The sequence below is a fragment of the Chrysemys picta genome, chromosome 6 (genome assembly GCF_011386835.1).
Source record: "Chrysemys picta bellii isolate R12L10 chromosome 6, ASM1138683v2, whole genome shotgun sequence".
NCBI classification, from domain to species: Eukaryota; Metazoa; Chordata; order Testudines; family Emydidae; genus Chrysemys; species Chrysemys picta.
This window is the reverse complement of record NC_088796.1, coordinates 29,659,337-29,901,311: the sequence shown is the minus strand read 5'-3', so window position 1 is coordinate 29,901,311 and position 241,975 is coordinate 29,659,337. Positions and strand designations below refer to the sequence as shown.

General features: G+C 43.7%; 6 protein-coding genes and 4 long non-coding RNA genes across 22 annotated transcripts; 7 read left to right on the top strand and 3 right to left on the bottom strand.

The window, feature by feature from the left end:
• Positions 1-647: 647 nt before the first annotated feature.
• Positions 648-15,198, top strand: TMEM267 (transmembrane protein 267). 3 transcript variants are annotated; one of them, XM_005282196.4, is made up of 3 exons: positions 648-783; positions 10,413-10,800; positions 14,715-15,198. In XM_005282196.4, exons 2-3 carry the CDS (start codon positions 10,489-10,491, stop codon positions 15,048-15,050), a joined length of 648 nt encoding a protein of 215 aa, XP_005282253.1. In that variant the 5' UTR covers positions 648-783; positions 10,413-10,488; the 3' UTR covers positions 15,051-15,198. The 3 variants fall into 3 exon arrangements, with proteins under 3 accessions (XP_005282253.1, XP_023961404.1, XP_005282254.1); XM_024105636.3 differs by having other exon boundaries at positions 697-817; XM_005282197.5 differs by lacking the exon at positions 648-783 and adding an exon at positions 8,406-8,526.
• A 10,589-nt stretch (positions 15,199-25,787) lies between these two features.
• On the top strand, positions 25,788-52,263 carry LOC112059572 (uncharacterized). 3 transcript variants are annotated; one of them, XM_065598898.1, is made up of 3 exons: positions 25,788-26,270; positions 38,054-38,114; positions 38,504-40,463. In XM_065598898.1, the coding sequence occupies exons 1-3, from the start codon at positions 26,239-26,241 to the stop codon at positions 39,020-39,022; spliced, it is 612 nt and encodes a 203-aa protein (XP_065454970.1). In that variant the 5' UTR covers positions 25,788-26,238; the 3' UTR covers positions 39,023-40,463. The 3 variants fall into 3 exon arrangements, 1 of the variants encoding a protein (XP_065454970.1); XR_002888876.3 differs by lacking the exon at positions 38,504-40,463 and adding an exon at positions 52,127-52,263 and having other exon boundaries at positions 26,133-26,270; XR_010602155.1 differs by lacking the exons at positions 25,788-26,270; positions 38,054-38,114; positions 38,504-40,463 and adding exons at positions 51,290-51,419; positions 52,127-52,250.
• On the bottom strand, positions 49,735-61,732 carry LOC135984230 (uncharacterized). Its single transcript, XR_010602156.1, has 3 exons — positions 61,603-61,732; positions 53,808-53,999; positions 49,735-51,635 (listed from the first exon to the last, which is right to left on the bottom strand). It is a non-coding gene; the product is annotated as an uncharacterized LOC135984230 (long non-coding RNA).
• Positions 55,204-74,185, top strand: CCL28 (C-C motif chemokine ligand 28). The gene is made up of 3 exons (XM_042857511.2): positions 55,204-55,393; positions 69,542-69,671; positions 71,486-74,185. Exons 1-3 carry the CDS (start codon positions 55,330-55,332, stop codon positions 71,646-71,648), a joined length of 357 nt encoding a protein of 118 aa, XP_042713445.2. The 5' UTR covers positions 55,204-55,329; the 3' UTR covers positions 71,649-74,185.
• A 4,055-nt stretch (positions 74,186-78,240) lies between these two features.
• Positions 78,241-88,997, top strand: LOC135984231 (uncharacterized). Its single transcript, XR_010602157.1, has 3 exons — positions 78,241-78,338; positions 78,457-78,571; positions 88,654-88,997. It is a non-coding gene; the product is annotated as an uncharacterized LOC135984231 (long non-coding RNA).
• Positions 88,998-94,021: 5,024 nt separating this feature from the next.
• Positions 94,022-116,139, top strand: HMGCS1 (3-hydroxy-3-methylglutaryl-CoA synthase 1). 3 transcript variants are annotated; one of them, XM_065598890.1, is made up of 11 exons: positions 101,401-101,497; positions 102,488-102,648; positions 104,213-104,670; positions 105,198-105,323; positions 107,618-107,782; positions 108,195-108,363; positions 108,500-108,670; positions 110,057-110,163; positions 110,708-110,833; positions 111,358-111,521; positions 111,931-116,139. In XM_065598890.1, the coding sequence occupies exons 3-11, from the start codon at positions 104,223-104,225 to the stop codon at positions 112,021-112,023; spliced, it is 1,569 nt and encodes a 522-aa protein (XP_065454962.1). In that variant the 5' UTR covers positions 101,401-101,497; positions 102,488-102,648; positions 104,213-104,222; the 3' UTR covers positions 112,024-116,139. The 3 variants fall into 3 exon arrangements, with proteins under 3 accessions (XP_005282257.2, XP_005282256.2, XP_065454962.1); XM_005282200.4 differs by lacking the exons at positions 101,401-101,497; positions 102,488-102,648 and adding an exon at positions 94,022-94,220; XM_005282199.4 differs by lacking the exon at positions 102,488-102,648 and having other exon boundaries at positions 101,349-101,497.
• Positions 112,864-191,975, bottom strand: NIM1K (NIM1 serine/threonine protein kinase). Its single transcript, XM_005282202.3, has 5 exons — positions 191,843-191,975; positions 157,138-157,237; positions 131,378-132,540; positions 118,287-118,555; positions 112,864-116,916 (listed from the first exon to the last, which is right to left on the bottom strand). The coding sequence occupies exons 3-5, from the start codon at positions 131,667-131,669 to the stop codon at positions 116,167-116,169; spliced, it is 1,311 nt and encodes a 436-aa protein (XP_005282259.2). The 5' UTR covers positions 131,670-132,540; positions 157,138-157,237; positions 191,843-191,975; the 3' UTR covers positions 112,864-116,166.
• A 55-nt stretch (positions 191,976-192,030) lies between these two features.
• LOC112059573 (uncharacterized) lies at positions 192,031-198,453 on the top strand. The gene is made up of 3 exons (XR_002888877.3): positions 192,031-192,163; positions 194,761-194,862; positions 198,317-198,453. It is a non-coding gene; the product is annotated as an uncharacterized LOC112059573 (long non-coding RNA).
• Positions 196,877-228,258, bottom strand: ZNF131 (zinc finger protein 131). Of its 6 annotated transcripts, XM_005282206.5 has the most exons (10): positions 228,120-228,238; positions 223,853-224,016; positions 221,489-221,657; positions 220,962-221,100; positions 219,343-219,444; positions 218,616-218,760; positions 214,914-215,277; positions 214,589-214,811; positions 205,567-205,697; positions 196,877-198,673 (listed from the first exon to the last, which is right to left on the bottom strand). In XM_005282206.5, the coding sequence occupies exons 3-10, from the start codon at positions 221,492-221,494 to the stop codon at positions 198,005-198,007; spliced, it is 1,779 nt and encodes a 592-aa protein (XP_005282263.1). In that variant the 5' UTR covers positions 221,495-221,657; positions 223,853-224,016; positions 228,120-228,238; the 3' UTR covers positions 196,877-198,004. The 6 variants fall into 6 exon arrangements, with proteins under 6 accessions (XP_005282263.1, XP_065454960.1, XP_005282260.1 ...); XM_065598888.1 differs by lacking the exon at positions 221,489-221,657 and having other exon boundaries at positions 228,120-228,235; XM_005282203.4 differs by having other exon boundaries at positions 214,589-215,277; positions 228,120-228,234.
• A 77-nt stretch (positions 228,259-228,335) lies between these two features.
• On the top strand, positions 228,336-239,692 carry LOC122174407 (uncharacterized). Of its 2 annotated transcripts, none has more exons than XR_010602153.1 (3): positions 228,336-228,637; positions 232,841-233,468; positions 238,151-239,692. It is a non-coding gene; the product is annotated as an uncharacterized LOC122174407 (long non-coding RNA). The 2 variants fall into 2 exon arrangements; XR_010602154.1 differs by lacking the exon at positions 228,336-228,637 and adding an exon at positions 228,711-228,863.
• The last annotated feature ends 2,283 nt before the right edge of the window (positions 239,693-241,975 follow it).

The following is a 241,975-nucleotide window of genomic DNA, read 5'->3' as shown; positions in this document are numbered from 1 at the left end:
ATGGAACAAACTACCCCGGGAAGTTGGGGAATCTCCTTCCTTGGAGGTTTTCCGGAGACTGGGATCTGCCATCTGTCTTGGATGGTTTAGACATGACAAATCCTACAGCTTGGCACTGGCTGGGATTAGACCATGTGACCCTTACAGTCCTGTCTAACCCTATTCTACGATGCTGATTTTCACAAGCTGCTGTTGCTTACCAGCCAGGTGGCTGCCTCCAGAGCACAGTGTAGCATTATGTGGCTTTTAACTGCTGGCTGTACTGCAGGCGGGGCGGGCTGGCGCTGGGATTACATTCCCTGACCTAGCCAGGCCGGCAGCGCTTATTTTCTGGGAAACGTTTTACAAGGGAACGCTGCATAATCAAATGACCATTTGCCCAAAGCTAACGGGGCTGGTCGGGCGGGGCCTGGGGGATCCGACGCTGCCATCAGCGGGACGGAGGCACCGTCTGCCTTGGCAGCTCCTCGCAGCTTTCCCCGGGCCGCGGCAACAGTCACCGCCCCTCCCCCGCTGCGGTGAGAGCAGCCACAGCGCGGGCAGGGCCCCCGCGAGGGGAGGCTCCTGGAGGTCTGTCCGCCAGCCGCTATCCCAGAGTGCTTTGTGCCTTTTAGCGGCGGGCCGCCCGCTGCGTCGCTAGAGTGATCTGCGGGCCCTGCCTGTGGCCGCCGGCGACAGCGCCTCCCCGTGGGCAGAGCCGGGCTCCGCAGGGAGCAGGAGCGTGCGCGCTGGAGCCGCCGGCTTGGGAAAGAGGCGGCAGCAGGAGCGGCTGGGACGAGAAAGGTCTGCGCGGGGCCCCGGCGTGAGCCGGGCTGGGGTCAGTTCGGGCGGGGCCCTGCCCCACCCCACCTCAGCCGGGTGTTAGGATGGGGGATAGAGGGGGGCGGGGCTGGGGCCCTGGTGTCAGTCCAGGCTAGGCTGGGCCGAGGCTCCGGTGTCAGTCCGGGCTGGGGCACCGGAGGGAGCTGGCGCTTCTCCTCCCAGACGCTCTTGGCTGCGTGTCCTGAGGGACTCAGCACTGCTGCAGAGTCCTGTGCTGCCTTAGGCTCCAGTGTCACCCGCCCTCGCTGGGATTAGGGCGGGTTCACACACGCCCCTTCCCTTGGCACCAGAAGCTGGGCTCCCTTCACTGCGTGCTCAGGCTTTGCTCGGAGCAGCCGAGAACCGAGACCGCCTAGTTAGGGATTTGGGGCAGAACAAGTGCCGAGCTGCTGCTTTGTCATCACTAGAGACTAGCGGCCCCCGGGACAACTGGGCTTTAGCTCTGCTCTGTGGAGCCAGGTAGTAGTAGGTTTACTGACCGCTCTTCAGAACTGCCTCTGTCAGTAATAGGCACCTATATAAGAAAAAGCCCCAAATATCGGGACTGTCCCTATAAAATCGGGACATCAGGTCACCCTATCTGTCAGGCTGATAAATTCTTCCCCGTATGCCCAGCCCGGTCATCCCCTGTTTGCAGTGGCTCTGCTACCTGACTTTAGGTGCCTAGAAAATCATAGGTTTCAGAGTAGCAGCCGTGTTAGTCTGTATCCGCAAAAAGAACAGGAGTACTTGTTTCAGAGTAGCAGCCGTGTTAGTCTGTATCCGCAAAAAGAACAGGAGTACTTGTGGCACCTTAGAGACTAACAAATTTATTAGAGCATAAGCTTTCGTGGACTACAGCCCACTTCTTCGGATGCATACGAAAGCTTATGCTCTAATAAATTTGTTAGTCTCTAAGGTGCCACAAGTACTCCTGCTCTTTTTTTAGAAAATCATAGGAACAGCACTGTGATCCATAAAGCTGAGTTAGGCACTTAGGCTCCCCATACAGTGGGGGGAGAGAGGCATCTAACAATTTGATCCACAAAAGACTGAACTTTTGTTGGAGTTGAGGCGATCTCTGGTAATGTTATTAGCATGCATCACATGTAGGATCTTCTGTCGTCTTTAATATTTTTTTCTGTAGTGCTTTTACTTTAGGAATAAATGTACTTGGTTAGAGAGGGCTGTGTGGTAACTTACAACTGTGGCAATTATGCTATTTGTAGCCTCTGAGGAGAAAATCAGAGCAGGCCTACTTCGTCAGTCTGACTTTGCTGGGAAATTCACAGTATAGGCAGTAAATTGTGAAGCCTGGGAATAACCTGGTTAGGAGGCAAAGAGATGTGTGTGTCTCTGCCCAAGAGAAGTGACTACTGGGGAGCAAGAAGCCCAAGAGCAGACACTCTTGCTGGACCATGGAGGGAGAATACAGTTGCCCAACAAATTGTGTTCATCTATATGTCTGACAATTTTATTCTTTACTATAGTTTCAACCACTTTGCCCAGTACTGAAGTCAGGGTTACTAGCCTGTAATTGGAGTCATATTAGTAATCCTCCAGTCATTTGGTACAGAAGCTGATTTAAATGATAGGTTACAGACTACAGTTAGTAGTTCTGCAATTTCACATTTGAGTTCCTTCAGAACTCTAGGGTGAATACCATCTAGTCCTGGTGACTTATTACTATTTAGTTTATCAATTTGTTCCAAAACCACCTCTGATGACACCTCAATCTGGGACAGTTCCTCAGATTTGTCACCTAAAAAGAATGGCTCAAGTTTGGGAATTTCTCTCACATTCTCAGCCATGAAGACCGATGCAAAGAATTCATTTAGTTTCTCCTCATTGGCCTTATCGTCCTTGAGTGCTCCTTTAGCACCTCTATCGTCCAGTGGCCTGATTGTTTAGCAGGCTTCCTGCTTCTGATGTACTTAAAATACTTTTTTTTTTTGCTATTACTTTTGTTGAGTTTTTGGTTAGCTGTTTTTCAAATTCTTTTTTGGCCTTCCTAATTATATTTTTACACTTCATTTGTCAGAGTTTATGCTCCTTTCTATTTTCCTCACTAGGATGCCTTTTTGCCTCTCACTGCTTCTTTAACTTTGTTGTTCAGCCACCATGGCACTTTTTTGGTTCTCTTATTATGTTTTTTAATTTGGGGTATACATTTAAGTTGAGCTTCTATTATGGTGTCTTTAAAAAGTTTCCATGCAGCTTGTAGAGATTTCACTTTTTGCGCTGTACCTTTTAGTTTCTGTTTAACTAACTTCCTCATTTTTGTGTAGTCCCCCTTTTTGAAATTAAATGCTACAGTGTTGGGCTTAATTACTACACTATTACCAAGCGGTCCAGCTATATTCACCGCACCATAGTAACTCTAACTCAGGAACCAATCCATGTAACAAACCTCGATGCCAACTCTGCCCACATATCTACACCAGCGACACCATCACAGGACCTAATCAGATCAGCCACACCATCACCGGTTCATTCACCTGCACGTCCACCTATGTAATATACGCCATCATATGCCAACAATGCCTATGGCTAGCCAACTACAAAAGCAGTTTCTCCTCCCTTGGTGTTCACACCTCAACTGTTAGAAGAGGGCCTCATCCCTCCTGATTGAACTAACCTCGTTATCTCTAGCCTGACTCACTCTTGCTTGCATATTTATACTTGCCTCTGGAAAGTTCCACTACATGCATCCGACGAAGTGGATGCTCCAATACATCTGTTAGTCTATAAGGTGCCACAGGACTCTTTGCTGCTTTTACAGATCCAGACTAAGATAGCTACCCCTCTGATACTTGACATTATTATAGAGTTTTTTATTTTAATAGCCTCTCTAATCTCCCTGTGCATTTCACAGTCACTATCACCATCCTGGTTGGGTGGTTGGTAATATATCCCTACTGCTATATTCTTATTATTAAAGCCTGGAATTACTATCCATAGAGATTCTATGGTACAGTTTGGTTCATTTAAGATTTGTACTTCATTTGATTGTATGCTTTCTTTCATATATATAGTGCAACTCCCCCACCAGCATGACCTGGTCCGTCCTTCTGATATATTTTGTACCCTGGTATTACTGGGTCCCATTGATTATCCTCATTCCACCAAGTTTCTGTGATGCCTATTATATCAATATCCTCATTTAATATGAGGCACTCTAGTTCACCCATCTTATTATTTAGATTTCTAGCATTGGTATATAAGCACTTTAAGAACTTGTCACCTTTCAGCTGTCTGCCATTACATGACTTACTTATAGACTGGGATCGAGGCAGCTCTGCTACACTGGCAGAGTTTTGCCACTATAGCTCGCAAACCCTGCTAGTGCAGAAACAGTTAATACCAGCAGAAGAGTGCGGGTATATCTTATACCAGTTTCCTGAATGAAATAAGCTAAACTGGCAAAAACACTTCTTTGTTGGTATAACTGCATCTATACCAAATTTTTAATTGTAGATCTGGTTTAAATCTTCTTTTCACACAATAACTAGATTGAGCTAATTAAGTAATGTATTTTGCAAGCCCTCTAATAGTTATTGTAGCTCTTCTCTGAAACCTCTCCAGTTTTTCAATATCCTTTTTTAAAGTGTGGACACCAGAACTGGAGGCAGTATTCCAGTAGTGATCTCTTCAGTACCATATTCAGAGGTAATATCACCTCCCTACCCCAACTTGATATTCCCACTATGTGAAATGGAGTTTTCTGGTACTCTAATGCTGTGATGGATAGAGTGTATGTTGCTTTCATTGACATGTTATCAGAAGTGTCCTTTTTGGTACATTAGCATAATCTTAATTCTGATCTATATTTTGGGAGGCTATAGCTGCATGTTCTCAACCACTTTTGGGATAATACCTTTGTACACATAATACTTGTTTGTATATCTTCAGTAATAGGATTTCGACTAGGTTTTTATTCCCTTTGCTGTGTTTGCAATAACCGCTTGGAAGGGAGGCCCAGATTTCATTTGATATTTGTTATCTAATAATTAGAGCAGTGATATGTCCTGTGGGGGTTCTGTAGCAAAGAGAGTCTACAACGTCATCTGGAGACAGCAGTCATTTTTGTCTTGTTCGGTGGTGGTCCTGCAAGAGCAGGCAGTTTTAATAGAGCAGCTAGGTCACTCATGTTGAATAGGGTAAGTCCAAGGCTGCATCCCTGCCTTACTCATCATTCATGCGTGAAGACTTCTTTTTGCATGTTTTTTTATCTCTCAGTTGGATTGTTAGGTTTATTTTAATTATATCAAATGCTTTCACACTAATTCCATTTTGTAGTAGTTAAAATCCAGTAGTAGTTTAAATCTGAGGTTCTGTATTGACTCAATACTTTTTAAAAAAAGTTTAGTTTCTTTCCTTGTCTTATGTTTTTATATATGTTAAGTATGCGTAGTGTAAAGATGTGAGGCTTCTACAGAATTGTTTACTAATATTGATGCTGCCAATACAGCTGCCTCTGTTGTTGCTTGGATGAGAGCATCTTTAGTTCTTTGTATTAGGATAATTAGTTTGTGACTACATCTCTGTTGATTGTCAGTGGAGGGTTAGGTTAAGCTGCATTTGCATAGTGGTATGGTTCAGAATATCAGTTAATATGTTATGGACAGCAAGGTTTCAGTTTCTGGAGGTTTTCTTTGCTTTTTTTGCTATGGGGGTGGAGTGGGTAGTCTTTAATGGAATTTCCTAGTAGATGTGAAATTTAAGGTGGTGTTTTTCCCTGGTCTATGATTTTGGCATTTAGTTCCTTAAAAGTAAAGGGTTAGATGTGTTCTTTCAGACTTTACCATTCTGAATTGCTAGGTGTTTTTGTGGTTAGGTTTGATTCTTATGTATCAGAATTAGTGTCTTTTGCAGGAAAAAAATAAAATTAAGTCTCTTTTTTTTTTTTTTTTTTTTTTTGGAGCCTTGATTTATAGTTCCTTAGTATGATGGTGAAGGTGTGTAACCTGAAGAGCCCCTAAATGCCCACAGGCAGGTGGCCCACTATATTGTAATGCATATCAGACTTGACACACTCACTACACCCAACACATGTATCGTACTATGTACTTAAAAGGTATCATGTGAGGTATCCTATGTAAACAGGTAACATGCTGGTTCCAAAAATGATTGTGTGATGTATGTACATGTTGAGTACAAAGAGTTATGCATGTGGAAGGCAGTGCATAAACCCATCCTGCCCTAGACAAAGGAATATGGATTCTGTCTGGCTTGATTACAGGCAGAGGACAATGAAAGTACATTTACATATGTAAGTAGGGTCTGAATGAACTCTCCCCTGACAGCTACTTCGGGAGGGGGAGAGACTTCAGGAGCAAACTGTATTTACATGAACACACCTACTCTGCATAGGTATCTAGCAGACAGGAGTTGTGTAGCTCCAAGTGATCAGCTTTGGCTGGTATTGGGTTACAAATCACTTTAGTATGGCATGCAGGGGTAGTGAAATGTTATTAATGTTATCTTCATTGTATGACTAAAAGGGAGCAGAACTGTGCTGAGCTTGTCCCGATTGAGGGGTCACCCTCAGCTGAAAGGAATGTGTAAGCCAGGGGCTTGAATGCCAGACCCCTGTGAAAGTAAGAGGGATGGGGATAGGTGTCCCAGCTAGGAGGTGTGAATTCTTCCTAAGGGTCCCCGGTCTGTTCCTCCCCACTGTTCAAAGATAGAGCTAAGTAGGCTTCATTAGAAGCCTTTATTATGTCAAAGTGCTTAAATCACCTCTGGTGGGGCAGTGTTTCTGCCCAGCCTGCAAAGAGCTGAAAATCACTAAGAGACTGATGAGCAGAGGTCACAGCAGAGAATCAGGAGTCAGAAGAAGGTGACTGACAGTTGGCCGGTGAACAAACTGCTGATGAGGCAGTGAGCTGAATGAGCCGCTGGCGAGGCGGCCAGTGGAGAGGAACCACGGCTGGTGGGACAGCCGGTGGAGAGGAAGTGTGGCTGCAAGGCGGCCAGCCAGAGCAAGTGTTCAGATGGTGGAGCAAGCAAGGTGCCTTCTTCCCCGGGTGGGAGGTGAATTCACACAGATGCACCTCTGAGCCCAGGATCTTTACTGATCAAGGACAACCACTGTGAGTGGGGTACGGTGAAGGAGCAGAGAAGGGCACAGAAAAGGAACTTTTGGTTGTAGAACTCAAGAACATGAGACGGAAGGCACTGCCCCACTTACTCTGGGGTGGGTGTCCTGCTCACAGTTTTATGATTATGAATCCTGCTTGTGGCATTTTCTCTAATTAATGTCAGATAACTTCCTTCCTTTCATTAAAAGTTTCTTTTCTACACTCAGACTCTGTGCTTGTGAGTGGGGAAGTATTGTCTCTCAGAGGCGCCATGGGGTGGTGTGTAATTTTCCCAGGTAACTGGGTGGGGGCTTGAGCCACTTCTGTGTTGTATTGTTGAAGAGGAACCCCTGGATATTGAACCCGGCCCTGGTTGCTTCTGGCTCCACCTGTCAGAAGGGTTACACATATAAGGTAAACAAAGCAATCAAGTTAACAAGAAATGGAGGAAGGAGCTTACTGAGATCACTGGGGGCCAAGTCTGCACCCCTAGGAAGTCTTCCTGGCTCTTGAGACAGAGATAATGAACTCTAGAAAATATAAGAAGAAGCAAAAAGAGGTTCTAGTTGTTTGTAACCAGACCTGTCTCTTGGTTAGTATCACTGAAATTCTGTTCTTCATTAATAAATTTATTCTACTTTTATTACAAAACGGTCTCATTGCTGTGTATTAAAGTGAAGTGTGAGTCTTCAGCTAACTAACAGACTAGTGTGTACACTGTCTCTTTGGAGTGAGTGAATTTAATAATTTCTTTGTGTGTCACAGTGAGAGGGACTGGACACTGCAGAGAGATGTCTCTCAGGAACTGGTGTTCACTGATTATCACCTATCAGAGGGGTAGCCATGTTAGTCTGGATCTGTAAAAAGCAACAGAGAGTCCTGTGGCACCTTTAAGACTAACAGAAGTATTGGAGCATAAGCTTTAGTGGGTGAATGCCCACTTCGTCGGATGCCACAGGACTCTCTGTTGATTATCACCTATAAGGCAAGGTTTCAACTGGCAGAGTCTTGGAGTTTGCTCATGAGGTAGACAGTCAGCTACCCCACGGTCTAATCTCCAGCAAAACTCTCACCTGCTGAGGTGGAGGGGTGACACACTGGCTTACAGTTCTGGATGTTATGAATAGAATATAATAAGGTGTCAAATGGGCACCTGTGTTTTAAATGGGAGGGTTTCCTCTGTAGCAAGTTATCTGTTTTCCTGAGTGCTGTTTTAACATTTTTTGTAGCTGATTGTTAAAGATAATTTTGTTGATCTCCAGAGTCTCTTTCATAGGTCATCTGTGGTCTAGTTGATGTCATTTCTCATTTGGTCATAAGTTCCTAAACAAATATTATCAGGTAAAGATTTGGTGAATGAGGATGTTGGGTTTCTTCCATATTTTGATTTTCTGTCCTGTGCTCATATATATTTTGTAAGACATTTGTAAAGCTTCTGTGCTATGTGGGTGCTTACTATTACTTAGTTTGATTTGTGCAAAGACAGGACGAACAGTCGTTGCTGACTGGGGTTGGACTGTTTATGTATTTCCTTACCTCTGTAGACAAAAGTAGGAAGTGTGAATATCCCAAAATGATTAGAGTTCAGCAAGAAGGTGCAGATGCTATAATCTGTGGACTGTACGCCAAATTTGCTATTGAAGTAAGCTGATACAACTGCAATGAAGTAAATAGAGATATGTCAACTTACTCCAACTGTGCATGCATTCATATGTATGTATGTACAAAGAACTCTTAATGTCTCTTAATGAACTTTTCCCAAGCAGAAATCCTGTGCAGGGTATATTGTGAGCTGAGACAACATCCAATCTGACATGGAAATCAAGTAGAAGTGATCTTCTTTTTAACTATATTTCTCCAGTTTTCCAGCTCTCCTTCTCGCCCCCTCCCCCGCCCCCCCGCGCGCGCACTGCACCAACCACTTCTTTAATAAGTGCTGCTACTTGGTTGGCTAGGAAAAGGTTTGTGAGATGCTGGGGTCACTTGTTTCCTAAACTGGAAAAAAAACCTGGAATTTAATTCTTCAGAATGTGATATTTTAAATTATGAATAATCTTAAGAAAAGTACAAAGACTAATGCTGCAAAAAATGGTTCATGTTATATGATTACTCTGAAGGGGTACAGTCGGTTAACAGGCTCTAAATTTGACCTACTTTTTGTCATCTCTATACAAAGTTCATGTATTCATTCTTTTTTCTTTTTCAAATGAATGCTTCAATGGACAGCTGACATTCATTATAAAAGAAAAAAGTTCAACATATGAAGCACTTTTGTACAACCCTTCAATACACCTGCATGTGCTTAGGATGGAAGAAATATTTAAGAAAATTTATTTCAGTTTAAAATTTTGTACGGTTTATAATAAAGAACTTTTTTACAATCATGAAAAATTTCATAAGTGTCTTTCAAAAAATCATTTTTAAGGGCACCACTTAACATGAGTGTGAAAATAAATTCTTATTCAATTTAAAAAATTATTTACCAAAAAGTAATGTAAAAGAAAGGACTTTGTGCTTATCAAAGCTTTACTGCATTATAAGGAGATAGCAACCATCATGTAAAGAGAGCATATTTTCTATTTAAAATGCATTGAAACTAATCTGTTCCCACAGATTTTTGAAATAACGCAGGAGCATAACTATCAGATGTTTAGAACAGAGATTGTGTTCTGAGAGGCAGTTTTGCATATAACACTTACAGAGCTAGGGAATAGAACAAATTTCACCAGCTACACAATGTAAGGGGCGTTCTTCATATTAGTATTTGTTTAATGTTATATTCCATCCTTGTGATAACAGGATCTAATTATTGTATGTGGTTTTGAGATGTTGTTTTAATGAGTCATTAAGGAGATTTAGTTGTTCCCAAGGTGCAGTACCCTTGCAGCAAAAAGCTTTGCAACAACTTCAAAGTGTAAATGATTTGATAAAGATTTTTTCTAAATGATAGAAAGCAATTGTCACTAATAATATGATTTCCCTTTTACGAATTTTTGATCCCATAGTTCAACGTGAAAAGTAGAATTACTTGGGTTAGCCCAGCATTCTCAAGAACTGCAAAGGTGACTTGATAGATTGAGGGAATGTGCTGGAAACAGCAGTAGAGGTTGCTGCTGAGTGCTAATTAGAGCAGCATATTTAGATTTCCTCTGAAAGGAGTAAAGTTCTCCTCAGTTCTCTTTGACTGAACTATATTGGCTTCATGATGCTATCTATCCTGAATATTGCAGGAAAATCCTCTCAGATTTTGTTTTATGAAATTGGAAATGTCAAAAGATAAGAATCAAAGCATGATTAAGTGTTTATTCTCATTAAAACAGCACAAAAATTTTGATTCAGAGCCATACTGTTTGGGTCAATGAATTAAGTTAATTATATTTAATATTTCTGGAGAATCTTAGATTTTGTGCAATGAATTTTCTATTAGGATATGTTTTATTACAGCTGCAGATATAGTTGGGTTTGACAAGTATTTAGTGCTAGCTGACACACTTCTTCATTAAGACTTTTCTCTTTGATAATTTACAGAATGACTGAAGATTAAAAGGACAATGGGCTGCGTGTATCCTGATGGCATCTTGTGTACAGTGACAAGTTACTTGCTATGGCATCTGAGACTGAAAAGGCTCATGCTCTTCTCCAAACTTTCAGCACAGCTTCAGTTATTTCCAGTTTAGGATTGGGAATATTCTGCTTCATAGCAGACCGACTGCTGCAGTTCTCTTTCATTCAGCAACACGACTGGGTCCGAGCTCTCTCTGATAATGCAGTGCATGGTGTGGTGGGAATATGGTCCTGGGTGATAGTGATTGGGCTCAGGAAGAAGAGTGACTTTAGTGAAGTCATTTTAGCTGGTTTCCTCTCTTCTGTCATTGATGTGGACCATTTTTTTCTAGCTCGCTCCCTTTCACTACAGGTAAGCAAAGTAGATCAAAGTTCACTTTATTTTCTTAACTATTTTTGCATTTCCACCTACTTCTAAACTCTATATCAGCTCTTGGAGCCTAAACTTTGCAGTCCGATGTCTCAGTGCCTTGATGTATTTAATTGGTTACAAAATGTTTTTAAAACATATATAAAAAGCTATAGTTTGTGTAAAAATTCATTTACATCTCACTGCAATTTTAAGTATAAAAGCCCTATGTGGCATTTTCTTCTGTCTTTTAAAAAATGTGTAGTATTAGATGTAGATATTTAAGTTCTAGAGACTCTAGGCATATAGCTCCTAACATTTGTATATCACTTGCTTTGTTAGCCAAATTACACTTCTGTGTGTAGATTCATATACTTTGTTCCTTTTTTTTCTTTTAGAATAAGTGGTAAAAGCAGCCAGATGATAGAATGTCCAACTGTTATTTAGTTTAAATAAGATTAGGCATTGACAGATTGAAAATTAAGCTTAGCGAGGGCTCTGTTTTGCACCCACAGAAGGAGGAGGTGGTGGTGGTAAATAATTACAGGCGTAATTTTAGGACCACAGCTATTTGTCGGCAACATTTAAAGTCACTTGTATGTTGCAATTATTTGTGCTTGCAAATATGGCGGAAAAATGGAGACCAGCCTTTGAAAAATCTCACTTCTAATCAACAATTTGATGTTCGTAGCCAACTACCATTAGGAGGTACTCAAGAAGGTTTTGACACTAGGTTGATTTTCTTTGGATTAATAAGGAGGAAATATGACACCAATATTAAGGAATGTGTATGTATAATAGATAGTGATCTTTTTGCAGGGCTGTTTCTGTCAGAACAAAGTTTTTGTGCCAGCCTTGTTGGAGAGAACCAAATTTGAGTGTTCTATGTAACACATTAGTTAAATCTAATAGAAAGTAAAGAACAATATAAAAATGTTTCAACTTGGGAAAATGGAATTTTCTAAATTAAATTTGTAAGGAACTTTTTGTGTAAAAGGTACTATTATTTGTAACAGATTTTAAAATCACACTTGTGCTTGAAAATGTTGTACCTCCTATTGTTGCAAGATACACCTACAATTGCTATAAATCAGGCCTGCACAACATGCGGTCCGCGGGGGTTGAGTAGATAGGCTCACTGTGCAGCCCGCGGGCGGGGGGGGGGGTGAGTAGACAAGCGGCGGGTGAGGGAGGGGGGCTGAGTAGGTGAGCGGGCAGTGGCAGGAAATGAGTAGGCGATCCGGGAAGGTGGAGGGCTGAGGAGGCGAGTGGGCGGGCAGTGGCGGGGGGTGAGCAGGCGAGCCGGGGCAAGGGAGCTGAGGAGGCGAGTGGTGAGTCGGTTGCTGACCTGTTCTACTGATCTGGTCTTGCTTCTATCCCCTCTCCCAGGGCCGGCTCCAGGTACCAGCAAAACAAGCAGGTGCTTGGGGCGGCACGTTTCTAGGGGTGGCATTCTGGCGCCGGCCATCATAGATGCCGACTCCGGGGCATGGGAAAAAAGTGCCCTCGCTGCCCCAGCTCGCCTCCGCTCCGCCTCCACCTGCTCCCCTGAGCACGCAGCCACCTCTCCGCTTCTCCCCCCTCCCTCCCAGGCTTGCCACGTGCGAAACCGCTATTTTGCGCAGCAAGGCTGGGAGGGAGGAGAAGCCGAGCGGCGGGCGCTCGGGGGAGGCGGTGGTGGTGGAGTGGAGGTGAGCTGGAGTGGGGAGCGGTTCCTCTAACCCCCCCATTACTTCCTGCGCCCCCCCACCCTAGCTCACCTCTGCTCCGCTTCCTCCCCTGAACGCGCTGCTGCTCCGCTTCTCCGCTCTCCCTCGCCTGAGAGGGACGGGGGAGAAGCAGAGCGGCGGCATACCCTGGGGAGCAGGCGGAGTGGAGGTGAGATAGGGCGGGACGTCACGGGGGGCCCGTAGGAAGCAATGGGGGTGAGAAATGTGGCACGCCAGGGGAGGAGACGGTGCTGGGGATTTGGGGAAGGGGTGGAGTTGGGGTGGGGCCAGGAGCACGAAAAAGAAAGGGGAGGCGGCCAAAAATTTTTTTGCTTGGGGCGGCAAGCTGTCCTCTTTTGCTGGCCCTGTCCTCTCCAAGCGTTGCAGCTGTCCAGAGGTGCCTGCCTTCCACGCCTTCCTCATTCACACCTCATTCATTCAACAGGGCAATCGATTACAAAGTGGGGGGGGGGGGGGGAGATCTTATTCTACTTCTAGCAAAAAGACATTTTTCTTTTACCTTAATTATACTACCTTAGGGGCCGCTATAACATATTACCGAGGTTCAATACTGCTGTTTCGGTGGGGCGGCGCTGGGGAAGAGGGTTTAATTCCATGGAGCAGATGGCGCACGGGGAGAGGGGGGTTCGGCGGCGCTGGGGAGGTTGTTTCCATGGGGTGGGCGGTGCTGGGGTGTGTGTGTTGTGTTTCGGGGGGGTTGGGTGGCGCTTGGGGGGGGTTGGCGGCGCTTGGGGGGTTTCGGCCCTCAGTTGTTTTCTTTGGAGTAATATGGCCCTCACCGCTTTACGAGTTGTGCAGGCCTGCTATAAATGAAAGATTAGAGAGGGAAATTCTCAATTCTTTCAGTTTGTGTACTTTGTGCATTTGACTGTACTCTTTGGATGTCAGTTTCCCCGTTTGTTTGTGTGGGACTTTCATATCACAGAAAAGACAGAACACTTTTGATTTTTAAATAGAAAAATATTGTAAAACCACAAAATTGTCAGAGGACACTTAACTCATTATTTGAAACTGGGACGTGGACAACCTGAAATCTAGTCAGACGGTTTAAATAGAATTTATTTTAGATCTTACTTTAATGAACACTTGTCATCTGTACATCCACTTACTTTTTAAAATCTGCTTTGTATATGTGAATCACTAAATACTAATTGTTTTAAAAACCTAGTTTTTTTTTTTTTAAAGAATCTATTTGCTATCCTGAGCTTTTTTTTTCCTCAAACAGGAATATTCTGAAAATAAGTCTTTTCTTAACTATTTCCAGTAAATGGCAAACTTCACTAATAGTGACAGGTTTCAGAGTAGCAGCCGTGTTAGTCTGTATCTGCAAAAAGAACAGGAGTACTTGTGGCACCTTAGAGACTAACAGATTTATTTGAGCATATGTTAGTCTCTAAAGTGCCACAAGTACTCCTGTTCTTTTCACCAATATTATATGTCAGTGCAGAAAGGATAATATTTGCATGTACAATACTCTAGCTTGTACTATCATTCCTGTTTACAACTACAGTACTCTGCTTGAACCTACTTTTGGAATGATTATACTTTATTTATTTTTAAATTTCCTTGCTGTTAGTTTGTAGTCTAGTAAAAGAGTATTTGTTTTTTTTTCAAATTCCAACTCTGACAGTCATTATATATTATGAAAATTCAACACCCAGTATTACAATAGTTAATGAAAAACAGTATGCTTATGAAAGGATTGTGACAAGAACAATTCTTTCATTAGCTGAAGTATAGAGGAACTATATTGAGACTTTTCACCTGAAGGTTTGAGTAATGAAAAGTACCTCCACTAATGAAGAAAGGAATAAAGAATAACATCCTCTGACACCGGTCAGATGTCATATTGTTAATTTCTTTCTTCAACATAAATCTGTAGGATCTAATAGTACACTTGAAGTCAGTGGTCACTTTACCATTAACTTCAGCAGTAGCATGATAATGTATTTTCTTCTCTATTAGAAGTGGGCACTCCTGAAGTACCTAAAAGTATCTAAGAAAACCTTTTACTCATTCTTGAGAGGGAGAAATGAATAAAGATAATAGGAAAAACAGTTTTTATTTGCACTTCTATGGGAAACAAATGGTTTCTGTTCACTTTATATTTCATCTGTAAACATCTGAGAAGCATTTTTACCTTGTCATGATGGTGTTGGTCGCCAACTGTATTTTTCCTTTCCACAGGCTGCTCTGACTCTTCCGCAAAGACCACTTCTTCATTGTTCTACTGTGATTCCTGTTGTGGCTGTGACATTAAAGTTTATTATGCACCTTTTCAGGCTTAAGGACTCATGGTGCTTTCTTCCCTGGATGTTGTGTATATCCTGGACTTCTCACCATGTCCGTGATGGAATTCGTCATGGCCTCTGGATCTGTCCATTTGGAAAAACTGCTCCCTTGCCATACTGGTTTTATGTGGCAGTCACAGCATCTTTACCTCATCTGTGTTCATTTGTTATGTATTTAACAGGTACTGGAGAACTAATGTCTATAAAACATGGAATTCACATTGATGTCTAAGGATGATAGTCCTTGGAAGTCACTTGTTTTGAAGATTACAGTGAAGTTGATCCCTGTGCATTCCTCATGATTTCTAATTTAGGCAATTTGAAGCCATGGAGCCATTTATAATTCCAGAATTGATTATTTGTGGCTACAGAAATCTGTTGTCTGAATGATGTTGATGTAATTTCCAGGCATCCTCTTCATGACATCTGTAGCCTTCAATGTCAGTTCTGTAATAGCTAATTAATATATAAAATTCAGTCATTCCTAAATATTTAAATTTCCTCCTCCTCCTATTATCTCTGCTATAATAGTGCCATTCCTCTTGTCACCCTCCACTTTGGGAAATGTATTCTCCCTTTGAGCACCCATTTTTTTTTCCTATAATTAACATTTGCACAGTACTTTGAAGATGCAAAGCACTACAAAAGTGCTAAGTATTAGAATTCAGTGCTGTATATCCCTTCTGAGAAATATCTAACAGCTGTTTTTGTAACTTGTTAGTTTACCCCATTTGAGTCTAACTTCTTGTACTCAAATGGCTGGAAAAATAATGCTGTTTGTTTTTTCAGGATGTGCTACTGATTGTCTTGGGAACACTTAACAGTGACTGCTATTTAGTAAAATGTATTCCAAGCACTGCTCTTGCATAGTTGCCTGATACTCAATTTCCAAAAACCTCTTATCTGGGATTTTTGTTTAGAAAAGAGAAAACAATTAGTTTAGGAGGATTGTGTCTGTGAAATTACAGAAGGTTTGCATTATTTAATACTAATAAATATTTATTTTATCTAATATTTAAACAATTGTGTTAAAGGCTTATTTGCTGCAGGAAAGTATAAGCTTTAAAGAATTTTCAGTTAAATCCTAAGAAAATTGAAATGACTCCAGAAATATAGCTATTGTATTAAGAGTTTACTACTGTATCTATTACCTGTTACTGTGAAGCTTTTTTTAGCTGCAGCAGCTTCTACTAAATATAATATTGTTCCTCTACTTAAAAACAAAAGCACCTCATTATACTGAAATGTTATTTTATGCTGGTAAAATGCAACTTTGTGCGTGTGGCAAATTCATGAAAATGGCAGGAATGTGCACCATGAGCTTATTCAAAGTAACCTTTTTCATTCTGTAGAAATCTCTCAGAAAATCCCCAAAATAGAACTCTGTGTATTAGGTTTTAGTGGGTAGCATTATAAGATGTGAAATATTTTGCTTCAACCTCTTCCTTAAAAACTCTTAAAACAACAAATTCCAATTTATTTATAGGTGTAAAGAGCGAGATTCTTGGCTGGTGTAAGCTAGTGACTTCAGTGGAGCTATGCCAATTTACACCACCTGAAGATCTAGCCTGAGATGTTGTTTTTATGGAAGAGAAACTGCAGAGTTGGATTTGTTTAAAATAATCGGAACGATCAGTAAAGAACAACTTCTGTATATTCTGCATTTTAGAGCTCCCTAAATTTACCTCTGCTATTGCTGATTCATGGGGGCTGCATAGACCTTCTGTGCTATGCAGCTGTGCATACTGCACCCTATTCTGAAAAGTTACTTCCCGCCAATCTTCTCTCAGAAGCAGAAGACTCAGCACCACTTGAGTATAATATGGTAATTAGGCTTGTGAGAAGAATGTTGAGGCAGTTAGTCTGCTTAGCATGAAACCTAAAAGTCTTAAAGTTCCCTCCTTGGAAAGAAAATTTGAGGGAGCAGTATGGCATGAAAAGAGGAAGCTTCTTTAGGAGTGCTTTGCACAGCATGTGAATCTTTCCCTTTTATGTGCAACAAACGCTGCAATGGACAGTGGGTATCAAAGTCGGGGAGGCTGAGCTTCCGCAAACAGCCTTGCGTGGCCCTGCCCAGGCTCCACCTCCAGGTCCCCTCCTGCTTCCTGGCGCTGTGCTGCGGTGGGCTCTTCCCCTGTGGCCGGGGCCCCAGGCTGGGACTAATGGGGGCTGGCCTGCAGCCAGGGACTCCACCTGGCGCTCCGGGCCTGGGGAGTGGGGCTGGGAGCTGGTGGGCAGGGCCTCAGGCAGAAGGGGTGGGCGGGGCTGGGGGCTAGCCTCCCTAAGCCCGGGGTTCACCCACCGCCCAGGAATGCAGCCCAGAATGCAACACCACACGCATTTCAAATTGTATAGTGCCTTTTTTTTATTTATCCTTTTTTTTTTCTTATTAAAACAATAAATAAAATCCCTACCCTATTCGGAGAATAAAAGTCTGTTTTCTCCTCTTAACGTTTATTTAAAAATATAGGCTACCAAATGTTTAGTTATTAAAACCCGTGCATGAAGAAAATCCATATAGGAAAGTTTGTTCTGTTCTTGTTTCATAGTACAGTATTATCTGTAATTTATTTTTATTCAAAGACTATTATGATAAAACTGAAATGAAACTCTCACAAATGGGGGAAAGGGGACTAAAGATTCTTAAAGATAATTAAATTTTCAGGTTGTAATCACAGCATTTTTGTACCAGATACATTTCTGCCAATTTTCCTTAAGACTAGTACTATAAAAAAAGTTTGGTTCTTCCTTGAGAAATGTTCCTATGAGTGCTCCACTCCTGGTGCACATGTGCCCAACACATCCTTGATTGGAGATTTTCATTAGCAGTGTCCACTTGGCCTGCACATGTGCTGTTGGTATCCTTTGCCTTGCACTGAGGCTATATCAGGCTGTGTGGGTGAACCTCCCCCTCGGTTCCTTCTCAACCACCTCAGCTCGAGACGGAGCTAGCATGTTTATTTCTCGCCTACTTTGGCATTTATGGAGCTTCTCTTTAGCTTAGTTAACTGGTTTGTTAGTTGTAGTTAGCTTAGTGTTTAAAACAAAACAACTCTCTCCTTTTGGTTAGGAATACTTGTTCTGTTCCCGTCAGGGAAATTCTCCCTGTGAGGCGCGTGCCTGGTTCACTGGAGTTTAAATGCTGCCTCTTGTGTAAAGAGGCCATCCCAGCTGGTGACAGGCTTTCACTGCCTGGGCAAGTCCTACATGCCGCAGAAGTGCAACTTCCATCTAGCCCTGAAATCTAGGGTTTGGAATAACTAAGAAATCAAACTTCAACTCCTCATGATTAAATGTTCCCTCTGCCCTCCTTTGGAACCAGGTCAGGACCCCTCTGAATATCAGTCTCCAGGAGTTTCTAGTGTCCCATCCACCTTGGTGCAATATTTTCCTAGCAAGAAGAAATGCTCAGAGCCCTCCTCCCAAATCCTCTCAGAAGAGGCGATCTAGTTCCTCTCCCAGGGATTCTCCTTCAAAAAGACCTCTGTCTCCAGCCAGATCTACAGCCTCGAAAAGGTCTTCCTTGAGGCTCAATACTGTAGAGAGGAAAGGCCCCTCTCGGGGGGATGTTGGAAAACACAGCTCTAAGGCTAAACAGGGCTCTAGGAAGATCCTGGCACCCTTGGCTGGGGACAGCACCGAACATAGAAGATCTATACTGTCAACTCTGACTCGTCTCTCAATGCCCTTACCAAGTGTTTCAATATCATGTAAGCCTCCAACCTCTTCGAAGCCAGCTTCAAAGCACCTTATGCTTCTGGTACCATTGGACAAAGACAAACAGCACCACTGAGTACCACAGGACTTCAGATATTAGAGAGACTTGGCAGTGACTGTTCAACCAGAGTCTCCATTGCTGGTAGGTAGTGAACATCTTTTGCTACCAAGAACCTCTTGGTCTCTGGATCTTTTTGCATCCCCGGTTCCATTGCCACCCTTTTCTGTAGGAATTCCCCCATTAGAAAAAGAGGATGTTGATGATGACCTACCCACTGCTGCTTCCATTTCAGTGCAGGGTTCTCCAGTACACCCTTACACTAACCCCTTCTCCTGAAGGGGCAGGGAAGATGCTCTGGGATCTCATCATTCCTGGTGAGAGCAACCCTGGATGCCAAACCCTCCCCTGTATGGCCATGCTGGGACCCCTATTATCACCTGTTTTCTAGGGCCTGATCTTATCCCGTTGGGATGATAGGGAGAACTAAGCTTCCCCCCAGCAACAGAGGAAACATTTGAGGAGGAGGAGGCCAGAGTGGACAAAGAAGCCATGTCTCAAACCAACATCTCATCCTCTTTGCCAAATGAGGCCCTGATGCTTCCTCTTCCTTCAATAGCCAATCCAGAACCTTGTTAAGTGGGTGGCAGACTCTCTGCAGATACCCCTTGAGGAGGTTGGAGAACCCCCACAAGCTGTTGGACATTCTACATTCCAACACCGTCTAGAGTTAACCTCTCTATTAATGAGACTCTACTGGAACATGCTATCTGGCAAACCCTGGGTACATTACACCCACTTGTAAGAGGTCCCACAAAAAATAGTCTATCCCCACCAAGAACTCTGAATTCCTCTTCTCCCACTCACCTCCCAATTCTCCGGTTGTCGATGCGGTTACCGAGTGGGGCAAACAACGCCATTATAAAGTCATTCTATATGACAGAGACCAAAACCACCTGGACCTCCTGGGAAGGAAGGCTTACTCATTGGCTATGCTGCAATTACTAATTACAAATTACTAAGCATTGATGGCCAAGTACAACTTCACCAGCTACATGAAATATGGGTCATTTATTGAACATCTTCCTCTAGATCAAAGGGAACAATTTGAGGCCAGTATTGCTGAGGGACAGTTATTGGGAAGAACACTGCTGCAGGCAGCACTCAATACTGCAGACACCAAAGCTTATTCTATTTCTCAGCGGTGGTGAGTTGGGCTTCCTGGCTACAGTCGTCTGGCTTCCCAGTCAAGGATCTCCCATTTGATGGATGGAAGTTGTTTTCAGAGAACACAGATGAATAGTTACATATTTTCCAGGGTCACATTACACTTGTTAGGCATCTGTACTCCTGCAAACCAATTTAAGTTCAGCAGATCACAAATGATACTAAGATCCCACCCTGTACAACTCTCCAGATTCCAGAGACCCGCAGAACCTTAGGAAGAAAGGCAGGTTCCAGAGGAAGAGACAGTATAATCCATCTGACATGGCTTCGTAACAAGTGTCATCATTAAAGCATTAGTTTTGATGGGACAGTTGAAGGTTTGAATTCCCTCCCTCATTAGCCTGCCAGTTTCATTGTTTTGCTCATCTTCCCCCATTTGGAAATACACTCCCGTTTCCAGCCTGCCTGGGACTGTATCACCTCAGACAAATGGGTGCTGGAAGTAATATCATCGGGCTACACCATCCACATTACCTTCCTTCCTTCCTCCCTCCTCATTCCCCTTCCCCGTCCCTTTTCAGGGACCCCTCTCACAAGCCCCTGCTAAGGCAGAAAATAAACTCTTCTGTAAGGTGCAATAGAACTGGTACCTGCTCAGTACAGGGGAAAGGTTTTCTATTCAGACTATTTCCTTATATCAAAGAAGAATGGAGGGTGGCAACCAATTCTAGATGTCTAAACAAATTTATGAAATCCCAGAGGTTCAGGCAGGTGATCCTGGTGGCTAAAATTCCATCTCTAGATTCAGGGGATTGTTATTTGGCTCTCAACCTCCAGGGCGTACTTCCATATAGCAATGCACCCATCTCACAAGAGATTCCTCCAATTAGAGTAGACCAGGATCATTTTCAGTATTGTGTGCTCCTTGTTCTCCGCTCCGAGAATGTTTTTGAAGGTTTTATCGGTAGTGGCTGCGTATCTATGTCGTCAGGCTATTGTGATATTCCCTTAACTCGAGGATAGGCTACTCAAGTCTCAATCTTACCAACAGGTGTCCATATTCCACAAAGATAGGGTGTCCTTATGGCGACATCCCAGATTTCTCCCTAAAGTAACTTCCAAATTTCACCTGAATCAGACCATATACCTGCCAGTTTTCTTTCCAAAACTGCATACTTCTAACCAGGAGACTGTTCTCCCCACTCTAGATGTGAGGAGGACATTATCCCTCTATCTGGAGAGAACTAAGCTATTTTGTAAATCCAATAGACAGTTTGTTTTGATTGCAGGCAGGTCAAAGGGCTCTGCCATTTCTACCCAGGGGCTCTCTAAATGGATTTCTGAGTGTATTATAGTTTCCTACCAGGTTGTCGATGTTTCATCAGCTTTTTGGTGCACTCGACTAGAGCGTGATCTACATCTATGGCTTTCCTTAGAAATGTTCCATTTCAGAAATCTGCAGAGTTACTACATGGTCTTTACTACATACCTTCTCTAGACACTGCCCTGGTCAATGTCTCCAGATATGATGCTGCAGTTGGCAATGCAGTTCTCTCTTCTGTGATGGACTCCATTCCAAAGTCCCCCTCCTACTGGGGACACTACTCAGGAGTCACCAAGAATGGAGCACTCATAGGGACACTACTCGAAGGTTACTCACCTGTGCAGTAACTGTGGTTCTTCTAGATGTGTGTTCCTGCAAGTGCTTCAGTACCTACCCTCTTTCCCCTCTTCTTTGGAATTTCCTCCGAGATTCAATAGTGCAGAAGGAACTAAGAGAGTGGTTTCCCATACGGCCTTGGTGCAAGGCAAAAGGATACCACTGGTGCATGCGTGGGCTGAATGGACACTGCTAATGAAAATCTCCAATCAAGGCACATGCACCAAGAGTGGAACACCCATAGGGTGAGTAACCTCTTCTCACCTCTTGGAAATTGGCCATCCTGATTATCACTACAAAAGGTTTTTTTCTCCTGCTGATAATAGCCCACCTTAACTGATTACTCTCGTTATAGTTAGTATGACAACACCCATTTTTTTCATGTCCCGTGTGTGTGTGTGTGTATATATATAAATATCTTCCTACTGTATTTTCCACTGCATGCATCCGATGAAGTGGGTTTTAGCCCACGAAAGCTTATGCTCAAATAAATTTGTTAGTCTCTAAGGTGCCACAAGTACTCCTCGTTCTCTTCTTCTGTGTTAAACTGCTAGAGAGAGAAATCACTTAACAATAAAAAGAAGAACAGAAGTACTTGTGGCTCAGCCATTCCCAGTCCTTATTCAAACCGGAGTTGATTGTGTCTAGTTTGCATATCAATTCTACAAACATTGAATCTATCTCCCCTTGTAAGTATTCTCACACTTCTTATCAAACTGTCTGTACTGGGCTAGCTTGATTATCACTTCAAAAGTTTTTTTTCTCTTAATTAATTGGCCTCTCAGAGTTGGTAAGACAACTCCCACCTGTTTATGCTCTCTGTATGTGTGTATATATATCTCCTCAATATATGTTCCATTCTATATGCATCCGAAGAAGTGGGCTGTAGTCCCCGAAAGCTTATGCTCTAATAAATTTGTTAGTCTCTAAGGTGCCGCAAGTACTCCTGTTCTTTTTGCGGATACAGACTAACACGGCTGCTACTCTGAAACCTATCACTTAACAATGTCATTTTAGTTTTAACCATGGACATCTTAAATGTTTAAAAAATGGTGAACTTGTTTTCACAGCTGCAAAAGTGCATTAAGCGACATAAATATCTGTCACATTGGCTCTTTCTAGTCTCCCTGTCCCCAGGAATTTTAAAAAATTTAAATATGTTATATGTACATATCACTATCTCTTTGTATTAGCAAAGGTAAAGTCAGAAAAGCTCTCCTTTCACTTGGACATGGAAAGTGATGGGGATTGTGGTTGTTTTTAGACCCAGCAAGAGTTTGTTTCACAGTTCCTAAGAAAGATCTATCTCCTGCACAAACAGGCTTTTCCTTTGTGGTAGATAAATCCGTTTTGCTGAGGAAAAGAGTTGTCAATCATGCTTCTTATTTGGAGCTATAGGCAACAATTTAGGTAACTTGGACTCAGGCCATTGCAAGCTTTGAAGATAAGAATCAATCCCTTGAATTTGACATTGTATTCTATGGGTAGACAATGTAGAGAGAAGAGGACAGGTTTGTGCTTGTGGTATGCCAGGCTGCTAAGAAGATAGGATGTCACCTTCAATTCTGTACTAGTTGTCATTTCTTGAGGGCTGACTGCTTTATGTGCAGGTAGATTGCAGTGATGTAGTCCAGCCAGATGGTGACAAAGGCCTTTCTGACTGCCTTAACTATTTGAAAGTGTTTCACTCTATAAGTAACTTAATGTATTTGAATGCAGTGTTGTTGTAGCCTTGTCAGTCCCAGAATATTAGAGAGACAAGGTGGGTGACGTAATTAATGTATTTGAAATTTACTGCACTCTTTACAGTAAAAGTAAGTATAAATGTGTAGAGTGCACCAGTCTTAAACTCACTGAAAATAGTATAGCAAATGCAGAATAATAGCTTAATTTAAAATGGGGGATACTTACCACTAAGGTTTTCCCAGGTGTTAGTCTAACAGTTACTTTAGTGTACAAAGAATCATCATAGGTTATCATAAATGCTAAAATTCCTGGTTGTATTTTTCAAGTGCAGAAATATTTATTTCCCCCCAGATAAACTGTTTTGGGGGGTATATGCTGTTTCTCTATTTTTGGTAACTTGCTCTTTTGTTTAAATATATATTCAGTTTTACAACTATTTAAAAAAAATGCAACAAAACTTTGTAAATAGGACATAACAATTGTTTTACTTATCCAATGGCCTTATTAGAAAATAAGACAGATATCCCCACAAAAATCACATGGCTACTCTATTTTAAAATGCAATTGATTATTTTTTTATGGGTTCTGGTACAATTTTTGCTTTAAAGAACTTTAATACTGATTGTGCCTTAAATTAATCTGTGATAAATTATGACAGTTCACTGATCATTGCCTTTCCCAAAGCTGTGTCTTCATGTACTGAGTTAAATTGAATTAAGTATATTGTTAACTATCCAGGCTCAGGCATTCATCAGTTATTGAAATAACATTCCCTTTGACGATAAAAAAGCTACTTCATGTTCTTACCTGGAAACAAAAAAGCAGTTGAGAGGGGAACCATGTGTTAAAATACTTTTAAAGAGAATTTAATTGTGTTGAAATTGTCAAGGTTGGAGCCAAGGCCGTCGTTAGGCGTATGCGGCTGCATAGGGCACCTGAAAATTTGGGGCACCCCTCGGTCTTAGTGTCCACCCTTCCACCTCTTCCTATCCCTGTTCTGACCCTTCCTGCAGGCTCCCACCACAGCTGGCTGCTGCAGCCTGGTGAGTCTTCCTCTGGAGGGGACCTAGTACTTAGGTCTGGCAGGCTGGAGGCTTTTTCACTCTTATTAGCACATCATTGAAACTGTTAAAGAGCCATTCAAGTGGTAATGAAGCCATTTAACAGGCATTTGTCAACCCCCAGCTATATCCTATCAGTTTCTGAATTTACTGACAAAAGCAGTTGTGCATTATTATAATATTGACTCAGAACATGTTAGTCTAGAGGACCTTAGTTTAAAATTTGCTTTAAAAATATTTCATTAGTGTGTTGCTGAAGATTATAAAATCACATTTCTAAAAAAAACCTTGCATAGATCTTTAGATGCACAATCTGAGTATTCATCTTTAGCATTAAATGCTTGGATCTTCAGACATACCGTTTTTAAAATAAATCCTTAAAAAGTCCACCCTTATCTAAAATACACATGCGAGCCTGGGCTGCCATCAGGCATAGGGGCACCAGTTTAATAATAGTGCATAGGGCCCCATAAATCCTAAGGACGGCCCTGGTTGGAGCTTGTAAATGTGCATTTGCATTGTAATCATTCCCTGAAATAAAAATGAAATTAGGAGCAACATAAATACATCAAAGAGAGCCTTCAGTTAACAGCAGCTAATAGAATCAGCCTAAAATTCTCCTTTTTATGTAAATTATACTCACCATATGCCAAATTCTATTGTTAGTATTACCTTACTTGGAATTTACACCTGTGCAGCAGAGAATAGAATTTGGTTTTAAGGGCACCATCTTGCTCCCTTTTTTCAGGCAAAACTTGAATTGAAAACAGTCAGTATGAGTTTTAGAGAGACAGAATAGATGAGGTAATATCTTTTATTGGACCAGCTTCTGCTGGTGAGAAAGAGAAGCTTTTGAGCTACACATAGCTCTTCTTAAGATCTGGGTAAAATATTCCCAGCATCTCAGCAAAATGCAAGGTGGAACAGATTGTTTAGCATAAGTAGTTAGCGTATATTATAAGGGACCATTGAAGGTAGAGTTTTGTCAGGTTAAAATGTGCTGAATCAATCTCTTAAATGTGTTGCATCTTTTCCCATTCACTTTATCACCATCCTAATGGCATTTACAGAATCCTGTGGTTTGCATTCTTTAAGTGGAGGAAATCTGTAATTATAGGATTTTCTTTAAGTATTACACTGGTATCTGTTAACTGTTGTCAACTTTGGTTTTAAGTCCTCTAAATTGTCCAAAAGAGTGAATACTGTACTGCAAGTCAGTTTTATTTTACTTGTAACACTATTGAAACATTAAAGATGTTTGACAAAAGTAATGATGATTGTGCTTGCTTATTACACTCAGCCCTCTTGTATTTCTTGGAGGCTTGATACTCAAGTTATCACTTTCCATCTGTTTTCTTTATGCATACATACATTATATTTTTAATTGACTATGTACACATCAACTACACTACATGTACTTTCGGGGTGTGGATTAACTTGTCAGACCTGGGCTCATCTGATGTCACGGTTTCTCCTCAAAGGACCAGGACACCTTGTGACACTCCTCTGCAAACTATTAGTTTTCTTTTTACAATGCTTACAAGAAATTATCAATGAGTCTTAAGGAGATTTTTGAGGCCCTCATACAAATTGTGGTGGAGGCATTTCAAGCATAAGGGGTAATTAAAAAGTCCAAAGTTGTTTGTATGAGGTGTGGCTAAGTGGCAGTTGAAACTGGCATTGGTGGTGGAGCAGAGAAGCAATGCAAGAAGAGACAAGTATGGAAATTCAGGGAAGGGCAAAGCTACAAAGGGCCTTGGAAGTCGGGACAAAAAGCTTTAGGGGTAGGTTGGGTAGAAAGTGGAGGGATTCAGAAGAGGGTAGACATGGTCAGAACAAGCAAGAAATATTAATTTGGTAGCTACATCTTATATAGCCTGGGAAGAGTGGGTGCAATGTGAGAGATAGGGAAGCTGTAGATATAGAGGAGACAATCACACTAGTCAAGACAGCAGATAATGAGTAAGCAGTCTGGTTGTGTGAATAGAGAATGTTGTTTGTTACAAATTTTATGCAGGAAGGAACATCAAAATTTGAACACAGCTTGTCTGTGTCAAGGGAGAGGAAAGATTGAAAGATGGATTTTATGTTTTGACTTGAGTGATTGAGATGATGGTAACAGTGACAAAGAATGGGAAGAGTGGACATGGCTTCGAAAGAAAGGTAAGAGTTTCAGTTTTGGCCTTGTTAAACTTCTATTTTAACAGCAAAAATATCCAGATGAAGATATTGGAGAGACAAGTTGAAATGTGGGATTAGATGAAAGGAAACACGTGTATGTAGCACAAGGTAGATCTGTAAAGTATTCATGTAAAGATGTTAGATTACTATTTGATATAATGAATGAATAATACTAAGGTAAGACCTGCTATAGGCTGGGATTTAAAAAAAAAAAAAAAAAAGTCTTGTGCATTACGATTGGTAATGTGAAACTGTCTATTGACCTCTGTGACACTGGCATACCAAGTACCAGCTCATACCAAGGCCACTGGGCCTCACTGAACATTGACAAATGCATAGCTGGAAAACAGTTTGGCTCACGTGTTAGCATTGTTAAAATAGATATTGTGTTTATAAGAATGTGGTTAGTGTTTATGAAATGATTGCAGGACACTGCATGTAGTAATCTCACTTATATTATTTGTATCCCATGGTATAAAGTTATATTGAGTGTTTGCAGTTTAAACCATTGTAATTGTGTAACTCACCAAACAAGAAAGAAGTATTGGTCTTGCACATGAGAAGGCCCCATTGAAAGCTAATGAGCTATTGTGAAACATGAAAGTACAGACTTTTGATTGCTCCCCTCCCACACAGCTATGAAGAGACCTCCAAGTGAACACTCCCATCAGTTTGAACTCTGGGGGAAGGAAATAAAAATTAGTGCTTGAGATGTTCATATTTGCTACTTGGTTGGTGAAATCTAAGTATAGGACTCACAACCAACTTGGGGTTTGTGCCCTACTTCCAGGGGCATGCACAGGAATAAAAACTTGGCTGCTTTTGGAGGGGCACTTTCTGTGCCCCCCGCAGCCAGAGGAACTGCCTTTTTCCTCCCACCCATGCCAGAGGAGCTGCCTCTCTTTCCCCCCCCCCCCCCCCCAATCCTCCACCTTGGCTGGAGAAGCTGGCTCCTCTCCCCTCCCCTTCCACCCCCGCACGGCCAGAGTAGCTGATTTAGTCCAGGGCTGGTGGAGCTGTCATCCCCCCACCCCAGCCCGGGGCCTGACGAGCTCACTTTCCCCACCCCTGCCCAGAGGAGTTCTGTACCACCACTGATTGGGGGGCTTCTTTGTGCATGCCCCTGCCTATTTCTCAACAGTCTGCCCCAAGGTTGGCACTCATGCTTGTGAGCCAGTCCAGACAATGTGACAATCTCATTACTCCAAAGAATTAGATATAGCTTTTTTGTATTTTAAGTTGTATCAATATGGGGCCAACAGTGTGTGTGTGTGGTACTGATACTTAATGTTTTCTCTGCAAAAAGGTGTGGTTGTACTTTGTTGGTAGTAGGTACTGGTGCTCCCTCAGGGGCAAGTGGAATATATTTCTTGAAAATGGTGATTACCTGTGCTAATTTGCAGTTAGAATGCAACACTTTTTAAAAGGCTATTTTATTGATGTAGATTAACTTGCATAACCTTGTACCTATAATTATAGTTTGCATCATAAGTCTGAACACTAAATTCAAATATAAGAAATAAGGATTATGTACTCTGTGGTGCTTTAAAGTGACTGCAAATTCAGCAAGAGTCAGTTTGCCTGCATGAGTGGTTTTTTTTTACCTGTAAAGACGTGCGAGTAGCACTCGTCAAAATGACAACACTGGCTAAAGCTAGATTGTAGGGTATGATCCAAAGCTCACTGAAGTCAATGGAAAAACTCCCACAGACTTCTCTGGTCTTTGGATTAGGCCCGCAGTGCAAGTACAGTCAGGGCCAGCTCTACCGTTTTTGCCGGCCCTGAGGACAGTAGATCTGCAAATTCTCCCAGTCAAGGGAGACTGCTCTTTGTCTTAATCTCCAGCAGCTCTGCTTTTTCTGCTCTTAGCAGGGCAAAACTGAGCAGTAACTGCCAAATAACTATAGATTGTCAGTTGCTTGTATGAGGTGGACATTATCCAGCAGGAGTTAGGTTGAGACCAGTAGTTCATTTGTGACATGCAAAACTGAGAGGAGACTTAATCTGTTTCATTACACAGCACTCTACAAAAATGGTTAACGGTCAAGAATAAACATACAGACTCCCTACGCAGATCCCAAAAATGCCAAGGCTCAGTCAATAAATATTTTTCTTCTCATTTAATATTTCAGCTGTTCCATTAGCAGCAGTGGAGAATCAAATTATTGAATTCTCTTTTCAGTCAGCGTATTGTTTAATAAACCTTCATTGGTGTTTTTGTAGTGCGCCTAGAAAATTCTGGTAGTCTTCTTTTACACGGCTAAATTGCACAGATTATTTTCTGGGAGTACTTATTAGACACTTTGATTTTGTTCGGAGGTGAATACATAGTGATTAGAGTGGTTGAAAAGTTAGAGGGTTTTTTCCACAAAAAGTTTTAACTTTTTGAGCAGAAATTCAAATACTGAAATATTTCAATTTGAAAATGGTATCTCATGGGAGCTGTAGTTTGCATGCCTCAAGCTGCTATTCTCCTCTACAGGCCAGTCTCCCAGAACAGACTACATCTCCCATTTTGGAAAAGGAAAGTGGTAGATGTAGTTCAGCCAGGTAGCGTGGCCCATAGAGAATCGAGATGTAACATCACTGAACTACAACTCTCATTAAGCACCATGGTAGCATTTCTAAAGCAAAATATTTCAGCTTTTGGCCAAAATATTTTACTTTTTGAGTTATCTTTTTATTTAAAATAAATAATAAATGAAAGTTTTCATGAGGAGTGTCTGCTTTTCATGGAAAATTTTTGCTTTTCCGAAAATTAATTTTTCTGTCTAAAAATAGTTGTTCTTAGAGTGCTTGCTCATGTCAATTCCATGTTAGGTGTGTGTGCCCATGAACATGGCTGCCGGAGATTTTTCTCTTAGTGGTATCCGTAGGTCCGGCTCTGGCACCCCCTAGAACCACACACTCATGCGCAGGTATATGGGATGCCGCCAGGCCCACACCCTCTCAGTTCCTTCTTGCCACCCATGATGGTTGCTGGAACGCCTCTCTCTCTTGCCGCTTGCAAGAGCTCCTAGTGTTTTTTCATTATATAATTAATGTATATAGTTATATTTTAGTGTTAGTAGTTAGATAAGTTAGGATAGTGGTTCCATCAGGAACGTTGTTTCAGGAACAGGGCGTGACACAGTCCCTGGGTTTCAAATTGTGTGCTTCCTGTCAAAAGCCCATGTCAGTGAGCAACCTCCCCCCCCCCCCCCCAAGTTACTTAAAGTGCCGGGGGGGAAACGCATGTCAACAAGTGCAAGATCTATAGGCACTTCAGGCAACGCATACAGAAGACGTGGTATTTGCCTAAAAGCCCTGTTAATAGAGGTGGTCCTTAGACTGGCCTTGGAGCCATCCCACTCTAATTCAGTGCCGAGCACTTCAACCCTGGTACAGAGTGCTCCACGAGAACTGGGCTCACCACGACACCATTCACCATCGCTGATGCTGAGAAAGCGACACAGAAGGCAGCGTGCTGAACGAGAGCGCTCCCCCGCGCCTAAGAAAGGGGTGGCAGGTGAAGTACCCTCGCCGGGCCCCTTGCCATCTGCAGAGTATCTCCACTTAAGGCTCCAAGCCCAAAAAGAGAACCACCACCAACTCCTGTTAGCTCCTTCGATGCCGGAGGCATTTTAGGTGGCCAGGGACCTGATAACCCTACTGGTGCCACCCACATCGCAAGACTTCCCTTCGACTTTGGAGTCAGTGAAGGCAGGCCCCTCCAAGGGGAAAACCCCCCATGGCACTGTCGCAATGGTCACTCACCTGCCAGTGGTCCCCATCATTCTGGCACTGGTCTCCTACACCATGACCTCGGTCTCCGACTCTGTGACCTCCCATCCCCAGCTCCTCGTTCCCAGTCACTGGCTCCATGACACGTATTGCTGGCCTCACAATGTTGATTTCTGTCATCGGCACTGGTTGCCAACCTCTCAGCATGGGTCACCGACTCCGGCACTGGTCCCGACTCCTCAATCCCCGACTCCTCAGCACTCTCCACCATCTCAGCACTGATCCCGGCCTCCATTGTATTGATCCACAAAGCCACATCACAGGACCCCCTTCCTTCCGGCACCACTCCCCAGCTCCCCATCATAGCCGGCAGAGGGAGGCACCAACAGCCCTGCCGCAGTCTCCAAGGGAGGAGTCCTCCCGACCATAGAAGCATTGGTCGCTGTATGCACCGGACTTCGGTGCTGGCCCTGCGGTGGGAGTCTGGCCACCAGGGCAATGACCAGCACATTTGGCAATATTGGAACCTGTGGGGGGTTCCTCTGATGCCACGGCCTTACTCCCATAGGTCATCAGTAGCCACATCTGAGAAGCAGATCACAGCACCGCCCGCCTGCCCAGATGCAGGAGCCTGACTCCAATGCTGGTACCAAGCTGCAGACCTCGGCTCTGGGGGAAATTACCCTGATTGAAGAGGGAGTTCCAGTCACTCCCCCGGCGTTACCATTGTCCTCATCATCCCCAGACAAGGCGGTCGCTGGTCCTGCCCACCGGCTCCCACCAGATGACTTTTGGGCTCACCAGGAGTTCCTTAAAAGAGTTGCCTCAAAGTTAGGATTAGAGGCAAAGGAGCTGAAGGAGTCTACAGATAGTCTCTTAGACATGCTGGCAGCTGTGACCACTTCTAAGATTGTGCTGCCAGTTCACAAAGCAGTGCTGAAATTGGTCAAGGCCCTCTGGCAGACCCTATCTTCTCTGTCTCCAAATCGAAAAGGGCAGGAAAAGAAGTATTAAGTCCCAGCCAAAGGTTTTGAGTACTTGTACTCTCACCCACCCCTGGATCTCTGGTGGTGTCTGCTGAGAATGAGCAGGACAGGCAGAGCGCCATACACAAAAATAAGGATGCAAAGAAGCTTCACTTGTTTGGGAGAAAAATTTATTCAACAGCCAGCCTCCAACTCAGGATCTCCAACCAGCAGGCATTGCTGGGGAGATATAATTATAATATCTGGGACTATGTTGCCAAATTTAAGGATTCCTTGCCTCAGGATTCAAAGCAAGAATTTCTGATCATTATGGAGGAGTTCTAGACAGTAGCCAGAGCCTTTTTCCTGGCCTCACAACGTTGGTCTCCATCTCCTCGGCACCAGTCATCATATCGGCACCAGTCAACAGTGGATGCAGTTGATTTGGGGGCCAAGTCAATGGCCTCAGCTGTGTCCATGTGGCACAGTTTGTGGCCGCAGCAATCTATTCAGGACCTACCCTTTTGAGGGCAGTGTTCTGTTTTCAGAGTAGATAGATACCAAGCTGCACGTCCTGAAGGACACCAGGGCTGCCCTGCGGTCCTTAGGCCTGGATACTAGGAGACATTTCCATCCACCACCACTACCTAGATTCTCGGGTCCACCACGGCAAGGACCGTATAAGAAAAGAGACAGAGGCTTTCAATTCTGCTGACCTGCTCCATCCTCCTCGAACTCTCAGTTGGGCTCCGCACGACAGCCAGGTGGCCCATGGCAGGCATTTGAAGGGTGCGCCCAAGGACGGTGTACTGGACTTGCCTCAGGATCCCTCCCCCCATTTATTTCTGAACTATTTATCTTCTTCTCTCACTGCATGGCCCAGGTTACCTCAACTCATTGGATGGTCAACAGCATAACAGCTGGTTACACCCTGCAGTTTTCCTCCATCCCTTCCTCCCACCCCCTTTCCCTGTCCCTCTTCAGGGACCTCTCTCATGAACAACTCCTCATCCAGGAGGTGGAAACCCTCCTACAGGTAGGAGTTGTAGAGGAAGTTCCTCAAGAACTAAGGGGGAAGGGGTTTTACTCCTGATATTTCCTAATCCCGAAGGTCAAAGGGGGCCTCAGGCCCATTCTAGATCTGCGTCGCCTCAACTAATATCTCAAGAAGTTGAAGTTCCGCATGGTCTCCCTGGCCTCAGTCATTCCCTCCCTGGATCCAGGAGACTGGTATGCCTCCTTCGACTTAAAGGATGCCTATTTCCATGTTTCTATTTTCCGTGGACACAGAAGATTCCTCCAATTCATGATAGGTCAGCACTATTACCAATTCACGACACTGCCCTTCGGCCTATCGTCTGCTGGGAGGGTCTTCACAAAGTGCATGGTGGTGGTGGCCGCTTACCTGAGATGTCAAAGCATGCAGATCTTTCCATACTTTGATGACTGGCTTGTCAGAGACAGATCACGAGCCCAGGTCCAGCACAGCCTCTCTTTAGTATGAGGCACCTGTTAAGAGCTGGGCCTGCTTATAAACGAACAGAAATCAACTCTGACCCCAGTTCAGAGAATAGAATTTATAGGACCTGTCATCCCTGACTTGGTGGGCAGACTCACAATCGGTTTTGGAAGGGGTTCCCTTCGTAGCCCCATCCCCATCAGTGACGTTGGTCTCAGACACTTTGGATCTGGGGTGGGGAGCCCATCTTGGCAACCTCAGTATGCAGGGTCTCCGGTCCAAGGAGGATCTCACCCTCTATATAAATGTCAGGGTACTCGGAGCTATACTCTTGGCCTGCCAGGTGTTTCTTCCCTAACTGACAGGCAGAGTGGTGCAGATCTTAATGGACAATACTGCTGCATGTTCTACACCAACAAGCAAGGTGAAGCTTGCTTGTCGGTCCTGTGTCAAGAGACTCTCCAGTTATAGGACTTCTGTGTGCAGCATGCCATTCATCTTGTGCCGTTGCACCTCCCGGGTGCCCAGAATGTGCTAGCAGATCCTTCTCTTCTTGCCACGATTGGTCACTCCACCCAGAGGTTGTAGAGGTGGGGGACTCCCCAGGAGAACCTATTTGCATCCAGACAGACCAGAAAATGTAAGTAATTTTGCTCGATCTGTGGGCTTGCCAGATGTTCCCTGTCCGACTACTATACACCTTCCCGCCAATACCCCTGGTTTGCAAGGTCCTCCTGAAGGTCAAGCAGAACAAGGCAAAGATAATCCTGACAGCTGTGGCATGGCTGCACCAACTCTGGTTCCAAATGCTGCTGGAACTTTCAATAACGAGCCTGTTAGTGCTCCCGCTCCGACCAGACTTGCTCTCACGGCACCAAGGCTGTCTGCTTCACTCAAACCTACTGTCTCTGCACCTGACTCTGTGGCTTCTGTGTGGCTGAACGCAGAGGAATGGGAGGAAGATCTGCTCGGTGTAAGTCCAGCACATCCAGTTGGGTAGCAGGAAGCCCTCCATCAGGGCGACCTACCTATCTAAATGAAAATGCTTCACCTATTGGGCTTCGGGCCACAGTCTTTCTCCCTCCTGGTTCTCGCTATAATCCATCATAGACTACCTGCTTCATCTCAAGCACCAAGGCCTGGCCCTTTTGTCAATCAAGTTCACTTGGCAGCCATCTCGGTCTTCCACCCTCCGGTCCAAGGTAGATCAGTCTTCTCTCATGACATGACGATCAGGCTCCTGAAAGGTCTGGAAAGGCTATACTTGCAAATTCATGACCCTCTCCCTCCTTGGGACCTAAACCTGGTGCTGTCAAGGCTCGTGGGTCCCCCCCTTTGAGCTGCTGTTGTCTTGTTCTCTGCTGCTCCTCTCATGGAAGGGCTCCTTCCTGGAGGCAATCACTTCAGCCCGACGGGTCTCCGAGATCAGAGTTTTGATGTCTAAACCCCGTTATAGTGTTTTACAAGGACCAGGTTCAGCTTTCTTACCTAAGATGGTGTCAGTTTCACAATAATCAGGACATCTTCCTACCGGTCTTTTTTTCCAACGCCTCACAAGACTAATGAGGAGTGTCAGTTACATTCTCTGGATGTTATGCGGGCCTTGTCCTTCTACATCGAGAGGGCCAAATCCTTCTGTAGGTCAACGTAGCTCTTCATCATAGTGGCAGATAAGATGAAAAGTCTGCTGGTGTCTTCTCAGAGAATCTCCTCGTGGATAACTGCCTGCATCAAGTTCTGCTATGAACAAGCAGGGGTGTCACCACCATGACTGCCCATTCCACTAGAGCACAAGCTTCGTCAGTGGCCTTCCTTGCGCAGGTACCGATCCAGGACATCTGCAGAGCTGCCATTTGGTCTTCGGTCTATACCTTTGTACCCCATTACACCATCATTCAGCAGGCGCAGGATGACACCAGCTTCGGTAGAGCAGTATTGCAAATAGTATGTCCTTGAGCTCCAAGCCCACCTCCAGGGATACTGCTTGTGAGTCACCTAACATGGAATTGACATGAACACGCAGTCGAAGAAGAAAAATTGGTTACCTACCTTTCATAGCTGCTGTTCTTTGAGATGTGTTGATCATGTCCATTCCATTACCCACCCTTCTATCCCTCTGTCGGAGTTGACGGCAAGAAGAAACTGAGATGGCATGGGACCAACGGTGCCCCATATATCGATGCATGAGCACAGAGCTCCAGGGGGCACTGGAGACGGCCCTTTGGATACTACTAAGGGAAAAATCTCCGGCAGCTCTGCACGTGGGCATGCACACACCTAACATAGAATGGACATGAGCAACACATCTCAAAGAACAGCCATTTTTTCCTAATTGTCACCAGGTGATTGACCCTTTAAGGGGAGATGGGTCCAACCCTACCTGTGACACAGTTAGCTGGCCTCCCAAGCTCTGGACTTTTTCCAATTCTAATATATCTTTTTTGAGATGGAGTGACCAGAACTGCACACGATATTCAAGATGTGGGCATACCATGGATTTATACTGTGGTATTATGATTCTTACTGTCTTATTATATATCCCTTTCCTAATGATTCCTAACATTGTTAGCTTTTTTGACTGCCACTGCATACTGAGCAGATGTTTTGAGAAAACTAGCCACAATGACTCCAAGGTCTCTTTCTTGAGGTCTAACAGCTAATTTAGACCCCATCATTCTGTATATATAGTTGGGATTATGTTTTCCAGTATGCATTACTTTGCACTTACCTGATTTTTATCAACCATTTTGCCACCCAGTCACCCAGTTTTGTGATCAGAATGGAACCTTCTGGCCTTTGAGTCTATGAACCTAAGAAAGATCTTCGGACTATTAAAAGACACTGTATTGACAATAAATCCTGTGAAAAGGATTTTAACCCAAAGGTCAGTGGTTTTTTTTCCATGTGACTTTTCTGCAGCTGAAGCAATGCCTGAATGGAGTAAGATGAGTGGTCAATTACTATGAAAAACTGATTCTAATATGTATAGATCAATCCTGCTGTGGCTGGATTAAGAGGAAGCAGGTTCTACCTGTTTGTCTCAAACATATTCTGATAAATGCCGCAGGATTTTTTTTCTTTTAATCAGTTCTTGGTTTGGTTTCATATCCATCTAATAAACTGGGACTCCTTAGTCACCAAGACTGTCTCCTGTGAGTGCATTTTCCCCAGAATTCTTGTACAGTCAGCAGTTAGAGTGTATCTCACTCTGTGCTTTGCTGGATGATTTAGGGATACTCTTTTGCAAAGAAGAAAAATTTCTGACACATTCTTGAAACCATTCTCACAATAGGGTGTCACAGTTATTTAAATATCACACTAAGCAGATACTGGGCAGCACATCCGTATCTGTTTAAAAAGCATATGCAGTAGGCTATAGGTATACCTTTTCTAGGAAAAGATAAATGATACTAAAAAAGAGGGGTTTCATCCAATCGGGTATTAAGGACAGAGATTCATCTCTTTTTTTTTTTTTTTTTTTTCTTTGTCCATTTGTTCTACATTCCCAATTTGCTGAAGGGCTTCTTAGATTGCTTTACCACATAGTGTAAATTGCTTACACTAAAGATTAAAGGTTTCAGATGATCAAGTGCAAAAGCACAGAACAGTTACAGAATCCTTATATGCAAGCTCTGTTAATGAGCTGCTGGCTGGCACTTGATACCCACCACTGCAAGGTAAACAAGGAAGTATCTCGAAAGGGGGAGTGTTTTTGTACTGAAGGGAGAGAGTAGGTTATTTCCCTGGTGACATTTCCTCATTCTGGACAGTCTGAAGTTTCCCTGCCAAGAATTACTTTATTGATGTCATTGAAGATACCAGTTTAGACAAGAAATCAAAGACTCCCTATTGCTCAGTGACCTGCCTACATGAGAGACCACCTCTCTCCCTGGGTCTGATCTAAAGCCCAGATAAATTAATGGGACTCGTTCCATTCATTTTTAATGGGCTTCAGATCAGACTCCACCCCCTTTGACAAGCTGCCATAGTTGTGGTCTGCAGACTGTTTCTAGTGCTTAGGTGGAGCAAGTTTAGTGCTCAGGTGGTTCTGGTCCCTTTCCAGTCAATGATGCACAGAATATCTGAGTAATTCCTGATATAAACCAGAGTGGACTGTAATTTATGTTAATATTTTACCAAAATGTGACCTCTAGAGCTATTGAGGCATTATTAGCACTTCTAATGGTCTATTTTGCAGCCTCCCTCACCCCATGACCATCAGAGGATATATTCTTTCATGGCTGTATAGATCTGAGGTGTTTAGTGTTTAATATGTTGTTTTACTTTTGTTTCCCTGGAAGTACCAATAAAAACCAACTTGCATAAAGCTTATCTACTTTCCTACACATTAATATCAAACCAATTTTGCATTTCACCTTTGTCTGACATTTTTTGCTTAAGGTTGTAAAACATGTAAACTGGTAGTTGTGTAAACTTTACAGCTGGGAAGATACCTTATCATACTGAAGATAAATAATGTGCAATTAATTATCAATACATTTATGTTTAAAGAGATGATAAAATTAATCCCAGTGCCAAGTCCATCACAAAGCCCACTTAAGTTTTGAACAGAAAAAAATTGATATTTACATGTTATAAGTAACATTTTAAAGTGGATAACTGTATTTAGGTACATGTAATTCTCTGGAAGAGAATGGTAATATATTTGGTTGGCCTCGGGCTATGTACCTGTTTAAAAAGAAAATGTGTTGTATATGTATCTGAAAACAAAGGAAGCCATGCTGGTTTTTGTTTAGCTTCAGGTAAATTGCTAGCAAATGTTAGGCCTTTTGCATCCCTTCAGTCTCCCACTGTATCCTGAACAGAAGTTCCCATCTTCTCGCCAGCTGATATGATAGATTTGGATGAAATTATGGAGTAAAGAGTTATTGAGACAGTAGTAAATTCATATTCCAATTTGTATGATATGGATTTGCAACGCTTCAGAGAGAGCCTGGAAAGAAAATAATACAAAGAGGTATGCATCTATTCCAAAACTCTGAGAAGTAGAAGAAATTATTGTGAAAAAGCCAGTCCTTTGTACCACATAGAGCCGTATAACCTGGTAAGGTGTGTGGCAAAATGAATGAATGAAAATCAGCTCGATGTTCATAAATCAGTTGTTTGGTAAGGGCTATGTGAGAAGCATCACATTCCAATGAAGCAGCAATAGCAATCCTACCGCATGATTCTATTCCTATTGAAGTCTATTACGTTGGCTACAAATTAATAGGAAAGCATGGTCCAGTGCTCTGAGGTATGGCACTGGGAGCCAGGAACTGCTGAGTTCTAATCCCTGCTCTTATACCAACTCCCTATGTAGTTGTAGCCAAGTCTCTTGATCTTTCTGCTTCAGCTTCTCACTGTAAAATGTGGGTAATAATACTTACCTAGCTCTCAGTAGACCTCTGAGAAATAATCGATTAATGCTTGTAAAATGCTATATACACACACACCAAAAAACTACGTTAAAAGAGCATTATTAAGATTTGAACATCAAGCACTCAAATGTTAGAAAGTGCCAGAATTAAAATTGCTGTACAACTTTAATTTAGCCTCTTGTGCATATGCTTTATGATAGTTTTTAATTGCATGATCACATACTATTTTTTCCACAGGTCCATTGCTTCATTCAGTGCACAGGATGGACTTACACTGGGGATGAATCAAGGTTGTGAGGTAAAGTTGTCTGTTGAACCCCTCTTCATTTGTTGCAAAAGTTGGAAGGTGTGTCATGAAAGAGGCAGGGGATGGCAAAAAGAGATAGGATGGTTTCAAGATTAAGGCTGTTAGCATATAAGCCTGTTTGTTAGCCTGAGATAGTATTTTGGGTTTGACTTTTAATACTCTTACATCCTTACTAATATGTATGAAGGACAAAGATGCTGTGTGTTGCATTTCCCACAACCAGATGGGGCTTTTAGTACAATGGGACAGATAAGGGATGGAGCTAAAAGTGTTACAGGGTACGGTGGGAGTGTAACAGAGTGAGTATCCTGGCCTATGCAGACAATCTGGTCCTGATCGCTTACAAGAGTCTCCAACTAATGTTTGACATCACCAGCCAGGCTGCCAACTGGATGGGACTCCGCTTCAATGCCAGGAAGTGTGCATCCCTGCGTATCAATGGCAGTGGAAGGGATTCGGTCCTGGCAACACCATTTCAGATCCAGGGTGAAGCCATGATCTTTCTTGAGGACAGGCAAGCATACCAACATCTCAGCACGCCGACAGGTTTCCATGTCCAGCAGTCACCTGAGGATACCATCGCGGAGATACGAGATGTGGCCAGGATCTACTCCTCCCTACTGACACCCTGGCAGAAGATCAATGCCTTGAACACCTTCCTGGTCCTCCGTATCTCATTTGTTCTGAGGGGATGTGCCGTGACGAAGGTACCTCTGAACAAGGCAGACTACACCATTGGGCAGCTGGTGAAGAAGTGGATGTTTCTTCCCCAGAGGGCCAGCAATGAATTGGTATACATCTCCCACAGGCAGGGCAGTGCCAACATCCCTCGTATGGGTGATCTCTGTGACATTGCAGTGATCACTCACGCCTTCGGACGTGCCTGGACGCCATGGTGAGGAACATCGTAGAAAGTGCTCTGCAGAATGCCATGAAGAAGCGAATCGCCAGGACCCCCTCCAACCAAGATGTCGCCACCTACCTTAGCGGCTCGCTGGAAGGGGAATTTGGAAGAGAGCGGGGAGACTTTGCTTCACTCTGAACTCAAGCCCGCAACACTACGCGATGACTGGAGAAGTGTATCGGCTGCCACTGGATGTGGTGCGAGGAACGCCAGGAGCTGGGAGTCCTGGTGCCACAGGTGAAGAACACGGAGCGCACCATCATCACTCCAAGAGCTAGAACCATGCTGGAGAGGACCCTGAAGAATGCCATCCGCTGCCAATCCGTGGAAAACCTGAAATGGAAGCTGGGCAAGGCCTTTGAGGTGACGTTCAAGTGGGACGCCAGCAACCACTTCCTCCCCGGGGGCAGCTTCACCTGATTTGCCGACTGGAGGTTCATCCACTGGGCCCAGCTCAACTGCGTCCTGCTGAACGGAGCTGTCCGCCATGGGAATCGGGACAAGCGATGCAGGAAGTGCGGCTACACCAACAAGACGCTACCCCACGTCCTGTGTAGCTGCAAACCCCATTCAAGAGCTTGACACGACACCATCCAGAATCACCTGGCCAGAGCCATCCCACCACCTGTGGGGAAGGTTGCCGTAAACTCCGCCATCCCTGGAACCGACAGTCAACTGCGACCAGACATCGTCATCACTAGCAAGGACCGGAAGAAGATCATCATGGTGGACATCACAGTGCCTTTCAAAACAGGACGCCAGCCTTCCATGACGCCTGAGCTCAAAAGCAGGAGAAATACACCCCTCTGGCCAACACCCTGAGAGCTAGGGACTACGAGGTCCAAACTCATGCGCTGATCGTCGGAGCCCTGGGCACATGGGACCCCTGTAATGAGCGAGTGCTGAGACAATGTGGAGTTGGTCAACGCTACATTCGGCTGATGCGGCAGCTCATGGTGTTGGACACCATCAGGTGGTCAAGGGACATCTACATAAAACACATCACTGGACATCAGCAATACCAGGAGGAATGAGCTGGAGTGCCGATGAGAAGCGCAGTCTGGAAAGTAACTCAAATACTTTCCTGATGGACTGGTTTTTTTCCTCTAAATGGGCAACCTACCTAATTCTCAATTACTGAGGGACAATCTCCACTCATTGATATATTTTGCTTTCCACAACCAAATCTCTGTACAACTTTGCATGAGTGATGTACCCGAGTATTCAGATTCTAATATCTAAACTGTATTGTTAAATCTATTCACCTAAATGTGGATTATTGCTGATTATGTGCTCTATGTATCATATGACTTTTAAAAACGAACTTTGTATTTGTGGATAATCTAAGCACTATGCCCAGATGTACAGACACTCTTTTCTCAACCTATCAAATAATTTTTTTAACATTAGTTGTAATAATTTTAAATATGTGCACACACTTGACTACCTCAACTCCTTATCTCAAAGCAAGGTAAGGCAGCCAGTTGGGAGGGGCCAGGAGAGTTTGGATGGGGAGGAGAGGTAAAACACTAAGACCAGAGAAATACCTACCCCTGACTGGAGCACAGCCTCACTCCTTACCCCTCCCATGGGGTACAAAAGGAGTGGGATGAAGACCCCAACTCCTGACCCTCCAGAACGGAACATGACCATAAGTTATAACAGGTGTGACTAGGGGCGTGCATTGCAGGTATGTTTGGGCCTGCTAAGAAGGGGGGGGGGGATGGGAGTGGGAAGGAGAATGGTAATGGGAGAATGGGGGACTGAGAATAGGGGAATAAGGAACAGGGACACAGGCAAGGCTCTGCAGTGTCAGAGCTGGGAAAGGGGGACACAGGGTAAATGCTCTGTGGCATCAGAGCTGGAAACAGAACACTGGGAAGAGGGAGCTCCATCGGTGTGCAGGTCCGAAGGTAGTGGGTTATCTCAATTGATTGTTCACAGTCCATCGGTGTGCAGAGCTAGGGGTTAGAAGAAGGGGTTCTATTAGTGTATAGAACTGTAGTTGGCGGAGGGGGAGGGGAAGGGGAAAACTCTATCGGCGTATAAAGATAAGCCCAACTAGTGTGAAGGACTTCGGAATATGTTTATTGGGGTTTTTAGTTCAAGGCAAACATGGCATTGCCTGCGCTTAGGATTTCTGGTCTTCTGCTTTCCATCTGTGTGACAAGAACCAGGGAAGGGGTGAACGGAAAACCCTCTAACAAAGGCAGTTGAATGCTGCCCAGGAGAACTAGATGCTATCCCTGCTTCTACCACAGACTTCCTGTGTGATGATAGGCAAGTCACTTAAACCAAGTTTTTCACAGAAGATCTACTGGTTATGTGTTTCTCATTTTCTGGGTGCCCAACTTCATACACTGGAGTCTGATTTGCAGAAGGGCTGAACACACTCCATGTCTAATGAAGTCAATGAGAGCTTTGAACATATGTAGTGCTATATAATGCCAAGTACTCTGAAAAATCAGGTCCTTGTCATCTCAAATGGGGGACCCAACATTAGTGGATACTTTTTTACAGTAATCTTCTTGTGCCTCAGCTCCCATCATCCTCACTTCACAAAGGTGTTGTGAAGATAATTATTTGTGAAGCACTCAGATATTATAGTGTTGAAGACCCTAGAAAAGCCCATAAAGAAATGAATGATTCTTAGAGCAGAATCTGAATCATGTGCTCTAAATAAGGCATGGAGGCCACACGTTGAACAATGAGGAGAAAACAAAATATCGAACAGCTGATTGTTAAATGAGCACCATCCATTCCGTGCCCTTTTGAGTGCTTGATGTTGCAACTTAGTAATGTTCTTTCAACATAGGTTTGTTTATGGTTAATTTCCTATCTTTTCATCCAGTTCTTTCTTTCTGTCTTTCTAGTTCAGAGAAGTAGTCCAGATTACTGAAACAAAACCCTCACGCAGGCAGGCAGGGCTTTTTACATTCTTTGTTTAAAAGAATGTGTCAGGTACAGTAGCAAGAAGAATTTGCCTTCAATAGCTACAAACTTTCCTATGATTTAATTTTATTTTATTTTCATAGTCCATTTTTGTGACTATGAAATATAAGCTACAGTGTTCTTGGTTCTGCCTGTGAATAGTGAGGACCTGTATCCAGGCACTGGGTTCTTTCCATGGCCAGATGTATGGCTCTGGAGTCTATTGACAAGGTTACTCTTAGAGGATATCACCAAGGTCTCCTGCTGCTGCCCCACAAATCCTTTGTCTTTCAGGTAACAGCACACTCCACCATCTCATTTTTAATTTGTGATTGTACTTCAAATAGTCGGAGCTGGGAAACAATATTACTGGGATCCAATCTCCACTGTAGATTTTCCAGATTCTAGAACCATAGACACACAGCATTTTTTTTCTCATCTAGTTTCCGTCAGCCATTTTGTGTAACCCTGGAGAGTTTTCTTTGCTTGGACTGAGAAGCTATTTTAATCTCCAGTTTTCGTCTTGCTTCACTTTTTTATGCAGTGAGTGAAGCGGCTGTTCCAAATCTGCTTGGTAGTAGCTCAGCCTGAGTTGCTTTTAAATGTCAGATTGGAGATGTGCCCATTTTTAGCTAACACCAGTATTACTTTTTTTGCTTCACATGAATAGCCACAGGTCCCAGTTCGCAGGTGCTTATATATTCCTTATAAACATTGAGAAAATCCTTGAAATGAAACATGGCTGGAGTTCTGGGAGCTGGTGAGGCTGCCAGCATGTCTGAGGAACTGAAATGTAATCAAAGTCCAGATATCAACTCCTTACGGACTTTGAATTGAATAGATACCAGAGAGGCAGGTTGTATCATTTTGTGCTTGTGTTTGAGTAGATATGCAATGAAAGTCTTCTATGAACAGGATATTTCTTTATCCTCCATTCTTGAGTCTCTGCTCTCCTATCCCACAGGCTCTTAGCCCCCTCCAATCCTTCCTTCCCCCACCATTGTTCTCTGTACTCTTTACACATCCCTTTTTTCCTGTCCCTTGGCTTTCCAGCATTCTGCAGCCTGACCTGTTTTTCCCTCTCTACCTTCCTTCTGGCTCAATCGCCAATTGCTTTTACCTTGATCACTTCCAAACCCTCTCTTGGCCTCTGTCCAGTGCTCCTGACACCCCAGTTCTGGTCTCTGTCAGTGTCCAAACAGTATGCTTTGCCCATTAGGATCCTGCTCCTGCAGGGCATCTACCCAGAACTACACTCCTGAAACATCTGAGCAGAGTGGAGTGCTGAGCAGGGGAACTCTCCCTGTTGTCATGCATTGCTGGTGATGCTCCTCCAGTCAGCTCTCTACTTCCCCAGGTGCTGTAGGCATTGGTGGTGAGGCAGCACTGCTCAAAGGTCTTGCAGGAGGTGTCTTGCTGCATGGGAACACAATAAGCAGCCCTCCCATGTTGAGGGATAACTGTAGGACTGTCTGGAAAATGCAGGACACAGCTGTAAGCTATACACCTGTCTGCTCATTGCTTTTAAGGAACATAAATGAAAAGAGCAATCAGCTGATTAACATTAGCTCTAATGGGACAGTAAAGTTGTCAAATAATAGTGACTGGCAATGGGATCTGGGACCTTTCTTCTCCTAGTCAGTGTTTCAAATCCTACCTGATTTAGCAGTGACCAAAAACTGTCATTTGACAGCTGCTCATGGCCTCATTAAAATGAGCTGGTAGTTTCAGTTCTGTACCTAGTACACAAGAGTCCACATCCTGTTTGGCACTAATTAGCATCCTTGTTGGAAGCCTGAGACCTCAGGTAGTTCAGCTCCACAGCTAATAATTCTATCTCACTCTCGCAGTTCCAAGTTGAGGCTCATTGCCCATGGCAGTGTGGGGAAGTCTGTGCTGCTTTTCCCTGTGCTAAACCTTTTGCTCAAAAAATTAAAGGCTTCAGACCCAAAGAGCTGTGAATCTGGCCCCTCTCACCAGCACTACATTTACACACACACACAATATTAAAAGTTTCAAAAAGGACTGATGTTGAGTTTAAAGATTTGCTTTTCATTCCCCCTCCCACCTCCATGGCAATTGTTATGAATACCAGGTTAGAATCCAATTGCTGGATTTTTTTTGTCTTCTATTCAGTGATTTCTTTTTAGCCTCGTATGGAGCACAAGCCAACATTCTAACAGATTATTTACATCCCCTTAGTCAAAATTGTAACTAAACACTCAAATAAATAATGTCAACTAACCACCTAGTATTTGAGCAGTCAATTATTGTTAAATATTCCAGCAAGAATGCCCTGATGTAGGCAGTGGCCTACCTTTTTGATTGCCTTATGGTACTGTCTGTTTAGCAAGCCTACTAAAATGTCTTGATCACTCACTTTGCTATAAGCTAATGCCACCTGTTGGGAAAAAGGTGAATACATTGAAAACTGATCATCTTGACTGGTGGGATCTTGCAGAACAAACTGTATGTATGTAGGCAGGCCATCAATGTACATAGCAGTTTACAAAGCACATTAAACAAGCTAAAATACTTGAAGAGCTTACACTCTAAATTAACTGGACAAACATACAGAACTTAACTCAGAAGGGAGTGGTGGAAGGAGAGAAGGGTTCTGTGACAGTATATCCCTGTATTCATACCCTACACTCTATTGTAATAATCTTTGTACATAGTATGCCTTATAAGGTATCATCTGAAAACTCATAATTTGCTAGTCTGTATTGTCCCAGTAAAATATGTGTGGCAGCATTGTGAAAGTATAAGATTCCCCTATGGTGTTATTAACACATGTTCCAAACCCCACAGCTTTGCCCAAACAGAAGTTGGCAGACAGGTCTGTCCTAAACAAAGGAATGTGTGCTTGCCTTAATTTGCATTTAAGCAGGAAACAGTCATCAAGCAGGAAGGGACAAGAAAGGAGTTCAAACAGGTGAGAAAAACAGCAGTGGAACATCCTTCCACATATACCCAGTCTCCTGGGTCTCAGCTGGAAATGTTTTTCAAGAGGGAGACTGAATCTATAGAAAAGGAGGGACAGACACCCCAAGGAACCCCTCTTTCTTTTCCTGACCCACTGCATTCACTCCATCTGAAGAGACAAAGGAAGCATCCATTGGACTCTGGGGGAAGGGTCCTGACCTAAAGAGTTTGTTCAGTAAGACTTCTGAAAGCATGTGGTGAGAAAACTTAGCTTTGAATCTACTAGAGTTAAATTAGGCACCAGTAAGCATTTTATCTTTTTTTTTGTAACCATTTCTGACTTTTGTGCCTTATTACTTGTATTCACTTAAAATCTCTCTTTGTAATTAATAAACTTGTTTTATCTAATGCAGTGTGTTCAAGTTGAAGTGTCTGGGTAACTCTGTTTGGGGTAACAAGTTGTGTGCATATTATTCCTTTAAAGGGATAACATACTCAGTATATTTGTACTGGCCAGGAGAGGGTTGGGCAGTACAGGACTTACATTTCCGAAGGAAAATCCCTGACAGGGTGTTTGTTGGGGTCACCCTGCAGCATAACCAAGGCTGGTAAGAGCCAAGGTGTGGCTGGCTGGCTGTAGCGCACACACAGACATAGCTGGGAGTGACTTACATGCTGTAGGCTACAGCAGCAAGGCATTGTAAAGGGCACCTGAGGTTACAGTCCAAGGGTGACACAGCTACTCATTAACCTGGATTATACCCTGGTATGTTACAGGGTCACAGTCATTTAACCTCCTCACCCAACACAAAACCAAATATGCATGGCCAAGAAGCTGCTTGAAGAGTTCACCTGCTGCCTAACAAGCATAAATGCATTTTAATTGTGTTTTTCTTTTATAGTTACTAAGTGCTTGTTTTAGTTCAGTGTAATTTAATTTCTTTTCATTTGCAACTGTTCAGTCTTGAATAATGTTCACATTTAAAAACTAATGTAACTTCTCAAAAGGTAATAATTAAAAAAAAAGAATAGAGCTTCATTTCATTGTTTCACATTTTTCTGAGTTATAAGAGCTCAGTTAAGTAACTTGGTTTTTTTGAAATTAGGCATCCGTATCTATCTAAAGGCTATGCCTATTGGAGACCATAACTCTTACTCTTTTTGTTGTTGTTGTTTTTACAGTGGTTACTATTCTAATAAACTAGTGCTTTAAAATATTTGACCAGTCAGTTGACCAGTTATTTTTGAATCAATCAAATGTCCAACACTATGCCCGATTAGCACACTTCTGGGAAAAGGTGGTTTTGGTTCACATGTTCTCCTGTGATGGTTGTTAGACTGCGATAGTTAGTTAGAATGTGTTATTGCACATTCATGATATTGTTTCTTGGTTCTGGTTTTGTTTTTAAATTTCTCAGTGACATAAGAATGGGTTGTGTTGGCTTTAAATCTACTATTTAGTATCCACCTATAAATAGTTTTACGCTACTTAAAATTGCTAGCATAAGCTCATATAGTATCTATAAAGAGGATAAAAACCAACCTTGAACCAACCTTGTCTCCCTTCCTGTATGTTGCTGTTGAAGCAAGTAAACATTTTGTTTGCTTTGGCTCCCAGAAATATAGAAAAATGGCTTTGTAAACTCTGCAAGAACATGAATACTGTGAAACTTGAGCAAAATCATAGTAACACTTTTGAAGCAGTTGGTTTTATTCTGCATGCAGTAGTTTTGTCTGTTAGCAGGAATAAAATGTATCCCTGCAGAAAAGTAAAACCAGTTAATTGTATTCTTGAAATCACCGTGGAGATGTGCATATATCTGAGTAATGAGCAGAAAACACTGTTGATCTCATGCTATGTGGAACTGTGTGGTTCAGAACATGGTCCTCCATTGTCTTTCTTCCATTGCAATCCCCTGTGCAGGGATCTGTTTCCACTCCCACTGATCTCAGACTTTTGCTATTGATTTCAACAGGAACTGGGGCAGATCGTTAGCGTTAAGGTTAAAGATGGGCCTGAACCACAATATTCAGATCCTGATCCAAGATGGGCGACCCTGTGTAAGGACATGGCTGTTTAGTTATTCTGTGAGCTAGAGAGCACCCCAGGGTCCTGTCTATGTCCAGCAGCTGGCATACAGACCCTCCTTTAAATCTATTACAACCAAGTTCCTAACCTGGGGAATACAGCTGTAACATTTACTTTATCAGGTTTCTTTTTCTTCAGTCATTTGTTTCTCTGTGTGTTATGGTGAAGAACAGCTAACTTGTATACAAGTCCTTATCTTGGTACAGATGCAGATTGGAAAAGGTTTCTAGATGTTGTAAGTCCCTTTCTGGCTTTACTATTGCACAAACAGTATTACAGAGCAGGTGCTCGCTGCGTGACTTGTGCATATCCACTTGCTGAGTTACATGTAAGTAACTTTCTTCATGCCAAAAGTAAATGAACATACTCTATTGTATCTCTCTTCTTAAGAAACACGCACACACATTTCCACATAGGTTTTGTGTGCTTCTGGTGAATAACATGTTCTGGAAGATTAATGACCCAAGAGTGATGATAAGCAGGGTTAGGGGATTATGATGAACAAATCCATAGCACCAGACCTACTTGATTACATTTTTATTAGTACTGAATTGCAAAATTAGTGTTGGAAAGGAACGTAGTAGATATACTACAAAGTCTCTACACTGTAGGAAAGCATGATTCCGTGCTTCTGGAAATGTAATGGCTGTGTCCATAACTCACAGTAACAGGCTGGCAGGACTCAGATTTTAAGGGACCATTATGATCATCTAGTCCAGTGGTTCTCAACAAGGGGTATATGTACCCCTGGGGATACACAGAAGTCTTCCAGGGGGTACATCAACTCATCTACATATTTGTCTAGTTTTACAACAGGTTTCATAGAAAGCACTAGTGAAGTCAGTACAAACTAAAATTTCATACAATGTGCTGTGACACTTGTATTTTTATGTCTGATTTTGTAAGCCAGTAGTCTTTAAGTGACGTGAAACTTTGGGGGTACACAAGACAAATCAGACTCCTGGAAGGGGTACAGTGGTCTGGAAAGATTGAGAGCCACTGCTTGACCTCCTGCATAACACAGGCCATAGAAATGCACCAAGTGATTCCTGCATCAAATTTAAAATTTCTGGTTGAGCTAGAGTACAACTTTTAGTACTTATAGACATAAAATACGGTGAAGGTCCCACTAGATCAGTGGGACTTCAGCATGTGCTTAAGTGCTTTGCTCAATAGGGATTGCCTACTCAATCAGCACCTGGAACTGGGCAAGAAGTGGATTTTCCGTTTTATAAGAAATTCTCTGAATTTGGCTGTTTTGTTCTGAAACAGAACAATAACAATTTTTTTAATGTCCTGAAAAATGAAATTCTAAAGGGGAAAAAAAATCAGATCAAATTGTTTTGATAAAAAATCAAAATATTTTTCCAATTTTGACATTTTACATTTTGTTCATAATATAAAATGTCATTTCAAAATGAAAAATCAAATGTGTTCTCTTTTCAAAATGAAATGTCATAAAAATTGATCTGTTTCCATGAAACTTTTTGCTTTCAATGAATTGGCAGATTCTGACAAGAGTAACGTTCTTTTGGGAAACTTCCAACCAGCTCTTGTGACCTCAAATTAAAAGACTGAAGGAAGAAGTAAACCTGGAGCCACTGCAGTGCAAGGGGTAGGGGAGTGTAGGAGGGAGAAAGAAGTCTGTGGGGGAACAGAGGGGAGAAGAGATGCTGGGAAGCAGATGGCAGCACTGTGATGAGAGGGAGAGCCTGAGAAGCTGGAAGTGTTTATTCTAACAAGGGTGTAGAGGCACAGGGAGGTGAGAAGGCTGGTATTACAAGACCAGAGAGAGACTGGCAAGTGGGTACATTTTAGCAGAGGAGAGGCACTAACAGGTAGGTGGGAAAGACTTCCTCTTCCGTTTTTTCACAATTACCTGTTTTTGTTGACCATTGATGGGCACCGTATAAGAATCTTATTAAATTTAGTTGTTCTTGTTCAATTTAAGTTTCAAGAAAGACCTGAGAGGGAGGGGTAAGTAGGCAACTTCTAATTGCAAGGGGGAAAGGAAGCATTTTTCTTGAGCAGGTGAACCACTGCTCTCCTTCTTGTGCAGTAATATCATTTTGCACAAGTGGTGATTAAGCATGAACTGTTTCAAATTATTTGTCCCAACATTTTGTGCACCAGAAATGGTAGAAAGTTAGATCAGGAGACGTTTCCTGTAGACAAATACTTCCTCTATGTGCAAGCATCAGGAAAGGGCCTTCTCTCATGCAACCCACAGAAATATGGAAAGCAACTAGTCTCCCAATTTAGCTTGAAGTGATTGACCAAAAAACAAACAAACCCCCCCCCACTTTTTGTTCAGATTGAATGTTCTAGTGCTACCGCAAAATATTCTCCTCCCCCACCCCTAGGTCCCCCACCAAATGGAAATGTTATATTTGGTTCAGAAATAAGAGTGCAGGGAATGTGAACAGAGTGATGTCAGAGGTATAACTTCACCCAGGATGCTCTGGTTCTATGGTGGCAGAGAAGACATGCTCCTACAGTGTAACTTTGGTCTTCAGTTTAGTTACTGCTGTTATTAACAGTTCAGAAAGGCAGTAAGAGGTAGGGTGAAATGGGGCAGTCCAATTCTGCCCTCACTTATGGCCATGCAACCTCTTGGAAGTCCATGTGTTACCCGGGGTTCTTTCAACCCAAAACTCTTGGTAACTCTTACTCTGTGAGAGATGGTGTCAAGAAATAAATCAGGGGAGACACGTCCATCCGACCGATAGATGGCTGGCACAAACAGGACAACACAAGAGTGCTTTCACTTAAAGCTAAACTTTACTTAGTCTCAAGCACTTACAGATGTCCATAATAGGTTAGTAAAACACCCCCAATCCTCGATAATTACTGAAGCTGAATGTGGCTGTCGAGTCACAGCCCGTCTGCCGGTGGGGAGCACAAAATGCATCCAGAGGGAGAGACCCATTCAACTACCTCAAACTTTCCCCCTTATTTATAAATTAAGTAATACAATGACATGTCACTTAAAGAAACCTTGTTAAGCAAGCAGTTTCCTTCTGATTATTGATTAACCAGGTGTGGTGTTTTTTTTCCAGAGTTTGCAGCCTTGAGGCCCCTAAAATGCATGTATCAACAACGTCAACACAATTCTTATCAGGAAGGATGGGGTGGGGTCAAGCTGCCCTTTCAGTGGCACCCAAAACCCCCTCACCTCCTGCCTTGGTTAAACTAAGCCTGCTGCTTGGCCACTCTACGGCCTGCTGACTTGGCTGCTTTTAGCAATAAGTGATAGTGGTTTCAGGCACTTTACTGGTTTGCCAAAATTTCCCTGTACAGATCCTCTCCTTAAAGGTCACTTTTCATACAAGGAGGCCTTTACATGGTCACTGCCACACCTTTTCTGGATGCACCTGAGTTGAGATCCAACAAAAGCTCAAGGCTCTCAGCCGAGACCGAGCAAAGGATCTTCTTGTTGGCATCCCATACTCAGCACACCAGCATAGTAATTGACAAGCGATTGTTTTAGCCTCTTTTCCCATTTTAGGGAGAGGCGACAAGTTCAATATGTTCCTTTCCCAGGGGTACGAGTGTCGGTGGCAGTAACCACTGATTTATCTGTCGGGGGACTTGCAATTGCCAGATTTTATGCCAGGTCCAGCATGTCATTAGGCTGGTAACAAAAACCACTACTATTTGGCGCCCCAAGATTACCATGATGGGGGTATAGGGCCAAATTCAGGATGCCTGTGCCAGTGGGGGACCATCCCAATAACACTTCCCACCAGTGGTATGACAGGTCTTGGCCAATTCTTGCAAATACCCATTTAATTTCATTGGCATTATGATGCATGGTAACCATGACTCTGAGCCCTTCCTGTTTTGCAGTATATAGCTGGTTCTGTAAATCAGGGTGTACAAACAATGTTTGTAAAGCAGTTAAATCCATTCCAAGGGTCACAGGTGTTACAATAGAATACAAAGTATAAGACACTTTTAACTGACTATTTAAATTTGGGTACATGAAATTCAAAATCACATCCCCTAATTGCTACAATCTGACAAACTTTTATTCTCATAAGGATTATGATTTACTTTATGAACATAACTTCGTTTGTTTGCCAATACCTGCCAAGGGGGAGTCTCATGCAACATGGAGGAGGATTTTGTGGATGAGGAAGAGGAGGAGAATGCGCAACAGGCAAGCAGAGAATCTGTTCTCCCTGGCAGCCAGGACCTTTTCATCACCCTGGAGCCAATACCCTCCCAAGGCGGGTTCCCAGACCCTAAAGGCAGAGAAGGCACCTCTGTTGAGTGCACATTTGTAACTTTACTACAGGGGTTAAAAGCAATTGTGTTTAATGTTTGATTTGCCCTGAAGAATTGGATGCATTCGCGGCCAGTACAGATACTGGAAAAGTCTGTTAACGTGTCTGGGGATGGAGCAGGAATCCTCCAGGGACATCTCCATGAAGTTCTTCTGAAGGTACTCTGAAAGCCTTTGCAGAAGGTTTCTGGGGAGGGCTGCCTTATTTCATCCTCCACAGTAGGACACTTTACCACGCCAAGCCAGTAGCAAGTAGTCTGGAATCATTGCAGCACAAATGGCAGTGAATGGTCCTGGGTTATGGTCACATTCATGCAACATTTGGTCTTTATCTTTCTGTCTCAGCCTCAGGAGAGTGATATCATTCATGGTCACCTGGTTGAAATAGGGGAATTTTTGTAAGGGAACAGTAAAAGGACCCCGTTCATGCTGGGCTGTTTGCGCTTGGCTAAAAGGGATCATCCCAGAGAATAGCCACACAGTGGGGGGAAGGGGTGTGCTGCACATCCAACCCAAAACCACAGCCCCCTCCTTTTAAACAGCAAACCCAACCGGTATTGCTTGCTATGGGAAAGGAGGGCACTGCAGTTTGAAACTATTCCCAGATGTTATGAAGGTGGAAGAAGCCAACCCCGCATACCCTTTGGCTTACCATGGCTGCCTGTAAACCCAATTCTGTTGCCCAGCCTTGTGTGATGTGTCACCATACCGGCAGGCGCTCAATATAAAAGGCAAAATGCGACTTTGTACCTAAAGCACATGTGCTGTCTGGTGTGAATTTCTTGATTCACTGTGAAAGAGTCTCCCTTTTGTTCTCAAAAATGTATCTTCTTAAATTTTACTCTCCCTTTTTATCCCCCCTGCAGGTGCAAACGTTTCTATGCTCCCAGTATCATCTTCATCCCTGAGGTTATTGCAGATTAGAAGGTAGAAAAAAATGCACTCGCGATAACATGTTTTCAGAGCTCATGCAGTCCTCCCACACTGATAGGCACAGCTGAACGCATGGAGGCATTCAGTGGCAGAGGCCAGGAAAGCGTTCAGTGAGCGTAATCAGAACACACAGGAGGAGATGCTGAGGCTAATGGGGGAGCTAACGGACATGCTCAGGCATCTGTTGGAGCTGCAGGAAAGGCAACAAGAGCACAGACCGCCGCTGCATCCATTGTATAACTGCCTGTCTTCCTCGCCAAGTTCCATATCCTGCTCACCCAGACGTTCAAGAACCTGGGAGGGGGAGGCTCTGGGCATCCAGCCACTCCACTCCAGAGGATGGCCCAAGCAACAGAAGGCTGTCATTCAAACAGCTTTAATTTGTAGTGTGGCTACAATAAGCAATGTGGCCTTGTCCTTCCCTCCTCCCCTACCCCACCCGGGCTACCTTGTCGGTGATCTCACTTTTTAAAAAAATAAATAAAGAATGCATGGATTCAAAACAACAGGGACTTTATTTCCTTTGCCAGCTCTGGTTGAAGGGGGGAGGGGGATTGGCTTATAGGGAAGTAAATTCAACAAAGGGCGTGGTTTTGCATCAAGGAGAAACACACACCATGGCCTGGCCAGTCATGAAACTGGTTTTCAAAGCCTCTCTGATGTGCAACACGCCTAGCTGTGCTCTTCTAATCACCCTGGTGTCTGGCTGTTCAAAATTGGCCACCAGGTGATTTGCCTCAACCTCCCACCCTGCCATAAATGTCTCTCCCTTACTCTCATAGATATTATGGAGCACACAGCAAGCAGCAATAACAATGGGAATATTGGTTGCGCTGAGGTCTAACCCCGTCAGCAAACAGCACCAGTGAGCTTTTATACGTCCAAAAGCACATTCTACCACCATTCTGCACTTGCTCAGCCTATAGTTGAACTGCTCCTTACTACTGTCCAGGCTGCCTGTGTATGGCTTCATGAGCCATGGGAGCAAGGGGTAGGCTGGGTCCCCAAGGATAACTATTGGCATTTCAACATCCCCAATGGTTATTTTCTGGTCTGGGAAGTAAATCCCTTCTTGCAGCTGTTCGAACAGCCTGGAGTTCCTAAAGATGTGAGTGCCATGCTCCTTTTCCGGCCATCCCACGTTGAGGTCGGTGAAACGTCCCTTGTGATCCACCAGTGCTTTCAGCACCATTGAGAAGTACCCCTTGCGGTTTATGTACTGGTTGGCAAGGTGGTCTGGTGCCAAGATAGGGATATGCATTCCGCCTATCGCCCCACCACAGTTAGGAAACCCCATTGCAGCAAAGCCATCCACTATGACCTGCACATTTCCCAGAGTCACTACCCTTGCTAGCAGAAGGTTACTGATTGCCTTGGCTACTTGGATCACAGCTGCCCCACAGTAGATTTGCCCACTCTGAATTGATTCCCAACTGACCAGTAGCAGTCAGGCATTGCAAGCTTCCACAGGGCTATCACCATTCGCTTCTCAACTGTCAGGGCAGGTCTCATCTTGGTCCTGCACTTCAAGGTGGGGAAAAGCAACTTACACAGTTCCATGAAAGTGGCCTTACGCATGTGAAAGTTTTGCAGCCACTGGGAATCATCCCATACCTGCAACGCTATGTGGTCCCACCAGTCTGTGCTTGTTTGCCGGGCCCAGAATCTGCACTCCACTGTATCAGCCTGCCCCACTGCCGCCATGATGTCCCAATTGCCCCATCACGTCCTTTCAGGAACGTCTGTGTCCATGTCCTCCTCACAGTCGTCCTTGTGCTGGCGTCTCCTAGCCAGGTTCCGCACATACTGCAGGATAATGCGCAAGGTGTTTACAATGCTCACAACAGCAGTGGTGAGCTGAGCAGGCTCCAGGCTTGCTGTGCTATGGTGTCTGCATGGGTAACCCAGGGAAAAAAGGCGCGAAACGATTGTTTGCCGTTGCTTTCACGGAGGGAGGGAGGGAGGGAGGGGAGACTGATGACATATTCCCAAAACCACCCGTGACAATGTTTTTGCCCCATCAGGCATTGGGAGCTTAACCCAGAATTCCAATGGGCAGCGGGGACTGAGGGATAGCTACCTACAGTGCACCACTACATGAGTCGATGCTAGCCACAGTATTGAGCATGCACTTCGCCAACCTACTGCTCTTAGTGGGGACATACGTGATCGACTGTATAAAATCGCTTTCTAAAGATCGACTTCTATAAAATCGACCTAATTTAGTAGTGTAGACATACCCTTAAAGAAACCTTGTTAAGCAAGCAGTTTCAGTGGTCAAGCAGGAGGTTTCCTTCTGAATATTGATTAATCAGGTGTGTTGTTTTTTTCCCCAGAGTTTGCAGCCTAGAGGCCCCTAAAATGCATGTATCAGCAACTTCAACACAATTCTTATCAGGAAGGATGCGGGGTCAAGCTGTCCTTTTTGTGGCACCCAAAACCCCCTCCCCTCCTGCCTTGGTTAAGCTAAGCCTGCTGCATGGCCACTTTACGGCCTGCTGACTTGGCTGCTTTTAGCAATAAGTGATGGTGGTTTCAGGCACTTCACTGGTTTGCCAAAATTTCCCCGTACAAATGGGGCAAATTCAGCAGTGGTGCAACTCCAATGACTTCTTTGGAGTTGTGCTTGTTTGTGTCACAGCTGAATTTGGCACATTTACTTTAATGGAGTTGCATGTTTGTTACTGACAACAGAATTTGGCCCTCATGTGAATGGTATAAAGAAATGATAAACTTTGATTCTTTGGTTCTTCTTAACCCACAGTTATTTAGCACCTTTAATGCCAAAGCATTGGCAGGTGCCAGGTCCATAACAGAGATAGAGAAGTAAGAACACAGAAGTGGGTTTGATCCTGCAAGATTCTGAATACTCTGGCCTGATCCAGTAAAGTATTTAAGCCTATGCTTAAATTTAAGCCTGTTAAAGTCAATAAAACTTTGAGTGTGTGTTGAAGTGTTTTGCTAGATTGGACCAGAGTGCTTAGTAACTTGCAGGCTCAAGCCCACTTGCAGCATCTGTGAAGGGTGGGGCTTTAAAGTTAGTTTCTTTTACTGCAGTCCAGGAGATAGGATCACCTTTGTTTCCTGTAAGTTATAACCTGGTCTGTTACAGTAAGTGCTGCAGCAGTCAGAAGGAATGGATTTGAAGCTAGTCACTCTCTTTGCTGCTCTTGCATTTGTGATTGTCCAAACATCTGAGGGTAAGTCGTCCTGTACATTATATATTTGCTACATTTATAATAGGTTTATCTTTAAAAAAAAAAAAAAGGTGAAGTGTCTCTGTGTGGAATTGGAGCTGTTTTATATCCAGAGCACTGTGAGTAATTGGAGATTATTGCTTTTGGTTTTAATTTCTATACAGAAAACTGGGAGAACTTTAAGCATGACACCCTGACTCCACTGACATCAGTGGCAAAACTCCCCTTGACTTCACTGGGGGTAGGATTCACTCTGTTTTAGCTAATTACCATTTGTAAAATTAAGGGCAGTTGGATATTTAGACTGGGAAACTTTTTGTAAATGGTTTAAACAAGGGAACGCCAGGTCTTTAGAAAGGATCAGTACAACAAGGTATTTGCCACAATAAATGTTATCATTTTAACTGCACTTCAGAACAACTGGGACAATTCATCTGATTGAAGTTACTCACATGCAGGAGGGTCTCTAGGACATTTTACTTGCAGACTTAACCAGCACTTTCTAAAATCATGTATACTGTGTGTGACAGATGCCATGTTTAAGTAGGATTTTATAGCTAACAGGTAGAAAAACTGATTTTCATCTTCTCACATTTTAACTGTAGCAAATTGCACAATAGATTAAATCTCCCATTTTTGCATCATGCTTACTGACAGCTATGCTAGGTGCATACATGAGTTGGGTCCACATACTTTGTTTGAATTTTCTAGCCCTTATAGTCAATATTTTATTGTTTTCCTTGTAATTTTATATTACAAAATAATCTTGTTAAACTCTGTGATGTTAAAATCTTTACCAAATTCAGGAGGAAATCCAAGAGTCTGATCCTGTGAAATACGGAATGTTTTCAACTCCCATTGACTTCAGCGAGAGTAGAGTTTCAAACAGTAGTACATCAAACCACACTACAGAACTTTTAGTGCCTGGTAGCAGGCTCAGACAGCCAATTAGTGCCCAGCAAGCTAGGGCATTGCAGATTTATACCCTGGCTTGCTGTGCATTAACTGTGTATAGAGACGCCCTCAGCACCTTGCAGGATCATGCCACAAGTGAGTAAAATGTGCCTTAAAATTCTACCCTGCCAAAATGGCCTCTGCACCTGTTGGACGGCACAGGCTTGTGTGAGCTGTAATCTGGGTGTACTTGCTGGGCATGCATGTGCTTCCATGCTAGGGGGTAGTGTGTTCAAATAAGGGCATAGAGGGAGTTTTCTTAAACTTGTTCTTTTATTCTGTATATCAGATGGATATTGTTGAGACAAATAATTAGGTGACTAAGACAAACACACTCTGCATTTAACAACAAAACAATAATTAAAGGCAAATTTCCTTAAAGTCTAGCAAACATACTAGCCCATTTTGGAACTAGAGAATACAAAAGGAGTTTTATAGGCTTTGAGCCAAATTCTGCCTCCGCTACACCCCATTTACTCCAGTGGTGTGGCACAGATGTAAGAATAAGACCTGGCTCTTAATATTCAATTTTATGTGGGTTTCTTTTCTTTGTGGTTTTCCTTATATTTGACCTCTGTTCAGTGGAATACACGAGAGCCCTCTGGTGGCCAAAATAATACCTGTGCGTTCTCATGAATCAAGGCAGCCTCATGGATAAGGAGTCTCCAAAGTATTTCAAAGGTAGTGGATTCAGATTTGGTTTATTGCATTTCAGGTTGAAGAAGTGCTGGTTGTGTCTTTTGGGTATTCTGGGGTGCGACTTAGGACACTGGTTGTACTGCCCCAGCCAAAGGAAGAGAAGTTTGGGGGACTATTACTTGCTAAGGATTAGCAAATGCATGATAAATGGTAAAGGGTTGGAACAATAATTTAATTTTTAATTAAGATACAAAAAAGAAAAAAGTTTAAAAAAACTTGTAGAAAATAAGAACAACCTCAAATATATTGAAAATAAGGAAGGGTTAAAAATAAGTGGTAAGGGCTTACCACCAAACTGCCAGTTGTAAAGCAATGTGAGTGAGTTAAGCAACTAAAGTTAACCAAATGATAATAAACATGACTGGGCAATAAAAGAAAGGGCAAGGGAGGAGAATTATATTTCAAAGTAGAAATTACTTACGTGATCCTGTATGTTTTTAAATTAGGACCAGATCCTGCAAACACTTAATCAACTGAAACAACAAGGAGTCTGGTGGCACCTTAAAGACTAACAGATTTATTTGGGCATAAGCTTTCGTGGGTAAAAACCTCACTTCTTCAGATGCATAGAGTGAAAGTTACAGATGCAGGATTATATACTGACACATGGAGAGCAGGGAGTTACTTCGCAAGTGGAGAACCAGTGTTGACCGGGCCAATTCAATCAGGGTGGATGTAGTCCACTCTCAATAATAGATGAGGAGGTGTCAATTCCAGGAGAGGAAAAGCTGCTTCTGTAATGAGCCAGCCACTGTAACTTTCACTCTATGCATCTGAAGAAGTGAGGTTTTTACCCACGAAAGCTTATGCACAAATAAATCTGTTAATCTTTAAGATGCCACCAGACTCCTTGTTGTTTTTGTAGATACAGACTAACACTGCTACCCCCTGATACTTAATCAACTGAGTTAATTGTAATGATGCAAGTAGATCATGCAAACACCTACTTGTACCAAATGGAGTGCTTACTGATGTTTATAGTCTCATTGTCCCATAGTAAGTCATACTCAGTAGTGTTTGCAGGATCAGATTGTAACCTCCGCAGGGCAGGGATGAGTCTCATATGTGTTTGCAAGAACTTTAGCACATTTGGGGCACTGCAAAAATTAAATCACTTTTCTAAAGGAAACATTTTAAAGTGACCTTTGAACTCAAACTTCTCACATGTGGAAATGCTTGCCTGGGAAAAGAGTAGCTCAATCACATAAAGAAGTGAGATCTGCAAAAAGAGGTAGATTAGAGGTTACGTGTTTAAAGTAAATGGGGGGTTGGGTTCCCACTCCTGTGGCTTTACTGGGGTCATGCAGGGAGATCTGCCAGGGTCCAACCAGAGGGTAGAGGGAGATGTGGGTTTTTTCCTCTTCCTTTGCTTTCATATTTTGACCTCCTGCTTAGTTTCCTCCTTCCTGTCCCTTACCCTCACCCCTTCATTTGTACTTATCTTCCTCCTCCTTCATCACATGGCCCACCCAGAAATGTGGCTTCTTGACAGCAGTTGGAGGGTAGCCAGAGCTGGGAAGCTATTGCTTCTTCCTTTCGTCTTATCCCCCGGAAAATGTGCAGAATTCCAGTTGGAAATTCCAGCACGACTTCAGAACAAGAAATCCTCCCTAAGTGGCTTTCAGCTCCCGTCAAAGATGGGTGAAAACTGACCACAGGTATTGACTAGCTTGAAGCCAATGGCACAGCATCTCAGTGGGTTTTGCTGCCATGGGAAAGGCCAGGAAATATTCAGGGGTGAAAGTAACTTACAGGACTTACCGGTACTGCCGGAGTCCTATGGGGGCATGGCCTCACCCGGAAGAGGCGTGGCCTCAACCAGAAGAGGCGGGGCTTCTCAAAATTTAAAGGCCCTGGGGCACTGGCTGTGGCTGGGAGCCCCAGGGCCTTTAAATCAACCCGGGGCTCCCAGCTGCAGAGGTGGCTGGAGCCCCCGGGGCTCAGGGGCAAATTAAAGGGCCCGGGGCTCTGGCCACCGTGGAGCTCCGAGCCCTTTAAAACCCCCCCCACAGCTCCGGCTGCCGAGCTGCGGGCGGGATTTAAAGGGCCATGGAAGCCGGTGCGGTCCGGCCTGGCGTATTGGCTCTTTCCCCTCTGGAAATATTGCTTTGTAACTAGATGATTCAAAATCCCTGGGATTTCCCAGCAAATTTGGGGATGTAGATGTGGTTGAAGGGCTCCTTGCTCCTCCCTGGGTCTGTCATCGTAAGTTAGGAGCTCTGTATGGTGGGGAATTGCATGAAATTTCTTGGATAGCCCTCTGGGGATTCTTCTGCATGATTGGATGATTCAGCTCTTTATAAATAAAGGGAACAAAGCCTCTAACAAACAGGTGATGTCTCCTTGGTGAAAGTCCCCAAGCAAGAGGAAGGATCAACATGGATAATATAATCTGTAGAAATAATGACACCAACAGGGCAATGTCCCTCATGACAGAGAGGAGGCAAGAAGCTGGGGATTTGCCACTGCAGCTGCTAGTCCCACACAGCCACTAGCTCTAGCTTGCTGGTTGAGGAATACAGCTTGTGGCAGTGTTACCATACTGAGTCTAAATCCTGGCCTGCATGAAGCAGTAATGGAATGGATTGCTGTCTGTGCTGCTGACAGCGACAGAGGCAGGCAAAACATGGTAGGGGGAGAAGGGAGAGCAGGGCCGCCCTGGGGGGGGCAAGTGGGGCAATTTGCCCCGGGCCCCGCAGGGGCCCCCATGAGAATATAGTATTCTATAGTATTGCAACTTTTTTTTATGGAAGGGGCCCCCAAAATTGCTTTGCCCCAGGCCCCCTGAATCCTCTGGGCGGCCCTGGGGAGGAATGCCTGTAGGAATGAAAAAGGCCAGGCCAAACTTCAGTTTTCTTTTCTTTTAGCAACTGTTGGACTAGGCTGAACCAAAAATCACGCTTAAGGGCAAGTCTGTGGCAGGTCCTGCCTGGGTTCACAAAGAAGAGGGCACAAGTCTCTCTGCTAGTGCAGCCACTGCACTATATTGCCTTTTCCCCTGAAAAAGAGCCCGTGTGCTTCTTTAAGCATAACATTTTTGGTGGAGAATTGCAAAAAGGGGAAGACGTGCACTGTGATTGTTGAAAATACTGCTAAATACTACTAAAAGGTATCCCATCCGTATCAAGTGATTGATCATTCAGGTGTGCACACTCCTGGTCGTAGAGGTGCCGGGCAATAAGGGGAGAATTAGAGTCCTTGCTCCGAACCATCTGTCAGGGAAAACTATACAGATATAAACTGTTTGTACAAACTGTCTAAGTATATATACCCCTGGTTGTAGAGGTGCTGGGCCATAAGGGGGAGGATTAGAGTCCTTGCTCCTACCCGTCTGTCAGGGGAAAATTGCATAGGTGAATATATCCTCGGTCATATCAGGATAGAGCCCAAAAGGTAGGGGGCTTAGCGTTCCCCACCTCCTGCACTGTCAGCCAGAGTTTTTAATGGGTGTAGACTTTTTCTGTTTTGTAAGACCCAGCACAAGCGTGGGCAAATAAGGAGTAGATTTCTGTAGGACCTCACTCTGAAGGATATAGGAGTGTGGGATATTGTTGTGATTTCACAATTTAAAGAAAAAGGTTTAGGAAAAGGGACCGGGAAGTGTGGGGGCTAGTTAAGGAGGCCACCCTCCTTGCTAAATTGGTAGTGGAACAAAACCTGTGTCCATGAAAAGGGACGGTTCAACGAAGAAAGCAGGATCAAGCCCAGACAAGCAGTGCAGGCAACAAATAAAGTTATTTAAGTTGGAAAACATGCTGGGAGCCCTGAGGGGTATAGTGGCAGGAGTAAGGGAAGCAGTAAGTACAGGCATGGGGATTTCAGATCCCTGGGACAATACTTGGAATGGTGATATCAAGGCTGATGGAGGTGTCTTTGTGAAAAATAAGCAAGTGATTTAAGGAAAAAAAGTTAACCCTGCAGAGGCTGGAAGGAATTAAGCAGTTAAACTTTGTAAAAATGTTAAAAAGGAGAAGTATTATAGGAAAAGAATTCTTGGTTTCTTTGCAGTCATTCTGAAGGGAATGGGCCTGTGACGGGTTGGATTACAGAAACCCCCTTGGGAACTGCCAACTGATGTTCCAAGACTACTTCTGCCCCTGCTTTCCCTGCCAGCCTGGGACTCCAGCACCCTGCCTTGTTGAGCCAGACACACCAGTCTGCTCCAGCACAGACCCAGGGTCTGAACCACGTGCCCCAAAGCTGCAGACTTAACTGAAAGCAGCTTACACAAGTGTTCCTGTCTTTAACACTCAGGTGCCCGACTCCCAATGGGGTCTAAACCCCAAATAAATCTGTTTTACCCTGTATAAACTCATAAATTGTTTGCCGTCTGTAACACTGATAGAGAGGTATGCACAGCTGTTTGCCCCTCCCAGGTATTAATACATACTCTGGGTTAATTAATAAGTAAAACGTGATTTTATTAAATACCGAAAGTAGGATTTAAGTGGCTCCAAGTAATAGCAGACAGAACAAAGTGAATTACTAAGTAAAATAAAATAAAACACGCAAATCTAAGCCTAATACAGTAATAAAACTGAATACAGATAAAATCTTACCCTCAGAGATGTTTTGATAAGTTTCTTTCACAGACTGGACGTCTTCCTAGTCTGGGCACAATCCTTTCCCCTGGTACAGCCCTTGTTCCAGCTCAAGTGGTAGCTAGGGGATTTCTCATGATGGCTGCCTGCTTTGTTCTGTTCCACCCACTTATATATCTTTTGCATAAGGCGGGAACCCTTTGTCCCTCTCTGGTCCTACCCCCTCCTTCTCAATGGAAAAGCACCAGGTTAAAGATGGATTCCAGTTCAGGTGACATGATCACATATCACTGTAAGACTTCATTACCCACTTGCCAGCACAGGAAGACTTGCAAGTAAAACAGAGCCATTACAGACAATTGTCCTGGTTAATGGGAGCCATCAAGATTCCAACCCACCAATAATGGCCCACACTTTGCATAATTACAATAGGCCCTCAGAGTTATTTCATATTTCTAGTTTCAGATACAAGGGTGATACATTTATACAAATAGGATGACCACACTCAGTAGATTATAAGCTTTGTAATGATACCTTTCAAGAGATCTTTTGCATGAAGCATATTCCAGTTACATTATATTCATACTCATTAGCATATTTTCATAAAATAATATAGAGTGCAACGTCACAGGGCCTTTTCCAAAGGAATGCCTGTACATAAGCCAGGCAAAAAAACAATCTGATTTAAATCATTTGACTATGAACCGTTTAGTCAAATTTTGCTAAAAGAACATAAGGGGTTTCTATTGGAACTTAACTGTCCCCAAATGTATACAAATGTAATCTATGTACAGCTGTGTATAAATAGATTGTGTAAATATGTGGAGTGTTTAGAACCTAAACCAACACTCCTGGCTTGTAAAACTCTTTTGTAGGTTTAAGATAAATTGGTTTTTGTTTTGTTTTGTTTTTAAATAATACCACTAACAAATTCACCCTTTAACTCCCCTGCATGGCCAGTGCTAAAGGCAGACGGTCAGTCCTGGCATTTAACAATTGATTATAGAAGAATCAATAAGGGCACCTTTCCTATGGGCCCTATTGTGGCTGATATGACACAGGTCATACAAAAAGTACAAGCCACATCTAAATATTTCTCAGTTATTGATGTGGCCAACTGTTTCTTTGCCATACCTCCTGCATGCGGACTCACAAGATCGGTTTGCCTTTACAATAACGGAGCAACAATGAACCTTTTGTCAGTTGCCCCAGGGATATCACAACAGCCCAGCTACTGCCCATCAGCATGTTATGGGATATGCTAGACCAGTTGAGTCCACAAGAAAGGCCTTTTGTGTTTTCATATGTAGATGACATTTTGATATTTGGGGGAACTGAGGCACAAACTCAACACTAATGGAAAAAGTTTTGGCACGAATTCAGAAAACGGGGTTCAAAGTAGCCTTAGACAAGGCTCAGTTCGTGCTACTTCAGGTTACATACCTTGGCATAGTCGCTGGACAAGAAGGGAGACAGGTAAATCAGATGAAAGTAAGGACACTAGTAGAAATGCTGGCCCCTACCGACGCCCACTCTTTAAAAGTACTGCTAGGAGAATTCAGTTTTCTTAGACCACACATTTATAAATACGCTGAAATAACTCACCCACTGTGGAAACTGCTTAAAAAAAAAAAAAAAAGACAAAATGGGAATGGGGAAAAGAGCAGTACTCTGCTTTAACCCTGCTAAAACAGAAGACTCTCACAGCCCCAGCTCTGTGTTTCCCTGATGAATCACAGCCCTTTTGTTATTCGTTTGGCAGCTAATAACATGGCCTTGGCTGCCACACTATTACAAAATAATGAAAATAGTGCCAGTAGCATATGAATCTGGGAAGTTACAATGAGCAGAAATAAATTTCGATCCCTGTAAATGTGAGTGTCTAGCAGCCAACTGGGCAGTACAATCTTTTGAGCCACTCACAAGAATGGGCCCTATTTCTATCCAAAGCACCCACACTCCTCTCCAGTACATTTTGTCAGGGAGATTAATGGGAGGTAAAGTCTCAAACACCCGAATGGCTCAATGGATGCTTATTTTAGTTAACAGAGGGGTGACCACAGAAACGGTGTCCAAGCCGGACATGCTAACACATGCCCTAATTAAAAATGAGAACCGACATGAATGTCCAGAGATGACTCTGGAGCAAAGAATTGCCTTGGTAGAGGCACCCTCACTGGAAGAATTAGGTACCATGGTTCAAGAAAAGCACATCTGGTTTACTGACGGGTGTGCAATGTTAGTAAAAGGGAAAAGATAGCTAGTTGTTATGTTTATAAGAAATACGTGGGATCTTTTTCAGGGGAAAAGCCAATGTGCCACATTTATTGGAAATACAACAATTAGCATATGTATTCAATCACACACACACACACACACACACAGTCCCGCCAGTAGGATTTTATGTTTGTATTTTGTATAATTTAGAATGAAGGATAAAGAATAATAATGTAACATGTATTGGTGTACAATTTAACCATATCCTGCCAGTCACCCTTTCTGAAAGCAGAAAGGAATGGCCTAATGGGCCATTGGTAGAGATGCATCAGCCAGAATCTGTGTCTGTGCTGATTTCAAGGCAGTGACAGACCTTTTAGTTGTAGGTTTAGCATTTTTAAATAAATAAAAGAAGGCAATGGTGGTTGTTCTCTTGCATTGCAATTTGATGTTCCTGTTCAAATGGTCCGTGTAAAACCATTCTGTTTTGTGTGTGAATGAGGAATGTGTGTGTTTAAAAAATAAGTGTGAAGGCCATCGCCGACCAGATGTTGTAGGGAGGAACCGAAGACAGACGCAAGGGCACCAGGAGGTTGCAACATGCCCCTATTGAAATGTTAGAGGAGGGCAGATTGACAACCCTAAAGATGAGACAGGCACCTATCAATGGGGACAAAATAGCTGTGATCAGAACCAGCGTGGGGAAACGCCCTAAGAGACTTAAAAGAACAAAATAAAGAATAAGAAGGACAATTTAAGAAAACAAGCACTTGTCAAACAACAGTTGATGACAGCATGATGGTGCAAAACTCATTGGTCCCAATAAAATCAAATCACTATTTCACTATATAAACAGGGTGCCTTACCATGAAACTTTGGATTCATCCTGCTAGGATTCCCTGGACCAGCGTGTCGCAACCAACAGAACCCAGCTCCTACCTACCCATGATCAACCTAGCTGGCCACTAGATTGATCCGGACTCTAGACTGGTAACTATAACATCGACTGGCGGGAGTGTGTGTGTGTGTGTGTGTGATTGAATGCATATGCTAATTGTATTTCCAATAAATACGGCGTATTGCCTTTTCCCCTGAAAAAGATCCCATGTGCTTCTTATAAGGATAACAACTAGCCATCTGATAGGGGTGGAATGAGGACAACGTCTTGGCCTTACTCTCGCGGTCCAACAAACCTTGGAAGGGAAGGAGTGTGCATTGCATCCTTTCAAGGGAGTGTTGCTACTGCACCACTATGCTCCTCCCCACCACATCAGGAGGAATCCATCAGAATTCCTCCTAGGGCTTCTTCTGAACCAGTGTAGACCATGGGATGCAGAAGCCACAGTGTGACCCCAATAGTTCAAGGGCTAGATCCTTAGCTGGTGTAAGTCAGTGTAGCTCCACTGATGGAGCAGAGGAATCACCCAGGGATCGGCAACCTTTGGCACACAGCCCGCCAGGGTAAGCACCCTGGTGGGCTGGGCCGGTTTGTTTACCTGCCGTGTCCTCAGGTTCGGCCAATCGTGGCTCCCACTGGCTGCGGTTCACCGTCCCAGGCCAATGGGGGCTGAAGGAAGCTGCGGCCAGCACATCCCTCGACCCGCGCCACTTCCTGACGCCCCCATTGGCCTGGAGTGGCGAACCACGGCCAGTGGGAGCAGCGATCAGCCAAACCTGCGGACACGGCAGGTAAACAAACCGGCCCGGCCCGCCAGCGTGCTTACCCTGGCGGGCCACGTGCCAAAGGTTGCCGATCCCTGATCTAACCCTAAATCTTCAATTCAGCATTCCCACTCAGATTAACCCAATGGTGCTGGGAGGAGCATAGGGTACCCCGTGGTGGGAGTGGATGGGGGAGAGCACCGGGTCCCCAGTGGTGATAGTTGGGGGAAGAAGCAGAGGGTTCCCCATGGGTGGTAGGAGAAGCAGAAGGAGCACAGGGTTCTCCGTGGTGACGGTGGGAAGGAGAGGGGGAGCATTGTGGGAGGTGTGTGTTGGAGCCTGGGGGAGGGGCAGTGGGGTGGGAAAGGGGAATCAATCTCCAGGAGAAGGGAGAGGTGAGGGCATAGGGTTGTCCCCTGAGGGAAGGGGTAGTGAGTGTGAGAGAAGCAGCTGAGGGGGAACAGTCCCTGGGGCAAGGATCCTGAGGGAGTGGGTGCTGAAGAAGAGTAGGGGGCCAGGTGCAGCTAAGTGGGTCTTAGACAAACCCTTCTGGTCCAGAGCCGTCATGTCCACTAGTGGTTGGAGCTTCAAGCTGTCTCATTCTCCTCTTCACAATTTGGAACATAAGACATTTAATAAACAATAATAATTGACAGGGGAAGCAGATTTTGTTTATTTTATTTATCTCTACTAAAGATAGTATACAAAGTACCAAACTTGTGTTTCTGATTCTGTGTTAAGGCTCCAAAGCGGATACCTCAAGGCTTGGGATTGGGAATATCTTGCTGTATTATCTCCTGATTGTTCCAGATTTACATATAAACTTAAAATGTGGCTTTATTTGGTGTTTGTATATATAGTTTTCTTTCTTACTAGAGGAATTAGATACAGTGCTCCTGTCAACTAACTTCTAAGTTGTTATCCTAAAAAAAAAAAAGAAGAAACCCTAGAGTTTTCAGGTTCCTAAGTAGGCCCTGGAATAATGGTTAAAGTTGACCCCCACCACCACCGAAAACACCTGAAATGGCGTCCCTGCTGTCAGCTCCCTTATTCTTGAATTTGTTGTTTTGTCTTTTCATGAACTGTGTAGTATCTTCCTCAGCCATCTGTGATGGGCAGCCTCCATTGTCTTTTTATTAGCCACTGTCATTGGCCAAGTCTCTGCTCCGTGTAGTAGCATATTCAGTATAAGTGTATGGTATAATCTGTTATCATTATCCTTCCTTGAGGGTAAAATACACTCACACATCCAAAGAGCAAGAAAATGATTGAGGACATTTTTTATTGTATTTTAACAAACACTCAGTGAGCACTTTCATTGACAGATTCTACATGTCCATAAGAAATTCCTGTTATATCCCCAACAGATAAATACACAACACTTTCAACTAAATCACATTCTAATGCGAAACCTTAACACTGACCTCAGCAACATTAACATACATTTACATACTGTACTAGTTCATGTATGATCTGTTGTGTGCACAGGGGCAGAGTTAAGGTTTGGCACTGTAACGTAAATTAGACGTGTTGTTTTTAACATGTGTTTACCTATTGGAGGTGGAAGTTCCTTCCAAAAGTGAAGATGAAGTTTCCCTCAGCTTGTTATCGCCTTATTTTTATGTGGGTGTTTTGCCCTCAACAACTGTAACTGGTGCATAATAAAGTTCTTTTCACAGAAGAATTTATTGGATTTTAAATAGGGGCTGCATAGTATTGGGAAGTGCAATACAGGGGTGGGTGTTATGACAGAGCAGATAAGTGGTGATGTTGTGGGGTGGTAGACAGGTAGAGGAATGGAGATATGTGATCATCTAGTGGAGAGAATGGAGTGAAGGAGGCTAGAAGGCCATGCATGCCGCCTTGTAATGGGTACTGTCCCTTTAAGGCAGGGATGGGCAAACTTTTTGGCCCGAGGGCCACATCTGGGTATGGAAATTGTTCCCCCTGCCCTCCCCAGTTCCTACACGGAGGTGTGGCCAGGCGGCTCTGTGCACTGCCCCGTCCACAGGCGCCGCCCCTGCAGCTCACATTGGCCACAGTTCCCTGCTGCGGAGGCGGCGTGCGGAAGCGGGACATGCAACTGCTTCTGGGAGCTGTGCGGAGCAGGACAAGCCCAGGACCCCGCTCCCTGGCGGGAGCTCGAGAGCTGAAATAAAACATCTGAAGGGCCAGATGTGGCCCCCGGGCAGTAGTTTGCCCACCCCTGCTTTAAGGCCAGAGGCAGTCATGTGAGAAGCCAGGTATCCCATTCCATGTGTCCAGGGAGGTAGATGCAGGCCAGAAAATAACAAGCAGTAATTGAGAGAGAAGAAGATGGCCCTGGGGAACAGTCAGTGTGTGGGAGATGGAAGGTATAAAACCATCCCTGATCAGTGTTCCTTAAAGGCCTGGTAGGGCAAGACTCCACTCCGCCAGCCAGCACAGACCACTGTTTGGAGATATTAGACCCTCCTGGGAAGAATTAAGAGACTGACTAGACTGTGCAGGGGAATCAAAAGGAAGCTTCAAGCCCAATCAGAGACGGTGGCTAGAGGAAAGAAGTCAACCAACACAGCCCAGGAAGGAGGGCTGTGCAACCTCTAAACTGGAAGGGTGAATTATGAGCCAGGGCGGCCAGAATTTAAAGCCACTGTTCCAAGGAGGACTGTGGGACCCTAAACCTTGTGGGTGAGCAGAAAGAGACTTTGGCAGGAGCTGAATGATATTGAATAAATGGGACCCCAGGAGAGGGGAAGGGAAGTACATTTCCCAAGTCCAAGCAGGCCATAATGGGGGCATTTTACATGTCCTCTCTGGGTTCCCTGATCTCCACTTACTCCCCTGAACACTTTGCAGTGCCCCTTCTCCCTTCAATCTCCCCATTAGAGGGAAATACTGGGGAGGGTGTGGGGGGGTGGGGGGCGGCATACAGGCTCACCCCAGTACTGTACTCCCTGAGTCATAATTCGAGGATATATCTTCTTGGGGGGAAAATACATGCTTCCCCTTCCCATCAACAAGCCTCTTCTGGCTCTTTAGGTGGTTTGTCAGCCAGGGAAGCTGGCTGCAGAGAGATAAGGAGAGTAGCTGCAGAAGTTGGCTCCAGAGCTGAGAGACAAGCTTCATTCCTGGGGCTTCAAGCCCTCGAAACAGTTGTATGAGCAGTGGCAGCTTCAAAGACTGAAAGTATTGATCCTGATTTGCCTCTGCAAGATCAGTTTTAAAATCAGACCAAACACACAGCCATTAGTGATTGCTGTCACACTGTGGTCACAACAGTCAGTGCCTACCTCAGGGCAGACTGTCTAGAGCAGGATGGACATCCAAACTGGTAGTATGGTCTATAATTAGATTTCACCCTACCCCCTAAAAAAAGTGAACTCCTGGACAGCTATATCAGTCTTACTATGGAGTCACAGACAGTCCTCAGGCTCTTGCCACCTTGGCACATAGCATTTCCAAAGTGGGACAGGGCCATTAACCAATCCTTTATATTGTGATGTTCCTTGATGGCCCATCTGATTTTGATATTCCTTTTCTATGGGCAGGGGGATGATTCCTGTGCCTGGGTTCACAAGGTCAGAGCAAATTTTTTCAAAGTTATAAAGCAAAACATACATATTTCCTTGTAGCATTGAATATAGACATAACAAGTGAGATTAGCGCATGCAGCAATTTACAAGCATTTCATAGAATCTAAACACTAAATACATTCTTATAAGACTAATACCTATTTTGAACAAAACTAACAAATAGCTGAGCTGGTTTGGTTTCCAGCTATGAATTTGTCAGTTCTTAGCTAACACCTATAGCCTTGGTTTACCAGCATCACAATTGCTTTCAGAGTTCTCCCTCCAGAAGTGTAAGCTATTTATTAAATCTCCTGGTGACGGTATTTAAAATACAAATCCACAGGGATAGTGGAAGAAACACTATACCTGAAGGAGTGGTGGTGGAGGTGGTGATAAGACCGAGGAGGAAGAAATACTGACTGATCTCAAAGACTGCAATCTTTCACTAAACTTTGACAAGATGGGCAACACAATGTCCCATTCATTTCAACGTTGAAGACTTTTTTTCCCTTTGATTCTTTCAGCTACTCTACTTCCAATATCCTTTAACTGTTGCACAGAAGTATCGCACCATGTGCCCAGAAGACTTCTAAGAAAAGTTCTAAAATTTGAAATCCAGAAAGATGATGGAGTGTGCAACATACCAGCTGTGATGTAAGTGGTATTCTGTGTGATAATATATTGAAGAGACATTGTCAAAAGTTAAAAATTATTGGGCTTGGTTTTCTAGTGAGTTATTCCAATTTTATACCAGTATCACTCCATTGATTACTTTGGCATAAAACTGATGTAACAGTGGAGAAACAGACCCTGTATATTTTTCAAACTTTCCTTCCCTGTATTACACCTTTGATTGTTAAAACTGAATTAATTTTTTTAAATCTAATTTATATTTCACCATTAATGTTTTGTTGCTTTTGCACTTCACTCAGCATGGAAAATGAGCATAAACTTAGCAAATCAGATTTTCTTATTTTTTATAGTCTTTCCTACTCAGTTTCACTTTTTGCTGTCATGTACTAGCAAAATAACACAATGTTTGATCAGTAATATCTCAAGGGAGTGCTTAAAATCCAAATAAATTAAGTTAAAAATCGTGGAAACATTTCTGTTCATCTCAGGCTTTGTAAGTCTTTTGTTTTTATAACACATGAACAGACCTGACTGTGTCACTTCATTCCCAATGCACTAATTTGCACTGTGTTTATCTTCAGCCCCAGCAAAGACGCTTCCCTCCTGCTCTGTACTTTTTCAGGTCAGGAGTTACTGAGTAATTATGCACTAAAGTTACTTTTGCTTTGGAAGGTAAAGCTGGGAGAAACGTTTTGGATGAATAGTTTGTTTACTGAAAAACGCAGTTTTGGTTGACGCAAAACTATTTGTTAATTTGATTTAAATTCATTGAATAGTTTTGGCCCCAAAAGGGGGGAGGGGCTAGATTCACAAGGGGACTTAGGCACAGTTCACAAAATGGGGTGTGTGCGCCCCTCTCATTCCTTTAGTCCACTCACCTGGGATGTGGGAGACCCAGCTTTGAATCTGTGCTCTGGAAAAGGGATTTGAACCCAGGACTCCCCTCCCCCAGGTGACTGCCCTAACCACCAGGTTATTCTGGGGTAGAGCTCAATGTGTGCTGTTGAAACTGTTCTACCTCTTATAAAGAATTTACTAGTCATTGGAGCAAGGACTTGAATTTGGGTCTCCCGCTCCCAGCTGAGTGCCCTACCCATCGGATACAGGGTATTTCAGCATGGATGTCTTTCAATTTCTCTGTGAAAGATGTCCTACTTGTGATAAAATACTTGAATAAATATTGGACCAGAGAGAGTGAGAATGGCTCTGTAGGCTGGTAGTTAGGTCAATCACCTGGGATGGGGGATACCTGGTTCAAATAGCTGTTTTAGAGCAGAGATTTGAACCTCAGCCTCTCACATCCCAGATGAGGACCCTAACTACTGGGCTAGAATGGGAGGGTGGCATCCAGGGCTTTGGAGCGGAGTCTGGAGCTGGAGCGGAGCCGGAGCACAGCTCTGGAGCAGTGGAGCTGCAGGTTTTTGCCCGGAGCTGGAGCGGACCCGGAGCACAGCTCCAAAGCCCTGGTGGCATCACCGCCACTTCATTCTCCTAAAATATAGTCCTTTACAAATGCCCAGAAAGAAAATATTTCGGCTCTAATGGAATGTTGCATTTGACCCAAAATGGACTTCCTCTATTAGCCAAAAATGTCTGAGTATGGTTCAAACCAAACTGATTTTTTTTTATTTTTGCAGTATTGACAGCAAACAAACCAACAGAAAAAAAATCAGATATGTGCCTAGCTCTGTTTGGAAGATAACATGGTGATCAAAAGTTGGTCTCCCAAAACCTGAGATGAGAGTAGTTTTGTTGCTTTCAAATATAGCTAGTTACTTCTTTTTTTAAAAAATGAGTTTTGCAATAGACAACGTAATTTCTTTTTCTTCTGGCAGCCTTCATGTAAAGCACAAGAAGTTATGTGTAAGCTCACATAATAAAACCATTAAGCAATGGATGAAAAAAAACACAATCAAAAATCATGGAAGAAATGGAAATCTTCATTCTGGGAAGAAAAGGAACACCAAAAGGAAAAATCAAATTGTGGTGAAGCAGTAGTGTGCTGAAACAACACCCAGGATGGAGTTACCTGTGAATGCTGCATTGTGTTCTCTGCAATAGACAAATGTTTGGTTAGGAATTCACATACAATGACTGCTCAACATTTTGCAATTACAGCTTTAAATATATTTTTCAAATGTCTAAATTCCCAGAGCAAGCAGTGACAGATGTCAGCTGTACACATCCTTTACCACCTTTAATATGCATCTTGAAAGGATCTTGTTCTTTGGGAATCACCCAGATAAAGGCAAAAGTTGATGCATAAGGAATGGCAATATCTTCCTGGCCACATCTTGTGCTTTTTACTCCACTTCATCCTCTATCTCTGTATTCTTCAATACTTCTAATTTCTGACACCCTCTCCTGACTTGGCTTTCACAGTTATCCTTCTCACTCTCTGACTGCTGCTTTAACATTCCTTAGGTAGTTTCTCCCCCTCCTCTGCTTATCTCAGGGTCCTGCTTTTCGTACCCTCCTCTTCCTTATACCTTATCCTCCTCTGCTTGCACAGATTCAGCTACGATCTTTTTGCTGCTAGCTCACAAATTGCCTTCTTCTCATGTGACCTGCCTTCTCCTTCCCAGTTGTGTATCTGACTGTTTTCCTGACATAACATTCTGGATGGCCTGCCACCAATTCAAGCTCAGGATGACCAAAAATGACTTCTCTCCCCCCATTTCAAGCTCCCTTTGGTTCTAAACTTTCTTCATTATTGCTGGCAATACCACTGTCCTCCCTGCTCCTCAGGCTCAAAATTATGGGGTCCAAGATTCTGCTGCAACGATCACCTCCAGTCTCATTACTCTTTTTTCTGATCATGTTACTCCCCTCTTCAAGTGCTTCCCTCAGCCCCTTCCTACCTACTGTACCAAACTTCTCATCCTGGCCATCACAGGCCTGCACCTCTTTGCCCCAGCCTACACCTTTGATCTTGTTCCTTTTGTCCCACCTCATCATCTTAGTATTGACAATGATACCAGCCTTCCTACACACTACATGTCCCTCCTCCCACTGCCATCTTCATGGTGCCTCCTAATGCGTGGAGCATCCTTCCAGATCAAATCACCAGGTCCTCTCCCTCCTCATTCAAAACCCTCATGAAGACTTACTACTTCCACACAGCCCACAAATACTAAGCCATGTCAGTCACACACACTCTTTCTGCCCCAACATAACGTGAGAGAAGTAGTAATGAGTGAAGGAAGGTAGAGATTTAAAATTAAATAAGAGCACTATGCTCATCAAGTTATACCTATAATAAGCCTAAATTACCATAATGTGGTGTTATAACTCTCTCTCTTCTCCAGTTGTTTTTGTTCTCACTGCAGGACATCTAAAATTAGACTGTTAGTTCCTTGAGGGTAGGAACTGTGTAAAGTACATAGTAGTTTTAGTTTTTTGTATTAATAATAACTGCAAACACATAAAGCATGTAGGATGGTAGATACAAGAAGCAAGCAAGTCTCCCCAAAACAAAATAAAAACTGCTAAATAACAACCCAGCTCCTTCAGCTGCTGATGTGGACGATGGAAGAAACTGGATCACACCTGAAATAGCAATAGGTAAGAAAAAAAACTAAGGACTGGATCCTCAATTCAGTGCAGAGGGGGCAGCGTGGATGGTAGCTCTAGGCCACCTTTACTCTTCCTCCAATCCTCTAGGAAGATGAGGGCTGAATCCACCTCTGGCACAATTTAGAGCAGCCATAGCTCTAACCTACGCCTGTTCTACTGGCCCAGGATTGTTCCCCAACCCTTGATGCACCTGGAAATGCTTCCCATTGGATACCTTCTACACCAAGGTGGGGGGGGGGCAGGTGGAGTGAAGTTGGCATTGTCAACTTTACACCAGCTGGGGAAATCCTCAGCTGTCCGATTAAAGCCTTTGTACAGCTGGAGAGGTGCCTCCGGAGGATCTTTATCAGAGGTGAGGATCTGGCACTTACAAACTTTGAGCTTTGTTTATTGAGACAGAAGGAACAAAAAGTTCTGGCTCAGTGAACCTTTAGCCAGGGTACAAATAGTCACTGTGGGGCAGGTTTTGAAAGGTATTTAGGTGCTTAAAAGATGTAAATAGGAGCCTAATGGTCTTTTTAAAAAGTACATAGATGCCAAATTCCCAGTGATTTTGATGGGAGTTAGGCAATTCTGAAAAGCCAACTAGGTGCCTATCTGCATCTTTAGGCACTTAAATACCTTTAGAAATCTGACCATTTTAAATGGAGCCCACAACAGAGACCTAGGCCAGGGAAAATGCCTCAGCCATAGTATGTACATGATTTGAAAAGCTATCTTTGCAATATGTTTCCAGCATGTACAGTATATGCTAAATATAATTAAAATGCCATTTTGAGACTACCGCATATGGGATATGTTGTAAACATGAATGACATAGCCATATATGTAAATTATATTGTGTTATACAGATGTGAGTCTTATGTGATCTAGAGCAGATTTGTTGCATACATTTTCCATTAGTTGACTTGAATAAATAACTACAGGGCTGGCCTGAGGGAAGATGGCAACTGGGCAAAGTTGTACTGTTGTGCCCTTTCTTTGAGTTTAAGTACAGATACACAGTGTGGTCATATACCTTGAGTTCACTGCAGAAGCTTTTAAGTTATAGTAGGGACTGAGTTCACCTATAGCTGAGACCACTGCAAATGGCCCGGGCACCCCATATGCTCAGCACTGACTGAAGCACCCAAGCCTCTGGCACCAGCGATGAGAATGCCGGGCTGGCAGCCATGCGAAGCGCTGGGGGCGTGGCAGCACTGTGAGACATAAACTGAAACCCAGCCCAGCCCACACCTGGCATGGGGTCTGTTTTCCCCAGCTGCCAGAAATCTGCCCAGGGAGCCCCGTTGCCTCCATTCCTTAGCACTGCCCAACCCCGGACACTGCTGTATGCCCCCAGGAGTGCTCACTCCTAGCCCAAGTATGCCCTGTCCGCTCCTGCTCCATGGGCATTTGGAGGCAGGTGAGTGGCTACTCTGGCAGGTGGGCTGCACCAGGCAGCCCGGGATGAGTGCAGGAGACACCAGGGAGAAGCAGATCTCTCTCTGGCAGTCTTCTTGCCCCACCCAGCCCAGTTCAGACTGGCACAGCCCCAGGGGCAAGGCCAACCCTGCACTGCAGGGTGCTCCCCTGTGCCTGCTGGGGTTCCCACAGCTTGCCTTGGAGCAGACCCTCCCCAGCTGCAAGTTGCAACAACATCCCTGCAACTTCAGCCTTTCCCCAGCTGAGAGTTGGTCCTACCTGCCCGTCCCCTCTGCTGAGCTGGGACACTGTGTGGGCCAACAAAGCCATCCATTAATGGAGCCCAGCTGACAGCTCTCACCTCTTAACCTGCCTGGGCGCCGGCACCCTCTTGACCATGGTGCCCTGGGAGATCGCGCATGTCGCCCACCAGTAAGGCGGGCCCTGAATAACTGCTTGAATATATTAAACATATTAGATGAAAGCAGTGCTGTAGGGCCCAGTGCTGCAAGGTACTGAGTACTCTCAATGCCTATTCACTTTGATGTATGATTGAGCCCTATATAATGTACCTTGTTAGTTCCCGTGGTCATATGAGTATTCCCTGGTCTGTGTTCTGCTGCCAGTCGCCACACTTATCTTTGGACTCTTCCCTCTTGAGCTAGGCATTTTTCTTGGCCAGGGTTATGGTGGCTTTCAGGCCCTCTTTGGGTTTCCTATCAATCTGTGTAAGTAAGTGGTCTTCACCAATGGCTTGTTCCTGCTGAGTGTCCTTATCTCCCACTGACATTCTACAGGAGGTGCTCAGCTCTTCACAGGATTTGACCTACACACCTGTCTCGTAAAGCTGGTTCAGGTATGTCCTAGGTCCTCTATGGGCCTATAGTGAGGCGGTGTGGCTCCCTGCCACCCCGGAGGGGGAAGAGCCCATCCGGAGGCCAGAGTGGGCAGAGCTAGGGAGCTCTGAGCCCGCCCCTCAGAGAGTCAGGCGGCGACCCAGAAGTATAAAAACCCGCGGTCCAAGGCGGCCGCCAGCAGTGGCCGGGCCTGCCCTGTGCCCGCTACCCGGAGGAGTTGCCAGGCCTGCCGCTCGCTGAGGAACCTATGGTGCTGGACCCCCTAGAGGACAACACCCAGATCCAGGTACTACCCGAGGGAGAGTCTGGAAGTAGCCCGGGGGCAGCCGACCCTAGTCTGGCTGCAGCACTGCCAGAGTGCATGTCAGTATGTTGCGGCCAGGATCCCCACTGACTAAGCGGTGGGTCTTCTGCCGCTGCTAGTGTCCCCCCTGCCACCCAACCTGTGAGTGGCAGTCTCCCCCTCTTCCAGGCCTTTGGAGGCTTGGGGCCTACTGTTGTTGCTCAGCCCTGCCTGAGGGCCTGAGCTCCTGACTCCGTTTTGCCCTGACCTAGGGCCTGGGCTTACGGTGTTTGTTCCAGTACCGTAAGGACTGCCGAGGAAGACCCCGCGGACAGACTAATTCCCCAAACGTCAATGGCGGTTAGTGAGCCGGTATGGCTCCCCACTGTCCCGGAGGGGGTTGAGCCCTGGCAAACTCTTGTACAGGGCCCATTTGATTTGCTTCCTCCCCTGCAGTCATTCAGTATTCTCACACTGTACACGCAAACCAAGAAAGCATGGTTGATCAAAGACAGAGGTGTGCAGAGACAGGCTGATGAGAGAAGGGAAGGGTGGAGGATGTAGAGGTAGGATGAGGAGTGGTAAAGCTGCAACTCCAGCAGGCAACAGCAGTCACTTGGAGTAGAGTCCTGGAACCCACAAGCAAGGGGAGAGAAGGCACCCAAGATGCCCTGGAGATGCAATCCCATCCAGGTGAGTAGCAGTGCAACAGAGAAGAGGATCCTCCCCAAACATCAACTATTCCCATTCTCTTGCCCAGAGAGGGAAGAAGAGTGGTGGGTGTTTCAGCAAATGGTGAGGTTAATATGGGCCTGTGGGAAACTCCATGAAGTTCTGGTTGGTGGACGGGGCATTGGGGCACTCTGCTAGGCATCAGGAGTGTTTTTAATCAGTGAACCCAACATGCTCAGCACTTTGAGGGTGCAACAATTCTTTTATGGTTTGGAATCTGCCTGCCTGAGAGGGCCTGTTCAAGCCTGCAGGGCCTCCACCCCAACAGGTTTTGCAAAAACAGCTCTGCTGTGTTGAGGGCGAAATACAATGGGAGGATTTGGCCCAATGTTATAATGGAATGCCAGTTCTAGGTGAGGGAGTAGGAGCTGCCAGATAAAGGATGTTACAGGTGATTGTTTGTGTACTTTATATATTTATGTTGCATATCCTCTGTTGCTAGATTCCTCTGTCTTCATCTCCTGAATTCTTATGTGTTGAGAAATTACTGATTCATAGCTGGATCTGCCCTTGGTCCTTCTCCAAAATAAAAGTAGACGCTACAAACAAAAACTGTGTATAACATTTAAGAAAAGCCATCTAATGGACAATTGCTGAGCAACATTTCTGTGGGGAGGGTGCCTAAACACACTTTTACCATTTGCTGATGACCCTTATCAGGGCCGGCTCCAGGGTTTTTGCCGCCCCAAGCGGCGCAAAAAAAAAAAAAAAAATCTGCAGCGGCAATTCGGTGGGAGGTCCTTCGCTCCAAGCAGGAGTGAGGGACCGTCCACTGAATTGCTGCCGAATAGCTGGATGTGCCGCCGCTCTCTGGAGTGGCCGCCCCAAGCACCTGCTTGGCAAGCTGGTGCCTGGAGCCAGCCCTGACTGGTATAGTTACAACAAGACATGAGCCCTTACATTTTCAAAGTCATTGGCATTGTAAGAATCACACAGAGCTAAGTCCTCAGGCACCACTAAAATGTTTTCACTTAATAAAAGCTTGTTCTTATACAGCACTTTTCATCAGTAGATCACAAAGGGCTTTAAAAATAACTATCTTCATTTTACAGATGGGAAACTGAGGCACGGAGAAGTGACGTGACTAATGCAAGGTCACCCAGCAGGCCAGTAGCAGAATAGGAAATAGAACCAAGGTCTGCTGAGTCCCTGTCCAGTACTCGCTCCATTAAGCAACATTATCAGGACCAATTCAACATTGAGACTAAGTACAACTTACAACCTGTCTCCTTTGGACTCAGTAGGGCAAATTCAAAAGTGACATGTGAGGCGGTGTAAGTTACATGTCAGTAATCGAGTGTGAGTCTGTTGGTCTAACATGTATGCTGTTTGGGGCAGAAATTAGGTGTAAATGATATCTATCAGCATGGACACCCCATGCCTGCTGACAGCGGGTGGGGGGGAGCACAATGCCAGAACAGCTTCAGTTACTGGCCCCCCCCACACAACCCCTCCCCTTCCAGAAAGCAATGGTCCCTCCTGCAGCTCCCAGCTGTTCCTCTGCTCCTGCCTCTGCCTCTCCCTACCCCGTGCAGCTTGCTGGCTCAGCTGCTCTGCAGGGAGGGGGCCCGGTCACACCATGTGACCAAGCAATCTGGGGGGGCATGTGACCCCACATGCCCTCTCCAACACGCTTGAACATTGGCACACAGATGCGTAAAAAATAAAACATTGTGAACTCTAAATGCCACATGCTAGTGTGAACCATTGGAGTAAGACATTTAGTCACTTATTAAAACAGTATTTGAGCATTAGGATAAACCTCACTTGTCCACTTACTAACAAAAGGCTCCGTTCGATAAATCTCACTCACTTCTGAGAGTCCGGTGAAGTGAAGTAAGTTTTGTCCATTCCTTTATGTTATTTTTTGAACTTTGCTATTTGCCTACTTGGAAACAAAATTAAAATCAATAGTTTTCTTTCAGTAAAGTTGTCTCTGCATTTTGTTTTTCAGAGGAAAAGAGGGTCCTGTGACCCGCTATCAGTGTTTGTTTTCTCTGCTGAGTGGAGGGTCTTGGAGCTAGATTTTCAAAAGATGCAGATAGGGACCTATGCCCAGATCCTCAAAGGTATTTTAAGTGTTTAACGTCCATTGATTCCCCCCCACTCCACCCATAGATTGATAGATTCCAAGGCCAGAAGGGACCATTGTGATCATCTAGTCTGACCTACTGTATAATGCAGGCTATAGAACTTCCTCAAAGTAATTCTTAGAGCAGATCCATTAGAAAAAAACATCTAATCTTGATTTAAAAATTGTCAAGAATGGAGAATCCACCATGAGCCTTGGTAAATGGTTCCAATGGTTACTCTCATTGTTAAAAATGTACACCTTATTTCCAGTCTGAGTTTGACTAGCTTCAGCATCCAGCCATTGAATCATGTTATACCTTTCTTTGGTAGATTAAAGAGCCAGCCCATTATTAAATGCTTATTCCCTATGTAGGTATTTATAGACTGTAATCAGGTTGCTTCTTAACCTTCTCTTTTTGAAGCTAAACAAATGGAGATCTTTGAATCCCTTGCTAGAAGGCATAATTTCTAATCCTTTAATCATTGTCGTGGCTCTTCTTTGAACCCCCTCCAATCTATTAACATCCTTCTTGCATTGTGGACATCAGAACTGGACACAGTATTCCAGCAGTAGATGCACCAGTGCCAAATGTAAAGAGGTTATTTTACTACTCTTTCCATTCAAGATTCCCCTGTTTATGCATTCAAGGATTCCATTAGCTCTTTTAGCCAGTATTGCCCTGGGAGCTCATGTTCAGCTGATTATCCACCACAACCCCCAAGTCTTTTTAAGAGTCACTGCCTCCGAGGATAGAGTCCCCCATCCTATAAGTTTGGCCAACATTCTTTGTTCATAAATGTATTTTAAACACATTTTGTTTGCTTGTGTCCAGTTTACCAAGTGATCCAGACCACTCTGTATCAGTACCTGTCCTTTTCATTATTTACCACCCCCTCACTTTTTGTCCTCTGCAAACTATCAGTGATGATTTTATGTTTTCTTCCAAGTCATTAATAAATATGTTCAATAGCACAGAGTCAAGAACTGATCTCTGTGGGACCCCACTAGAAACACACCTATTCAATGATGATTCCTTGTTTACTATTACATTTTGAGACTTATCAGTTAGCCAGCTTTATTCCACTGAGTGTGTCTTGTCAATTTTATGGCATTCTAGTTTTTAAATCAAAATGTTGTGCAGTACCCAGTAAAAAGCCTCACAGCAATCCAAGTATATTACATCAACACTATTACCTTTTTCAACCAAACTTGTAATCTCACCAAAAAAAAAAAAATCCTGTCAAACTAACTTGATATATTTTCTGTAAACCCATGTGGTTTGGCATTAATTATATTACCCTTCTTTTATTCTTTATTAATCGAGTCCCATATCAGCCACTCCAGTATCTTGCCCAGGATCTATGTCAGATTGGCAGGCCTATAATCATCCCATTTACTGTATTTAAATATTGACACAACATTAGCTTTCTTCCAGTCTTCTAGAACTTCCCCAATGTTCCAAGACTTATTGAAAACATTAATTCTCCAGCGAGCTCATCTGCCAGGTCTTTTAAAACTCTGCGGTGAAAGATATTTGGACCTGGTGGTTGAAAAATATCTAACTTTAGATGCTGCTGTTCAACATCCTCCTGAGATATTAGTATTTTTTTTCCAGATGCAGAACAAAAATATGTATTGATTTCAATAGGGGGTAGGTGCCGAACCTACTTAGTTACTTTTGAAAATTCCACTAGGTGCCCATGTGCATCTTTTGTTATGATTACCCTAAGTGGGTTATGCAACACAGTATGATACACTAGTGGGGGGAAAAATACTTAATAGGTATGTTCTTTATAGCTAGAATGCCTCTGTAATAGATGAATCTTCAGAAGTTTTGGAAGGAGGAAAGGGAGTGTGCTCTGCATAAATTAATTGGGGAACTATTCCAATTTTAAGGACTGGCATTAAAATTGGACTAATGCCCAAGAAACAAAAGTAGCAACTGAAGGATACCTAAGTGAAAAGCATGGAGCAGGAGAGGGAATTAATGAAAGAAGAAATGCAGATACGGAAGACACTGAAGAGCCTTGAGGGTAAGGACTACCTTGAACCTGAAACTGAAGATAAGTGGAAGCCACCGAAGGAACTCAAGAAGATGGGATGTGATCAGAAAAATGAAACTGGAAGATGATTTTGCTGGTAATATTTTAAAGAGGCTGGGGCAGGAAGAGAGGAGATCCAGGGAAGCTGGAGAGGAGCGCATCACACAAACCAAGATAAGAGGAGACACGGTCATTGAGCAGGCTTTCAGCAGTAAGAATGAAGAGTCAGATGGATATTCTTCCTTTCATTGGCATATTCTCAGCCTGCTATTCCTACAGGATTTTTCTGAAACTTCTTCAGTAGTAGGAACCCTAGTAAAGGAACGCCCTCAGATGTACTAAGATTTTCCAAGTGTATTATTCACTCTCAGTTGTGACTATCAGGGATTAGACGAAGACAAATAGAGACCCACTTCTACAACCATTCAAATAGCATGAACCATATAATATAACCTCAGTGATCAAAGCATAGGGGTTGGGAATAGTAAGTCAGGCTGCTTAATCTGATATCAATTTAGGAAAAAATAATTTAAAAACTGATATGGGATTCAACTGATAAAGAATTAGACAATAGGAATATAATTAATTCTAATCATTAATGGTTTTATGGAAAATAGGTCATGTGATACAACTCAATTTCATTCCTGATGAGATTACAAGTTTGATAAAGGTAACTGTGTAGATGTAATATACTTAGATTTTTGTAAGGCATTTGACTTAGTGTTGCATGATATTCTGATTAAAAATATCTAGTATACAATATCAATAGAGTTAAATGGATTAAGAACTGACTAAGTGACTGATCTCAAAAAGTATTCAGTGGGGAATCATCATTGAATGACAGTCAGTAGTGGAGTTCCACAGGGATCAGTAGTAGACCTGACACTGTAGTATTTTCATCATTGAGCTGGAAGTAAATATAAAATCTCTGCTGATGAAATTTGTGGATGGCAAAGATTGGCGGAGTGGTAAATAATGATGAGGTTAGTGCAGTCATGCAGCAAGATCTGGATCATTTGGTAAACTGGGCCCATTCAAACAAAATGTTCAATACAGAATAATGCAATGTAATGCAAACCTTCTGCCAGGTTGATTTGGCAGCAGGTAGTGGGTAACCTCACTGCTAGTGCAGGCTGTGCAATTTCTTTCACCACAAAGCTGTCCCACAGCAGGTGTAAGGATCAGCACCTGGTAGGTTATTAGTGATTTCAGCTCTAGCGATCACTGAACAAAACAAGAACTCTATGCAAAGCCCACAACACCAGGTAGGAACAGCTATCCCCACCCTCTCTCCTCTTCATGGGGATTTGGCATCCCTACCCCCTGCTTAGGAAATGAGGTTCAGTTTAGGGTTAGCCCCTCAATCAGGGCATGCTAAGTACAGTTCTGCTGCCCTTTACTCATACAATAAGGCCGTGTTTCTCAACCTTTTTGTGCTGGAAACCCCCTTTGGACTTAAAAAAAGTCATGACCCCCCCCCCCCCCCCACTAAGACTTGAAAAGGTAGGGGGCTGACAGCCCGAGCCTGAGTACTGCCGCTTGGGGTTGACAGTCCGAGTGCACAACCCCCCCTAAACCGATCCCGCGACCTCCCTGGGGGTCGTGACCCCCCAGGTTGAAAAACACTGCAATAAGGATAACATTTCATTATCCCTGCACTCAATAGTAAAGTGACTTGTAACCCAACACCAGCCAAAATTGATCACTTTGATAAAGCAACTCCAACATGCTGTGCACCTAGGCATAGTAGGTGTGTTTACGCAGATACAGTGTGTTCCTGAAATCTTTTCCCCCCCAGCTCATTGCTAGATGTCAGGGAAGAGCTCATTCAGACCCTGCTTACAGTTAGATATCTAGGAACAAGGAATGCAGCCCATACTTACAGTCTGCCATTCTGTATCATAGAAAGCAGTGACTCTGAAAAGGATTTAGGGGTCATAGTGGAGAAGCAACTGAATATGAGCTCAACAGTGTGATGCTGTGTTAAAAAGGGCTAATGCAATTTTTGGATGTAGAAACAGGAGTAGTGAGTAAGAGAATGGAGGTGAGTTTACCTCTGTATGAGACCAACACTGAAATACTGTATCCAGTTCTGGTGTCTCCATTTTAAAAAACAATGCTGAAAAATTGGAGAAGATGCCAAGAAGAGCCACAAAAATGATTTGTGGGCTGGAGAAAATACCATACACTGAGAGACACTGTTTAGCTTGTCTGAAAGAAGACTAAGAAGTGACTTTATGATACTGTATAAGTACTTTCATGGGGTACTCTAATTTAACAGAGAAAGACATAACAAGAACCAATGGCTGGCAGCTTAAGCCATACAGATTCAAATTAGAAATAAGTCACCCATTTTTAACAAGGAGGGTGATTAATCATTGGAACAAACTACGGAGAGAAGAAATTCATTCTCTATCTCTTGAGATCTTCAAATCAAGACTGAATGTCTTTCTGGAAGATATACCTTAGCCAAACACAAGTTATGCTTTAGTCAAAACAAAGTTATTGGGCTCAATATAGAGGTAACTGGGTGAAAGTTAATGGGCCTGAGATATACAGGAGATCACGCTAGATGATTAATGATGATTGAAGGTCCCTTCTGGCCTTAAACTCTATGAATCTAATGGTAATAAAACTCTGTTGCTGTGGAGGGGGAAGCACAATTTATCCTAAGGGTGAAGTACTTTCTGTTCCCTAAAGGTGTTGACAGAGGGTAGGGTTGACGCACATTGGCAGGACAGTGTGAGGAAACCTACACCACTACTGCATGTATTGACCTATTTTGTGGCTAAATCGGACTTCACTCTCCAGGACTTTTAGGCCCACAACTTTCATCAGCAGTAAATTAACTTTGAATATAAAATAAGCATTAATCTGATGTTCTATCCTACAATTTCCAACTCCTTAGATTTTAGACTTTTTTGTGTCACAGACTTACTGTAATGAGAATTATGACAGTGTCTCCCTTAATTCAGGGTTTTTTATAAAAAAGTTTAGACAAGAATTTTATTATAATAAAATAAAACAGCGCCCAGGAATCTGACCAAAATTCAGTTTGCTAGAAAAACACTCTGATAAAGGAAATGAGAGTTACCTTGGACAAGTCAGCCTCGTCAACTTCTCACAAACCTGGTCCTCCTAACAAACAAAACTACTAAATAATCCCAATGTCCTATAGTATGAAAGGCGAATTGCAAGAGGAACAGGATAGACTGTTAACACACAGCAGCTTTTCACCTCTTGATTGGAACTTCAAATCCACCAAAAGTTGGGACGACAGAAAATCGGGATGCTCATAGGTAATTAGGTGCCTAAATACATTTGAGGATCTGGGCTGAAGTTCTTAACATCTGATAGCTGTTAAGTGGTCATGTGACATTAGTTTGCTGGTTTCAGTCCAGTTGCCCCCACTGAATAAAAACAGAGCATTAACACAACAGGCACAAGTTGGCAGTCTCAGCAGTTCCTTCAACTCAGTTTTGAGGCATGTTGCTAGAGCATTGTTGGGAGCCTTCCATTGTTACAAACTTTTAGGAATTGAAAACTGTATTATAAATAGTAAATTAGTTTACAAAGAAAAGACATGTTTTACAGAAAGTAAACATTTTTATTTCAACTATAAAATGTAGTGAAAATCTTCATATTAGCAATTAGTTCAGTTGAATGATTTCAATATACCTAAACTTTTATTAGCTAACTGCTGATAGACATACGAAGACTAATTACAGCCGGCAATGCAGAATGCCTATTGGAAAGCGACATTCTAGACTCTTTAATGTTCTCACTGCAATTTTTGTTCCTCTAGGCCTTCTGGAAAGCAATTAAAGTACAAGTACAGTTTGAAAGATATGTGAAAAGGTCCCTTCTTACTTGAGAGATAGTAGTAACACTTTTAATTAATAATAATTATATAATTAGTTCCTGTACACATCTTTGCCCCATATATATGTTTGATGACTTTCCTGAGGGAAAAAACATCTACTACTACTTGTAACTCTTATGTTATCACAACTAAGATATAAAGCTGGAATCTATTCTGGCTTGCAATTTACTTACAGAATTGTTAGCTAAGTTCAACTGCAGGGCCAAATTCTACAGTCAGTTACATAAGAATAGCTCCAGTGGTGGACAAACTAGATGGTTTGTCCAGTGGTGGACAAACTAGATGGTTTGTCCAGTGGTGGACAAACTAGATGGTTTGTCCAGTGGTGGACAAACTAGATGGGAAAACCCAGACTTCCAGCACAAGTGCAATGGAATAATTTGTCCTGTAGCATCTTTGAACTGGATCCACAAAGGGATTTAAGTGTTGCTATTCTCAGAATGACATGAAACTTTCAGGTGCCTTGAAAATCACTAGGACTCAAAGCCTGTGTTAGGCACCTAGGCTCTGTACACAATGAATGGGGAGAGACAAGCCCTGAGCATGGTATCCACAAAAGCCAGCAAGGTAGGTACCCAGTGGGAGATGCCAATGAAAGGGTATATCCTGACCCTCTCAGGGAATTTGGCACCTAAGTCTGGGCTACAGGGAGGCACCTATCTCTACTTCCAATCCAGAGCCAGGAACCTGTCTGCTGAAGTCATATGGCATAGGCATGTGAGTGTGTGTGCTAGTGCAACAGTACCTCCTCTGGTCCAACAGAGCACTGAACAAAGTCCACTCAGTCTGGCAGAGCACTTAGTTAAATTCTCTTGCCCAAGTGGTAGTTCCATTCTGGGCTATTAATGAGGTTAGTCACAGTCCTGTTAGGGTATATGAGTTTCCCCTTATACTTGGCAAGATCGGATGGTCCTGATCCTCAGGGGGCTCTTAAGTCTCTGAGGGATTTGTAGGGGAACCAGGTCCACCCACTCCACTTGGTTCCAGCTCAGGGGCCTTAAACTGGGCAAATGGAATCAAGCCTCAACAACTCTTGCTGTGCCCCAATCTCCTTCCTCTCTCTCTTAGTTCTGTAGGCTTCTCCAGCCTGTGGATACAGTCATCTCTTCTCTGGGGTGTTATCTCTGGGTGCCTTCTCACCAGCTTGCTGGCAGAACTTTCCTTGTCCAGCCTGCTTGCTCTCCTAACAGCCATCCCACCCAGGGCCGGCTCCAGGCACCAGCCCACCAAGCTTGTGCTTGGGGCGGCACCTGGAGGGGGGCGGTGCGGTGCGGCGCTCCGGCTGCCGGGGAGAGCGGAGCCGCAATGGGCTCGCCGCCCTCCCACGGCGCTCTGGCCGGTCGGGGAGAGCGGCCCACGGCCAGGCTCGGCACCCTCCCCTGCCGCACTGGGGCGGGGGGCCGTGGGAGGCTTTTTTGCCTTGGGCGGCAAAAAAGCCAGAGCCGGCCCTGATCCCACCCCTCTGCTTCTCAGCTCTTTTAATTCTCCCAGATGCTGTGAGGCTGCCATTTGGCACTGGCTGGTGCCACCCGGCTAGCATGCGGTCTATAGACTCCATGACAAGGCGCCTACCTGATTCCATGCAAAAAGGAGGATTGGGGGGGAAGGCAACACCAGCCTTCCTTATAAACTTGAACCAAGTGGTTAGGGAACTCACCTCAGAGGAGAGAGGCCTTGGTTCAGTTCCCACCTCAGCCTGAGGAGAAGGGTTCTGAACAGATGAGTGTCCTAACCACTGGACTATACAGTGTTTCTTACACTGTCTCTGGCCCAATTAATATTTAATTAAGGTGGAATGGCTTCAACAAGAGAGGTTGAGAGCAGTGGCATAGCCAGCTTCTCAGTGCAGGGGGAGCAACCATAAAAAAGGCGCACCCCCTTGGCTCCTCCTCTGGCCACGCCCCTCCTTGGCTCCTCCTCTGGCCGCTCCGTGCCCCCCCCCCTTGGCTCCTCCGGCCACGCTGCAGCCATGCTGTGCCCCCCCTTGGAGGGGCTCGGTGGGGGGGAGCCAGGCACGGGGGAAGGGGTGGCGGGCGGGCGCTGCTCGCTTCTCCCGGGGGCTGGGGGAAGCGGAGCAGTGGGGTGGGCAGCAGCTAGCGGGCGGATCTCCTCTCCCCGGCAGCTTCCTGGTTCCCTCGCCCGGGCAGCCCAGAATTTTTTTCTAAAGCGGAGCCTGACAGGCCGTTGCTGGGCTCCTGCAGGCGGCGGGGGGGGGGGGGGGGGGGGGTGGGGAGGGGAGGGGGAAGGGGCACAGCACGGCCGGACTCCAGAAGAGCCATTTGGGGGGGCGGCGGGCACGGCCGGAGGAGCAAAGTGGCCGGGCTCCTCAGCCATCACGCCCCATGCTCAGCGCGGCCGTCTCCTGCAGCAGCTCAGGGCTCGGCGGCTGAGCGCTCCGCAGCTGGCAGGCAGATCCCCTCTCCCCGGCAGCGTCCTGCTTCCCTCGGCCCGGAAGCAGGACGCTGCTGGGGAGAGGGGATCTGCCCGCCAGCTGCGGAGTGCTCGGTCGCCGAGCCCTGAGCCGCTGTAGGAGGCGGCCGCAGCGGTGATGTTGGGGCCGTGCTGAGCGTGGGGCGCAATGGCTGAGGAGCCAGCCCCTTCGCTCCTCTTGCTGCACCCGCTGTCCCCCCTCCCCCCATGGCTCCTCCGGAGTCCGACTGTGCTCCCCCCGCCCCACTTGCCTCCAGAACCCCAGCGGCGGCCCGGCAGGCGCCGCTTCTGAAAAATGTACTGAGGGGAAGCAGAGAGAACCACATCAGAATATCCTAAGTCTAGTGGCTATGGCACTCACTTGAGAGGTGGGAGATCTCTATTCAAATCCCTTCTCCTCATCAAGTAGATGGGGGAACTGAACATTGGCCTCACACATCCCAGATAAATATATTAACTGCTGGGCTAAAGGTTATATGGATGGCCCCCATCCCAAGTGGCCATTTTGTGCGGAGCTAGGTATGCTCTGAGCAAAATCTACCCTGCAGGCAAGCTAGGTGGCATAATGCTTATCTTCACCTGGTTTAGAAACATGCTGGGACCTAGGCATGAGACTAGTGCCCAAGCTCCTGCCTGAAGCAGCAATGCACATGCCCAGTGACAGATAATTAGGCACCCAGGGAACTTTTACAGTGAAAATGTAAGCACTGAGTGAGTTCACATACTTATAGGGTGAGGTTGCAGCAGAATAGGGGTTGTTGTACACACACACATGTCTAAAACTGGGCTTTAGGCTCTCAAGTCCCTTTGTACATCTGATCTTTTATTACTGGAGAGCAAGAACGAACCCAGTTTGACATTCAGATACCAGGCTGAATTTACATGGTTAAATTACAATTAAATTAAAAAAAAAAAACCTTTGTATTTGTAAATTGAACATAATTTGGACTTCCTGTCTCTTTTGGACTCAGTAGGCCAAATTTATCACAGCTGCAAGAAGATGCCACCTAAAATGATGAGATAAAATCTTGCAATACAGCTGCCAAGGGTTGGCTAACTTTGTTACTGAAACGGACTGTAATTAGATATTGAAATTTTCTTGTAGTGTAAGATTTAGTAACAGTACATTTCGTCATCAATCAACTGTAAAAACTATCTATTACAGGATCCACCTATTGTTTTTTGGATATAATTAATTACTATTTCTGAAAAAGTTTCCCAATGGCAGCTGGGTGTAATTTTAGTTGAAGTTGCAGAGTGACAATAGAAAAAGTGTAACTGAACTAACACTATTCTATTTCCTGGTTTTATTAATTTATTTGCAAAATAAATTAAATATAATAAATCATTTTGAGTTCTCTTGCTCGTTTAAGTCATGGCAGCCCCGAAGGCATAAAAGAAACTTATAGCAGAAAAACAATAAATAATAATTTGGACTTCCTGATCTCTGTTCCTCTTGGTCTAGGTTGTAACTTTAGTCTTTTTGAGTTGAAATTACTTGGCACCCAGCTCCCTATCTCACATGTAAAACACCTCTTTCAAATGAAATCCATAAAGATTCAACCAAAACTAGAAAAGAAAACCCTTAAAACTGCACAACAAAACTGCACATATTGCTGGCAATGCATCCATGAACTGCAAAAAAGCATCACTCTCTCTTCTTGAATTCAACTATGACAACTATTCTACTCTTGCTGAATGTCTAATGTTTTTCTTTCACAGGTACATGAGAATTTGTAACCATATCAATTAAAGTGTTTGAAAGTGAAGGAACCCACATTACTGAAGTGTATGATGAGATGCTGAAGTCCAGGCTGAAAAAACAGGTTTCCTTTTTTAAAAGCTAAAAGAAAGTATGAAAAAACGGAATGTTCCTGACTAGGCAGTCATCCTCTCAGAAGTAACTAAATGAGTTGTCAAACATATAGCCTGTAGGTATAATACAACCTGCAAGATATATCTGTGGTCTGCATGGCGTTTTCAGAATCTAAACTATTTTTTGAATGAAAGTTTCTATTTTTTACCTATTTATGGAACATAATTAAAAATGGAATTTGATCTTCTCCATACAAGTGTGAACTAAGTCCACCAAAGGAACCTACAGAAAATGGAAACGTTCTGTGTGAATGTCACAGAGTTGGGTGCAGGGTGTAACCCAGACCAGTGAGGGATTGTGTCAACAATTGCCCTGTAACCCTGGGTGCTACACAATGCTTTGCTGCTGTAGCTCCCAACCTGGGCTGCTCACAACCAGCCTACCAGGATGAGCGTCGGAGTGCCAAACTAGGGTTGCCAAATGTTTAACCACACAAACCCAAACTACCTTGCCCTGCCCCCTGCCCTGTCCCTTCCCTTAGGCGCCACCCCTTCTCCAAGGCCCCGCCCTGCTCACTCCATACCCCCTCCCTCTGTCACTTGCTCTCACCTACCCTCATTCACTTTCACCGGGCTGGGGCAGGGATGCAGGAGGGGGTGTGGGCTCTGGGCTGGGACCAAGGGATTTGGAGTGTGAGAGGGGGCTCTGGGCTGAGCCTGGGGCAGAGCCTGCCTTAGCCCTACTGTGCTGCTGCCCGGGAGCCACCTGAGGTAAATGGGGCCAGGAGGCTTCGCGCGCTGCCCCGTCCACGCGCTGCTCCCGGAAGCGGCCAGCATGTCCCTGCAGCGCCTGGGGTGGAGGGGCGAGGAGGAGCATGGGACTCCGCATGCTGCCCCTGCCTGCAGGCACCACCCCTGCAGCTCCTACTGGCCGCAGTTCCCGGCCAATGGGAGCTGTGGAGTCGGCACTTGGGGAGTGCGCGGAGACCCCTGGTCCCCTCACAGGGGCATGCCACCCACTTCCGGGAATGGCACGGGGCCAGGAGGACAGGCAGGCTTTACCTCTGCTGTGCTGCCAGACTTTTAGCAGCCTAAAATCTCCTGGTTTGGCATCAGTAGCCTCCGGGAGATAGAGCCCAATTCCAGGAGCCTCCTGGCGAAACCGTGAGGGTTGCAACCCTATGTGAGACATTCCTAGTTCAGCAGCTCTGACCCCAGGAGCCTGTATACAGCCCAAATCTGGCTTAAAGGTATATAAATTCAGTAATATTGTATACAATCATTTATCAGTTGAGGTTCAGCCCTCCCGTCTTTTTAGACCAGGAAACCTTTGCATGCATTATTTGAAAAGTAAAACCCAGACCAAGCTTCTCTCTCTCTCCTGCTGGGTGTAGACGCCATGCTGTCTTTTCCTCCATGTGTTAGTTTGAGGTTTGCCTCCTCCCTTGTTAGCTTGATGGGTCTGTTTACATGATATGTAAATACCTTGTCCTTCAAAATACTTTGGAAGCAATTGCTAGCTGGGGAAAACACATGTCTTTGTTTAGTGCTGACCTGTTTACCCCCGACATACCTGGTTTACACACACTTCAGTCATAATTTCAGCATATTCCATAACTCTTGAGACCCACCATGTATGTACATCATGCAAAAATATTAATGATCAGTGAGTTGTTAGTTTTCAAATGATACCACACAAGGCATATTTTGTACAAATAGGGTGACCAGATGTCCCATTTTTAAAGGGACAGTCCCATTTTTGGGGACTTTTTCTTATATAGGCGCTGTGAGGGTTTACGCCCCTCCTTACAGGGCAGCACAGCCTAATGGCCAGAGTCCATATAAACACCCCTGGTTGCAGGGCAGCATGGCCTAATGGCCAGAGTCCATATAAGCACCCCTGGTTGCAGGGCAGCACAGCCTAATGGCCAGAGTCCATATAAGCACCCCTGGTTGCAGGGCCGTAGGACATTACTACTGGCTCAGCGAGGGGGTCCTACCGCAACACGCTGAGGCTTACAGGGTCAAGGTACCAGTCCATCACCTTCCCCAGGTCACTCCCTACCAGCTGGGGAGTTGGGGCCTCCCACGGATCCCAGGGTTCTCCGTGAGGCTCCGGATCCGTCACCTCCTCTGGTTCCTCCCGCAGTAGGGGTTCGTGCCAGCCAATAAAAGCCTCTATTCCTGACAGCTCCAAGAGTGTCAGCTGGTCCTTTGCGTGAGCTTCCCAGTTAGGTCCTTCCCCTGCAGCCGCCCACCCCAAGTGAGCTGAATTCCCTCCTTTTATACTCAGTGAGCACCTGGAGCATGCCCAGTATGAACGGGCAGGACTTCCTCTGTCAGAGCTACTGGTCTGACGTCACTTGGGCCAGTACGGGGTGGGGCTGCCCCGTCACAGGCGCCTATTACCCCCTGTCCCATTTTTTCACAGTTGCTGTCTGGTAACCCTATGTACAAAGATTATTACAACAGCATGTTGAGTGTGAATACAGGGGTGCTTAGTGTCACAGTGAGCTTTCACCTCAGTTGTTTTCAGTTCTTGGACTAAAGAAGCAGAAGATTGCATTTGGAAAAAATATTAGTGCAGCAGGTGATATGCAATTTATCTGGGATGCAGGGCCAGCTCCAGGGTTTTTGCCACCCCAAGCGGCGCAAAAAAAAAAAAAGGGGCGATCGCGATCTGCAGCGGCAATTCGGCGGGAGGTCCTTCGCTCCGAGCGGGAATGAGGGACCGTCCGCCGAATTGCCGCCGAATAGCTGGACGTGCCGCCCCTCTCCGGAGTGGCCGCCCCAAACACCTGCTTGGCAAGCTGGTGCCTGGAGCCGGCCCTGGTGGGAAGAGTGGTATTACAAATTCTGAATCTTGCATGGATGTTTACCACTGATGCAAAAGTTGGGAGTCATTCTCTCTCTCTCTAGCCTAATGATTATTTAAGTATTTATCCACAGTGGATCAGTCATTGGGAGAGAAAGTGACTCTGTAATCCATCAGAGAGTTGGGAGACCCAGAGTCCAGTCTCCCTGTTCCAATCACTCTTTCATTATATATCCAGAGTGCAACAGCTTCAACAGGAGGGACTGGGGAAACTCTGCATCAGAATATCCCATAGCTCAATGGTTAGACAGCACTTTTAAGTAGCACAGCAGGAGACTGCTGGTTCAAATGCTTTCACCCCCTCAGGAAGAGAAGGGCGGAATTGAACTTGGGTTTCCCACATTCCCAGTAAATGCTCTAACTGCTGAGCTAAAAGTTATGGTATGTGCACCACCTCTTCCCCTCCACCCTAGTATTATGACTGGGTGCTGATCTGATAGGTGACCTCTAAGCATGTCAAATTGGGCCTTGCACGTGAGTTAGGCAACCAAATGCCTGTCTTCCCCCAGTTTGTGAATTACTTTGGGTAGGGTTACCATATTTAAAAAATAAAAAAAGAGGACACTCCACGGGGCCCTGGCCCCGCCCCCGCCCCAACTCCACCCTAACTCCACCCCCTTCCATGAGCACCCCGCATTCCCCCTCCTCCCTCCCAGCCACGCAAAAAGGACTGCCCGAGCGCTACTGGCTTCACGGTTTGCCGGGCAGCCCCCAGACCCTGCGCCCCCAGCCGGCGCTTCCCCAGCGCAGCTGCAGCCCGGGAGGGGAAGCACCCAGCCAGGGGCGTAGGGTCTGGAGGCTGCCCGGCAAACCGTGAAGCCGGTAGCGCTTGGGCTTCGGGCAGCCCCCATGCCTCTGGACCCTGCGCCCCCGGCCGGGCACTTCCCCTCCCGGGCTCCGGCTGCTGTGCTCCTCCCCTGACTCTTCGGCTCTGTTTAAGAGCCGAGCTGCCCGAGTGCTACCGGCTTCAGGCAGCCCCCATGCCTCTGGACCCTGCGCCCCCGGAGCCCGGTAGGGGAAGTGCCCGGCCGGCGGCTCAGGGTCTGGAGGCATGGGGGCTGCCTGAAGCCGGTAGTGCTTGGGCAGCTCGGCTCTTAAACAGAGCCGAAGAGTCAGGGGAGGAGCACAGCAGCTGGAGCCCGGGAGGGGAAGTGCCCGGCCGGCGGCTCAGGGTCCGGAAGCATGGAGGCTGCCCGAAGCCGGTAGCACTTGGGCAGCTCGGCTTTAAACAGAGCAGAAGAGTCAAGGTAGGGAGCACAGCAGCCGCGGGAGGGGAAGTGCCTGGCCGGCGGTATTTTTCCCGGACATATTCGGCTTTTTGGCAATTCCCCCCGGACGGGGGTTTGATTACCACAAAGCCGGACATGTCCGGGGAAAACCGGACGTATGGTAACCCTAACTTTGGGACTTAGGCAGGGATGTCTAGAGGGAAGCAGCAGTACGCAGGCCCAGAGGCAAGAACATAAACACTTAGGGAACTTTTACTCTGAAAAACTTAGACTCTGACTATATTTAGACACCTACAAGGTTCGGCAGGAGTTCTGCGGATTGAAATGGGGACTTAGGTGCCTATAAGATTTAGTATCAGGGGGTAGCCATGTTAGTCTGTATCTACAAAAACAACAAGGAGTCTGGTGGCACCTTAAAGACTAACAGATTTATTTGGGCATAAGCTTTCGTGGGTAAAAACCTCACTTCTTCGGATGCAACTTCCTGCATCTGAAGAAGTGAGTTTTTTACCCACAAAAGCTTATGCCCAAATAAATCTGTTAGTCTTTAAGGTGCCACCAGACTCCTTGTTGTTTTTTTATAAGATTTAGGGCATTTAGGTGCCTAATGACCCTAATGTTAAACTCACAGAAATTATGCTTGGCACCTGTCTCTTCCCCCACCCACTGCTATTCCTCTCACCTTTGGGAGTCCCTGGTCCATCCCTTCGCTAAGGAAGCCTGTGCCCCATCCATCTCCATGAGAACCTCCATCCATCCCCCTGCCTGCCACCTCCTGACCCTGTCCACCTTTAAGTCTTTCCCCTTTTCCCCCATAGCAGCCTCTCTCCACCCCGGGCCCTGCTCTGGCACCCTAGAGCTTCCATAGCTCCCCTAACCCCCCAGGGGCGCGCCTCTCCCCTTAAAATAACATGAGGCTCTGGTTACCCTCTGCCTGGGCCGAGACTCACTCCCGTTGCTAGGTAACATCCTCCTCTGTGCGCCAGGGACCCGCGCGGCCACACTACCCTCACCCGCAGTCGGCAGCACGCCTCCCATTGGTCAGCTGGGCCCTGCGCGGAGTTCCCACTGGGCGGCCTCTCCCTGAGCCGCGCTCCCATTGGCGAACAGCAATCTGCCCAGGCCGCGTCACGTTCTCACACCATGCGCCAGCACCGCCCGCCTCCCCGTCCACTGACTGGTTGGGAGTGGTGACAAAAGGGGACCCAGCGACGGAGGGACTCTGATTGGGCGGACGAGCTGTCGCTCACGTTTCAAGCGGCCGCTTGGACGGCGGGGCTGGTTTAAAGGCGCCGCTCCTGCTCCCGTGCCCCATCCAGTGGCTGAGGGAGAGAGAACGAAGCGGCTAGCGGGACCGGCGCATCACGCAGGTGAGAGCTGGGCAGAGGCGCATCCTCGGCCACCCCAGCCGCTCGCGGGGGGCGATACTGAGATCTCCGCCTCCGCTCGGGGCTGGGACCCGCGCAGGGGCTTGCTGGGGAGCTGCGACATCCGTGCGGCGGGGCTGGCGGCTGCCTGGCGTTCAGTGAGACCAGCCCCCCGGCGGGCTGGGCAGGGGCCGAGGGGAGCGAGCGGCCCCGGAGCTGCGGGGGTGGGCTGGGTGCAGGCGCCTGGGTCACATCTCCTTGGCTGCGCGGAGTGCGCAAGGCTGGCCGGGGCGCCCAGCTGCATCGCACTGGGGTGGGCGCTGCCCTGCGTTTGGCTGCGGGGTCTGTGGCTGGATTAAACGGGGACTCTCCGTGTCTGGCATGCCAAGGAGCCGGTAGCCCAGAATCGGGAGGTGCTCACCCCGCGGTGCCTGCCCAGCCCAGGTACCCAGATACTTGGACTTGTCAGTAAAAGGCATCCTTCGTAGATTTAGTCTGTGCCTCACTAGCGGAACAAGGCAGCTATAGAGAGATACTATGAAAATAAGGGCTATATGCCAACGAGGCTTTAGTGGTTGTTTTTGTGTATTCTAGTACTATACAAAATGTGCCAGGCTTGTATAGGACAGCAGTCACTGCCCTAGTATCCGCAATGGCTACCACTTTAAGGTATAGGACAGTCTTTTACTGCATGGTGTTTGTGCAACCAGAATCTCTGCAGAATGCTTTTCAGCTAATAAAACTCTAGAGACTGCCATACGCTATCTTTGATCCACCTGGGTGTGAATGTCACTGATGTGACTGGGAATTTTGCCTGCACATGTATGGGGCTTTTGGAGGCAGAAAATTGAAGGGATTTTGTATGTCTTAAAGAAGAAAAAGAAATAAATCAAAGGAGTCGGAGGCACTGTCCTACTGAAATTCAGTCACACATTAAAACATGCAGCTTAACTATTTTTTCCCCTGAATGTCTTTTCTACACAAACTCTAAAAATGTATCTGGCTTCAGTGATTCAGGAACTGAACTGACCAGGTAACCAAAAGCAGGAATGAGTGAAAGGCATGACTTTAGTGGATAATGTCACTGCCTCTTCCTATCCTATTAGCCTTGTGTGTGCATTCAATACATTTGTTACTGCTCCACTTCATTGTGGTCAGAACCTCAGATCCCAAAACCAATTTTTTTTCCATCTCCTTACTTCAGCCCTCATTACCATTGATCATATAGTAGGCTTACTACTAAGTCTCTCTCCCTTGCTTTTCTTCTAACTCTGGCAAGTGCCCAGTGCTTTGCAGGATCAAACCCAATCACAGAATTGAGCCTGTGCGTTACTATGCAAGCGGCTTTTTAATAACCGAAATCCTGTATTTGCTACATTAGCAATCTAAAACCTGATATGGGAAGAGAGAATATTTCTCTGAGAAATTCTTATTTCCTAATTACTTTCTGAGCTTCTTGAAAAGATGTGAAATTGTACATGCACTGCATTTCTTTTTATAAATGCATATTGCTGCCTAAAACCTTAGCTATAACCAGAAGAGTGCCGCACCTCATGAACACTTCATGGTTTAGCAGCAGCCTTCTTAAAATCTTTGGATATCTTCAGATAACCTTTCTCATATGTTTGGTAGAAATATCAACTGGTGGTCTGTTCAGTACTTAGTACATGCTGTATTCAATGCACACTGATTAAACATATTTTAAAATAAGTGGAGAAAGGAACTACATTAAGTTAAAGGGCATATTAACTGATTATCAAATTCATCATAGCAGTATTTCTTCAGAAATTAAAATAATAGTTTTTATTCAGTGTTTTATTTATGAAACATTTCAGGAATAAAAGGAAAAAAGTGAATGACCAATTGTGTTGCCTGCAAGAACCAAAGATATGAATTCTTATTCTGTTTTGTAGCTTTCAGCAGACTCTGTCCTGTGAAAGAAAGAAATTTAAAAAAAAATCTGAAAAGTCTAGAGAATGATCTCAAGCAAACTAGCAGCGCTCGCTCTAATTTAAAAAACAAAACTGTGTGTGCCACCATATGATGTCTCTCCCATTATGGAAAAACTGAGCTAGTAGCATTTTGCAACCAACGCAAGGACTGCTGTAATTTGCACATTATGCCTCCGAGAGACTCTTTAAAAAAGGCTTTCCAGTAGCGTGAGGGAACATAACTAATTATCATCAATGCCACAAATTCCTTTTGATACTGATGGCATTAATCTTTCTAAAAACTCATTTGGCTGCCTGTTTTAGAATTGTTCTAAGGGTTATTACATGCATCAGTTTTGGTGTCAGTTATGTCATCTTGTCTTCCTGGCCTATTAATACAAAAGTTAGAGTTAATTTAATATTGCTGTCACTGTGAATAAAGCTGGTTTGAAAGATGCTGAACATTCACTCATGAAGGCTGAAGTCTTTCTACCATAGAATAGGAACATTACAAGCAGCACTATAATCTTCCCAACCCTACCCATACTTTCCTGTTAATGGGCCTCATTCCATTCCTGAAGGGAATGCTTGTAGTAGGAGTTAGAGCAGGGACGGGCAAACTACGGTCCTCCAGACGTTTTAATCCGGCCCTCGAGCTCCCACCGGGGAGCAGAGTCTGGGGCTTGCCCCACTCTGGCGCTCCAGCCGGGGAGTGGGATAGAGAACTTGCCCCACTCCGTGCAGCCCCCAGAAGCAGTGGCATGTCCCCCCTCTGGCTCCTACGTGTAGGGGTAGCCAGGGGGCTCCGCACGTTGCCCCCACCCCAAGAGCCGCTCCCATAGTTCCCCGGGAACTGTGACCAATGGGAGCTGCGGGGCAGCGCCTGTGGACAGGGCAGCACGCAGAGCCGCCTGGCCGCGCCTCTGCATAGGAGCCGGAGGGGGGACATGCCGCTGCTTCTGTGGCTGCTTGAGGTAAGCGCTGCCCAGAGCCTGCACCCCTGATGCCCTGCGCCCCAACCCCCTGGCCCAGCCCTGATCCCCCTCCTACCCTCCAAACCGCTTGGTCCCAGCTCGGAGCACCCTCCGGCACCCCAAACCCCTCAGCCCCACCCCAGAGCCCTCCCCTCCAGCCCTGCACCCAAACTCTCTGCCCCAGCCTGGAGCTTCCTTCTGCACCCTGAACTCATTTCTGGCCCCACTCCACAGCTCCAGCTGGAGCCCTCACCCCCTCCTGCACCTCAACCCCCAATTTTGTGAGGATTCATGACCCACCATACAATTTCCATACCCAGATGTGGCCCTTGGGCCAAAAGTTTGCCCACCCCTGAGTTAGAGGGTAGCTCAGTTTCCATAACTCCTACTTTGGCCTTTCTCAAGGGTTGATTGACTGGGTCATGGGCCAGGAAGCTATGCTACAAGTGCAGGTTACACTAGACATGATTTTTCATTGGTACAGATTTCCACTGGTCTCCATCTATCTTATAAATGATTTTATTTTTCAATTGTGCCCATCCAGAGAAAAACACAGGCCACTTGCCAACCACCCTGGTTAGTCTGCCTTATGATCTTTGCTGATATTATCAATAAGGGTACCAGTTGTGATGTGGAGATCGGTGCAACAGAAACTGGAAATTGGCAAAACTGTCCGTTCCTTCCACTGCAGACCTGTCAGATGGCAAAGACTTTTTGGTCACTATCAGTGTATGTGGGATTTGAACATAAGTGAAAGCTGGATTTATGACCTTTCAATCCTCTGAGATGTGCAGGCTTCTTGGAATTGTTATAGTGACGACTCTGGTATCAAAATATTCTTGTCTTTGACATGAAACAGCATTTTAGCTGAAGGTAGAAAAACTTAAACTACAACAATAGGAGTAATTTGAGCTCCATCTTTTGTATAATGTTTTGTCTTTTAAATGCTCTTTATCCATGACCATACAACTTCAAGGCATGGACTCACTTCAGATGGAAGGACTGCAATACTGTTAATAGTCATTGCATTGCTTCTGATTCTGACAGTTTTGCAACTGAAATTTATTTTACCACTGACATTTCCTATTAAGGGAGTCTTGTTCCTACTCAGTGTTACAACTGAGGAAATGGCATTTTGTTATGTGGTAGGTTTCAATCAAACCAATGTTTATCCATCCTCAGTTGTCCCCATTGGGCTAGGACCAGTTTGCTTGTAAACTCTGTCTATTCCGAATCTCTTCTGATAGAGGTCCTAATTAACCGTTAATTATTTATTTCAATCTGGGGTTTGTCAGATTAGATATACTACAAAGACAGTGATTTTTATTAGTGTATGCAACCTGCTTTTGCTTTGCATTCTTATACCATAAACATGCCAATTAATATTTCAGACTAGAGGACAATCTTTCACTGAGATGAAGCCAGTGTCCTATTTCACTTTGCTGGGACACCGAAATATAAATCTGAGCTTACTGCAGTACTAGCAAGCACTTCAAGGATAAGCTAAAGGAACAATATCTGAACTACTGACAGACTCATTTTAAACCTGTTGAATAAAACTTGAGTAATTTAGACTGATTAGAAACTTAAATAAAAGTAATAAGTACATTATTTTAGTGCTCCCAAAATGCACGCCAAGCAAACTTAGCAGGTGGAAAACACCACTATTAAACAGTTGGTACTAGTTAGTATCACTTTAAAATAACTTTGCCCTGATGCACTTTCTTTTCCAGGTATCCTTATGCAGTTGCTTCTAATCATAAAACCAACCAGTTGTTAAGTAACAATCCTCTGGCTTCATGTTTACACAGTGATAAATGCATCTGAGTATTTATATCTCTTTTAGGTAGCAACTAAATGGGCAAATTGAACGAGTATAACTTCTCTAAATCCCTCTGTGGCCACTCCTGTTTTGGTTTGAGTAGTTTTCTTTTGTTCGGTTTTGTGTTGTCATTTAACTCAACCTGCTCCCAGTCTTTGTATAACAAAGCCACTCTAAACTAAAACCCTAATGCTGCAAACACATACTTCCAGTAGAACTATTGACTTAAAGGGGACTATTCAAATTAAGTAGTTAAATTCAGAACCTGTATAAATGGTTGCAGGATCATGGCCAAAGGCCATATCTACACTACAAAATTGTGTTGACTTAACTTATGTTGGCATACAGCCACAAAAATTTATTAAATTGCTTGTGTGTGTGTGCACGCTTAGCTCTTTGTGTCCACAGTGCATGCCCTCACCAGGAGTGCTTGTATCAATTGTATTGTCAGTGTGGGGCATTGTAGGATGGCTCCTGGAGGCCAGTAACAGTTGACATAAGCAATGTAGTGTCTACACTGACATTGTGTAGACCTAATTACCTTGACTGTGATTCTGGGATGCTCAGAGAGGTGCTGTTTCTAAAGCAGTGTAGAGAGGCACTTCCTTGGGCAGGAGCCAAATTTAAGTGAAGATGCTTCCACATCTAGGTTAACGTGACGCAGCTTATGTCAATCTAACCATCTAATGTAAATTAGGCCTAAATGGGGCACTATAGGTTTAAATTAACAAATTGGATTCTATCCATGCAACTTTCTCATAAAGACAAGTCTGTGCCTTCCCTTTATTGTAACACCTACCTGTACTGTGTGATTAAATTCACTTCAGCTAAACAAAAAATCTTGTTGTAACCTGTAATACCTCAGCCTTTCCCCTCCCTGTTTATTCCTACTTGCCCTCTCTGTCTAATGGAGAGTGTCAGCACCTCACAGCAGGAACTACACCTTTTTTATTTAGGTGGTCAGCGACCTAGCCCAATGTTTCTCAACGTCTGGGCTATGGACCAACGCCAATCAGAGATCTCCCTGATACAGTTTAGGAAAGCAGCAAGCCAGTCCCTGGTATCAAAAAGCCTGAGAAACATAGACCTAGCCTACCTCTAACTTGTACTGTGCCTAATTACCTTGTCACATCCTAGCCTGTTCAGGTCAGGCTACTATTTCCTTCTTGGAATGAAGGCAGGGGAGGAAGAAAACATGTGCTGATCCTTGCCCCTACTACACAGTGGTGGCTCATCTACACCCCATGTTTCTGTAGGATCCAGGTGTAGCCTGCACTTCACAGCATAGCACTAAATCCTGGACATACATAAAAACAGCCGTACTGGGGCCAATGCCAGGTGCTCCAGAGGGAATGAACAAAACAGGTAATCATCAAGTGAGCCATCCCCTGTCACCCATTCCCACCTTCTGGCAAACAGAGGCTAAGGACACCATCCCTGCCCATCCTGGCTAATAGCCATGGATGAACCTATCCTCCATGAACTTACCTAGTTCTATTTTGATCCCTGTTGTAGTCTTGGCCTTCACAACAGCCTCGGGCAAGGAGGTCCATAGGTTGATTGTGTGTTGTGTGGAAAAAATACTTCCTTTTTGTTTAAACCTGCTGCCTATTAATTTAATTTGGTGGCCCCTAGTTTTTGTTATGAGGAGTAAAATAACACTTCCTTATTTACTTTCTCCACACCAGTCATGATTTTGTAGACCTCTATCATATCCCTGTTAGTCATCTTTTTCCAAGCTGAAAAGTCCCCATTTTATTAATCTCTCCTCAGATGGCAGCCATTCTCTACCCCTAATCATTTTCATTGCCTCTCTCTGAACCGCTTCCAATTCCAATACATCTTTTTTGAGATGGAGGGGCCGCATTTGCACACAGTACTCAACATGTGAGTGTACCACAGGCGCTATTGTCTGTTGTTCCTATGGATGACTTTTTATTGGAAACTGCAGGCTGCATCCATAGCCTCTATTTCCATGAAAATAAAAAAGCTTCCTCCACTGCGGGCCCTACTGCTAGGGAAAGCTTCAGCCTCAGGTATCTGGGGATCCCCTCCCACCTCACAACACGGATCAGGTGTAGTGACCCACAGGCTGCAGCAGAAATACCAGATGTGGTTGGGCAATAGCTACTCAAGCCGCACCCACCCCTGGGGCGGCAGCTACTATTGTCTCTCTCCATTCCCATGACCTCGAACAAAGGGAAGGCTGCCGGGCAGGGCCGGGGCTTGTCTCTTCTCGCCCACGCGGCCCTGTCTTTGCCCGCTCCCAGCCCAGCTCTGCAGCACGGCCCCTCGCCCCCCAAAAGGAGCAGGCGCTGTACTCTCCTCCACGCGCGGGTTGGGCTGGGCAGAGTCTGCACTGCAGCACTAACCGGCGCTACGTCACAGCACTACCAGGGGTGGAGTAGCCAGCTGGGGGCTGCCGCGTGGGTTGCTGCAGTAGCGCGCGTGCGCATTTGGGTGACCCTCAAGGTGACAGCCGAGTGCGCGCTTGCGCACTCGGGTCTGCCCGCCTGGCCCGTTCCGCGGGACGGCTATGGGATTCCGTAACGTGTAAGCGAGGGGGGCCGCTGCGAGGGGGGGCTCGGTAGGCGACGGGAGCCGCCCCCGGGGGTGGCTGAGGAGCCGCTCCCTGACCTAGGCGGGGGCTGCTCCCGGCCCGAGAGCCCGGTGCGCGGGAGCCCCCGGGCCCTGCTGGGGGGCGTCTGAGACCGCACCCCCCCTCCGGCTGCTCTGGGCCTCGCGCTCGCAGGGAGGGCTGCGGTCATGGGCCGGGGCCTGCCCCGTGCTGCGCCGCGCGGAGCCGAGCGCCGGCTGATACCGCGCAGCGCTGCGGCTTGTTGTCCCGGCTGGGCTTGGCCGCATGGCTCCAGGGCAGGAGCGGGCCGTGACGCTGGGGGTGCGGAGCCGGTGTCGGGAGGCGGTGGGGAGGCTGGGTGTTGTGCAGCTGTTGTTCTTTTCTGCCCTGTGCAGATGGCAGTGCCTGTGGGGAGGGGCGGGGTGTTGCCTCCATTAGGGGGCATCCAGTAACCCTGAGTCAGGAGGACCCCGAGGCTGGATACTGACTAGACTGTCTGAGTGCCTAGTGGACAGAGCGCTGTGCTTAGACTCAGGAACTCAGAGTGCTGAATGACCTTGGGCAAGAAAGTCCACCACTCTGCCTCAGTTTCTCTGTAAAATAGGGATAATGACACTGATTCCTCTTGTAAAGCGCTGTGAGAACTAGTGATGGAAAGTGCTAGGTATGAATTATTTATTAGTAGTGGGGCTTTTGTAGAGGAGGCAGGGTATGGGTGGTGGTTTGTTTTTTGGTTGAAGTATTTTGTCTTTCTGACATCCTGCCAGCAAACCTCAGCTTTGACTTAATTTAGCTTAGGCAGCATCACAACTGTCACTCAGTGCAGAAGTGGGGCCTGCAAGGATTTAAAAAATTAATACTTACTACTGCAGGCTTGTATTAAACTCCCAAGGTTACAGCTTTTCTCTGACCTTGGCTTGGTAAACGCCACCACCCAAATGCAACAAACCCCCCTTTGAATCCAGGAAGGAGCACTTGGGAATTCCTCCCTATGGGGTGCCCTCAAGACCCCACCCCCAAAAGCTGAAAAAGGAAACAAAGGAAATTAGCTGTGGCTACCAGCTAATCAAACAACACGCACAAACCTCTAAGGACACCAAAAATCCAATCCTGTTCTTAAAAAAAGGTAAATTTTATTAAAAACAAAAAAGAAAATATATCTGGAACTTAAGCTTTTGCTAGATTTTAAAAGAGCAATTCCAAAAATCAAGCACCCAAAATAGTTTTCTTGGGGGTCAGCTTAAAGGTTACAAGGAAACAGAAGCATCTGGGTTAACACAGTGGAGTCCACAAGCCAATAAGAAATAAAAGAAATAACCCTAATCACATCTAGCTAAACATTCTGATCTACTTACACATTGGAATTCAGATAAGTACTTCTAGGCACAATCTGATAACTAAAAATCATACCTGGCTGAGTTGCTTATAGCATGGTTGCCCTGTCCCTTCAGCCCAGAGAGACAGACAAAGGGAAAGTTTTTTTCCCAATTTTAAAAAGTTCAACCTTCCCATTGGCTCTTTTGGTCAGGTGTAAACTTTTTTTTTTTCTTTATCTGGGGGACTTTTTAACCCTTTACAGGTAAAGCAAGTAAAGAACAGCTACCAAAAGGGATTTTACAGTTAGCTGGCTGGCTGGGTGTCCATTAAAGGGAGCTATCCCCCCACTTTATTTATTACAGGCAGTGTGTAGGCAGGTGGCTGTGATCCAGAGACCTTCATGGAATTGGTTGCTTTGGTCATCTTCCTGATATGAAGGGGTCCCATGTTTATTTTTTTAGACACTGAGAGCTGATCGGTCTCATCCCACAATGCACATCTTGATCCAAGTGCCTGTAAGGGGTAATGACAGGTCTCCAGGAGGGATGTGCAATTCAAAAGACCAAGATCTCAAATTAAATTCTATTTTATGAATTTATCAGGGAAACACTTTCCACAATAAAAGTGGCATCAATACTGCAAAGATCCCCTGATTTGCATTCTTCAGGAAGTGACTAACTGAAAGGGTTTCTGCTCCTGAGTAGACAGATTAGAATACCAGCATAGTTAAATTCTGTGTCACATTTACTTAACCTAGATTTCACTTCAAAAATTTCTACATGTAGTAGTTGCCCTATGGGTAGATCTCTGAGCCTAGATCTCTATGGCAGATCTCTACTTGGTACACACCTTCTGTTGGTAGACTTGTCCTCACCTGAATCATCCAGTTGACTTCAGTGGGCTTACTAATATGCATAAGTGTTTGCATCCTCAGGACTAAATTTGTATTTTTAATAATTACAAAAATTCTTAGTGGTGTCAAACCAGAAATTCAACTGACAATTATGAAATCAAAGAAACAAGTACAAAGCATCCACTAATAAAATGGGAAGAAAATAAATAACTAGCAATACATAAATAGAAACTTTAATTTTCCCCCTTAAATTTAAAATTAATTACATTTAAAAAAAAAAAGAGAATATCTATCGGGGAGTTAAGCATGTTTGTGAAGTGCACCTCTAAGGAAGATGAGTACTCCATATTGGTATGAGAGGGTAGGTCATGTCATAGCAAACAGCATTAGATAGAATATGTATGAAATAGTTTTTCAAGGAGTTTGTAGGAAATTAGAAGTCTACTGCACAATTACTTATTAAAGTGAATGTGTCTAAATAAGCTTTGGTGGTGGTTTTTTTTTTTTCTCCTCTTCCAAGCTCTACAACAATGCCTGGGTCTCTTCCTGTGAATGCTGAAGCCTGCTGGCCAAAAGATGTGGGAATTGTTGCCCTGGAGATCTATTTTCCTTCTCAGTATGTTGACCAGACAGAATTGGAAACATTTGATGGTGTGGATGCTGGGAAGTACACCATTGGCTTGGGTCAATCGAAGATGGGATTCTGCTCAGATAGAGAGGATATCAACTCACTCTGCTTGACTGTGGTACAGAAGCTTATGGAGAGGAACAGTCTCTCCTATGATTGCATTGGGAGATTAGAAGTTGGAACAGAGACAATCATTGACAAGTCAAAATCTGTAAAGACTGTCCTGATGCAGCTCTTTGAGGATTCTGGTAATACAGACGTAGAAGGGATTGACACAACAAATGCATGCTATGGAGGCACTGCTGCTATCTTTAATGCTGTTAACTGGGTTGAGTCCAGTTCTTGGGATGGTAAGTTTGTTGTCTTTGTTCGAAAGCTACATCTTAAGTCTTTGTCCAGTAGTCTTCCTAGTAACCACCTTAAATACACAGCACATAACTTTATGCTTGGATAGTAAGCCTTTTAAAAATACTTTATAAGATATAAGATTTCGTTTTCTATAGTTAAAAAATGCTAAGTAAAACAGACACTGGACTTGAGAGGTTTCCTGGGAAATACGCTAGACAGAAAATGTATACTTCCAAGATGACTTGCACGTCTAGGTTACACCTTGTGTAAATGTGAAATTAGAATGTATTGTATATGCTTTACAAAGTGATTCTGAGACACCTGCTTATCATTGATCTTTTCTTGGAAATCTGGAATGCTCCAAAGAATGAAAATAAAAGGCGGAAATAAATTTGGAGAAGTGTCAGCTGATGAGAGCTCGCACAATCCTGCAACCATATCTTCCTGTAAACTGGAAAACTAAGCATTGCAAGCTAAAAATAAAGTTTCCCCGGGACTTCTTTCCATAGTTATTTCTTATCTTTTCCAGGTCGTTATGCACTTGTTGTTGCTGGAGACATAGCTGTGTATGCCACTGGAAATGCCAGGCCAACCGGTGGAGCTGGTGCTGTTGCTATGTTAATTGGTCCAAATGCTCCTTTAATTTTTGAGCGAGGTTAGTCTCATGTGGAAAGATTTTAAAACTGATACCATATATGGGGCCTGCAGAACACTCTGAACTCCAGGATGTCCTGTACTGTAGTTACTGTCATTCCAGGCCTCCGGGGAGCCAGATTAACTTTTCTGGTGTTAGAACTTGCACCTTCTATCTTGGTCTAAACTGACCTGTTGCTGCCCCTAGTGGGATTCACCTGTGGGTGGAGTAGGAGGTACTGCCTGCCTTCACCAATGTGAAATAGGCACTAGACAAGACCGTGCAGTCCTTGTATCAGCGCAGTTTTCTCACGGGGGGGCTGTCAAATGATGAAAATCGACTTGTTACAGGCAGGATAGGCTAGATTCATGAAGGAACTTAAGCGTAGTGACACTGAGCGTCAGCACACCCAATTTCTAGGAGCCTAGAAAATTACTGGGATTAACAAAACCTGGGTTAGGCACCTCTGGAGAAATGGTCTGAAGTAAATAGGATGAAATTCAATAAGGACAAATGCAAAGTATTCCACTTGGGAAGGAACAATCAGTTGCACAGATACAAAATGGGAAATGACTGCCTAGGAAGGAGTACTGCGGAAAGAGATCTGGGAGTCATAATGGACCACAACTAAATATGAGTCAACAGTCTAACACTGTTGCAAAAAAAGCAAACATCATTCTGGGATGTATTAGCATGAATGTAAGCAAATTCTACTCCGTGCTGATTAGGCCTCAACTGGAATAGTGTGTCCAGTTCTGGGCAACACATTTCAGGAAACGTGGACAAATTGAAAGTCCAGAGAAGAGCAACAAAAATGATTAAAGGTCTAGAAAACATGACCTATGAGGGAAGGGTGAAAAAATTAGGTTTGTTTAGTCTGGAAAAGAGAAGACAGTGGGGACATAACAGTTTTCAAGTACATAAAAGGTTGTTACAAGGAGGAGGGAGAAGAATAGTTCTTAACTTCTGAGGATAGGACAAGAAGCAATGGGCTTAAATTGAAGCAGGGGAGGTTTAGGTTGGACATTAGGAAAAACTTCCTAACTGTCAGGGTGGTTAAGCATTGGAATAAACTGCCCAGGGTGGTTGTGGAATCTCCATCATTAGAGATTTTTAAGAGGAGGTTAGACAAACACCTGTCTAGATAATACTAGAGTGGTGGTCTAGATAATACTTAGTCCTGCCATGAGTGCAGGGGACTGGACTAGATGACCTTTCAAGGTCCCTTCCAGTCCTATGATTCTTAGCCCAGCGGTCTGGGTACACACCTGGAGTGTGGAGACCCCTTTCCCCTGAGTGGGAAAAGAGATTTGAACAGGCATCTGCCACCTGTCAGACGAGTGCCCTAACCTCCTGTATTTTGGGATATTCTGATGTGGGCGTCTCTCCTGTTGAAATTGTTCCAGTTTGGATAAATAATAAGAGTAATTGGGCCAGAGAGAGCAGCTAAATATAAGAATGACTCTGTAGCCTGGTGATTAGAGTGCTCACCTAGGAGGTGACAGACCCAGCATCCGGTCCCTCTACAGCAATTATCCTAATTATTTATCCTCAGTGGAATACCTTCAGTAGGAGAGACTAAGGGAGTTGTACGTTAGAATAGCCCAGTAGTTAGGGAACTCACCCGAGAGGGGCCAGATCCATGTTCAAATCCCTTTTCTCCCCTTCTGGTGGAGGTGGGACTTTGAACTGAGGTCCCTCACAACCCCAGTGAGTACCCTAACCATTGGGCCAAAAGTAATGAGGGAGGTCATCCCCTATTCCCAATGCCTGATTGGTGTATGCCTGCTTATATGGGCCTGATGTGGTAGGTGAGGTCTGAGGACACCTGCTGAGTTGGACCCCACAGGGGAGTTAGGTGGAGAAATGCCTATTTTCCCCTAGTTCATGAATCGCATTGGGGCTTAGGTGTCAAAAGGTCTAGAGTGGGGCTGCAGTTCACATGCTCGAACAGAAACATAGGCACCTAGGGAACTTTTACTGCACAAATTCAGGTGCTAAGTGAGTTTAGACATCTAGAAGGTTCAGCAGCAGCTGAGGTGAAAGTTGTGAATCACTGGGGCCTGATTCTGGGACTAAGGCACCTAAATCCTTTTTGTGAATCTAGCCTGGTGTTTTGCCAGCACTTCCATTCTCACCTTGGTAGTGAGTGATCGGGAGCTGTATGTCAAACCACCATGGATGTGAGAATTCACTACTAAGCTGTCTGGCCAGCACCAGATCTTATCTGTATGCCACTAAGCTGGGGTGACATGTATTCAGGTTGACTTATAAAGTGATTCTCTTAAGCAATCTTTCTTTCTTTCTTTAAATAGGACTGCGTGGGACCCATATGCAGCATGCCTATGACTTTTATAAGCCAGATATGGTGTCTGAATATCCTGTAGTTGATGGTAAACTATCTATTCAGTGCTACCTCAGTGCATTAGATCGCTGCTATTTTGTCTACCGCAACAAAATCCGTGCTCAGTGGCAAAAAGGTATGTATTACTGTAAAATGTTTACAGGCATCGGTGGCAATCTAAAATTCTATTTGCCAGAGCACATAATGAGACTGCAGTATCTGTACAACCGCATATATCTGTATATCCAGCCTAAAGAAATTTTAAATAAATATTAAATAAACCTCAGGGAAGCAACATTGTCACTAGGACTTTGGCTAGTTTATACCTCCAGTGTAACTTGCCCAGTGGGATGTAAGTGTGTATTTGCTTTTTTTAATGATCCCTTAATCCTGTGACACTGAGATTTATATTCAATTGTTCAACAATTATACAGAATAAATATAAGCATTTTGTTTCGTATTTATTTTTTTTAAAAGGGGGGGGGGCTAATGTGAGCAATTGTACACACATTGTTACAACTTACTGTGCCTTCTTTTGCCTTTGCCAGAAGGAAGTGACAGAGACTTTACCTTGAATGACTTTGGCTTCATGATCTTCCATTCTCCATACTGTAAACTTGTACAGAAATCTGTGGCTCGACTGTTGTTGAATGACTTTCTTAGTGACCAGAACTCTAAAACAGAAAATGGTATCTATAGTGGCTTGGAAGCTTTCAGGTGAGAACTGCTACTATCACTTAATTAGCCTGAGGAAGAAGGGAATCTAAAATGTGCTACACATCCTATATGCTTCTCCCTTTCAGCTGTTTTAGTGAGTAGCAGCAGTTTCTAAACCTCATTATTTTTTAAATAGGGATGTAAAACTGGAGGATACCTATTTTGATAGAGATGTGGAGAAGGCCTTTATGAAAGCTAGTGCTGAACTCTTTAATCAGAAAACCAAAGCTTCTTTACTTGTATCCAATCAAAATGGAAACATGTACACCCCTTCAGTCTATGGCTGCCTTGCTTCTCTTCTAGCACAGTAAGTATAAAGCCAGAAAAGTAAGAAATTGGTACTTGATATGTTAACTCTTAAAAAGCTCTAGAAACATAACTTATTCCCAACAGGCTTACTGTAACCAAAACAAACTATCCCCCAAAAATCTTTTCCCTGGGATGAAGTTCAGGTAGCAATCTTTTTTTAAAAACCCAAACATAAGTTTCGCAAAGTGCTCTAGATACATTAATCATGCAAATGAAGTGGGAAAGCAGGCTGTACACATTCCAGGGAAGGGGTTTTCCTGATTCTTGTCTTGTGCAAGACAGCATACTAACAGTTGATGGTGAATAAACATAGTTGCATCAAGTATCTATGCCTTGGATTAGCAAAACAACATTTTAGATAATCCTTGTAAACTAACAACCCCCCACCTAGTTGCAGTCTTAACCTGAACAAGCACACACGGTTGCTGGATTAGGGATCAGAAGCCTTTCTTATCCTGCCACAGGTTATGCAGGGTTGATTAGATGATTACTAGAGGCTAGTTGCAGCTCAAATGGTTCTGCATGCACACTTAATAAAGAAAACCAGCCTACACAATAACTAATTTGTATGTACTCTTGTCTCACATACTTCATCCGTCCATCTTTCGTGAATTGCATCCAGAAATAGCTGCTTTCCTACTATCCAAACTAATTAGCCACTGACTAAACTTCTCATTTACTAGCACACACTGCTCCCAGCCTCCAAACAAGTTAAGAGGAGAGAAATCAAGACATCTTCTCTTCCCCCACCAAAACAAGCATACCAAAAGAGCAACTTTCTTTGTTTCTTTGCAGACCGTTCCAGCTAGCATCAGCTGTGGTGCAGCCACTGAGACTGACCGCACCAAAGGGAACTCTAGCAAGCCCACTCTTTAGCATTGACTTTCTCTCGGCCTGGGCTTTTTAGTTTTCTTCGAGGTGGTGATACCCTTTAGGCATGGAAAAAGCAAATAACCTGAGGATTGTAATGTTCTGGACGTTATTTAACCTCATTCCATTTAAATTAGTTTGATGGTAGCTGCACTGCAGAGTCCTAAATCTTGTTTCAAAGATCATTCTCTAGTGCTGTAGATGTATGTGGCACTTCTCAGTTAGAAAGTGAGAAGACCCCTTCCCTGAGACGCATACAGTCTAATACAGGCAATGCAATGTGTAGATGCCTCATCATGAGAAGTGAAAAAACAAGGAGTGGGGAGCACTCTTTGTGTTACTTGTTTTATGTATAGGAACTATGGCTTGTAGTCTGAGATGTCAGCTGCACCGTTCCAATAAACTTTGGTCTTAGCAGGCTTCTCCCTGGAAGCTAAATATCACACTTGGTTATTTAAAATTGGCACTTAAGTGTAGTTCTCTTAATTCTTCTTGACTGTTGTTTGATGTACAGGTACTCCCCACAGCAGCTAGCAGGACAAAGAATTGGTGTGTTCTCCTATGGCTCTGGTTTTGCTGCTACACTCTACTCCATTAGAGTTACACAGGATGCCACACCTGGTAAGTTAATTTGACTATAGCATTTCTCATTTGGACAGCTCACCTGAAAAGTTGGCTACACTAAAACATTGGTATAAGCAGAAATGCAACAGACTGGCTAATAGTGATAGAAGTATTTCTGTACCATGGGGAAAAGACTAAAATACAAGATGCGGTCTCACCATGTTCTAACTCTCAGAAGGCTAGCTTTATAAGGGAGGAATAGCTCAGTGGTTTGAGCATTGGCCTGCTAAATCCAGGGCTGTGAGTTCAATCCTTGAGGGGGCCATTTAGGGATCTGGGGCAAAAATCTGTCTGGGGATTGGTCCTGCTTTGAGCAGGGGGTTGGACTAGATGACCTCCTGAGGTCCCTTCTAACCCTGTTATTCTATGATAATGACTAAAGCTATAATAATGTAATCTTGTTTCCCAGAGATCATGAAAATTGCATATTAAAATACAACAATAGTCTTCCAGTTTGTACGAAAGTCCTTTTGAAATACTAGTGCATTGACATTTACTTATGATGTTAGCATTGACTTAGTGGAGGTCTTGTGTGTTCCAGGTTCTTCTCTGGATAAAATAACTGCTAGCCTATCTGATCTGAAAACAAGACTTGACTCAAGAAAGTGTATTGCACCAGATGTCTTTGCTGAAAACATGAAGATTAGACAGGAAACGCATCACTTGGGTAAAAGCATTTTCATATAAAGTAAATTACAATATGCTTAACAAAGTAAATTCCTGATATTGTTATCAAATCCGTGAATTCAGTTAAGGATCGAAGTCCAGGGCTTTCTAGTTTTACATAATTTCGATCAAGCATTGCAGCAGTTAAGTATTCATGGCACAATTTGAGCTAAAGTGAAGGCCGTACTTTGGTATTAGTACACATGCTCTTCTGCTATTGCAATTTGGAAAGAGGCAGTGAATATTACAATAAACATTAACCATCAAGTTTCAGAGGGGTAGCCATGTTAGTCTGTTTCAGCAAAAACAAGGAGTCTTGTGCCACATTAAAGACTAATAAATTTGTTAGAGCTTAGCTTTCATGGGCTATGACCCACTTCTTCAGATGTATGAGAGAAAATTACAGTAGGCAGGCATAAATATATAGCACAAGAAAAGTTGCCTTACCATCTTTAAGATGCCACAAGACTCCTCATTCTTAACCATCAACAATCAGTTAATAATATTTTACTGGTTTCCTCATAGCCAACTACATTCCACAGTGTTCAGTGGATGATCTCTTTGAGGGAACGTGGTACCTAGTGCGAGTGGATGAAAAACACAGAAGAACTTATGCTCGACGTCCAGTGCTGGGTGATGGGCTTTTGGAAGCAGGAGCTGAGGTTGTCCATCCAAGCATAGTTCATGAGGTGAAATTTCTGTATTTTTGTTAATAATTGATGTAAATAGCAAAACTATTTTTATATAGTGGTGCTATGCAAATCCCCTGTAAAAGGAAGACAAGGGGCTGATAACTTATTTCCATCTAATTTGTTAAAATAGGAGCCAAAAAATCAAAGATAGACATCTAAAAAAATCCCACCTGCAGAATGTAAGTTTTGGTGCAAGAGAGACTGAGTCAGTTTGTATATAAACCAAGACTGCAGAAACATCCAATCAAACGTGAATACCTAAAACCAAACTTTCTAACTAGTGTAGCGTGAATTTTGTCTGGGAGATGATGCTGGGAGTCTAGGAAGAAGCAATGAAATCTAAGAGCAGGAACTGGAAACTTCTGTGTTTTTTTTTTTTTTTTTTAACTTTTTTTTTCCTCCTCAGCTTATCCCGAGTCCTGCTAAGAAAGTGCCAAGAATCCCTGCAACCACAGAATCTGAAGCTGTTGCTGTCTCTGTTTCCAATGGAGAGCATTAATATACCTCTGTGAGGTGTGAAATTAATCAAAATGGGCGTGGTGGAAAAGGGATTAAATATCTAAATTTCACTGTACAGAAATATTCTAATTGGAGCATGGAAAACTGTTTAAACTCCTTGAGAGGCTTTGTTTAATGTGGTTTCATAACACTAAAGCATGAATGTATTGGAAAAGAAAAAGGCAAAGGTTCGGAGGGCTTTCATAACTCTGGATGTTGGTGTGGTTTTAAAAAAAGGTTCAGGAATTACAAGATCTTGGTAACTGGACACAGAAAAACAGGAATTTTGCTTGACTTCCCAATTTTTTTAGTGAAACCGAAAATAGGTTTAAATGTGCATGCACAAACTCCCACCCTGGGAGTAAAATTTTCTAAATGGAGGAGGGAGGAACAAACGGGTTCCTTCCTCTCCCCAAAAACTGACCAAAAGCCGTTCTCTCGCTCTTTTTCAGAAGTCACTTTGCTTTTTAATGTTGGGGTCCTCGGTGCCTTGACAATAAACTGTCAGTTTTCTAAATACAATATACCCATTACTTCCCCTGCTAAAAAAATTAAGATAGGAATAGGTATTAAGTGATCAAAAATCTGTGACCACCTTATAGATTTGGTCTCCATCTAACTCCCAGTGTCCATATCACATCACTTTTATCCACATCCTTAAAGCCCACCGCTATACTGTTTTGGCAACATTAGCAGAGGCCAAGGACTGAATGAAGTTGGAGTCTTTTGTTGTCCTTCCACTGAGCAGTTCTTGGCAGGGCAGTGGGAAGAAAGCGATATTTGTCAAATAAAGGGTTTAATTCCCTAATTCTTTCAATCTGGCTTTTAAAAAGCATTTAGGTTTAATTTTTTTTTTTTTTGGTCAGAATGATCACAGAGCAGACTTCTAGTCCTCAATTTCCAAATACTATGGGGAGTTTATTCAAACTGACAAACCACAAAGGGAAAAGTGACAGTTCATTCTTGACTCCTAGCTCTTGCTTCTACTATATTTTTCTTAATGGCAATTTTTAACTCTGAACTCATGTTTGGCTTCATATTTCACTTGTACTTCTTGTACTTCTATAACAAGACTGTTGCAGGAAAACACAAAAACCTTTTTCCATCCTTCCAGTCTGAAAGCTGTTCATCATGCAAGGAGTAAATGTCCGAAACTAGTGGGGAGACCATTCTGAGCTATGAAGAGCCTTGCTAGCTTGTAAAATATATTTAAATTGTTCTAATGTACAGGACTGAGTCTCTTGTTTAATTTTATTTCACTGTCCACTTCAAAACTTCATTGTCTAATATAAACTTGCAGAAATGACATTGTGCGAAATGCAGGTTTTTGTGTAATGTAGTGTTTGTATAATACACCGTATGTCACTCACTAGGATTTGATAACTTTTTTTGTTGGACTTGTACAGTCAACTTTCTAAAATTTCATTTAATATGAACTGATGTGGACTAATGGTCTAAGTGCTTTTATGGAAAGTGATGGAGAAATGATGCATGAAGATACTTTTGCAAGTGTTTGGGTTTTTAGTTTCATAAGAGCAACTCTACTTGCTTCCAGAAGACAAATTTATCACAGAATAAAGTCCATTGCTGGCAATGGACAGGCCAAGAACTACTGGCACAAAGAAATTTACTTGCCATCCTCACTAACACTGAAGCAGCTGCTTTTGTAAATAAAGTTTTAGAGATATTTGAAACCGGTGTTGGTGTAGTGCTGAACTGCTCTGGAATACATCTCTTAAATGGATTAGGAAGAATCTAATGACCCAGCAAATACTGGAGAGTTTACAGGTTACTGATCAGGGAACCCAACCTATGGAGGTGTTCTAGTATAAATGCTTCCCTTTTCTGTTCTGTAGTGGACTGTTAAGAGGAAAATTAATCAGACTGTCTAGTTGGCACTCTAACCCAAAAATATTTAGAATCATGTGTTAGGACTGTATTTTTCAATATTCTGTACTGCTTGTTCTTTAAACCCAAACCATTTCTAACGCATCTGTAGTCTGCAACGGTTCTATTCCCATCCCCTTTCCTTCAATATTTTGAAAAAGACTTGATAGCTTAATTTTTCTTGACTGCCTTCTTGGTCTGAACTCATCTCTGACTACGATGCAGTCAATTTCCTGTTACTTTTTAAAAAATCCAAGCTCCTCTTTACTACATAAAAGCAAATGAAGGAATATTGAACCACCCCTCTTCATTTTTAATGTATAAAAAGAGCTATTTAAAAACCTACCAGGTCAGTGTAAACATGGAAAAGCTGCATCTGAACTTGAGTTCTGGTTGTCTGTTAGTAATACAAACTGAAGCTGTGCAACTTCAGTTTTTACGGAGCCTAACAGACTTACCTCTAGCTGTCAAAGTAGCTATTTTAACTGTGCCAGCTCATAGTGATATAACTATTAGGAAAACTTTCTTACAGTTTGTATTTAAGTTGATGTAGGGGGAGCAGAGCCCAAACTTCTGATGTAAGCAGAAGTAGGGGTAACTTTGTCTCCTATCTTAAACACAAGGATTGCATAGGGCATCTGTCTCTTAAAAGGGTACATAGCAATGTGAATAAAGCAAGGAGACCACTACTACAAAATACTAGGCTATCAGAAAACCCCCCCAAACAAACAAACAACCCACCCTATCCCACTCTCGTGTATGGGTTGTGGTATTTGGTGATTGATTTTGATACTAGTGACCATTAGAAGTAAAACAAAAACAAACTGTTTTGGCTGTCGGTGCTAATCTTTACTGCTGAAGTAACATGAGCCAGAAGCACTGCATTGTGGTATGTTTCCTTAATGCCCTATGCAAGGACATTTGTGTTGAATCTATAAGTGAAGCTAAAGCCAGATAAACTTGGAGTCTGGTCCTGTTAGCAATAGCCCATGGCCTTCATTTGGAGCAGGACTGGGTATGCCGTAGTTCTGCATTCTTGATGCCTCATCTCCTTACTCGTAGCCTTATAAGTATGTCATGGAGTAGCAGAAATCACGGATTCTGTGACTTTTTCTCCAACCTTCATGACACTGGGGCCCTGTAGCAGCCCAGCCACTGCTGCCAGCAGTGGGACTCTCTCCCTCAGCAGTCCAGCTGCAGGAGAGAACCCCCCTCAGTTCCCAGCCACCCGCCCAAGCTCCCAGCCACTGGACAGGGGAGAGGGGCTGCAGCTTCCTGCCACTGCATGCAGCGGGGCAGGGTGGTGGACCCTCCTGCCTCCCCATTTTGTCAGGGATGTTTTTAGTAAAAGTCAAGGACAGGTCACGGCTTCCGTGAATTTTTGTTCATTGCCCGTGACCTGCCCATGACGTTTACTAAAAATATCCATGACAAAATCGTAGCCTTACTTATTAATTCACTCAAGGATCAAACCATACTAAGTCCAGTAGATGGCAGCATAGCTGACTGTACCCAGGAGTCACAGCATTTCTCACAGTGGTACTAAAACAAAGGTGAAAAATGTTTGATTTGAGTTAGTGGAGCATCATGTTAGGGTTTGACTTTAAATATAGGATAACTTGTGATACATTACAGCAATTTTCAGGATTTTTCAAAAGCTGATCCTGGACTAATGATGAGAAAGGGAAAAAAAGGTTAGAGCCTCTTTATCAGTCAAGGTGTAATAGCTAAAAATGAAGCGCTAACATTTAATACCGAATAGTCTTGTCTTAAGTAATAGTTTATAGATTCCTTGTAAATAAATATTCACAGCTGTTCAGGAATCAGTCTCTTTAAATTGCCAATTTGCAATGGACAAAATCTGGTTATCATTTAGATTCCTGTACTGTTGTGACTTAACATCAGGCTAATAATGTAATATTTCTGCAAGTGGCCCCATATTATAAATAGCTGTCCTAAAAGATCAGCCCACGTATATTGAGTAATTCTACTCAATTATTAAAAGACAACATCCATTAAATAACTTGTATTTGTTAATTAGTATATCTTCCATTTTACATGTGAGATCTGTGGGCCAAAGTGCAAACACAAACAAGTCTGTTTGAGCATATCAGTCCTCTGGATGAACTAATACATTTTGAGATTTAAGGCAGTTTTGGTTTATTTAAAAATTACAAAAATGTAACATCAAAGCTTACTGTGAAATGAATAAAACCCCTTGTTAAAGTTACTGAATGTAAAGTCTGCTATATGCAATTCATAAAATTGAACACAACTTAGATGTATGTCTGATACCACGGTATGAACTGTGACCTTTCTTTAAATCCTGCTCTTTGGATTCTGGTTGCGTGACTATAGGAACAGTCTCCAGGGCTCTTTTCTTTTGTACTCTGTGCAAAACAATTCGGTAGATACCAGTTATTGAGCTTCGAGAATCTCTCCCACGGTTATTTTGAATGTGTTCTTCTGTGATTCCCAAATCTTCCAAGGTATTTTTCACTTCAATTTCCTCCTCTTTGAGGGTACTAGTCTCTGCTAAATACTTTGGATCCAGTTTAAATGGATCCAACGCTTTTGGATACTGTATCCCTTGCATCCATTCGTTCTTAATAATACATTCAACAGAGTATCGTGCAGTTGGGACTGGCTGAAGAACTCCTCTGATCAGTTTCTGGCAAGTGTCTGAAAGGTATGGAGGCAGGCTATATGTCCCATCAAGAATGCACTTCTTCAGTTTGGCCACTGTGTCCGCACGAAATGGCATTGTACCAGTTGTCATAAAATATAAAAGGATGCCTAGTGCCCATATGTCCACATAAACACCAACATAGTTTTCATCTCGGAAGAGCTCAGGGGCAGCATAAGGAGGAGACCCACAGAAAGTATTTAAAGTTTCCTCTTTTTTACTTATTGTGCTGAATCCAAAGTCTCCCACCTTCACACAGGTGTTACTGGTATAGAATACATTTTCTGCTTTCAGGTCCCGGTGAATGATATTGTTATCATGCTATAGAGCAAAAGGAAAGCAAACTAAGTATTAGTATATATGCGAAGGCTTTTCCAGCTCATTTTTTTTCCTGTCTTTGCTATACAGAAGTTGCCATTTAAAAAGTCAACATTTGCCAAGTTACCAGACAGTGGGTCTGAGGTCCTCCACTGTTTTCCTATAGTTGGAATAGGAAAGTCTAGATGTAAAGTATGGAAATGCACAGTTAAGGTGCCCAAACAAACTTAATTTTGCCCTGTGCTAACACCAAAGGGGTGGGGGAGAAAAAGATGTAAGGTGTCTTTAGTGTAATCTGACACCATAACAACACATGCATTAATCATAGTTGTATGTTTAAAAGTGCCTGAACAACCTACCTGCATTTCCTAACCCTAATATTTAGATTTCTTTTAAGGAGTTTATAACACTGTTTTTGCAATAATTACAACATCTTTCATGTTTTTTACCTTATGTTACTGATAAGTACTTTTAACCATACCTCCATCTTACTACTGTGTTTGTGTGGGGCTAGAATTTAATGCCACAAGGCATGCGATAGTGCATAAAGGCCTATCCTGTATCCAAACAGAACATCCTTTGATCTCTTTTTGAATGTTTCTGTGGATAATACCGCAGCAGCCTCTAGTCTTTAGTCTTTATAAAAAGCAGACCAAACTCCCATTGACTTCTATTGAAGTTTAGGCCAGGGTTGAATTCGATCCATAAAGAGCTAAGTGGGACTATGATCACTTTTTAGACCTTAACTTACTCTAAGACTATGGCAATGCTAACAGGTGCCATTATGCTATTCCCTCTCATCTGCTGTGTTCTCTCTCCCCATTATTAGCACTTCCATTACCTACAAAAACAGAAACCTACTCTAACATGCTGATTCTTGGTTCCAATAGTTGGCATGATATAGACTATCTCTTTCAGTGTGCTTACAGATGTAACACCTGGGTCATGACTTTACATGTGGATGAGAGTGCTGCACAAGAGCAAGGAAAGTTGTCATACTGGTGTGTTGCTGTATGTGAAATGAGTTTTGTGCTCCCAGTTCAATACCCAAAGAAGCGGTGACAATATCAGAAAAAAAACCACCACAAAGGCAGCATAGTTAGGCATTAAACAGAGAGGCCAAGAGCTGAATGGGCATGGAGACAGCAGTAGTGTCTCTCCTTAAAAGTGGTATCCCTAGACAAAGGCTGAAGAACAGTGATTTGGGGAAGTCTACGGGGTATCCGTTCTACGGGGACTTTAGTGTCCAGAGCTGCCTTTCAGGAACCTTTCATTAGCACTACTCCTACTTGGTGCAAAACAAAACAAAAATACCTACATGAAGTCTGCTAAAGTAACGAAGGGTAACTTAGGCCTACAGAAAAACAACTTACCATGTGCTTCACAGCAGATGCAATCTGGGAGAAAATTAATTTACTTTCCATTTCTGCTAACTTTCCCTCTGTGCTGATTTTAACAAAGAGTTCCCCACCTCCTGCATACTCCATCACGAGGTGCAGTTTCGACAGTGTTTCCACCACTTCGTAAAGTCTGATAATGTTTGGGTGGTGCAGTTTTTCCATGCTGGAAATTTCACGGGACAGTAAACGTTGAGTCTTCTGGTCTAACTTGGTCTTGTCCAAAATTTTAATTGCTACTTTTTCTGGAGAGAAAAATGTATTTGAATGTATTAGGCAAACAAATATTTATAGCAACACTCTTAATTTAAAACAATCCTCATTTAACTGAAAACTTTTAAAAATCTCAATTCTTCTTCAAGTGATTGCTCACATCGGGTCCAATTAGGTGTGTGCACAGTCGTCGGAAAGTTTTCCCTTGGCAGCTCCCTTCAGGTAGGCTGTGGAGCCCCCTGGAGTGGCGCCTTCATGGTGCTGAATATATGCCCCTGCCAACCTGGTCCCTCCTCAGTCCTTCTTACCGCCGGTGACGGTCATTGGAACTACGGTCGCTTGCCTAGCAAGTGCTTCCCTTAGCATACTTTCTGATAGTTGTAGTTTAGTTCTTAGTTAGTAGTAATAGTGTATATAGTGATAGATAAGGTTGGGGAGTGGGGTTTCCCCCCCAATCCCTAACCCTTCCCTCCTTGGGCTCCGGGGCACGCCACGAGCTCAAGGGTTCAAACCCCGCAGAGCCTGCAGCAAACCAATACCAATGAGCAACCCCCACGACTCTTGTCTGAAGTGTCTGGAGGTCGCAGGACGAGCTCTCTCTCCATATCAATATCAAGGAGTTAAAGGCCATACAACTAGCACACAAAACCTTTCAGGCCCAGCTACAAGGCCAGTGTGTGTGGCAGTTATGATGGGGGAACATCAACTAGCAGGGTGAAGCCCGTTCCTCTCCCCTAGGCCGGGAACCCCTCTGGCTGTGGGAGGTCTGCATAGCCCACTCCATTCACCTGGAAGCATCCTATCTACCAGGAGTTCAGAACACACTGACGGACCACCTCAGCAGATCTTTCTGCAATCATGAGTGGTCCATCCAGCCGCATGTCATACACTCCATCTTCCAAAGGTGGGGGTTTCCCCAGGTTGATCTGTTCGCCACCAAGAGCAACAGAAAGTGCCCAATGTTCTGCTCCTTACAGAAACACAGCCCTGGCTCCATCACAGATGCATTCCTGCTACCCTGGGGGGGACGACCGTCTATTGTACACCTTTTCCCCGATCCCTCTCGTGCACAAGGGCCTACTCAAGGGCCCCGGGACGGAGCAGAGATAATTCTGCTGGCACCAGCATGGCCGCGCCAATGTTGGTACACCACGCTCCTGGAGCTGTCAGTAGATGCCCTGATCACGTTGCCACTCCTCCCCAACCTGATCACTCAGGACCATGGTCGTCTTCATCACCCCAACCTCCAGTCCCTCCAACTCACCGCCTGGAAGCTTCCTGGCTGAACCCCATAGAGATTCTGTGCTTGGAACAGGTAAGGGAGGTCTTACTCGGCAGCAGGAAACGCTCCACTAGGGTCACAAAGTGGAAAAGGTTTACTTGCTGGTGTGACCAGCATTGTACATCCCCACTTCAGGCGCCTATATCTCTCACCTTAGCGCAGGGGTTCTCGCAACAAGTGTTTTGGTGGCCAGAGAGTGTGGCCACCAACTCTTGCTGGTGGCCGCCCTAACACTTTTTCCTAAAATACTTGATTAACTTTAGGAAAAACAAATAAATAGCACATATACACATCCACATAATTGTAATTTATTCATGTAGGATTTTTTTGGCAGACTCAATAATAAAAACATTACTGTGAAAAGTGATATTTGTGTTTGTTACTATCAATCACTTTTCACAGGACACTTAGTAGGTATTTGGAAGGCTGTGAGCGGTGATACTTGCATGTTTGTTAAGATCACTTTTCTCAGCAAGGCCCAGGACAATTTAAGCCCTGGGTTGGGGGGGGGGGGGGGGGGAAGAGAGAGAGTGAGAGTGTATGTGTGTGTCAGATGTAGATGCGGTGGACTGGATGGGTGAGGGGTAGGGGGATATGGATATGCGGGGCCAGGACAGAGGAGGGTGGGTGGTAAGGCCTGTAGCTGGAGCCGGGGGTTGGCACCTGGTGCTGGGTAGCCAGGGGTCGGTACCTGCGGCCAGAGCCCGGCGCTGGGGGCAGGAGCTGCACCTCCAGGGCAGAGAGTTGGAGCCCAGGGCCAGTGCCCACTGCCACGCAGCCAGACCCTGGAGCTGGGTGCTGGAGCCTGGGGCCACGTGGCCAGATCCGGGGGTCAGTGCCCAACCGCAATGAGGCTGAAACCAGCACCCACTGCTGCGTGCCCGGGGTCAGGGATCAGTGCACACCCGGGGTCAGGGATCGGTGCCTGCTGCCGCACGCCTGGGGCCCGAGATTGGCACCCAGAGCCGGCGCCTGTTGTCGCATGGCTGGGACTACAAGTCGGCACCTGGGGTCAGCGGCTAGGACTGGGGGTCAGAGCACGCGACTGGGGTTTGGTGCGCAGGGCCAGTGGCTGCTGCTGGGGTCAGAGGTTGGTGCCCAGGGCCAGCAGCAGCTGATGGGATCGGGGGAGGGGCAGTCCCGGGGCCGTCACCGCATGGCCAGAGACAGGGAATGGAACCTGCTGCCACGTGGCCAGGGGTTGGAGCCTGAATTGAAGCCCCATGGCCACAGGCCAGGGCCGGGGGCCAGAGCTAGGGGTCAGCACCTGAAATCCTGCAGCCGGAGCTGGGTGTTGGCACCTGAAGCCTCATGGCTGGAACCCTGGTCTGCGCAGCCAGGCTCCCTAAGTCCCACCGCTGGAGCCCGCCTCCCAATTGCCCCAGGGCTGCCTCCATGCCCCGCCCCAGGTAGAGAACTCACTGTGCTCCTGCAGTGTTGTGCCCCACCTGTCTCCAGGGGCCATGCAGGGCTGTGCATCCAGGAGGAACAGGGAGGAAGAGGGGCAATGCAGATGCTTTGCTTCTCCCCCCCCCCCATCACCACTCAGGAAGCTGTCGTGATCGCAGGGAAACCCCCTGGTGGCTGCATGTGGCCATGGTGGCCTCATTTGAGAAACGCTGTCCTAGAGTACCTTTTGCACCTGAAACAGCAAGGTCTGGCAGCAGCATCCATAAAGGTACACCTCGCTACTATCTTGGCCTTCCACCTGGGAGCATCTGGATGCTCCGTCTTCGCCAACCCCATGGTTGGCCGATTCCTCAAGGGTCTGGAACGGCTACATCCGCACGTTAGACAGCCTTTTCCTGCGCTGGACCTTAACTTGATCCTCTCCAAACTAATGGGGCCTCCGTTTGAACCACTGGCAACTTGCTACCTTCTCTACCTGTCGTGGGAGGTAGACTTCCCGGTCGCCATTACATCAGCAAGGAGGGTGTCTGAGTTGAAAGCCCTCACCTCTGACCCACCTTATACGGTTTTCCACAAGGATAAGGTGTAACTCAGGCCTCACCCAGCCTTTCTTCCTAAGGTTGTGTCACATATTCCTGCCTGTTTTTTATCCTAAGCCTCATGCCAGTAGTCAGGAGCAGAGGCTGCACTCTCTGGATGTTCAGCAGGCGCTAGCCTGCTACATCGAATGCACTAAGCCGTTCAGGAAATCGAACCAATTGTTCGTAGCAGTGGCAGACCGGATGAAAGGTCTCCTGGTCTCTTCTCAAAGAATATCTTCCTGGATCACATCCTGCATCCACACATGCTAAGAGCTGGCCAAGATACTGGCCTCGGCACTTAAGGCACACTCCACAAGGGCACAGGCCTTGTCGTCGGCATTCCTGGCTCAGGTCCTAATACAAGAAATCTGCAGGGCAGCAACTTGGTCCTTGGTGCATACGTTCACCTCTCATTATGCCATGATCCAGCACGCCAGAGATGATGCAGCTTTCGGCAGAGCAGTGCTCCAGTCAGCAACTCCATAACTCCGACCCCACCGCTTAGGTAAGGCTTGGGAGTTACCTAATTGGAATCGACATGAGCACTCACTCGAAGAAGAAAAAACAGTTACTCACCTTCTCGTAACTGTTCTTCGAAATGTGTTGCTCATATCCATTCCAATACCTACCCACCTACCCCTCTATCGGAGTAGCCGGCAAGAAGGAAGTGAGGAGGGCTCAGGTCGGCAGGGGCATATATTCAGCGCCAGGAAGGCGCCACTCCATGGGGCTCCACAGCTGACCCGACGTGAGCGGCTAAGGGAAAACTTTCAGATGACTATGCACGTGGCGTGCACACACCTAATTGTTCTCCTTAGCCACTGAGGACAGGACACAAAGCAATGGACTTAAATTGCAACAAGGGCGATTTTAGGTTAGACATTAGGAAAAACTTCCTAACTGTCAGGGTAGTTAAGCTGTGGAAGCGCCATCAAAGGAGGTTAGGGTGACCAGACAGCAAGTGTGAAAAATCAGGATGGGGGTAGGGCGTAATAGGAGCCTATATAAGAAAAAGACCCAAAAATTGGGACTGTCCCTATAAAATCGGGACATCTGGTCACCGTAAAGGAGGTTTTAAAGAACAAAGTGGACAAACTTGTCAGGGATGATCTAGCTAATACTTGGTCCTATCTCAGTGCGGGGGACTGGACTAGACGACCTGTCGAGGTCCCTTCCAGTCCTACCTTTCTATGATTGTGCTTTCTACAATGCTGAACATAAAGGAAGGTCTGGTCTCTGTCCCAAAGAGCCTGTACGTTGAGACACAGGCAACAGATTCCTCTGGGCCCCAGGAGTGTTCAAACCCCGAGCTCCGCTCTGCCCCAGGCCCCGCTGACTCCTTCTCCCCAATCCCCATCCCCGCTCCACCTCTTCCCCCCCAGTTCCGCCCCCTCCCCTGAGTGCGCCCCGTCTCTGCTCCTCCCTCCCCCCCAGTGCCTCCTGCACACCTCAGAACAGCTGATCGCAGGCAGGCGGGAGGCACTGGGAGGGAGGGGGAGAAGTTGATCAGCAGAGGCACTGGGGGGGAGGGGAGCGTGGCTGCCCATGAATGCTCAGCACCCATTAATTTTTTTCCATGGGTGCTCCAGCCCACGGAGTCAGCACCTATGCATTGAGACTAAAATGTCTTCATTGTGGTTCATCAAAGAGCACATAACCCACTGCTTAATGTAGATCTAAAACAGTCACTCAGAATGAGATTCATCGTAAACAAATCCTGCTTTTTTTATGCTATTCCAGTGACACAAAGCTGCTGCTGCTACACTAAGTTTAACCAGTTATCCATTTATGTATACAACATGTTCACTGTGGTGAAGAAATGGGGTCACAATCTACTGATGATATGTATGTAAGCATGGCTGCTTTGCATCACCAGAGTAGCACCAAGCAGCAGGAGCAGTTCATTGGTATAGTCATACTTAGCAGTAGGTACTTGATCTGGTAGGTGGCTTCTGAGCACACGTACTGGATTGGGCCCCAGAGGTGAGTAAGGTAGACAATCCTGGGCTTTGTGGATCACTCTGGGTTCCAGGTGGAGACAGGCATCCAGTTGCCTAAAGTATGGTAGCAGTATGTATGGTAGCAGTATGTATGGGCAGTTTTGGCCTGCAAAAACTTTGGGGGCCAAGTGAGTTTACAGCAAAAATTTAGCTGCCAAGTGCATTTAAGCACCTACTGTGTTGGTGGCAGCCAAGCAAGAATTTTGTGCAAGGGCCTAAGTACCTTTGTTTTCATCTAGTTGAGTAGCAAAGTTAGTTCTGTCCAGGTTATAACGTTACATTCTCCAGTCCTCAATCCACTAGGTAACCATTGTGGCTTCAAGAGGCTTCAGTGGAAAAAGCAGGAGTTACAGCAATAGCTGGAGCATGGACAGCTACTGCACTGGAAATGGGCAGTGGAAACACCCCAAAGACAAGCTTGTTAAAAGCCTAACTGGTTTGGATGCAAACACTGGCAAAATCAATGCTACTTGCTAGGGATCCATCACATTCCCTTTCTGCTTATCCCTCTTCGTTTTGTCCATTGTCTGTCCATTCACAAGGGTGACTAACCCCTTGGTATTTTGCACCTGCCTCAACAATGTATGTTATCATATGATCAGGTTGGTACAAGAGGCTAGAATCCTAAGGCTAAATTGACAAGGGGGGGTTAGGCACCAAACTGCCACTTTAGGCACCACTGGCATTCACACAACCACTACTCAGCTGCTGCTACTCTCTGTAGGCACCCAAAGTCACCCGGGGCTGAATCCCTAACGGGGCTTAGACTCAGCATTGCAACACCTAACTTTTAGATGCCCTGCTGCCTAATGGACTCCACAGCCCTGAGTTCGTTGCCCAGCTCCCTATACAACGCATAGGGAGGGTTAGGTGCCTACGAATGGGATTGACAAAAGCCAGCATATTGAGCAGGGAGCAAGCTAAGCTAATCGATAAGAAATGCTGTGGAGAGGGATGGGCCTAAGCCCCACCACTGAAAGTGAGAGAGGTATCTCCCTCGATTTGGGATTCACGCTGGAAACCCTCTCCTAAAGTTAACCTAAGCCCGATCAGTCCCTTCTCACAAAAACCAAGAAGGAGGTGGTGCCTCCCTTGAATGCAATAGCCCACTACTCCGAGCACTCACTCAGGACATGGGAGACCCAGGTTCAGACTCCCAGCTGAGGAGTAGCAACTTGAACCCAGCTCTCCTACCTCTAAGGCTACATCTACACTACAGGGGGGAGTCGATTTAAGATACGCAAATTCAGCTACGTGAATAGCGTAGCTGAATTCGACGTATCGCAGCCGACTTACCCCGCTGTGAGGACGGCGGCAAAATCGACCTCTGCGGCTTCCTGTCGACGGCGCTTACTCCCACCTCCGCTGGTGGAGTAAGAGCGTCGATTCGGGGATCGATTGTCATGTCCCAACGGGACGCGATAAATCGATCCCCGAGAGGTCAATTTCTACCCGCCGATTCAGGCGGGTAGTGTAGACCTAGAGTTAAACGCTCAAACAACCAGGGTAGTGGGGCGTGGCTCTCTTATTCTTTCCTACTGCAGCTGTTCCACTTTGTATCAATGCCTAAATAGTGTCATTAGAGCAGGGGCTTGAACTTGGTTTGCCCCCCATTGTTGCTCAGTGGCCTACCACTGAGCTATAGCATCATTTAACTTTCTTGTTGGCCCAATTACTATTTAAGGAATCTTATTCACCACTTATTCCCACAGTCACTCCTCTTCTCAGACCCACCTTTGAATCAGGATCATTGGATCAATGGATCATTCTGGAAATTAAATCTGCTATTTTTGTAAGATAAGGTTACTTTAAGCTTGTCCATGGTATCAGACAGAGTCTAATCTTTGCTGCCGATGTAAACGTCTGAAACAAAGCTTAAAATAGGCATGAAGGAATTGCTTTGCAAAGCAACAAAGAAGCCAGGATGTACTTTAAGTGCAACTTTAGCCCCAGTCAATTAATTTTCTAAGAGTTGATCATCTTACATTTTGAGTTAGGTCAAAAGTTAAAACCTTGAATCTTCATTATAGCTCCAAATCCTGTACCTAGGAACTCAGCACTTTGGATCCTAAAGTAATAGAAGTATCACCATTGTCTACATCTAGGAGCCCCTAGTTACTTCAATGGTAGCACATGAGCAGGCCTTACTCTGTGGGGAGGGGGCATATGTGTGTGTTAATAAAGCAATCTGAAAAAAAAAACCTTTGTCTTGAATATTGCTATTATTGCAACATTCTTTAACTTCAGTTAATCATTGCAATATGTCTGGGTGAAATACCATTCTAACAGATATAAATTTGTCACTGTACATGTTAAGAAACGGCCACATTTTGCATCATTTATGTTTCCTAGTAATTTAAAATGCATAAAACCATCCAGATATCAGAACTGGAATTATATATATTAGTTAATGTGATGCTTCTAAAAGATGCTGCAATTTTAGCCCAACATATGAGGAATTTTTTTTAAATGCACAGAACAAGTATGTGCAACATGAGCCGTGGCAGGACAAGCTTCCAACCTGACCTGTTAAGTTCTTTTTTGCTGACTAATCCAGCTCTGGTACTGGTAGTGGTTCAATGATGTGGACGCCTGCCCAGTCTGAAACAGCCAGAAATCACCAAATCATTTCATGTAACAACACACCAGCTATCCAATGTTAATTTATCGTTAATAACGGCCTTGGCAGGATTCAGATTGGTGATCTAGACGTGAAAGGCTCCTTATCCTATTATTAACTGCCTGGTTCACCCTGTCCCCAGTGAGGAAATATAATTATACATTACAGTCACAAAAATGCAATTTAAAAATCCTAGAATAGAGAATCCTTATTACTTTGGCATTTTACTGGGCAACAATTAAATCAATAGAAATACTGCCATATGCAAAGCTTACAGTATATCCTTTTTCATGACCAATATAAGTGTTCAGATACTATAGTGACTGATATTCTATTACAGCAGTTAAGATTGAAGTGTGCTTCTTATTATAAGCTGATTTTTCAGTCTCTCTCATGACTTTTTAAAAAAAAAGTAACTAATCCGCCTGCACATTGCGTGTGCCACATCTCATTACAGGATACAAATTTACTGAGAACATTGCTTAAAAAAACATCAGAAAAGCCATTTTAAAGCTGAAGTGCCTGATTCCTCTCTCACACTGGTGTAATTCAGACATAAACTGACTTAAGCTGCTGCAGTTACACAGTTGTAAAGTGAAAGGAGACTAAGCCCCACAGCATTTTGAAAATTTTCTCTTAACTTTTGAAAAACATCATTTTTTCTTCTTTTTTGGGGCGGGGGGCCTTCCCGCACCTCCAAACTTGCTTGGCTTATGAACGCCAAATGATCTTTGTTTTGTTGTCCTTGCTGAGCAAAAGAACCTTTTAGCATTTTTTAACAGAGGGTGAAGAGTAACATTATTTCAAATGTTAATAATGAGTGGAATTTCAAGAGGCAGAATATAATTAGAATTTAACCAGGACATCAGGATAACACCAGAACTCTTGCAAAAAGATCATGAGAATTTTTATAAACCATAAATAATTTGGATGTCTGATTTATGTCTTAGTCAAAAGACAACTTGTCCAATAGGCCAGTGCCACCTAACACCATGATGGCACATTGGTTCAGCAAGGTGGAATTACTAACACCCCTTCCTGAAGCATGTAAGTGTTTTTGTGTTGGTCTCTCATCCAAATACTAACCTGACCTGACTCTGCTTAATTTATGAGAACACATGAGCTAATAAGTAGAGTTAGTTGAAAAATGCTCCTCCCCCCTGGAGAATGTTGACTTTTCATCCAAATTTGTAACCCCCTTTAGAGTTGAAAATTAAAGAATGAAAATTGTCAGCCAAAGAGAGCCCAAAAAATTCAGCTTTGTGGTGAAAAAAAAAACCCAAATGGTTCAAGGAAAGCAGATTTCCCACAAAAAATTTTGTTTACTTGAACCCCAATTTTCCATAAATACAAAGCTTCAGTGGAAAATTTTCAGCAAGCCCTATTTGTAGGCCAAAGTGATATCTCTCCAGGATTCAGTAACATACATGCAGTCCCAGACCAACCTCTGACCCTGATGTCCTCCCTGCTCCTTCCTTTCCTAGGTATTCCCTTTATTGCTGTGTGATGGAGCAACATCTTTAATATCAATGACAAGATACTGCTTCTCCTGGAAAGCAAACTCACTGATGAACCAACAAAGCAAGCAACATATTGTGGGTCACATGCAGCAGATACACTGTTCACTGGTACCAGGAGAGCTAAGAAAATAGAACAAAAGCCTCATGCATGGGGAAATATGGAGGGTTTGCAAACCTTTAGAATATGTATTTATTCTGTATATGTATAGAGAAGAGAAGAATAAAAAAAAGGGAAGGGCTTGGGGCTTTAAAACATTTCTTGGAATGGATGGAGAGTGAATGCAAGAAGGAAAGGGATGGGCCATGAGAAAGAGATGGAAATGAAGATCAAAAAGAGGAGAAAGGAATAAAAGGGCACAGGGAAAAATGGGAAGTCAGGGAGGGAAAGTGGTGTCTCTTCCCATTGTTTTCAGGCAATGGTAGGGTGAACTCTTTTTTATGAACATTGATTGAATCCTAATTGAAATTTACATAGATGTGTCATAGGTTTTATACTAAAGTTGTGACATTCAGGAATCCTGGTGAGAGATTTGTCTTTGTTTCCCTGCACCAGTCACCTGACACAGATCAGTGTTTCAAAGGGTTCTTACCTTTGTCACACAGCAGAAATCAGTATCCACTGATTGTGGTATCTACTCTTTATTTACCAGAAATTAGAAAGACTAGAAAACTACAATGAACATTGTTAAAGCCTGTTCTTTGTATATATTTCCATAAGCTTGAATTTAAAAGCTGATGCAGTTTAGCATTTTTTGTATCTCGGCCAATAAATGACGCCTGAGAGTGACTGAGTAATAGCCCCTATTCCAAGTTTTCATGCAGCTGTTGATTTGGAAGTCAAAGCATGGGGGCACGGTTCCACCAGGAGTGAATTCTGCAGTATAAATGCTAATGATCCCCACCTACATTGCAGTGTGGGGGTAAGGTGAGGTTTGATTTTGCAATGCACAGCAGAGGATATTGGTCTAAGAAAACATATTAAAACCTGGGGCATAACTGATACTTGGGTGACATTCACCTAAGAACGTAAGGACTGTAGTAGGCCTCCGCTGTAGTGGACTATGGTAGTTCTGCTATACTGGATGTTGGCAGCTAGAGAGTGGACACACAAAGGGACTCAGCACCCCTGAGTGTAGCAAAGGTGGGCCCAGGGCCTGTTCTGAATTCACCATTGTGGACAGGACATTAAGGGGCAGGGTTACATAGATCCAGTGGACACAAACCCCTATGTTGGGATTGTGCAGAAGTCACAGCCCCTAGTCCAGGCTAGGAATTGGAGTCACAGTTGTGGAGAGGCTGCAGAGGGGCACTGTTGCCTTTCTGCCCCCTAACCCTACACAGCATGACACTGATGATCTCTTGTCTACTAAATACCACCTTTCTCAGGCCTGCCAGAACTGGGAGGGGGGAAGGTGGAAGTAGAGCGGTGCAGACACAGCCTGACAAACTGAATCCTCTTTTCCAAATCAGTGCACTCCGCATGTATCCAAAGCTTGTGTGCACTCAGACCTTGGATACATTCTCAACAGGGTTCATTTACAACTTGCTTGAATGTGCCTATAACAGTTTGTGGCTCATAATAGTTGCGTCTCCTGAGGGCTGTAATTCCTTGGTCTAATTTCAGTTGTTGGGTTTAGTGTGTGGGTGCCGGGTAGTGTTGGTGGCCTGTGATATACAGGAGGTCAGTTTAGATGGCCTTGTGGTCCCTTCTGGCCTTACATTCTATAACTCTCTCCCTAAAGGAGAAAATAGGCATCATCCTGTGCACACAGAAAAGTGCCCATCCGCAAGATCTGCTGCACAACACGCAACTGCCGCTGAGGGTACGTCTACACTGCAACTGAACATCCGTAGCTGGCCCGAGTCAGCTGACTCGGGCTCATGGGGCTCAGGCTATGAGGCTGTTTAATTGTGGTGTAGACGTTTGAGCTTGGACTGAAGCCGAGGCTCTGGGACCCTCCCTGCTCACTGGCTCCCAGAGCCTGGACTCCATCCAGCCTGAGTCCGAACATCTATACTGCAATTAAACAGCCCTGTAGCCTGAGCTCTGCGAGCCCAAGTCAGCTGACACAGGCCAGTCACGGGTGTTCAACTGCAGTGTAGACTTTGTTATAGAGCTAGATGCTCTAAGGGTATTACCCAGCTACTCATGTGGACTGGTGCAGGAAGCAAGAACAGTAAGATGGTGCCCAAGAGAAAAAATTGAGACCTTTGGCTTTGACCAAAACACAATTGAAAGGACTGTTTTTCTCCAAATGGGATATTTTTCACTGCTGTAGCATTGGTCACATTGCACTGTGGCAAAGACAGCAACCTGTGGCTTCCCCATGCAGACATACAGCCCTAGTGCTGGGGGCTAACTTCACAATAAAAAGGGACTAAAATGGACACATCCACTCAAAACAAAAAAGAAGGAAAGCTGAGGTTAGCATTGACATTTGGGGCTTAATTCAGCTCTCACGTGGCTGCAGATGCCACTGGCTTCAGTGGGGTTTGGGCCGATGGTTTTCCCACCTTGCTCCCTACACAGCCCACACAAGCTGCAGCAGGTCAAAAAACTTACCCCTTCTGAGAGTTTGGTTTTATTCATAAAATTAATTCAAAATGAAGTAACACAGGAATTACTGGATGAGATTCTTTGGTCTGAGTTATGCAGGAGGTTAGAGTAGGTCTCATTACAGTCCCTTCTGGTCTTAAAATCTATGAATTATGAAAACCTAGCTGAAGTCTTTGCCCCAGGCCTGGATGCTCCTAGCATTCTATGAGAACGGCTGGGCCTGCACATTAGGTTGTCTCTTCCTAGAAGGCCACTCCCATCTCCCTCACTTGTGGCTGGGGGAATGAGCAACTTGCAGTACTGAGTTAGCAAAACACACATAACATTTCCCAGCAGGATCATCGTTACCTGCATGCAACAGCCTCGCCTACACTAAGGAAATTTTCTTTAAAACATTCCTGCTGTTGCTAACACTAGCTCCGCTGGTTTGGAGCAAGGGTTGCAGAGCAATACTGATCAGAAGGACGCTGGGGAGAGGCACAATCCCTCCAAGTGCTCCAAGGAATTCAGGGGTATGTGCACACAGAACCACCCTTTAATGAGCTGTATTGTGTGATGTTGGGGCAGGCCCAAGGCTCCATTTTATTTGGGGTGGTTGAAAGCCAAGGGATACAACCTGTGCAAGCCCTGGAACACAGAGACTGCAATTTTCCTTGAATCTGGCACAGGAGGTGCTAGATAGAGGAAAGATCCTTCCCCCTTTCAAGGGCAAGGGATAATCTAGTCCTAAGCATTTACCTGTGTCCCTGCCTATAAATATATGTTGCCACAACTGTATAGGTATGTAGGATTCACACAGTCCCTTTCATTCCAAAGAATCCTGCACCATATATATACACAGCACCACCACAATCATAACATGTGTTGCAACTGGCATTGCCTACCTTTGGTTAGAGAATGAATTCCAAGCTTCACTTGTGAGAAATTCCCACTCCCTATTTCCCCTCTCACTCGATAGAATCCAATCCTCTTCCCCAGAGTTAATTCCTTCACCACCTTTTCATCCTGGGACATATCCTGGGTTAGCTTCTCAAATGGGGTCAGCCTGCGCTTCCTGCCCTCCTCATCTTCTCCATAGCACTCAGCCCGCCCGTAGTCCTCTCCACTGTCCTCACGATTCCACCTGGCATATCGGTGGTTTCCAAGACCTCCGCCATTCATATAGCTTGTTGTCATAGTCCACAGAGCAATCACATTTCCATTTGGTTTAACAAGCTGTTCCAGTGGAATACAATCCTGGACATAACAGAATTGTGATAACCCGAACAAAAATTGCCTGAGGTCCAAAGATCAATGTGGAAATGACTTAAAAACCAAATTTGCCATCATCTATCTATTGCTGGTTCTGTCCAAAATCAGAAGTAAAATTACAAGCCAATTGGCTTTTACTCTCCAGTGAGCAATTTTAAATCCTTATCTGTAAGATAAAAAAAGGCTTGATAATTAAAGCTGTAAGCTGTAAACTGTACACATACAAAAGCTAAGAGTCCATTTTCAATGGAGTGCAAACAAATGCAGTACATTTGACACTTCTTTAACTTTCAGGTTCTAGTTTGCTGCCCTGAAAACACTGACAGGCACACCTCAGACTGGTAGCTCAATAACTACTTTGAATAAGTCCAAAAGCTTTCAGATCACTTTGAACAGCTAACCTTCGGTAGGATTTGATGCAGTCCTTCTTGGTTCAGTGCTCAGTCCAAAAGCTGAAAGTTGGATTTTCCTTTGATTCATTTTTCAGCCAGCAAGCTTTTCACTGTGATTTGGAAATGCCTGACCTTTACCTTGCAGCCCTGCTGTAAAATGCTTGCCACTGCTTTGTTTAATTTCCATTGCTACTTTGATGTGCAGAACTGCTGCTGGAGGATGCTAGGAGCAGTATAATCTCTGCACCGGGAAAAAGAAAAGCTGCACCTCAGTCTTGTTCGAGTCACATGGAAGGAAAGCACAGGATTAAGTAACTGCAATGTCACTTTAACCCTCCTTTATTTAGACGAGCCTTCTTTAAAGCCTTGAGCCTTCTCAAAATTTTGCAAGACGCGTTGTCTTCCTAAGAAGAGAGATGAAGAAAGTCATTAAACCCTTTATATAAATAGCCTCATGTTTCACTGAGTTACATTATAGCATAGATCATTTACCAGTTTTATTTCCACAGTCCACACTGTTTGGTTTTGGCACACATACAAATTACAGCTTGAACTAAAACATACTTACAAGCAATCACTTAACATGATAATAGTAAGATGTTCTTTCCCCTCTACCTGCTGATAACTGGGCAGGAAGAGGAATTTTATCAGACACTGTTAATCATTTGTATATCCAGCAGTACCAGTTTGTGCACAGAAGGCGTGGAAATGTTAAAGAAGCTGCTGCCTCTAGCCTCCCTCGCCCATGCACAGACACAGGAGCAATATCCTTAAATAACTGATTACATAGAATTAGACCAACAAAATGATTATCACTGTAAGTATGTGGAGTCTGTGAGGTACGTAAAGATGGTGAAGACATCTCAATGACACAAGGCCTTGAGTTTTGGCAGATAGTTATCTACGGTATCACATTTAAAGGGATGTTACCACTCATGTCCTGCATATATTGCAGGATGAAGCTGGCTGGCTCGAAGACAAGTTCCCTGTGCCACTGGGGATAGGTGGAGAAATGGAAGGTATTGTGAATAAGGCATTAGACTGGGAGTCAGGAGACCTGGTTTCTCTTCCTGCTTTGCTGTTAGACCTTAGACAAAGTCACATCATCTCGCTGTGCCCCAGAAACGATACTCACCTTCCTTTGTGAAGAGCTGAAATGAGCAATAAGAGCTAAGTATTATTATTTAATTAAACTCCTGACAGTAACCCAACCAAAGTCTTTACTATATCACAGCAGTATAGGTGCTGTTCATCACTAGGTTCTGGCTCTCCAGCATGGGTGCACAAGAGTGGTGAGAGGGCACAGATAACCCACCCTTGTGCAAGTGCTATGGGAGCAGCCAAGGTGTCGGGGCTTGCACTTCAGGAGCACAAGCTAACACAGGGTATGCCGAATAGGGAGTGACTAGAGGTATCTCTACATTGCAATAAAACACCCATGGCTGGCTTCTACCTTGGGTTTGTGGAGCTCAGGCTAAGGGGCTATCTAATTGCAGTGTAGACATTTGGGCTTGGGCTGCAGGCCAAGCTTTGGGAGCATCCCACCTCACAGGCTCCAGCCTGAGCCCAAGCATCTACACCACAATTAAACAGCCCCTTAGCCCAAGTCAGCTGGCACAGGCCAGCTGCAGGTTTTTAATTGCAGCGCAGACATACCCTAGATGGGGCATAGCTAGGGCCCAGCCCACCCTGAATCAGCTGTAGGTCTGATGCATATGCTGCACCAGTAGGACTTGCTCCCTTTTAAAAAGCACTTACTGAGCCTTTAAACAGAGGTGCAAAACCATTTTAGGTATGCTCCCATCAGCACCCAGGCTCTACCCTGGATATTTCTGCTATCTGAGGCTGCCAACATGAAGTTCTGCTTTGCTGTCAAAGTTATGTTTGTTGGAGTCAGAGAGCAGAAACCAGAAATGCAAAAAAAAGATTCACTAAGGTAGTGCTAATGGCAAAGAAAATTAACCACAGAAATCTAGCTCGTCATTATGCCTGTCAGCTCATTCGGTAGCCTGTGTGAAAGAATCAGCCTACTTATACTGATGGGGCACACAGAGGATACTCAACAGTAAAGGCCATTTTCTGCAAGAATTACCTATGCCTTTGCACCAATCAGCTGTACAAAGGGCTGAAGAAAATCCTTCTTGTGGCCTGTCACATAGACCTATGTGAACAGTTCTTGTGTAATATTCATTATGGGCAAAGAGAGGCCAGCTAGAGGGGTGTATATGGAAGCTCAATATCATGGCTATGAGAATGCTTTAACCCAGATCTCTCTGTCTGTCCAGACAAAGAGGAAACTGGGTCAAGGCATTCTCAGCACCAGGTCCTTCTGGAATTTATGCTTACCAAATATTTGCTTGAGCCCAAAGATGGCCACTTTTAGAACACAGCCTAAGATTAATTTCTTTTTCCAGCCCTCCTGCTAATTGCAGGCCCTACAATCTCCTGGCACTTAGCCCACTGGCTAGGTTTCCTCAGTCCTTTAAGATGAGCTATTTCAGTGCTCCAGGAGCTAATGGAGTATATGCTCTCCCTCTGTGGGCAATGTTGTCTTACTCTTTAGTCTAAATCATGTAGAACAGTGGTTTTCAACCTTTTTTCATTTGCAGAGCTCTAAAAAATGTTGAATGGAGGTGCAAACTCTTTTGGAAATCTTAGATATAGTCTGCAGACTTCCAAGGGTCTGCCATAAAACAGTGGTTTTCAACCTGTGGTCTGCAATGGCAACCTTTCATGGACCCCTTAGGCATAGTCTGTGGACCCCCCGGGGTCTGCAGACCACAGGTTGAAAACCACTGATGTAGAATGCACCCAAATACTGTGGTGAAGGGTACTTCACAGATGCCTGTAATAATAAATAATACTAATTCCAGGAGCGAGACAGACAGACTGGAGAGATTGACATTACCACAGCCAAGAGCCACATGTACTGAAGGGCAACTTATGCCCCAAAGTACTTCAGTTTTGTAACTCACCTGGCTTATTAGTGACCCACAACAGTTGGCCTGCCTGCTGTCTGTCTGATTAAGCTCATTGCTAAGAAACAATACTAGTGATATTAGAGCCAGACAAAAGGAATGAAGGCATCAAACTTTAGGAAATCTTCAAAGCCAACATTGCTGTTGTGTTAGTGTTTGACCCCATTATTCAAAACATCTACACTAGGGTTACCATACGTCCTCTTTTTCCCGGACATGTCCGGCTTTTCGGCAGTCAAACCCCCGTCCAGGGGGAATTGCCAAAAAGCCGAACATGTCCGGGAAAATGGCGGCTCTGCTCCTCCCCAACTCTTCGGCTCTGTTTAAGAGCCGGGCTGCCCGAGCGCTACCGGCTTCGGGCAGCCCCGTGCCTCCGGACCTTGCGCCGCCGGAGCCCGGGAGGGGAAGTGCCCTGCTGGGGGCGCAGGGTCTGGAGGCACAGGGGCTGCCTGAAGCCGGTAGCGCTCGGGCAGCCCGGCTCTTAAACAGAGCCGAAGAGTCGGGGAGGAGCCGCGGCTGGAGGCTCTGCTCCTCTTCGGCTCTGTGTAACTGACACAGTGTAAGTTACGCAGAGCCCCCGCGGCTGGAGGCTCTGCTCCTCTTCCGCTCTGTTTAAGAGCCGGGCTGCCTGAGCGCTACCGGCTTCGGGCAGCCCCCGTGCCTCCGGACCCTGCGCCGCCGGAGCCCGGGAGGGGAAGTGCCCGGCTGGGGGCGCAGGGTCCGGAGGCATAGGGGCTGCCCAAAGCCCAAGCGCTACCGGCTTCACGGTTTGCCGGGCAGCCTCCAGACCCTGTACCCCTGGCTGGGCGCTTCCCCTCCCGGGCTCCAGCTGTGCTGGGGAAGCGCCGGCTGGGGGCACAGGGTCTGGGGGCTGCACGGCAAACCCTGAAGCCGGTAGCACTGGGGCAGCCCTTTCCCCCTGGCTGGGAGTGGAAGGGAGGAGGGGGCGGAGTTAGGGTGGGGAAGGGGTGGAGTTGGGGCGGGGCTAGGGGCGGGGAAATGGGCGGGGCCAGGGCCCGTGGAGGGTCCTCTTTTTTATTTATGAGATATGGTAACCCAATCAGTGACACCACTGGCATTTGAGGGTTCAGCTCAAGCCTTACGTCACAGACTTGGGAAACACATTAGAATGAATGGAAGAAGGAGAAAGCCAAGAATGAGAATATTTTTAACTTGCAAATACTATGTAGGTCAATATTTTTCAGACTTGGATGCATAAACGTAAGTTTCTAAATCCATATATTGGCATCTGTAATTCCTTCTGTTAGGTGGAGTTGGCAGCAACAAGGGATGGATTCAATATCCAGGGGTTCCTCTGAACAATACAACACAGAACCGGCTCGAGCCCCCACCCAGCAATCTGGGAAAATTAAACACCATTCCATGGTGCCTCTAAGAGGCAATACTTCCCCACTTGCAAGCACTGAGTCTGTGTATAGCAGAGAAAACTTTTAATAAAATAAATATATTTTTTTTTAAATTAATGGAGATATCCTCTCTCCTAGAACTGGAAGGGACCTTGAAAGGTCATTGAGTCCAGCCCCCTGCCTTCACTAGCAGGACCAAATACTGATTTTGCCCCAGATCCCTAAGTGGCCCCATCAAGGATTGAACTCACAACCCTGGGTTTAGTAGGCCACTGAGCTATCCCTCCCCCCCTAAAAAGGGGGGAGGAACCTGCCATTAATTTGGGAAAACACCATAACCATGATTTTAACATAACTGACCATGAGCAAAAGTCCCCCATCCCCTCCATCCATAGTACATTAGGCAGTGTCCTTTGCCTCCATTTCTCACTTTGCGGTGTGACAGTTCAACAAACAAATGTTCCTTTCACACGCCACTTCCCTTTCCCTTCACCGCACCCCATTCACAGCTGCTGTCCTTATTCAGCGAAGACCCAGAGTTCAGAGGTGCGTTCATGTGAGTTCACCTCCCGCCCGGGATGCAGGGGGAAGAAATGTCGAGCAATGCCTCAGCTGCTGCTGCCACCGCAACTGGCTCACAGTTGCCGCTGTTTGCTCTGCGTCGCTGCCTGCTGCTGCTGCTTCTGTGCCATCATTCATGCTGCTGAACCATCATTCATGCCACTGCTGCCATCTGTCAGGCCATTGTTCACTCAACCTGAGCAGTAGCTTGAACACGGTTGTCACCGAGAGGTCCAGCAGCATGTTGGACCAGTGTTGGCATGCCTGGAGCCTGGAGTCAGCTCGTAAAAGAGCCCCGAATCCTCAAATGGGAGGTACTGGACAGTGGCCTGCTTTCTTCTGGGACAGCCCAGAAGCCTGCAACCAGGAGCTGCATCTCAGGGCCACCACCGATGCGACCATCTGGAGAACTCCCCGGGCCACCACCGTGCCTTCGCTCACCAACGCAGCGAACTCTTGGGCATGATCCTGTGGGAGGGCATCCGTGAACTTATTAAGGGAGTCCCACAGGTTAGAGTTATAATGTACCAGCAGGGCCTGGTAATTAGAGACCCTAAACTGTAAGCTGGCCATTGAATAAACTTTCCTGCCAAACAAGTCTAGTCTTTTGGCATCTTTACTTTTTGGTGTTGTGGTGGCATGGCCCTATCTGTCCCCTTCACTCACCGCAGACGTGACCAGCGATGCTGCAGGGGGATGAGTATATATATACTTAAAGCCCTTTGCACGGATACAGTACTTCTTTTCTGCTTTCTTTGACATCGGCGAAATAGAAGAAGGGGTTTGCCACAAAGTCACAAAGATTTGGCTATCTTGAGGACTCCTGGCAATGTAATTCTTGCCTGTGTGGTGGCTGAGATGACACTGAAGAGGTTGTTGGCCTCCTCAGAGACCTCCTTGATCTGCAGGCCAAGGTTTTCAGCCACCTGTTTAAGGAGGGCCTGGTGCTCCTTAAAATCATCCGGGGGACTGCTGGTGTGGGAGGGTCCAGCCACCTGAGGGAGAGTGTTCTCCCCTTCCTTATCGGGGGAGGGCTCCCTCGGTGCGGGGTCTGGTGCGCGGGCTCAGCCTCCGCCTTGGTGCCATGTTCTGACTGCAGTACCGGCGGTGACCTGGCCGGTTTGTCAGATGCAGCCAGGGAGGGCTGGGAGTACTGGACAGGCATCACTAGCACCCCCACGGGTACCAGTATGGCCACTGGCTGGGAGGCACTGTCTCTGCTGCATCGGAACCATGGCCGGTGCCGCCCCAGTCTCCTACGATACTGGGGAGGGGCTGAAATTGTGGTCACACCCTGACTACTGTCCTTCTAGTGACTACAGCGGGGCCGTTGAGGCCTAGGTTTCCCTACTGACCCTGGTAGGCAATTGGCAGGGAGATGGAAAGTAGCACCACCTGCTGGAGGAACGGTATTGGGGTGAGCATGAACGAGGCTGAGATCCTGAATGACCCCCTCCAAGACGTTGATTAATGATGAGGGTACAGGGAGCAGCACCACGAGTCCAGAGTCCCTCGCATAGTAGGAGGGGATCTCAATGGAGACCTAGGCCTTAGAACATAAGAACATAAGAATGGCTATACTGGGTCAGATCAAAGGTCCATCCAGCCCAGTATCCTGTCTACCAACAGTGACCAATGCCAGGTGCCCCAAAGGGAGTGAACCTAACAGGTAATGATCAAGTGATCTCTTTCCTGCCATCCATCTCCACCCTCTGACAAACAGAGGCTAGGGACACCATTCCTTACCCATCCTGGCTAATAGCCATTAATGGACTTCACCACCATGAATTTATTGGGTTCTCTTTTAAACCCTGTTATAGTCCTAGCCTTCATAACCTCCTCAGGCAAGGAGTTCCACATGTTGCCTTTGCGCTGTGTGAAGAAGAACTTCCTTTTATTTGTTTTAAACCTGCTGCCCATTAATTTAATTTGGTGGCCCCTAGTTCTTATATTATGGGAACAAGTGAATTACTTTTCCTTATTCACTTTGTCCACATCACTCATGATTTTATATACCTCTATCATATCCCCCCCTTAGTCTCCTCTTTTCCAAGCTGAAAAGTCCTAGCTTCTTTAATCTCTCCTCATATGGGACCCGTTCCAAACCCCAAATCATTTTAGTTGCCCTTCTCTGAACCTTTTCTAATGCCAGTGTATCTTTTTTGAGATGAGGAGACCACATCTGTACGCAGTATTCAAGATGTGGGCGTACCATGTGGCCGGGGAACTAGGTTGCGATGCTGCTGGGGTCCAAGGTCGCAGTGACGGGGACTTGCACCTGTGGTCCAGCGACCTGGGTTGTTCTGCCAGTCTATGTTTCTGCAGCACCCCGATGGCTTTACCCTTTGGTGCCGCGAGCTGAGCTGTTTCGGTCACCTGGCATGGCACCTGTGGTGCCAGTCGGCCTTGCTCTTTAGCTGCCAGAACCACTTCAGGCACTGAAAGCCCCATAACTGGCTGGGAGCCCTTGCCACTGCCCGGGGTGGGGTGCAGGTCCCCGGCTGGGTGGGGGAGTCTGACCTCAGCGGTACCCCTGTGAAATCCTGTAGCGGATGCATGGCCTGACATAGGTCCTTTGCCTGAAGCCCCTCTGTCCTTCAGTGCCGAGGGGCTTTGCTTCTTCTGCCTCTTTTTTGGCGTAGGCGAGATGGAACGGTGGTGGGCTGAGTCTGGTGCTGGCGGTCCACTGCGCGCCGAGGCTGAAATGCTGGGCGTGGGTGCTGCAGTGGAGGGTTCCGACACCGGACAAAGAGCGGCCGCCATCAATGACACCCTCAAGCAGATATCTCACTCCTTCTGAGTCTGCGGGCAAAAGTTTTTATAGATGCAGCACCTGTCTTTTCTATGGCTTTCTCTGAGACACTGAAGACAGCTTTCGTGAGGCTCACTGATCGGCATGAGCCTCCTGCATGACGCACACGGCTTAAAGCAAAAGTCCCAACTGGGACTCCACTGACTAACTAACACTATCAACTAACTACAATGAAACTATGTACAACAATAACGAAACAAAGTCGATGGAAAAACGGCTACTACTCTTGCAAAGCAAGGCAAGGCGCTCCAACTAACCGTCACAGGCGGTAAGAAGGAACTGAGAGAGCGCAGGGCCAGTGGTGCCTGATATACCGCCACATGGGAGTGCCACTCCAGAGGGCGCCACAGCCGGCCGTATGGATATTGCTAAGATAGAAATCTCCAACAACTGTGCACATGGGCGCACACACACCTAAAATGGCATTGACGTGAGCAAGCACTAGAAGAAGAAATTGTCATATCTGTCACACCCAGTCTGAAAACTTTGGTCACTGTTTTTTAATTTCACGGCATGTAAAGTGCTTGTTGTATAATGAAAATGAAGCGGTTTCTGCACAGATATATTTTTAAACTGTAAATAAGGAAGAATACACAAGATGGCCTAATACAGCACAGGCTTTTGGTGCCGGAGAGATCTTTGGAAGGTCACTGGTGATTGGCTCCCCTCCTTCAGAGATCACAGGTTTGAAGGCTAACTTCACAAGTGTTCTTCACCACAGTCACTAAAGATAGCAGGATCCTGGAGGTATTTCCCAGAGAGCAAGAGATTAAGATTTAGCTATCTGACCCCTGCCAAACAGACTTCTTTCTGCTGCTGCAGAAGTTGTCCCTCTATTTACTGTGAACCAAGTTAGGAATGGAACTGAACTCCAAATAGCAGTTTTTGATGGGATTAATAAGAAAACACTGGTTCCATTTTCCAAATTCAGCATTCCAGATTTGGGTAATTCGAGAAAATACTGATTCCTTAGTTTGTTTATATTTTTGAAGGCCTAGCTTTTACAGAAGGTGAAAGCACACTAGCAGAGGTACCAGACCTGCTGAGAGCATCACAAAAACTCTCTTGTGTTACCACACAGCATGTTCTTCTAAGCGGAGGGAAAGTATTTTAAACAGCCCAGTTTTGCTCTTTTTCTTGTGTTATATTGATTCAGTTCATGGCTGAAGTAGCCAGAACAAGCCACATAAACCTCCCGTTGCTGAATATTTGTCCTCCAACTTTGCTAAGCACCTTATTTAAATAAAAAAAATCCAAGCAACAGGAAACACCTTCAGAGCCAGTTGGGATGCTCCAAGGTAACATCCCAAATGCAAGATATGAAACTAGGGAGTAGGGAGACAGTTTGGTGGGTAATTTTAAAAAGATAGTATGGGCACAACTTCAGTCTTTGAACTCAGATTGCTGTACATTGCCAACCTAAGTAGGAGAAAATATTTACAATGTTCTGAGTGCAGCTGGAAGAGCCTACAGCAATAACGAAGCTAGCTCTTTTGCGCAGGTCCACATGCTGCCAACTTAACTACACCCCAGAATAAGTACTGCTTTTATATTTAGCACAGAGCTATCGCTCTGTAACTCAATATTTGCTGAGACACAGATGAGGCCCTGTGATTTAAAAAATCCAAAAACAAACCCATCACTGTATATTGGCTTTCCCCGTATATAAGGTTAATATACATAGCAGACATGCCTATTGGGTAATGCAATTTAAGACAATAGCATAGAGCTTTTAAAAACACGAAGCTTTATCCATACTATAAGTATGTCATGCCAGGTGAATATAAGAATTAATTAGACTGTTGTGGACAGGGAGATAGGCCCTTTATAGCAGATTGATCACATGCTCTATTCTCATTTCTTGTTCACTAATTCATGTAAGTCTAGTCAGTCAACACAATGTGTGTGCCGTATTAATTTATAATAATGTACATCATGTGCACTGCATTATAGCATTCACTCTCCTGTTATATAACTGAACATATATTTGCAATTCTGACAAAGACTCGGGTATCAGGTTTATAACAGCAACATGTATGCAACTATGGGCCAGAATGTACCATTAATTTTAAGCAGAACTTCCTATGGTCTCACAGCGCCTGGCACAATGGTGGCCTTGATCCCTGGCCGGGCCCTCTGGGTGCTACCACACTATAAATATTAGATAGCAACACTGTCAGCCTGGGGAGTTTTGCTAAAAACGTAATAGCATGTGTCATAACTATAAAGGGAAGGGTAACAGCCCTCCTGTGTACCATACTATAAAATCCCTCCTGGCCAGAGACTCCAAAATCCTTTTACTTGTAAAAGGTTAAGAAGCTCAGGTAACCTGGCTGACACCTGACCCAAAGGACCAATAAGGGGACAAGATACTTTCAAATCTTGATGGGGGGAAGGCTATTGTTTGTGCTCTTTGTTTTGGTAGTTGCTCGCTCTTGGGACTGAGAGGGACCAGACATCAATCCAGGCTCTCCAAATCTTTCTGAACAAGTCTCTCATATTTCAAACTTGTAAGTAAACAGCCAGGCAAGGCCTGTTAGTTTTTATCTTTGTTTTCTCAACTTGTAAATGTTTTTTTTTTTTTGCTAGAGTGTTTCATCTCTGTTTGTTGTAACTTTGAACCTAAGGCTAGAGGGGATTCCTCTGGGCTCTTTAAGTTTGATTACCCGGTAAAGTTATTTTCCATCCTGATTTTACAGAGATGATTTTTACCTTTTTCTTTAATTAAAAGCCTTCTTTTTAAGAACCTGATTGATTTTTTCCTTGTTTTTAGATCCAAGGGGGTTGGATCTTGATCCACCAGGAGCTGGTGGGAGAAAGGAGGGGGATGGTTAATTTCTCCTTGTTTTAAGATCCAAGGGTTTGGATCTGTATTCACCAGGGAATTGGTGAAGAGTCTCTCAAGGCTACCCAGGGAAGGGAATTAGCACTTTGGGAGTGGTGGCAGCGGACCAGATCTAAGCTGGTAGTTAAGCTTAGAAGTTTCATGCAGGCGCCCACATTTGTACCCTAAAGTTCAGAGGGGGGAAGCAGCCTTGACAGCATGACTATGCCCCTAACTTGGAATCAAAGAATAACAAAAAAATGGAGCTGGAAACATCCTCTACCCTGTCCATGCAGGAGTGATCTTTACAGCCGATTAACTAATGCTTTGCCCAGTCAAGCTGTAAACCTCCTAGAACGACTATGCTTAGTCTACAGTATACACAGACCCTAACATCAAACAACAGTTCTCTGATTCATACCCAAACTCTGAGTCAAATCAAAGCAGTTTGCTGGCCCCTTAGGGTATGTCTACACTGCAATTAAAAACCCACAGCTGGCTGGTGCCAGCTGACTTGGGCTTGGGCAAAGGGGCTGTTTAATTGCGGTGTAGATGTTTTGGCTTGGACTGGAACCCAGACTCTAGGACCCTGCAAAGTCGGTGGGTCCCAGAGCTCAGGCTGTAACCTGAGCCTGAACGTCTACACCACAATTAAACAACCCCTTACCCCGAGTTCCCTGAGCCCGAGTTAGCTATTATGCTAATTGCAGTATAGACACACCCTCAATGTGCACATGTACCTCACATTAACAAGTACCACAAGCACACATCAGGGCACAGGAAAACCTTACATTTGGAGGAGTGGATGGGAAGAAATTTTTTTTAAAAATAAGTCTATAGACATGATTTTGTGACTATCATATATGAATTGACTCTAGGCCAAATTCTGCTCTTAGATGTAAACAAATGGCTTTCAATGACTTCTGGCTTTGTCTGTGCATAGTACCATTCACAAGTACTGAATTAGACACTGTACTGAGCAACATCAAACCCAGAATGGCAGCAAGATATGACAACGTTGTACCAGAATTTCTGAAACACCTTGGAACCAATGCCCATCAATGGTTATCCAAATTCCTGATTTAGGTTGTCAATGAGGGTGACCTGCCAAGGATCTGGAAAATGTAAAGAAAAGTGATTGCCCTTTTAAAACTTGGAAAGGACCCATACAATGCGGCAAACTACTGACCAATCTCTCTGCTATGTGTCATCTTCAAAGTCCTAGAGCAGCTTATCCACAAGCTGTGACTAAGACAGTTTTGAGCATCTTCCACCTCCACAACGCAAGTGCTAAACGTGAGTTAGACACCTTCCTCAAAGGAAAATGATTGAAACATGAGGCAAAACTGGTCTACATTTGGTGTATCACTAGATTGCTCTTTGACTTACCTTACCACAACTGTCTAAAAAAGACCTCTGCCAAAGGTCAGGACCAGGAATAATCTAATCACCTGGTTCGACATGGGGCACAGGCTGGAATCATTATTTGATGTTGTTGTTGTTGCAGAGAACTTTTTTTATCCCTGCACAGTACATTCCTCAGCACTTGTTCCATGTATGTGGCTTCCATTGGTGTCAATGGTATTTCTGCCCACAGATAGGGATATTCACACTGTACAGAGAACCAAACAGCACAAGGATTATGCATCACACATAAGACCCATTTAAGGGCTAAAATAGTGTATTGGTCTTGTTCTGGCTCTCTACAGACATGATGAATTTAATTCAGATTGAATGCAGATTATGTAAAAGATGGAAAGGGTAATTTTGCCTTTACTGATTTGTTTGCTCTTCCACTCCAATTTTCAAGAAACAAGTATGTAGCCAGAAAACTAATCAAAATCAAAGAAAACTGAGCTTTCTTGTGTGACTTGTTTTTATCCACTTGTACCCAGCTGCGAAAATATTAAGAAAAATAGCCATTAGTTTGTCTTGACTTCATATAGCAATTATTAAACCTCAAGTGATATCTCTTTGACAATCTTTTAATCTCTGGATGTTGTTGGCAAGATCTGCTTTAAAGCAGCCTGTAACATTAATCCTGGCTTTCACTGAAATTCAACATTGTGATTTAATAGAAAGTGAAACTTCTAGTAGTGTATTGAATATTCTGATGCAGAGCGCATGGAATAAACAAACTTGCCCTTTACAAATGTAGTGCATGGAGTGGAGAATGGCCCCGGAGGTCTGTTAGCCAGTCTCTTCCGTATAAGGGGCATGCAGACAGACTGCTGTCCTGAAGATGCAGTAGTGATCATGGGGTGGCTTTCCTGCTGCTTCATGGCTTGCTAAAAGATTATTCCTTTCTCCACTGGTCCCACAGAGACCACTATGCATAGTCTGGCTATGTGTATTGTGCACTGGGCTCCAGAATTGGCTCTGGCCTGCTGTAATTGGAGAGGACCCACCCCATCTTCCACTATCCAATACAACCCAGTTCACTAAAAATATAAAATGAAGGTTTTCCTAATTCAGGAAGCTGCAAATCCTAAACATTTGGCATGCGTGTAAGAAAGAAATGTCTTAATAAGCAGATTCATTAGTCCACTTACCTATGATTTGTTTAGCAAAGAATTTATCCAAGAATAAGACGGACGACGCTAAGGAAGGATTAGCAGAGTACCTGGATTTGGCTAATCTCTGTGTCCTTGAATTGGAGCCGCTCAGTGGGAATTTTCTGGTTTTATCTCCTGGTAGTTACTCTGATCTTGTGTATTTTTCACAGCATATGTCATATGTACAGTACATGACTGTCTTGTTTATTAGTACATAGCATGCTCAATGGGAGTCACTCCTTCCTGAGAAAAGTGGGAAAGGAGCACGGTCAATCTCTGTGCCTCATCAATCCATGGCTGACAAGAAAACCCACTGGGCTGTAGATAGCTTGCATAAATTACAGCAGCCTTCAGACTGTCCTAACTCATGCTGGGACCCACTCTGGCACCCGGACAACCTAGAATTAGGGGAACAATAAGAACATCTTTGTGCCATCCCTTCTGAGCTGTGCCAAGCGGTATGAAGATGAATTAATCACTGGACTGGAAGTTGGTGGTTGCTTAGGGACCAGTAATATTACATCCAATATGGGCAAACAGAAGACAGTTCCAATCAGAGATATGTGTGTGTGTGTGTGTGGGGGGGTGTGCAATGGGCAAAAGAGCTAAGTAATTGTTGTGAAAATGAGTGAAGTTGATTGGGAGGAATAGTTTAGAGAGAAAAATGTGAATGAAAATTGGGAGTTCCTTAAGAAGAGTTTATTAGATGGCCAAAAAGCCATGATTCCACACTCAAGAAAGAGGACATCTTTGGCTAAAATCCCATCCTGGTTCAGTGGTGAAGTGAAGACAGCAGTTAGAAATCAAAAAGCAATATATGTCAAATGGAATAAAGGAGAAATAGACAGAAATCAATATAAATTAAAAGTTAGGAAGTGTAGAAAATTGATAAGAGATGCTAAAGACATCAAGGGGAAAATCCATGGTTGGCAGGGTTATGGACAATAAAAAGGATTTTTTTTTAAGTATATTGGGGGGCGGGGAAATCCTAGCATGGTATAGATCCATTACTAGATGGAGATACTAAAATTGATAATAATGATGCAGAAAAGACAGAAGTGTTCAGTAAATATTTCTGTTCTGTATTTGGAAAGAAACAGGATGATGTACTCTTATCACACGAGGATGAAATACTTTCCAATCCATTAATAACCAAGGAGGATGTTAAACAACATCTACTAGGATTAACATTTTTCAAATCAGGATGCCTCGATAACTTGCACCCAAGAGTCTTAAAACAGTTGGCTGATAAGTTCTCTAGCTCACTGATATTAATTATTTATAGATCTTGGAATACCAGGGAAATTCCAGAAGACTAGAAGAGTGCTAATGTTGTGTCAGTATTCTAAAAGGACAAGTGGAATGACCAGGCCAGTTAGCCTGACATCATTCCCAGGCAAAATAACGGAAAGCTGATATAAAATTCAATTAATGAAAAATTAAAGGATAGAAATATAATAAATCCAGTCAACATAGTTTTATGGAAAATGGGTCTTATCAAAAAAACCTGATTTCAATCTCTGAAGAAATTACAAGTTTGGTTCATTAAGGTAATTGCGCAGATGTAATGTAATGGAAACTGCACCCAGACAAATTCAAATTAGAAATAGGGCACACATTTTTATTGGAACAAGCTAGCAAAGGAAATGATGGATTCCCCATCTTTAGATGTCTTCAGAACAAGAAGGGATGCCTTTCTGGAAAATATGTGCTAGCCAAATATGAGTTATACTTTAGTCAAAGACAAATTATTGGGTCCAGTAGAGGAGGAACTGTATGAGATTTAACAGTCTGTGATATACAGGTATTCAGACTAGATGATCCAGTGGACTCTTCTGGCCTTATACTCTATGAATCTACAAAAAAACAAAACAAAACAACAACCCACAATGCTCTCTGGCTGTAGCCAGGACCAGGCCCTTCATTTTTAGAAGGAAGTGTTTCCTAGACAAATTTGAAGCCCCTTCAATAAACCAAGTATCATCACCACTGGGCAAAGGGCCCTTCCTGATCTCAATGAAGACAGTGGGAAATTTGTTTAAGCAATTTGCTGGATCAGGGCCATACTGCTCAGCACCTTGCAGGATTGAATCCTCAATAAGATTCATTTTTAGATCTTGTGTTAGGAGCCTGTGTGTTAGCAGAAAGACAGAAGTCCTATCCCTGCTCACTTCTGTGGATTTTGGGTGGCTAAGGTGCTAACTGAAGTCCTATCTGTCCACAGATCCGTTAAAATCTTACCAACCTAGTCCAGTGCAATTTGGCTCACAGATTCTACTGTGGGCTAACACACTCTTCCCACTGGCCTTCCATCTAAAGATGAACTTTAGGGCTGTGTGTCTGTACCTTTACGTTCACCCTTTTTATAAGACTATGATGCATTTTTTACAAAGTATGCCTTGTGAGGTATCATCTGAAAACTCATAATTTGCTGGTCATTATTGTCCTGGTAAAATATGTGTGGCAACATTGTTTGTAAAGTTATAAGTTTCTACTATAGGACTTTACTGAGACATGTTCCAAGTTTAGAAAAGCAGGCACAGACCAGTTCCTCAGAGACAAAAGGTAAACTGATGCCTCAACCAGGTGTCAACAAAATCAAATGGACTATCACCTGATTAAGCGACCATTCTTTGGCAGGAAGAGCATTCTTTGGCAATGGAACAGCTAGAAATTCCTGTACAAATAGACTCTCTGTCTACTGAACCTCAGCTGGAGATGATTTTCAAAGAAGAAAATATCTATAAAAATTGAGAACAGAGGACACAATAATCTCTCCCTTCATCTCTACTCATGGCATCAATGACACTTGAAAGACAAAGGAAGCATCATTGGACTGGAGGTTAGTGCTGGCTGAAAGACTTTTAGCTGTTTGTCCCACGTCCTGACCGATCTCTGGTCGGGATGCAATTTGTCCTGGTATTTTGCTCGGCTAGCAGCACTCGGCTTTTTTTTTTGCCTCTCTCCCCCCCCCCCCCCCGCCCGCCGGTGTCCCGATATTTTCTTCATCTCATCTGGTTACCCTAAGATGGGGGTAATTTACATGCTGGGGGCTGTGTGGGAGCAGGCCAGGAGTGGTTGCTCTCACAGCGAAGCAGAATAAAAGGCACCCCAGGTTGGAGAACAGTCCAGATTGTACTCTGGGTAAGGTCACAGGCTGCCATCCCCAGTGAGATTTGCTTAGGTCTTCCTCATCATATTTGCTCCCAACTGAATTTTTGTATCAACTTTATATAACAGAGGCATACATTTTTAAACCACCACCCTCCTTGCTCCAAACATATTCAAACATGGCAAAAGGCCTGTCTGAAACAACTGATAGGCAGGTGAAGTGTATAAAGAATTGGTCAGTGTCTCTTTAAATAGTTTATGAGCCTTCTAGTGGCCCTCACTATGTTTCAGAAGCCACACAAACCCTGCCAGAGAAGCAGTGTGTATACATAGGTTGTCCTTGTATGGTATATATACTTAGTAATCTGTTCATATAACATATGTTGTGTAAAGAGCAGAAGACACAATAGTGGGCATAAAAGACTAATCTCCTTAAATGATCTGCCCATCCTTCCAAAAAAAACCCATACTTCCTCCTTAATCAATGTGAATTAGTGAGAGGATATATTAAAACTAATCTGCTTCTCAAAATCCTTTTGATTTTTAAATGGTAGAAGAGGGCTGAAATCAGTCAGCTGCTGATATGATAAAGGGCAGCAGTGGCATAAAGTTCTCCATATAGTAAGTTGCACAGTGATGTTGGCTTCTGACATTGCATAAAGGACAAACCCTTCTTCAAAACTTCTTTCTAACGTCTGGAAACAGGGAAGAGATTTGTCTTATTTAGTAAAACTCTGACTGCAGTGGAGGCCACTCAAGGGAGAGTCAGATATTATACGATCTTTACTGATTGCTGGCAAAGCGGCTCTGAGCTTCAATGGAAGACTGAAAGTAGACTGGGTCATACAGGGTCACAGGGCCATCAGGGAAAATAAATGGACATCTCTGAGGTGGGTGTTAGACCAACTCATTGCTGGTGAGGAAGCATTACACATGAGTTTAAACAAGCCATTGGAGCCCTAACAGTGTTACAAACCGACGAAATTCCATCGGTAGGAAATGACTGGCAGCTCTTTAAGACCACTTAAAACACAGGATAAACACTGGTTTTAATTGCTTTGCCTGCCTAACTACAGATATCACTAGTCATTAGTGTCAGACCTTTCTCACCCATTTTGATGGGGGTGGGGTTCGGGAGGCAGATTAAATGGCACCATTCTTGGTTTCCACAGATTATCCACTTCAGACTCAAACTTTTGACTAGGATTCTATTCTCTAAGTGAAACATGTAGAGCAAACTAGTCACATTCTTTACATGAGTGTTCAGTTTGAGGATACTTGATATAAAAAAATTAATAGTTTTAAATAACTATGTGGTTAAGACCCTAAGGTCCCAGCCAACCCAACGTTATGTCAGCTCCGTGAGCTGAGCAGGCTACAGAAGATTGCAGACACCAGCGCTAGAGCAGTACAATATGCTGTTAAAGATCAAGATTAGAAGACAACTCCTACATACCAAAAAGTTTCAAAGCAACTTAAGAAGAGAACATTCCAATGACACTGCATCACAAGACATCTCACAAATAACAAAAGGACTTCAAGAAACTCAGAAAGTGTGCTAAAGAATAATAATGACTAAGCAATGTTCTCTGATATCCTGTCTGTCCCACAAACAAAGGAAGACAGAAGGAGGAGGATGTGGAAGTGAACTGCTGGCTAGGTAAGTGGTGGAGGGCTTTGGTTTTATGGAATATTGGTCTATTCTCTATAGGGAAAGGGGTCTGTATAGTTTGGATGGTCTCCACCTCCACAGAAAGGGAACCAATCTCTTCAGGGGCAGCAGGCTAGCGTAGTCAGGAGGGGGGTAAACTAATAATAAAAGGGGAGTGTAAAAAGAGGGAATATAAGAGCACTCATTTAGCACAATATCAAGATGTTCATAACAAAATTAATCAAAGAACATGAAGAGAAGAAATTATTTAATTGCCTATGCACCAGTGCTAGGAGCTGGGGGAACAAACAAGAGGAATTATTATTGCTCATTTATGAGCGTAATTGGATCTAGTTGGAATTACTGAGATTTCGTGGGGTAATTCGTATGATCGGAATGTTAAAATCAATGGTTATAACCTATTTAGAAAGCATCAAGTGGACCAAAGGAGGTGGGGGGGGGGGAAGCACTCTATGTTAAAATAGTATTACCTATTTCCGAGTCACTGACAACTCAGAAGAAAATGACTTGAGTACTTATGGATCAATGTCCTAACAGATAAAGCATGTGATGCTGTATTAATTGGTGTCTGCTACAAACCATCAAATCACGCTAGGGAACAGGATGACTGGCTCCTTAAGTACCTATTTATGAAGTGTAGGAAAAAAAAGCTGTGTGATCATGGGCACTTCAGTTTGAGTGACATATGCTGGAGGTCTCATGGTGCCAGAACTAAAACATCCTTGGAATTTTCAAAATATTATAGATGACAGTTTGCTAACTCAAAAAGTGTTGCATCCAACATGGGAGAAATCTACATTAGACCTCACTCTGACAGATAAAGAAGAAATGAACTAAAAATTAATGGTAGCTTAGGTATAAGCAATAATGACTTAATCATATTTATAATATGCAAACAGAATAAAGCCTAAACACGTAATATATACATTTAGAGATTTAAAAGGGCCAATTTCACAAAGCTGAAAACAATTACAAGCCAAATCAGTTGGGAGGAAGCGTTTAATCAGAAAAAGGTGAATGATAATTGGGAATTGTTTAAGAACACTTTACTTGATACCCCAAAAGCCACAATTGATTAAGAAGGCCGTACCTGTTAAAAATTAACCTGGTTTAGAGGGGAAGTGAAGCCAGCTAAATATTAAAAAATAATATATAAAAATGAAATAAAGGAGAAGTTGATAGTAAGGAATATAAACCAGAAGCTAGGAACTGTAGAAATTTGATAAGGGAAGCAAAGGAATACAAGGCGAAATCTTATAGCCAGTAGAGTTAAGCACAATAAGGAGTTATTTAAGTATACTGGGAACAAAAGGAATCCTACCAATGGTATTGGTCCATTACTAGATGGAAATGATAGAATTATCAATAATAATGAAGAAAAGGTGGAAGTGTTCAATCAGTATTTCTGTTCTGTATTTGGGGGAAAAACAGATAATGTAATCATATCATATGATGATAATGAAATACTTTCCACTCTAACAGTAACTAAGGATATTGTTAAACAGCGGCTGCTAAAGTTAGACATTTATTAATGAGTAGGTCCAGATAACTTGCACCTGAAAGTTTTAAAAGAGCTGGTTGAGGAGCTTGCTGGACCATTAATGTTGATTTTCAGTAACTCCTGGGACACTGGGGTTTGACATCAGTCCCAGAAAAGATAATGAAGTGGCTGATCCAGGACTCGATTAATAAAGAATTAAAGGAGGGTAATATAATTAATGCCAATCAAGATGGGTTTATGGAAAATGAATTCTGTCAAACTAGCCTATCTATTTTTGATGAGATTACAAATTAACAAAGGATATAGTATTGATATAATATACTTAGACTTCTATAGAGCATTTGACTTGGTAACACACATTTGATTTAAAAATAGAATGATATAAAATTAACATGGCATTTATTAAATGGATTAAAAACTGGCTAACTGATAGGTCTCAAAAGGTAATTGTAAATGGGGAATCATCACTGAGTGGGTGTGCATTCATGGGGTCCCACGTGGATCAGTACTTGGACCTTCACTATTTAACATTTTTATCAATGACCTGGGGAAAAAAATTCATCATGAATAAGTGATGTAGAGAGTTTGTAGACAACACAAAAATGGGGGAATGGTAAATAATAAAGAGGACAGGTCACTGATACAGGGTGATCTGGATAACTTGGTAAATGTATACATCTAGGAACAAAGAATGTAGGCCACACTTATGGGATGGAGGACTCTCTCCTAGGAAGCAGAGACTCTGAAAAAGCTTTGGGGGTCATGGTGGATAATCAGCTGAACATGATCTGCCAGTCCGACACTATGGTCAAAAGGACTAATGCGATCTTTGGATGCACAAACAGGGGAATCTCGATTCAGAGTAGAGAGGTTATTTTACCTCTGTATTTGGCACTGGCGTGACCGCTGTTGGAACACTGTGTCCAGTCTGGTGTCCACAATTCAAGAAAGATGTTGATAAACTGGAGAAAGTTCAGCGAAAAGCCATGAGAATCATTAAAGAATTAGAAAAACATGTCTTATATTGAGGGACTCAAGGACCCCAAATTATTTAGCTTAACAAAGAGAAGGGTAAGGGGTGACTTGATCACCGTTTATGAGTACCTAGATGAGGAACAAATATTTCATTATGGGCTCTTCATTCTAGCAGAGAAAGGTAGAAAACAATCCAGGAGCTGGAAGTTGAAGCTAGACAAATTCTGACTGGAAATAAGGTGCACATTTTTGAACAGTCATTAAACATTGAAACACTTTACCAAGGGTCATGGTGGATTCTCCATCACTGACAAATTTTAAATCAAGATTGGACGTTTTTCTAAAAATATTTGTTCTAGGAATTATTTTGGGGGAAATTCTATTACCTTTGTTATACAAGAGGTCAAACCAGATGATCACAATGGTCCCTTCTGGACTTGGAATGTATGGGCTTGTCTACATGAACAATTAGTTTGTGGCAAACTAGGGTGTGAATCTACCCTGCCTGCGTTAGCCTGCCGTGGACTAACTGTCCATGTGGACCCCACTGACATGCATTAACAGTTTGTTAATGTGCTTTGATCTAGTCCTCTTTGAAACAGGACTAGATCAAAGTGCATTAACAAACTGTTAATGTTACTCCTGGGGGAATTCTGTGCCAAAAAATTAAAAATTCTGTACACAATATTTTAAAATTCTGCAAAATTCTGCAAATTTAATTTGTCTAAATAACACTATGTAATCATACCAGTTTCAATTATTTTGGAAATTTATTTCAAAATACCTGTCAGCAAGTATGTCTGTAACAATACAGACACACACAAATTTCTCCCCAGGAGTAGAGAGTTAAAGAAACCCCTATTACAACCCATTTCCTGTTTCTCTGCCCCCTCACCCCCACAGCCCACCAGGGGAGGCCAGACACTCACCCTTCCTCCCCCACTGTGGGGCCCTCCCTGGCCCAGACACTCACATCCCCTACCCCACAGAGGCCATGCTCCCCCTGGCCCAGACAGGTTGCTGAATCTGCATTTTTTGCCAAAAAAGTTTCAGTCAAAAATTTCATTGAGATCTAGTTATGAACAAAATCCCACTTAACCCCCATTTTGGGGACTTAAATGGTACATAGACCCTTGTGTGGGTCTTCTACCCAAGGATGAATTTCATACATTGTACACAACAGTATACCCACCCTGCAAAACTATGGGTATACTCTGATGAGTGCCTGAAGACAATGGATCAGCCAGGGTGTACATACACATTTGAATCTGCTGGCTATCCTGCAGCCATTCATACTTTGGCTGTATCACTGCATTGCAGTTTAATTTCCCTGTCTAGCATAAATTCTCAGTGGTACTTTTCATGTCTTGATTTTCAAAACATTTTATCCTTTTCGCTTGGATAAAAATGTTTTGTCTGAAAACAATACAACAGATTATTCCACAGGAATTACAAGAAAGTCACACTATGCCTACAACCAAGATGGGACATTAAATTCAAGCCCGATTTTCAATTTCATCAGTTTCTTCACAAATTACCTTTCGGACTGAGATTTTTTTAGGCTCAGAATTGTTTTGTAAAGTTTGAAGAAAATCTATTTATCTATTTCTGAGCTAAATTGAAGCATGAAAGATAGTGTTTCAAAAACCATTTAAAAACAGTCAGATAAGGAGGGTGGTGGTAAGAAGCATGGAGATTAATCTGAAATTATTTGGATTTAGAACACCAGACAGCATAGTTTTACGCAGAGCCAATCGTTTTCATAGAAATGGCTCTTTATACAAAGCATGCTTACGGACTCACATATTATCATCAACAACAATCCAAACAGGAAGATATAAGAGACATAAAATATTAAAAACCTTTAGACTAAATATTCTTACAAACAAATGTTCTCCCCTCTGAATCAATATTCATCACACATGGAACTTGAGCAATGAAGCCGCAAGCAGGATTCTGTATTTTCTCAAAAGTCTCAGGAGAACTTTTTACTTTATAAATAACCTACTTCAAGAGTTCAGACATCAAGGACATGCATCTGCTTCTCTACTGATGGCATTGATTTTTTCTTCCAGTTACACATAATGCAGTTCCTAGCTACTGGTAAGGCAGCTCCATTACATATGCTCTGGATCAGCAGGAAATTGAAAACCCACTCACAGAAGAAACTAATGTTTACAATTCCCTTTGAAGCATAGCAAGGGGAACATTGTGGCTCAGCACTGTCCCTGGATCTATAGTGGATGGAACAACCATGGCAGCTGTACATCGGTTCTGGACTATTTTCTGATCCATAGAGCCAGCTATCAGTGTTATGAGAGAACTGGATTTGACATAACCTGCAGCCATTTTATGCACTTAAAACTGGAAACGGGGATGCCACAGAGTCAGAAAATCTGGCCTTGGCTTAGGCAGACAGAACAAAAACAATTGCACAAAGCTGTACTATTACTAACAGGATAGATGCAGTGAAAGGACAGATTCATGAGGAGGGGGTGGAAAACTGACCTTGGTCTGGGTGCCTATGTCTATACATTTTTTTTTGTTAAAGTTGCTTTGCTGATGAGTAGAATAATACATTTTTATTTGCTGTTACTAGGGTGATTGTTAGCATATTGGGGCCATTATGAGAGTTGTGTGGCCAGTTTGGAGAAAATCTATACAGAGTTTAGTTAGTGTACTTTGCAGAAGTTTAGATTTTTTACAATCAAGGAGACTGGCATCAAACTCCCAAGCGGCTAGGAGAAAGGCTGGCCACTGGAATCCTGCTGCTGTCACTCGACACCACCTCAGACTTTGGGTAACTATATGTGCTTCTAGAGTATTGCTAGTTTTGATATGTACTTTGTACTCAATAAAAACAAGGATTTTTGAGTGGAAGCACTCTGGTGTGTACCAATAATTTATCAGACGGAGGTGCTGCATTCCCCACTGATTTATTTCCTGACACTGCCAGGAAAACAGATTAGTTACCATAGCTTTCGGTTCAGATAACTCCGGGTTAACACTGGAACTGAAAAAATCCTGAATATCATTTCATGTAGCACCATTCATACTAAAGATATAAAACACTGGGACTGCATGACATTGCGTTCTACTGGACTGGCTCAGACCTGCTCTATTTTCAATATTTCATGTGTGCAGTTTAGCTGACAAGTGTGATATCTGTAATCAGGTTTGACCATACACTTATTACACTATAAATTCCCAAGGTGCTTTACAAAGCAATAACATATTGGCAGTGTTGAGACTGTAGACCAAAGGCTGTAGAGATATCATGCAACCAACAATAGCTCACACAGTAGGGTTGCCAGGGGTCCGGTTTTTGACCGGAACTCCCAATCGAAAAGGGACCCTGGCAGCTCCAGTTGGCACCGCTGACTGGGCTGTTAAAAGTCCGGTCGGCGGCACAGTGGGGCCTGGGACTAAGGCAGGGTCCCTGCCTACCCTACCTCCACGCAGCTCCCGGAAATGCCTGCCAGGTCCTTGTGGCCCCTAGTTGCATGGGCGGCTAGGGAGGCTCCGCACACTGCCCTCACCCCTAGTGCAGGCTCCGCAGCTCCTATTGGCTGGGAACCGTGACCAATGGGAGCTGCAGCAGCGACACCTATGGGCACAAGGGCAGTACATGGAGCCTCCCTAGCCGCCCATGTGCCTAGGGGTTGCACTGCAGGGACCTGGATACCGCTTTCTGGGAGCCGCGGTAAGCGCTGTTGGGACTCTGCAAACCCTCTCCCACACCCCAAGCCCTCTCCCACACCCCAACACCCTGCCCCAGGCCTGAGCCCCCCCCTCCACTCCAAACCCCTCATCCCCAACCCCACCCCAAATCTCACACCCTCAGCCAGAGTCCGCACCCCCTCCCACACTCCGAACCCCTTGGCCCCAGCCCAGAGCCCCCTCCTGCACCCCAAATCCCTCATCCCCAGCCCCACCCCAGAGCCTGCACCCCCATCCGGAGTCCTCACCCCCCCTCCGTGCCCCAACCCTCTCTCCAGCCCAGAGCCCTCTCCCGCACCCTGAAGTCCTCCACAGAGCCCACACCCCCTGCCGGAGCCCTCACCCCCCTCCCACACCCGAACCCCCAGCCAAGTTAAAGTGAGTGAGGGTGGGGGGATAGTGAGCGATGGAGGGAGGGGGGATGGAGCAAGCAGGGGCGGGGCCTCAGAGAAGGAGTGAGGGAGGGGTGTTCGGTTTTGTGCAATTAGAAAGTTGGCAACCCTATTACACAGGCATGGCTAGGGGCATTAGAACCTGTTTCACTGAGAGAGGAAATATTTGCTAGGCTACCAGTGATACCCTCCACTCTTTTTAAAAGTGCCATAGCAGTTTTAACCTCTGCATGGATAGTGACCAATCAGAAGCAGAAGGGACTTCTGTTTGTTGCCTCATCCAAGGGATAGATTTTCAAATTTGAATGAGATAATGTGAGAAATTGGAGACGTAAACATTACAAAATATTCATTTTGAATTGCTTCTTGTAAGAGTGTCTGGCGGTGGTACAAGTAGAAATAATTTCTTGCTGGTACGCTGCACTCATGGGTGGGACACAAAGTGGGGCACATGACCTCCGCACATAACTCCTACATGCCCCCGCCTCCACTCTCCCCATCCCCTCCCCCAATCCACATTCATCCCATGTTACCTGGGAGGGGTGCCTCTGTCTTCCTCCTGCTGTGCCGGAGACTTCTGCTGTACAGACCCCAGGCAGGAGGACTCAGAAGACTGCAGGGCTCTCCCAGGAACTGCAGTGGGGAAAGAAGCAGAAAGTGGGACCGCTGGGCTGCCCCATGCCAGCAGCTCCTCCGGCGCGGCTGCTGTACTGCTCCCAGCCCTGCCCCTTTGGTGTTTCAAAGATGTATAACTTGATTTTGACAGGGATGGCAAAGGGACATCTCTGCCAAAAAGACCATCGCCTGCTAAATTCCAAAGAATGAGGAGGAGTAAGACCTGGGCAAAGAAACCTATTTTTCTCTAACCTTATTCTTAGAAATAGTTGAACCATATTGGCTGAAATTTTGGGAGGGAAAATCAACTTGTGGCAGACAACTGGCATAAAAAATTCCAGTCCAAATGGTTCAAGACAAAAAAAAATTATAAGCAACTGAAAAAATAAGGTCTTTTAATAGTAAGTGCTGGGCAAACTTAATAATAGCACCATAAGTTTCCCTAGTTCAGTGCCTCCTGGTGATTTATTGCTCAGAACTCAAGTCTTTTCCTGTTCAACAATTTCTATTATTTTCCCTTTAAAGGTAGGAATGAAAGTTATTTATTCAGATGGAACCAAGAAAGAAAGAAAAAGAGAGGCTTCTCTTGCTCTTCAACTATTCTACAGCACTTTTTTTTATAAAAAGCGGGATTTGGCAATTAACTTTCACCCTTACTTTGCTGCTGACATAGTCCCATTGAGTTCAATACCCAAGTGATTGCAGGACTGAGCCCCATACACAGAAAGTCCCACTAAAATGCAGCCACCTCTGTGATGGACAGCAAGCTAACTCAACATGCTGCACAGTTGTGAGATGAAGAGTTCTTTCTCCCCACCCCCAAGAAAGATCATTGAGATGAAAACCCTTTAGAAGAAAAATTTGGGGTGAAAATTAATTGACAAATCCCATTTTTCTTATGAAAATTGCTGTGGAGTCCTTCATGTTGATTCAAAAAGTCCTGGTCTAGTTTTGATAAATAAACCTTTCCTCTAGACTATGCTTCTTCCCCTTAACAACCAAAGTCTCTGAACCATCAGCCTACTTAAGGCCATTCCTTGGCTATGTCTGAGCTGCGGCAGGGGGGGCTACAAAAGTGGCATAAAGCTCACCTTTGCACTTTCCCATTCCTGGGCCATCTATGTGCCAGGCTAAGCCTCAGAGATAAGTTACACTAGTTGCCCATGGCCCCAAAGGACCAAAATAGGAGTCAGAGATCAGCAGAAAATAGGTAAGCTCCAGGTATGCTCCCTTTGTTCTGGCCACATTCCCTACCATGGCAGCAAGGAGGATAGGTGGCATAGTAGCTTCTATACTGGGTGTATACAACCACAAGAATCTCCCTGCACAGGGGTGATCCTCCCATGGCCAGTTACACTGGCTCCATCAGCTGCAGCTGCACTGCATCTGAAAATCTGGTCCAAAATCTTTAATGGATACAGGATTGACTACATGCAAACTGAAGATAGATGATCAAAACGATGTTAGACTGATTTATTTTGCCTTATAAACTTGTAAACTAGAAACGAAAATATGGAAAAATCCCTTTTATTGTGTTGTTTTTTATTTACGTGATTAAAATGACTAGGCACAGCATTAATTAATGTTTGAGCTGCTCATACATGTGCATTAAAACCCAATACCTTTCTAGTCTTTGTTAACAAAATCCATTCATTTTCCAGGTCTTTGAAATACATGACGGGAATCAATGCTAATTTTAATAAAAGGAAGTGTCCACTGCATTTTAAAATGTCCTTTACTCTCCTCAAACTTTAACCTTGACAGTCATTTTGCTTTTTGCTTTAAATTGTACCTTAGTCAGTCTGCAATGGAATTGCTCCTGTAACATAAAAGTAGCTTCTATTAAACATATATCCAAAAGGGAACAGACATATAATAAAAGTCTTTGTTAGCCTTTTAAGTAATGGACCAAACTTACACCTGGCTCCATTTCATCTCTAGACTTATACCAGGCATTAATTTAGCCCATGGCTTCAAATGAGAAAATAAGGACTCAGGACAAAGAATGACATCTCAGAACAAATGGAGGTTATAGAATTCTATGAGTCCATTCCAAATCATTCAGGTAGAGAACATAGTGGACACTTTACCTGCTATTAAAAAAGAAACTTAACTTTTAATAAGAACAGTTTTTATTCAAGGAAATGATAATGCATTTAACAGACAATGCAAGCGAGAAGAAGAAAACATACAATGCTAATTTACTGCAGTGATTTGCAATGACTGGATAATAAGAGAAAACATTAATGCACTATTTTCTTTCATACTGGTGTTATTTCAAGTTGGTGTGGTCCCATTATTCCTAATTTGCTATTGACAGATGTAAATACAAACACAAGATGTAAATATAAACATCAAGATATCATATTAAAAACCAGATCTGTCCCAGTAAAACCAAATATATGATCACCTTAAATACGGAGTCCTTCCCATCTTGGGGTCTTATTCCATCCCAGTCCAGTATTAAGTTGTTATTAACTGATTATCAATCAATTGCCTTCACAAAATGAGTTGGTGGTTTCAGACCAATACTTATTAGTGAACAAATCACAATAACCATCACCATGCTTGGTGCTTAGCACTGACAGGGAGCCTGTAGCAATATGGAGTCCAAAGGCTGAAGGGGTTATAGAGACTGAACAGAGAGGAAGTAGTTGAGGTGCTAGCTTGGAACCTGGGAGACCTGGACTCAATTCCCAGCTCTGCCACAGACTTTCCTGTGTGACCTTGGGCAAAACATTTAGGGCCAGATTTTCAAAGGTATTTAGGTGCCTAAAGATGCAGATAGGCATCTAGAGGGATTTTCAAAAACATCTAAGCAAGTGAGGTGCTTAAGCCCCATTGACTTCAATTGGAGTCTCTCTGGGCCAGATTTGTAAAAGTATTTAGGTACTTAAAGATGCTGATTGGTACCTGGTGGGATTTTCAAATGAGCCTAGGTGCCTAACTCCCATTGGTTTCAAATAAATGGGAGTTAGGTGCCTAAACACCCATTTGAAAACCCGACTAGTCCCTTAACTGCATCCTAAAGTGCCTAAATACCTTTCAAAGTCTGTCCCTCTGTGCCTCAGTTCCCCACCGGTGAAACGGGAATATCGGTACTTCCCTACCTCACAGGGGCATAGTGAGGATACATATATTAAAAAAGATTGTTAGAAGTCCCAGTACTATGATAATGGGATCCACCTAAGTACCTTAGCTAGCTAGAACTGTTATCTCATCCCTACAGATAATGCCTCTATAGCAGGGCTGGGACACATTAACAGGTAGTGAGGGGAAGCTTGTGCTGCTAATACCCAGGCTGTACCTCTTCTGTGACTGAGGACTTCACACCCTAGGCCTTCTCTCAAGAGCTAAATTTAGACATATTTAATAAAACATAATAACAAGAGATTATAAACAAAAGTTCAGACTCTATCACGGTTAGGTATTCTGTACATTTTTAAAAGCCTACAAAACAAATATCAAAGAAGCAGTTTAATTTCAAAGGAATTCTATGTCCATGACTTGAGATTTGATTATGCTTGGAAACTTCTGGGTTGGTAAAAACAAATCTGATTAGAATCTTTTTAATGTGACAATGAGAAACACTCCCCAAAATGAGCAAACCAAGGTATAGTTTGCTTTGCTCCCCAGAAGCAGCAGCTGGTTTAGCAATGAATAATAACTGTGCAACTTAATGTGGGTGCATGTTAAATATTTAAGTGTTCCCTGAAAGGAAAGTAATGCCATGTTACTTCCAAGTTCTTTAGAATGGCTCTTCTTGGCATTATGCAATGTACTGCTGTCAGGGTTCCCTCCCCACTCTGAACTCTGGGGTACAGATGTGGGGACCCGCATGAAAGACCCCCTACGCTTATTTCTACCAGCTTAGGTTAAAAACTTCCCCAAGGCACAAATTCTTCCTTGTCTTTGGACGGTATCACTGCCACCTCCAAGTGAGTTAGACAAAGATTCAGGAAAAGGACCACTTGGAGTTCCTGTTTCCCCAAAATATCCTCCCAAGCCCCTTCATCTCCTTTCCTGGGGAGGTTTGAGAATAATATACCAACCAAATAAGTAAACAAGGTGAGCACAGACCAGACCCTTGGGTTTTTAGGACATTAAAAACCAATCAGGTTCTTAAAAGCAGAACTTTATTATAAAGAAAAAAAGTAAAAGAAGTACCTCTGTGAAATCAGGATGGAAGGTAATTTTACAGGGTAATAAGATTTAAAAGACAGAGGATTCCCCTCTAGGCAAAACTTCAAAGTTACAAAATACAGGAATAAACCTCCCTCTTAGCATAGGGAAAATTCACAAGCTAAAACAAAAGATAGGCTAATGCATTTCCTTGCTATTACAGTACTTACAATTTTTGTAATCTTGGATGCTTATTTCAGGTAGGGTTTTAGGAGATGTTTTTTCCTGCCCTGGTCCCTCTCTGTCCCGGAGAGAACAACAAAGAGAGCACAAACAAAACCTCCCCCCACAGATTTGAAAGTATTTTCTTCCCTTATGGGTTCTTTTGATCAGGTGCCAACCAGGTTATTTGAGATTCTTAACCCAGGTAAAGGAGGGATTTTATGCTACCCTTAGCTGTATGTTTAAGACAACTGCTATGCTAGCTGATTGACCTGTCTGCAAAAAATGTTTAAGGAGAGTGAGGAGATAATGACTAATACTCAAAAGAAGAAAGAAGTGAAGTAAATAGAGGATGAAGGAAGAAACTATTATTTTATCTGGTGAGTATCAATGTGTGAAGATGACTTCCACTACATTTTTTGAATTGTTGCCTTTCAGTTCTTAGGGACCAGATTCTGATAGCCTTGTTCATGTTGAGTAGTTTCTGATTTCACAAGTAGTCCCAATGGTCCAGACAGCAACCCCTTCCTTACATCTGAATAACTGAGCATCAGTGTGGGTAAGGGCCTCGCAATTTGACTCATTAACTTCAATGGGGCTATTCACGGAATAATTCAACATGAGAAAAGATTATCAGAATCTGATCACCATTTATTATATAATAATATATATTCCATCCATCAAAGAATTAGATTAACTTCCCCATTTAATTTCTAATAATGTCCAAGCAGGGAGATCAAATACTGCACCCTTGCATTAATAAACATATAATTTCACGTTTGACCTCCAAGAGGACACTAGTCTCATTTCATCAGATTGGACGTAAACATTAATTTTATACTTTCCAGTGTTAGGAAAATACTGAAATATATAACTTGCCTCAGTCATAAGTTCAACAGAAGTCTCACATCTGACATTTTTTACTTCTTTTCAAAGAGATGCTGAATTGATGGCCCTGGAGACTGGAGACCTGTATTTATCCACAGAACAAATTCTGCACCTGCAGCAGTGATGAAAACTTGCTCACACTGCCCTGCCACTGTGCCTCCCTCTGTCCTGACTGGAGCACTTCTGAAGGTTTGAGCACTTCTGAAGGTTCAGTTTCCAAACTGAACTTGGACTTGAACTTGAACTTGGACTGAGACCTTGGAACTTACTTTACACAGGTAGGGCTAGTTCTGGAGTGGGCAAGCAGAGCAGTCACTCTGGGCCCTATCTTTCAGGGGGCGCTGTAGGTATGTGTGCATGTGTTTTCTCCTGTGCAGCTCTGGGGTAGGGGCAGGAGTGCCAAAAACGTTTTCTCTGTTGGCCACCAAAGAGTCACTGTTGCACATATGCCAAAGATGAACCATCAGAAAGTACCAATCAGAGGTACAGCTATAAACTAGAATGGCATACAATTAGATATACCTATAAACTAGAGTAGTAACTAAAGATTAAACGCTCCATATTCCAGTACCAATCCCTACAGACATCCAGTTTCCCCATGTCACACTTTAAAAAGCCCAATAAAACAGTTTGCTTTATCTGAATGAGATTTTTTGATTAACAATAAAAAGGAGCAGCCAAAAAACATAAGCAAACAAAACAGAGTGCCAGATACTTAGCTACTATTAATAGCTGCAGCTCTATTGATTTCAGTGAGTTACACCTATTTACAACAGCTGAGTATCTAGCCTAGAAACTCAAAAGTCCAATAATATTTTTGGATAAACTGAAGACTCTTACACATTTCCATTCTTAAAGAGCAACACTGGCCTGAATATCTTGCAATAATGGGGTAATCTGTAGGAGACCAGCCATTTCTAATTAAACACATAGATTATGTATATTATTCCAAAGGATGTTGGAGCTGCTAAATTTGTACAATAGAGTATTTGAACTGCCACAAAAAAGAAGACAATAAAAAACCCCAGAAGGTATGTTTTTCTAGCGGGTAGGACAGATTATATTTGTTTAAACTTTTACATTGAAAATAAAATACAATCTCTTCCTAAAGGTTTGGGGACAGATTCTGATCTCATTTGCAAGAGTGTAGATTAGGAGTAAATCCATTGACTGAATCTATGGAGTTACAAGTGAGATCAAAATCAGTTCCTTTATTTTTAGGAGACTAAAGTTTCTTATTGATCAGCCTATGAACAGTATACACTTACTTCTGGGTAGGAGAGATTCACACTATGTTTAAATTTACCGTACTTCACCTCCAATTCTTCTACAAACACTCAAGATCCTTACATTTTATTCTTGCCAATATTTGCACTTACCTGATGAAGTTATAAGCAATATTTTGTAATTGCAGAACCACTGCTAGTACCACAGACCCAATATCAAAAGTTTGTGTAAACATTTTTTTTTAAAAAGTCACTCGGAATCCCTTGCTCCCCAGGATCTTGAATAAAAGTTGTGGCTAACAATCCGGACTTCAAAGGAAATTGTGAGAACTGAGGCATAGTCTTTTAAGTGCAGTAGAATCTACAAGCTAATACTGCTTGATGGAAGTTCTGAAATAGCCAAAGCTATTTTTACGTAGATATTAACAGTGCTTCTGGCACTTCATTCACTGACTAATCCATCCTGGATTTCCTTAATGCTGTGCCTCTTCAAAGCAACCTGCCACCAACACACGGAAAGGCAGCTGCATGAGTGGAGCAGAATTAGATGGAGAGAAGTTGCAAGGGAAAACAAAACAAAACAAAAATCAAGAAAAAAAAACCCTCTCTAGTTTCACTTTAGTTTCTGAGAAAATAATCTGACAAAATATGCAATGCAATTATACATACTAGTTTTTTATATACTTTTTACCATGTGGGTTTTAAAGTCATAATATTAAAAAGATATATAAAGTTACCATTGTGGCAACTGTTTAGAAACATACAAGACTAAGAAAATGTTTATAATTTACTAAATTAGAAACTGGAGAACAACATGTGAAAGCCATAGGTGTGGGTGTAGCTGAGGTCACAGATGAGTAGAACAGCTGTTTAAAATGTATTCGCACAAAGCTACATGTCCACAGCAACATAAAGGTCTGAGTGGAAATTCTGTTTCTTTAAATATTAAAGCAAAGAACTAAACCACTTATTGTGGTGGGTTTAAAAGCAATGCTCATTTCAGTACTACCAGCAATGGCTGCATATATCTAAACATATATCAGCATTTTCAATCTGACTGGGATTTTAGGTTGAATCTGTGAACAGGTGAAAATTTGGAAAATAGGGGTGGATAACCCCTTCACATTCACAGCTAAGTAGGGTCACACAAGGCCAATGAGATCAAATGAACTGAGGAACTTCTAAGCATAATCTGGAAGCTGCAAGTAGTGGTGCTTGTAATTCAGTAGGTGGTGTTCTTCCTTCTGAGGCTTGGTCTACACTACAGAGTTAGTTGCCTTACATGGACCTAATTATGTCAGTGTCTACACTACAGCCTTGCTCCTGCCCATGTAAGTGCCCTACTACACCAACATAATAACTCCACCTCCACGAGGCATAGGGCTTGTGTTGGTGTAGTTAGGGCAAAGCAGTGTCCTTGTAAACACTGCATTACTTATATCAGCTGTTGGCTGTCATTCTTGTCAATTTCATAGCTCAGCTCTGCTACCCAGCTCACAGCTGGAGCCCTGAAATTGACAGGAAAGGTTGATAGCCTCCCTACTATGAAATTGAGCCTGGCATGTGCCTCACAGCTGCCTCCCACAGCTGTCAAGTGGGCACCAGGCTCACAGCTGGAGTCAATGCCCCCCACCACTGGGTGACAGCCCCAGCTGTGAGCCTGGCTCTCAGCTCCCCACTTCCAGCTGGGAGCCTGGCTGCTGCCCAAATGGAGAAAGGAGGGGGCAGGCTGTCCCTGCATCCCAGCAGGTTTCTCACAGGCAGCCACTGTGCTGCACAGAGCAGTGACCCTGAGCATCCACCCTCAGCTGGCGTCAGAAGCAGTTCTGTCCTGCACCTTCCATGCGCTGCCAGGGCCCAGCTGCCAAGGACAGGAGCCAAACATGCCCGGGGGTGTGGGGTAGGAGCAGCGGGAGAAGGTCAGAGCCCCTCTCCCTGCCCCCCAGCAGGCCGAGCAGAAATCTGGGGGGCATTTGACCCTACATGCCCCCCACACACGTCGCCTATGGAGGGCAGAGTGGACATGTGGTGGCTGTAAATTAACCTAACATGGATCAACTTAATTGTGTAGTGTAGACAGGCCCTGGGTCAGATTAAACCAATATCCCAGTTAGGTGCTAGAAAGCACTGTGGGCTGACCCCAAGCCCACTGAAGTCAATGAGAGTCTAAATTAAGCTAAACTAAGCTAAGCTGACTGGTCTGTAATTCCCTGGGTTGTTCTTAATTCCCTTTTTATAGATGGGCACTATATTTGCCCTTTTCCAGTCTTCTGGAATCTCTGCAGTCTTCCATGACTTCTCAAAGATAATCGCTAATGGCTCAGCTATCTCCTCAGTCAGCTCCTTGAGTATTCTAGGATGTATTTCATCAGGCCCTGGTGACTTGAAGACATCTAATTTGTCCAAGTAATTTTTAACTTGTTCTTTCCCTATTTTAGCCTCTTCTGATTCTACCTCATTTTCACTGGCATTCATTATGTTAGACGTCCAATCACCACCAACTTTCTTGGTGAAAACTGAAACAAAGAAGTCATTCAGCACCTCTGCCATTTCCACATTTTCTGTTATTATTCCCCCCTCTCATTGAGTAATGGGCTTACCCTGACCTTGGTCTTCCTCTTGCTTCTAATGTATTTGTAGAATGTTTTCTTGTTACCCTTTATGTCTCTAGCTAGTTGGATCTTGTTTTGTGCCTTGGCATTTCTAATTTTGTCCCTACATTCTTGAGTTATTTCTTTATATTCATCCTTTGTCATGCCCCAACTGGGGTTGCGCCATCAGTGAATGGGGTTGCTACAATCCTGAGTGTGCAGAAGATGCCACTTTGCTCCTCACAGAGTGACCTTGCACTTATGGTGTGTCATGAATCTACAGCTAAAGGTAACATAAAATCTCTCCTTTACCTTTAAAGGGTTAAGAAGCTCAAATAACCTGGTTGGCATCTGACCAAAAGGACCAATAAGGGGAGAAGATACTTCCAAATCTGTGGGGGGAAGGTTTTTGCTTTGTGCTCTGTGTTGTTGTTCTCTCTGAGACAAAGAGAGAGACCAAACACGTAATCCAGCTCCTACTGAAATGATACATTTAATATTACAGAAATAGTAAGTAATAGCAAGGAAATGTGTTAGATTATCTTTTGTTTTAGCTTGTGAATTTTCCCTAGGTTAAGAGGGAGATTTATTCCTGGTTGGGTTTTTTTTGTAACTTTAAAGTTTTGCCTAGATCCTAAATCCTCTGTGTTTTGAATCTTTTTGTTACCCTGTAAAGTTATCTTCCATCCTGATTTTCAAGAGGTGATTCTTTTATCTTTTTTTAAATAAACTTCTTTTAAGAACCTGATTGTTTTTCAGTGTCCTAAAGACCCAGGGGGTTTGATCTGTGATCACTTTGTAACCAATTGGTTAGGATATTATTCTCAAGCCTCCCCAGGAAAGGGGGTGTAGGAGCTTGGGGGGATATTTTGGGAGAGGTAGGGCTCCAAGTGGCCCTCCCTGAATGTTTGTTTAAATCACTTGGTGGTGGCAGCGATACCAAGGGCAAGGAAGGAATTTGTGCCTTGGGGCAGTTTTTAACCTAAGCTGGTAGAAATAAGCATAGGGGGTCTTTCATGCGGGTCCCCACATCTGTACCCCAGAGTTCAGAGTGGGGAGGGAACCCTGACATGGTGTGTGTGAGGTCACGACACATGGAGGACACCAGTTAGCTCTACACAATAGCATCTCCCACACAGCATGACCTCGCACATACCATACATACAAGATCACGCGGTGTGGAGGATACTATTTTGTAGAGCAAAATGGCTTCCTCCACACAATGTGACCTCATACATACAGTGAGTGAGATCACCCTGTGCAGAGATTGCCATTTTGCTCTTCAAAATGGCATCCTCCATGCTGTCTGGGGTCCCAAGAGGAAATAATTAATTAAAATGGGGTGATGCTGGCAAAAAGTTTGGGAACCCCTGGTCTACGGGAAGCCAGTGTAGGGAGTGGAGGAGAGGTCTGATGAGTTTGCACAATCCAATGCTAATGAGGAGACATGCTGCAGCATTCTGTACTAGGTGGAGTTTCCTAAGGGCTGAAGGCTGCATGCCCAGGTATGTCACATTGCTATAGTCCAGACAAGAGGTGATGAAAGCATGAATAACTGAGGCCAGTACATCATCTACCAGGATGGGATGGAGTCTCCTAGCCACCTAGGGATGGCAGAAAGTATTATGTGTGGATGCTGCTATGTGAGAGCTTGGGTCAGTGAGGAATCAAAGAGCACTTCCACAATAGGTCTGTTCAGTCTGTTGTTTAGATGTGCACCTTCAGCCAAAGGAGATTTTTCTGTGTATGTGGACTATTCAAAATGCTGTCCTCTGCTCACCATCATCACCTCTATTTTGCTCGAGTTCAGCTTGTGCCAGCTGTTCTTCATCCATGCGTTGATCTTGTCCAAGCCCTGGGCCATCATGGTGATGGTGGTATGAACATGTGGTGAATGATAAATAGAGCGGTGCTCATCTGCATATTACTGGCACTTGAGTCCATGCCATCGATCAGTTCACCTAATGGCTATGTGTAGGCATTAAAGAGGATCAGAGAGAGAATTGATCCTTGTGGGACTCCAAAAGGGGTGTTCGTCTAGTGGTGAAGGTGCAGTTTACCATTTGTACGCTCTGGGTCTGTCCCTCCAAGAACTCACACCATTTTAGTGCAACTTGTTCCTCAAACTGGGAAGCCATACAAGCAATTTTCGGAGGCAAGAAATAGTTTTGATAGGATTACAAGTGTGGTTGTGAAAAGCAACTATGTTGGTATAGTAAACTTGGATTTCACTAAGGCATTTGATCTAGTACCACATCATATTTTGATCAAGAAACTTGCATTATATGGAACCAACAGTGAACACATTAAGTAGATTAAAAACTGACTCAGTGACAGTTCTCAAAATGTAGTAGTTAATGGAGAGATAACAATGAGTGGGACCATTTCTAGCACAGTCCCCCCGGGATACATTTTTGGTTCAATGTTGTTTAATATTTTTATCAACGATCTAAATGATTATATAAAATCTTTGCTGGTAAAGTTTGAAGATGACACAAAGATTGGTGGGGTGGACAAGGTGCTGTTACAGACTCATCTGAACCACCTGGCTAAATGTTCACAATCCAACAAAATAATATTTAATACAGCCAAATGCCAGGGAATACATCTGGGAACAAAGAATGAAGGTTATCCTTACAGGATGGGAGACTCTCTCTTGGAAAGGAGGAGGACTTGGGGGTCATCATAGATAATTGCCTCAATATGAGCTCAGTACACTACTGTGGCAAAAAGGGCTAATGGGATGTTTGGATGCAGAAAAATGGGAATAGCAAGCAGAGATAGGGCAGTGCTCTTGCCTCTGTACACAGCATTGGTAAGACCTCTACTAGAATACTGTGTCCAGGTCCACTTCACAAAGGATGTGGAAATACTGGAGAGAGTTCAAAGAAGAGCCACGAAAATGATCCAGGAGCTTGAAAACAAGCCTTATAATGTGAGGTTTATGGAGCTCAACCCATTCAGCTTATTCAGAAGAGAAGGTTGGGAGGAGCCTTGATTACTATGTATAGGGGCTTACGCATGGGAGAGATATCTGATAGTGGGGGCCTTTCCAATCTTGCAGACAAAACCTTAACAAGATCCAGTGGCTGGAAGTTAAAGTCAGCTAAATTCAACCTTGAAATAGCAGTGAGGGTAATTAACACTGGAACAGCTTGCCAGGGGACATGGTGGTGGACTCACTATTGCTTGGAGTTTAAAAACCAAGAGTAGATATCTTTCTAAAATATATGCTTTAATCCAGCTTCTTGGAGAAATTCTATGACTAGAGGGTGGGGTGGGTCTGCTGGATGGTTGTGGTGTACTCTTTTGGCCTTAGAATCTGTGAATTCCTTGGTTCATCCCCTCTGTTCACAGGCCATGGGAGGAACAGAAAGCTCCGCACTGCCCTGAACAAGCTCATAATACTTGCAGCTCTTCAATAATACAATGACTATAATCAAATGTAATGCTTCAGCGCTTCAGCCAGGCATGTGTGGGGTTAGGAAGGACTTTTTTCCCGCCTAATGCACAATTGGCCAGATGTATTTTGTTTGCTAGTTTTTTTCCTTCCTCTAACACATCAGGGATTGGCCAGAGCTGGAGACAGGATACCCGATGGGGTGGACCAGTGCTCTGAGTTGGCACAGAGAATCCTTTTTCTTAGGACTTGTCTACACTTAAAATACTGCAAAGGCACAGCTGCAGCAATTCAGAAAAGACTCTACCTATGCCAACAGCAGGGTTTTCCCATTGGTGTAGGTAATCCACCTCCTTGAGAGATGGTAGCTAGGTTGACAGGAGAATTCTCCTGTTGACCCAGCACTGGTCTACATTGGGGGTTAGGTTGGTATAGCTGTCTCTCTGAGGGGAGTGGATTTTTCACACCCCTAAGAGACGTAGCTATGCCAAAGTAAATTACTAGTTTTGACCAGGCCTTAGATACTTGGCTGGTGGGTCTTGTTCACATGCTCAGGATCAAATTGATCACCAGATTTGTGGTTGGGAAGGATCACCTGCTAGACTCATCTAGGATTACCTCACCTGCAGGGCCTTGGCACCTTTGTCTCTCCTGAATCTGTCAGTTTAGTCTCCTGAGCACTGAAATGCTTTATAACCTAACACAAGTTACTGGGCTCAATACCGGGGTAATTGGGTTAAATTAATGGTTTGTGATATACAGGAGGTCAGATTAGATGATTTAATAGGTCCCCTTCTGGCCCTAAAACTCTGTGACACAGATAGCAACTGTCATGTTCTCAAGATTATGACCTGTATCGATCCACCTTTTCCATTTCTTGGGAGCTTTGGGTTATGAAGGCCCGAATTAATGGAAGGAACTGGAGGGCAGTTAGGACAACTCCCTATTCCCCCTTTTTATACGCTTGGAAACTTACACAAGGGATGAAGGGGCACTGCTTTTTAAATGATTCTGAGATTTTACGCCTAGCTGCACCTGTCCCAAGAGCGCAGATCCATACAAACGATCCAATCCAAGAACAACAGTTACTCTGGCAACTGTGTTTTAATCTGTAATCAAAAGTTAAGAAACTTTTTTGTTGTGCTGTCTTTTGCAGAATCCTATTGTTTTTCATGCAATAGGATTAAAGGAAAGAAAGTCAGGTTTAGCATAAGTTTAAATTTCTGGTTAACTATTTAGGCAAGATATTGATGTTAATAGCACATGTTAATGGGAATTCTGTTTCACAATGAGAACATCCAGGAGTGATTACAGATTAAAAAGAGAGAGGGAGAATTAAACAAAGAAAACCAGAGAAATGTGAAACCATTATTGTGGAAGTTTGTTTCAGTGTCAAAGCTGGAGCAGTGGATCACACTTTTTATGGATAACGCAGAAGAATTTTGCTAAATACATAACCGAACTGGAAGTTTCTATAGATTGTAGACTTCACAAAAACAAACAAAAAAATGCCTGCTTCCACATGGTGCTAGTTTCTTGCTCTGTGGAGTCACTACATACACACTTAGGGTCAAATCCAATATTCATTGCAGTCAATGGGAAGAGTCTCCTTGAATTTAATGGACATTGGATCCATTCTCCATCCATTACCTTGTACTAGTTGATGGAGATATGCCAGGAATTAAACAGTTCTCTTTCTGCACTTTTCTATTTTGACCTATTGTTAAGTAAGTATGGTAGAAGCATAATATCTGCGTCACCCTTGCATTACTCAAGTTTGACTTCTGTGTATCCTCACTAACTTAATTTAGGCCTGGTCTACACTACGGGTTTAGGTCGACTTTAGCAGTGTTAAATCGAATTAAGCCTGGACACGTCCACACGACGAAGCCCTTTCTTTTGACTTAAAGGGTCCTTTAAACCGGTTTCTTTACACCACCTCCGACGAGGGGATTAGCGATAAAACCGGCCTTTGCGGGTCGGAATTGGGGTAGTGTGGACGGAATTCGACGTTATTGGCCTCCGGGAGCTATCCCACAGTGCTTCATTGTGACCGCTCTGGACAGCACTCTCAACTCAGATGCACTGACCAGGTAGACAGGAAAAGACCCGCAAAGGTTTGAATTTCATTTCCTGTTTGCTCAGCGTGGAGAGCACAGGTGACCACGCAGAGCTCATCAGCACAGGTAACCGTGATGGAGTCCCAGGATCGCAAAAGAGCTCCAGCATGGACCGAACGGGAGGTACGGGATCTGCTCGCCATATGGGGAGATGAAGCAGTGATAGCTGAACTCAGTAGAAGTAAAAGAAATGGAAAAGTATTAGAAAAGATTTCCAAGGCCATGAAGGACCGAGGCCATAACAGGGACACACAGCAGTGCTGCGTGAAAATTAAGGAGCTATGGCAAGCTTACCACAAAGCCAGAGAAGCAAACGGAAGGTCCGGGGCAGAGCTGCAAACTTGCCGCTACTACGCGGAGCTGCATGCGATCCTAGGGGGTGCAGCCACCACTATCCCAACCGTGTGCTATGACTCTCTCACTGGAGAAACACACAGGGAAGACGGTTCGGGGAACGAGGAAGATGAGGATGGAGGTACTGTAGGTAGCTCACAGCAGCAAGGAAGCGGAGAAACCGGTTTCCCCAACAGCCAGGATATGTTTGTGACCCTGGACCTGGAACCAGTAACCCCCGAACTCATCCAAGACCCTCAGGGCACACAGGAGACCTCTGGTGAGTGTACCTTTGTAAATATTTGTAAACATTACACAAAAAAAAGCAAGCGTGTTTAATGATTAATTTGCCCTGGCAATCGCGGCCAGTACATCTACTGGAAAAGTCTGTTAACGTGTATGGGGATGGAGCGGAAATCCTCCAGGGACATCTCCAGAAAGCTCTCCTTTATGTACTCCCAAAGCGTTTGCAAAAGGTTTCTGGGGAGGGCTGCCTTATCCCGTCCGCCATGGTAGGACACTTTACCACGCCAGGCCAGTAGCACGTAGTCTGGAATCATTGCATAACAAAGCATGGCAGCGTATGGTCCCGGTGTTTGCTGGCATGCAGACAACATCCATTCCTTATCTCTCTTTGTTATCCTCAGGAGAGTGATATCATTCACGGTCACCTGGTTGAAATGGGGTGATTTTATTAAGGGGACATTCAGAGGCGCCCGTTCCTGCTCTTCTGAACAGAAATGTTCCCCGCTGTTAACCACGCGGTGGAGGGGAGGGGTGAAGTGATCATCCCAGAGAATCGTGTATGTGTGTGTGGGGGGGGTGGTTTACTTGTGTTTGTGCTGCATGTTAACCGGGAAACCGCAGCCCCTCCTTTTACATTGAAAACCCATTTTAAATGGACAACCCAATTCATCCTTGATATGGGAAATGCGCTGCTGTTTGCAACCTTTCCCGCATGTTAAGAAGGTTAAAAAAGCCAAAACACTGTGGCCTACCATGGCTGCCTGCAAGCCGAAATATGTGACCTTGTAATGAACGAGTGTACCCATTGTTCTCTAAAATGTGTCTTTTTTAACCACCTCTCCCTTCTCCTCCACCAGCTGCAAATGTTTCTCCTTCGCAGAGGCTAGTGAACATTAGAAAGAGAAAACGTAGGACAAGGGATGATATGTTCACGGAGCTGCAGATGTCCTCCCACGCTGATAGAGCACAGCAGAATGCGTGGAGGCAGTCAATGTCGGAGATGAGAAAAGCCCAATATGAACGAGAGGAGAGGTGGCGGACTGAATGGCGGGATGAAAAGAGCAAGTGGCCGGCTGAAGACGATAGGTGGCGTCAGCTTGCAGACAGACGGCAAGAGTCAATGCTCCGTCTGCTGGAGCATCAAACTGATATGCTCGAGCGTATGGTTGAGCTGCAGGAAAGGCAGCAGGAGCAGAGACCACCGCTACAGCCCCTGTGTAACCAACAGCCCTCCTCCCCAAGTTCCATAGCCTCCTCACCAAGACGCCCAAGAACACGGTGGGGGGGCCTCCGTCCACCCAGTCACTCCACCCCAGATGATCGCCCAAGCATCAGAAAGCTGGCCTTCAATAAGAGTTAAAGTTTTAAAATGCAGTGTGTCCTTTTCCATCCCTCCGCCCCCACCCATCCCAGGCTACCTTGTCAATTATCCCCCTACTTCTGTGAGGAACTAATAAAGAATGCATGAATGTGAAAAAACAATGACTTTATTGCCTCTGCAAGCAGGAGGGGAGGGTGGAGTGGGGTGGTTGGTTTACAGGGAAGTAGAGTGAACCGGGTCGGAGGGGGGGGGGGTTTGGAGGGTTCATCAAGGAGAAACAAACAGAAGTTTCACACAGTAGCCTGGCCAGTCACAAAACTCGTTTTCAAAGCTTCTCTGATGTGCACCGCGCCCTGCTGTGCTCCTCTAACCGCCCTGGTGTCTGGCTGCGCGTAATCAGCGGCCAGGCGAGTTGCCTCAACCTCCCACCCCACCATAAAGGTCTCCCCCTTACTCTCACAGATATTGTGGAGCGCACAGCAAGCAGCAATAACAATAGGGATATTCTTTTCGCTGAGGTCTGAGCGAGTCAGTAAGCTGCGCCAGCGCGCTTTTAAACGTCCAAATGCACATTCCACCACCATTCGGCACTTGCTCAGCCTGTAGCTGAACAGGTCCTGACTCCTGTCCAGGCTGCCTGTGTACGGCTTCATGAGCCATGGCATTAAGGGGTAGGCTGGGTCCCCAAGGATCACGATAGGCATTTCAACATCCCCAACGGTTACTTTCTGGTCCGGGAAGAAAGTCCCTTCCTCCAACTTTCGAAACAGAGCAGAGTTCCTGAAGACGCGAGCATCATGTACCTTTCCCGGCCATCCCACGTTGATGTTGGTGAAACGTCCCTTGTGATCCACCAGGGCTTGCAGCAGCATTGAAAAGTACCCCTTGCGGTTTACGTAGTCGGTGGCTTGGTGCTCCGGTGACAAGATAGGGATATGGGTTCCGTCTATGGCCCCGCCACAGTTTGGGAATCCCATTTCAGCAAAACCATCCACTATTGACTGCACGTTGCCCAGAGTCACTACCCTTGATATCACCAGGTCTTTCATTGCCCTGGCAAATTGGATCACAGCAGCCCCCACCGTAGATTTGCCCACTCCAAATTGATTCCCGACTGACCGGTAGCTGTCTGGCGTTGCAAGCTTCCACAGGGCTATCGCCACTCGCTTCTCAACTGTGAGGGCTGCTCTCATCTTGGTATCCTGGCGTTTCAGGGCAGGGGAAAGCAAGTCACAAAGTTCCATGAAAGTGCCCTTACGCATGCGAAAGTTTCGCAGCCACTGGGAATCGTCCCATACCTGCAGCACGATGCGGTCCCACCAGTCTGTGCTTGTTTCCCGGGCCCAGAATCGGCGTTCCACGGCATGAACCTGCCCCAGTGACACCATGATTTCCACATTGCTGGGGCCTGTGCCTTGTGAGAGGTCTATGTCCATGTCAATTTCCTCATCACTCTCTTCGCCGCGCTGCAATCGCCTCCTCGGGTGGTCCGGGTTTCGCCTTGGCATGTCCTGGCTCTGCATATACTCCAGGACAATGCGCGTGGTGTTCATAGTGCTCATAATTGCCGCGGTGATCTGAGCGGGCTCCATGATCCCAGTGCTAGCTATGGCGCCTGGTCAAAAAAAAGGCGCGAAAGTAGTATCTGATGGACCAGGAGAAGGAGGGAGGGCGGGAGCGAGGAAGGGAGGGCCGAGTGACGACATGGCGTACAGGTACAGGGACAGGGAATTAAAATCAAGAAAGGTGGCTGTGCATCAGGGAGAAACACAAACAACTGTCACACAGAATGGTCCCCCCAAAGATTAAACTGAAAACCCTGGGCTTAGCAGGCCGTTGATTTCACGGAGGAAGGGGAAGCAAATGAATACAGAACAAATCTATTTTTTACATCTTAAGCTGGCAGCCGACGGTGCAGCATGAGTGATAGCCTCTCCAGTATGATGATGACGGATACCAGTCATAATATACCATCGTCTGCCAAAAGGCAAGGGGCTGCTGCTGTGTAGCAATGCAGCCCCACGTCTGCCAGCCCCACGTCCGCCAGCACCTAGCATCGCCCTCGGCCTCTTCTGGGTGCTTAGCAGACAATACTGGGCAATTGGCAGAAAATAGTATATTACGATTGGTAGCCATCATCATCGAAACAGTAGCATGTCTGCCCAGGTGGCCATGATTGACAGCCACTCCAGTACGACGACGATGGGTACCAATCATAATATACCATCGCCTACCAAAGGGCAAGGGGCTGGTGCAATGCAGCCCTACGGCTGCCAGCCCCACGGCTATCACTCATGCTACACCGTCTACCGCCAAAAGGCAGTTAGCAGCTGCTGCTGTGTAGCAATGCAGTCCCACATCTGCCGGCACCCAGAGGACATATGGTGACGGTGAGCTCAGCTGAGCTGAGCGGGCTCCATGCTTGCCGTGGTATGTTGTCTGCACAGGTAACCCAGGTAAAAAGGCATGAATCTATTGTCTGCCGTTGCTGTGACGAGGGGGGAGGGGCCTGACGACATGTACCCAGAACCGCCCGCGACACTGTTTTGCATCATCCGGGCATTGGGATCTCAACCCAGAATTCAAAGAAAAGGCGCGAAAGTAGTATCTGACGGACTAGGGGAAGGAGGGAGGGCGGGCTGAGTGACGACATGGCGTACAGGTACAGGGAATTAAAATCAAGAACGGTGGCTGTGCATCAGGGAGAAACACAAACAACTGTCACACAGAATGGTCCCCCCAAAGATTAAACTGAAAACCCTGGGTTTAGCAGGCCGTTGATTTGACGGAGGGAGGGGGAAGCAAATGAATACAGAGCAAATCTATTTTTTACATCTTAAGATGACGGTGCAGCGTGACTGATAGCCCTCGGCATCTTTCTGGGTGCTTGGCAGCAAATACTGGGCGCTTGGCAGTTAGTGTATGACGATGGTCTTCAGGCCTATTGCACGATCGGGTGCTCGGGGAAGACTCTGCTAACGTGCGATGACCCGACTTGTAATAGGACGGTTAACAGTCGTAATACACCATCTACTGCCAAAAGGCAAGCCCCACGGCTGCCAGCACCCAGATCGCTGATGAAGGCTACCAGTCTACTGCACCGTCTACCGCCAAAAGGCAGTTAGCAGCTGCTGCTGTGTAGCAATGCAGTCCCACGTCTGCCGGCACCCAGAGGACATATGGTGACGGTGAGCTCAGCTGAGCTGAGCGGGCTCCATGCTTGCCGTGGTATGTTGTCTGCACAGGTAACCCAGGTAAAAAGGCGCGAATCTATTGTCTGCCGTTGCTGTGACGGGGGGGGGAGGGGCCTGACGACATGTACCCAGAACCGCCCGCGACACTGTTTTTGCATCATCCGGGCATTGGGATCTCAACCCAGAATTCCAAGGGGCGGCGGAGACTGCGGGAACTGTGGGATAGCTGTGGGATAGCTACCCATAGTGCAATGCTCCGGAAGTCGACGCTAGCCTCGTACTGTGGACGCGGTCCACCGACTAGAGCACCTAGAGCATTTTATGTGGGGACACACACAATCGGCTGTATACAACCGGTTTCAATAAAACCGGCTTCTATAAATTCGAACTAATTTCATAGTGTAGACATACCCTTAGTTACACCAATGTAAAACTGGAATAACACACTAGTGAATCAACCCAAAAGTTAGAAATCTAGGGTATATGTATCAGGTGAAACCAGAAAAAAATCTGGTCCCAAAGCCTATATTGTCTTGTTTCTTAGAAAAGGAGATAAGATGCAATTTCTATATATGCACATTGATCAGATTCACTGGGCTTAAAGGGAATGCACTGAAAAAGGGTTCCATGCTAACAAGGTGCACAGCAGTGATTGCAGTAGAGATGGTTACTGTTTTTTGTTAGTTTGCATATTAACTTTCTCCGCACATGATGCTCTCTCTTCCTTCCAACATAGTCAGCTTTTGTGTTTTCTGATATCTTTCCAGCAAAACAAAATACATATCATCCAGACAAAAATTGTTTGAACATATTTACCTCCAGAAAAATAACTGGGTTATACTAATGGCTTCAGTGAACCGTTTGCAAATATATATAAAAAACTGTATACCCTTCCCATGACTATCATGTAGATCTTGGTTCCTTAATATTCAGAGTGTGAGCATGAGGTTACTAGTTTGATACCTGGCTCATAGACACAGTCTCATTATTTAGGAGAAGGAAATCCCTTTACCTTTTCCTGAGTAACTTGTTTTAACACTAGCATATAAATCTCATTTGCATGTATCTCAGCGTCAATGAGGCCCCAGCAAATTTGCTAATGTTGGCTGCTTCACTCTAGATTTAAAAGTAAATCCTGGGCTTTCTTAGAAACCAGCTGCAATCCTATTAAGGTTGTCCCAAAGCATTTAGGCCTGGTCTACACTATGGGGTTAGGTCGAATTTAGCTGCGTTAGGTCAATTTAAAAATTAATGCGTCCAGACAACCAACCCCATTCTGTCGACCTAAAAGGCTCTTAAAATCGACTTGTGTACTTCTCCCCGGCAAGGGGAGTAGCGGTAAAATCGACTTCGCTGGGTTGAATTTGGGGTAGTATGGAGGCAAATCAACGGTATTGGCCTCTGGGAGCTATCCCAGAGTGCTCCATTGTGACCACTTTGGACAGCACTTTGAACTCCGATGCACTAGCCAGGTACACAGGAAAAGCCCCGGGAACTTTTGAATTTCATATCCTGTTTGGTCAGCGTGGCGAATTCAGCAGCACAGGTGATTGTGCAGTCCCCCCAGAATCGTAAAGTGTAGAATGTTTCTACGCTCCCCCTATCATCTCTGTCCCTGAGGTTATCGCAGATTAGAAGATGAAAAAAAACACACTCGCGATGACATATTTTCCGAGCTCTTGCAGTCCTCCCGCACTGATAGGGCACAGCTTAATTCAGTGGCAGAGGCCAGGAAAGAATTAAGTGAGAGCGAAGAACGGAGGCAGGACGCGATGCTGAGGCTAATGGGGGAGGAAGTGGACATGATGCAAGAAAGCCAACAAGAGCACAGACCCCCGCTGCATCCACCGTATAACTGCCTACCCTCCTCCCCATGTTCCACAGCCTTCTCACCCAGACGCCCAAGAACACGGGGGGGGGGGGGGAAATGTGGAGGATGGGGGAGGCTTCGGGAACCCACCCACTCCACTCCAGAGGATGGCCCAAGCAACAGAAGGCTGTCATTCAAACAGTTTGATTATTGGTATGGCTATAATAAGCAATGTGGCCTTGTCAATCCCTCCTCCCGCACCCCACCCGGGCTACCTTGTCCGTTATCTCTCTCTTTTTTAAATTAATAAAGAAAGAATGCATGGTTTCAAAACAATAGTTACTTTATTTCGAAGGGGGGAGGGTGGTTGGCTTACAAGGAATTAAAATCAACAAAGGGGGCGGGTTTGTATCAAGGAGAAACACACACAATTGTCACACCGAAGCCTGGCCAGTCATGAAACTGGTTTTCAAAGCCTCTTTGATGCAACAGCAGCGGTGACGGTGAGCTGAGTGGGCTCCATTCTTGCCAGGGTATGGCGTCTGCACGGGTAACCCAGGAAAAAAGGCGCAAAACAATTGTCTGCCATTGCTTTCATAGGGGGAGGGGCGACTGACAACATGTACCAAAAACCACCCATGACAATGTTTTTTGCCCCATCAGGCATTGGGAGATTAACCCAGAATTCCAATGGGTGGCGAAGACTGCAGGAACTGTGGGATAGATACCCACAGTGCACTGCTCGGTAAGTCAATGCTAGCCATGGTAATGAGGATGCACTCCGCCGACTTAATGCGATTAGTGTGGACATACGCAATTGACTGTATAAAATCGATTTCTAAAAACCGACTTCTATAAAATCGACCTAATTTCGTAGTGTAGACATACCCTTAGATTGGGACTTTGAATGGGACCTGAAAGAGCTGGGTGCCTAACACCCATTGACTTGCAGTGGGAGATGGGCCCTTAACTCCCTCAGCCCCATTTTAGGAATCCCAGTCTTAACAGTTTCAGCAAAAGTCTCTTTGAAATAAAAAAAAAGTATATTAAATTTTGGACATTTTTGAAATACCATTTCAAGCAAGATAGAATGACGGAAATAACTCATAATAAAAAATAGAGAGAAGGCTCCCCCTCCCCCAGCCTCTCTTAAATGGGCTCACTAGATAATCCAGTTATTTGGAAGGATGTGTTTGTTATGAGAATCAGATAAAATGTAAGCATGCTTTTGTGCCTCCTCATGCCACTTAGCACTTAGGTATTGAAATACTTTAAAACACACTGATTAATCCTCAGATTGGCACTACAAGCAGATATGTTAGTTATCTCCATTTTACAGATAGGGAAAAAGTAATGAGATGGACAGAGTTGCCTAAGACTGCAGAGAGAATCAGTATCCAAGCCAGGTTTAGCATTCAGGAAATCCTGACTGACAAACTGTTTTAAGAGTACAACACCCCTTGCAATAATGTAGTGCAGACTAACTATCATGATGTCATAATGCCTACCCACTAAATCTCAGCTCTAGAGTGGAGAAAGCCTGCAGCCTGGGGAAGGGACTGACCTTCCTCTCTTCATGCTTTAGGGATCAATTCTCAGAGTGTAGGCTCTTGTGGGATGTTGTTCCAATGAGATGGTGTAATGACACAACTGGCATCATATCATAACATAGACATATCACAGGTTACAATCTGCTGAACTCCAGCCTGCAACAATGTCATCTATGTGCTGAACCATTTGCCCAGCCCTAGTTTTGAGTTTATATGGGTTCCCAAACTAGTACAGAATATCTGATCATTCTCTTTCTCGTGTAGTTTTCCAGTCAATTACACTTGTTTGACAATAAACAATTGATCATCTATAAGATGTCCTAAATGATAACAGCAAGCTGAAAGAAAGCTTTTCCCAGGTATGAATACAGTACACAAGAAAAGTGTATGCTCCCTTTATTTCAGCATTAACTGATACCAAAGGACCAAAGATGTCATATGAGAGTGAGTAGAAAGGCTGTGACTGAGGGAGTTCTTGTTCAGGTTTTTTTTAACATACCTGTATACAATTCTGGTTTTTAGGTATTTAAAATATGCATTATTCCAACCCTAAATTTTAATTAAAAAACCACTTAAGATACATAATTCATGAAAATATATAATTTACTGTCTAGATACCCAAATTTATACATAGGAGTGCATGACGGCCAAGGAAAGCCACCAATCATGGAAAGATGGCATCCACTGGGATTCTTCCTTCTGCTCCTGACTGAAGACTCAAGACTGAAGCTTCCCAGTTTCCTTCCCTTTGGCTAGTAATGTCAAAATATGGATTCTGCCAGAGCTTCTGAATCATCGTTCTTCATTTGAATACAGGGAGTGAGGGATGGGGATATGATACTCATCTCCTTTTTAAAGCACTTTGAGCTCTACTAGAGAAAAATGCTATACTACTAATCCCAGGATTTTGTGGCATTTACAGTTACAACACCTTTTCATTAAAGGTCATTCTGTCACAGTGGGCAAATAAAGCTCAGCATGTATGCAGCTCTTTCAAGTATTCAGGGAACCATACAACCAATTAGGGATTTACAATTCACACAAGATTCTCTAAGAAGGAGCAAAGTATAATTTAACCAGTAAAATCAGAAGCTCTCAGATAACACAGGATAGCAGAAGATGTCAAAGAAGAATAAAGAACTGTCAAAACAGGGTTTTCTCTGAAGGAAATGATGTTCTGCAACACACTTGTAAAGGGAGCGATTTCCTAGTTATAGCCTGGGAACTTGATATAGAGAGAACCAGGACTAGATTTGCTATTTGATGACAAAAGGACAAATGCTGTCTGTATTGGTAGTGTGACTGCCTTTTCCCTGTGGGTAGTGAAAAAGAAACAGAGCTCTAAGAGAGCTTATTGCTTGAAAATATCTTTTTGTGCCTTCGATTCATGCTGTGATTTATGTTATGTGCTGTGATTTACGGTAATTCACACACATACAAGCCTGTTTCTTTCCAGCCATCAGACACAGTTTCCAAAAGGATGATCTAATCATGTGATTTCAGTTCAATCTAATTATAACAATTCTTCAGCACCATTTATGGGCCAGATTCTACAGTCCTCACATAAGAAAATTCCCTTTGAAGTCATCAGTTTTGCCTGCAGCCAAAGGACTGCAAGAAGGGCTCTCTGTGAGGATATGGGCTGGGATGATCCCAGTATCTATTTAGAAATAAAACGAATCACTAATTTGCTTCTTTTGACATGTCCAATATGCATAATGAATATTAGCAATGCCCAGTTTAGTCCCGCCTCACAACCTGCATTTATATTTTTTTTCTTGAAGTCTGTATTTTCATGTAAAATGTGGGCCAGTTTGTGGTGGCCAAGCGAATCAGCACTTTCATTGTTCTGCTAAACAAGCATTCAGAAGCTCATCAAATGCTGGGTCACTAGAGGCCAAGAACACCAAAGAGGGGATGTAATCTGTGTCTGGGAAAGTTGCCAACCCTACCTCTTACAAGAGCTCTGGCTCTTTGACTCTGGAGGGAGTCCCTGCATCATTCTCCTAACCTAGCAGGACATCAGTTGTTTCAATGGCATCTAGTAGCCAAATGAAGTGGGGAGATAAAATGGTGAGCGGGAAGGGAATTGGTGGGAAGGCCTGAGAGAAAAATAGACAAGGAAATCTATAGTACTGAAGCAAGAACATGTCAGAGTTAATTACCGCTGAATTGCTACTAAGATAAAACTCCTCCTCACGTGAAACTCTGATTATGCTTCAAAATTAAGATGATATAAATCAGACAGCTGCTTATCTAATGGGTGGCAGCACACAGTTTGTATTAGGATGCCTTTTAGATAGATGCTTGCCTTTGATGTTTATTAGGTGGCCAATTCTTCAAGGTACTGAACACCTCTTGAGAGATGTTGTGAGCTCTCCACTCCCTTTAAATTGACGGGAGCTCCAGGTCTCAGCACCCTGCAGGATCAGTCCCTAGATTAGGGCTGCTCAAATGCAGACCTAGTGACAAATATGGCTTGCAGCATCCTAAAATGAGAAATCAGCTTTCCTTGTGCTGTAACAGCACAGTGTTGGGTAAGGGTTTATTGTTGATGAATTCAAACAGGAAGAAGTTCGTATTGCTCTGTCAGAAAGGTACAAGGATATGCCCATGAGCACTAGCTATTTTTAAAAAGACATGCACATGTAGTACGATTATTATTTAGTGTTTATTTATGGTGCCATAAGTGTGCAATGCATTTACATGTAAATCAGCCACAGCCTTTGGATTCCTGGCAACTTGCCAGTAGGGCCTTTCGCATTGCAAAGTCTGGGCATTCGAATGAAGGGTATACAGTGAAGGAGACACTGAAAAATTCCCATAACCATGATGAAGTTGCTATAACCCTATGTCTTTAGCATGTTTAAGCAGCAAAAAGGCCAATACTGATACACAGCTGAGAGAGTAATTACTAACACTCAAGAGATTTACTGTCTGACTCATCTTAAGTCCATGCTTCCTGAGAGAACATATTGCAGGGGACTCAACAGCGTAATGTAAAAAGAGAGGAAGAGGTACTTGGCCATTGGCACTGAAGACCAGCTTTTCTATCCAACCAGGCTATATGCAATACTGAAGAGAATAAAATGGGCCCAGAATAAACTCGATATAGACCTCTCCCTTCCACCCCTTGCTCCTGTTCTAAAAGGTAAACCTTTTCTTTCTTGAACTCATATCTCTGCACACTGAAGTCATTAAGCAATGGATAGTTGTATCTTCTCATTATTACTTTTTTTGAGGCATAGAGGGTGTGGAGGGTAAAGTCTTCTTGATTACCAGACCCTGGATTGTGTTTAGTATATTTTAAAATGTCATAAATACAAAACATAAAAGAAAGGAATATGGTGTCTGTGCGCATGCATCTATATAATGTGACCATGATTAATTTATTAGCAATAGAATCATAGAACTGGAAGGGACCTTGAGAGGTCATCTAGTCCAGTCCCCTGCACTCCTGGCAGAATAGATATGCAGAAATGGATTAAATCATTAATAAATATAGTGCCTTAAAAGAAAGAAAACTATTGCCCAACTTACCTGCTCTTTACGCAATTAGGCATGCAGAGCTCTCTCCAAAGAGTGCTACACTGAAACAATAAACAGGCAATCACAAAATTGGGCACCAAGGCCATGAAATGTTAATAACCTACAGCATCTGGAAAGAGATATAAGTAGTAATATGATCACCCCTTTAAGTCACATTTACTTTAATTGTAACAAGAACACAAGAGTCCTAGGGTTAAAACCTACCCTGTTCTGCAGAGGGGTTGGAGGGAGAAGAGTACAGCATCAGGGCAGGATTTCCAGCTAGCACACAAGCACAGGGGCTAATCACTACACTGATCAGCACATCACAACTCCAGTGGGGTACAGTCATTTAGCAGAGGAGGTACCTTACAAGAGATCAAATATCATTAAAACCTGCATTGAGCATCAATTCTGTTCAAGTAAAATGGATGGAAAATTAAGAAATTCTACACTAACGTGTCTGAAACATAAAGAGTAATATAGTTTGAACTGTACTGTTTGTAAAATGACTCCAAAATACTTTGGATTATGAAAACATAAACCATTGAAAAACAAAACATTGAGCCTTGCTCCTACGGCAAAAAAGAAATTATGGGTGAAATCCTGGCTCTGTTGAGGTCAGTGGCAAAACTCCCATTTCACTCTATGGCTCTAAATTATGTGCCTTGGGAAATATATTGCTGTGCCCATCAATGGTATTAGCCAGGATGGGCAGCGATGGATTCCCTAGCCTCTGTTTGCCAGAAGCTGGGAATGAGTGACAGGGGATGGATCACTTGATGATTATGTATTCTGTTCATTCCCTCTGGGGCACCTGGCATTGGCCACTGTTGGAAGACAGGATACTGGCCTAGATGGACCTTGGTCTGATCCAGTATGGCAATTCTTATGTTCCTATGCTGTGGGTGAAACCTTGCTGAAGCTGGGGTTTGTGACAACCATTTGTTATTCAGGATAAATGTAAAAATACAATTAAGCTCCTTTATGGAATAGACAGTTGAGATAATGGGAGCCCTCTCACAAAATACAGGCCACATGCAAGGGTGGTGAAGAATCTCAGCTATGCAGGCAAAGGGGTTTCACTGGGGGCTGAATGCAAATGCAGAGTGGCTGGATGTGTGTGGAGAAAAGCAGCAGAAACACCACAGAAGCACACAGAGAAGGAAGCAAGGAAGCCGTGGAGAACCACTTGCACCATGAACCTGAGAAGAGAGCTTTTGGGTAGAGTGCTGGTTGAAAGAGGCTTGGAAGTGTGAGCAAAGAAACAGTCTCCTGCCATTTGCTTTGTTCAGGGAAACGGGACTTTGTACATGCTTTGTAAATAAACAGGATTGTACCAAAGAAATACCTGACTCCATCATCAATTTCTCCACCTAACAGTACCAACCCAGAAGACCTACTTGGGTCAAAAAAAGCTAACAATTAATGACATCTTGCATCTGAAGAAGTGAGGTTCTTACCCACGAAAGCTTATGCTCCCAGTACTTCTGTTAGTCTCAAAGGTGCCACAGGACCCTCTGTTGCTTTTTACAGATTCAGACTAACACGGCTACCCCTCTGATATTTAAAAATATATATATTTTTAAAAATCAGCACTCATTGACTTGAATGATTTGAATAACAGAATAGCACAGACTCTTCAAACTTTTTATACATTTTATCTTATTGAAAAACTCATACGTATTCTACATTTCAGAAAATTAGGTTGTATTTAGCCTAAATTATTAATGCTTATTGTATTCAACTGTTATGATTATAGTCAAGACCATGCCGACAGCTCAGATCATTTTTAAGTAGTGCCATTGTTATATCAGACTATTAACTAATAAAATAATAATAACAACAAACAACAACGTACATATCTGCAGGGTCTTTTGAACCAAAGAATTGCAAAGAGCTTTGTAAACATTAATAAAGCCTTAAAACACTCCTGTGAGGTACAATAAGTATTAATACACCCACTTCACATATGGGCAAATGGAGCTACTAAAGCCTGGTCTATGTTTAAAAGCTCAGGTTGACATAGGTACCATGCTCAGCGGTGTGAAAAATCCACACCCCTGAGCACCATAGATAAAGCCCTTGAATCCACAGTGTAGACACGGCTAGGTCAATGGAAGAATGCTTCAGTCGACCCACTTATCGTCACTAGGTGAGGTGGAGTTATTACAGAAATGGGAAAATCCCTTCCGTTGCTGTAGTGTGCATTTACAATACATTTAGTGGCATAGGTACGGTGCCAGAGCTGTGCCGCTGTAGCACCTGTAACGTAGACATGGCCTAAGTGATGTGTTCAAGGATAAAAAGCAAGCCAGTGACCAAGACAGGAATAAACCCAAGAATCTAGATTCCTAGATGGCTGTTCTAACTTTGGCAAAGTCTGCAACTTTGCCAAACCACCAGACTAATTAGTCTAAGAACCTTTTCTCACACTCTTATTTTCTTTTGCTTCACATGGAAACAAAGTGCTTTATTTTCAATTTTCATCACATAAATTGAGCCACTTGACTTGAAGTTATTTGTCCTGGCCTTTCAGATGCTACATAACTCTGCTCCACCCTATTGTTTAGATGGTATTTGTTATGTTGCCTGCCACCCCCTTTTCTCCACTAGCACTATGAACAGAGCACTCTTCCTGAGCTTATACACCAGGCCATTCCTCATTCCATCCTTGAATAAGCACTTAAGTATATGCTTACTTTTATGCATGTGAGTAATCCCATTGAAGTAAACTGTTTGCAAATTTAAAGTTAAACATATGCTTATGTGCTGTGCTGTATCAGGATATCAAATCATTTTTCAACATCCACTTCTGCCATGACATCTATAAGAAATGAGCCAGACATTCATTTATGAAAAATCTAATAACTGAACAAAACAAACAACAGGCAATCATGGTAGTAAGAAGACATAAACCAGTCATCTTTTCTCTCACCATGTTTCTAGTAGATTTTATGTGTATCCCCAACCCTGGACATTTTATATTGTAAACTCTTTGGGGGTGGGAGAGAACTGTGTCTTCACATATATATGTACAATACCTAGCACATTTTGGTTACTGCTGTAATTAATAATAATAATTTGGATCAACAAATTAATTCAAAGTGTAAATACCTTCCTGGGTCATATAATTTATTTGTTATTTGTATAGGTTTTGGGGGCTGTTTTTTTTTTTTTTAAGAAAAAGAATAAAAGGCATTTAACCCACCTGTTATTTAGTGGCTTGATATTGATGAGCTAATCTTGAAACTAGATTAACCTGCATGGATTAACATGCCGCTTTACAGCTGCATGGAGTCATGGTTGTCACGACAACCAATAGAAAATGTATCCTGCTAATCCTCTCTCAACAAGTCTGTCTCCATGTATCTTTAACAGGATTTATCACCAGCACTGACATACTTAGGATGATTTTATTTCAGATACCTAGATAGGTATAATCTCTAGCCCCCTTTACACCTTAATAAATAGCAAAGTACTTGCAAATGCATTGCAATTAACAATCAGTGAGAAGAGCAACACTGGAAGGAAAGAGATCTTTGGTTATTATTTGAAATGTATATTTATAATTCACTTCCATGAGATTATTCGTATTTTGAAATAGAGCATTCAGACAGGCTCTTATCATTTTATAAATCTAATCAGGATGTTTTTCTACATTTTCAAATGTATTGATTTCTATTACAACACAGAATACAAAGTGTTCAGTGCTCACTTTATATTATTATTTCAGATTACAAATATTTGCACTGAAAAAAAGATCAACAAAACAAATAGTATTTTTCAATAAACGTCATACAAGTACTGTAGTGCAATCTCTTTATCATGAAAGTGCAACTTACAAATGTAGAATTTTTTTTGTTACATAACTCAAAAACAAAACAATGCACTCAAAAACAAAACAATGTAAAACTTTAGAGCCTACAAGTCAAAGCATCAAGGGGCATACAAATGTTTAGCATATCTGGCAAGTAAATACTTTGCAACACCGGCTACAACAGTGTCATGTGAATGCCTGTTCTCACTTTCAGGTGACATTGTCAATAAGAAGCAAGCAGCATTATCTCCCGTAAATGTAAACAAACTCATTTGTCTTAGTGATTGGTTGAACAAAAAGTAGGACTGAGTGGACTTGTAGGCTCTAAAGATTTACATTGTTTTGTTTCTAAGTGCAGCTTTGTAAAAATAATAATAATAATTCTACATTTGTAAGCTGCACTTTCACGATACAAGAGATTGCACTATGTTACTTGTATGAGGTGAATTGAAAAATACTATTTCTTTTATCCTTTTTACAGTGCAAATATTTGTAATCAGAAATAATAATATGAAGTGAGCACTGTACACTTTGTATTCTGTGTTGTAATTGAAATCAATATTTAAAAAAGTAGAAAAACATCCAAAAATGATTCTGTCCACTCTCTGGAATATTACATCACAGATAGCTTGAAGAGATTTGGGTGCACTTTCTTTTTCTCCATATGAACAACAGTAAAAGCAAAGTATAAGCCACAGTCAAAGAACACTGCTTAGATGTCTCTTCAGAATGTCAATTGTAAATGAAGCGATGCTCTGAATGCGATTGGCCAATCTCCTAAATTGTTCTGTAACTCAGAAAATGTCAGGGGAAAGGAAGGAGGAAGGGAATTGAAGTGCTGGATAAAGCCTCAAGCAGAGACAGTATAACCATTATAAATAGATAAATGTGGATACAAATGAAAAATGTAGAAATATTTCATTATGATATCATGTACTGTAATACAAAGGAAATGTATATACTAGTCACCTTGCAGAAACAGAAGAGGCAAATCTTGTCAGGAGAACAATCATTTTATCTGGTTTACAGGGGCCAAAGATCAGTAATTCTATAAGAGATAAAGGAATGCTACCCCAAAATACTTAGATTGTAGATGAAAACTGAGCAACCTAGAAATGTGTTTATTATAGATTATAGTACTGGATTCTAAAGTTAAGCACAGCATGTGGGAATATATTGTACAGATTTTTTTAAGTACCCATGGTCAGATTATTTGCAGCATTTTTTTTTTAAAACTTAGGTTGGCATAGGGCAAAGGGAAAGATATTTTTGTTCAGTTTGTTTTAGACAATATTTACTTTTAATTCTGCTCCGCCTAACAAGGAGGATTCATAACACAACCTCAGAGTTGTGAAAGAAAAATCTGAGAACTAGAGTGCCACCTTATTGCATAAAATAGTTCCATTTAATCAGCAGGACTACTTGTGGAGTAAGGTATTAGTCTTATGTGAGTCATTAGAAATTTGACATAAAATTGTTAGGTACCCTTTAGAAAAAAGGTTTTACTCCAGATCTTTCTTTTTTTTTTGTGACAGCACCAAACAACTACTAAAACAACAAAGTATTTCCATTGTCCAGAGTCTCCAGATGAACAGACAAAAGGAAGTTGATCCAATGCCTATTGAAGTGAACGGGAATCTTTCCAATCATTTCAAGGAGCTTTGGTTCACCCCCTAAGTTATTTTATACGACTAAGAAAATTAAAATAGAAACATAGGGGGAAGGATTGCTATTACATACAAAAAATACCATGTTAGACCATTAAAGATTCACGATTAAGCACTCTAAAGTTACTGTCCCCTTGTACGCATTACAGTATAATCTGTAATTAAATCATATACTGCATCACAGACAATACACAGTGCCATTTTCCCTCCAACTGTAGATTCTCACAGATATTATCTTGCAATTGTTTTTCATTCTTCTTTCATTAGCTTCATTCTCATAATCCTGCTCTATGTCATTATTGACTTAAACCTTGTATAAGATACTTTCTCTTATTTCTATGGTATTTACATTCATATTTTCATAAACACTAATGTATTGTGGCCAGGATTTTCAAAACTGACTAGCTCTATTGGGTCAATGAAAACTGACAATAATGTGGGTAAAATCCATTATCTGAAACAAGTTAGCAGAAGCCTGCTGGAACAGTCCGTCCCATACACCTTGGGAGAGCCCCTCTCTTGCATATTCAAGGAACCTTATGCCTTTGTCAGATGGAGAGACCTTAAGGTATGGCAGAGCAAGGATTCATCCAGTGCCCCTTATATGGCTCACAGAAGCCGTCCTTTGCCACTGTCACAGGAACTCTATGAGACATAGTGAGGAGACTGTGGGAATGGGAGGCTCTCGCAAGAAAGTGCTTGTCCAGCAGAGTTCCAAGTCCTGTTGACAGGATCCTACTCCAGGGGGAAAGCTGCGAGGGACCATAGCAGCTCACTCCCTTATGGTGCACTTTAGCAAGGCATTGCACAAGTAGCTGGAGAAAGGGATAATGTGGAGCTCCTTCCTTGGTTTATGTACAGATTTCTTTTCAATAGGCAGCTAAGTTAGCCATGCAGAACACATAGCCCGCTTCCTCAAATGTTCATTTTACAAGATTAGCAAAGGAAAAGCCAACACTCAAGAAACAGCCAATGTGTGCCTGAGCAGAATGTGACCTTAAAAGGGTTTTAACTCAGTCACATGAAAAAACAATTTTTGATCAAAACCAAATTCCCAGGAACACCCAAAGGCATTTCTCCTCAAGCGGGTCTATTTGCATGTCACATTTCAGATGCAGGTTCCAAATGTAGTACTGTTCCATTTTAATAGTGAGGAAAGTAGTATTTTCATTCTCATTTTCAAATACAGCTGAACTGTTTTTGCTCAAATATTTTGCACAGAAAATCAATGGGGGGCAGAGGCGATGCCCTGATATTTCAGCCGAAAAGGTGGAACTTATAGAAAGGTGTAAGATGAAGACAGAGGTTGAGAATGGAAACGATTAAAGAACTCTACTATAATGATTGCAGCCACCCGCTGCTACAACATAAACACACTTTTCTTCTTTGATACATTTATAGGCCCAGATCCTCAACTATGTCTGAGAGGGACACAGCTCAGCTCAGGAGGAGGACATGCAAAAGGTGGCCTTTGCGCTCCTCCAATACTAGGCTGGCTGTGTGCTGGTTCAGACCCTTTGTTATCTATTGGGGGAGTCCATAACTACTCTACGGATCCCATACTGCAGCGGGAGTCGGAGGGGGGTAAGAAAACCTTGATCATGCCCTTGATGTCAGCATCAGGGAAGGAGGACAGGACAGCAGCAACTATGCCAGCTCTAGGCCATCAGAGATTTCCCCCTATGCTAGGGAGATATTCCATCCTCCCACCTGGGTTGGCTCTGCGAGCTTTAGGCTGCTTTGTACTGATGGGACAGTGCAAAGCAGCCGCCACACTCCACCAGAACAAGTGGGCCCTAGACTGCAGATGAATAAACATCTCAAAAATGCTTTGTAGAACTAAAGCAATATCAGGCCAACAGTCTCCTTTAAGTTTTCCGTAGGAAAAACATGACTTCACAAATGACCTGAAGAAGAGCTCCGTGTATGCTCGAAAGCTTGTCTCTCTCACCAACAGAAATTGGTCCATTGAAAGAGGCTACCTGGTCTCCCTCTGACTCCACAAACGCTAGGCATGCTTGGCTTGTTATACAGGCTGTGGAACATGCTGCAGCCAGGGATACTAGAGGCAAGGACATCAGCAAGCCCCATAAGGGCAGCTAGGGTGACCAGATAGCAAGTGTGAAAAATCCGGACACTTTGTTTTTCCGGGGTATAGCTGCCTATATAAGACAAAGCCCCTAATATTGGGATGTCTGGGCATCCTAAGGGCAGCAAACTTTTTATTTTATTAATTACATCTCAATATGCTAACACATAACAATGGACTGTTTGAAATACATCTGAAAGTTTTGCAGGGTGTGCATAAACTCTCCATTCAGTCTCTCCCCACACCCTTCCAAATCCTCTACACCTCCTATATCCCAACATCTCCCCACGCATCCCCTTACCTCCCCCACAGCCTTTGCTGCCTCTACCCCAAACCTATCCAGCCCCTCCATTTACAGATACGCCCCAGCACCCCTCCTACACACCCATTCTTCTCCAGCCTCCCGCCCCCTCACCTTCCCTGCACTTGGGGGGCTGCTCCACCCATCCTCCCTTCTCATCCCAGGTTAATGGAGCGCTGCCCCCGGTCACCTTACCTGCGGAGAGAGGCTGCCAGGCTGCAGGGCTGCCCCAGGCGGGGCTCCGCGCGGGGCACTCATTGCAGCCCCCTGCCGGGCGGGGGCACCAGGCTGCTCGCGCGCCGCGGGGAGGGAGGGGACCAGAGCTGCGAGGGACAAGGGCTGGCGGGAGGAGCTCTGGGCGGCAGGGGGCAGGGCCCTGGGGAGGGCGGGCCGCCGGGGCAGCGGAAGGCTGGGCTAGCTTCTCGAGCGGCAGCCCCCGGGGAAGGCCGAGGGCCGCGCGCGGGACATGGCGAAGCGGAGCCCGGGGGGGCACCGTGCAGCAGCACCGCTGCCAAGGTAGCGGGGAGCCAGCCGCCTTTGCACCCGCTCCGCGGTGGGAAGCGCCCTTCGGCTTTGATTGGCGGCAGCGGGAGGCGGCCCCCGGGCTGCGGGAGGCGGACCTAGCCAAGCCCAGGAGCGGCGAGATGGGTTAGGAGCATACCACACAGCCCGCCTGGCGACTGCAGGGCGCTCGCCGCGCGGGGAGCCCCGGCTGGCAGCTGGTGAAACGCGTTGGACTCAAGGAGGACCAAGATCAGGGGCATCTGGGCAGCGCTACTCAGGGGGTGGGGGAAACAGGTGCTTTAAAAAACTACAATGCAATTAGCCAGCGAGCCGCTGTTTTCCTTTACAACCTTGGACAGCTCCGCTCGCTCTCTTTACATTACATAGGCAACTCTTTCTAGGCAAGGGGAAACACGGTAGTCATGGTACTGCATTCATTTAACTCAGTGGGCTTCATCAAGAGTTTCAGGGACTACGACTAAAGATCAGTTTTGGGTTGATTCGGGGAACCCAAAACACCCCAACAGTCTAATAATAAATAACACTTTTCATTAAAAAAATTAATTCATCCTGGCAACAATCCCTTAACATGGATAAATAGGTATTAGCCCCATTTTATAGATAAGGAAACTCAGGCAAAGAGAATTTTTTTCAAAATTGTGGCCTCGTTTTCATGGGTACAACTTGAGTTTACAAAATTGGCACTCACACTTGCATTGTATGCAAAATCAGGATTCTTGCACTACTGACTAGGGCTACAAATCACATAGTTACAGGTGCATGTAGTTCACTTTGTGTTTACAATACAATAGAGGGTTTAGACAGCACCCACAAAAGAGTGGTTGGTTTACGTTGCAGAAGTCTTGTAAATCTATCATTCTTTTCTGCTTCCTACCCCAAAGGCATATGCCCTAGCATAGCTTTAGGAGTTCTGGTAACAGGTATCTGCTGCAGTTTTAAGCCCAGGTTGCTCACTGAGGCTCTATAAATGGTGGGAGCGTATATACTATAGGTGAAGCAGGTAGTGATGCTTTCAGTTAAAGTTGTCCAACACCTTCTCAGACCTTGTTTTCAGTTGCTCATAAAAGTGTTAAGCTTTGGGGTTAAAAGAAAAGAACAATACACCAGTCTCCTGTCTGTTTAGAATCTCATGCTTAGTGTCTGTCTCACACTGAAATTTTTGGAAAATTTCAACAAAAACAGGCCAGCTGTTTCTCAGAACAATGTTGGGGAAAAAATAGTTTTGCTATATTAGAAAAATTCTCATAGTTTGTTGAGAAGGCCTGCTGCCTCCATCCTTTGGAGCAGGGACTTGACATGCGGTTGTGATGTGGGAGAGCAGGGATGTGTGCGCGCTGGCGTCAGGGTTGGCTCTTTTGCCGTGCCCAGGAAAATCCTCCCACATTTGGTCAAGTTATGACCCTGTGAAAATTTCAATTCACGCATGCTCAGACTTAATACTCAGAGGATTCAATCTGTGCTCAGTTTACTCCATCCTACGGCTGCAGGAGTTAGGAGTTATCCTGGAATTGCTCCTCCTAACAGCCAAGCACTGCTATAGCACTGGGCACAATAATAGAATTCCTCTGCTTTCATTCTCCTGTGCTCCCACTGCTAATCTGCTGAGCCCAGGCTGCAAGAAAACAGCCTGACTGGAATTCAGAGCTGTGAGGAGCCTTTCCTGGGAGTAGGGTTGTGGTGAAGGCTGGGCCAAAAAGCTAGATAGAGTGTGGGCAGGGCCATCCCTACGGGAGCGCGGGGCCCAGGGCAGAAGCGATGGATTCGTCTCTTCCAGGACCCACTGTGCCGTCCAATCGCACTGGCCCATGGGGCCACCCAAAGCAAAGGGCCTGGAGCAGTTGCCCCGATTTGTCCTACCAAACAGGACAGCTGTGGGTGTGGGAAGGACAGGGTGGAGGGAGAGGGGCAGAAGAGTCTGTAACCACTAGAATACACTGCCTTCAGAACTGATCTGGAACCCAGCTTTCCTGAGTCTCAACATTCCTCTGCTGTCAACAAACAATTGTGAAACTTGGTGGGAAAATGTTGCTCTCATTGCCCTCTAGTGACTGGCCCACACAGAGGATAATAGCCTACTGCTGCTAGCATTACTCTTATCTCACCAGGCCGTGGTCTGTACGGTGGAACTCAAGGTTCCAACCCTGCCACAGAATCATGTTACTATGATTGAATTTCTATTTGCTTTGTTAAAAACCCAGGAAGTTACATAAAACAAAACAAAAAAAAAACCACCAAACTGAAACCCTACATTAAAAGAACATCAAGGATGCAAAGTCAAGCCCCCAAAAGTTAAAAAAATACAGGTTGCCTGTGTAATCTTCATTCAGACTCCTTGTGCTTCTGCGTTACAATAATCTTTAATTACATAGATACAACAGAAAGAAGGGGTGGAGAATGTATGTTAAATTTTGTTGAGGGGCGTGGGGGATATCACTGGAGTTTTAAGCTGAGGTAGGCACCTCTGAAGATTTTTTTCTTGACATCTCTCTCTTCTCCCATCTTCCCTTTGTCCCTACGTAGTAACACAAATTGCCATACTGGGTCACACTGTAGTCCATCTACTTGACAGATATTTTGTAACTTTGCAGGAGGATACAAGAAACCTGACAGAGGGATGTGATGGATTACCTTCCCTCAAGTGAACTTTCTCCTATTCCCCTCAATTACCAGTTTTTGATCTACAGGATGAGGTTATACATCTTTAATTTTTGTTTTAGCCTAATATGACTGTGGTCTGTTATTCCAAATTAATGTCAATTTTTTTCTTGAATTCTACTAGGTTCTTTAACTCAGCTCTAGTACTAATCCATTCCCCATACTGGTTATGCATTACATAAGTGTATTTACTTTCCTTAATTTGAAAATTAGCTGCCTTTATTTCATGCATCTTCTTTGTTCTTATATTATGGAAAAATGTAAGTAGGAGTACCCTTTGTTCTGTACATTTATCCACTCAAATTTTCCCCACCCAAACCAGTCCCTTTCTTCTTCCCCCCTGATTCTTGCCTCTATTACTAGAGCACTGCTTTCACCACCACTGAATCAGGTATTTCAGGGTGTCCCACTGGAGATCTGCTCCCTATCCTGTGGAGGAGCATGTTGATTAGCAAAGAGCATATGCTGGGGGATAAACAAGAATGAGAGCAATGTGGGTCTAGAGAGCAGGAGTGAGTGAAGGATATAGGTAGGTGGCATCATATGACCTGGGGAAGTGATAGCAGCCCTGGTCATTTTTACACATCCTACAAAATCATGCAAGACCAGCCTTTGATTTCTGTAAATTAGTAAACTATCTGCTGCTAGTGGGAGTTCAGCGGATGCCTGCTACAGGGTAGATACACACTACACTCTCTCATGGAGAATCTACCTCTGGACTTAGTGTTACATTCTGTGTATGACAAACCGCTCCCTACAACTCTTACCTATGCAGGCTCTTTCTCCAAAATTCACTGCTGGATACTAGTACACCTTTTGAATCTACACTGGAACAACAATTTACCTGAATTCATTTTAGTTTCATTTCAAACTTCTCTACTACAGTCATTAATTAAAAACAAACAATTCATGTTAGCAGTACTAGGAGACTCCTTACATTGCACATGCTGATCATATATAACACTTTGCCATTTTTACATGGTCACGGGAACTAGCACAAATATCTACCAAACAAATCAACATTTAGGCTGCCATTATAAATATTCATTTTTGTCTCTTTACTGTATATATTTTTTTCTGGCGGTTACTAGAAAATAATTTTAAAAGCTCCTGCACCAATGTATTTTAATAAATCCTGACAAAAAGATTACTTCTGAAGATTGTTTTAACTGCTTACCTATTTAATGTTTCTAAGATTTAATATTCCTAATATTTACATTAGAAAAATCAATGACTTACTTTCAGTTAAAAATTAATGGAAGCTGATTGCAGTGATTTGACAGAAACCCTAAATTGGAGATTAACACTTGTTTGACTCCTTTTTCTACTCTTTTGTGAAGAGCAATAAGCCAAGTTCTGCCCTCAGTTATATCTACACAACCCCACTGATTATCTCCTGTTTTTTAAAAAAGAGAGACAATTATAATGTTAGGGGTATAAAGCAGCATAAATAGAAAGAGCGCACCCACTATATGTTGTCTCAAGTTATGTTTCAGAACCTTAAATATATCCCTGTTTACTGTGGAATATTCACTCAAGGGAAATGGTAGCAGATAGCAAGCATTAGACTGAGACTAGATAAAGCATTTCAGAGCATACTAGAGGGAATAATTCTGCACTTTCAGGAAAATGAACAAGATAGGTCTGGGGTCTGCAGGATTGCTAGAATTCTGTGAGAAATTATCTGTATAAGTTTTCGTTTTCAGATATGAGAAAAAGTGGACTGATTTTCAGAAGTGCCAAATCTCACTAAAGTCATTGGTAGCTGAAAGTACCCACCACCTTTGAAAAGTCAAGCCAACATCCTTTAATGAAGTTCCATGTGTAGTAATGGGTTATTCTGTCAAAGTGGATCTGCACTAACTCCACTGTCATTACCAAGATCACAATCTAGCCCAGTTATTTATTACACTGCAAAGAGAGGGAATGTTTTACATTGGAGCTAAACTGAATTGCATTGTTACCTGCTGTATATATTGTACTGTACAAGTACTCAAACTAAAACACTTGTTTCCTAATATATAGTGACTGAAGCAAGTAATGTCACAGTTTTTTCATGGTTGGTATTGTTTTATTGTTCAATAATACTGATTAAAATATTTACACTCCTACTTTTAAATCCACAGTTTAGCACTCATACCTATGGCTTTAATTCTTTTTTAGCACAAGATCTTTATGTCAAGTGTCAGAGAAAATTTCATTTTAAAACAGGAACCTGATATATCATACACACATTTTCTCTGTTTTTAAATGCATTCATTTTTAATTTGAAGTGGTAAGATGGTACAATCTTTCAGCCGCTTCATTTACCATGGATTCAGCTGATTTTTTCCTATTGTAAGTGGCCCTTTCAACAATCGTCACAATGTGTAATTTGTTCCGTTCTACCCCCATCTAAATTTAAAGCAAGAATTGGTAGCTGACAATTATAAGCAAAAATATAAAGCACTATAGCATTATCTACATTGCCTTTTACTGCACTAGCTTCTTAAACATTCTAGGAGCTTTGTGGAAGTTTAGTCAATTCTGAAAAGGCACAAGACTTTTTGCACTCCAAGAACTTTAGTGACAATACTTGTTACCATCAGTCTGGCATTTTCAAAGTGGGCTGAAAGAAGGCTGTTCATATTAGGAAAAAGTATATTGAGAATTGCTGCTATTATAAAGGAACTGCTGCTGGATGACAAACATCTGTGTGTTTTCTAAGTGGGTCCAACTGTCTTTAAATATCGACGCATACATTAGAATCCCCATATTCTAGCATTTTGCCATCTCTCTCACTCACTCACACCCCACCACCCATCCCTTTTCCTCTGGAAGTATATATCAAGGGCTTGTAAATGGGGGAGGAGGGGGAGTCTCTCAGTGACAACAATTGCACACACATGGGGCAAATGACACAGTCTATTCAACCAACTATTACACTTCTCATAAAGCTGCTGATCTCTGGGATAGTTTTTGCTCCATGGCATTACATGAAAGGGGAAAAGTTCTTTTTAAAGTACAATAGGATGATTTTAATTGTATAAGAAATATCCTAAATTTGGTCCACCTTCTGGTTTCCTAAGGACAGCGATGCTGGAGAGCCGACCACAGTTGGTACAAAAATTAACGTAGAATTTTAACAAAAATAATTTGGTATTTCATCTCTAAACCTGCACAGTACAGTCATTTGTCCTAATCATCCACTTGCTCATCTTGTGTGTCCACTATTTGTTGAGTTTTTAAATCTTCAGCTTGTTCATGATCTTCTTTAACGGTCTCCACATCACCTATTTCACCAGTTTCGCTCTCTTCTAACTCTCCCTGATTAATGTTTTCAGACTCCACTTGTTCTAGATCTGTTTCATCTATAAGTTCTGCCTGTACCTCTTCCATTTGTATCTGATTTACATGTTCAACATGTAGCTCCTCCATCTGTACATCAGCACCTTGTTCAGTCTGAATGTGTTCCACTTCTACGTAACTAATCTGTACCTGTTCTTGCAGATCGTCCATCTGTGTGCCTTTCACGTGATTATCTTGAATCAGATCCGGATGCACCTGTTCCACAGTTACTTGTGCTGGATCCACTTGTACCTGAATTACTGGTAGTACATGGACTTGCTCCACTTGTTCTATAATAGTCATTGATGTCACTGGTTCAGTTTCCACGTCTTCCACTGGAAGAACCTCCTCTGTCACTATTCGTTCTGAAATGTTATGAATGTCTTTGAGATGCCTTCTCAGTTCGCTGCCTTGCATAAACCACAAATCACATAAGGTACAATGGTTGGGTTTGTCTCCTGTGTGTATTACCAAGTGATCTTTAAATTGATCCCAGCTGTTAAATACACTATTACATACCTGAAACAACAAGATGTAATATGTTAAATAATGCTAATAAAAATCTGATAAAGCAAAGTACACTGTATATTCTGGATTAAGTTTACAGATTGTTACCATGTAGTTTCTTGCTATTATGATTGAACAAGTTACGTGGACATCAGCCAAAAAAATCCAAGTTGTTAAAAACAAAAACTGGTAGAACTTGGGGTTAGGTCTAGTACCTGAATTTTTTTTTAAGTGATTATATTTCAAGTTGACAGTGACTCTCTAATTCTGGCCTTGTGCATATACATAAAGATGCAGACAACCTTGGGATTTATGGATTGGTACTGTGTTTTTAATGTTCCTCAGTTTAACAAAAATGTACAATTCTTATATTGAATCCCACCTCCCCCTTCAAAGATCTTATGTTAGAGCTCTGGCTATCTGTTTTATAATACTGCATGAAGAAATGATATGTACAAATGTTATATGCGAAAGTTACCAAACAGAGTGAGCATGTTGCACTTTTTCTAAACTGATATTACAGGCAGGGCTGGCAGCGTTATTAAGGTTGTCCAACACTTTGCATCATAAGATCCTGTTTTCAGTTGCTCATAACTTTGCCAAACTTTAACCATTTGGGCTGAAATTTTCCATGCCGGGTAGTTGTCACTGGTTGACTTTTTTGGAAAATTTCAGCTAAAGTGGTTCAGCTGTTTCCAAGAATGCAGCTAGGGAAAAGTACGTTGTTTTGCCCAGGTTTAAAAATTCTAATGACCTTTTCTTTGTGAAGTTCTATCACCCCCACACTTTGGAGCAGGGACCTGAAATTTGGCAGGGGGTGGCCTGCGTGTCAAGGATGTGCCTTTTGTCATCCTCATGAAAATCTGCCCAAAGTTGGCTAAGTTGTAAGACTGTGAAAAAAAGTCACAGTTCACCAATGGTCAGTAAAGGCTTCATTTTAATGGCTAAAATCAAAGAAGCTTCTATCCTCACTGAGCACACGCAAGCCTCTCACAGCTGCTAAAACTGACCAGACTGCACATGCACCATCGCCAGGGCATCTGAGCATGCTCTATCCTCTCAACTGGGACTGGCTGGGCAAGGAAACTAGGAGAAATTTGAGAGGCAGAGACTGGGACTAGGTAGGGAAAGAGAATGAGACAGGAGCCAGAGGTGAGGAAGAGATGGAAAAGATGTCACGTTTGGGGAAGGGAACAGGCAGAAGAATCTGTGCGTGTCAGAACATACTCCCCTCCAGAGCCTGGAAAGGAATTCAAGATTCTTGAGTCTCACCATTCCTCCGTTATCAGCAAATATCTGTGAAACACACTGGCAAAGTGTCCCATCCCTATCTCGTGCTGGTCTATATAAGAGGATGACAACCTACTACTTCTGCTATCAGTTATTCCATTTGTTCAAGAGGCAGAGGTCTGTGCAGTAGATCTAAAGGTTTCAACTCTACTGATGAATCATTGGAGTGTCAACTGATGCTATATAGTGGATTTTTTGGTTTTTCAGTTAGTTTCATGACAGAACTCTGAACATGACACCTGTATCCATTTTACTTGCAGTACTTCTTGGAGATCCGCTACCCCTTTCTCATTTCCTTCCCCACCTTCTGAGCTCAGTCAACTCACGAATCAGGTGACCATTTTCAGACTGGGGGGGAGAGAACTCAATATCGATGCAAAAATATTAATAAATTTATTATAAAACTTATTTTTATTAGGTTGTTACAAAGTTGGTTTGCACATTTACTAAACATTAAACTATAGCTACTAGAATGTTACAGCCAGGATGATTGGAAATACAACAAATGCATACATTTAGGTAGGCATATTACCAAATGTTAAACCTAATCAAAGGTTTCTGCTTCTCTCTCTCAAGGACAAGCAAACATCAAGCAGACAAACCTCAAAAACACTTTTAGGAAGAAACCTAATTGTAAAAAGGTGTGTTATAAGAGCCATAAATCTAGGTTATAAAATGAGCCTGTATCAGCAATCCTCACCTCTCTTTTCAAAGAAAAACCTGAGTTTAAACTCTCACAAAGTATTCAAGAAACAGCCTTAATGAAACTGATTTCTTTTGTAAACACACTAAAGTCTCCACTCTTTAAACCTGGAGAACATGTATAGTAGGAAGTGTTTTATAGAAAATACTAAATACTTCCAACTCATTATTCCACTTAAAAGATAAAAGCCTTCGTTATTTCCTATGATGGCATAAGCATCTTTTTTTATTTGAACGAAAGTTTTCATACAATAACTGCCTGATATCATCGTTATATGAATAGTACTCCTGGGGGAAATTTGTGCCACTGCGCGTGCGCACATTTAATGAGCCCTGCAGATTTCTAATTTTTTGCACAGAAAAAAAGCATCTGCCAAAATGTTGCTGCAGTTCCGCCTTTTGCCCACCAGAGGGTGCAGTGGGGATAGAACAAAGTTGCAGCTCCTCGCCAGCGAGGGAAGAGAGAGGGCTGCCTTCACAGCGCTTGTCAGGTCAGGTCAGGAGACAGGGACTGTGTGTGTGTGGGGGGGTGTATCAGACAGGGGCTCATAAGGGCTAGTGGGAGAGGACAGACATGGGAAGGGGCTGGATGGGAGCGGAGGCACAGGGCCATGGAGGGAGGGAAATGCAGATTCAGATGGGGACAGGTGGTGGTGGGACAGAGCTACATAGGGACAGTGGAGTGGCTGGAGGAGGGCCCAGAGACGCATGGTGATGGGGGAGGGGTGCAGAGCTACATAGGGACAGGGGAGTGGCTGGGTGAGGGCACAGAGACACATGGGGACAGGGGCAGATGTGCCTGACTGAATGGGAGAGGTTAGAGATCAGCCAGGGTCTGCATCGGGGAAGCTCCCTAACAATCTCTCCCCACTTCCCCCAAAAAACCTGTTCCGTGCTTTTCCCACCCATACCCAACAGCCCTCCAAGTTCACACCCAGGCTCCTTCCCAGCAATTTACTTCCCTCCGTTACCCCTGACTCCCCCAAGCCTTTGCACTGCTTCTGAGGGGTGTGGGAACTATGGCTCTGTATTGTAGTTTAAATAAATTATTACTCAGAGTTCTGTATTAATATGGCTAGTAAGGAATCAATTTGTCAAAAAACATTTCCTGAATCTTTTTTGTTGTCTGTATTGTTGCAGACATACTTGCTGACAGATATTTTGAAATAAATGACCAAAAATAATTGAAACTGGTGTGATTATATTGTGTTATTTTGACAAATAAAATATGCAGAATTTTGCAGAATTTTAAAATATTGTGGAAAGAATTTTTATTTTTTTGGCGCAGAATTCCACCAGGAGTAGAATAGTAAGATGTTTTCTATAGAAATAGAGCAAGGTTATTTGATGCTAAATTAATTGCTAATGTAAGAAACCATTTAAGTATAGAATTTTTATATTATTAGGGAATTAATTTATGGCAGTGCACAAGCAAGCCCTCACCTAACGCAGGAAAAGAAAATAATCATTCCAAAAATTGTCATATAGGATCAACACTCAAGTTCTAGATATTATAAAAGTTATTTAATTTTAAAAGTCTGTTTTGAGAACTAAAACCTTGTATACAAAGAACAGAAGTATTTGGACATTTTGAAAATAGAATTTTAATTCCAGGCTAATTCTTAAAAAAAAATTGAAATTTTTTTTGCGAAAATGGACTGAATGAAAAGAAAGACAAAACTAAATTTTAAAAAAGTGACCTGACTTTTTCCACCACAAGAAGAACAAAGGCAATTAAAGAAACATTGCATATACAGGAGCTGAATGTGTCACCTAAGCCATTAATTAATGCATCAAGCCAATCAAAGGGTGACAGCAACCAACCTTGAATCTAAACAAGCCCAGAAGAGGAGTTTTCTACTATAATTTTGTAGAAATAGAAAGAAGAGCACTTCAAAGTGCTCCAAACACTCAGAAGTGAGCAGCCCTTACACCCCCCCCGGTTACCCTACTCAAGCACAGCACCGTACCACAAGCAAGTTGCCACCCACAGATAAGAAAAACAGAGAAGATTCAAGACATACTCCTGGGGGAATTATGCGCCACTGCGCATGGGCAGAATTTATGTCCCCAGCTGATTTCTTTGCCTCCCCTCAGAAAAATGACTCTGTTGGGGAAGCAAAGAGAAGCCACAAGAGCAGTCATGCGACCCTCCCCAGCAGCGTGTTCCGGGTGTCCAGAGCAGATGTCAGAGAGATAAATCACTGGGGGGCTGGGGCCAGGACTGGGGAAGACCCAGCTCCTACCCTGTGCCAGGCTCAGCTACTATTCCCAGCAGGGCTGGGGAGGACAGGACTTCCTCTTCCCCTGCACAGCATCTGGGGCCGGTCAGACCCACCCCTAGATTTCTCCCCCAGCAGCAGGAAGTTCTGCAAATTCCCCCTGTCCACTTCCTGTGCCCATCGCTCCTCACCTGCAGGATCCCCGTACAGGGAGCTGTTCCCCCATCCATCCAGACCCCCTCATACCCAGACCCTCCTGCTGAGCCTCAATCCCCCGCACTTCGAAGCCCCCCTGATGAGCCCACTCTCCTGCACCTGGACCCAAATCCCCACCCCACCAAGTCCCAACCAGCTGCACCTGGATCCCCACCCCATTGAGCCCCACTTCCCTGGATCTGGACCCACCCCTCTGAGCCCACCACACCCAGACTCCCTGCCGAGCTTCATCCCCCTCACAGCCAGACCCCCCTCGCTGAGCCCAAACCAGCTTCGCCAGGACCCCCCTGCAGAGTCCCATTACCATTGCATCCAGAACCCCTCAACAAGCCCCTGTGCATTCAGATTCTCCCCATATCACGGAGCTGTCTGCACCCAGATTGCTACACACAGAACCCTCTCAACCCACACCTGAATCTCTCCACACTAAGGATCCAAATGTGGAGGGGCTGCCTTGCTGAACCTGCCTGCCCACACCTGGTGCACCTGGCACAGAAGGGCAGGGCCCTGGGGTGTTTCTGGGGTAGGCCTGGTCCTTGCGCTGTGTCAGGGTTGGGTGCAGCCTCACCACTGAGTAGGTGTCCCAGGGGGATGATGCAGGGTGATCTCCCATCTCTGTACAGCCAGTGGCCTGTGCTCCCCAATGCCATGCTGGAGCCTCCACATTTATTTGGCAAATAAAATTTGCAGAATTTTAAAATATTGTGAGCAGAATTTTTAATTATTGGCGCAGAATGCCCTCAGGAGTAAAGATGAAACTAACCCAAGGAAAAGCTCCCCAAGAATTCAAGAATTCAACGTGGATTGGTGAGAGGAAGTTAACTAAGACTGTCAAAGGATTTAATTTAAAACTCTTGTGATGATTTTGTTGGAATACTGAAATGCTGTTGTAATTTAAAATACTAGCAGTTTCTCACATTAATCAAGTTTATACCATGTATTCCTGAATAGGAGATGACACAGTGAGATTCAATTGGATTTAGGATCATTAATATTCATAATTGGCTTGTTTTCAAACAACTCCTTAAATGGCTTATTCTAAGTAACTGATTTAAATACTGTTTTTTATTTCCTAGGATGTACCGTATATATGTACTCGTTCATAAGCCGAATTTTTTTAGTAAAAAAAGGGACCCACTAGAGAAGGGGGTCGGCTTATGAATGGGTATAGAGAGGGAGAGGTGGGACACAGCCCCTCCCCCCAACAGAGGAAGCAAGGAGAGGCAGCACAGCCAGAAAGGAGGAGGCAGGGCCAGAGTCTCTCCGCTTCTGGCCACGCTGCTCTCCCCCCAGCCTCCGAAGCAGCTGCAGCTCTGGGGCTGGCAGGCTGCAGCGGTGCCGCTCGGCCCCGCTCCCAGAGCGGGCTGCAGCCATACCGCCGGAGCACGCTGCGGCCGTGCCACCCGGCCCAGCCCGCTGGAACATGCGGTGACCGCGCCACCCGGTCTGGCCCGCCAGAGCAGGCTGTGGCCGCACTACCCAGCCTGCCAGAGCAGCTCCAGCCAGGTCAGAGACATCCTCCCTTGGCCCTCCCCAAATAAGGTGGGATGGGATGGGGAGAGTGTGGGGGTCCTGGGCTAGGAGTGGGGTCATGTGGGGGGTGGTCACAGGGATTACTCCCCTGACTCCCAGCTTCTCCCCCCCACAAAAATTTCCCCACCAGTTGCTGTCCTGGCCCGTCTGGGTAAGCAGCTGGTGCGCTGGGACGCTCGAGGTAAACAAACCATCTCGGCCCACCAGTGGCTTATCCTGATGGCCCAGGAGCCAAAGTTTGCTGACCCCTGAATTATAGGGTCGGCTTATTTTCCATTTTTCCATTTTTACTTATCCATCTTGGGGGGGTCGGCTTACAAACGAACCAGCTTATGATCGAGTATATACGGTAGTTAAGATTGCTTACTTTTCCAACTATGAATGGGCTGATTATTTATTATTAAAAAAAATCTGCCAGCCCTGAAATAAAATTATTTTGCCTATCTAAGGATATGCTAGTGAATGGATTTAAAACAGTTCTGGGAAACAACATACTTGGGTCTTAACTTACTAAGAGAAAAAGCACCCCCCCAGAAGTGGTTCACTCTCAAGGACATAATCTCTGTTAAAAGGTCTCTACAGAGAGACATACTGTAGACATTGTAATGGAAATAACCAGTTTATCAGTTGTGTTCGGTCATGTGAGTTATTTAATGTTTTCTTTTCCCTTCTTTAATAATAAAAGAGCCATGGTTAATAACTGTGATGGCTGGTCTTGGTCTTAATAATGGTATCCACTAAGGTATGTAAAAACTCCTGTGACTAAACAGTGGGAGCCACACCCTTGTGTTGGCAGTCAGAGAAACAATTCCTACCATTTCTTACTTCTCTAAAACTAAACAATTGTAGTAATTTTAAAAATAAAATTACTTGGCACCCAACAGTTTAAATTTCCCCTCCCGCCCACCAAGACTCTCTCCTCCTGTTGCTTCCATTACATACCTGACATTCATACAGCTTCTTTCTTCCCTTTTTAGCTCCAGCACCGGATTGACAGGCTGTCAAATGACATTTGAGTGTGCTATTTCTAGCAAAACGTTCATGGCAATTTGGACATTCAAATGGTTTTTCACCTGTTAAGACAGATAAGAATTTATAGAGGTATAGGAAAACAAATCAATTCTACTGGAGTTGTTTTTTTGTTTTTGTTTTGTGTATATAGATTTTAGTAACTTGGTAAATATAATTTAAAGATTTGGATATAATCTTTTAAAGGTATAAGTCCTTCAGTCACTGGGATTGTTCTAATAGAAAGAGCCACTTCACTGAATGCATTTTATACAGAAACCAAAAGGGCAAAGAAAACAATGGTTGAGTAGATTAATTTTTCCACAGCTAGGAGTTGTGATGAATTTGACAGAACTGCTGATTACATTTTAAATGGAATCTTTAGTTTCATGAAAAGCTAATTTTTGATAAGAGCTTGGTTACATTCAACTATTATCTTGATTTGCTGAGATGAAATATAAGCACTGACTGGAACTAATAACCATACAGAACTCTGCATTACTCATTCATGTCCAGTTTAACATATAGAAATATTCATCATGTACCAAGAACTGGGAAGACTATTTTTTGTTTTAGAGTTACATGAAGTCAGTATGGATCCTCCTAACAAATTGGTTGAAACCTTCCAGGAAAGAGATCTAGGTGCTGTCATGGGCAGTTCATTGAGTGACATCTCTCAACATGCAGCGATAATCAGAAAATAAGACCGTAAGATACACTGAGCAGGCAGCAGAGACCATTTTTGGGGGGGGAGAGGGGGAGAAGGAAACAACAAGAGCAACAAATTCCACAATGGGTCATCCTAACCTTCAATGCTACATACAGTTTGGTCAGCTCATTTTCAACCAGATACAGCAGAAAAAAAATCCAGTGAGAAGCAGTGAATAAAAACATGACTAGAGACTTGCACAGCATGAAAAGGAAAAAAAAATAATTAGAGAAGCTAGGATTGAGGTACATAAAGAACATCAGTCTCAACGAAGGTAAAAATCAGAAGCTCCTATTTGACTCTGTCGTCATACAGAAGTGAAATTATATGCATGCAATGAAGTTAAAAAGTGGAAAATTTTAAAATTAAAATAAGAAGGTATTTTCTGAAACTCAGTAGATAATCCACCCATGAAACTTGCTGACAAAAGTCTAGTTTTCAACAGTTCACGGTCAAACTGGAAGGATGTATCTAGTGGGGTCCTGCAGGAGTCTATCCTGGGGGTAGGACTATTCAATATTTTCATTCATGAGTTGTATAATGGTGTGGAGAGTATGTTTATAAAATCTGCAGATGACACCAAGATGAGAGGGGTTGCTAGCACTTTGGAGAATGGGATTAGAATTCAAAACGACCCTGACAAATAGAGAATTGGTATGAAATCAACAAAATGAAATTCAATAAAGAGGAGTGAAAATTACTGCACTTAGAAGGAAAAATCAAATGCACAAATACAAATTGGGGAATAATTAATTAGCAGCAGTACTGCTAAAAAGGACCTGGGATTTATGGTGGCATGCAAATTGAATATGAGCCAACAATGTGACGCAGCTGGAAGAAGACTAATATCATTCTGGGGTGTATTAATAGGAAAGTCGTACCTAAGACACGGGAAGTAATTGTTCCACTCTACTGCGGTAAGGCCGCAGCTGGAGTAGTGTGTCTAGTTCTGGGCACCACCCTTTAGGAAAGATGTGGACAAACTGGAGAGAATCCAGAGGAGGGCAACAAAAATGATAAAAGGTTTAGAAAACCTGATCTATGAGGAAAGGCTAAAATAACTGAGCATGTTTAGACCTGAGAAAAGAAGACTGAGAACCTGATAACAGTCTTCAAATAAGTTGATAGCTGTTATACAGAGCAGTGGTTTTCAACATTTTTGATACCAAGCACTGGCTTGCTGCCTTCCAAAACTGTGTCAGGGAAATCTCAGGGACCAGTGCCGGTCCATGGACTGGTCATTGACAAACACTGATATAGAGGACAGTGATCAATTGTTCTTGTCCTATCTTTAGTGGACCTGGAGAAGTAATGGACTTTATCTGTAGCAAAGGAGATTTAGGATAGATATTAGGGGGAAAAAATTCTGACTACAAGGATAGTTAAATTCTGGCTTCCAAGGGAGGTTGTGGAATCTTTGTCATTGGAAGTTTTTAAGAATAGGTTAGGCAAACACCTGTCAAGGATGGTTTAGGTTTAACTTGGTCCTGCCTCAGTGCTGGAGGATGAACTAGAGTATTTCTCAAATATGGCCACTGCATGTGGCCACCAGGGGTTTTTCTTGTGGCCAAAGCCTCCTGGATGGTGATTGGGGGGTGTGGAAGAAGCAGTGGCCTCTCCCGCAGGGCTGCCAGCAGGGCTTTGAGCCCTGCCCTCCTCCTGGAGACACAAACTCTGGAGGAGCAGGCAGACGGCGAGTTCCCAATCTTCCCTGTCTGAGCCAGGGAACTTAGACTCTGCCGCGGGCCCCAGATTCCATCTGTGGGGTTTCAGGTTCCATCCCTCGCCTACGTGGTGGTGGGCTCCAACCCTAGGCTCACCACCCCATCCCCCATCTCATCTGGCCGCTGCTGCCTGCTCCGTCCCCAGGCTTCAGCCGTGTGGTGGCAGGCTCGGTCTCCTGACTGCAGGGCTTTGGGCTCGGCCCCAGCCCTGGGATCCTGCCACAGGGCTTTGGGCTCAGCCCTGGATCTAGTTGCGGGGCTTCAGGCTCGGGCCCCAGCATCTGGCCACGGGGTTTCGGGCTCGGGCCCCAGGCTCAGCTCGGCCCCCAACCCCAGCCCCATGGTGGCGGGTGCTTGCCAAGGCTCACCCCGCCATTGCCCCTGACACCTGCTGCCTCCCCCGTCCTCCCATCCATCCCTCCATTACCCCTCGCCCCAATGCCTCCCTACCCACCTCCCCATCCAGGGCTTAATTTATCCCCGGGCTTGCCGGGGCTGAATAAGTCTGCTGTGAAATGTTAGATTTGTATGTTTGTTAATATCACTTTTCACAACAGACTTAATAGCTTGCTGGGAAGCTGTGAAAAGTGATATTAACATAAAAAGTATCACTTTTCACAGAAGCAGACTTACAAGCTAGCAAGTCTAAAAATAATAAGCAACCAAAAAAAGCAACAGAAAACAACAAAAAAGACAAACCACCTTATGTGTTTCTATTCTGTTTCGATCCAGTAAAGAATAGAGGCAACTGCACATTGTTGTTATTATTGAGTCTTCAAAAAAAAACAACCACCATACATAAATACATCACAATAATTTGGACAGGTATATGTGGATATTTATTTGTTTTTCCTAAAATAATTAATTGTCAGAGCAGCCACCAGCAGGAGTTGGTGGCCACACTCTGGGCCCCCCAAAATATTTGTGTGAGAACCCCTGAACTAGATACCCTCTCAAGATCCCTTCCAGCCCTACATTTCTATGATTCTAGAATATCTGAAACAAATTGTTCAGTAAAATTCCAAAGAGGATAAGACATTTACACGTACAACAGCATTTGCAGTTACTCTAGCTAGGACTGAAATTTAAATGGCCGTCAGTCACTTGGCAAACATTTTCAAAAGTGCCTACGTGACTTAGGAGCGCAAGTCCCAGGGAGTGCCTAAATCACTTTTGAAAATGGGATTGAGAACCACAGTAAAAATAAGAACAATCAGAAGGAAAACATTAAGTAAAAATAGTGAAATATTAAATAGTAAAATTTTAATTTTCTATGAACATTAAGAGGAACTGTTGGAATCTATAATCTAAACTGGCCGTGGGGAAGTTTAGGCTTGAAATTAGACGAAGGTTTCTGACCGTCAGAGGGGTGAAATATTGGAACGGCCTTCCGAGGGAAACGGTGGGGGTGAGGGACCTGTCTGGTTTTAAGATTAAGTTAGACAAGTTTATGGAGGGAATGGTTTAATGGTAAAACATATTAGCTGAGGAATACCAAGCAATGGTAGGTAAACAGTATAATGGCTAACAAGGGTCAGGCTGGAGACTCTTGCCTACATGCTCGGGGTCTTACTGATCGCCATATTTGGGGTCGGGAAGGAATTTTCCTCCAGGGTAGATTGGCTGAGGCCCTGGAGGTTTTTCGCCTTCCTCCGCAGCATGGGGCAGGGATCTCTAGCAGGAGGGTTCTCTGCCAATTGAAGTCACTAAGACACAGGATTTGGGGACTTCATCAGCAGAGTCAAGGAAAGGGTAGGAACGGTTTTGTGGCCTGCAGCATGCAGGGGGTCAGACCAGATGATCATAATGGTCCCTTCTGACCTTAAAGTCTATGAGTCTATTCACCATCAACATACAATCCAAATCCCGGGATCTCTAATCGGACAAGAATGGCAGTGGACACAAAGAGATGGGCACATGAACTTTAGCCCAAATAGTGTTTTCTGCAGGAGGATTGGAAACCCCAGAGAAACAAGGAATAGACCCCAACAATCTGCACATTATTCATCCTCAGCCCAAAGAGCTATATGGATTGTAGGGGGATGTGTTGGGGGTCAGGGATAACCTATGCCTAGGCCCTGTGCCAAGACTGCACCAAGGGACCTCTGTTCCACTGCAGTTCCCTGGCAGCAAATTGCCATCAGTCTTGCAGGTCAACAATTCTGGGCTTTGCAGAAGCAATGTCAGGAGCGTATGTAGGAAAGGAGAGTAAGTTCCAGAGTGGAGACCAAGAGCAAAATCAAAACAGGCCAAACCCACACTTTGAACTTCATCTGTAAACCAATCGAATCCAGGACTCATTTACACGTGCGCCCGGAGCAAACCACCGCTCAATAAGTGGGCCGTCCCATTCTTTCAAGTATATTCTTATGTACAGCACATTGCAGTAATAATCTCAAGAGGACATAGTCATGGACAACTGTGGCGAAGTCTGATGCCCCGTAAGCCTCCCCCCTCCCCAAAAAAGTTTGCAACCTGCTTGTCAAGTGAAACTAGAACTGCGCTCTTGCTCATTGCTGCTACCAGGACCTCCAAGCGCAGGCAAGGAGTCAACACGACCCCCAGGGCTGAAAATCCCAGTAACAAAAACAGTGGCCAAACTTCCGCAAATATGACAAACTGTCATTTCTTTCTATTGCTTCAACCAACATACAAGCATACTTCAGTTGCATCTAGACTGAGCTTCAGCAAATCAGCTATCAGCTGCCTTTGAATGAGAGATTTGAGTCAGCACCTGATCTTTGTCCATTGCCAGGACGAAACTGACCCAAGCAAGTAGCTATACACGTTGACTTTTTGTTTGTTTAAGATTACAAAATACAAAGGAATGCATCTTTAACCAATAAGTTACTGCATTAATATTTAAATTAGGTCTAGATAGTGGAAAGTTACAGTGAACCCAGTTATTTTGGATTTCTCAGAAACATACGTGACACTATTTATAAAGTAAAGTTTCTAAGAATATTAATTGAAGTTTTCACGAACTGTCAGTTTTCCCCACATGCTTTTATGGACAATCTTACCCAAGTTTGACAGAGTACTCCTTGCGCTATGACTACTATATAGATTCACTACTGAAGTAGAAACAGAAACTGATTATTGTACTTCAAGAAGTCTAATCTTTGTTACAGAATCATTAGCCCTCTCCACCAGCTTTCCCTGAATACGATCTATTTCGGCAAAAAGCAGTGGTGGGCAACCTGCGGTCCGTCAGGGTAATCCACTGGCGGGCCGCAGGACAGTGTTTACATCGACCATCCGCAGGCATGGCCGCCCGCAGCTCCCAGTGGTCACGGTTCGCTGTTCCCGGCCAATGGGAGCTGCGAGAAGTGGTGTGGGCCACAGGGACGTGCTGGCGGCCGCTTCCCACAACTGCTATTGGCCAGTAATGGCAAACCGCGGCCACTGGGAGCTGCGGGTGGCCGTGCCTGCAGACAGTCAATGTAAACACTCTTTCGCGGCCCACCAGCGGATTACCCTGATGGACTGCGTTCAGCCTGTGGGCTGCAGGTTGCCCACCAATGCCACAGTGCAAGCAAAATAAGTCAGCTTCTAGTACTTCTCCAGGAACTATTTTTTTGCCTTTAATATTTTCACCATGATTATAAAGCTTCTCTGAATCTCATTTCCTACTTTTGTGCATTACCTGTCTTTCCTCCCCAATTTTGAGCATTATATTTTTTGCCCTACCCAATTATTAACATTAGAAATTATGGAGTTTTTTTATATAAAAATCTTTTAGAAGGCTATTGTACATAAATATAGGCTCATTTAAAAAAATCTTTTAGTTGTTTCAAATAGTCTAAATCCTAAAAAAAATAATTAAAAAAGCCTCCAAAAAGTTCTTTCAATCCTAGTTACAGTGCATCTGACTATTTAACTCTCATTTATTAATCAAGTGATAAACTGATTTAGAGACGCCCATCAATTTTATTTAGTTAAAAATTCAGGAAGACCCCAATGCTGAGAGACACTGAGCATCCATAATTCCCAGTAAAGGCAGTGGGAGTTGTAGGTGTTCAGTCCCTCTTTTTGTCAACTGACCCCCATGTTTTGCAACAAGATCATGCTTAGGCAAATATAATGAGTTAACTGCTCTTAGTTACAAAACAAATAACTACTGTTCTTATTCTGATTCATACCAAATTAGTCCTACTATACATACATACATTGCTTTAATTTAGCTCAGTAAAAACCTATTCCATTGCAATTTATGATGGGCAATTGAAATTTCATTATTTTCGCTTTATCAGAAATCATGATAAAAGAGGAGATGAGTGAGTGGATTCTTTTTCCTGGTCTGATAAGTTACCATGACAATTTTGGAAGTTAGTACTTTACAGGATTAATCTAAACAAAAACAGTTTAGGTTTAGAGATACATAGAGCACATTCTAGAAGCTTATGACAAAGACAGCTGATGGCTGGCCTTATAACTTCAGCTAGGAAGGAAAAGCTTTTTCCACAATTAAGTTGTATGCAGTTATTAGTACTAATTGGAAATTTGTTAATTTGTAGCAACTGAAGTCAATTTGTCACTTCATTATATATGCTTTTATCTTGTCATTGTTAATGTACGACATTATTAGTGTTAAATACCTTGGGGAGAAAATTACATCTTCTGCTTCAAGGTCAGTTTTTATACTATGTGCCACACTGTACTCTCCAAATATTAGGCCTGATTCAAAGATGATTGAAATCAACTAGAGTCTTTTCACAGATCTCAATGGACAATAGTGGAGTGCTACTATCCAGCTGAGCACAATGTACATAAGGGTTTAACTACTTTTACTTTGTTTGCCTCTTTTTTACATTCCAACTTTGCTTTCCTTCTAATAATTATTTCGTTAATGTGAAAATTCAGAAAGATATGTCAGTAATTAATAAATGGGAAATGCCTTCTACATACTTGCTGTATAATGGCATTAAACTAAGCCCTTTTGTTAGAACACCAAAGTAGGTGTAACGACATACCAGCTACTTTGGCAATCTGACCAAATATTGACAGGTTTCAGAGTAGCAGGCGTGTTAGTCTATATCCGCAAAAAGAACAGGAGTACTTGTGGCACCTTAGAGACTAACAAATTTATTTGAGCATAAGCTTCAGCCCACGAAAGCTTATGCTCAAATAAATTTGTTAGTCTCTAAGGTGCCACAAGTACTACTGTTCTTTTTGACCAAATATTGTCCTTAAAGCGGTCATGAACATTTTCCAAGAGAAACCTATAATCAGTTTATACATAGCTTGGTCATAATGGATGAAATCTACCACACTACAGAGGGCCTACACAAGCCCACTGATGTCTCTGCTCAGCATTGGGTGGTGGCAAAAAGGGTGTAGATGGAGTTGTGTGCAATGGAAGCCCTCTCTATACTGCTTGGACATGGAAGAGGTTTTTTCAAACCCTTTCTACATTAGTTGTAAGTAGACAGGAGTGCAGCCACTACTCCATTGGCCAGGAATCTCGCATAAGGGTGCAAAGAAGTTCTAGGTCAGAACCTAGAATAGTAGCTTTGGAAGACCTGTTCTGCTACCCCACATCTACCCACTAACGTGTTACTGGACTACTCATTTCGGTAAAGTTACAAATATGCTCAAGTGTTTGAAGGACCAGGGCCCATGCAAATTGTCACACGTTCTCAGAGCTAATAAATTATTTGTATGGTACTCAATACTGCAAATATGGTAAAGTAATAAAAATGTAACTCTTTTAACAGCAGGACCACAGGGAGCATGGTAGAGGCACTTAATCTCTGTATAAGGAAGGGAAAAATGAAGCAGTAATTTAAAAGGTAAAAGTTACCTTTAATGTAATGACCCACTGTAGTCTAAAAGCAACATTCTGATCTCAGTTACACAGGGCTTTTTTTAATCAGTGTAACTCCACTGGATTAAGTAATCACATACCAAGTGTCAAAAGAGTTAATTTTCTACTGTATGTTGTCTATATTTGCATAACTTGCTTACCCAAACTACTATATTAATAGGCATTGGTTTAAGAATTTTCTGCTGGTTTCTGATACAGTGTGGTAGGTTTGCTTAGTGGACTTATTTTTTTCAAATGAATTTTCTACTGAATATCACTTTTTTTGATGAACTGGAAGTTAATTTGTTTCCACAAGTTTATTCCTGAATTGGATACTTGTTTTTCAGAGGAGTGTCACTCTTTGCATGTTGTTTTTTTGAAACAAATACAATATACTAAATTTAAAAGCACATTTATTTCTTTAGGAAGCTTATTTTTCAGTAGGTGGCTAAGTGAAATTTGTGAGTCAATATTTTAAGTAAGTTGCATTCATTAAGATCTACCTTCACTGCTATGTAAATAGATTGTTTACATTTTGTCATTCGTGGAAGCCCAGCATTTCTAGCATTCTTCAGTCTCACGATTCTATACAGCATTAGAAAAATAATATTTGTAACAAATCTTGCACACACTCCCCTCTTATTCCCCCCAGTCCCACAAAACAGGAAAACACAAAACCAAAGGAATAGATGTATACCAGAAATACAGAAATGTTACCTGTGTGTTTCCGAAGGTGCTCTTTAAAATGTCCAAAGTGGTCAAACTGTTTATCACAGTACTGGCATACGTGTATTTTTTTGCCAGGTCTTTGCTTCTTGCTGGCTCCACCTTCGTCAAGGTGGTAACAGGTGAGGTGCTGTTTCAATGCACTCTCTCGTAGGTACCTTTTATTGCATATGTCACATTTGTAACTCTCAGTGGAGTGTGTTTTCATGTGTTCCTTGAAATGGTAAAACAATTTAAACGAACGGTTACATTTCTCACAGTGGAATAAATTGTTCATGTGTGACAGCTGAAGTTCCACAATTTCAATACCTTCTACCTGTTTGCATGTAGGATCAGTTGCATTGTCACCTTCTTCTTGGATCTGGCATTTTCTTTCCCCCTGACGGTACTTGCTGGTGATATCTGCCAAAAGAGCCAAAGCAGACTCGTCTGACGTACCCGTAGTCTGTATATACTTTATAGACTGTTCTGCAGAAGCTACTTCTTCCAGGGTTTCAATGCTATCATCTTCCACTTCAATTGTCCCTTCAGCAATCTCCACCTCAATTTCAACAGGCTCTGATTCTGCAGATGGCAATGTTTCTGTGATGACATTGGAGGTTTCGGCTATCTTCCTCTTTTTGGTTTTATTTTTACCTTGTGTTGTATTTGATTCTAGTGGTGCCGAATTTTCTTTGTTCCTGTAAAGTGTGTGTAATATAACATAATAAGGATCCAAAACCACCTACGTAATAATTCCTGCAATACACTGAAATTACACGAGATTATTCAAAGTATGTAATAAATCAGTAATAAAGTGTTTGAAGAGAATGCATGTTCTGAAACACCATGCAGATGGTTACATTGTAGATTCAGAAATGCACTAATCCTTAGTCTTTACTGCTGAACCATTAAGATTGTCCATCACCTCTGTACCTGAGAATGCCTTATCTAGTTTAGGTTATGTGAAGTGTAAATCTAGAGATATTGAGTAAACAGTATAATTCCACTTTTTTCTCTATTTTAATAAGTCATCTTTTAAAGAGAACTACTGTTGTGCACATATTTTATGCATTCGGTCTCAAAGGAGAAGAAAACACTGCAACTGGTAAGATGTCTGTGAAAACTACCCCCCCTCAGTCCAGGGCCCTGAGCAAAGGTGTTGGATCCCAGGAACGTCAGGCTGCTGTAGATGAATACAAGTGGAGAAGCCAAAAGGACCCAGCAGGAGATGGTGGTGGTGAGATTTGGTTTGCAAGACCTGCAGCACAAAATCCATCATACTATACCGGCGCACCAAAGCCTCCCAGCACTAAATATGAAATTCACCCCTATGCAAAGGGCCAGCTCGAGGACTTTAGTTCTCAAAATAGGAACTGGATGGGATTTATGTGGTGTCTAGGACTGGTCCACACTCAGTTGTATACCAATTCAACTATTTTGGTTGCGGAGGGAGGAGACGGGTTATGTCCTGGTTCCAAGTCCACAGAATGATAACATAGGGGTAAGTGCTGGCACGGTGGAGCGTTACAGTGATACTTCCTTACCACAATCCTAATTCCTGTCAGCCCAGCCTGCAAGTACGAAGCCAGGATAAGCAAGAGCATCCAGATCTCTTACAGAGTAGTGAAGAGCGAAGGCCAATCTATCCCTTCCCCCTTTATATAAAATGTTAATGAGGGCTTAAACCATAATGTGATGCATTTACATAGCACATTTCATTTGAGAATCTAAATGTACTTTGTTTTATTTGATATAGCATTTAACTAATAAAATCCATATAAAATTGAAAACAATATCTTAGAAATGCCTGATAAAACAGGAGCTTTTTAGTATGACTTGAAGCTCAATAAATGCAGGTTCTAGCAGATCTGTGAGGTAAGGAACTCACTATGCATCCCCTCTCCACACTCCCCTCCCATTAAAGCCAAAAGAGTTTAGCTCATAGTAACATTAGAGTTGTGCGAATAATGGGTTTTTGGCCATTCTGAAAATTCAGAAAAAAAAAAATCAGTTCAGGTTTCCAGAATGTTCAGTGAATTGGAAGTCGGAAACATTTTGTCTGGGCCTTTTAATAAAAAGCAAAGGAATTCAAAAAACAAACAGAGGAGGAGGTGATGGTGGTGGCCTGTGGTTAGGGCACTCACCTGGGAGGAGGGGGGGGGAATATCCATATTCCATCCCTGCTCCAATGAATATATGGCATAAGGAGGACAATGTCACCTTCATCAATGGGTCCATATCCCCTTGTGAATGTAGTCTGAAAAATCAAAATGTTCCTTTTTGATGTTGAAATGGTTTGTTTCAACATTTCCAATTTTTTTTTTTTATTTTAGCTGGAACAATTTGCCAAAATGTATATGAATTTTCAAAATGCTTTTATCAACCCATTATCTATATTTTTCAGTGAAAAAAGTTTCATCTGAAAAATTCAGCCCCGCTTTAGTAACATTATAAAATATTATTTTTGCCTCAACACCTTGTTTAAAGATGGGTAAACAGTGAAATTAAATGGACACTGTCCAGTTAAATTTAGCTCCAAAACGTTGTAAAAAAATTATTTTTGAAGAAACTAAATCCAAGATTAATTAAGATATTCCTAAAACTATTAAACAAGTTTTTTGTTTTTTAAAAGCAAATAGTTATTTCCTTGCAACTTTAGCAACCCAAATTATTGTAACATTACATTATTGCCTTAGATCCTGAAACTGGCCCTAAATAAAACTCTACTATACTCTCTCTATTTTCCAAGCTGAGAGAATTGTAATAAGTAAAGGAACTATAAATACAGTAAAACCTCAGAGTGACAAACATTTCGGGAATGGAGGTTGTTCATAACTCTGAAACATTTGTAACTGAACAAAACGTTCTGGTGATTCTTTCAAAAGTTTACAACTGAACACTGACTTAATACAGCTTTGAAACTTTACTATAAAGAACAAAAATGCTACTTTCCCTTTATTTCTTTAGTAGTTTATGCTTAACACAGTACTGCATTTGATTTTTTTTTGGACTCTGCTGCTGCCTGATTGCATACTTCCAGTTCCAAATGAGGTGTGTGGTTGACTGGTCAGTTCATAACTCTGGTGTTCGTAACTCTGAGGTTCTACTGTAGTAATATTAGCTTTATACTATTTTCAGTGTGAATAATCTCAGCAGCTATTTACAATATAAGTAACTTTTTTGTCTTTTAATATGCATTTTTATCCTGATAGTGTCTTTTCAATCCAAGAGTGAAGTTGTGCAGTCTTGATTCCAATCCCAGCGATTACCACAAGACCATACTTCTTCCCTATATTTATTGGCAGCAAAGTTTAAGCATAGGGCAAATATTTTAAAATAAATATTGATGTTGAAAACCCTGCTTCTAGTCTGCAGTGTGACCAAGCTTTATTTAACTTCAACTTTTTTTTAAAATACAGGATGTGTAAATATTACTATTGCAGGAATTATAGGCCTATGTCTGCTCTCCACTATGCTGAATGTTAATGAACATGTTATCTGGTGTGGAAAAGACCCTTGTGGTGGGATAGGAAGGAAACAGCAGCTTCCCCTCATGTTCCTCAAGCTTGCAGAAACTCCTGTGTGAACTCCAGAATGGGAAGTAGGGGTGGCTGTTATGGGCTTCCTTCTCATAGAGAGAGAAACAGTGCTTATAGCCAAAGGGAAGATTACAGCAGAACTCCAAGAATGGGAAGGCAGAGAAGGTCCTCCGGAGAGCAGTGAGAAGGGAAGGGCACCCAAGGATTGTACTCTGTTTTTCTCATACCTTCTCAGGCTTTGCGAGCCATGTCCCCAAGTTCCAGCTCACAGAGTTTGAGGCTCAGTTTTACCCTTTATGGTTTCCATCACACCTTCACAGGAGGAGGCTACAGACTTTGGGAAGAAGAGATGGATGAGGACTCTACAGCTACTACTCAGGTTCCAGGAGGAGAAGAAACAGCGCTGTACAATATTGGCAACCAATCCTGCCAAGAATCTTCCTCAGATATTGTATTCCATGTTTCTAGAATATGAATGGAAAAAATGACATGCTTACCTGATTTCAAGTGCTTTAATAGCTTCTAACATCTGTAGATACTCAGCTGCTTTCCAAACATCATTTGCTTCTTCTTCACCTTGGACCATTAATTTTGCTGTGTAGGTGAACTCAATTAAGTGTCGAAATGCCATGTTACTTACACCTGTTTAGAAGTAAATATACATTGGTTTTTTGCAATTCTTCAGATTTTAGTTGTTACATTTCACATGTATAAGAAGTAAATTTTGCTAACAAATCTTTCACCATCTAAATTTTAGTTCACAATGTCCTGCTTATTGCATTTTGCAGATCACCTTCATGAGATATTCTCATAGGCTTCAGAAAGTCTACAGCTGCATGCAATGGAGTCTGATGCAGCTTCTTCAGGTTTGTGCCATGTTTAATAGTAGAACTATAGGTCCCATAATGTAAAACAGATCATTATCTTCATCACTGGAAAGGTTGCTAGTCCCCTTCTGCTAAAGTGGCTAGTACTGAAGTTTAGAGAGTCAGCAGTCTCCATTGTGTGTCTATTGCCACTGAAAAAAGCCTCTCCTCAAAATTGTTCCTTCAGATGTTATCTTTGAAAGAAACTGCCTTCTGGTGGCATTAGCTACCTCACAACCACCACTGAGCTAAGTCTTGACAAGGTGGTTAGTACCACTAAAGCCTGCATATTAATCTGTAGCACTAACATTACAGAACTATAAGTATTTTGGTCATACAAGTCATATCAACAGGTTACCTTCTATCTCTACCAAAGGCTCCTGAGTGAAATCTTGGAAGAATTTGTAGAAGAACTGGCTGCAGGCAGCAAGGACAGCCTTATGAGCTTTGAAATGGTGACCTAAAAGGAAATGGATAAAAATCAAATGTTTTGAGTCAACATACACGCATTCATGCTAGATGCTAATGGGTTCAGAATAAAGAAAGCTGCAGAATTCAGAATGTGAAGACATTGTAGCAGAATGCAATCTGAGCATGCCCTTTGTTGCATGGTATGTTACTGCAGACATTTTCCTGGGCCTTCACTGACCCATATAGCTTTCAGCATGTTTAATTGCTTCCCCTCAGGCTGAGTTATGCAAGAGTCCTCCAGTTCTAGGGTATGAAAGTCCCAACAAACGTAAACACAACCCCCTCCATAACAGAATCTTTAACAACTATTTGGAAATAATTAATAAAACACAATTAAAAAAACAGGACAATTATTCCAAAATAGTTTCTATCAATATACACCTCTACTCCAATATAACGCGACCCGATATAACACGAATTCAGATACAATGCGGTAAAGCAGCGCGCCGGGGGGTGGGGCTGCACACTCTGGAGGATCAAACCAATTTCGATATAATGCAGTTTCACTTATAACGCAGTAAGATTTTTTGGCTCCCAAGGACAGCGTTATATCGAGGTAGAGGTGTATACCCAACCCCTTGTTTGGAAAAGAAGCTCTATTTACTCAGATTAATAAGAGTGGTTCATAAGACATCAGTCACACTTAATTTCCATTAGTCCTAAGGGTAGAAGGGTCTGTTCACCCAAAGTCGGCGCTCCAACTTCTTCCATGTAACAAAGAGAAGGTTCCAATGACCAGAATATGTAGGTATGAATGATGAGTATTAGGATATATCAAAACCAAAGGACTGTTTACATGTGGGACCATTTTTGCTTGCTAATTAAGAGGCCAAACACACCAAAGCTAGGCGGTCTCCTCCCTTCAGAGTGCTCAGGTGAGTGAAAAAGGAAAAAAACCCTAAACTGAACACTTCACTGTAAAGCACTAATCCTGATAGAAAAGGACTGGATTATAGGCAGGGAATTCACCAAAAGAAAGATGGTAGAAAAACAAAACAAAGTTCTTAGTTCTTTGGTAACAGAGAATTATCTCCACCTGGTAGGGACAGGAAAAGAACTGAGTTCAACCAGACTGTCCTTTTGAAGAAGGGAAATGAGGTTACAAGAGTTTTGCTATTTCCCCCCTTCTATCTACATCTGCTGATGGTGGGCGTAAGTCTTCCCGCCTAGGCTGGTTTAGACAAAGCATTAAGAAATTAATTCTGAATTTCTGTTTTGCTATGAACACTAGTAAACAAACACCACTATTATTCAATGCTGCTGATTATTTCAGCATAACATCTGAAAATTAGGGAAAGGTTCCATCTGCTACATCATTCAGGATGAAAGTCTACTTGCAATTTGTAGTACTGCTATATAAAACTGGAAGACATTATAATTTGTGTTCTGCCCAGGTTGAGAATAAAATACATTGATGCTTTATTTTCAATTGTCTGATCTATGTCAATCAAAATGAAGAATTCCAAAGCATCTGTGTATCAGAAGATTTGGTATGATAGTACGTACCATCTACAATCAGAGTGATATCCGTAAACTGATCCTGCTCACGCTGTTCATTCAGTCTATCCAAAATAACTTTATAATGTTCTGGGAATTCTTGAATGCATTCCATCGTTTCTTCGGCTTCCATAGTGAATTGACCATTCTACAAAAGATTATTAATGAAGTTAAGAATACTGCGGTACTCAATGTTTTACATCTTCAATGTGTCATACAAACATGAACTAATTAGCATAATGCTTTAATTAAATTCAGTGTTTAAAAAAGGGCCATGAAATAGAGTAATGTGATTGTTAATAACTACCAAATTAGATCAACAATAGGTATATCTCAATGTAGCTAGCAGATAGGAGGTACTACGGTAAACAAAAAAGAAACATGGCTTTATTATAGACATTAGAAACTAAAACTTTTGCAAGTTTACTTCTTCATTCTATAAATTGGAAAGAAATCTGCCTCCCTCAAAGCAATCAGAAGGGGCAGAAACATAACTGATTATTGGAATTTCAACAAAAATTTGGCAAGCTAATTACCAGCATCTTGATACGGTTACTTTGAGGAACTCTGCTAATCCATTTGATGGAGGATGGCTCTTCAATACTCTCACAGATTAAGTTAATTTTCTATTCAGTGAAGAGAAGATGTTTAAAGAAGGTAGAGGAATGAAGGAAGTAGGTATCCACTAAGGAAATGTTTCTTCACCTACGAGTTCAGGGGAGTTGCAAAGGATTGAAAATTTGGTTACTATCTAAAGCAAAGAAAATCTCACTCCCTCACTTCCCGCACAACCCTACCGTTCAGGATCTACTATTCTCTGTCAGCCTCTCAAAATATACACACAAATAAGTCATACAGGCTTATCTGATACTTTTATAGTAAGTGGAAGAGGGCTGTGAAAGGTTTTGACTTTAAGGGGTCACCAACCAGAAAAGATCATGAAAATCTACCCTAAAACATGGACAATGGATGTTAATCTGCTGGGTATGTGTTAATACCTTTGGAGAGACACTCCAGATAATTACAACTGCAAGCATTTCAATCAAATAACTTTAGGCAAAATTCTTTCAGATCTGCATGGCAGTACCCATCTATGATGTTTTATTCTCCCTACAGGTGTGGCTCTCACACAGAGGCCCATGGGAGCTCTTCATATGTTAGAAGTATAAAATCATTCTGCTCAATTCAACCAGGTGAATCGGAGAGGAGAATCTCCTTCTTAAGTCCTTTAAGGCTCTATTTAAGCAGAAATATTCTGTGGGGTACAGCAGCAAAGAAATTTGGAATAAGCCTCTGCACCTAACCTAGGATGTTGTGAAACTGTACAAAACGAGTTCCCAAGAAGACTCCCACTACTGAAGGGTGTTGAAAGGAAAGCCCTCTGCTGCAGCCCCAAACTTTCTTCAGAAGCAAATCTGAACCAATGCAGGAACTTAATGTCTTTTGAGTTAATTTAATTCAGCTCAAAGAACAATTGGTTCCAGACAGAAGATAAAGATACCAAGTTTGAATGTGTCTTTATGGAGTCTTTGTACCTTTTCTCCTGCTTGGGGATAGGGTGCCAGGCAATAGTCACATCAAAGATGTTTCCTTCATGACATTTCATATCTATAGTTAGTGATTAATCTGTACTTAGGTGCTAAGTACGTGGGGGAATAGCATGTGGGAGAACAACAGAAGAGAGAGTATCTTACTGGAGCTGGCAATGCATCTCTAGTTTAATGTATCATGGTGGCTGCAGTAACAGAAGCATATGGTGTGGGTGCACAAAGTGGAGATCCACAGAGTTCCATGAAAGATTAGATTAATTGTGAAGAACTTTCTTCTAAATGCCTGGTTTTCCTCAACTAGAATCAGAGGGCCTCCTCCTTTGAATATGAGGCGATCCCTTGAGCCTACCCATTACTATCCATCTGACATTACCAAGCTTGCTAACTCTCAGGCCTGATCTACACTAAGAAGGAAGGTTAGCTCAGCTACATCACTTAGGGGTGTGACAAATTTATACCCAAGTTACATAGTTAAGCCAACCTAAGCCTCCTTGTAGACAGCACTAGATCAACAGAAATTTTTTTCCATTGACCTAGCTAATGCTTCTCAGTGAGGTAGATTACCTGTTGCAGTGGTTCTCAAACTTTTGTATTGGTGAGCCCTTTCACACAGCAAGCCTGAGTGTGACCCCCCTTATAAATCAAAAATACTGAAAAAAAAAAAAAAAATATTTAGCACTATTATAACTGAGGGGTTGAGGGCTGACAGCTTGCGATCCCCTATGTAATAACCCCGTGACCCCCTGAGGGGTCATGACCCCCAGTTTGAGACCTATTGCAACAGGAGAACCCCTCTCATTGGCATAGGTAGCGTCTACACTGAAGTGCTGTAGCATTTCAAGTATAGACAAGACCTCATACATGGCTGCTGGAGGTGAGGAAGTATTTAACATGCTTGTGTCTTGGAGTGGAGTGGGATGGAAATAAAAAGGTGGAGTGGAAGCCTGAGGACAAAACTCTATTGTTATGACAAGGAGACATTTTGTCTCTAGGCAGAGGATTAGGCTTTGCAGATGCCAGTTGGTGGAAAGCTGTTGCTATCCTATTTCTCCATAGAACAGATCCCTCCTTGGGGTGTGTGTTTTTTTTTTTTTTTTTTAGGAAAACGCCCTATTTAGAATATGTCCAACTCATCAAACAGAAAAAATAAAAATGTTTGCTTAAAGAAATCTATTTCTGTTTGCTATCACTAGGTCTACTATAAGAAGTAGAAACTAAGATACATAATAAATAGACAGGCAACTTGGAATTACAGGTAAAATTCCACTAGGATTCTGCTAATGTAAAACCACAGGAAAAAACCCCAAGTCCCAGCTCTTATAACTTCCAAATATTCAAAAGCAGTTTAACCTCCAGAAATTGCTTTTTCCAAACTTTTTGTATCTTTTCCTCATTGCTGCATTTTCCTCATCCATGGAGTAATAGTACAAGCCTCAACGGTTAAGAATCAGTCTGACAAGTTAGCTCCATGCTTCCATTACTAGTTCTCAGAGTTGTCAGGAGTACCCCAATTCCTGTGAATTACATAAGCCAGGTGATCACACTCACACCTTATGAAGGATTTATTTCCATAGGTTGAAATGCATTTGATAGCAAGTGATAATTTATCATAAAGTAATACAATGCTTTGAAATTATTTTGGAAAAGAACTTGCATTATTCCTAATCCTCATTAACAATGTGTCTGTTGTGGCTTTCATAAATCATTGTGTGTCTCACAGGTAAACTCAAAAACACAGCAGATAGATAAACTAATAATAATGACCTTCATCCTGAAAGATCCCAAATCCCAAATGATACCAGTGAAATTCTACCTCTGAGTTGGAGCACAGCAACAGTATAACAAGCACACAGCAAAACAATAAAACTTTGGAATACCAAGTGAAGTATTCAGTGTACCAATAGGGGGAAAATTTAATTTAGATAGACAAAATGAATGATCAAAGCAGAAATTTTGACAGGACACCCAGGATACGGCATTTATTCTCCAAACAGTAGTTTTTCTTCTTAGACCACAGTCTAATAGAAATGGAATTAACTGACAGGGTGAAATTATTATTCATTTTTCCCAAGGTGGAGGGGTGGGAATATACAGATAAAATGCTATCTGAACTTAAAACTATGCTCTTTATCACCACTCCTGTGAAAGGAAGGACAGATAAGCAGCAAAACTCAGCTCATACATTACACACACACACACACACACAAAAAGTGTGAATTTAGTTTATGTGAGAGGTGTCAGGCCAATAGCCCTGTAAGTCAAAAGCCATTGATTTATCCAAAAAGCATGTCCAGTAAACATAGTGGGAGTGAAAGCTACCCCTCAGATCAGCCAGACTACCTCTCAGAGTAAGAGATTAGTCCATTCTCCATGCCCATTCAATCCTTACAAACTGCTGATACTGCCAGTAAGGGTGCCAACTAGTGCCAATTGTGACAGTGGTTTTTCTGACACAAATATTTCCCAGACACAAAGGAAACAATGGAGAATCTATAAAAACTAAGTAATGGCACTAAAAATATCCTATTTCTATACAATTTGGGGTGTCTATGCAGTAAGTGGAGATTATTCTAGGGTGCAGTGCTCTGTCTTCCTGCCAGCTGCAGTTGCATCTCTAGTTCTATGACTCAAGTGCATAAGATTCCCTCTCACTGTTTATTAAAATGCAGCAGTGTATTACACAGGGATTACACCATACTCTATCTGTTATCTCAGAAATGGAAATTAGTTCAAGTTAGCGAGGCTGCCACTACAAGGCTTTGAAGCTTGCAGGTCCTCACACAAACCAGCAGGAGTCTCCTTGGGCCTTATACATTGCACTACACATGCAGCTAATAAGGATTTAAATTAGTCTATTTGATATATGTATCAGTGCTTCATGCTACAAAACACGATAGAATCTTTATTGACTTTTCTCTATCACCTCCAGCAGCATCTCCAGCAGCGCAGTATCTCCTCAACAAAGCCGCATGGTGTTGAGTACTGACTCCAAAATCAGTGTCAACTACTGTGTTTCCCCACCCAGGTTTTCATAGGAAGTCTCCCAAACAAGTACCTACTTACTACTGCTTAACTTGTATGATCTGATCAACTCTCACCACAAAGTAGTACGACTGAAGATTTTTGTAGTAATTGGTAGTTCAAATCCACCTCAGAATAACTTAAGTAAATACTTATAGTCAAATATGTATGTGCTGGTGTAAATTTATTTAAACACTTTTATTATTATTATTATTATTACTAGAAACCCTAGTCATGGACCAGGACCTCATTGTTGCTAGGTGCAGTACAAACAAAACAGACAATTCCTGCTCCAAAGAGTTCAATCTAAGTTTAAAAGAAGAGCCAAAAGATGGATGCAGACAGATGGGGAAACAGAAGGAAACAATATTGGTCAGCATGATAGAGGAGTCTTACACCCATAGGCATCATGGAAAAGGAGAGACATAAGGAGGGTTTTGAAGAAGGACAATGGAGTAACTTTGCACATGTATATGGGAAACTCCTCCAGGTATAAGGGGCAGCATGGGAGAAAGCACCGAGATTCTTGTTTGAAAATTTAGCAAGTGGGCAATATAGGCTGGCATCATGGATTGATCGGAGGAGGGAGCTGACAGCTTGATAAGTGAATAAGAAATGGTCCCTTTGCTGTACTCAGATAACAGGTAATATAACCCCTTTTTAACACCATTGCCCCCTTACTTCTGTGCATATTTTACCACTTCCACAGAACACAATAGTAATGCCTTATCATGTTTGGCCTGAGTGGACAGTAATGACAATGTTCTTTTCCTCACATGGCATCAGATCACTATTATAACTCATTTGGATTTGTTTTTTTTTTCTTTTGCATTTTATTTAGTATTTTTCTTATCTTTATAGTCGCAGGTCGGCAGAGATTTACAAACTGAAAAAAAATGCAGTGATGGGAACAAATTATTTCCTGCCATAAGCAGTCTCAACTCCACTGAAACTAATGGAGTTTCAGCAACCTACATCAGCAGTGAATTTATCTCAAAGAAATCATGCTTCACTGCATGCTTTGGAAGGTTCTTGTCCATTACATGGTGCACCATGTTTTTCTCTTGTGGAAGTTCAAATTATATGCAAAATATCCCCAAGCGATACCAAAGTGCAAAAATGCAGAACGTATGTAAAGTATCCCCAGAAACAAAGAACAGTAATTGATCTCCATAATGGGAGGTAAGAGGTAGAATGCTTCCTATCTTCAAAACTGTCTGAAAGCCCCAAAAAACTTTCCAAACTGGGCTTATTCCCAGCTCATTGTTTTGAAGGCACATTCTCTAAATCAGAGAAGAACAGAACTTTGTATATTTCACTTCATTCCCTAAGACTCATACAGTTTTAGAGTGATATGTATATGCTAAAGTGGAATACTGGAATATATATATATATATATATATTCATCTAAAGAATGAATCTTTTAATAAATTGAAAGACAGAAGGACAGCATTATTACAAGAAATATGTTGAAACTCAGTGTTTGCTTATATCCCTGTAGTATCTAATCTATAAATAGATAGATAGAAACTGCTAAAATAAAAGTGAGAGAAGTAATGATGGCAGGATAAATCAGTTTGTGATCACTAAATAAAGATGTAGCTTGTTATGTTATCTATTAGCTCAAAAGCCAGGATGCATGTGCAGCATTAATCTTGTCAGCAATAACAAAATACTTTTTAATCATAGGTCTATTTGAACTGTCATTCACCAAGAGCTGCATGCTAATCAATTGAAAAGAAACAAATTCCACTCTGATTAAATAATTAGAATTACAAATGTTTCTTCCTAAAGAAGGGCACTGCACCAAACTGTCCAGTGTATGCTGTCACAATGGCAAAGAACCATGTCAAACAAATCTAGAACAGTTTATTGCAGCCATCCTCTGCTTTATGGGAATGTACAGCTCATGGAAGCACCTTGACTCTGAGCTCATTGTGCCATCCTCATTTAAGCATTAACATATACAAGGCCATATTCCCTCCTGCAACCCCTCAAGAAAGCACATGGCAGTGTGCAATGCATTACAGTCTCCTCTGCAGCATTGTGCAGGGTAAAACACACATCCTCTCCCTATGGTGCCTTCATTCAGGTGGGGCTGCCACGTGCCCAAAGAGCGCAGCTTCCCAGGGTTCGAACCTCAGCGCCCCAGCCCAGTGCTGGTCACATGGCCTCAACTCCCGACCCCAATAGGGAAATCTTGCTGCCAATCAAATACACTCCAGCCAATCACAGGGAAGTGGGTGACACCACGGCAGGAGATGGAGCCAATGGGCGTTCGCTAAGAGCCAGAAGCTGGGGAAGGCGGAAGGCCTAGACGTGTGGAGCGCCCGTGGGTGGCGGATAACTGGGCGAGAGAACGACGGGCTACCAGCCTACTACGAGGGGGGACTGGGCGTAGCCGGGCCCCCACCGCGAGGCGGGCGGAAGGAACAGCCCGAACCCGGCATCTGGCGGCACCTCGGGCCCTGTAATCGTTATTACGTCATCAAAGCGCGCATTAAATCGATCCCTTTTCAATCCCTCTCCCGGCCGGGGTGGCACCCCGGAGACGCGCGCGCCCCGAAGGGGGATAGGCGTTCCGCCTGGTACTCACCGTGAGGAACCTCTCGCCCCGTCTCGCCGGCTCTGCCGCTTCCTGCTCCCCCAGCTCGCCGAAAAGCGGGGCGGGCGCCGGCCAATCGCGACTCGCATTCCCGGCCTGCACCGCGAACCGGAAGTGACGGAGCGATGACCTTTAGCACAACAGGACGCTTGGGACCAGCTGGCCCGGGGGGACGCTGGGAGTTGTAGTCTCCGCCAGGAATGGCGTGGCGCGTTGCATTCTGGGAGCTGCGGGATGGGATGGAGAAGCGGGGCTCCCTGGGGGCCCGTCCGCCCGCCTTGCCAGACCCGCGCCCTTGTTCGTGCGGGAGAGCTGTGCCGGGGGAAGCGGAGCGGCGGCTAGATGTGCCCCAGGGGCTGCTATCTGTTCCCTAGCGAAGGTCCACGTGTCTCATCACAGGCCACAGTCCCCGTTCTAGTCCCACTCGACCAGCCCTCCGGCCTGCTGCCGTCTCGGCCCCATCGCTGCCCGTTTGCGTGAGCGGAGCCGAAAACCTTCCCCATGATAAGGTGTTTCCAGCTTGTTTGAAGTTTCCTGCTCTGATTTTTTTTTAACTTTAATTTTGTTTTGCCCCTTATTCAGGCAAGGGTATGGAGCTAGCCTCCCCAAGTTCACTGGCCGCCCATGAGCCTGCTACCAACATTGGCATCTGTGCCTAACCCTCTCCCCTGCAGCACCATCACCACACCCATTAAACAGCACGTTATTCCTCCAGGAGAAGGAGGTAGAGTCGAGGTGCGTCTATTAGTAGCTGTAAGCCTTGTTGACAGCTTTTCTACACTTAAAATGCTGAAGTAGTGCAGCTGCACAGCTTGGGTGCAGATGCTACCTACACCGATGGGGGAGTTTCTCCTGTCAGTATAGGTACTTCATCTCCATGAAAAGTGGTAGCTTGGTCGACTGGAGAACTCTCCTGTCAACCTGGTGCTGTCTGTACCTGGTGTTAGGCTGGTTTAACTGTCGCTCAGACATGTGGATTTTTACACCCCTGAGTGATGTACTTATATCAACCTAAGTTCATAGTCTAGACCAGGCTTTAGATGACTCAAAAGGACATAACATTTCAATGCCCAGGAGGGGGGAAAAAGAGTAGACTATGTCACAATTTCAGCATAAGAACATGTGTATTCCCCTTTCCCCCTCCAGGAGTGCCCAGCCAGGTCTCAAGCCTCCAGCAGTCACCTGTCTCTGGGCAGGACCCTATGTTCCAGTCCTTTCTGACTGGGGTTTAAGGGCTGCACAGCCCCGTCCCATACACTGTGATAGCCTCAGCAAGCCAATCTGCTAAAGACCAACTCTGGGCTGTGCTTTCTCTGAGGACAATGACCAGTGTGGGTCAGCCATTACAAATTACCACACAGCTCTTCCAAAGCAATGTATATTTATTCATAGGACAAAAGCAAAGAAAAGCAGAGAAAACAAAAATACAATTAAAAGTTCTTGGACTCTTACTAAACATACCAGAAATCACCCAACTTGCACGTGGGGAATCTGGGAGTCCAACACCCCTTCGAGCTCTTCAGAGTTGAGGTCTGCTTAGGACCAAAGGTCCTGTCTACTGAATCAAAGGAAGACTGCAAGTCAGTTCCAGGTCATCCTTTTATACCAAAAGCCTTTTTTTTTTTGTTTCTTAGTTTTGGAAAACCCAGTCTGAACCGGTACCGGGGTGTGTGTGTATTGATTTAGTTGGGGATTGGTCCTGCTTTGAGCAGGGGGTTGGACTAGATGACCTCCTGAGGTCCCTTCCAACGCTGATATTCTATGATTCTATATAAACTACTCCAAAAGGTGGTGCTTCTCTAGAGTGGTTTAATAATCCCTGTGGTAATCCCTGTTGTTTAATAATCCCTGAGGAGTTGCGGTAATTCTCCCCCATGGAGTAGAACACAGTCATATATAAATAATTCATAAATGTACTACAATGGTCCCTGAAGCTACTACACAGGATTGCAATATCACAGGCGCTATAAACGCCAATCAACCAACCATCCCACACCCTGTCACAATCCCAGCAATGTGAAGCTAGCTATTAAGGCTGCACATCTAGGCTATTAACAAAAAAGGAGCACATTCATAAGCTTTCCCACAGACTTCGTGGCTATTATGACAAGTTCGTATGTGCTCACTTGCAAAATTGATGTTAATGAGCTCATCTTTAATGGCCGTTTGGCTGTTGCTCCTTTCCCAAGGGCAGTAGCTGCCTGGGCTCCCTTATTTTGGGGCTCTGCTTCCCATTCACAGCTGGAATAATTGCTTGTACTTTAACTGTGTTAGTTAGTGAACAAATCCTACTAACATAAAACAAAATGAAAATTCAGTGAAATTCAACTGACCATTTTTAAATAGTCCTTGGCAAAACCTGCATTCCTAGGTATCCAAAGCTTCCAGCAGCTGTTCAGTAGCCTGTTTTGTTCATAACATAAAAACACAGAATGGTTGCCATAGCTTTATTTGTGCCAACTATTTGTAATTTAATGTCAAATTAATAACCTTCAGTAGGAGAGATGCAATTCCTGGCACTGTACTGGGAAAAACATAAAACCAACAATAGTTCAACCATAAGGAAATGATTTTATGGCTCTAATCATTTCCTGATGGCCAAATTATTGTATACAATTTGTGACTGCAACTAAATTGACACTGGTACTTTACAAATAACGTCTCATAAAGTAGGATTCAGTCTTGAAAAGGACCCCATTTATTTTGTATATGTAGTTTCCACGTTTTACATATACATATACAAACAAGCAAAAACCATTCAGTCTTTTGGAACTGACTTAACAAATGTAGTTGCTTTCCTGAGTAATTATAAATGACATAAAATACAGCCACTAAATAAATGTATTTGCTTTTCCCCACTTACCTTCCTGTGTCTGTTGATACAGTACTCAGAAGTCCTTTGTCTTCTTACTTTCCCAGGATTGGACTCTGCTGCCCAAAACCAGATAGGTGAGCTCTGCAGAGGATCAGAGGTAGAACATCAAAGCGAATAGCTCTTGCATTGTCCCTTAAGTTTTGGCAGATGGGTGTCTCTCTCAAGCCATTTTCCCATTTCCTGCTTGTTTTCCCAACAGTCAGTTAAATCATCATATTCATACAGTAAACACCACAATAACCTGGTCACAGTACAGTAATCATAAATTATTATAGCGCATCCCCACTTCCAACACAGCCAGATTCTGATCTAACACCATTTCAACATATACATTTAACACCATTGTCATTGGCTTCAGTAGAATTACTCCTGTTTATGCTGGTGCAATATCACCACCAGTGTCCATGCAGTTCTTACTGTGGAGTATTTTACACCCTTTGGGCACTCACTTGTCCCAGATATAAATGACAGACAAGGTGGAAAGCAGTGAAGAATCAAACTCTGACTAATTAATTTTTCAAATGTGGTCATAGGGAAACAGAAAGGCCTGATCTTCAGCTGGGTGTAAACTGGCATAATTTTATTTAAGTTACTGGAGCTATGTCAATTTACATACAGGTCTGTCTCATCTTACGCTGGGGTTACGTTCCGTGGTCAGCGCATAAAGCAAAAACTGCGTATAGTCAAAATTACATTGAGTGTAATGGCGGGCGGAATCGCCCGCACTACAGGAACAGTATTTAAATTGTTATTTTTCTCTTTTTGTTTTTGCCGACCGCGTAAAGCTCAATTCGCGCATGTTAAAAGCGCGTAAGATGCGACAAACCTGTACTCTGTAGATTTGGCCCAGTATCTCTGTTGAGCAGTTACATCTCTTCATCCAAGAAATTTTAATTTTTTACCCCCCTCCTGTTCTTCATCATTTTTCCTTTTCCCTGCTACAAATTTGAAACCAAACCAAAACTCCAGCTGAGCTTGTTTCATAAAGTTATTTTCATAATTACTGCCAGTTTCAGTTCTTGATCCAGAGATATCCTGGATCCATTGTGATTCAAAATCAAATTTATGTTCCTTCTATTTCCTCACTTACTGCACTGCGGATTTCCTGGTGCAATGAAATTCAATAATATCTTGTTAATGGGTCTGGTTGTGAACAGGGGCTGCTAACAGGGAGTTTCGCAAGGGAGTTTGGAAGGGGAGCGGGAAGGGAGCGGGGGTCCCTTGCTGGTTCTATCTGTTTCCATTTATTCCCCTTAACTTATAAACCAAACTACATTCAAAACTTCTTGCTTAAACAACCCTTTCAGCAGACAAGGGGCTGCAGACAGGGGAGTTTGAGAGGGAGTTTGACAGAGGGAGGCTTACGATGGTTAGGAAGACCCGCAACACCTGTGCCAGCACTGCTTCTGTCTCCTCCACCTGCACCTGTAGCCAGACAGAGCACCTGAGCATGGATGCTTCTACCCAGATTCTGGTGTGGTTTTGCAGAGACTGTAACTTGCAATTTCCACTTACTGATATCCAGGCTGGGGGGACCATCCAATGTGAAAGGTGCCTACGGTGGAATCTCTCAGGCAGCAGGTGGGAGAGCTACAGGAGGAGGTGGCTAGGTTGAGGAGCATCCGAATCCACGAGCAATTCCTGGACAGTGTCCATGTGGAGACAGCTGAGGTAGCTGTCCCAGTACACAGGACTGCTGATACACCACTGGTGGAGGAGGAGATGGTTCAGGGTGGACACTGGCAGCTGGTTTCTTCTGGCGGCAGGCAGTGCTCCACCCCTGCTCCGAACCCTCCCGCCATGGTAATAGGTAACCGTTATGCTCTTCTTGATACAGGAGAGAAGGAATCACCCTCTACAGTAAAGGAGGAGAAGCCTTGTACCCCTAAGGCTGGGAGGTTTGCTGCCACCACTGCGAATAGGAAACGTAGGATAGTGGTGGTTGGAGACGCTCTGCTGAGGGGGACGGAGGCGCCCATCTGTCGCCCTGACATTTCATCTCGGGAGGTATGCTGCCTGCCGGGGTCCCGTATCCGAAATGTTATGGAGGCATTGTCGAGGATTATCCAGGCCTCTGACTACTACCCTATGCTACTCATCCATGTGGGCACAAATGATACTGCGAGGTGTGACACTGAGCGGATCAAGAGTGATTACAGGGCTCTGGGAGTACGAGTGAAGGAGTTTGGAGCGCAGGTGGTATTCTCTTCGATTCTTCCTGTCAAAGGTAGGGGCCCGGGCAGAGGCAGATGCATCATGGAGGTGAATGCCTGGCTGTGAAGATGGTGTCGCCAGGAGGGCTTTGGCTTCCTCGACCACGGGATGCTATTCGAGGAAGGGCTGCTAGGCAGAGATGGCGTTCACCTTTCGAGGAGGGGAAAGACCCTATTTGGACACAGACTGGCTAACCTAGTGAGGAGGGCTTTAAACTAGGTTCGACGGGGACAGGTGAGCAAAGCCCACAGGTAAGTGGGGAACATGGAAACCTGGGAGATGGGTCAGAAACAAGAGGAAGCGTGGGTATAATGGCAGAGAGAAAGGAGAGTCAGGGCAAAACTTGGAGGAAAGATCAAACCAGTATCTTAGATGCCTATATACAAATGTGAGAAGTATAGGTAATAAGCAGGAAGAACTGGAAGTGCTAATAAATAAATACAACTATGACATTGTTGGCATCACTGAAACTTGGTGGGATAATACACATGATTGGAATGTTGGTGTGGATGGGTACAGCTTGCTCAGGAAGGATAGACGGGGAAAAAAGGAGGAGATGTTGCCTTATATATTAAAAATGTACACACTTGGACTGAGGTGGAGATGGACATAGGAGACGGAAGTGTTGAGAGTCTCTGGGTTAGGCTAAAAGGGGTAAGAAACAAGGGTGATGTCATGCTGGGAGTCTACTACAGGCCACCTAACCAGGTGGAAGAGGTGGATGAGGTTTTTTTTAAACAACTAACAAAATCATCCAAAGCCCAAGATTTGGTGGTGATGGGGGACTTCAACTATCCGGATATATGTTGGGAAAATAACACAGCGGGGCACAGACTATCCAACAAATTCTTGGACTGCATTGCAGACAAATTTTTATTTCAGAAGGTTGAAAAAGCTACTAGGGGGGAAGCTGTTCTAGACTTGATTTTAACAAATAGGGAGGAACTCCTTGAGAATTTGAAGTAAAAGGCAGCTTGGGTAAAAGTGATCATGAAATCATAGAGTTTGCAATTCTAAGGAAGGGTAGAAGGGAGTTCAGCAAAATAGAGACAATGGATTTCAGGAAGGCGGATTTTGGAAAGCTCAGAGAGCTGATAGTTAAGGTCCCATGGAAATCAAGACTGAGGGGAAAAACAAGTGAGGAGAGTTGGCCGTTTTTCAAAGGGACACTATTAAGGGCCCAAAAGCAAGCTATTCCGCTGGTTAGGAAAGATAGAAAATGTGGCAAAAGACCACCTTGGCTTAACCACGAGATCTTGCATGATCTAAAAAATAAAAAGGAGTCATATAAAAAATGGAAACTAGGACAGATTACAAAGGATGAATATAGGCAAACAACACAGGAATGCAGGGGCAAGATTAGAAAGGCAAAGGCACAAAATGAGCTCAAACTAGCTACAGGAATAAAGGGAAACAAGAAGACTTTTTATCAATACATTAGAAGCAAGAGGAAGACCAAAGACAGGGTAGGCCCACTGCTCAGTGAGGAGGGAGAAACAGTAACAGGAAACTTGGAAATGGCAGAGATGCTTAATGACTTCTTTGTTTCGGTCTTCACCGAGAAGTCTGAAGGAATGCCTAACATAGTGAATGCTAATGGGAAGGGGGTAGGTTTAGCAAATAAAATAAAAAAAGAACAACTTAAAAATCACTTAGAAAAGTTAGATGCCTGAAAGTTACCAGGGCCTGATGAAATGCATCCTAGAATGCGCAAGGAGCTAATAGAGGAGGTATCTGAGCCTCTAGCTATTATCTTTGGAAAATCATGGGAGACGGGAGAGATTCCAGAAGACTGGAAAAGGGCAAATATAGTGCCCATCTATAAAAAGGGAAATAAAAACAACCCAGGAAACTACAGACCAGTTAGTTTAACTTCTTTGCCAGGGAAGATAATGGAGCAAGTAATTAAGGAAATCATCTGCAAACACTTGGAAGGTGGTAAGGTGATAGAGAATAGCCAGCATGGATTTGTAAAGAACAAATCGTGTCAAACCAATCTGATAGCTTTCTTTGATAGGATGACGAGTCTTGTGGATAAGGGAGACGCTGTGGATGTGGTATATCTAGACTTTAGTAAGGCATTTGATACAATCTCGCATGATATTCTTATCGATAAACTAGGCAAATACAATTTAGATGGGGCTACTATAAGGTGGTGCATAACTGGCTGGATAACCGTACTCAGAGAGTTGTTATTAATGGTTCCCAATCCTGCTGGAAAGGCATAACAAGTGGGGTTCCGCAGGGGTCTGTTTTGGGACCACCTCTGTTCAATATCTTCATTAACGACTTAGATGTTGGCATAGAAAGTACGCTTATTAAGTTTGCAGATGATACCAAACTGGGAGGGATTGCAACTGCTTTGGAGGACAGGGTCATAATTCAAAATGATCTGGACAAATTGGAGAAATGGTCTGAGGTAAACAGGATGAAGTTTAACAAAGACAAATGGAAAGCTGGGAAATTGGCTGCTGTCTGTTGCATGTATTTGAGTGGCTTGGGTGAAGCAGCTCTCTCGGGTAGCTCAGTTTGGATGTGTGGCGCCACCTGCTGTCGTGTTGGTTGATAAAAGGGCCTGGGTTAGGCTGGCCGTGTCCCCAAGCAATATGAACAGGGCCAACCCAATTGAGTGGTTAGCAGGACCGCCGAGAGCGGGTTCGGGCCCCGGTGAAAAACATTTTTCGCCCCCCCCACCCCCCCGCCCCCCCCAGCAAGGGCAGATTGGCTAAAAATCTTTACACGGGATTTGTATTGATGTGCAAAAAAACCAACCAAATATGCCCTGCCTGGTATACAAATGAAACATGGAATAGGAAAAGAAAACATTTATTCTTAAAGAACATATAAAAAATTTAAAGAACATTTAAAAAAAACTTAAATTAAAATCACATATGTTATATTAAACAAAAAACAAATATGTCCTGCCTGGTATACAAATGAAAGACAAAAACATATGCAACATAGTTGGGTCCCGGGCCCCCTTCCAGACCACCGGGCCCCGATAATTTGTACCGGCTTCCCGCACCCTCTCGTTGGCCCTGGTGGTTAGAGGGGCCCAGTGGTTTCCACAGCTCTCAGACTTCATCCCAGGGGTGACAGCCCATCACAGACCTATCCTCCATGAACTTATCTAGTTCTTTTTTGAACCATTATAGTCTTGGCCTTCACAACATCCTCTGGCATGGAGTTCCACTGTGCATTGTGTGAAAAAATACTTCCTTTTGTTTGTTTTAAACCTGCTGCCTATTAATTTTGGTCTGACCCAGTATGGCTGTTCTTATATAGAGAACCTCAGACAGCATCCACTGCTCCTCAAAGGTGTCTTAGGGAGCCAACAGACTCTGCCCAGAGGAACTCTGCCCAGATACAAGAGCCAAAGGAGGAAAAAAAAGTAGGCCCCACAGTCGCAGAGCACCCGCCTCGCCCAGCATCCCCCTGCTGGTGTTATATGGCCACTTTGGCCAACGCCAGGAGGAGGTTGATGAGGAGGTCTCACGACTTCATGGGGCTATGGACTGGATTTGCATAGATCAGGAGGTTTGGGGAAAAATGCAACCAGAACCTTAGGAGAAGGAGTCGGAAAAGGGGGCTGCATGTGGCACACTCCAAACAGACATATGCCAGGGTTTCCCTCACTCCACAAAAAGGGCAGGTATTGGGGATGAGGATGAACTGAAGAAGCTGTCAGCTGATATACCTGGCAGGCTGTGGAACCAACGTAGAATACAGGCTGGCCCACTGGGCCCAGAAAATGGGCAATGGAGAGGGTCTTCTAAGCTCCCTAGAGAAGCTGCATGGGACACAGCCAATCAGGAAAGAGGCTATAGGAGCAGCCAATCAGAGCCCAGCAGGCTCATATAAAGGGGCCACAGTGAATTCAGTCTGCTGGGAAGGACTCGGGGAGCAAGGAAGGTGCCCCTGGGACTTGACAAAGATAACGGCTGCGGGGAAGTGGCCCAAGGAAACACAGTTAGTTAAAGGGTCATGGCATGTGGCTAGTACTTAGAGGGTCCCTGGGTTGGGGCTCAGAGTAATGGGCAGGCTTGGGGAGTCCGCCCAACAGCCACTGGGGAAGCCAATATGCCCTGAGAAAAGGGAATGTAGACAGGCCAAGGGAAGGGACTGTACGTGGAAGTGTTACCTCCCCCGCAACACACACCCGGAAAGGGGCTGAACTGAGACTGAACCAGATGGAGAACCAGGGCCAGAGAGCTAAAGGATAGGTGTCAAGTCCCACTGCCTAGTTTACTAGGCAGCCCATAAAATCATACACACATGCAAATACTAATTTATTTTTATATAAGATATTGGGCACAATTCATCGTTGAGCTACAACCTTTTATAGGTTCCATCAGCACAATGGGCCTATAAAGCTGGAGGATCCAGCCATTGAGGAGTCCCAGCATGGTGTAGAGACAGTGTACATCTCTGTGCCCTCCTGCTCACAGCCAGTGATGTGGACATGGTTGGGGAAAAGAAGATGTAGCTGAAGTGGCACTGAGCTCTGGCTATTCCTCAAGGTAGCAATGACTCATTGAGACCATAGGCCCTGAAGCTGCTCTAACTGGCACTGGGAGCCAAACAAGCCAAACCTCTGGCTAGTCCAAGAATAACTGAGGTACACTGTGCCACCTTTGCCCATCCTTGTCTTTGGGCTATTTGTAGCTTGACTGCACCTGAAAATCAGAGCCAGTGCTTAAATATATTTTATATTGTATAGTGTTTGTTAGAAGCCAATATAATTTAACTGTAAATTTGAGAAATACCTCATTAATCTTTATGCTCAGTAAGTTTATTCTATACCTATATGAACAAAATCACCTACATCATTAAACCCTCTTCAAACCTCCATTGCCTCCTTTTGCAAGCCTACCATTGATACTTTTGTCACCATTAACCACTTCTATATTTTTCTATCACGCCTTTACTACAGCATCATGTGACCTTCCCCCAACTGCCATCAGCAAAAATCCGGAGAAAGCTGTATTCATTTGTATGATGCATTAACACTCCTGGGCAGCTGGACTCAACTGGATCTTGGAAATATATCAATCCTCAGTAAGGAAAGATTTTGCCTCCAGGTGCAAGATGATTCCGAGACTACTGAAGAAAGTATATGGACTGAGTGTGATCAGCCTCTCCAATTAAGTGGTAGATAGCACATGAAAAAAATCAATGGAGAGAGATATCTATGAACATTTAAAGCAACCTAAATATTCTATTTGTATGATCTATGTAACAGGGAGAAAAAGTGTAACCATAGTTCCCCTTACTTATTTTGACGTAGCTGTTGCCAAAAATTCTCTGATCTAAGGAAATGTGAAGAATTAATGAGCTGAATTAGTGAATTAGAAGCCCCATTCAATTTATGGTCTAGAATTTCATGGCTACCACTTCCCAGAAGCAGTGATTAGTAGATTTTAAAGTCAGACTGGAGCATTAGATTATCTAGTCTGACTTTCTGTATAACACAGGCCATAGAATTTCACTCAGTTACTCCTGTAGTGAGCTCAGGAACTTGTGATAAATCTTTGTTATCTGAAAGCTCAAGATGTGTCTCATGCATATCTTGGAATAACTGTGTTGTGGCTGACATGGCTTTATTTTCATCCCTAGTGCAAACCAGACATATGCTGTTAAGCAAGAGGAAATACTTTTTTGTAAAACCCCTCAATAACAGTTTATAGTGAAGAGATTCCAGGTTTCAGATTGCAGTTTAAATTGTTTACAGAAGGAAATAAGAGACTTGTGTGAGCTATGCCTCATACAGTGTTAGTGATGGGGGAGAGAGGAGGTCAATCTCAGTTCACTTTCCCCTCCACCATCTGTGCTTTCTATTTCAGTGGAGGAGGAGAGGAGTGTAGAATTAGTGATAGTCAAAATTATGGTTACAAAAGGAAATGTTCAGAAAATTGTAACTTATTTACTGAATTGTTAAAGAAAGTTGACTATCATCAACCGCTACATCTATAAGGAAAAGGAGTCATCATGTTCTTTTGTTATCTTTAGATTTCTCAAAGGAAATGCGTGGTTAGCACAAGATATGCATTTACATTTACGCAGTTGTTTCTGCTGTTTTTCAAACTCGGGGCGAGGTCCTGATTTCCCATATACAAGTTTTACACTGGTTAACTCCACTGACATCAGTGCAGTTACTCCCAATTTATACTGGTGTAAGTGAGGTCAACATTGAGTCTTATTATTGTTATTTCCTTTGGTGAGCAGTTGTGCTCACAAAACAGGGGAGGAGGATGAGGATGCAATTCTAGCATTTTTCTCCGAAGGGTGGTATTTTCTTTTAAACAATCCTTTTTTCTGTCCTGTCAGTCCAGAAAAAGATAAAAAGGCTCAGAACATGTAAATACTGTACAACCATGAGACCATTAAAAAAGGAACAATGCAATGTTTTAGTGTTTGAAAAGTGCTGTCTGCAGCCTGATGAGTTGAAGCCATTGTAAGTGCTAAACATTTCGATGTTATTTACTTTTATTAACACATCTTATAAACGCAGCAGGCAATGGCTGGGTCGGTGTGTGGACGGTAGACCTTTACAGCAAACCCGCCCAGTGTAGACAGGACATAGGTAATTCAGAGAAGATACATAGGTAACATGTCCTTTTTATATGCGCGTTCACTGTAATATATACGTGTGTGTGTTTGTAATCCCTGATCATGAACTGTAACATGCAATATTGCATCTTCAGAGGTAAATGAGATTTTTCACAAGGAGATTCTTTGACAATACCAGGATTTGCAGTTTTGGAGATGGCAGAATGGTTTTGTCCTTGGTTGCTTGCACAAAGTGTTTTAGGAAATGAAAATTGTTATAGTTCTCTCTGTAATGAATTGAAGAAATCTGCAGGTTTGTGAGGAATCCTCATCAGTTCTTATACAAGTGATTCTATTGAGAATGTTTTAAATACTAAAATTTGACCAGATCGTGATAAATGTGTTGAGAAAATGGTACCATATTACCATTAGTAAGACTACACCACAACTTTTGTAAAGGTTTTCCCCCTTTCTGAACAAAGGTTTCCAGAGCCAGAAACACTGCCTGCAAAAAAGGTGGTTGATCTAGGAAACTTATATCTTCCAATTTTGTCAGTTCAGATAATAATGGAGCAAGGAATTTGAATCCTTATGCTATTTACTTTATTTTATGATGTAGAGGTTAGGGTGCAGGAAAGGCTTTGGACTATTTCTCTGTCAGCTCTGCCTTTTCACACATTATACATGCAGACACATAATAGTTAATCTTAAATCCCAGCCTTTTCTCTCAGGCCATGTGACTCCATTACTACCTAACTAGAAACTCATTGGCCTATGGACTTTAATATCAACCAGTAGAGATAAAGTCTGACTGCTACATTTTTAAAATGACTATCATAGATGAACTATGACTTTGGAACCTGAGAATTCCAAACATGGGAGACAGGCAACAGAGTAAGATTTCACAAGTAGATTTGGCTTGCAGTTAATAAGAAGTAGACATATACAGCTCAAGGACAAATCCAGAACTCCCTGTCCGCAGCCCCAGTTCAAAGGCTTCAAGTAGAGCCTAGTTCTCCTCTGTACCCCAGTACATGTGGGCTGCGATGTACAGCCTCCTCCCACACATGTAAGGCTTTAGGTCAGTGGATCTGTGCTGTGTGATACACTGCCCAGGCTCATGCCCTTTTCCTGGCCAGCCCATAAATTTCCCCTCCGCTGGGCCACACAGAGAGTGGCCCCAGAGCACTGCTTTGCGGTGATGGGGGACTGTGGAGTTCTCCATGCTCTCTGCAGTGTTTGGGGTGTTGTCCATGAGGAGATTGGGGGAGCACGATGTGGCCTCAGGGTCTCAGCTCACAGAGAACCTTATTTACACTAGAAACCTAGACAATTTTCACAGGCAGTGCATACAAAACAATAAACATTTCCAACCAATGGCAGCTTTGACAGCGAATTCACCAGAACCACGATTCAGCATGAAACCCCTCTATAATCCATATGTATTATTGTATAACGTTTCTCTCAACTTTATTGAATTTTACATTTATAAAACAAAATGCCGCAGGGGAGGTGAAGGTTAGAAAATCCTTTTGGAGAACGATACTGGACGTAGTTGAGAAATACCTTTTCCCTGTGACATTCAGAATACCTTTGTATTTGCCACTTTTAGTATAGAGCAGAGTGCGGCAAATGAGCATTATGCCAAAAGGTGAGGAATATGTTCATGAAATAATTGCTTCTCCAACAAGTGACATATTTTGCGCCTGACCTGAAATTTAGTAAATGTAGCTTCACTGTTGCCATTTTCACTATGAGGTGGAATATTCACCTTTCAACCAGGGCAGTGCTGCCAGAAGTGGAAAGCAGCTGTCAGCAGAGAAAAACAACTTTTCATTTCCTGGAGCCATGGGTCACAGAGGGGGAGGAGCTGGGAGACAGAGCTGAAATATTCTTCATACCATAAGGGTTGTGGGTATGGAGCGCTCTTTGTGAACAAGCACGAGGGCATGGAATCATTATATTGAACATTGCAGGGCCCAGACCTAATATTAAAGGAGTATTCTCATTGGAAGCAATGTGGATTTGCTCAAATAAGGACTGATTAGGTCCATATGAGCAAATTTTGCCCACAACTTGCTGGTGTGGAGAGCCCTGAACATAATAGAACTGGGGTGAGAAGCAGGATGTGGAGCTCCTAAGTGGGACTGCACCCAATGCACATTGCCAGAGCACGGCTCTGGAGCACCTGCCTGCACTCCAGTAATAA

Bases quoted from the DNA above. Each gene is read 5' to 3' on its own strand.
- TMEM267 (XM_005282196.4), top strand. From the start codon at position 10,489: ATGGCATCTGAGACTGAAAAGGCTCATGCTCTTCTCCAAACTTTCAGC. The intron at 10,801-14,714 runs GTAAGCAAAGTA...TCCTTTCCACAG, and splicing joins CTCGCTCCCTTTCACTACAG to GCTGCTCTGACTCTTCCGCA.
- LOC112059572 (XM_065598898.1), top strand. From the start codon at position 26,239: ATGGGAAGAGTGGACATGGCTTCGAAAGAAAG. The intron at 26,271-38,053 runs GTAAGAGTTTCA...TTTTTTCCACAG, and splicing joins GACATGGCTTCGAAAGAAAG to GTCCATTGCTTCATTCAGTG. The intron at 38,115-38,503 runs GTAAAGTTGTCT...ATCACCAGCCAG, and splicing joins GGATGAATCAAGGTTGTGAG to GCTGCCAACTGGATGGGACT.
- CCL28 (XM_042857511.2), top strand. From the start codon at position 55,330: ATGGATTTGAAGCTAGTCACTCTCTTTGCTGCTCTTGCATTTGTGATT. The intron at 55,394-69,541 runs GTAAGTCGTCCT...TGATTCTTTCAG, and splicing joins GATTGTCCAAACATCTGAGG to CTACTCTACTTCCAATATCC. The intron at 69,672-71,485 runs GTAAGTGGTATT...TTCTTCTGGCAG, and splicing joins TGCAACATACCAGCTGTGAT to CCTTCATGTAAAGCACAAGA.
- HMGCS1 (XM_005282199.4), top strand. The intron at 105,324-107,617 runs GTTAGTCTCATG...TTCTTTAAATAG, and splicing joins TCCTTTAATTTTTGAGCGAG to GACTGCGTGGGACCCATATG. The intron at 107,783-108,194 runs GTATGTATTACT...TGCCTTTGCCAG, and splicing joins CCGTGCTCAGTGGCAAAAAG to AAGGAAGTGACAGAGACTTT.
- NIM1K (XM_005282202.3), bottom strand. From the start codon at position 131,669: ATGACAACAAGCTATATGAATGGCGGAGGTCTTGGAAACCACCGATAT. The intron at 118,556-131,377 runs GTAGGCAATGCC...TTTTCTCTCCAG, and splicing joins AATTCATTCTCTAACCAAAG to AAAAAGTAGCAATTAAAATT. The intron at 116,917-118,286 runs GTAAGTTGTTTT...TTTGCTCTATAG, and splicing joins CATCTGCTGTGAAGCACATG to CATGATAACAATATCATTCA.
- ZNF131 (XM_005282203.4), bottom strand. The intron at 219,445-220,961 runs GTACGTACTATC...ATTTCCTTTTAG, and splicing joins TATCACTCTGATTGTAGATG to GTCACCATTTCAAAGCTCAT. The intron at 215,278-218,615 runs GTAAGCATGTCA...CACACTTTACAG, and splicing joins ATTAAAGCACTTGAAATCAG to GAACAAAGAAAATTCGGCAC.